At 39.3% G+C, this 267,972-nt stretch overlaps 9 protein-coding genes across 15 annotated transcripts; 5 read left to right on the top strand and 4 right to left on the bottom strand.

The window, feature by feature from the left end:
- Positions 1-12,677: 12,677 nt before the first annotated feature.
- On the top strand, positions 12,678-49,990 carry LOC117299777 (hyalin-like). The gene is made up of 23 exons (XM_033783292.1): positions 12,678-12,748; positions 18,922-18,986; positions 19,401-19,615; positions 20,346-20,375; positions 20,832-21,083; positions 21,980-22,219; positions 22,669-22,893; positions 23,923-24,165; positions 27,090-27,332; positions 27,550-27,792; positions 28,452-28,694; positions 29,875-30,120; positions 30,706-30,948; positions 31,373-31,618; positions 32,159-32,401; positions 33,602-33,847; positions 34,320-34,562; positions 35,055-35,300; positions 36,240-36,482; positions 38,569-38,814; positions 40,074-40,316; positions 46,915-47,097; positions 49,201-49,990. The coding sequence occupies exons 1-23, from the start codon at positions 12,740-12,742 to the stop codon at positions 49,491-49,493; spliced, it is 4,929 nt and encodes a 1,642-aa protein (XP_033639183.1). The 5' UTR covers positions 12,678-12,739; the 3' UTR covers positions 49,494-49,990.
- A 10,074-nt stretch (positions 49,991-60,064) lies between these two features.
- LOC117299952 (POU domain, class 6, transcription factor 1-like) lies at positions 60,065-76,909 on the bottom strand. Of its 3 annotated transcripts, none has more exons than XM_033783568.1 (10): positions 76,840-76,909; positions 76,250-76,430; positions 72,746-72,914; positions 72,061-72,173; positions 70,591-70,855; positions 69,562-69,774; positions 67,632-68,114; positions 63,718-63,889; positions 61,687-61,812; positions 60,065-61,266 (listed from the first exon to the last, which is right to left on the bottom strand). In XM_033783568.1, exons 2-10 carry the CDS (start codon positions 76,370-76,372, stop codon positions 60,981-60,983), a joined length of 1,950 nt encoding a protein of 649 aa, XP_033639459.1. In that variant the 5' UTR covers positions 76,373-76,430; positions 76,840-76,909; the 3' UTR covers positions 60,065-60,980. The 3 variants fall into 3 exon arrangements, with proteins under 3 accessions (XP_033639459.1, XP_033639462.1, XP_033639460.1); XM_033783571.1 differs by having other exon boundaries at positions 67,638-68,114; positions 76,840-76,908; XM_033783569.1 differs by having other exon boundaries at positions 63,718-63,892; positions 67,638-68,114; positions 76,840-76,907.
- A 28,501-nt stretch (positions 76,910-105,410) lies between these two features.
- Positions 105,411-126,370, top strand: LOC117299951 (vacuolar protein sorting-associated protein 41 homolog). 2 transcript variants are annotated; one of them, XM_033783566.1, is made up of 25 exons: positions 105,411-105,801; positions 106,715-106,759; positions 108,493-108,654; positions 109,458-109,541; positions 110,218-110,292; positions 111,489-111,554; positions 112,405-112,473; positions 112,638-112,757; positions 113,733-113,882; positions 114,439-114,505; positions 115,373-115,476; positions 115,886-116,024; positions 116,136-116,251; positions 117,396-117,514; positions 118,011-118,185; positions 118,638-118,813; positions 119,625-119,763; positions 120,473-120,523; positions 120,676-120,868; positions 121,268-121,408; positions 122,038-122,099; positions 123,895-124,069; positions 124,868-124,912; positions 125,101-125,174; positions 125,613-126,370. In XM_033783566.1, the coding sequence occupies exons 1-25, from the start codon at positions 105,775-105,777 to the stop codon at positions 125,676-125,678; spliced, it is 2,640 nt and encodes an 879-aa protein (XP_033639457.1). In that variant the 5' UTR covers positions 105,411-105,774; the 3' UTR covers positions 125,679-126,370. The 2 variants fall into 2 exon arrangements, with proteins under 2 accessions (XP_033639457.1, XP_033639458.1); XM_033783567.1 differs by lacking the exon at positions 106,715-106,759.
- A 5,903-nt stretch (positions 126,371-132,273) lies between these two features.
- On the bottom strand, positions 132,274-148,362 carry LOC117300053. Of its 2 annotated transcripts, XM_033783723.1 has the most exons (9): positions 148,008-148,362; positions 139,823-140,181; positions 139,328-139,562; positions 138,770-138,925; positions 138,126-138,188; positions 136,866-137,012; positions 134,455-136,067; positions 132,984-133,104; positions 132,274-132,349 (listed from the first exon to the last, which is right to left on the bottom strand). In XM_033783723.1, exons 2-9 carry the CDS (start codon positions 140,069-140,071, stop codon positions 132,303-132,305), a joined length of 2,631 nt encoding a protein of 876 aa, XP_033639614.1. In that variant the 5' UTR covers positions 140,072-140,181; positions 148,008-148,362; the 3' UTR covers positions 132,274-132,302. The 2 variants fall into 2 exon arrangements, with proteins under 2 accessions (XP_033639614.1, XP_033639615.1); XM_033783724.1 differs by lacking the exon at positions 138,126-138,188.
- Positions 148,363-148,790: 428 nt separating this feature from the next.
- On the top strand, positions 148,791-177,483 carry LOC117299937 (telomere-associated protein RIF1-like). The gene is made up of 30 exons (XM_033783550.1): positions 148,791-148,892; positions 150,158-150,373; positions 150,856-151,020; positions 151,933-151,970; positions 152,448-152,551; positions 153,481-153,575; positions 154,293-154,575; positions 155,150-155,288; positions 155,572-155,723; positions 155,964-156,096; positions 156,268-156,450; positions 156,793-156,903; positions 157,398-157,555; positions 158,630-158,713; positions 159,297-159,367; positions 159,970-160,150; positions 160,739-160,852; positions 160,954-161,100; positions 163,242-163,481; positions 164,532-164,683; positions 165,691-165,936; positions 167,214-167,319; positions 167,812-168,126; positions 168,838-169,007; positions 169,323-172,557; positions 173,137-173,310; positions 173,601-173,747; positions 174,367-174,554; positions 175,106-175,452; positions 176,075-177,483. The coding sequence occupies exons 2-30, from the start codon at positions 150,231-150,233 to the stop codon at positions 176,407-176,409; spliced, it is 7,956 nt and encodes a 2,651-aa protein (XP_033639441.1). The 5' UTR covers positions 148,791-148,892; positions 150,158-150,230; the 3' UTR covers positions 176,410-177,483.
- A 3,160-nt stretch (positions 177,484-180,643) lies between these two features.
- LOC117300176 (putative sodium-coupled neutral amino acid transporter 11) lies at positions 180,644-208,633 on the bottom strand. The gene is made up of 12 exons (XM_033783897.1): positions 208,062-208,633; positions 200,653-200,800; positions 190,653-190,727; positions 189,195-189,329; positions 188,586-188,651; positions 188,363-188,463; positions 188,066-188,139; positions 187,853-187,923; positions 186,071-186,232; positions 184,953-185,065; positions 183,547-183,693; positions 180,644-182,666 (listed from the first exon to the last, which is right to left on the bottom strand). Exons 1-12 carry the CDS (start codon positions 208,104-208,106, stop codon positions 182,412-182,414), a joined length of 1,392 nt encoding a protein of 463 aa, XP_033639788.1. The 5' UTR covers positions 208,107-208,633; the 3' UTR covers positions 180,644-182,411.
- Positions 208,634-212,065: 3,432 nt separating this feature from the next.
- Positions 212,066-229,886, top strand: LOC117299980 (extensin-like). Its single transcript, XM_033783615.1, has 5 exons — positions 212,066-212,307; positions 212,957-212,994; positions 224,004-224,102; positions 225,044-225,263; positions 226,255-229,886. Exons 1-5 carry the CDS (start codon positions 212,245-212,247, stop codon positions 226,612-226,614), a joined length of 780 nt encoding a protein of 259 aa, XP_033639506.1. The 5' UTR covers positions 212,066-212,244; the 3' UTR covers positions 226,615-229,886.
- A 6,033-nt stretch (positions 229,887-235,919) lies between these two features.
- LOC117300306 (glycylpeptide N-tetradecanoyltransferase 2-like) lies at positions 235,920-251,779 on the bottom strand. Its single transcript, XM_033784046.1, has 13 exons — positions 251,523-251,779; positions 249,579-249,813; positions 248,534-248,675; positions 247,971-248,095; positions 246,386-246,477; positions 245,589-245,705; positions 244,943-245,113; positions 244,331-244,439; positions 243,350-243,457; positions 242,458-242,517; positions 241,998-242,165; positions 237,441-237,578; positions 235,920-236,718 (listed from the first exon to the last, which is right to left on the bottom strand). The coding sequence occupies exons 1-13, from the start codon at positions 251,639-251,641 to the stop codon at positions 236,698-236,700; spliced, it is 1,605 nt and encodes a 534-aa protein (XP_033639937.1). The 5' UTR covers positions 251,642-251,779; the 3' UTR covers positions 235,920-236,697.
- A 1,266-nt stretch (positions 251,780-253,045) lies between these two features.
- LOC117300358 (EF-hand calcium-binding domain-containing protein 1-like) lies at positions 253,046-267,195 on the top strand. 3 transcript variants are annotated; one of them, XM_033784126.1, is made up of 7 exons: positions 253,046-253,163; positions 253,829-253,978; positions 254,706-254,810; positions 257,301-257,452; positions 258,331-258,435; positions 259,922-260,013; positions 265,700-267,195. In XM_033784126.1, exons 1-6 carry the CDS (start codon positions 253,145-253,147, stop codon positions 259,982-259,984), a joined length of 594 nt encoding a protein of 197 aa, XP_033640017.1. In that variant the 5' UTR covers positions 253,046-253,144; the 3' UTR covers positions 259,985-260,013; positions 265,700-267,195. The 3 variants fall into 3 exon arrangements, with proteins under 3 accessions (XP_033640017.1, XP_033640018.1, XP_033640019.1); XM_033784127.1 differs by having other exon boundaries at positions 259,922-259,993; positions 265,700-265,758; XM_033784128.1 differs by lacking the exon at positions 259,922-260,013.
- Positions 267,196-267,972: the final 777 nt, after the last annotated feature.

Below are 267,972 nucleotides of genomic sequence, written 5' to 3'. Positions count from 1 at the left end.
GAAATTTTGAGCTCAATCGGTCGTCGAAGTTGCAAGATAATAATTAAAGAAAAAACACCATTGTCACACGTAGTCGTGTGCTTTCAGATGCTTGATTTCGAAACCTCAAATTCTAAACTTGAGGTCTCGAAATCAAATTCGTGGAAAATTACTTCTCACTCGAAACCTACTCCACTTCGGAGGGAGCCGTTTCTCACAATGTTTTATACTACCAACCTCTCCCCATTACTTGTTACCAAGTTAGGTTTTATGCTAATAAATATTTTGAGTCATTACCAATAGTGTCCACTGCCTTTAAAGACCACCTTCAATTAACGCAAGCCGCGCAAGCTTCAATGCCTTGGGGGAATCACAATGGGTTTCCAAAAGGAGGGAGGGATTTATTTTTGTTTTGCTAATAAAGAGAGAATTTCTGGATGCATCAGGCTTGAGCAGGGGGGGGGGCGGACACACTTGACGAGGGTGAAATATGAAACACAATGACCGGTTGCAATTAATTATTTCTCGCCACCCCGATGGTGTTTTTGTAGCGAGATGACGACTAATAATTGATTTGTGGAGTGTGAACATAACAATTAAATTGCGTTATTCGCATGAGGTCTATAAGAGGTTAAAATCATAAATTACAATGATTATAATCATATTGGTAATCGAAAGCCTCGTAAATAAGAAGAATATGTTTTAGATTATCGTTTTTGGTAAAACGGTTCACACGCTATATTAATAGTCACGCGAACATTTCATGCAGTTTTGCAGTGTGGCACATGTGAATTGCTTTACCCGACACTTTAAAACCCTGCGATGCCCGACCCCTGTCAGATTTACACGAATGCTGCGTTGTGTACTGCAGCCAGTGATGTTGATTTTATACTTTCTTTTGTTTTGAAGCTCATAACATTTCCAGAGGTTGTTGAAATAGTTTGGCAAAAGAAAATTAACAACAATCTAGTTTTTAATTGTGTGTGTTCTCCAACGTTCTTATTTTTATTTCCCGCTCTGGGTGACATTCTAAAATTGACCAAACCTTCATCATCATCTTGTTCACCAGATGAATCTTGTGTACTTTATAATTTTATATACATGATTTCAAAACCTTTTAAGCTTTACCTTTATCGAGGATGAGCATTCTAGTATTTCATTATATGAACACTATATTTGTACTATTTAGTGTATGTTTAATCAATTTTCTTTCGGTAAACATGAGATATGCGGTTCGCAGAGGTGGCGGTGTCCCAGGGAATTATGTCCTCCGGAGATTTCCCACGGGAAATGAACGTGGGCTGGAGGAGGATTATTCAAGAGAGGGCGCTACAGAAGAAGTATAATCAGAGCCGTGAGTATAACTCTATGATATAAATGTACACAGTTGCCGTACTTGGCAGGAGATGGGGCAGAATCAGAATCTCATGCCACAGCGGCCGGGAGTTATTAGTTTGATTCATTTTCCAATGTTACATTTGTTATTATTGCTTACCTTGATGTTAATGTTGTTCTAAAATTGGCCGAACCTTCGTCAGCATCTTTGTCCACCAATTTTACAGATTCAAAAATGAACCAGGTTCAATGAACTTGAACAGCAAGTGGGGAAGCTCCGAACGTTCCTAAAAGCTTCTTCAACGGGATTGTTTGTACACAGAGCTGTCAACGAGACAAATGCAAAGTAAAAACGGTAAAATCACTCACACAATAATATTGGATTTGAACAACTTTGATACCATCGGAAAGCCTAAATCAAGGTGTCTCCCCCACACAGTAGACATAGCTTACAACCGCCAAATAAGGGTTTGAAATAAACTCTATCGGTATGTTTGACGTTAACTCCGGAACACAGGCTCGCTATAGAGCGACTCCTTTTCACTTAGCGTTCAGTAGAAAATATCACATACAACCAAGCTGTTAGGGACCTACTATGAGAAAAAGTAAATGTTAAAAACTTTTTTTCTTATTGAAATTAAATTAATTCATATAAATACAGAGAGGCTTTTTTCAGGAATAACGAGATGAATTTAGCCCGCAGGGTATTTTGTCTTATTTGTTTTACCTTGGTTCCGTATTATGCTTTTAAAAATGGGGAAATTTTGCTCTTCTTAATCAATAAAAAAAGGAATCCTTAACACAAAGGGAAGTTTTTTCAGGATGGCAATTTTATTCTACGGAAAAAAATTGCTCCCCAGAGCTGGTTGACTGGTACAGCGCCCTCCCATGACGTGAACCGTGGACAGCAACAAAAAATGAATCCGGGGAAAATAAATGCGTTCCTTTTATCGCTTTGATATAATATTACTCATAGGTTAAATGCTGAATAGAAACAGAGTAGTAAAACCCTGATTTTTTTTTTCTTCTTTCTTATTTCATATTTTATTCCGAGGTGTGTAATAAAAGCACATGTACTGGCATACTTCGGTCACTACACTCAGAAAAAGAATGGTAAAAAAAAATTATGTTAAATGTGTTAAGTAAAAAAATACTTAACATAAGTAAAAATTAATGAAAAATTTAAACAAAATGTTTGTGTAAATAAAAAACTACTCAAATAGTTAGTAAAACTAATAGTTTACATAACTTAGCAACTTTAAACACATATTATGCAAATTTTACTGAACTGGTTGTAAAAGTTTACATGGTGTTTAGTAAACCACGATATTTTACTCAAGTATTGTGCAAAATACGCAGCATGTGACTTGTCTGCTGGGGTCGCGCTCTGCAGTACCACAGTGTAACCACACACAACGTAACGAAATGGATCTCATGAAGGAAAAAACTTCTTGAGTGGAACTTCCCTCATTTAGTTGAGACGTTTGAAGGTAAGTACTATAACAGATTTCTGTATTGATGTTATTATCTGTAGTGATAGACTATACACGACTCGTTAGCACGAGTTAGCACAGATAAAGGGACAGTTGAACGTCATATTTTGACTGACAACACTTTTGAACAGTGACTTGAATATCACAAAATACATACGTAGGTCTGATCAATGGTCCCCGTATTGTGCACCCACGTACAGCATGCATCGTTGAAGACCATTGTACACATGTACATCGCCACTGTGTTAAAGCACCACCACTGCATACAGCCACGGTGCATCAGGCCAATGATTGGGCTAACTTTAATCTCTCATTTGTTCAGAAGAACAATCAACATTTTCAACATTTTGTCTTTACAAGATACTGACAAATGATACAACTGACTTAAAATGCAAATTCTGGGAGAGGGGAATCGCACAAACACATCTACCCTTTGTTTATTTTAACCTGTTAAAGAAATTATTCAAGAATTCTCACCCCCCCCCACACAAAAAAAAGGACGAAAGAAAAAGAACAAAAAGAAAAATCAGATAAAGATCAAGAAAAATCAAAGTATTCAGGTAGCCTACTGTTATGTGGGATTGCATATATAGCACCAAAATTATCTCTCCTCCTGGGATCCTATCACCTTATTCCAGAACTGCAAGTCTCCATCACTGAACCTTTTGTTGATTTGTTTATTTTTTAAGCCCCTATGTATTTGTTTATTTATTTTATTTTATTTCAATTTGTATTTGTACTTTTTTAAATTTATGTGCATGTACATCATGTACAAATTGTATTGCACATACATTGCAGTACTGGAACGTTGTCTCTATTGATCTATAAGTGTTGTAATATGATAATTAAACCACTATTGATATAAAATAATGATTTAATCTGACATTGTGTGTACCCCATCCTTAAGACAATCAGATTAAATCATTATTTTACAGCAAAATTGGTTTAATTGTAATATTACAATACTTTAAGTTCATTACAGACAATATACACGTGTCATACAATTTGTACTGCACCCCCATTGAAATTTAACCTATTGTGTTTAATATTATTCCCCTTTATGCCCCTTTATGCAGGGGCACCAGATCGCAACCATGCTGATACTAGGTGGGTCTGCACTGGCTCCACAGCAAGTGTTCGTAATTTTTGAGCAAATGCATTTGAACAGTCATCCCTTGTGAAAGCACTGGATGTGTGTTTCAAAACACATTTTGTCTTCGACTTGAGCTACCAGGAGAAGTGTTCTGGCGTTTGGGAGTTCATTGAATTGGTTGTGTTTGAACTCAAAGGCGGTGTGAAGAGCAGCACTATTCGAGAGTTCAGGGCTTACTGTTCATCTCATGATGCATCTGATTAATGTTGACCATTCCATAAGCATTGTAGTTAAAGAAGTTCTTGCACAAAATGTTTGCAAATACGTATCAAAATCATAAGAGATGTGATAGTTGTGATAGTTTGGATTTATGGAACAACCTTACAGTTTAAATAGGAACTCAAAGGTCAAATTCAAATTTGTAACACCCTTCCAGTTTTGTCAAATTTGTCAAAATGTCAAATTCAACGCCGTTTTGATTGCTTAGCGACAATGAGGATAAACCAATAATTCCCCATACAAATTGTTCAAACTCAAAATTGAATTTTTACCTTGGAGTTCTTCTTTAAGCTGTGTTAGCCTGGAAGTATTTATTCTGACCTTGCCAATCAATGTAATTTGACCATTCCAGAAGCACTGTAGTTAACCCTCTAGTCCCTGCACCGCCCGAGTTTCTGAAAACCAATTTTTCAAGATTCTTGCAGTAAATAACTGGAATCGTAGTTCAATTTTTAAAAGATAGCTTAATATTTATGCACAATTTTTTACCCTTTCGGTAATGTTTGTATAAAAGTACAAGCTCCCATTGGGAACAATAATCGGCTCTCAAATATTTTTTTGTAAGGATAAAATGGACACAATAGCTTTTCAAGGCTTTAATCTGACTCAATGCTCAAACTAATTAAATGCGAAGGCGTTAGTTTTCGACAATATCAATATTAATGATGAATAAATACAGTTTCCTTTGTGTTTACTAATTGGTATGAGCTAAATTATTTCATCGTCATAAGCTTGTGATAGTTTTGATTTATGGAACAACCTCATAAGAGATGTGATAGTTGTGATAGTTTTGATTTATGGAACAACCTTACAGTTTAAACTGTGTTAGCCTGGAAGTATTTATTCTGACCTTGCCAATTAATGTAATTTGACCATTCCATAAGCATTGTAGTTAAAGAAGTTCTTGCACAAATTGTTTGCAATAAAAATCATAAGAGATGTGATAGTTGTGATAGTTTTGATTTATGGAACAACCTTACAGTTTAAACTGTGTTAGCCTGGAAGTATTTTTTCTGACCTTGCCAATTAGGTAGATTTTTTGTAATTTTTTAAATTCACTGAAATTGTTGACTGATTATGAAACATACAGAAAACCCCATTTTGCACATGTGATGTTTTGGATTGTTAATGTTATTACCATTAAATTTTTATTAAAAAGTTGTTATCTTGAAATTCATGTTGTAGTCGCCAAGTCTCAGTATTTATGATGTGTCCATTTATTACAGCCCTAAACTCCATGAAATAACACTTTGCTAGTATTCAACACAAGCATTGTGTATATTATTACCAGTTTTAAAGGCACACAGTTTACATTAAAAATCGGTAAAATCTATACTTCAAAATTAGGTAATTATTTTACATGAGTGGATTTATACCCAGCAATTCAGTAAACAAAAATACCCAATATTGATGTAAAGTTTTACACAACTATTTACATTGTAAAGCGGTAAAGTCTTACGTCACAATTAAGTAATATTTTACATGAGTGGGTTTACCGAACAATTCAGTAAAGAAAACTACCCAATATTTATGTAAACTTTTACACAGCTATTAAGCAAGATATTACCCAACGCCCGTTGGGTAAAGTTTTACCTAATAGTTATGGTGTTCGCCCACTACATCTAAAACAGGTATAATATATCTTTCTAATCATATGCATTTTATAACAAACGGTTACAAATGCTTTTCAAAGACCAACTCGACTGATCCAAGGCAACGTGTTCCTTTAAGTGGTTATGTGAAAGATACCAGTTATAATGCCCCACTTAATCTGATAACTATGACTGTAAGATTATTCTCGCTTCGGATTGTCGGCGATATCTAAACGCGACCACCCTGTTCTTTTAGGCTTCGGCTTTGGATTCAGCTCAGGCTAACTTGGCCCGCGTTTGTTTTGACAATTATTGCGTGGCTTTGTGTACGAGCTCAGGGCTTCAGACGAGAGAACGGAGCCCCAAGCCGAATCCAAAGCCGAAGCCGTGGTTTCAAAAAGGCCTATGAACAAACTGTAACTTCTAAACGCGCCCTCTTTTGACGTACGATCCGCGGCGTGGATAACCATGGAGGAAGGAAGAGGAGGAGCTCGAACGACCCGCAAAACCGCAGAGTAACAAAAGAATACCCTGACAATGCACCTGTCTGACCAGTGGAAAAAGATAGTAGACCTCCAGCTGGACGGCCGATTAACGAGCGGGATTAGATCTCTTTGTACAGAACCCGTGGTACCGCCGCTCTGCACCGTTGCCTTCGTGTAAAGTTGAATCATTGGAGACAAGAACTGTGAATACACGCGTTTTCATTAACCGTTTGTGGTGTTTACATGGAAATATCATAGCATATTTTTACATTTTTTGCAACTTTCCGGTCACTAGCGGTGGATCAAAATTTTGGTATAAGCACACGAGGGTGGTTGGTATTCAATATTATGTTCATCGATTAGGTGTCCGGTAGCGTCCAAAAATGTTATCGCGTCTCAACAAAAGTAGTTTTCCCTTTATTATATCCATACGACATACGACGCCATAGTTTGGTGAAGAACCAAGTGTGCATGCGCAAACTCACACACGGCAGGTCGCACATTGTTTGGTAAGGTATGTGGGTGATTACGACGTGTCGTTAAACGACCGCGGTACCACGGGTTCGACTTTTGAAGTCCCTTTGTTCGAACTCCTTCTCTTCCTTCCTCCATGATTGAACTAACTGGATTAGTTGACATTCATAGCCATGTATGAGTTCCACACCGAATGGTTAACAAATTGTCTGTAACGGTTCTGTGCCATTTAATTTGTAAGGCAGACAGGCTGGGATGGGACAATAATTTATTTTGTTGTTAAAATAGTATCCATAATGTAACTCGATTTCTGTCTGAGTGAGACAACAATTTCTAAGGTTGGGTTAACAGTTAAAAGAAAAAAACACGAAAGAATGAGGTATCACATTAAGGATGTTAAATTAACAATCATTTGGTTACATTTATGTTTTTGCTATTGTGAATTATTACACCAATTCCGTACACTGCCGATACTGGGTGTTAAAATTTACATCATCGGTGTTGCAGTGTAGTGTATAACATTCGTACAATCAAAAGGTCCCCGGTTCGAGCCCGGATGGAATCAATTGACATTTACTTCATGTTTTAACAAAAGAAAATACAATTTATTAACAACTTTGTATGTTTTGTGTAAAGAACGCTAAATAGACATCTAAAGGGGTTGGTATCAAGTTTTGACTTTAAGAATTGAAATTGGTATTTAGAAAGCTATTTTTCTTCTTCTTTTGCAAAATTCGATGCCATGCTTTCATTCATATCTCTTGTCCCCCAGTAATTTACACATGATTTTTCACTCTAACCTTGGCGCACACAATGTACAGTTTAGCAAAATCTGTTTGAAGTTAAAACCCTTCATATTTCCCTAATGGTAGACTTCTATCTAATTATATACGGGCATGACAGTTATTACGCATCGCGTCATCTCGCCTATTAATCAAGTCAAGTCATGCTTCCTTGGCGAATACTTAAAGGAAACAAACGCCTTTAGGTTTCATCATTCAGTCTTCTTACTTTTACGAAGGTTTGTTATAAACACGCTGTGTTAATATCTTTTACAGTTAGCTTGAGTTTAAGTGTACACGGACGTCTACATAATAACGTCTTGTATTCATCAGAGAATGTAACAAAGCTTCTGCTTTCTGTATTGTAAATACATGTATTTACAATAAAACAAAAGCAAAAGAATCATCAAGAGGCCATAGCACTGAAACGTTGGCCCGAAGATACGAAAAGAGACATCATAAAGAAGGCGCGTTAAAACTCATTGGTGAACCTCAACATTATGCAACAAATCTGTAATTTTTTTGACTCAACTGGTAAACGAAGTTGCAGAGAATGATGAAAGAAAAACAGCATTGTTGTGCCAATTTTGTTTCCTTTCAGATGCCAATAAATACAATAGGTCTTTTAATATTTTAGTGAGAAATAACCCTTCTCAAAAACTACGTTTCTTCATAGCATAGAGGTCTTAAACTCTATATGTTAGGCCGTTTCTTACATGTTCCACGACAGCTCACCATTGCTCTTTCAAGTAAGGTTTTATGCCAACACTTATTTTGAATAGTGTTCAATGCCTTTAAAACCTCTTCCCAAGCAAGCACCCCGAGCAAGACATGTCTTACCAAGGGTCATCCATTGCCCTGCCTGGTCTGGGTTTCTCCCAAGAGGCGAGGCTGGATGGGGTGATGGGTAAACCTTAAACCCGAAACATAATGTTATGCTCAGCAATAATTAGGTTTTTTTTAGGAAGTGTGTGTTTTCATCCATCAGCTGTATAAAGTTGATAGTCCAGGGCCCATTTTCATAAAGCCTGTGAGCACAAAAACTTGTTAAGCACATAAAAGTATTGCTTAAAGGATGTGGGTTATACCTTTGTCTAACACAAAACATAATGTCCACAGATTTACACTTGACTTACTCAGGTTAAAGATAATGATGGTGTAGATTTTGAGAAATGAGAAACAAAAACAAGCCACAAAAATAATGTTCGTCCGACTCTCAGAGAGACGAAAACTTTTTGCATTGTTTATAAAACTTATTGATCAGTTATGGTAGTTATTTGTTAAATACAGTAACTGGGTATATCGTTTTTACATAAGCAAAAACTGAGACTCAGATAATTTTCGTGACATTGTTTTCAGGCCTGACTGTTTTACTCATTTCTCAATTAAACTACAGCACCTCAACAAGTAATATTTTAAGGGAAGCTTTCTACTATTCTACTAGAATTCTGTTGATTCTAAGAAAACCTTATACTAAGCGCATTGACGTTCCCTACGTGCTCTAAAAGACTTCGGCGTTATTTGTACTATATTATTTCATAGAAGTAACCCATTCCTATGGGATCAATATCGGAAAATGCCAAATAAGTTACTCTCTCCGACTTGTCAGAAAAACTTATAGAAATAAACGTCAAACTTTAAAATGTTTGCCATCAAAACTTTTAGACAGGAGTGTTGACCTCTGACGACATGGGGGATTGATATTCACCATTCCTTGAACAAAATGGTCCAGGTTCAAGTGAATCACATTAAATTACCATTCCATAGATAAATGGTTTCCGGATGAGACAATTTTGTGGTGATACTTATTGCAAGTCGTATCAGCGCAGCTGTTGTGCCCACGTTTTCATTTCCCACCCAGTTGTTGAGTGTTACGGCCGAATGGTTTGGCACGTTCACCGTTTGACAGATGAGCCGTTAGATGTGTGGGTTCAAATCCCGACCACAGGGGCATTGTTTTTGCTTTCTCCGAGTCAAGCTAAGTCGGTGCCCGCTGGTGGCACTTCGCCACCAGAGACATTCGCAGTCATTTGATGTCATGTTACACAATATGTATTGCCAACATTGTTTCTGAATGTATTAAGCTTTGAAATGACGTTTATTTAAGGGAAGGTTCACGTTTGGTAATTACTCAAAACAAATATTAACTTAAAAACTGACTTGGTAACAAGCATTGGAGAGCTGTTGGCAGTATAAAATATTGTGAGAAACAGCTCCCTCTGAAGTAGCATAGATATTGAAATAGAGGTAATTTGCTACTGAAATAATAAAATACTTCTAGCTAGAAGTCTTTTATTCCTATCTTGAGCACACAAATTCGTCCAACAAGAGTGTTTTTTCTTTCATCATTTTCTCCCAACTCCGATGACCAATTGAGCTCAAATTTCCACAGGTTTGTTATTTTATGCATATGTTGAGATACACCAAATGAGAACACTGGTCTTTGACAATTACCAATAGTGTACCTTCCCTTTAACATGCAGCATTGGTTGTATAAACTGCTGGTTTTTGAAACCAGGTTTTTTTTTATAGTGGAAATTTCATATCATTACGCACAGCATGAATTATACTTTGTACCAGAATAGGGTTACCATCCAAAAGTCCATGTCTCTATCTGTGACTTGAGTCCTGCCCATGTTCGCTTATATCTAAAATTTACAAGATACATCTTATTTTTCCCCATCTTGGAATGAGATGTCGATTCACCACACTTTGCTAACAGCCAATTAAGATTGATTAACAGTTTATATCAATGCAAGCTCCTTTTCAAAATCCAGCCCAGTTTCGTGGCATTTGTCAAACCTCGGCTTGAGCTCCGTCTCCGGCTTTGATGGGCTCCGTCATTAAGTACTATGCGGTGTAGTGTACATTTTGTACAGTGTGTCTCAAACGGAGCCGGACGGGGAGACGAAGCCTAAACCGAGGTTTGGGAAATGCCCAAAAATGTCGATGGTACAGTGTACAATACCATTCAAAAAATAGTCAGGCTCTTATGCTTTAACCGTAATATGATCGCCATTTCATTCAGGGTTCCCAACCAGCGTGAAAAAAGGGTCGAATGCACCTCCCATGTAGAATTAATATGGTAAAATGACATCTTGACCAAATTGTCATGCTTTATGAAGCATTTGCAGTTTGTAACGTGTTTCAACATGAGCCAACCATAACCACAATTATGTACATAATAGGACACTGCAGAGTTTCTACACTCAACCTATCGTGTGCAAACCGTGTCGGATGTGCATGTCTTCACGCTCCAGTACAAAATAGCACGCTTGCTAAAATCATCAAGTCTATTAAACTTATCAAATAAAGAGTTTATACACACTGACTTTTAAAGACCCTACGATATTGATAAATAGGGGTTGTAATATGTAAACAAACATATTACATTATTGTGTGGACAATGATACTACAAGTACGTAGGGAAGGAGAACAACATTTCATTAAGCTAAGCTGCTTCTGGTCCACTGACTTGCGATACAATCCGGCCTGACCAAAGGGGGGTATTAATTGGGAGTTTTAATTTCACGTTTAAAAGGAGTACAAAAGTATGTCGCTCATCGAAAGGTTAAAGACGCTATTGGTAATTACTCAAAATAGTTGTTGGCATAAAAATGTATGTAACGAGCAATAAGAGACTTTTGGGACGCTTGGTGGCAGCAGACTTACCAGGTAAAATCCATTGTTTTCGGTAATGTGCGCAGGCTGAAATGGACATTTACCTGGTAAGTCTGCTGCCACCTAGCGTTCAAAAGTCTCCCATTGATAATTATTATAAAGCATAATGAGAAACGGCCCCTCTGAAGTAACTTCGTTTTTTAGAAAGAGGTAATTTCTCACTCAAATAAAGGCTTCAATGCACCTGAAAGCACACAGGGATGTGCAACAATAGAGTGTTTTTTCTTTCATTGTTCCCTTGCAACTTCGAAGACCAATTGAGCCCAAACTTCCACAGGTTTGTTACTTTATGCATATGTTGGCATGAATGGTTTTGGCAATATTACCAAACGTGTCCAGTGCCTTTAAGTCTATGTTTTTAACAGACAACTCCAATACCTTGAGCAAGGCCTACTTTGTGCAAGCTCTCCTTGCTTTGGAGGTATCACGCCAACATCTCGTTGACAGTGCGTGATATCATTATTTGCACGAGAATACGCATCTTTGTTTCCCATTCTATTAGAAGCATAATGAGCGAATAACAACAACAGTGTGGCTGATAGTAAAACAGTCTGGTCCTTTTTTTGTTCAATCCACATAAAGGTCGGGACGCACCGTCACCAACTTCGCATGCGCACATACGCCATCTTAGAAATACGTACCGCAATGCATCTTGGGAATTTATCTATTTTTTATAGCACCAGATGTTATAGTTGTGTCATGCGTTACTTCAAAATCAGCGCTATGAATATAGTTGACGATGGTGGAATCAGATTTCACGCAGAGTACTTTGCGCGCTGATAATGCGCATTTGGGATATCTTTGGTCTATATTCTCCGAATCGTATGACGTATATAAAGCAACTCCACGATCTATTTTAATTATCGCTCAAAGACAATCATAATCAAAGGCTCGACTGGATAAGGAAATAACATATTTCTCATGACACATTCATGGACTTCCTTTTTAGTATAAACGAACCATTGCATTGAATGAAACACCTGCGCCAAATCACACCATCTTCAATGTCGAGGCTATCCTGTATCAATCGTGTTTATGGATACAAACGGGGCCAGCCTACTTTCTTTTTTGTTAAAGTTGTCTGAATTTGGGGAAAACATATTTGTTTTAAGAGTTTTTAACTCTTGTTCGTAGAGGCTTTAATGGGTATGACATTATTATGACAGTTTTTAGAAACTTTCGTCTTGACCAAAAATATGTATGTTATTCTCCGAAGACTTACTACGAACGCAAAAAAATAGTCAACGACAACCAATTCTGAGGATCACAAGACCCCATGACGTCATCTGTAAACCGTTCCAAGAACTGCATTCTTCCACACAATCTCTGGAATTATAGAAAATGACTAGAGCATGACCAGAGCAGAAGGAGACCTTTAATAACGAGCGTGGTGAACACACCACGGATCACTGCCCGGTCCCAGCATCAATCGTTCTGCACGCTCTCCGGCACATATGTTAGTAAGACAGAGGAAACTAGTGGATGTAGATTCGAGTTACTCCCCCATCAAGGAGATGAGATGTATTGAACGGGAGAGAGTTTCACAATGGATGGGGTAAGTGTTATGACTGGACCCTCATGGAGCTGTTGAGCATAAAGATGCGCTAAGCATTTACTTTAGCTGATGAGCAGACATGGGGATATATCAGCTTAGAGATTGCTTGTGGCTGGATGCATCGTAAGATGAGTAGTCAATGTTGCCATAAGAATTTGTTCTTTGATATCACATTTTTAGGGTGCTTTTAATATGGTGCTGTTTGTCAAATTTCTTTTCTTTTTCAATGTTAAACCTTAATGCATATTTTGTATTTTACTATTGTGCGTCATCAGATGCGAAAAAAAACTTAAAATGAACACTTTGCTCAGCAGTTTAATTAACAGGGCCCTTACATGATTTTGTTTTACTGATAGGTTATAAATTAGGTTATTTGGGGATTTTTTTTAGTACCGATTGTTCAGTAAGAGCAGTGTTTTCCGTGGTGTGTGATGACATTTGTGTGTATTTCGGTTGAAGATGCTATGTCAGATTTTTGGCCCCAAACATTAAAACATTTTTTTTTAGTGAATGGTATTTCAAACAGTACCACCCGCTCTAACTTACTTTTAAAGGCAGTGGACACTATTGGTAATTGTCAAAGACTAGCCTTCACAGTTGGTATATCTCAACATATGCATTAAATAACAAACCTGTGAAAATTTGAGCTAAATGGGTCATCAAACTTGCGAGATAATAATGAAAGAAAAAACACAAAGTTGTGTGCGTTTAGATGGTTGATTTCGAGACCTCAAGTTCTAAACTTGATGTCTCGAAATCAAATTCGTGGAAAATTACTTCTTTATCGAAAACTATTCCACTTCAGAGGGAGCCGTTTCTAACACTGTTTTTTACCGTCAACCTCTCCCCATTACTCGTCACCAAGAAAGGTTTTATGCTAATAATTATTTTGAGTAATTACCAAAAGTGTCCACTGCCTTTAATGTTCAGGAACCATGACAAACATTAAAACGGTTCTTAAAAAACACATACGAATTGGTCACGTGATAAATTGTCGGGATCCCGACAAAAACTTTGAGCACTTTATTTCACTGCTACTAATAATTGGCGCACTTTTTCGCGCAAAGGCTCAAATGAAAAATTGTAACTTTCTCGACCCCAATCAAAATACCTACCCAATCAAAATACCTATTGAATTTTAAATCAAAAATTTGGGTCAAATCGGCCAAAAATCTGACATAGCATCTTTAAAGCCATAGACACTATCGGTGATTACTCAAAATAATTATTAGCATAAAAACTTCCTTGGGGAGTTGTTGATAGTTAAAAACATTGTAAAACGGCTCCTCCTGAAATAACGTAGTTATTTAGAAAGAGGTAATTTTTTACGCAAATAATATAAGGCTTCAGGCCTGATGTGATTTTATTTGGCATCTGAAACCACACAAGTTTACACAACAAGTGTGATTTTCTTTCATCGTTCTCTTGCAACTTCGATGACCAAAGGAGTCCAACTGTTCACAGATTTGTAATTGTATGCATGTTGGGAAACACATAAGTGAGAATAAAGAGGTCGATTTCACAGAGATATAACGTATAGGACTATAGTCCTAGGACTCTTTTTTATTTATTTATTTTATTTTATTTATTTAGTTATTGTTTATCCTGGGAAATCCACTCAGAACGAAAACCTCACTGATCTCCCATGGATCCCAGCTAATAACAATCTACAGAAGTGAACTTAAGATAAATATAAAAAAATTACACAGAAAAACATTATAGGAGTTATTAAAAACTTCCGGCTTTTCCTAATTTAGGACGAGAACTCGTTTTGACTCGAGATAAGATTAGGCTTAGCTCTTTGTGAAATCCTTCCCTGGTCTTTGACAATTACCAAAGGTGTTTTTTGCGTTGTGACATTAAAATGGTCTTTTTTAACCTTGATGTTCCGGGGTTTGAACGTCAAGCTTGAAGGCAATGCTCGTGTATTTACTTCATTAGTTCCGTCTTATCAGGTTTTTCTTGACCCAAATCGGTAAGCATACATGGGTGTTTTTGTTCATGTTGGCACTGTGGAATGAACAATCCCTATTTGGACATTGGGGTAAATTGTTATGTTTTAATGTTAAGTTGACTAGTTAAAAACATACGTTCAAAAACACATTAAGGTACAGACAATGATCGAATCAGTCAATAAACTGGTTCATTTTTAATCTGAAGAGAATGCGTTATTTTGTTATTAGTCCTCAGTTGTTAATAATCCATGCAAGGTACTTAACCAATACGATATGGCCAATAAAAAAAGTAAAACTGGAAGACTTGATCAGTTCAGTAAGTTCAATTTAAAGTAAAACCGGAAGACTGTTTTAAACATTCCATTAAACATTGAATGTTTGAAGTTGAAAAAAAATGCAACTTTAAACATACACAGTCGAGTGTGCTAGGGAACTTTAACGAGCATTGACACATTCAACGTTTGTTTTTAATAAACTAATGATGTTTCTTGCAATCAAGCATGACATACCACAAAGAGAAATGTCAGATTTGATGAATAAACTCAACGGTTGTTTGAAATATTTCAAACAATTCGTTATAAGCTCATAAATAAAGCATACAATCTGCACATCGTTAATAAACCGCATGTGAAAGTCGCAGTGTTACCGTGTTTATTTGAATCACTCAACCTTACACGTGTCCTTGCTCCCATCCACTCCCATTATGCTTTGCAACTCTTAAAGCAGTGGACACTACTGGTAATTACTCAAAAGAAAAATTAGCATAAAACCTTACTTGGTAACGAGCAATGGGGAGAGGTTGGTAGTATAAAACATTGTGAGAAACGGCTCCCTCTGAAGTGGAGTAGTTTTCGAGAAAGAAGTAGATTTCCACGAATTTGATTTCGAGACCTCAAGTTTCGAATTTGAGGTCTCGAAATCAAGCATCTGAAAGCACACAACCTCGTGTGACAAGGGTGTTTTTTCTTTCATAGTTATCTCGCAACTCCGACGACCAATCGAGCTCAAATTTTCACAGGTTTGTTAATTTATGCATATGCTGAGATACAGCAAGTGAGAAGACTGGTCTTTGACAATTACCAAAAGTGTACACTACCTTTAATGAAACGGCTTGTATCTACGAGCAAATAATTGTTGACTTTTACACATGAGTTATTGCGACCGTCTGTATGAATATTATCATGTATACTACATGATGCGCTCATTTGAATGTGTCCTTCAATGTTGTTGAAAAGAACTTCCCCGATATTAAAGGAGGGTCTTAGATGTGGGGTTTTTTCTTCAACGTAATAACAATAGATTTGACGTAGACTGTTGAATTAGTACAATCAAATAAATGAAGGAAAAAAAACCCAAAGATAATCGTTCCCTTTAAAGACAATACAAAATGAAGAGAGCATCTTTATCAACAACCCCTTTACATTAACGCATTAACGATAAAACTATTTTGATGCGCCATTTCAAAACGGATGGGGAAAGTCTAACTTCTCTTTCGCAATGGTGTCTGTGTCTATTACCGTGGTAAATGTATGTGGCATTGAATACGTTTTAATACCACCTATTAGTGGTATTATCCAATTTGAGATATCAATGAAAACTCACGGGGCCAAATTTCATAGAGCTTTCACAAATTACTGCTTACCAAATGTATTTGCTAAGCAAAAAATTAGTGAGGCACCAGTCATACGAATGCATACTCAATGGAATGTTGGCTGGTAACCTGTTTTTTGCTAATCAAGGTTTTCCTTTGCTTATCAAGTTTCTGTGCTTACAGGCTTTATGAAATTGGGCCTGGGTCATTACACTTTGATAAATGGCTTAGTTAGTATTTGAATGACTAATTGGCTTGGTGTACTCCATTCACGAGGGTTTTATTGTGTGACAACACAAAATACGAAACTCACAGCTTCACACCCCATTCGAAGGACGCAGTGGTTTGTCATATTTGACTCAGGCTGTCCATCTGACCCGCCAGACAATTCCCACATTGGAAAACGTATAAGACAATATTATAATTTGATTATTTCAATGATCGAGTAAATTCAACAAACAAACATTACTTGATAACAAATTGATTAAATAAAACAAGAGATGCATGGAACGTGTTTATTAGACGCCCGATGACCTTCGCTAATTAGATGGTCTTGATATGTCATTGTCTTCAAATCAAACTAAAGGATTCCACCATATAGAAAAAAAACGAATGAAAATTCTACTGAAGAAGATGATGAGAGCATACTGGTATCTCCACAAACCTCACTGGAATGACATTCCTTCACTTTAATCCTATGATCGGTGGCGTTTAAATAAAAAATCTTGCATTAATATTGAATGCTGTGTTATCGAATAAATGTCAATGTGTTAAATTTAGGGCATGTCTCTTTTCTAGGCTGCATATCATGATGGTCGTGCACAATTGATCAAGCAAACACTTCCATTCCAATAATGAAATTTTCACGGGTTGGTTTTTATTGTACAGGCATATATCAACATGTAGGCCTATATCAGTATTCGAATAATCGAATGGTTAAACAAACCAAAGGCACTGGACACTATTGATAAATGTCGAAGACCAGTCTTCTCACTTGGTGTGGTCACATAATGCACAAAATAACAAACCTGTGAAAGTTTCAACTCAATTGGTCGTCGAAGTTGCGAGATAATAATGGGAGAAAAAATACAAAGTTGTGTGCTTCTGATGCTTGATGCTCAAAATCTAATTCTGTGGTATCGAAATCAAATTCATTGAAAAGTACTTCTTTCTCGAAATCTACGTTACTTCAGAGGGAGTCGTTTCTCACAATGTTTTATACTAACAACAACTCTCCATTGCTTGATATACACCAAGTAAGTTGTTATGCTAACAATTATTTTCAGTAATTACCAATAGTGTCCATGCCTTTAACGACAATTAAAGCTTGATGTGGCACTCCATCACACATCGTTGTCTAAGATTTGTCCCACCCATAATGTTCACTTATTGGATAAGAGTAATTTAACATAATTTCTTTAGGTGTCGACATGTACATAACACGTGTCGATCATTGACAGTGTTAAATTTTGTAAGGTCTAGGTCAGCATAATCAATTGGTTCGTGTGTTATGACAGCAAGTAATTTTTTTGAATATTACAATTTTTTCATAATTCTAAAATGCTCTTTAGCATATCTAAATTTACCATTGGAGAACATTACATAAATATACTGCTTAAAAACATACCTTTTGGAATAATTCACCACCGCAATACATTTTTCATGGTTGCTCACATCTTTGGCAATGCATTTGGTTCGTGTGACAAAAAATACATTTTTTTTTAAATCCCAATATGTTGTATTTGTATGAGCCCTCAAGGCCTATGCAGCATATGTACATGCTAAAAAATATCAGTTGTGTTTTTTCCAAAGTTAGAACATTTATTTAGTACCACCAAGCACATTTCGCAGTGCTTTATTTTATTTTATTTTATTTCAATACGTGTTTAAAATGTGTTTTGTCGTTGGAAATTTTCGTTCACCAATGCAAAGCATCCATGAAATCTGTTTTATCCATTTAGAGGGTTACGTTCAGTCCATAATTTGGCTCTGGTATTAATTTCGAAATTCAATCTGGCTTTATGGCGGTCCAAATTGGCTGGAAATCCGAAAGACCTTTCTTCAAGGCATATTGAAGAACATTGGAAGCAGCATTGGTCGGTTGAAAATAATCATCCAAAATCTCAATTAATACTGAGATGGGTTTGTTACCAATCCACCGAAAAAGAAAAGGTTTGTTTTGCTTAAATTATCACAACTTTAAAGGAGGGTTGTCGTCAGAATCACAGGCCTGTGGCTGAGAATTCTTACCCAGTTACACGCTCTGGCTGTCACATGAATAAAACAAATATATCTAGGCAGTCCAAAACTTTCTCGTACATGTACATACACGATAATTTAGCATGTACGTACACGATCAATCAAAACTTATCGTGTCCGTACACGCTACATCAAAACTTATCGTGTACGCACCTGCTAACTAATCGTGTATGTACACTTTCAGTCAAAACGTATTATCGTGGACGTACACGATAAATCAAAACTAATCGTGTCGTACACGATAAATTCAAATTTCTTGTCATTTATAGCAATGTTTGTTTGAACAATGAGCATGGCGATTGGTATCTTGATACTGATGTTTATACTAATGAAACTTTCTGATTTTGTCCTTCTCAAACTGTCCACAGGGCGAAAAGATATCAAAACCAGATCCAGTTCATAACATTGTCGAAAAGGGAGCTCTCTTAAAACAGTACGTTAAATACTTTGAAATTTTAATTTCATGACTGCATATATAATGCCTTTCTTTTTGGTAGGGTTTATAGTGAAAACATTACAATTTCACAAAGCATGCACAGCTGCAAGAACATTAGCCAGAGCACAATCTGTATATTTTTGCTCAGAAATTGTCCACTGAAATATTCGCTTTCGTTTTTATGAGAAAGATGTGCAGTAAAATTGATTGCGAATATAACTATATTTTATGGGTATAGTCTTATCAGGATGAAAGAATAATGTCACGAGTGCATGAAAAGTTTGCAATATTATTCAGTTCTTTTATAATTAAAACGAGTCAACTCATAAAGAACTGTGTAAAACCTTGGCTATATGCAAATCAAAATACCGGTACTTTAAAATTGCACAATATACTGTTTCTTGTTCTCAGGCATATTTCCAATTTAGTGAGCAGTAGACTCCTCGCTATGCACGGGCGACCACCCGCCCAGTTCCATTCCAATTTCAAACGTCGTGATGACGAAACGATAGACCTGGGAGAAAAGTCTTGCAAACGGATCCTCGTAGCGGGCGCTATGACACTGGTCATGGTTGGAATCATGGCAACACTGGTTGGCGGTATAATTATGGCAGTTACAGAAGCAGGTAAACAATATTTAAAAAAGAGTGGCCGTTTATACTCGTTTACGTTTATACGTTTACGTTGGTTTACTCAGCCGGATATACAAGTTTATTAGACGTAAACCTAAGGGTGGTTGGTTGGTGCTCGAGCAGTACAAATACAAGTGCCTACAGGCTAACAGTAAAGGGCCTGAAGACAAAAGTACTATTTAATACGTGTATATAACGGTGGCAATACAACTGTGCAAGACTTTAGACAGAGTGGTACAACTAGGCCCAGCAAATGGCGTTACGAGTTGAAACCAACAGTTCTTTTCAGAACCAACCCAACTCATTTAGAGATTATCATTACATGGTGTTTTTGCAAACCTTTACTATATATGGCATTACTAAAGTTGGAGAAACTGAATGAAGATGGTCAACCCGCACCAAAACGTTTACTTTTTATTTCAAATTTCTGAGCAAAATGAACAATGCCGACAGAAAAGTACCTTGATAAATATTTACAAATATCACATTAAGATGAAAATAAATTAACCAAACGCAATAAGCCTTTTTGAGATATGGCGGACATCAACACTATAATATAAGGTTTGGGTAAATTTGTGTGTAAACACCCAAACCAACAGTAAACACGTCCGCCATATACCCCAAAAAGGCGTATTGAAGAGCGATTATACTATATGGATCAATTCAAATCTATCCTTTCTAATGTTGTTGAATCATTATTTTTCCTGTGTTTGTGTTGTTGCAGATACCGTACCAGAGACAGTCACAGCTCCCGGTAAGTTTTAACAAAACAATCGTATTCCAGACAACTAAAAGTGTCTGTTTTGAACGAAATTGCGGAAAAAGTAATTTCACTCATTTGTGGAAGTAACTCCAGATATTTACACAAAATGAAGGAAGGTTCTACTTGTGTGTGGCTCATATTGGATAAAACAGCTAAACAAATCAAATGAGCAATGACTTTGTAGTGATACCATCATACCAAAAGGGTGTTGTTACAAGCGCTCACGTTTAAGGGTTATACAAATTGTGAGGAGAATTTAGAAGAAGTTTATAGAAAACGAAAAGGTATTGAGACGTTGACCTCAAGATGAAAACCAAGTTGGAAGTTTACATCAATACTTGTTACTTAAAGATCCAATCATTATTTCAGACTTTATTTAGTTCAAAGTTGGGATACGAACCTACGTCTGCAAACCCATAATTTGACATTTTTTCTATTCCGCTATAGCTCTTGGTCTAACATGTCCGGGAGATATCGTGAGGAAAACGGCACGAGGCCGGTCGGATGCGCTGGTGTCATGGAGAAGCCCCACGACCCACTTTATAGAAAACGACCCCAACAGCACAGTGGAAATCGTCAGTAACTACGAACCGAATTCATGGTTCAGATATGGCGTGCATGAAGTTATTTATTCAGTTATTGGCAACGCTGATGACGACGGAAAAGAGGAGACTTGCTCGTTCAAAGTAACCGTCAAAGGTGAGTTTTTTCAAGGTGGCTGTTTTCAGCTGATTTCATGAAACGCTATGATTAATCCTATCTGGAGTTAGACGAGTATTACTCCTCCTAACTGATGTGTTCAATGTGTCCCAACGTTTATGGTTACGGAACATAGCTCGTCCTAAGTCCTAAGATTAATCCTAAGTTTAGTAAGAGTTGGGTGAAATTGACGGCATGATACCTTTGGTAATTGTCAAAGACTAGTATTCTCATTATGCATAAAACAACAAATCTTTGCAAATTTTGACCCAATGCTCATCAAGTTTGCAAGAGAATAATGCAAGAAAAAAAACCCCTTGTTGCACAAATTCGTGTGCTTTCATAATTACCTAATAAAAGGCTTCAGGTCTGAAGTCTTTTAAGAATAATCGGGTGACAAATTACCTTGTTTTTTTCCAAAACTACATTACTTCAGAGGGAGCCGTTTCTCACAAATTTGTGTATTATCAATAGCTCTCCATTCCTCGTGTACCAACTAAGATGTAATGCTAACCATTCCTCGTTTACCAAGTAAGATGGTATGCTAACAATTCGTTTGAGTAATAACTAACTGTGTCCAGCGCCTTCAAGCTCCATTGTAGACATGTAGGAGTAAGGCATTGGTTTATATCAGGAGTTAAACTGGAAAATGTTTTGGGAAATTTTGAGATAATTATGTTTTACGTATGTTCTGCACATCGTGATATCTTTCAGTTTTGAAGGACAGTCGTTCAAGTTGAACTGCCACTTTAGTTTGCAATGAATCTACAGTTAAGTGTAAATTCGTGGAAATAGTCTACTTCGTCAATAAAGTGACGTCACAGAAATAATTTAACGTTATCTACAAACAATTAATGGCTAACACTACAGACTCAAAAAAATGTTTTACTCAACAGACTTGGAGCGGCCGAAATTTGACGATTGCCCAGGGAACATTGAGGTAGTCACCGACATCAATGGGGAATTCGTGGTCCCGCCGTGGAGCAAGCCCAAGGCGACTGACAACGCTGGGATCCCCAGACTTAGTTCGACATACAGTGGGCAGCCGTTTCATATCGGTACCACACCGGTGCGATACGCGGCGACGGATCAGTCGGGCAACACTGCAAGATGTTCATTTAAAGTCAATGTTATAGGTTTGTAGGATTTGAAACATTGCATGGTGGAATTAACGATCTAGTAAGGTTTGGGGGTAACACCATGTAATGGTAATCTCTAATTGAGTTGTGGTGGTTCTGAAAAGAAACGGAGGTTTACAACTCGATCAGTATGCTCTTCTGGGGAAGATTTGATGAAATACTTTAATTAGATTTTCAAAAATTATAAAAATACTGGCACAAAAAATGGGATCATAGATCCTGAAAGTAGATATTAGCCCCATTTTGCCGATATGAAACAAAGGAGGTCTTAACAATAACCAATCTCTCAATATACACATGTTGCTCTACACATCGATATGTGGTCATGCAGAGAAAACAAATTCAACAGGCATATTACCCTGGCGGGAATCGAACCCATGACTCCCTGTAGTACTATAGAGTTACTTTGGCTGTTAAGAATGATAAAAATGTTTCCCTTTCATCAGATGGAACCCCACCGGTGATTGAAAACTGCCCGGATGACATAACCATCACCACCGGTCAACCAGAGTGGACAATGCCCACAGCTAAAGACAACGGTCAACTGGTCAGTTTCTATTCTGATAGGACATCGGGGGACATATTTCCAGTGGGTCGTACAATGGTGACTTATACCGCTGTAGATGATGTAGGTTTGACCAGCGAGTGTAGTTTTATTGTTACACTAATCGGTAAGGAATGTAACCTTTTTTCCCACTTAGTTGTGTGTGTGATTTGTTCGTTTCGTTGGAGAAGTTTCTCATTAAAGTATTTTATATAGTGAGTAAAATTTCCAGTAAGTTTCTTTAGCGTTAGCAACTATAACGACTTTCTGTCAATAAACGCCATAAAATTGCCCTGGTGTGTCGTGGCCGAGTGGATAAGAGCACTGGACCGGTGTTTCTGATTAGCAGAGCCACTTGACCATTATCGCTGCGTCCTTCGTATGGGACGTAAAGCCGTAGGTCCCGTGTGTTGTGTAATGCATTTAAAAGAACGCACAGTGCACTGATCGAAAAATGGGTTGCCCAGTGTTCGTGGTTTGATTGACTGTTGAGCCACGTTGTTAAAGGCAGTGGACACTATTGGTAATTACTCAAAATAATTATTAGCATAAACCTCACTTGGTGACGAGTAATGGGGAGAGGTTGATGGTATAAAACATTGTGAGAAACGGCTCCCTCTGAAGTGCCATAGTTTTCGAGAAAGAAGTAATTTTCCACGAATTTGATTTCGAGACCTCAGAGTTAGAACTTGAGGTCTCGAAATCAACCATCTAAACGCACACGACTTTGTGTGAGTGACAAGGGTGTTTTTTCCATTCATGATTATCTCGCAAATTCGATGACCGATTGAGCTCAAATTTTCACAGATTGGTTATTTTATGCATATGTTGAGATACACCAACTGCGAAGGCAAGTCTTTGACAATTACCAATAGTGTCCACTGCCTTTAACCATTATAATGGTGCAACGTAAAGGGGGAAAGGTCACATACTTTAAAATTTAGCTCCATATTACACCCCGAAGGATAAATTACAACAATGTTGAAGCGCCATGCGTGTCACTAAGTGACGGATATGAGCACTATATTAAGATGCTAATGTTATCACTATTATTAGATAAATATTATGCTTACTCAAGTCACTGAAAAATTACAGATGAAATGAATAAGGAGCTGACAATGAATCTAACACACTGGTTCGCTTTTTTCTGTAACAGATTTGGAAGCTCCAGTTTTTACCGACTGTCCGGAAAACATTACAGCCACAACGGACAAGAACGGAACATACCTCGCACCGACCTGGCAGGTACCACGGGCTATCGACAACACAGGGCCCGCCGACGTCTCAGCGATTCACGCTGACGAGGAATTTGAACTCGGTCGGACTACCGAATTTACGTACATGGCCACAGACGCAGCTGGGAATACTGCCAATTGTACTTTTTATGTTACAGTGAAAGGTGGGTTCCAGAAATACTTACAGCTGTTCCAGTAAATAATTACTGAAAACGAGGCAAAGTGTGCATCTGGATTTTGAAACCGTTCGATTTTGTAACCTTATGGATAACTTTCCGTATGGCGCCACCACTTTTTCACTCATTACAAAAAGGGATATCTCATTGAGGTTAATTAGATACTATATTTATTTCATATCGAATGAAAAAGTGGTGGCGCCATACGGAAACTTTTCCAATCTGATTTATATATAAATGTTGAAATAGACAACAAAATGTGTAACAGACTCATTTTAAAAGGTGGTAGCGTTTTCGAGATAATATTATGTCCGTAATTGGAATACACAATGTTTTTGAACCTCTCTCTAAAACCACATTCCTTTAAAGGGTTGTTTCTCAAATGTTATAAATTATCAACAGCTGCAGTGCTTCTTCAATAGACGATGTGACCCGTGCCATCACATGTTTACAAAAGAGCCACAGAGCCTGGACTTCCTGCAGGCATGATTTGTACACAGCTCAATGGAAGAAAATATAAAATCTTTTATATAACACCCAAGCAGATCCTTGCCATTTGATTGGAGGATTGTCCGTCACGTGATAGCAAATAAAAGTACCATTGCACGCTGAGTCACTCGCCGTGCTTTTTCGTTCCATCCGAAAAGTACCATTGCACGCTGGCACGCTGCCAGCGTGCAATGGTACTTTTCGGATGGAACGAAAAAGCTGAGTAAAAACATCACTGCGTGCGCGTGTCTTTGGTAACGCAGCAGGTGTTACTGCAAGAAGGCATAGTAAAATTACTAGCATTCGGCTTCTACAGTTGAAATTGTTTGTTTTGAAAGTTGTTTCTTTCAATCAAAATGACAAAGTTCTACTTGGATGTTATATAAAACAAATAATGAATGTTTTTCATTCGTGCAATGGTGCTAATATGTTCATTCGTTGAAAGCTGGAATGTTCCATTCAACTCGGCTCCGCCTCGTTGAATAGAACATTCCATCTTTCAACTCATGAACATATTCGCACCATTGCACTCATAAACATTCATTATGTGTATAATATTTTATGGAGATTGCACTGTCCAATTTGTATCAACTTTTGATATGATGAAAGGGGGCACTACTCAAAACTTGTCCAGCTTTTACGTTTGAAACTCTTGGTTTTATGTGGAAATTATGACACAAAATGTCAACTTTCCCATAGGACCAGTGTAGTACAGTGCCTGCCAGAATACTTAAAGAATGTACAAGGTCACACTTATTGTAAACAAAGGTCACATGGTCTATTCTATACCGAGTAAGTTTATGTTTATATGGACACTATGTTTGCAGTAATTACCAAAGGAAATCAACAAACATGACATTAATCGATGGTACACTGCAAGAATTTCTTTTGAGATTTCACAGTATTTCAGTATAGGTTGTAATGCACAAAGAATATGGCGTTTCCCTGACTGTTCTCTGTTAAGCGTTTAATAACACAATATTAATAACAAACATTGTCCCAAATATGGTGATATAAAAGGCGGAAAATTTGAAAGTATTTATCTCAGATTACCTGCCATGTGTGCCAAGCTTGCGTTGAATTACGTGGAGATCGCCATCTTCAGCACAAACAAACAAGTTGCCAGAACAAAAAGGTCGAGAAGTCCCCAAATTACACTTAAAATATTCCAGTGAATACCGTAGCCATCTTGTGAATATCCTTCGACAGTTTTCAGATCAAATGTTCAAAATGGTTTGATCATATTCTGCGCATTCTTTGTCAACTCATTCGTTCACTTATTCATGAGTTCGCACGTCTGCACAAACTGCTTTCAGACGACACAGTGACCGTTCTTTTACAAAATGTCTACTGCATCATCCGTATACAAAAACACTGCACATGTATGAACAGAGGAAACCAGGGGTGTGGTTTCGCGGCTGGTAACCAATAACTGTTTCGGAAACCGCGAAAACGCACCCAGACTAAAAGATGGGCGGCTGGTTATTTATTCCTCCGCGCGTTGTTCAGATTTCAACCCCAAAATGTTTTAGAAATGTCAACAGAAGTTCATTATTAAGGTATTACATTAAACAAAGATGAAACCTTTTTTCTTAAATGAAGCTTGTACGATTACTAAATTTATAAGACAATATAGCTGAGCACTACGTTGTTGCATGTCGTGCGTGCTTGTGTTATGTTCATCCGCCAAGCTGAAAAACAACTGACCAATCAGCGGGCTTGTTGCTCCTGTTTCATAGAACAGGTGCGATTAGGGGCAGGGCACAAGGGGGGCACCATTTTCGGCTTTTATTTCTGAAACAAACCCCCTTTCATCAGACCACTTAACAAAATTGACTATTTTTATAATCTGTCGTGAGTGTTAAAACAACTACTCTGCCGGCGTGCAAACGGAAAACTCATTTAAATTATCATTTTTTGCATAACACCTTAATCTAAAAAATATTCAAATCCCCAAAGTACAGATTTCAAGAGGGCACACCTTAGTTACAAAACTAGCAGAGTTGCACCAATTAACGGCAGTGGACACTATTGGTAATTACTCAAAATAATTATTAGCATAAAACCTTTCTTGGTGACGAGTAATGGGGAGAGGTTGATGGTATAAAACATTGTGATAAACGGCTCCCTCTGAAGTGCCATAGTTTTCGAGAAAGAAGTAATTTTCCACGAATTTGATTTCGAGACCTCAGATTTAGGGGTGTTTTTTTCTTTCATTATTATCTCGCAAGTTCGATGACCGATTGAGCTCAAATTTTCACAGGTTTGTTATTTTATGCATATGTTGAGATACACCAACTGTGAAGGCTAGTCTTTGTCAATTACCAATAGTGTCCACTGCCTTTAAAAGTAAGTTAGAGCGGGTGATACTCTTTGAAATACCATTCACTAAAAAAAATGTTTTCGACTTTGGAATATTTCAGATGGTACCCCGCCTGTTATCGCAGACTGCCCAACCAATATGACAAGACCCACTGATAGAGGGCTACCAACGAGTCGCGTCTTCTGGCCGCATCCCAAAGCTAGTGACAATGCGAGGGTCATGTACTTTCATCCCAATTGGAGTCCAGGAGAAATCTTCCCTCTTGGAGTCACAAATGTTGTATATGTCGCTGAAGACTCCGAGGGATTGAGAACAAAATGCAGTTTTACTGTCACCGTAACTGGTAGATTTGATTTCTTTTGAAGATAAATGACATTAATGGACTACTGTCATTAATTATAGATGAATCGAATGGCTTCGTACGTTTTATTTTGAATCGAGTAAACTCACTAAAGAAACATTGCATTGTTTCAATATTGTCAAATTAAAATTAAGAGAAAAACAACAACATAAATGTGTATCATTGACAATGATTTCGCAGTTTTTTCTATATTTTTCAGATAATGAAGCACCAACATTTATATTTTGCCCGCCAAACATTGAAAAGAGCACCGATTCAGCGGGAAGGTTTGACCGTCCTACATGGCCGACCCCACGGGCAACAGACAACTGTGGCCCGCCGGTGATTATGGCGAGCCGCCCACCAAGGGAGTTCGTTCTCGGAGAAAAAGCTCCGATACAATACGAAGCCACGGATAGCTCTGGAAATAATGCAACCTGTTTGTTTTATGTCACCGTTTTAGGTATGTTGTGCATGATTGTCAAGAGGCTTCCCGCAATGTGAGCCATCATTAACAATGAATTATAAACTTGTCATTGTTTTAATCCTATCAATTTCATTTTAAGAGGGGGTAGCAATGTTGATAACATTTCATGCAAAAACGTTTTTCAGATTGAAATATTGTTGAATCCCTATTCCTAAAACCATTATGCCCAAGGAAGTTTTGAGGTCATTCATTTTTGAGTAATTACTCATTAAAGGAACTATATGCCTTTCACCCCCAATCGTTGCCAGAAATGGGATAGTTTTGAGAATAGAGTAAAACAACCAGTTTTATCTCACAAGTCAATCACTCAATGTTTGAAACAGTGAAAACATTAAAGGCTTTTTCCACTTTTTCTTTTAAATATAACTTTTTATTTTGAAAGTTCATAAAGATATTGAAAAATTTACTATCATCATACAAGTTTGTTTCTGAAAACTACCAATAGTATACAACAAAAGTAGATCCGAAATTTATTGGGATACAAATTCATTCCTTGGTCTTATTAAGTCTTGGATGACACTTTTTTTTTTTTTTTTTACAATTGGACAAATTAAATGCAAATATCTGTTCTAATACCTGAAGTTTTAAAATACAATAATATAAATAAACAAATTATTTTCTATTTCTCTTACAAGATAACACCCCTCCAGTTATAAATAACTGCCCATCAGACATCAGAATCACGACCGATCCTGGATCCCCAACTGGGCGTGGCAACTGGACCACGCCCTCGGCAACAGACAATGGTGAACTCATTGGATTTTCATCCAACTTGAACCCTGGTGATGCTTTCCGAATTGGCCGCACCAGAATTATGTACATGGCTGTCGACAAAGGAGGGTTAATGTCAAAGTGTCGTTTCTCAGTCACCGTTGTAGGTACGAATGTTGGGGGAAATGTTGTAAAAATCTATACAAATTCATGAATTGTTTGATTTTTCTTTTTAATACACATTACCAAACAGCAGTATCAAGTTGTATCAAGTTTGTAAAACAAGTTGTTTTACAAAAGTTCGACTCTGAAGTGGACAATCTAAGACTGCATGCATGCTTGATATAGACAAATCAATACAAAAATAGGTGAATCGAACTCATAACCATTGGATTACCACTCGATCACTGTGGTGTTTTCACACTGAACTCGCAAGAGTCTCCATGACTGATAAAACATTTTTATCATACCGTCTGGAACACTAGAAACAATTAAGTGCTGGATGCCATGTTGCCACTCCAAATTTAAAAGAGTCAGACATTTTGCCTTTCAAATTAATGAACCGGGTATTTCAATGCAGCTGTGCATTTCCCTGATATGTTTAAATTTTTGCCATTCACATTGCATTCCTTCAGTGTTCTCCATATAATTTATAATGTAAAAGAAAAGTAGAAAAATGTCATGAGAGACCCCAGTGTAAGCCCTACCCTCAGTCCTTCAACTTTATTGGAAGAGATGGAAGAATACCTGAGCCAAATCTCCTAGAGCTGCTTAAAGGCAGTGGACACTATTGGTAATTGTCAAAGACTAGCCTTCACAGTTGGTGTATCTCAACATAAGCATAAAATAACAAACCTGTGAAAATTTGAGCTCAATCGGTCATCGAACTTGCGAGATAATAATGAAAGAAAAAAACACCCGTGTCACACGAAGTTGTGTGCGTTTAGATGGTTGATTTCGAGACCTCAAGTTCTAAATCTGAGGTCTCAAAATCAAATTCGTTGAAAATTACCTCTTTCTCGAAAACTATGGCACTTCAGAGGGAGCCGTTTCTCACAATGTTTGATACCATCAACCCCTCCCCATTACTCGTCACCAATAAAGGTTTTATCAGAATAATTATTTTGAGCAATTACCAATAGTATCCACTGCCTTTAAGCAAACAGTAGCTAAGCATAACAAAATATTAAGCTAACCAGAACAAGACTACAAGCCAAACTACCATCTAACAAATACAATTTTTATCTGGTAGGCAGCTCATTTTTGTATAGCAGAATTATTTTTGCTTAAACAGCTCAATGAAATTGGGCCCCAATCTAAACACTACCTTTTTTGTTTCTTTTGCAGACAGCGAACCACCAGTTTTTACAAACTGTCCTTCAGACTACAACTTGGTAACCGATGCTGAGGGCAAATTTAATTACCCCACTTGGGAGAGGGTTGGAGCCACTGACAACTCGGGCAACGAACCTTCTGTTACCACAGACTTTAGGTTCAAGATGTTTCAACTGAACACGAGAACTCGTATTGAATATGTGGCAAGTGATGACTATGGCAACAATCAGACTTGTGTATTTCATGTTTCAGTAACAGGTGAGTTTAAATCATGGAGGACCTACTTGTGGGTGGGGCTTGTGGATGGTGGGGAGGGGGTTGACATATTTCCTTAGAGTGGCTCTCTTTCTTACAAAAAGGAGTTGGACCCCAGAGTACTAGCTCTGGTGTTTTTGATCAGCAGAGTTGTGGAACTTGTTTCCTTGAGCAAGACTTTACCATAATTGCTTCGTCCTTTGGATGGGGCGAAGCCATAGGCCCCATTGGTAGTGCACGTAAAAGAACAAGGAACACTTATCGTGGAAGGGTAGGGGTTAACCCCTGTGTTTCTGGTTCTAGCAAGCACCCTTGTTTACATGTTTCCTCGGGCTTAATGTGAGCTATCCTAAGTTTCATTACCAAAAATATATAAATGTAATAATAACAATATGTGTAGGGCCTAATGGCATTGGGTGACTTGGTGGTTTCTGCTAAGCCAGAAACTTCTGTACGATGTTGTGATGCTTGTCAGCTTAAGTGAAATTAAACCCTGTAATACAGTCTTGTCAAAATGCAGTTTGCTTCATTAATGTGGATTTTGTTACGTTTTATTCTGAAAGCCTTTTTTGTATTTTGAACTCTTAGATGGCACCCCACCGGAAATTGGACAGTGCCCCAGTGACATCACAGTGTCTACAGACTTCCGCTCTTCTACCAGCCGTGTGAACTGGTCACTTCCCTCTGCGACAGACAACAGCAAACAGGTCACTCTCTTATCCAATATTGAAAGAGGACAAAGCTTCCGGCTTGGAATGACGATGGTCCAATATACAGCGATCGACCCTGTGGGATTGACAGCCGAATGTAACTTCACTGTGACAGTACAGGGTAACAAATTTGTTAGGTTGCTGAAAAACTTTTGATGTCGACCCCCATCCCCATTCCCACCTCCATCATCATTCACATCACACCCTTCCTGTCTAGTGCACCAAAATATAACTAGAGAGGGGCCCTGAGAAAATAAATTGCCTTGATTGGGAGAAAACAAAACATATAAAGAGAAGCTGTTCTACGGTGTGGCGGACTGACCAATTTCATAGGCTGCTTAACCACAGCAAAAATAAGCAGATACCATTCACAGATGATACATGTGGAATGGTATTTGGGCTGGTCACCTTATTCTGGTATGTAAGCATAATTTTGTTGCGCTAAGCTCATTTTTGTGCTTATAACCAGCTCTGTGAAATTAGGCCCTGAAAATACACACAAAAGGTGTGTTTTAAGCTTAATTGATTTAACCTCACTTCCATAGATACTGAGGAGCCAGTGTTTGCAAGCTGCCCTGCAGACTTTAAAAGGACCACAGACCCCAACGGCGAGTTTGATGCCCCTGTCTGGGAGACTCCAAGCGCTGTGGACAATGTTGATGGTCCAGTGGAAGTAACCACAACATACGAATTCAAGCCAATTGAACTGGATGTCACAACCCCAATCAAGTATACAGCAATAGATGAGGCAGGCAATAATGCCACTTGTGCATTCAGTGTGTTGATCAAAGGTGAGATTATACCCCCCCCACCCCCCCCAAAAATAAATAATAATAATAATAATAATTTCTGCTTCTATTTTAGTGTTAAGTGTCAGAAAAAACCCAAAATACTATAAGTATGTCTAACACTTGTCCAAAAACAATAATTATAACACGTAAATTTGAAAAAATCCAATACCTTCTCGGGTGCCAGAGGAAGTCAAAAGCCCCCCCCCCAAAAAAAAAAAAAAACCAACAACAACAACAACAAAAGCAAAACTAAAATCTTTATTCAATTTAACAATTGAAGGTACAATTTAATCTGGACGAAGAAAATTGTTATGCCTACTGATTTAAAAATTTGAATAAAACCAAAAGACTACAAGTATACACTTTTAAAAAACAATCAAGATAACAAGTTTTAATTGTAATGGTGCAAAGTTTGCCCTTTTTCAAATACCATTTCAATGAGAAAGCCTTTCCCTCCTGCAGAGCAAAATTACAAATCTTGTTTACATTTCAAGATGGAAGGAGAAAAAACAAACTTAAAACTTACCCCCTTTTTTCCAGATGAGACACCCCCAGTTATCAGCAGCTGCCCAACAGACATCAGTCTCACCACAGATCCAGGTTTGCCGACTGGGCGTGGCAACTGGACCACGCCCTTTGCAACAGACAATAGTAAACATGTCAGACTGATATCCAATTGGGATGCGGGTGATGATTTTCAGATTGGAACGACTGAGGTTACGTACACGGCAATCGACAATGCTGGGTTGACAGCAAGTTGTCAGTTTACTGTTACTGTCGTAGGTGAGTTACATTTCATTGTGTCCACTGGAGGGATTAAACAAAAATCCTTTTTGCATAAAATAGATGTTCAAATTGCATCAAGGATAAAGAATAGTACTTGGTGTTACCGGTACACAGATGTGTGTTTTAAGCACTGTATACTCTGTACTTTCCTGAATCCTGTGAAGACAAAAACATACACATATTACTCTGATGGGATTTGAACCTAGAACTTTTGCCATTCGAGAGAAGATGTCTTACCAATAGACCAGGAGTGGATTTCACAATGAGTTAGGACTTAGTCTTATCTCGAGTTAGGACGAGTTACTCGTCCTAACTTAGGACTAGCCATGCATTTTTTATATCTCCCTGCAGCCGAATTCACGAACACTAGGAAGAATCCTAACTTGAGTTAGGATGAGTAACCCGTCCTAACTTAGGATGAGTTCAATGCGTCCTAAGTATTTGGATACAGAGCTGAACCTGTCCTAAGTCCTAAGATTAATCCTAAGTTAGGAAGAGTTTGGTGAAATCAACGGCTGGGACTAGTCCTAACTTAGGACTAGTACTAACTCTTTGTGAAATCGACCCCATGATCTTTACATACTTCCCGATTTCAATAATGTTTCAGAAAGAAAAGTTTCTTCAGAGGATTGGTACTGCTGAGATTTGTTTAATCAGTAAACTTTCAGATTGAAACAGTCACTGTTTTTAATATTTGATAATTTGTTTAGTAGCACAGGAAGCATTTATTTCATACTGACTCAGCAATAAGAGTATTGATTAGTTATTTGCTTTTCTACAATATATAATATATTAATATATATTAATAATATTGTAGAAAAGCAAATAACTAATCAATACATTTATTTCACACTATTTGATTTACTGATAATTAATGTACATGTACATGAGTATTTGTAGGAAAAAGTGAAGCAAACAAAGTTACTTTCGTTCAACTCCCTCTTTGACAGGCAAAACAGACACTCACTTATACAAGCTGACATCTGAGACCAAACAAACATTACCAATTAAAAAGAACAGCATTAGAATATGATGGCATTACAGATATCTAACAAGTAATGTATAAGTTTTCTTGAAAATAATGCCATAAGAGTGTTTCGATGAAGCTAAAGCTAATATTTCATTTCCATTCATATAATTTGCTTTAAACAACATTCCTGATAAAGCTAAAATCATTTTACTTCATTTCTTTCCCAGACAATGAGCCACCAGTCTTTGTGAACTGTCCATCCGACTTCGACCTGTTCACCGACGCTAACGGCAAATTTAACTACCCAATGTGGGATTTGGTACAAGCTACCGATAACTCTGGCATTGAACCGACCGTCTCCACAAACTTTGTATTTCAGATGTTCCAATTAAACACAAGGACTCCAATAAAGTATACAACAGCTGATGCCTATGGGAACAATGAATCTTGTGTGTTTTACGTTTCAGTGACAGGTGAGTTTTAAACCAAAAAATATTTGTTTACTTTTCCCCTACTACACCCATGCCCTTTTTGCTTCAATTTATGGAATGACAGATTGTTTCCTTTTGAAAGGATCAAAAACATCGGGGGCTTATTTCATGGGGCTGCTTTAATGTAAGCAAATTTTTATGCAACTATAAATTTGCTTGCATGAGAGCGCATTACACAAGTTAGCAAAAAAACTTAGGCAGCCAGCTTGCGCAATCACCATTCACTCATTTTCAAACAGTTAGCAACACAAGGTTAGCATGGAAACTCGCGCAACAAGCACAAAATCGGCAATTAAGCAGCTATATGAAATTAAGCCCTGAAGTGTGAGTGCACTTATCTAAAAGAGAAGGGGTTTGCCCCGGTGTTCCTGGCTGTGGCTGCTGTATGAGCCAACCTAACTCCCGTTTATGATCTGAAACTTTTTAATTTTTTTTATTTTGGCTTGACCCACAGACGGCACCCCGCCCGAATTTGAAGAGTGTCCGAGTGACATGACAGTGTCCACAGACTTCAATGCTCCAACCGGACAAGTCAATTGGTCTATCCCTGTTGCCGCAGACAACACCAAGCAGGTTACCCTCTTATCCAACATGGAGCCAGGGGACAACTTCCGAGTTGGGAAAACGATGGTCAAATACACAGCTGTTGACCCCGCCGGCTTGACATGTGAATGTAATTTTACTGTGACGGTAATTGGTAAGATTTTGTTCCAAAAATGTTTTACTTCTATGACCATGCTCTGATTTTGTGTATTTCGAATACCCCAGGAGCTGTGGTAATATGGGGAGGGGCCGGGGGGGGGGGGGTCCCTAAGGATCCTGTCCCTCTCTTGTTATTACTCTGATATAAGACCCCATAATATTGATAATTTGATTAAAGAATGTCAGTTTGACGATGGCGATGACTAGAGCAAGCTAGTCTTACCCCGCTGTAGTGAAGTTTAAAAAACAAGAAGTCCCCTTGATCCACTAAGGGAAAAAAGAAGGCCCAGCCAATTTAGTAGTTATTAAGCAGAATATGGAATATCTACTCTGCAGTAGTAAAGAAGTCTTATGAATTACCAAAATCTACTTTAATATATAGCAAGACAAGTTCTCAAAAGAACCAAATCAACACAGCAAGTAGTTATACACATGGTGTTTACTGCAAACGAAATATAAAAATTTCAGCTTTCCTCTACTTTTACAGATGACGAGAGTCCCATGTTTATGGACTGCCCAGCAAACTTTGAGAGGACCACAGGCCCAAATGGCGAGTTCGTTGCTCCTGTCTGGGAGACTCCTAGTGCCGTTGACAATGTTGATGGTCCAGTTAAAGTAACCACTACATACAAATTCAAGCCGTTTGAATTTGGTGTCCGGACGCCCATTGTGTACACAGCAATGGATGCGGCAGGGAATAATGCCACTTGTGCATTTGATGTCCTTATAAATGGTAAGAAAATAGTTTTGTATTTATAACTTTTGCTTAAGGCGGCAGTGCCAGATAATGGCTCTCCATTTTTCTCTATCTACCATTACAGTAGTTCTTCTTTCAGGGAGCCTTTATTTTGACAAATATTGTCTACCTTAATTGGAGGTATTCAGTCTTTATCTGGATTGTCTGACATTGAAGGGAATCCAAAGCACAAGGCTGCTGACAGAAAGCTCAGGATGTCTGTGACAGTTCCCCCTTCAAACTCTGTCTCCTAACCCTTATCTTGTCGTTGGACTTCGGTAGTGTACCATACAGATCCTGGTAGTAAATGCCCAGTGAACTCTCATCATTCTGATATGACAACCATCTAGCCTCTTCTCAAGATGTTTGGACATTGTCCATCGACCTACAACCAGAATGCAAGACTAACTCCACTATTGGAAAAATCTGACTACAGCTTCTGCTCCAATTGAACTTCCCATCTAGCCTCTTCTCAAGATGTTTGGACATTGTCCATCGACCTACAACCAGAATGCAAGACTAACTCCACTATTGGAAAAATCTGACTACAGCTTCTGCTCCATTTGAACTTCCCATCTAGCCTCTTCTCAAGATGTTTGGACATTGTCCATCGTCCTACAACCAGAATGCAAGACTAACTCCACTATTGGAAAAATCTGACTAAAGCTTCTGCTCCATTTGAACTTCCCATCTAGCCTCTTCTCAAGATGTTTGGACATTGTCCATCGACCTACAACCAGAATGCAAGACTAACTCCACTGTAGTGAAAAAGAATATGAGTTTCAGTTACTAGTCCATTTGACTCTATCAGACTGACTTTATGAGTTTTGGTGCTTACTTGTTTCTATGTTTCATCCGCTCATCACCCCCAAGTACTTATAATGCAATGCAATGTTAAATAATAAAATACTTAAAACTTATTTTTCCAACTTGCAGATGAAACCCCACCAATCATCGAAAACTGCCCTTCCGATATCACCATCCCCACTGACCCGGGCCAGCCTACCGGTCAAGCCAACTGGACGCTACCCAAAGCATCAGACAATGGGCCAGGCGTTGGGCTTGTTTCAAGGTGGAACCCTGGTGATGACTTCCCACTGAGAAGGACAAAGGTCATCTATACAGCAATAGATGCGGCAGGGTTAAAGGTCAAGTGCCAGTTTTTCGTCACAGTAATAGGTCAGTAATCTTTTTCTTTGTCATGTTTTTCTAATAAAAACAATAACATTTGCTTTAATTTGTATAATTCTGAGGTCTTTATGAAAAATATATTAGCTAAATGGCATGAATATACTTTTTCAGATTTAAAATTTGCAATATATTGTTAACATTGGCATTTTACTCAATATAAATTAAAGAAACACGTTGCCTTGGATCGGACGAGTAATATATCTAATATAATATATAAAGAGCGTTTGTAACCGTTTGTGAGCGTTTGCGACTTTTTGTTTCAGATATCAATATAAACCACAAGGGAAACTGACTGGGTAAATTTGTAAATGATTTTTGGGGTTGAACAAAGAATTGACTAGAGTGGGATTCGAACCAACGACCTCCGGATTAACTGCCAGAGCTCTACCAACTGAGCTATCTAGCCCTATATTGGCGGTGTCCCTATTTTGTCAATATCTTTGTTCGGGGGTGCCAGTCAGAAGCCATACAACCGTTAACTGCCGTGTAGCCAGGGATCACACCCAAATTACGATACAACCTGGGAAGCGGCAGCCAGGGGATCACCGTAAGGCGATGCGACTTTTTGTTTCAGATATCAATATAAACCACAAGGAAAACTGACTGGGTAAATTTGTAAATGATTTTTGGGGTTGAACAAAGAATTGACTAGAGTGGGATTTGAACCAACGACCTCCGGATTAACGTGCCGGCGCTCTACCAACTGAGCTATCTAGCCCTATATTGGCGGTGTGCCTATTTTGTCAATATCTTTATTCAGGGGTGCCAGTCAGAAGCCATGCAACCGTTAACTGCCGTGTAGCCAGGGATCACACCCAAATTACGATACAACCTGGGAAGCGGCAGCTAGGGGATCACCTTAAGGGGATGCGACTTTTTGTTTCAGATATTAATATAAACCACAAGGGAAACTGACTGGGTAAATTTGTAAATGATTTTTGAGGTTGAACAAAGAATTGACTAGAGTGGGATTCGAACCAACGACCTCCGGATTAACGTGCCGGCGCTCTACCAACTGAGCTATCTAGCCCTATATTGGCAGTGTCCCTATTTTGTCAATAACTTTGTTCGGGGGTGCCAGTCAGAAGCCATACAACCGTTAACTGCCGTGTAGCCAGGGATCACACCCAAATTACGATACAACCTGGGAAGCGGTAGCTAGGGGATCACCTTAAGGGGATGCGACTTTTTGTTTCAGATATCAATATAAACCACAAGGGAAACTGACTGGGTAAATTTGTAAATGATTTTTGGGGTTGAACAAAGAATTGACTAGAGCGGGATTCGAACCAACGACCTCCAATCATTTACAAATTTACCCAGTCAGTTTCCCGGAGGAAATCCGGAGGTCGTTGAATCGAATCCCACTCTAGTCAATTCTTTGTTCAACCCCAAAAATCGTTTTTTTTTTTTTAATGCATTTGGTAGGAAAGATGTTCACGGTCGGCCATTTATGGGAGTCAAATATTTGACTCCCATAAATGGCCGACCGTGTTAGTCGACGAGGTGAAAGGAAAACCGTGCAGTTTCGAGGCATGTTTGTGTGGATCATTGTATTCCACTTTTACATCTTTCTACCCATATGCATTTTATAACAAACAGTTACAAACGCTTTTCAAAGACCAACTCGACCGATCCAAGGCAACGTGTTCCTTTAAAGTTTTATAAACTATATTTCTGTCAAAAAATTTTGTTTCTTAAATTTCTATGGTTTCAATCATAAAGCACAGAAACTGGCTCATTAGCATGCAAGATTGTTGTCTCTTAAAAAAATGAAAACATGTTGTTCATGAGTGCACATACTTAAATGTTTAGGTTTTTTACTTCTTGTTATGGTTGCGTTCGTTTAGCTTCCCTGGGTTGACCCCGGTGTGTGGCGTGTTTTTTTTCCAGGACGAACGTGGGTAATGATCGGCACACGTTCGTCCTGGAAAAAAAAAACGCCACACACCGGGGTAGACCCAGGGAAGCTAAACGAACACACCCTATAAAAGTGAAGGTACAGACATCTTTCCACATGCAAATCGTAATCAGCAAATTAAACAAAGAAAGTTCCTGTTTTTCTTTTAAACAGATATCGAAGGCCCAGTTTTTACCTCATGCCCTCAAAACATTGAGCGAAGCACAGATGCAGACGGTGAGTTTGAATACCCGATGTGGCCACGCCCTATCGCCATTGACAACTCCGGCCTGACACCAGATATCACAACCTCTTTTACGTTCATTATGTTCCCTTTGGAGACAGACACCCCGATTGAGTATCTCGCAACAGACCAAGCTGGAAATACTGGCAAGTGTGACTTTTATGTTCGGATTAAAGGTAAGGATTTCGTTCCACAAGTCTTTCACTTTCTTTTATTTGTGTGTGTACCATGGTTCGAATCCGACCTCAGTTTAAAGCCAACAACCTGATGTATACAGTATCTTTTATACTCGTTTGGAATTCAACTCTCAAGACCACGCCTGATGGTCAACTGGTTAGGATACCAGGGGTCGATTTCACAAACAACTCAGGACTAGTCCTTACTTATGACTCTTCCTTGGAGATACTAAAAACTTAAGGCGAATATCCTGGGGCTAGGACGAGAAACTCATCCATACTCGAGATGAGACTAGTCTTAACCCTTTTGTGACATCCACCCCTGCTCTACAAAACGGGGTTATTGGTGCGACTGGTATTCTAACCAGAATAATATAACATGAATGTATTATAGATGCCTAATACATTACTACCCCTGTTAAGCCCCGTGACAGAATCTTAAATCCTTTGAAAGATGCAGCACTTGGCAGCTCATGTTTCTAATCATTCACGCCAACAATCTCTCCTTCTCAAGTACCCATTTACTCCTGGGTGAAGAGAAGCATTTATAGTTAAATATCTTGCTCAAGGAAACAATTGGGCTTGACAGGGATTCGAACCTACAATCTGATGACTCATCCATCAGAATTTACAGACTGCTTGACCACAACATACCGTAAAGAATATCAAAGTCTTATATAGCGCACGTATCTACCAAACAAGGTACTCAAGGCGCCGAGTATATACAAACCTTCAGAAAGACAGTTTATATATGCTACAGCGCATACAGCAGCCACAGCCAGGAACACAGGGGCGAACCCCTTCTCTTTGCGATAAGTGCACTGGGTTATTTTACATGCGTCAACAACACATGGGACCAACGGCTTTACGTCCCATCCGAAGGACAAAATAATGGTTAAGTGTCTTGCTTAAGGATACAAGTTTCACGGCTGGAGACTGAAGCCCACACTCTGCTCATCATAAACACCAGCGTTTGAACTCGGCCACTACACTTCCAAGAAACACAATAAAAAATTCAATACCACTGCTAACTCACAGGATTCAAACTGCCCCTCGCCACCAGGCTAACACGGTGGTCTAGTGGTAAGACATCTACTCTAGCAATGGGAAGGTTGTGGGTACGAATCCCATCAGAGTGATTTGCCTGTGGATTTTTTTCACAGAACTTGAGAAAGTACCGAGTATACAATTCTTAATATCAGTGTAAAGGTAAAAACAAATTAAAAATAATGATTCTGTTTTTAAAAATTCGTTTGAAGATGGAACACCCCCTCAGATCACAGGCTGTCCCGGTGACATCACCATCTCCATTGACCCAAGGTCAACAAGCGGTGGCGCAACATGGACGACACCCAGTGCTAACGATAACGGGAGAATAGTCAGCTATGAGCCAAACATCAACCAGAGTTATGAGTTTCCGCTGGGAGACACAAATGTGACCTACATCGCAACGGACTCTGTTGGGTTAACTTCAGAGTGTCAGTTTACAGTCACAGTTGAAGGTAACTGTTTCAGCTCTTCTTCCTTTTTTTTCTTCTTCTGTTTTTTTCTTTTCTTGCACCATTAATCTAAAACTCACTACCATTTAGTTTTTAATCTTGTCTTCATAAATACCTCAGACAGTTTCGCTATTCCTATTGGTGGAGAGCGCGTCATGTGGGTGTGTATAAACCCTTGTTTATGACCGGTAAAAAGTGTTAATTCATGGGCGTGACATGCGACCTTGCACCTGTTCTTTTAAGACAGTTTCTTCATTCCTAGTGGTCGATAGCAACAGCTGAAACAGTTGTGCCACATCACGCGATACGCGCGCATGCACAGCATTCCCTTATAAGGAGTTGTTTACCCAAGGCGGAGGGCTTTACCATTTCATAGCTGGAGGGGTGTTGTGTTGAAAGAAATCATTTAACAATTATAATTTTTGCATTTATTTTACTTTTTGACCAAAAAGTGATGATGTTTTTGACCGAAAAAAGGTATTTATCAATGGGAATCAAAGTGTGTTGAATCGGTTTTCAGCAAGTGGTTTAAACCCGCCGCGGCCTGGTTGTTAATTTACCTCGACTTCGTCTCTGTAAAATTATCAAGAACCAGGCCTCGTTGGGATTAAACCACTAGTTGAAAACTTCTTCACCACACATTGATTCCCTTATTTATACCACAGAATTCAAATCTCATCTCAAAACTTATCTATGTCACAGCATGGAGGTAGAACTACCTCCATGGTCACAGGTTTCTAAGGACTAATTTATTTGTGTCTTTTTTCTTCCTTTTAGTTTGTTTTTGGTTTATCTTCGCCTAGAACGCCCAGTAGGGTGGATATGTGGGCATTCCAAGTCTTTCTTCTTCCTCTTCTTCTTGTTATTATTTATTACACACCATATTTCACAACTAAGTTATTTTGTATATTTATTAAAGGCAGTGGACACTATTGGTAATTACTCAAAATAATTATTACCGTAAAACCTAACTTGGTAAAGAGTAATGGGGAGAGGATGATAGTATAAAACATTGTGAGAAACTGCTCCCTCTGAAGTTAAGAAGTTTTCGAGAAAGAAGTAATTATTCACGAATTTGATATCAAAACCTCATCAGATTTAGAATTTGAGGTCTCGAAATCAAGCATCTGAAAGCACATGACTTGGTGTGACAAGGGTGTTCTTTTCTTTCATAGTTATCTCGCAACTCGGACGACCAATTAAGCTGACATTTTCACAGTTTGGTTGTTTTATGCATATGTTGAGATACACCAGTGGGGAGACTGATCTTTGACAATTACCAATAGTGTCCAGTGTCTTTAAATAATCTTTGAATGCATATATTTGTAATTTCTTGTGGGGGGGTCCTAACATCATTGTTTTGAGGAGCTTAAGTATACTGTTCTGGTTGCTTGAAATGTAAGACATTTGAAAAGTCTTCTCTTTTTTCCTTGAAAAAATCTTTAATAAGTTATTGGTGTTTAGCGCTTTATCAGTGTGCTGTGTTTGTGATTGGGCGATCAAATGACTGGACTCCATTAGCCATGACACTTGGGTCCTTATGCAAAACACTTAACAACTTTGTCCTACAGGTGGGACTTAAAGCTGTCGGACACATGTGTTCTGTAAAGCACCTAAAAGAACCCATCACACTTATCATTGAGAAAAGGGGTTTGCCCCTGGTGTTTCTGGTATGGTTGGTAGCACACTGCCCCACAGCAACTTGTTAAACTGTTACCGAAATGGTGCTTTGAAAATAAATGGTACCTTGAAAAGTAATTATATGCATTAACTTTAATATTTTAACTAGTTACCTCTACTTATACTAATTAATTCTACTCCTGAACAAATACTAATTAATTTTAGACATTCCTTTCTACAGTGAATGTGTACAATACAAGGTAAAAATGTGTGTTTTTTTTAACTTTACAGAAGGTACACCATTGGTTTATTAACCTTTTTTACTTTTTCACAAACAAAATTAAATATAAAATGGTTTAAAAAAAAGATGAAACTGTTTAAAATGGAACTATTTCTTTGAGAAAAATTATCAATTTTGTGATTCTACCATCTAAACTAGTATGGCTCATTTTTCAGCAAAATGACAAATTACCGTCATAATTATTAGGTATACAGGGAACAACACTATACAGGCAGCGACTTGCTGCAAGCTTAAAGGAACACGTTGCCTTGGATCATCGAGTTGGTCTTTGAAAAGCGTTTGTAACCGTTTGTTATGAAATGCATATGGTTAGAAAGATGTTCAAAAAGTAGAATACAATGATCTACACAAATTTGCCTCGAAATTTCATGGTTTTCCTATTACTTTGCGAACTAACACAAATCGTATCTCCACAATAGAACTCAGCATGTATGTATTGGCACTGCGATATCCGACCCTGTTGTTTTGAACTACTCTGTGCCACAGGGGTCGGTACTCGGCCCGCAGTGGTTTACGCTGTACACTTTACCGATTCGTGACATCATCCTCAAATTTAATCTGAATTACCATGTGTACGCAGACGACACTCAGCTATACATCACGTTTAAATCTTCTCAAGAAAACGCCAATGCATCTATTGCAAGACTTGAGAAATGCATCCAAGAGATTCGACGTTGGACACAACAAAACTTCCTGAAGTTAAATGATGATAAGACAGAGTTCCTTTTATTTGGGTCACGTCAACAGTTAACTAAGGTTTCAGTGCCATACATCTCCATCGGTGATGCTCGGATAGCTCCCTCGCTAAAAGCTCGGAACTTGGGGGTTATTTTTGATTCATCGATGACACTTCAGCCACACATCAACAATATTGTTCGTTTATCATCATATCACATCAGGAATATAGGTAAGATTCGCAAGTACTTGGATAAAAGTGCCACTGAAAAGGTCATTCACGCATTTGTTACTTCTCGTCTTGACAACGGCAATGCTCTTCTATACAGTCTACCTAACAACCAGATTTCCCGACTTCAACGGCTCCAAAATACTGCTGCCCGCATTGTGACACTGTCTAGAAAATCCTGTTCTATCACCCCCATTCTGAAACAACTACACTGGCTCCCTATCTCTCAACGAATCATCTTCAAGCTGATGCTCATTGTCCACAAAGCTCTAAATGGCAAGGCTCCCCACTATATTTCTGAACTGCTTCAAGTTTACACTCCATCAAGGAATCTTCGATCAAGTTCCATGCTTCTCCTCATTGAACCCAAGTCTCGACACTCATGGGGTGACAGGTCTTTTTCTTCAGCCGCGCCACGCATCTGGAACTCTCTACCACTTAATCTTCGATCTTGTGTTTGTACCGCAAAATTCAAGTCTCTTCTCAAAACTTATCTTATGTCACAGGTTTTCAATGACTAATTTTGTTGTGTCTGTTTTTCTTTGTGTTTTGTTTTTGTTTTTGTTTTGGTTTTACTGCGCCTTGAACACCCAGCAGGGTGGATATGTGCGCATTACAAGTCTTATTATTATTATTATTATTAACACGGTCGGCCATTTATGGAAATGGCCGACCGTGTTTGTCGACGAGGTAAAAGGAAAACCACGCAATTTCGAGTGATACTTGTGTGGATCATTATATTCTACTTTAAAAATACCTTTCTAATCATATGCATTCTATAACAAACGGTTACATACGCTTTTCAAAGACCAACTCGACCGATCCAAGGCAACGTGTTCCTTTAATCACTTTTTGTTTCTGAAGAAAATTCCAGTAACCAATGACGTACCTTTTCTTTTAAAAAGGAGTTTTGTATACCTTGTGAAACAAATCAATGTTTTTTGTTGGTCATTCCTCGAGCAACTTCATGGCACTGCTAAATAACTGCTTACCACAAAATTAGGCACTTTTGCACAGCCACGATTGTTGTATGAGCCCTAAGTGCAGAAATTCGCGAAAACTTATGGCACCCTGTAAATTGCGCGTGATTCTTTGAGCTTTAGGTACAAAATGCAGCAAGAAGCAGCGCTATGAAATCGTGCCATGTTGGTTAGTCCATACGTCACAAAGGCACTGGACACCTTTGATATAGTTGTCATAGACTAGTATTCTCACGTCAAAGATTTGGACTCAATTGGTCATCAAAGAGAATAATGGGGGTAAAAAGCACCATGGTTGCACAAATTTCTGTGCTTTCAGACGCATACTAATGAATTAATCAAGTGAGAAATAACCTCTTTAAAACAAAAAATGTTACTTCAGAGGGAGTCATTTCTCGTTTTCTACTATCAACAGCTCTCCATTGCTCATTACCAATAAGTTTTCATGCTAACAATTATTTAGAGTAAATATGGTACCAATAGTGTCCAGTGCTTTAAAGTGGTAGTCTTTGTGGTTTTAAAGTTGTTTTGTCAATTCCTGATGTGCAGGTTTGAGCCTGTTGTGTAGCGTTGTTCAGTGTTGTTCAATGTTAGCATGGTTTATTTTGGATAGGATAAAGTGTTGGTTTTCCAATACCAGTTCATGTACTGTTTTGTAAGTTGGTTGGTATAGTATATGGTTTGGTTTATTTACTTGCATTTATGTCCTGGTAACTTATTTTTGTTAATATCTGGAAAGCACATCACAGGCACTTCATACATGTACAGTTGGCTTAACATCATTGGTTTAAAAGAGGCCTGTATGTGCATACACATAAACTACTGATTAATTATTGATTAAACGCAGTGGACACTATTGGTAATCACTCAAAATAATTATTGGCATAAAACCTCTCTTGGTGACGAGTAATGGGGAGAGGTTGATGGTATAAAACATTGTGAGAAATGGCTCCCTCTGAAGTGCCATAGTTTTCGAGAGAGAAGTAATTTTTCACAAATTTGATTTCGAGACCTCAAGTTTAGAACTTGAGGTCTCGAAATCAACTATCTAAACGCACACAACTTCGTGGGACAATTATCTCGAAAGTTCAATGACCGATTGAGCTCAAATTTTCACAGGTTGGTTATTTTATGCATATGTTGAGATACAGCAGGTGAGAAGACTGGTCTTTGACAATTACCAATAGTGTCCACTGCCTTTTATACTGATTTTGGAAGTCAATGTCCCAGTGTGATATAAAGTGTAGTGCATATTTTTTGTGGAGTTTAAAATGATTACCTGTTGACTCACAATAGGTGAGTCAGGGCAGCCACGTGACACAGATGCAAAGAGGTCAATATACCGTATTGAATAACCCCCTTTGTTGCTATGAAAGTCGCCATCTAGTAGGGCAAACCGCGCGTCCAAACGCGTACATCAATGAAGCACGCAGCGTTCCCGGTTTGATTTCTGCAGCATATGCATACGCACACACGCGCACAGATGCCATGTTTTATGGCAGATATTTGAACAGTGACATCATATTCAATACAGTAGATAGATTGCACATGAAGGCATTGACCACAATTTCTTTAATGTAAAACAATGGAAAAGTGCTTGCTGGTCATGACTCTCAGCCAATGATAGCCCTTCACATGTGAAAGTTTCATCAAAGATGGCGGCAAATGCAAGGGGTTTATATGTAGGAACAATGATACATTCTACCCAGTCATGGTGACACATAATTTTCACTTGGATTTGTCGATATGTACTAAAACAGTTTGTCAGTGCTTTGTTTTGCCATAGTAAGTTGTTGTTGTGCATGTTTTCTGTGTCTGTAACTGATATTTGATATAATTTTTTTTGCAGCTGCCCCTATCCTAAAATCACAACTCCACCCTCCAACACTTAAGTGCCCAGATACCAACAGCTAGTGTTTGTGTTTGTGTGTGTGTCAGTGTTTTCATTGTGACATTATGTCGGTGTGCTCCATTAGGGCAATTGATAAAAACATAATTGATTAGCGTCTTTAAAAAAAATCCACGGAAGATTTTGGACTACTTTGTAAAAACTCCACATGACATTTTCCCATTGAGTTGATCAAACTTTTGTAGGTTATCAAATAAGAAGAAAAATGCCCACACAGTGAAGCAAAACTGTTTAAATTAGAAAAGGTGCTTAAGAGAAGATTGATCTCATTTTGTTTTATGTAATATTATGTTCTTCAATAACCAACTGATATTTTATTTATCAGATTAAAGTTCAACATTTGAACACAAACACAAGACCGTCGGACGTCTTTGGTCATGAGTTTACTGGCCCAATACTTTAAAGGAACACGTTGCCTTTGATCGTTCGAGTTGGTCTTTAAAAAGCGTTTGTTACCATTTGTTATAAAATGCATATGGGTAGAAAGATGTTGTAAAGTAGAATACAATGATCCACACAAACATGCCTCTAAATTGTACGGTTTTCCTTTTACCTTATCAACTAACACGGTCGGCCATTTATGGGAGTCAAATTTTTGACTCCCATAAATGGGCGACAGTGTTAGTTCGCACAGTAACAGGAAAACCACGCAATTTTGAGGCAAATTTGTGTGGATCATTGTATTCTGATTTTAAAACATCTTTCCAATCATATGCATTTTATAACAAACGGTTACAAATGCTTTTTATAGACCAACTCGTCCGATCCAAGGCAACGTGTTCCTTTAATCACTGGCCTCGGGTCTGCGGTCCAGTGTCAAATTCTAGCCATTATTTTAAACCATGCAAGGAGAGTACAAACTTCTTTTTCCTTATTTTCTTCTAAAGCACGGTGTAACTTATCCCTATCGACTCCCGGACAGAAAAACAACTACAACTACAAATTCATGTTCCCTTTGGCCACGTCGGAAGAGGAGGATAAAATGCGCTTTGATTTTGCCGTCCGGTCAGGCGGAACCGTGTTTGTTGCCCTGGCAGAAGATAGGGAAAGTCCACATGTTTACGAGATTGGTGAGTTAAAGCGTCAAGTTATTTTTTTTGTATCAATTTTTGTTTTTACCCATACACCGATGTGTGTTAGCACTGTATACTCAGTACTTTCCCGAGTCCTGTGAAAAAATATCACAGGCATGTCACTCAGGTTGGATTCGAACCCACGACCCTTGCGATTCAAGAGCAGTGTCTTACCAACTAGACTACCGAAGTTGCCCGGTAGCTAGAGGCAGTTGGAATCCTATGTTTTTGCAGCGGGTACCGCAACGATATAAGAGATGTCAAACATACAAACAACAGAGCATTTGTAAAGCGCCTTTACATCAAGATCAAAGCACTAAAAAAAAAGGGCGAAACCAATGGAACTATACAAATAAGTTTTAAGAGATTTTTTAACAATGGCAACGAGTTACAATTTCTGATGCGTACTGGGAGGTTATTCCATATTCGGGGAGTAACCAAGGAGAACGTCCGGTTGTGAACGGATGAGAGTGTTCTGATGGTTGAGTGTTCAGTTTAAGCGTGTGGTGTCGGAAGCTGATTGCAAGCTTTAGCGTGGCAGTTGGTAGAAAGCAAGGCAAGATGATAAGTAGCCCGGTGCTATTCCAAGAAGGCACTTAAACACAGTAACTAAAACTTACTCTGTTTTTGAAGACAACAATTGAACAACAGAAATATTGAGTAACTCTTTGCAGAGGTGTTTGCTTTGAGTCTGCAGAGATGAACAGAAGGAAAGAACTAAGCCACTCCCAAAGAAAATGCCCTTGTCATGCCTCTCTCCAATCAGATCAAGATCCAGGAGTGAAAAAAAAGAGAAACTTCTTCTAAAGGAACTCATCAATGTGTAGTTAGTTGGTAGAGCGCCGGTACGTTAATCCGTTTTACTCCGGATAAATGTAAACCACAACATAGGGCTGGATAGCTCAGTTGGTAGAGCGCCGGTACGTTAATCCGTTTTACTCCGGATTAATAACGTAAACCACAACATAGGGCTGGATAGCTCAGTTGGTAGAGCACCGGTACGTTAATCCGTTTTACTCCGGATAAATGTAAACCACAACATAGGGCTGGATAGCTCAGTTGGTAGAGCGCCGGTACGTTAATCCGTTTTACTCCGGATAAATGTAAACCACAACATAGGGCTGGATAGCTCAGTTGGTAGAGCGCCGGTACGTTAATCCGTTTTACTCCGGATAAATGTAAACCACAACATAGGGCTGGATAGCTCAGTTGGTAGAGCGCTGGTACGTTAATCCGTTTTACTCCGAATTAATAACGTAAACCACAACATAGGGCTGGATAGCTCAGTTGGTAGAGCGCTGGTATGTTAATCCGTTTTACTCAGGATTAATAACGTAAACCACAACATAGGGCTGGATAGCTCAGTTGGTAGAGCGCTGGTACGTTTATCCGTTTTACTCCGGATTAATAACGTAAACCACAACATAGGGCTGGATAGCTCAGTTGGTAGAGCGCTGGTACGTTAATCCGTTTTACTCCGGATTAATAACGTAAACCACAATATAGGGCTGGATAGCTCAGTTGGTAGAGCGCCGGTACGTTAATCCGATTTACTCCGGATAAATGTAAACCACAACATAGGGCTGGATAGCTCAGTTGGTAGAGCGCTGGTACATTAATCCGTTTTACTCCGGATTAATAACGTAAACCACAACATAGGGCTGGATAGCTCAGTTGGTAGAGCGCTGGTATGTTAATCCGTTTTACTCCGGATTAATAACGTAAACCACAACATAGGGCTGGATATCTCAGTTGGTAGAGCGCTGGTATGTTAATCCGTTTTACTCCGGATTAATAACGTAAACCACAACATAGGGCTGGATAGCTCAGTTGGTAGAGCACTGGTATGTTAATCCGTTTTACTCCGGATAAATGTAAACCACAACATAGGGCTAGATAGCTCAGCTGGTAGAGCGCCGGTACGTTTATCCGTTTTACTCCGGATTAATAACGTAAACCACAACATAGGGCTAGATAGCTCAGCTGGTAGAGTGCTGGTACGTTAATCTGGAGGCTGTTGGTTGAAGTCCCGCTCCAGTAAATTTTTCTTTGATCGAACCCAAAAAGAAAAAATACAAACATGACTTGTCTATTTTGTAGGTATTGGAAGCAAATCTTTCATGAGATGTGGAGTTTTATGCAAGCCCCGCTACGTCACCAAGCGTACGCCTGGTATCCTTAACCCCTCCAACCAGTTCCATCGATTCTGGATCACCTACACCAATAATGGATTGATCCAAGTGGGCAAAGGGAGTGAGAAACCATTCATGCAATGGCAGGATCCATCCACCCCCCTGGATATTCAAATCATCGGAATAGCCTCATACCAGAAAGCTGATTGGATAGGCTACTTATGCAAATACCAAGCCAAACGGATGATTGGTCAGTTATAACAAAAGGCAAGGCTGGTCCTTACCACTCTTTGTTATAATTAAACCTTTGAAGACATTTCCGTTACGCTTCATTTTAATTGGTGGATCCTGATAGTCATTTTACTAAAAAATACAAAAATGTTTCATTTACCAAAGAAAAAAGTCTTTATCTACGCCCTGCCATTTATTGCCCCGCCCATTCCCCCAATCTTTCCCGGATCCACCACAATATAAGTTCATATGGTTTATGGTATTTACTTTTCTTTTAAAATGTATTCTATTAATGGTTTATAAAATTAGGACATAAAGTATGAATTGAGAAGCCAGTGGACTGGCTTGTATTCCAAAACTCTTTTTATACAAAGCATGCTTGAAGCTGCATTTACTAGAAACCATCCTCATTCTAACAAAATACTGATATGGTTATTACTCCACATCTAAACTAATGGACTCTGATTATGGTGATATGTCTGATCCAATGTTAAGCATGATCAGTTTACTGGTGCAGTCCTCAGTCCAACACCATTCAGTAACTCAACACTCAAACGGTTGGACTCTGATTATGGTAGTATGCCTGATCCCATGTAAAGCATGATCAGTTTACTAGTGCAGTCCTCAGTCCAACACCATTCAGTAACTCAACACTCAAACTGTTGGACTCTGATTATGGTAGTATGCCTGATCCCATGTAAAGCATGATCAGTTTACCAGTGCAGTCCTCAGTCCAACACCATACACTAACTTTTGAACGGGCGTTTAAAACTTTACAGGGTCGTGGTCGAGCGATAAAGGCCCTCGCCTTCATCACACGGCCACAACCCTGCCGGTTTTAAACAGCCAATTAAGAACTCGTCGCCTACTCTTTTATTCCCTTATTTATTGTACAAAACTTTTTCTAAATGTTAATTCTAGTTGTTGTAAGATTAAATTTGTGCTCTACTTATTTTAAAATGTTTCGAATAGGATTTGAAATTTTGTAGTTTTAGGTAAAAATCTAAGGGAATCTTTATTTAAGGATTTTGCTGAATCTACAGATTTTGAATCGACCCAAATCCTACACTGTACCCAAACTACAATGGTTTATTTGTGACCTGCCAAAACCCATGCATTGGTCTCAATTGCTCATCAATCCAGAATAAAAACTTTCAAATGACACTTAAAGGCAGTGGACACTATTGGTAATTACTCAAAATAATTATTAGAATGAAACCTTACATGATTCCGAGTAATAGGGTGAGGTTGATCGTATAAAACTTTGTGAGAAACAGCTCCCTCTGAAGTGACAGAGCTTTCGAGAAAGAAGTAATTTTCCACGAATTTGATTTTGAAACCTCAGATTTAGAATTTGAGGTCACGAAATCAAGCATCTGAAAGCACACAACTTCGTGTGACCAGGGTGTTTCTTCTTTCATTATTATCTCGACCAATTGAGCTCAAAATTTCACATGTTTGTTATTTTATGCATATGTTGAGATACACCAAGTAAGAAGACTGGTCTTAGACAATAGGAGACTTTCCAACGCTAGGTGGCAGCAGACATACCGGGTAAATTTCCATTGTTTACGTAGTTCTGAACATGCGCATAATTCTGAGAACAATGGATTTACCCGGTAAGTCTGCTGCCCTCTATCGTCCAAGAAAGTCTCCCATTACCAATAGTGTCCACTGTCTTTAACTAGGAAAAGGAAAGTGTTTCTCAACATTTAAAATGTTTTGCATTGCTAGAGCAGATGTCTTACCACTAGACCAACGAGCTATAGCCCTGTTGCTGTAGGCAGTTTGAATCCTTTGTGTTAGCAACGAGTATCGCAACAATTTAATATATGTTAGTTTCGCCTAGTGGATAAATAATGAAATTTGTTGTTACCCTCACACCAATGTGTATTCAGTGTAGAGCAGATGTCTAACTACTAGACCAATGAAGCCGTTGACGGTTTTCTCATAAAGGCTTTCTGTATTTTAAAAATGAATCGACCCACACGATTTTGTTTTCTGCACATTTTTGTCAATTTTGCACTTTTTATTAAAATCATCACATTGAATATTTACATTACAATTGCTGTAATTAAACTAATTTATTAATAGTAAGGTAAAATTTAGAACAGTCACAAACACATTCACAACATGGTATGGTAGAGCATTTTAACCAGCCTCCACCCGGTTTGGGCAATATACGACTGCCCAAGTTTCTATGTTTACTTCCAATGTCCATTAAATTTAAAACCAAATATCAAATAGAACTGCTTTAAGACCCCAATTGCAGAACTGCTTGGGGAAAAGAGTAAATAAAAACCCGCAATTTTGTAAATAAATAGAAGATTACTCGAAAGGCAAACTTAAAACCTAGCTGAGATCAAAGGTCATGGGTCTTGAGTTGAATTGATTGATCAAACTTTGATTGAGAATTGTTCAAGATCAAGACAATGGTAATATTTTTCAATAAAATAGCAAAATTAATAATTCTCCAACAATTTTTACAAAGATGCTGAAGCGTTATTCCAAGTTTCACGATAAAATGTTTTAAGATGAAACTTGCGGCCAATCGTCCGAACAGTAAAAAGTTTTTCGTCTTTCATTTCAAGACGTTCTCTCAAAAAATTTGTTTAAAGGTATTTTTTTAATCCATAGCTTCATTGGATTTTGAATAAAAATATAATTTGGATACATCAGAATAGATTGGTTCCCTGTGCACGACATAACAATTATAATGGCAAGGTCAATGCGATGGCAATGGACCAGACTGTCTGGTTAATACTGGCTGGAATTGGGGGGGAGGGGGGGCAGACAAGATTGGTACTTTTAGGAAAGGTGTATAGCAGAAAGGCAAGAGGCCTGGACCCAATTTCCTAGAGCTGCTAAGCACAACAATTTGCTAAGCATGAAATTTCTTCCTTAATAAAAACAGGATTACCAACCAAATTTCCATATGTTGCATATTGCTTGTTACTGGTATGCATTCGTGGAAATTTGGTTGGTAATCCTGTTATTATCAAGGCAAAAATGTCATGCTTAGCAAATTTTTTTGCTTAGCAGCTCTATGAACCTGGGCTCTGCTGTCTTCCAAGTAAATATTAGACGTAAGGGATATTGCATTTCAAAAAATAAATACTCAATTTATGAAAATTTCATAGGGACTGGTGATTTCATTTTTATGGAAAAGTTAGAATTTTTACAAAGTGTATTTATAAACAAGATGTTGTTAAAATCAATGTATATTAACTGTAAAATATTTGTAGCAAACTTGGTGGTAAAATGATTATGAAAATACTCAAATTGTGTCATTTATTTGTCTGATTTTCTTTTTTACCATAAATTCATTAATATAGATGAATCGTGCAATGATTTTCTTTTACGGCAAATTTTGTTTCTCGATACGGCGGTACTCACGATTCTAAACACAAAAAGCGGTTTTGTACAAGTTTTCTTTCATTATTTATAAAAAAGACAATTTCTAGACCACATTGAGGACAGTTACACAAATACAGTTCACTTTTCCAGAAGACAATATCCTAAAACTATTGGTCCATTAATCTACTTCATTAAGAAGTCATTTGTAAACAATTATTAAAAAAAGTTAAAATGTTTTTAAATAATTCTGGTCGTGTAGCCAGTACACTAAAGCCAATAAACAACCAAAAAGCAGCAGCATTAAGCAAATTAATTTTTTCAAAAATATTAACAGTGTGTGGTAATGAATGTAATTTTATATTATCATAAATATCTTACCTTTAAAGCCAAAACATCACATCCACGTATCTACAACAATTGTGACACGGTGATAGTCTACATGACCCTTTACAACTTAAAAAAAAAAAAAAATGTTTCTTTTGTTGAAAGGCTTTTCGTGTAATTTTAGGATTTTAACCCAAACCTTTAAGAATTACTATATTGGATCAAGATTAAGCTGTACATATTAGCTGAGAGGGGTGGGCTGGAACAAATACTGGCAACTCCCCCTCCCCCTCCCCAAAACAAGTCCCCATTACAACATCGTTCCACCAAGAAATTCCTTCCAACAGGACAAGAATACGACAGAAGAAACAAAATAGTTTCACTTTTGGTGGCGTCAAAAATCTTAGAAATTCCCTCCCAGTCCTCGACATTACTATTATCATATTTGGCTAGACTGACACAACAAATTTTGTGCACATGACCAAGGTTATGCCATTCCACATACACTACATACACCCTCAGCTTAGCTGAGCCTCATAACACACCACCAGGGGGAGGGGGTTCAATAAAAATACTCCCTTCCTGAGGAAGAACACACAATTCTGTTTTTGTCACATTTTGGTGGGAAATATCTTACAGTTTAAAAAACAACGGCTGCTGACAAAATAAATTAATACCATTTCAAGAGAGCTTCCTTTATAAAATAATGCACATCCTACTCACATGCACTTTAAGATTACACTCAATTTTTGCCCATATTTTAAAAGCGACATCTTACATAAATATGAAAGATTATTTGTGCTTTAAAGAACACAATTTGTTGCTTCAGGTGGGTCCCCAATTTCATGGCTCTGCTTACAGTAGAATACTGCATTTATAGCGACACCCTGTAAAGCACATAATTCTATAGGACGTTAATTGCAGAAAACTGCGGTAGGCAGAGCCATGAATCTAAATAATCCTTTTTAATCCAAATGCGAAAACCCCATGGCTTTAAGATGGCTGACAACAGCTTTAACCAAAGCCGGAACAAAATGGTCTCTTGTATTTCCCTTACCTAGGCCCTTTTTGAAACGACGGCTTCAGCTTTGGATTCGGCTCAGGCTAGCCTGCTCCGCCGGTTAATCTGACAATATTGCGCGTGCTTTGCGTATACGCGCTCAGGGCTTCAGACGAGAGATCGGAGCCTCAAGCCGAAATCCAAAGCCGCAGTCGTGGTTTCGAAAAGGGCCACACAGTTCACTAAAGATTGATCTGGTACACTGACTTCTTAACATTTGTTTAATATCATTATAAATACTGACTACTGTTCTTGTTAGCTTTGTCAGCCATGTTCTTTCACCACTGGGTTCAGAATTGAGACACAGCCAAAGAAATAACAAGCAATAATCCAAATGGAAGAACTATTTTAGCCCCCCCAAAAAGGTGGACAAATCAAGTGAAGAATAAATAAACTAATGCTACTGTATGTACATGTAGCTTTGAGAAGGCCCAAAACTAACAAAGTATTGGCACAAAATAGTTCAAATTGTAGAAGTGAGGAAACATGCTTACCACCTGGAAGGATGATTCCATTAGGCAAACTTTGTCTGTGCTTAGGAAATTTGCATGCTGTGCATCTCCTTGAAATTGGTCCCTATAAATTCAAATCTTGCAAAGCAAAACAACTCTTGTTCCCTACAATTTAGCAAAGGTTCCAGTCAACAGCATGGTACCTAATGGCATTTTAGCTGGTAACCAGTACTAAGAATGGGTTTACTGTACATCCAGCTGCTGAATGAAGCATACAATATGGCCTACCCATTTTCTGTTAAGCAAAATTAATAAGCAGGACACCAGCAACATGATACCTGTGACATGGTATATTCTGTGCTAAGCATAATGTTGATGTGCTTAGCTACTTTTCGGGTTGAAGCAACTCTAGGAAATTAGGCCAAGCAAATTTGTCTGCTTAAATTGTGCAGTCGGTACCGGCCAAAAGCATTTTTTTTGTATCACCGGTTTTTTTAGTTTGTAACTTTCACTATTAATGTCATAGATTTCAAGATCAAGATGGCAGTTTTGGGAGGAAAATAAACATGTTCTTATTTTCCCCCTCACAAACACAAGCAGCATAAAATAAGATTATGAGTCGGGCAAGATACAACATCGACATTTACAATTTGCTCTTCAATAATAAATATTTTCATTACACTCCTACCAGTATTTGTAAATGAAATTTCAGAAGAAATAATTGTCCGTAGCTGGTAAATATATTAAACATTTTGCAAATAAATTGCTGTGCCACAAAAAAATGTGTCACCAAGCAATGGATTTCGTGAACCAGAGGCGCTAAGCATCAGTAATCATGGGCCTTGGCACAAGTGTCCTGTAAGCCCAGCCTAGGCACAAGGGTTCAGTATTGCCCAGGCACCAGTGTTACAAAGTCCCTAGGATATATGCACCAATGTTCCATAACCCCTTGGCAGCAGTGTCTCATAGGCTATAGGCACAACTGTCCCATAGGACCTAGGCACTAGTGTTCCATATGACCTAGGCACAACTGTCCCATAGGACCTAGGCACTAGTGTTCCATATGACCTAGGCACAACTGTCCCATAGGACCTAGGCACTAGTGTTCCATATGACCTAGGCACAACTGTCCCATAGGACCTATGCACTAGTGTTCCATATCACCTAGGCACAACTGTCCCATAGGACCTAGGCACTAGTGTTCCATATGACCTAGGCACTAGTGTTCCATATGACCTAGGCACCAGTGTTCATTACGCCCTAGGAATAAAAGTGCCCAGTAGGCCCATGTGCCCAGGTGCACAGTATAGGCCTTAGTGCCCCCCTAGGCCTCAGGCACCAGTGCCCCGTAGGACCTTGGCACAACGCTCCATTAGGCACCAGTGTTTCATAGTCCCTATGCGCCAGGGCTAAGTTTATACTAGTTTGATGCTTACCCAAAGTCCACAGACAAGCTATTTAAATTTAACCAATGTTTCTTGTGTGTTGTATTTTCAAAAGGCTTACAATTACAGGCCTCCAATTTTTTCACAGGCCACAGGCAGGCATACCTACTGCACTTTTCAGATAATCTGACCATTTGTGTCCAGCCGTCGATTTCACAAAACTCTTCCTAACTTAAGACTTATCTTAGGACTTAGGACGAGTCCCAACCCTGCACTGTAGCATGCAGACCTTAAGATTAATCCTAAGTAAGGACGAGTTACTCGTCCTAACTTGAGATAAGACAAGTCCTAACTCTTTGTGAAATTGCTGGCAGGTATTTTAGAAATATTTTTCTGGCAATTTACAAATTTGAACGTTGTACCTTGCCTGTACATTAGTTTACTTCAACGGTAAAGACAAAGAGGTTTAATCAGTAGACCCACACGAACAACTTGTAACATTGCCATGATTTAACAATCTCAGCTATATTTGATATATCTATTTAAGCATTTATGAAAACAAGAGGTAAACACATTAACATTTCTTTCTATAAACACGCTAAATCTCCGCTAAAATGTTCAACCCGAGGCCCCAAATTCAAAGAGCTAGTTCGCAGAAAAAAAAATTGTTTTCCAAAAGAAACACGTCAAGCAAAAGGTGAGGAGCCAGTTGTAAAGGGAAAACACGTCATAACATTTTGAGCTACATGTAGTTGCATGTTTTTGCTAATTAAACTGCCAATGCATATCAAATTTGTCAGCAATTACATAGAGCTACACAAATCTGTTAACTTGCAAAACAGACAAAACTGGCTTTTTAGAATTCAATATCACCCAGAATGTCATACTAAGTTAACTGCTTATCACTGGCTTCCTGTTAATTCCTGCTTAGCATATATATTTTAGTAAGCAATATTTTCCTGCTTAGCAGCTTTAAGATGAGATACAGGGCCTCGTTGTTGACTACAGAGTAGTTCAGTCTTAAACTAGCACCAGATGCAGTAACATGTTGCTGTCAACAAAAGGATTTGATGACCAAACCTTACGTGAAACATATTCTTAAATATGTTACAAATGACAACTTTGTTTTAAACTTTTATCTAACAACTACACAGATAATTTAATGATCAAACATTAGTTTGGGGTTTGATTTAGGATGAAAGGGGGAAACAGTGGCGCAGTTAACAGAGGAGGGTTGCAGTACTGGAAACGCTGTCGTAGGTTAGGCCTGGAATTAAACGGAGGCCAGGGAGGCCATGAGCCTCTATTTTCCCTGGTCCTGGCCTTGGTGCCCCTTCAAAAGTTGTCCATAGACTTTAAGATTTTTCAATGGAAGATCACCCTTTGCAAGATGAATTTAGCCTTGCCCTTTCAAAGATGAATTTCCAGGTGCGAAAAATTAAAATCAATGCGAACAATCCTCCCACCTCAGAGAACATTCCAAAAAAGAAACCTAAAGCTTCTGGAGGGAAAAATTTAAGTTATTTTCTACAAAACATCAATCTTCTGAAGCCCATGATGCAAGCTTGATGCTGCGTGGGGGCAACAGAGGCAATTGCCCCCATGCCTTTGGTCATTACCTTGGTGCCCCCTGAAATGCTCCATTACAAATTTACATTTCTTTCATACAGAATGGCCTTTTTATCAATGAAAAACTTTCCTGCCCTCACAAGAACGTACATGTATGTTTATGGTGTATACCAAGGACTTCTCTTTGTTCTCCAATTGTTTGGACATACATGTATCATGACAGGGCACCCCGGTGATGTATCTAGTTGGGTTTTGATCCATCTCCCCTCCTCAGTTGAAAGCTAACCGCCTGTCTACACCGCTGTTCACCACTGTGTGACCAAACTCTGTACACATCTTTGGATGTTAATTTATTATCCCTCACAGGTGGGTTTTTCCCGAGCAAGTTGGCAACGGATGCAATTTCAGATGAAGATACCCACACAATTATTTTTGTTGTCAAGAAAGATTTCAAAGTGATGTTTTCTTTTTACAAAATAGTTAATGGCACTGATAAACGAGGTGGTCATGTGATTTCTTGCATCAATATGATTGGGCATGGTTTGTGAATAATTATCCCGTCTAATTCGAGGTACTATTTTTTTACAGTTCAGATTTTGTTTACATGATCGGAGTGTTTTATGATTTACAAAAACATGTATCACAATCCTAAGCATACATTACTATCTAAAAATACATGAACAAACACTGTGAAACAGTTCTTCTTAAAAAAAAAAAAAAAAAGGAGTACATGATGTCATAAATATATGCGTAGTATTTACATAATCTTTAGAAAAAGAAGGGGGAGAAACAAAAATTCATAAAATTGGCAAAAAGTACGGACTTGTTAAAAATAAAAGAGTACATTTAAAAAATAAAGCCACATTGACTTATTTGTAATTTAACAAGTCCTTACCCTATTTAATAATTTTAGCAGACGAAAGTGAAAGGGTGGCAAGCGTCAAATAAATAAATAAGGAAAAATGTGTACTTACAAATAATGTTAATGCAAATTTTGGTATTTAAAAAGAGGTGAAAATTTTCATCTAAATTATCTTGCATTATTTACAAGTAAAACTGACATATTTCGAGTTGCTTTTAGCTTTGTTTAGTGTCTCAAACTAAAGAAGCGAAATCGAACATTCTCCAATGTTCTTTAAAAAGTCAATACACCCATATTTCTTTTGCTTCTTAAAACCAAATTAATTCACTTATGTATTCTTGCATTATTGCAGCTTGGAAATAAAGTACAGTGTGAATGGTGGAAATATTATCAATAACCTTTATGTTTGGGAGTTGTGAATAAATAAATTGGAATAAATACTTTGAAAAGTAGAAATAAATAAACACTGGAATATAGTCAATTAAAAACTGTAATATTAATTTATTAATATTCTTCTATTTAAAAAGGGCAAAATATACTATGGCAAACAAGTTCATAATACTGTTTTTTCTGGGACACAATAATTGAGTGTTTTTTTATAATTCATTTGTTTATTTATTAAGTGACTTTTGTTTGTTTAGTTTATCTTGTTTAATTAATTAATTTGTTCTAATGATCGTTTGAGATGAAACCCAAAATACCTACATTTTGGCAAAGTTAAGTTCTCCCAAAATCTTGCGATTAGAAAAGCAAAAATTGCTTTGTATACATTCGTTGAAAATAATCATTATTTACAGAAAAAATATCAGTAAATAACAATTCAAAAAAAAAAACATCGCTTTCAAAAGTAGCATTTTGAAGTTTCTGAGAGTGGTTCCGATTGTTTTAAAATGCAAGTTGTGGCATTTATTGATCATCCAAGCAAAAACAAAATTAGCATTGCCTTGCTTTTAATAAAAGCAAATATTTTTTAATCATAACTATTAATTTTCTTCATTTTGCATCAAGGGGTTTCAACCCACTGCAGGGTTTCTTGCAGTCATTAGTAATTTTCATAGAGTTATATATGAGAACTAGAGGGCGCACTGGTGATGCTTCTTGCACAAACGCGACGGGACCGCAAGGAGACACGCGCGCCATTCTGCATGCGCGTTGAATTTGAAGAATATGTTGGAGTTTGTGTTAATTGAACGCTGACGTGATGCTGTTTTGTCAACTTACAAAATTGCAGCTCAAACACACGCTAAGGAATGCCTGTTTGTTCAACTTAGAAAATGGCCGCCTGCGTGCATACGGGGCGCGTATATAGGCCAGTGCGCCCTCTAGTTCTTATATATAACTCTATGGTAATTTTAGACAACTCTGGCCGAATCCGCACGTGGAATTTGTGGACTAGCGGCTGAATGGTTACTCATGCTTAAAAGTATGTGTTGGGTACCAAGCATTATCAACCTCTCGACAATTGGGCCCAAATTCAAAGAGCTGCTTAAGCATAACAAGTTGCTTAGCACAACAAAATTATGCTTACCAGAATAAGGTTACCAGCCAAACTGCCATGTCACATGTACAAATTGTAACTGGTATCCTGCTAATTTCCGCTAATCAAACAAATGTTAAGCAATATTTTCTGCTTAACCACTTCTATGAAATTGGGCCCAGGTCTCTTAGAGAACTTGGCCTACAAGTGTGATACCTTTATAGAAGGTGTTTAATTTATTCACTCATCGAGGAGCAAATCTGGATTTCAATGAAAAACGAGAAGGTAACGTTGAGGTCCTCTGGAAAAATTTTTTCAACCCTCTCATAATTGCAGGGACAAGAGAGGGCGGTTTACATTTGGCGTATTGTACATGACTTCATATTTTACAGTGGTGTCTCGGTAGCACCTCACCTTTCCAGACCCTTGGTGCAAATTTACCTCACAATGCGCTCGTAGTTCGGTACCCGTCACACCGCTCCGGTGGGCAGTGGGTAAACCAGGATCCTCACGACTCAATAAATTACAGTCTCTGTAGATTCAGATATTTTCAACAAATCCAACCAGATGGGGGTGGGTGAGAGACAGAGGTCTACCTAACTTCAGAATTTACAATAGTACCCCTAAAACCTCACTACGCCCCATTAGAGGGTAATGTTGGGTGGGGTGTGAGGTTTCCGCTAGGCATACCACACAATAAATTACAATCATACCTCTGTATCCTGTCCATCAGGCCTCTCTGAAGGGAAGTTGAAGAAAGCAACGCTACGGCTCGGGTCATAAAATACGGTTGTACCATTGGATGATTCAGATGATTTCCCACACCCTTCCAGATGCAGATGGAAGTGAGAAGATAAGGGGTCCCCCTCTAAACAGGGGTATGCGACGTCATCAATTACAACAGTACCTCACTCTCTTAAGGTACATGTACCTCAAACCCTGCAAGAGAGATGTAATACTCAAGTCCTACCTCAACTCTCGGAGATGCTTCCCCTGCCTTGTTAAAGAGGGCGGAGCGAGTGGCTTTCCTTTTAGGTGTACGTGACTTCCGTCTTGATGATGGGTTCATTCGAGGGGGGGTTCTCCGGGCTGTTGGCGTCGTTAACTGCTTTCAGCTTCTTGATGGTGTTCTTCAAGGCTTGCCTCTTGTTGCAGAACCACACCCGGATCACCTCACGTTCGTAGTTGATCTCGGCAGACATGGCGGTCATCTCGGCGCCGGAAGGGTGGGTGTTCTTGTCAAACTGGGTGCCGAGGTACTCCAGGGCCTGCGGGGTGAAGGAGGTCCGTCGTTTACGCTTCTTGGATGGCTCACTGCTAAAGGGTACCAAAGCAAAAATGGACGTCACCAAATGATTTAAAATAGTTCTCAATTCTTATATAGCACACATATCCTAGTGGCTAGATCAAGGTGATTTACAATATTATTATCCCTGTTTATCAAGCATACTTAGACCATTCCTCAAACCTTCTCAAATTCCTGGGGAGAATACAACCGCAAGCTAAGTTTGACTTTTTCTGAGTACGCTTCTAACTTAAAGGTTCAAGTGAAGCAATAAATGAAGCATCAGGGATAAAGAATGTTGTTACCATACACTTGGGTGCGCTCCATTAGCTTTTTAGACTTCACTGGATTTTTGTTTTGGGGAGGGAGGGGGTTTCTGAAACTACAAAATTTGTTAATGAGTTGAGTAGAGGGGTGCCTACTGGGTGGAGTAGAGGAATGAGGTGTCCAACCTGCCGATGTAATCAGAGAGTTGACTCAGTCCGTTTTTGTGTCTCTCCTCTGCCTCCTGCATCCAGCGCTCAAGGACTGGCTTGATCTTCTGGGCGCTCTTCGGTGTGATGTCCAACTTTTCAAACCTGGGCAAACAAGACAGGAATAACAATAATAATAACAGATGTTAAATTTGCATCGGGGATACAGAATATTAATTTTTGGTTTTAACCCATACACCGATTTAACATCTCTTATATCGTTGCGGTACCCGCTGCCAAAACATAGGATTTGAACTGCCTCTAGCTACCGGGCAATCTCGGTAGTCTAGTTGGTAAGACACTGCTCTAGAATTGCAAGGGTCGTGGGTTCGAATCCCACCCGAGTAACATGCCTGTGATATTTTTTCACAGGACTCGGGGAAGTACCGAGTATACAGTGCTAACACACACCGGTGTATGGGTAAAAACCAAAATTAATAACAATAATAACACTCGTCTTTCGACGTATTTGGATGATTCTATTACACCGCAGGGGGCGAGGTAATTTCTGAGGACTGAGTTTTATTTTTTCGTTGTGGTTTTAGCTGCTGATTTTTTCTTTCTTGTTAGTAACTAAGCCGCCACTCTGGAATTCGAAGTTAAAAGAGAAAACTTAAATATAATATTGTTTTAAACTCCATGAGATACATACAAAAATGGTAAATAATCATCTTGCATATTGTATCACCCCTGCGGTATAATAGAATCGTCCAAGTGCGTTGAAAGACAACATGGCGGATATTACCGTTCGTTACTAAATTCAGGTAGAAAACACCTTTTTTTACAATTAAAAACACAATTTTTTCAACAGTTTGAAAATGATTTGGGTGCATACGACTCTTGTGCATATATTTAATGGTTGACTTATGTTGAAATGTTCTGTTAAAGTGCATTTAAAAATTGTTGTCGTGAGTTGTCGTGAGTTGTCGGTCTTTAGTGCGACCCCTCGGTACTTATCAAAGCTCCAGTATTGTGTCCTGCAAGGTAGGTGGAGCTACCAATTTATGTACGAGACGTATTCCTTTTAATAGCACCATGTAATGGTTTACAAGGTGCTGTAGCAATATGCTGCCGATCAGACCACGGAACACCGGGGCAAACCCTTCTTCTTTTGAGTGAAATGAATAATTTTACATACATTACACAACACACGGAAGTAGGTTGAAAAGGATTTGGAGGGATTAGGGGTAGAAATATAGAGATCCCCCTCATACACTAGGCATGTCAGTGGGCAATGACAAATAAAAGCGGACACTTTTGGATGTGTAGCTTGTCTTAAAGGAACATGTCGCCTTGGATCGGACGAGTTGGTCTATAAAAAGCGTTTGTAACAGTTTGTTATAAAATGCATATGATTGGAAAGATGTTTTAACAATAGAATAGAATGATTCACACACTAGTTTTCTCGGTCAATTTCGGAAAATGAGCAGCCAATTTAACCACCAGCTTATTCTATTTGGCACGAAATTGAATGCTATCTGAAAAGGGTCATTCTATTTCATTTTAAGACTAGTCAAATGCACTTTTACGTTATTCGATTTCACAAAATAATCATTCAATAAAACAATTCATCAAAACAGCATTCAAATTCACAGACGCTTCTTGAGGCGTGTGTGTCACGAAAAAGAATGACGATACACTAAATTGAACAGAGTGCCAAGGGAATTTGACTCGACTCAAAACGAAATTGAACGGCCGAATTCTGAATTTGAAACACACTAACTGGAGAGGCCAAAAAGTTTTAATTCGAACGCATGAAAATGAAATTGACTGCTCATTTGCCGAATTTGACCGAGAAAACCTATACTTTGCTAACTGACATGGTCACAAACTTGACTCACATAAATGGCCAACGAGGTAAAAGGAAAACCATGCAATTTGGAGGCATGTGTGACGTCATATGCAATTGGTCTATAGGTGAACCTCAAGCATCTTTAATAGTGAAGGTGAAAACACATAACAAGAACTTACACCCTTTACATCTGCAACCCTTTTATAATCTTAACCCACCTGCAAATTGCTGACTGGCTGTACGCCGGTCCCTCCGTCGCACTGAGAGCCTGCCCGACCTGCGTCTGGGTCAGCCCTAGAGATAACCTCCGGATCTTGAAGGCTTTGGCAAACTCCTTGATCTCCTCTAGGTTGATGCCGTCCACCTCCGTCGTGTTGCCCAGACTGCTAACTGCTGAAGGAGTGAAGGGGGGTGTTTTAGGAGGGGAGGGGTGAACATGAGTACGGTTGCATGACAAAATTCTTGTTAGACCACCCAACCCCGACTCTTACTAGATATAAACATGATTCCTAACGATCAAGAAAGTTAATGAAAATGTTTCAGATGCAAAGGTTAGTTAATGGCTTGGCATTTTGACCCTAGCAGAGTCTTTCTCGCAAATGTTTCAGTCGCATGAAAACATTCTTGTTGCATGCCCTTCAAGCATTTACAACCCTTCTTCTCCTAGCAACATTTTCCCAGTGAGCTGACCAACCCTTTGAAATCATCCAACTGTAAAATGTAGGGTGGCGCAACTGTGTGCAGAACTATCTTGACATACCAGTAACAATAGGACACTTTTGGACGGTCCTTTATTCACAGTTCTTACCAGGGCCCAATTTCATAAAGCTGCTAAGCACAAAAATTTGCTTAGCATGAAATTTCTTCCTTGGTAAAAACAGGGTTACCAGCCAAATTTCCATTTGTTGCATAGTGCTTGTTACTGGTATGCAGCTGTTGTTTGCTTATCATGAAAATTACAGGGAAATTTGGTTAGTAATCCTGTTTTTATCAAGGAAGAAATTTCATGCTAAGCAAATTTTTGTGCTTAGCAGCTCTATGAAATTAGGCCCTGTAGAGCTCATCGTGCTCAGACCTGCTTTGAGCTGCAAAAAGGACCGTTATGTCTGCTGCCGTCAGCGTTTTGAAAGTCTCCCATTGTCCTGGGAATCATGTCTGGTAACAAAATATATATATATTTTTTTTTTACCAAAATTAAGTAAGGGGTTGAAACAGTGTTGTGACTGATGAACAAATGATTTTTATGGGTTAACATGTGAATTTGAGTTTAATGGAGTTTTAGTACGTTTAGTAAATGGATTTGTTAAATGCAAACCAGATTGATCATTTATTCAACAAGAGGAAAAAGTTACTAGTTGCGTGACGATATCAGTCATGATCTGAACATGTTAAAATATTATCGGCAAAGATGGCTAGCATGGCAACCAATAAGCAAATGTGACAGGTAAAATGCAACTAGTGGTTAACTCGTAGGGCTATTCCACCGTGACTCGCGTTACATTGACCACAAATACAAAACATGGTTTTTTGGATGAATTGTGACTTGAAATAATGATCTATCAGTGATGTACAAATAAGTGAAACTTCTGATAACTTCGGTGAATGTAACGTGAGTCACTCTGCCAACTCAAATAGCGCAGCCAAATAGCCCGGCCAAACTGTTACTTTTAATAACGAAACTTGTCAGTTCATCTTTAACACTGCAACGTTTTCAAGTTGGTTAATTTAAGTTAGTCTCTCAAACTTTAAAAGCAAAATAACACCACTGTCAACTGGACAGAGTTCTTGTTAAGTTAGTGCAACTCAAACTTTGTTGTGTTGTTTCTGTCCAACAAACCTAAACTACCTTCAGCTTTTTCCAGCGTTGATGTTTCTAGTCTTATTTCATCCACTTTTCATTTGTGAAAGAATCTGCAAAGTTTCAAAATGTAACGCACTCACAATCTAATTTAACAAAAAAATTCAACCAGCCCAGTTATCTGAACCAATGATAACTGCGGCCACACTTCTAGATCTAGATGCGAGAGTCATTGCTGACAAAGAGGTCTGGATCTGGCTGGATCTGGATCTGGATATTATACTCCGATAACAGCAGAGTTTTATGACCTGACCAATGACCTAGTGAAAATGTCTAAAGTGTGCTTTGATCGCTGCCTTGAAGGCTTTGTAGTCTTTTAAGTCTAGGATATTGTGGGGGCTCGAACTGGGATCAAAATTTTAGAAGGTATGTTGGAAAGACGGCATTCCCACCTTTTGATAACCTCTTCAGTTTTATAGGATTTGAGGCATTGCATGGTGAGGTATCAATGTATATTTGGTTTGCGGTAACACCATGTGTGTATCTACTTGCCAGGTAGAGTTGTTCTTAGGGAACTGTCTTGCTTTATTCTACTGCCGCAGAGTAGATAAACGGAGGTTCGGGAGACTTCTCAGTTCTGAAAAGAACTGTCCTGCTTTTTAACTATTACCAGGGCGGATGGTATAGAAATTAGACTGGACTACTACTTTAGCTTATAGGATCGTAATTAACTGTACTGCCGCGGAGTCAGTTCTAAATTGGTCTCAATGTTTCGACTAGCTTGCTCTAGTCATCGTCAGTTTTAGATTTCAAGGAGCTTTCGGGAACAGTCTCCTCAGCAGGATTTCTCTTTATCTGATTAAAAAAAGTCTGAATTCAGATAGACAGCTGGAATTTGTCATCCCAGAAATAAACGTGCGAGTATACATCGGAGGAGGTTTCTGCGAGGGGGCATTCTCGTAGAGTTAGAATAGATTTTCAGCATCTAGTTTACTTTCATTTGCCGTTTTGAACTTATCTTTTTGCGGTTTTGAATTCTTCATTCTAATATCATTTGCGGTTTGGAACTCTTCAAATATCTTTTATTTGGTTATCTTTTGAGGGTTTTGATTTCTAAATTTTATCAATCACTTGAGGTTTTTAACTCTTTATTGTATCTTTTATTTGCAGTTTTTAATTCTTAATTTTATTGATTATTTGTGGTTTTGAACTCCTTATGTTGTTCATTATTTGCGATTTTAAACTATTAATTTAATCTATTTTGCAGTTTGTAACTCTTCATATTAGCTATTTTTTTGCATTTTTCTAACTGTTCATTTTATGTGATTTGCAGTGTTGAAATCTCTATTTTAATATGTTTTTGCATTTCTTTCATCTTATTAGCTCAGCACAATATGCTTACCAGAATAAGGCTACCAGCCAAAAATACCATGTAATAATTGTGACTGGCATTCTGCTGAAGTATGCTTAGCAGAGAAATGTTTTAAAGCAATATTGTCTGCTTAAGCAGCTCTATGAAATTGACTATTCCCTCATTTGAGGAATCCCTTATTTATCAGTCCCTTATTTGACGGTACCTTATTTGACTGTTCCCTTATTTGACAATTCCCTAATTTGACAATTCCCTCATTTGAGGGTTCCCTTATTTGACAACTCCCTCATTTGACAGTTCCCTCATTTGAGGGTTCCCTAATTTTAAAGTTAATGAGTTAATAGTGTGATTAGCTGCAGGCTAAACTTCCATGCATGATTGTTTTGGATGATGCCTGCATGCACACAACATGCCTTGGTGCAGCAGCAGTTCCAGTGGTCCATGGCGAGGCAAAGAATTCGTCCAACCAACTTTTTGTGGTAGTTGAGATTTTTTAATGGGTTTCGAGTTTCAAGAAACAAGGTTTGAGGGGGAAAACATAATAACTTCCAATGTTTCAATGAACCCAGAATGTTTTTGAGTGGTTTGTGTTTCTTAGAAACCAGAGGAGCTTTGAGGTATGAGCCATTTGCTCAGACACCAGACAAGTTTTGCAGTGTTTGCGATTCTCAAATGAGTTTTGAGAAAAGCAAACACAAATTCTACATTTCCAAGAGGCAAAACAAGTTTTGAACTTCTTTTATTTTATTCTTTCTTTGCCTCAGATACCAGACAGGTTTTTGGGGGTATTTGAGCTACAAGAAAGTTTTAATTAGTCAGAGCTCAGGAACGTCTTGAAGGGATTTTTAATATGCCTAGATGAGCTCCGAGGTACGAGTAATTTTGCTTGTGTTTGCCAACATTGCCCATGGACCACTTCTTGTTCCTCCAAAACAGCAAATAGGAAGATTGCCTCACAGTACCTTTACCTGATGAGCTACCCGCCACCGTCGCTGTGTTATTTGTGGGTGATCCTTCCTCCTTAACCTGTGCCGTCACCTGATTGTTAGCTTGAGTGGTGACCAACGTTCCCCCGACGACAGCTTGAGTGACGACCTGGCCGCCGATGAGCTGTGCCACGCCCGTTTGGTTGACTGCCTGACTGGCAATGACAGGACTTTGCGTTGTGATGAGTTGTTTAGGAATACCGTGGCTGGTGATGAGTTGGCCGGTGGATGTGAGCTGGCCGGTGAGGCCGTGGGCCGCAATCTGCTGAGTGGTCAGTCCGGCCACGGCTACGTGATCCCCCGTGGTGGTCATTGTGGCTGCAGTGGGTACCCGTTGTGTGGTGGTCAGGGCTTGTGAGGTGGTGGTTTGACCGAGATGACCTACTTGGGGTTGGGGTGGGGTACTGACCATCGTTGCCAGGCCGGCTGCAGCTAGGGCTCTGGCTGAGGAATTGAGACCTAACAAAATAACGTAACTTCACGAGTTATTATCTCCACAACTAATACATCAAACACCTTTACAACATTGATCATTATCAAATATTATAACACACCTCTTGCTTGTTCTGTATTCTGGTTGGCTGAAAAACTGTCACGTGGGATGAACTAACAATAGTCTAGTGATCAGGCGCGTGTTTTGCGGGAACTAGTACCTGAGCGGGCACTAGTCTTTGAAAATAGTGCCCGGTTACAGCGCCCTCTCTTGACTTGAACCATGAACAACAACTACAAAACTTCCTTTCTTTTCCAGATTTCTGTTCTAATTTGACATTTAAGACCGAGCTGTATTATAAAACACATATTGACTGGCATAATTCGGTAACTAGTGTACGTCTATTCCCCCTCGGGCCTGTGAGTGACTTCGGCCTCGGGAAATAGGTCGCTCTTCTGGTTACTTAAAGTCCCTCGGGGGAATAGACGTATACTAGTTACCTCATTGCCAGTCAATATGTGTATACTAGAATCTGCACTTAATGTGATCCAGGGTTCTGCCCAGGATTATTTTGAGATGAAACGGTTTATGGTACATCATATAAGAAGACTCAAATCAAAGAAGACTCAGCTCAAAATGAATGGCTTCGGATACCATTTTTACTGGTAAATATCCTAATTTTACATTTTGTTGAAAACATTTGAAAGGAATTGCAAGTGTAATTTAAAAGATTTGAAAATGTGCGGTGGTCAGAAACAGAGGAAATTCTTCCAGGGGTGGTTCGGGAATCCTGTGTGCCGGGCAGGTTTTCCAGCACCTAGCACCGTGTGCAGAACCCTGGTGACCCTTGATGTACATGAAATAATAAACCTATGAAATTCTTATCTCAATTGAATGAGAAAAATAAAACAAAAGACCCATCAAACAATGTTTTTTAAAGCGACATGAGAGGTGGATATTGGAGGATTGTGGTCACCTGAGGAGCAATGGGTTCATGGTTGAGGGAAGCAATTTATGGTCACCTGTTTTGCTCAAGGACACTAGTCTCAAACCTCGGCTTGGGCTCCATCTCCGGCTTGGGCTCCATCTCCGGCTTGGACTTTGCGCGTTGCGTAGGCAGTAGAAAAGCAGGGAATATGAACCAGGCTTCAGGCCTATACATACAGCAGCAGGTGTTTTGCCTGCGGTGGTTCGAACATCAGCATAAGGAGCCAGCCATCGATTTCACCAAACTCTTCCTAACTTAGGATTAATCTTTAGGACTTAGGATGAGTTACGTTCCGTATCCGAAGACGTTAGGACACATTGAATCCATCCTAAGTTTACTCGTGCTAACTCGAGATAGGATTAATCCTAGTGTATTGTAAAATCGACTGCTGGAACCAGAGCCGAAGCCCAAGCCTAAGTTTGAGAAAGGCTCCTGGATTCAAACCAAACATGCTTGGCTATTACATGCCACTTCTCACACCTCACCTTGAGTGGAAGTTGATGTGTAGCCGCCGCTAGGAGGCGTAACCGATAAGACCTGCCCCGTTGCGTTCATTAACATCTGGGGCAACGGTAACTGGCCCAGCCCCGTCTGGCTTGCCAGAACGGACATGGACGGGAGGGGCGTAGTCGCTGCTGTTGACGATGGTGAACTTGTTGTGTACTGCTTGTTCAGTGCTGATACTGAAGTAGTTAGACCTGTTGGGAAATTTTGAAAAAAAAGATCAGATTTGAGCAAAAAATGTATTAACCCAATGGTTTTACTAGGCTTATTTCAATTGCTGCAACTGAAATAAGCAGCAGTGACTTTGGTTTGCATATGTTTTTTTCCTCACCTTTGACAGTACTTCAAACAGTATTCATCTGGAGTAATGGTTCAGGTATAAACTCTATAGTAAAGAAACAGGTTTCACTCTTGCAAACTGCTTACCAACCAAAATGACATAACGAATATACAACAAAATTGTTAAAGGCAGTGGACACTATTGGTAATTACTCAAAATAATTATTGGTATAAAACCTTACTTGGTAACGAGTAATGAGGAGAGGTTGATGGTATAAAACATTGTGAGAAACGGCTCCCTCTGAAGTGCCATAGTTTTCGAGAAAGAAGTAATTTTCCACGAATTTGATTTCGAGACCTCAGATTTAGAACTTGAGGTCTTGAAATCAACCATCTAAACGCACACAACTTCGTGTGACAAGGGTAATTTTTCTTTCATTATTATCTCGCAACTTCGATGACCGATTGAGCTCAAATTTTCACAGGTTTGTTATTTTATGCATGTTGAGATATATACCAACTGTGAAGGCTAGTCTTTGACATTTACCAATAGTGTTCACTGCCTTTAAAAGGGGAAGGCCATTCTCATTTTGCAAAGGGCACTTCCATTGGAAAATCTTAAAGTCAACTTTTGAAGGGGCACCAAGGCCAAGACCAAGGTCAAAGGAGGCCATGGCCTGCGTGTAATTCTAGGCCTGCTTTAAAACCAGAGCCATTTATTTCTCTCTCACCCGAAAGTGCCGATGTACAGCCAGTGGAATTGGCCCCGGTGGAGTTTGCCATCGTGGGCATGACCCCACCGATGTTGGCCGCCAGGAGTTGACCGCCCGTCGTTGGGATGAGGAACTGGATACCGCCGGAGCTCTGCGCGAGACTGACAGGGATTGTTAGGATTTGTTGCTGGCCCGCCGCGTTGGTGATCGGCAGCGTTAAGACCTGTTGTTGTCCCGTTGCGTTGTTGGACGGGATAGTAAAGATCTGTTGGGCTCCGGAAAGCTAGGGAAAACGACAAATAAAACAAATATGTACAGTTTTGTCTTTTTACTATTTGCAGAACCAACTTAGAACTTGGAAGAAAAATATCAAAATAATTTTAACTTTTTAAATGTAACCCAGATTAATGGTGTATGCATATTTAAAATACACGTCATTCATCGCATGATGGCTTTTTAAGGGGATATAAACACCAAGCTGGTAACAGCCAATCTCTCTCATACAAACACAGGTTTAGCATATATGATTATGGATTGCACAAATCAAGAAAAAAAAAATTCAATAACTAGATGACAATACTTATTCTAGTGATTGTGAAATCAGCAGTTAGCTTGGTAGGATTCAAACCCACAACCTTGTGATTGCAAGTCCTGCAGTCTAACCACTAGACCACTAGCTTTCTTATTTGAAGGTTTGGGTTTCTGCTGCAACAACAGTTCTCTGTATATGTCTCTTAGGAAACCAAGATTTTCAAAGGTAAACAAAATGTTGACCATTTAAGAAAAAAATCGAACAACAATGGCGCAAGGAATGATTGACGTACGGACATGATGGCAAATAGACAACTTGCATAAAACACCACAAGCTCAAACAGCGCCCTCATGAGGTCAAAGTAAGACCTACATGTACTACTGGCTGATGGATGTGAGTGCTATGTAGACACAAAGGCATTTCCATTGCTTAAAACAGCCAATAAAGGATGATCTCAAATATATAGATATTACAGTTTCTAACAGCTGCAGTCCATCCAGGAAACATTTAAAAAAATATAACGAGTCTCTTACCTCACGTTAAAACATGCTAAAAATGGGTTTTTCTGAAAAACGCGGGGTCAAACAAACCAGCGCGACAAAGGAATCGTGACGTCATTGGCGGCTATTTGATGTGGAAAATAGCGCCCTCAGTTTGCCAAAGCTGGAGAACTGTGTTCAAACCCAATTAGGGGGAAATTACACTGGTGTCAAGGGTTCATTATAACAGATAAGCCGTTTTTGACTCTCGGCTGAAAAACCTGCGCGGCCAGGTGCATTTTTGACTCGAGTTATTTATTACTAGAGAGTAAAATGGTTATTAACCGGTATCTACGATGTCTATTTGGCCATAAAAAGGTAATAGTTGAAATATTGAGATCATCCTTTATTGGCTGTTTAAACTCTGTGATGGTGACCTATATAAGAGGGGGTCTTTGAGCCATTAATTTTGCTTACCTGATTGGTCAAGACGGGTTGTTGTGATTGCAACGCCTGTATGGGCGGTGATAGTAAGAGTTGTTGAGTCGCTGCTGAGTTGCCCAACGATGCAGGGATGGTCGTCCCAAGACCTTTAATTTGAAAGAAAATTAGGACACAATCAAGATAATGTAAAATATACTTCTGGGCCGGATTTCATAAAGCCTGTAAGCACAAAAACTTGCAGTAATTTCTGCTAATAACAGCTTTATGAAATTGGGCCCTTGTCCAGGAAAACTTTTTATCAATCATGAGCTGTGGTTTAATGTACAAAAGTTGAGGTAAAAGAAACCAGTGTTTAAATGTGCATGACTATTGTATCAAAAAAACTACCAGGTCCAATTTCATGGAGCTACTTTTTAGAGGAACCTGATGCTTAACAAATTTTTGCTTAGCAAAAATGAACAGGGTACCAGTTACAAATTGTGCATATGACATGGCATTTCGGCTGGTAGGTTATTCTTTTTCCGGTAAGCACATTTTGTTAAATGCTTAGTTAACTTTTGTGTTTAAGCATCTCAAAGAAAATTGGGCCAAGGGTTATTACCCACCACCCCTTCCCCCCCCCCACCCCAAAAAATAAAGAAAAAGAACCTGAAACAGAACTCTGATATGTTATGACTTTTTAAGAGAAACTTTGAAACAAACCAATGCAATTACTAACCCTTAAGTCCGGATGGGAATGCCTGTTTGGTCGGGCTGATCACCATGCCACTCCGCACAGCTTGCCCACCGGTGGCGCTGTGCATCGCAAGCAGGAGCTGATCGGACGCGCTCTGTGGTTTCACGTTAGACGCAGCTTTTAACGTCATTTGTCCGGATACCATTGGATCCTATATAAAAAAAAAATTATAATAATAATAAATCTTAAAATATTGTTAAAATTAAACAATAGCCTAGTGGTCTAATGCATTGAACTCGAGATCTGGTGGGTAAGTCAATAAGCCTTTTTGAGGTATGGCGGACGTGATCCGCCCGCGTCACACGCCCGCGTCACACGCCGCGACTGATGCCATGCTCACCATGTTGGTGTTCATTAGGTTTACGTGTAAACACTGAGTCGCCTAAAATGCGCACTTCACTGAATAACATACAGTCTATTTCTATGGTCAATAAGCACAAATTTACCACAACTTTACAGTGTTGTAGCATTGTGTCCGCCATACCTCAAAAAGGCTTCTGGGGTTTGGGTTCGAACCCCAGTCATGACACTTATATACTTGAGCAAGACACTTAATTTTAATTATCTTAGCTCTTCAACCCGTAAATGGGTGCCTGTAAGGGCAGTGATCGTTCTTACGATTGATTTATCTCGGTGCGCTACTGTACATACTTAATGGAAGGATTGGTTCCTAGAAGAAAATATTGTTTGCAGAATTTCGATCTGAAACAGTGTTTGTTGATAATTTTAGCTGGTACTTGCACCACGTATGCGTATGTGTGACACTTCATGCCAAAACTCCAGACTGACTCTATCTGCTCATCAAATAGACAAGGATAAGATCTCTTTCTAATAACATCTAATTCAAGGACCTATAAAGGATAGTATTTCTTTACACCCTAATAGCTGCAGTTCATAGAAAACATAAACAAAATTTAACGAGTCTCTAATTTCACGTTAAAACATACTTTTTTTCCAAAACGCTCCAAGCCAAATTTCTGAAAAACGCGGGGTCAAACAAACTCGCGCGACAAAGGAATCGTGACGTCAGTGGCGGCTATTTGATGTGGAAAATAGCGCCCTCAGTTTGCCAAAGCTGGAGATCTGTGTTCAAACCCAATTAAAGGAAAATCCTCACTGGCGTCAAGGGGTCATTACAATAGATAAGCCGTTTTTGACTCTAGGCTGAAAAAGCCGCGCGGCCGGGTGAATTTTTGACTCGAGTTATTTATTACTACATGCAAATTTTGAGAGTAAAATGGTTATTAACCGGTATCTACGATGTCTATTTGGCCATAAAAAGGTAATAGTTGAAATATTAAGATCATCCTTTATTGGCTGTTTAACATACAGAATACTATTTGGTTTTACCCTTACACCGATGTGTGTAAGCATTAGATACTGACCTCAGTACTTCCCCAAGTTAAGCGGGAAAATTCACAGGCATACTTGAATGAGATTCAAACCCACAACCTTTGCCAATGTCTGATCAACTACTGTAGACCAAGATTGCCCGGTAACTAGAGGCAGTTTGAATCCTATATTTTAGAAGTGGGTGCCGCAATGATTTTATTTTTAAAAACGTATAGAATGTTTAAGACATCCCATCACTTTAATTTCATGGTTGGCATTTCCAACCTCCTCGCTTTTACTGTACTTATTATTTGCTCCTCAAATAGACAAGATCAAGAGCTCATTCAAATAGTACCAAATTCAAGGGCCTATAAAGGCGGGTATTGCTAGACAATGTTCATGACGTCACATCACTCTGACATCACCGCTGACATTTCCAACCTCTTCACTTTTAACGCTGTTTTACTTTTTTTCCATGATGCGCCTGATTTTTGCATGGGGGTATCACATGTTTGTACTGGTGATCCCTGCATGATATAAGGAATTCCTTCAAAGTGATCAAAATTGTACCCGGATATTTCTACAAAATAATACTTAAAAATTCAATTGTATACCTTTTGCTCAAAATGTAATTTTTAGTGATTATACTTTCAGGAAATATCTTTATAGGGAACAGATACCTTTGGTTTTGGAACCGTTCGATTGGCTTTAAAAATTCTACATACATGTAAATGTAGATCTATACAATAAAACCATAGAGTTATATATAAGAACAAGAGGGCGCACTGGTGATGCTGCTTGCAAAAACGCGACGGAACCGCAAGATGACAAGTGCGCCATTCTGTACGCATGTTGAATATGAAATACCGTTTGAGGTTTTTTTTATTGAACGCTCACGCAATGCTGTTTGTTCAACTTACAAAGTGGCCGCACAAACACACGCTGTGAGATGGCTGTTTTGTCAACTTAGAAAATGGCCGCCTGCGCGCATGCCGGGGCGCGTATATAGGCCACTGCGGCCTCTAGTTCTTATATATAACTCTATGAATAAAACTGACTTGTGCAATTTTCATTGCAAAAGGTGGTAGTGTTTTCGAAAGGAAGAATAATACGTAATAGGAATACACAATCTGAGGAACGTCTCTGACGGTAACGTTACTCATAGTATTCCAATTTGTTGGGATAAAAACCAATACATTTTCCATAAACACATTACTTGGAAATGAACAGATTCACCAAGTGCTCTATATTTATTGAAAACTGCTGTACTTCTAACCAAGTAAATGTTTATTGCAATGGGCCATATTTTTGACCGCGTGAGGGCGCTCTCAATCACTTCCGGGGGTATATTCATTCATACCCAAAACAGTTATTAAAGATTGGAACACATTACCACCACAGACATCTAATCCATCACGGACAATAAGACTTTTAAAGGAGCCGTTATAATCCACCTCTAAAACAAATTGAAACTACGGCGCAACACTAGTGACAGAACGCCTATTAATCTGTGCAGGGCGAATCGCGTATACCCCCCGGAAGTGATAAAAGTACTATTTATAGCGCCCTCGCGCGGTCAAAAATAAGGCGCATTCATTTAATGATTGATTGCCAAATGAAGTCCCTTTAAAGGCAGTGGACACTATTGGTAATTACTCAAAATAATTATTAGCATAAAACCTTACTTGGTAACGAGTAATGGGGAGCTGTTGATAGTATAAAACATTGAGAGAAACGGCTGTCTCTGAAGTGACGTAGTTTTTGAGAAAGAAGTAATTTTCCATGAATTTGGTTTCGATACCTCAAGTTTAGAATTTGAGGTCTCGAAATCAAGCAGCAGAACGCACACAATTTCGTGTGACATGGGTGTTTTTTCTTTCATTATTATCTCGCAACTTCGATGACCGATTGAGCTCAAGTTTTCGCAGGTTTGTTATTTTATGCATATAAGAAGTGAGAAGACTGGTCTTTGACAATTACCAATAGTGTCCACTGTCTTTAAAAGAGGTGTCTCAAAAACTTGAAATTAAGGATAAGTTTCAAAAGATCTATATGTTCAAAACAATTACCCCAGTGAGTTGAATAATAGCCAGTGAAGCTGTGCCATTAAACAAACATACTCCTATGAAATTGTAATCTGACTTTGCTACTAACCTGTGAGCCAGTAATGACATTGGCCACACTCACAGAGGTCGGAGAGGCAGTTATCGTAACAGACGGCTCCATTTTGCCATTGCCAACAATGTGCTGGTTGGCTGAATCTCCATCCATGATCATGGGGTCCAGCACTGTGATTGGTCACCGCGCTCTGAAACTCCTCCCTTGGTAACCACTCCTGTAGACGATTGGATGAGAATAACAAATTTGCATAAATTATGCGAGAAACAGAGGGTCTATGTCCCATGCCTGTTCATTTAGTAAATGTTGAATATTCAAACTTTGCAAAGAGTTAATTTAGCTACAGATTGTTATCCCTGTCAAAGAACACTCCCTTTTTGTCTTTTTTTTACACATATTTGTAAACAAACAACGGTTTTATACAAGATTTTGAGATATTAATATGTATCTGATCCTAATGTAAATTTCTCCTATAACCTGTGATATCTTGCCTGCCAGGAAATGCCCTGGAATGTAATTAATGTCACTCTGTCTGAACAAAAGGTGGCATCATGGGCCTAATTTCATTAAAGTAAGCATAAAACATGCTAAACACAGAAATATCTTGCTTAGCAGAATCAGCGTACCAGGCAATATTCGCCCAAGCCAACTTCTTGTGACTGGTGCCCCACCAGATCTTTACTAAATATGCTAAGAAATATTGTGCTGCTGAACAGTTTTATAAAATTTTGCATGGTCTTTTGTATACCAGAGTAATCATTAGTAATACATAGAATGCATCACTGTATGGAAAGCATTTGTCTTCCCCAAATCCCCTTGAATTTCCCATCCTCTGAAACAACATACACTGTATCCCCACAACTCCCCCGGCACATTGCCACCAAACAAGACAAGTACACTGTCCCCGTCATAGAACCCAAGACAGCCAATACTGCAATTTCAGGCCATTTCCTTCCCCCTCCAACCACAAAACAATAAAATATCCGCACACAAAACAAGAAGAGGAAAGGAAGATGGGAGGGGAAAAAAAGTCTGTAACCCAGCCCAGGGCAATCTCTACTATTGATTATTCAGCGCTGGTTCGGATTACTAACTCTCAAACCGTACCGTTTGGTTGTCAGTCATTCGGGGCGTATTTCTTTATCCATCTTCCTTTTTTTATTTTGTTTATCTCCCTTTCTCTCTCTCCCTTCACCAGGGACCAGGACAAGATTGAAAGGCTACATGTAATGGCTTCCCAATATAGTGAAAGTGTGAGCTTTAGAACCTGCACAGTGCTCTGAATCCATCAAAATCAGAGAAAGCCAAGGATGGATTTTAGAAGATTTGTGATACAAGTGTTGTCAATGTATTAGGTAGGGGGTGTTTGAGCATCTTTCTGTATACCCTGTTTACCAAATTGGGAAAAATATCCATTTTGAAAAAAAAAAATTAGTGCGAGTATATCACATGTACATATAGATCCCATTCTTTTTTTTTTTTTTTCAAAACATGTAAGGACAGCAAACATCCATACGCAATTCTGAGTGATTGCGTATGGTATAATGTTACCAGGTTTGCCAATCTGGAGGCTGCTACCAACAGCTTGCCAAGAAACATGTGATATAAAGCAACACTGTCTTTAGTCTGGGTCACCCAATTTCAGCACTTATCTTGTGACCAGTCACGTCAGTGACTCAGATTACAAGATAATATTCAAATTCTAAGTTGTAAGTGGGTTGTTTTGCCTCCTCGTTCCTTGCCTTGGTGCCCCTTGAAATGTTCCAGAATGAAATGTCAGCTCTCTTGTAGAATAACCCCTTTATCTACATCAATGAAGAACTATCAAGCTATTGCCCTTACAAGAGCGAGGTGTCAGACCTCCAACACAGTCGTCTTTTTTCCAGACTTCAAAGCTCACCTCCAAAGCTCCCCAATAGTCAACAAGAAATCTCGTTCCATAATTGATATTCAATCTGATTATTAGTCCCCAAAGATCTTAAGAAACCTGTGCCTAAGCCTCCTGTGACTCACAGCTTCGGTGACAACCGCCAACCGCAAAGAAGAAGAAAATAAAATCGTTATACATAATTGACAAGCGATACTGGCGGCTGCCCCGTGCTGGCGCAGCACACACACACACACATGCACCCTACTAACCTCTCCATAAAACCAAGAATGAATCAGTCCTAACAGCATTGATATCAATAATTGACATGCGATTCTGGTGTAAATCGGAAAACCACTGCGCCCCAGAAGGGACGAAGAATATTCTACCTGGCATAATTGGCATTTTCACAAAAGACCGATCAAGTTCTCTTGCCCGTCTAGTAGCGTCTACCATCCCCCCCCCCTTTCCCTTGTGACAAGAACGACAACGGCGATTTTCATGATTGTTGCTTGTAGGATACAGGTGGGAAATTAACACTCGAAAGCCCTCAAGGGTTGTACTTTACCGGGAATACCGGGCTATCGTTCCTGCGACCGCTAACCAATCTAATTTACAGAACATGCGTGGTGGGGGGAGAAATGTCAGACCATAGTCAACCTGTTCTAATTTTTGTAGTCAATGGTTTACTGCTGGCTAGTGTTGAAATGTAAATTACTTCTTACTTACAAAATTGTACATTCCCTAAGATATTTACATTGTAAAGCGCATGTAACCTCTGTTTACAAAATAAACAGTGCCTTAGTAGATTCCAGGGCTATTCTGGCAGGCAGGTTACTACATGTACATGGGAATAGTAGTCCCACAGGAAATTTGTACGTTTTCTGTAGCTCTTCTGTTAACTTGTGATATCATGGCCTAACACTCTGGCTGGAGCATTATAAATGGCTTGATCTTAATGATTTTTGTATAAAACAAAAGTGTGTGGGGGGGGGAAGGTAATTCCTAAATTGTGCGTATCACCAAATTCGCGTGTATCACCAAAACATCGCGCGAGTCAGCCCAATATGCTAACTTGTACATAAGGAAACCCTACTTATATTCTTCGAAAACTTATACTCTAATGTTTTCAATTCATGCTGATATGATGCAGAGAGTCTGAAAACCATTTTTTGATTTTTTAATACGGTCACGACAAAAATCTCTAGACCAATGGTACCTGTACATACATGTATAGGGTCATACATGTAGATTGGCAGGTACTCCAAAAATGTATGGCCATACAAACTTGATGAGAAGCACTGCAGCTGCTGATAGTATAAACTATTCTGATTCAAGATTTCCTTAAAAGCCATTGGACGCTTACGGTAAACAGTATTGTCCAAGGCCCACACTTCGTGTATCACAACTTCTATATCAAATAACAAACCTGTGAAAATTTAGGCTCAATCGGTCATCAGAGTCGGGAGAAAACAACGAGAAAACCCACCATTGTATCCGCACGTTTCGCCGTGCTCAAAAAGTAAAGCATTTTATGGAATAATATTTCGAGAAAAGTTTTTCACCACTTCCTTCTGTAAACCCTGTAAGTTATTTGTAAATCTGTGAACTTTTATTTTTTTTTCTTTACCGAAAGGGTCCAATGGCTTAAAAGTAATAAAGGATAATTTTTCACCCCAAAACACTTGAATCTAACAACCATTTCCTGCATCAATCGTTTCTAAGACCTCCGAGTGTTGGTGTCCACTCGCATATGCTGCATCCAGAGGGATGTGGGTGGCCCAATTTCAGAGCTGCTAAGCACACAAATTTGCTTAGCATGAAATTTTTGCCTTCATAAAAACAGGATTACCAACTAAATTTCCACGTAATTTCCAGGATAAGCAAACAACAGCAACATGTAACAAGCAATATGTAACAAATGGAAATTTGGTTGATGGTTCTGTTTTTATCAATGATGAAATTCTACGCTGAGCAAATTGTTGTGCTAAGCACTTTCACATGTGACTTTATTGTGACTTTATAATTTTCCTATAATCAGAATTAGGTTGTGGAAAAACCAATCCATGACCATCCATGACCCTACCTTTAAATGAGATCTCTCTACAAAAATTGTCCAGCTTTTCACTTTTGTACATACTATGTATGTTATGATCTCACTCCTGGTGTGTTTTATTGAAAACTATCGAATTCGAACAAAGGACTTTTCAAAAAGCCAATCACATTACTACAGCAACCTAAAAATTTTCGTTAAACATCCATCCACAAAAAAAACCCATCATCATTGAGAATAATTAATTCCATACAACCCACACAACCTTTAATGCCCACTCATCCTTTCAACAAAAGTCACTACCAACAAAACATGACCAGTTATTCATTGCAGAGTAATTTATAACCGCACGACAGCCAGCCTGCGCCCGACAGAGCTTTTAACTGTCCCTCGTATCCAGGCAATACGACCATTTTGGAATTTTTTTAGGACCCATCCATCAAAGAGCACTTAATTTTGGTGTGACAGCCACCAACATGTTACTGAAATGTACCGCGTTACCGTCAACCTTTACAAAGACACAGACTGAGTAAACAATACATCGCAATGCTGACTCACAAATACACACAATAGCTTAAAGGGTTAGGCTCGATACATGTACCCCGTTCGTCTTTGGCTATTTAATCCTGGGGCCATTCATATGCAATAAGCAGATTTGACTTATAGCGGTAAGCAGATTTTACTTATAGCGGTTAGCAGATTTTTCTGATTATTTTATCAGAGAAAATTTTCTTAAAGCGAAAGCGTATTTTACAGGTAAGCGAGAAAATGGGGTGGCTTGCTTCGCTCACAGGAAGACCTGTAACTCCCCATTTTTTTTAAGAGGGCAGGTCACTTTCAATTCATTTTACTTTCCGTTTAAAAATCTTAATATCTAAGGTAATTCTTTTAAGGGGCACCAATGTCCAGACAAGGGCAACAGAAGCCAACAATAGAAGTACCCCCGTAACTGGCATAAAGATGTGTGCAAAACAAAAATTGGCAAAAAAAAATTATTAAAAAAATGGAAGATGAAAACCATATTACCCCTCATAAAGAGAAAGGGAAAAAATCCACACAAAAAGACCAAAAATATTAAGAATATAAGACAGAACTTCTCAGCCGACACTTGTTATAAAGATTAATATAGTAAATGAGTTACTCAAACAAATATCCCCTCCCATTCATTCCAGACCTCCACCGCCAGCACATTGGACCAGTCCAATTAATTTATTGGCCAGTCAAGCAGCAGCTGATTATCATAATTTATGCGAGCAGCAAAAAGGCTGCCACACGGGCGCATACATAACTAAGCTCTATGCCTCTGGCAAGGGAACCTCTGACCAGCATTAATAAATAACACAGCCGTGCGCCACAAAGGCAATTTGAAGATCAAAGATTATTCCTTGTGTGTCGTCACGGCATTCATTATTTTTAAATGTGGCTGACTGAACATTTTTAATTAGTTTTACCACCGTCTGAAAAAATAATGGGTCGTTAAGCGAACAAAAACACACCATCCAAAATATCCAATATACAAAAGAAGATCCTGCATCTTGACTGCAATATGTAAATATTGAATTTAAATTATTAATTATTAATTTATTCTTTCCCAAAGTATAATACAGAGAAAAGCTAAAGGCAGAATAAATTAGCAATAAATAATTCACTACAGTGTAATAAACTCCAACGCATGAATAAAACATGAGCGAGCAGACCTGAAAATATTGCTTCACAATTCCAAGTGCGTGAACTAATCCAACAGAAAACGCGGGAGAAGACAAAAAACATCAGTGGGGAGAGGGGGACACATACTATGAATATGAATTTGAACCATGGAATAAATGACAAAATGCTGGTGAGGAGGAAATGATAGTCAAAACGTTGAGTGAAGTAAGATTAGCATTTATTACTGAGGACTGTTGATACCTAGAAAACACCCACTTGATCAAAGCCTGTAAGCAGATATTGTTCTGCTTACATAGCAACCCTTTTTTTTGCATATGTTGATCTGCTAAGCAAAAACTACGAAAACCTCCTCTTTTTTTTATGTTACTGGTATACTAAAGCGAAGGTATAGCCTACATATGGTAATCACTCTTACATGTAGATTTAATGGAAGTCAAAACTACTTGTTTTCCTTATTTCATAAAAATGTTACGCTAAATTGTTTCTTTTATTTGTTTCTTTGTATATATACTTGTATATTTATTTAATGTTTGTTTTTGCTATGTAATAGCAGTATTTATTATGCTTCTTTATTTAAATGTGGATTAAGTGATGTATGTTGTCGTTGTTGAATAACAGAGTAGAATAACTCCACTCGAGAAAAAAGAAAAGACAAAAAAGAACATGGAGCTATCATTTTTATAGCTCCATGGTTAGCAGTACAGCAACTTTCGATAGTAAAAAGCATAGCAGATCCTATAAAGTAGTGTGGTTATAAACAAATACATACATCAGTTTTATTCCCAAAATTTGAATCCAAGAAACATTTTTGTCAGATTGATTTCTCAGATTGTGTTTTCCAATTAAAGGGCAAACATGAACACAACTTTACAAATAATGTCCACATGAACAATAAAACTTTTGAGTTTCCTTTCAAAACATTGATCTAACAAAAAAATGCATCAATCAATATCGTTTTAATTAATGTCTTGCTGCAACTGCTATCAGACCCAACCTCATACCAATCCAGCTTCCTGATCAATTTCAATAAACGTTCATCTCATCATTTGTTTTCCTTTGTATAGTACTTATTTACTTTAGTACTCTTCCTCCCCCCCCCCCCCCCTAATTTGTTGTGGGAAGGTAGGTCTCTGGACCACAGTAATTACTTTGCTTTTATTTCTCATAGCCCATCTGGAAGTATTTTTGTATTGTCTTGTATCGTTGAATTGGCTGAATAAATAATAATAAGGTCTAAAATAAATTTCTTAAGTATACTACTTCTTGAGAGCTGAGGCCCAGTAAACAAGACTTTTTTGATTGAGTGGCTGCCTACAGATGGACTCAGCTGTCAGGTGAGAGCAGACACGGCTTGATTATCTTTGGCTGTCATTGCTGGATTGCCATGCCATGTACATGATGTGAAGTCTACCCTCCTTGCCACACAGTGCCTTTGCAATGGTGCAGCACAGACACAAACTGTGGACATTTTCCCACTACTACTAGGACTCTGATGCCCAAGATAACACACATACAACCCGCTGCTCAAATGGCAAATACTACAAGTACATCTTGTTTTTTTTTTAGTTTTTTTTTAAGAGTAAATGAATTACCATAAACCGATTTTCAATCTTCACAAAAACAACTTTTGCAAAAAAAAAAATAAACAGTTACTTGTTTTAGAAACAAATGGTGAAAACAACAAAAACGATTTCATATATTTGCAGGGGGAAAGTAGGAACATTTTATCAAGAACATGGGCTGACCTACATGTACAGACACACAGGCCTACTGTTGTGTTGGATGGATTAGACTTTTCAGGCTGTTAAAGGTACATTACAGAATAGGTTTGCTAACGAGACAGTTGCTGGCAGTGTAAGCACTGTATGTAATCCACCATATACATAAACTGACAAACCTGTAAAAATTTGAGATCTATCGGCCATCTGCGTCATGAGAGAATAACAAAAAACTGATTACAAATTTTGCATTGCATCGATGCCAAAATACAAATGGATAAAACGCTCACTGGGTGATAAACTCCAAACGCGAAGTTAGATTACATATTTCTCATGAACTATGACATTTCAGACAGAAATATTTAGACCATGTAAGTTTTATGTGATCTGCATGATTTTGTTTTCTAACCCAATTCTGTAACGTTCCTTTAAATTTACAATCTGTCTGATTTTCTCAAGAAAGAAAGTAATAAGGACAGGAAGAAATGTCTTGATCTGTCAGGGTATTTATGTTCTTTCATAGTGGGCTATTTCAATTGAAGAAACTGATTAAAAAAAAAATTAAAGCAAGGTTGATTCTAGGTATTCAAGATATCCCAACTTTGGAAATATCTCTGGACAACTGGTACTTGTACATGACCAACAAGCTATCAGGGCCCAATTTCATGGCTCTGCTTACCACCAAATTCTGCGCCTACGATCACGATCCCCCGCTCACGTGCAAGCGCCGAATTTCTGCGCTAGCCTTGTAAGCGTAGAAGAATGCCTGATGTATCGTGGAGTATGCACGCGCAGAAGCCAAAGTTCGCCGCTAACCGGTGAAATACGCTTGCCGTAAGCACAGAATTCCCTGCTTCCGTAAGCGCCGATTCTGTGCTTATGGTAGGCAGAGCCATGAAATTGTTCAATCATGTAGCGAACAATTGTCTTGGGTGTTGAGTTGCCAAACATTATAAATGCCTTGAAAAATAAATAACTTAATTTTTTATTTTTACTTAGTATTGTAAGTTATCACTTGGGATCTAACCTCATTTCCAATTACAGCTCATCAGATTTTCCAGAACACCTTGTCACATGTGATATATCTCGAGATCGATACGCATGTACAGCACATAGTATTGTGCAACTAACAACGTCACCAAAAAGGCCTTGTACACAAACTCTTGGGAGGTGGGGGGTGGGGGATGGGGGGAGGAGTCTACGATCACAACATTTCCTCCACTCCTTTGTGTTTAAATCTGGACAACCAAGACTTTCTAGTCTCAGGGCCGAAAGCAGGAAGTCCGTTGAAGGAGATGCAACCAGAGGAGACTGCTATAAGAACCGTCTCTCAGTTGTGTGTAGAAACCTGTGTATATGAAGCAATCACACAGGGCAGAGTTAAAGCACGTACTGTGTGCTCCAATGTACATAATTCATGGTCTCACTTGACAGGTCTGACACTAGACCCTCTATTTTAAGCTTCATAAATAATGCAATAACCACTAGCCCCCCCCCCCCCCAAAGAAAGAAAGAAGAAGTAAAAAGGGAAGAAGAAAATAATAACTTAATAACAATAAAATATGAATGGATTTTTGGGAGGTTGGCCAGACAGTAACTCATGTCCAATCTCATGGCGTCAGGGAGGTCCCAAGTGTCGGATTTTTATTGCATTCTGATGGAATCATAAATTGTCGCTTTTTACACATGACTATTAGGCTACATTTTGTGTTTCTATTTTTAAAACACCTGAGCGTTTGGGAAATAATCTGTCATGGATGATTGGTTTTAAATTAAGGTGGATTTTTTTTCCAAAATTGACACGACAAAGTGGGTGCCTTGCCAATGTAAAGATAACAAAATACTACTTCAAAAGACACAAGTAATTGACTAAAAATGTGTGAGTAATTAAAATAATCAAGTTTACCAGGACGATTTAACAATTCAAAGTTTTGCATTCCCTCCGTAGAAAAAATACAAGAACAAACTGTGCACACAATTAGGAATTGACCTGAAATCATTATATCTTTTGTTATTTAAAAGAAGGATATTTTTTCTACATTTGGATGATGCCAGAACAAACTACTGCTTTAAAAATCACATATCGACTTAAAATTAAGGCAAATAAAAGAATCTCACAGAATTTGCCAAATTTCAGATCCTTCCATGCATTTGTTGATAAAGAAAATCGAAGATATAATATTTATATGTAAAGGGACAATACTTCAACAGTTTAATAAAGTAGGAGTCACAATAACGCACAGTTCAAAGGTTCAATGTCTTCTGACGTACTTGGTCGTAAAAGACAATGCACAGCTGGCCGTAACATTTCCAGTGAAAATTCTGAGATGCGCATTGGCTTCAAAAAAAAAAGTGACTCCCATTTTATTCATTCAGGTTTTCTTCATGTGACTCAAGGGACACATTTTGTTTTGGTTTTCTCTCTTTTTATAAAATGTACTCTCATTCTTTGACTTCCAGATTGTCAGAGCATTTACACTTCACCAAAACACTTAAAATTCCTGGAAATTTCATCAAGATATGAACCACAAAATGTAAAACATTCACTGAATGTAGAGTTGGGAAATATGTGATAAAATTGAATGTAGAGTTGGGAAATATGTGATAAAATTGATGACCTGACAGCCATCAAAATAAATGCGATCTTAGCTTGGTATGTACAATTTTCAAGGTTGACTGAAACAAATTTGCCGAACCAATCACTCCAAGCTTTGAAAAAAACACCATATGATCACTGAACACAGCCATTGACTTACTACGTATACAAATATTTCTTCTTAATCACATGTTCTCCATATGTACAAGCAATTACACATGTGTGGTAAATAAAACGAATGGCAAAAGGTACAAGATTACAAAGACAGCTGGTGTGCAATTCATGTGAACTCTACTGTTGTTGCCCGTCGTGGCCTAGTGGTCGAGAGCATCAAACTTAAGTTTGAATCGATGGCGTAATCAGAGTGAGGGTACGAATCCCGTTTGTGACACTTGTGTCTTTGAGCAAGACATTTCACTACAATAGCTTCTCATTACCCAGGGGTAAATGGGTATCTGCAAGGGTACATGGCCCAATTTCTTGGCTCTGCTTTACGCCGAATTTTGTGCTTACGATCACCATTCCCCGCTTACCTGCAAGCGACGAATTTCTGCGCTAGCCTTGTAAGCGTACATTAGAATGCCTAGTAACAAAGGGGGTCAGACACACAGAAGCCAAAATTCGCCGCTTACCCGTAAAATGCGCTTGCCGTAAGCACAGAATTCCCTGCTTCCGTAAGCGCCGATTCTGGCTTACAGTAAGCAGAGCAATGAAATTGGGCCCTGATTGTTGATGCAAATAATGTAACCCGTGCACCCACATTCGAGACTATTACTGTATCTTAATTGATTAATGTGGCTTATAAATCAGAAGTATCTATAGAAACCCCAATCTATGACCCTACCTGTATCGCCACCCCAAAAAAAGATTCTTTCACAAGTAAATATGAAGATGTTATTACCATATTTTGGTAATTTTGCCCCAAATCATCACTTTAATGTTCACGGAGAAGGTTACATGCACAATACATTGATCGTATCTGATTTTGACTCGCAACAAAATGTGCTAAAACACAACACTGCACTTCATCTGTGTCAAGGTGAAGAAAAGAACGGATGTGGTTGCCACGGCAACCTGCCAGCAGATGCTCGTAACCTTTTGCGGGTGAACATTTCGGTCGGGGCTCGCATCTATAATTGAACATGGTTTGGAGTACACATTTCGTTCGACCATCGTGTGTTACCGTTTATAATGTATAGATGTGCGATACAACCATGGCAGAAATAATGTCTTTCCCCTAAGAGAACAGACAGAGTTTCAAGGGAGGCAATCAATTTTGGAAACCATTTCATCTTTTACTTTCCAACCCACATGCACAAATAGATGTTACACAGAAACCAGGCATGATATTTCACTGTTGTAAGGATTAAGATATTTTTTTCCTCCAAAATCTTTCCATGTTCTTCTCCAAAATGAAGGATACTGAAGGACTAAAGTTTCTTGTGTATTTTATATTTAAAAATTTGTATTATGTGCAAACCTAGGAAATGATTTTAATGCTGGCATGACGAATAAAACATTGAATTGAACTGAATTGAAACTGAATGAGCAAGCGTGGCATCTACAGTGTATTCTCTAACTTCCGGGACCAAGTCCCAACCATATGGAGGTTTACGTACATGTATGCGCGGTTCTGTTTCAAATACTTTTGTTCAACAAAGTTTATAGCTTATACAAATTATATCATGTTTGGAAAATCAAATTTAGCCAAAATATGACAGTAAAATAAATTTAGCAACTCAACAAGGAAAACCTGCAAGTAAGACTTGACCTCCCTTTTCTGGTTTAAAATATCATTGTTCCAACCTCTTTAATGGTTGTTCAAATTTGAGCATCTCCGTCCCAAGTGTTCATTACCAAAGTTAGTTTTAGCCTGAATTGTATTTATAACACACACACAAAAAATTTGTACAAATAGAGTTTTTAAATAATCAAATTCAGAGTAAAATATAGTCTTTGTTCAAGTTGTTTTCTAGTTTTCAATAAGCACAAACTTTTATATTATTGGAAATTGCTTATCACTGAGCCAGGCATTGCAATCTGATCTAAGATCAGACATGTAGGTGTAAGGTGACATTAGGAGAGGTGGCTGATGGAACATTGAGGTCACCTCTAGGCAAGCAGGTAGCAAAGGGCAACTCTATTAAGGAAATAACATGTTCAGCCCCTTCCCCCACCACCTCGCCCCGTCAGTCCAACTTCTTTGGTGGTTTTTTAGGTTTTTTTTCATCTCCCTTGTATTTGTTGGATGGTTGTAAATATGTCTCTGTGTATTTTGTCCCTTTATATTTTTTAAACCTGTTGTTTCTATTATGTTTTTAGAAATTTTCTGATTTTTATCATTGATACACCACTGGAAGGTAATTTTCACGTTTTTAACGTGATGTTCATAATAATCTGAAATTGAATTGTAAATTGAATCTTTTTGCTATGCCCAAACTTGTTTCACCATTTTGCTTGAATTTGGGAGGGTAGTGCCCCCCCCCCCCCCCCCCCCCCCCCCCCCCCCCCCCCGCCGAAAACAAACATAGATCTGCCTCTATGACCACCTTACAATAGCTACTAATCATTTAATTCAATAGTTCAGTAGGTATCGCTGAAAAGGTAAGCTAGAACTCAGTCAGCTGGACGTCACTTGAAAATAACTTGCTTTATAATCTCCTGAGAGGATTGGCCAGCGTAAGGAAGGGGACCCAACACATTAATGTTTAAATGTCACTACAGTGGCGAGCGAAGTAGCCATCGAATCCATGAAGATTGCACTAGGAACATTAAACTATTCATGGATAAAATATCTCAAAGTTTTTTTTGTTTGTTTGTTTTTTCAAAGGAGAAATTTCCTCTTTTTTTTCAGGCACTGGACAACTGGAATCCGGTGGGGCTGCCCTTGCACCGTTCTAAGCATTGAGGCACAGAAACCTCCGTGGTGCAAGTCACGTTCCACGGAGGGGTTTATTGTGATAAGTATAGCATTACATGGCGGGGACGCAGCCTGAACTGTCTTACATCAGTATGTTGACTCAATAAAAACCTCTTCTCTTCCATGAATGAGGCAAGTGTACGTGCTTCAAAAACTACTGCTGATCTTGCAGTCTGCAGTACTATCGACCCCCCCCCCCCCCCCCGCCCCACCGACACACACTCAGTCCATTTGATCACAAAGTCATATATTGTAATTCATCTGCCTTGCATTGATTCATTTCGACCCCCTACATGTGTCCCTTTTCTGGTTCGTGCAAGGCTTCAGTGTATGTATAGGCCCGAGATACATCATGAGGCAATGGGCTAAAATTCTGTTCAAAAGTTAAATGCACCAAATGCTCATCATTAAATTTCCTTGAGCAAAAAATTAGTTTGTTAGTATGACATTATCAATTGGCCAATTTAATATCCAGCCTATGTGTTCACTTGATGGCCGACTACATTTTTTCATTGTTCTGAAAAAAAGTTGTCATTTTGTAGTGTCAAATCTGTTTGAACAGGCCCTTCATTATAAAGAGTGTGGTTGCCATGCCTGTGGTCAGCATGGCCTCTGTTGCCCTGGTCCTGGCCTTGGCGCCCCAGCAACCAGTTTTCCATTATAGACTTTAAGATTTTTCCAATGGAAGTGCCCTTTGCAAAATGAAAATAGCCTTGCCCTCTTAAAGATGAAATTCCCTGCCTGCAAGTGGGCTATGTCTTCCTTCCATTTACAGGCATTCTCATCTTGCCCGATAGAGAAAGATTTTTTGAAAAAAAAAAAATCCTGAAATCAGAAAGAAAGAAAAATCCAACAAACAAAAGACTTCTTCACTCATGATCAAATGTACTACACTATTTCCCTACAGTACACTGGCAAAACACTACATAAACGTTAACTAGAATTGAGGGTGTAGAAGTCTAGCTCATGTGTCCACTACAGGTATTTTGTGAACTGACACATAGTGTCACACCATGCTTCATGAGTGCTGACACATGCAACCTCTGAATCCATCCAAGCCATGGCACTCCGCCGACGACCATAACAACCTTGCAGACTCCTCTACTCTACAAATATCCATCTTCCGCCCCCCCCCCCCCCCCCCCCCATTTTTGGAATACAGATGAGCAATTAGGGCACGGAGTGAAATTGGTAATTTTAGACCGGCCGGGTACCCTACGCTTAAGTGCGAACAGTGTATGCCGAGCTGCGTCGGGTCTGCTATGCCCTGAAGCCATGAACAACAAAGGGATGACAGACTCCCCGTGTAGAATTCACTCTGCCCGCCCTGATTGCAACAATTCTGCTCCCACGGCCGACCAACCGACCGACCGACCAGAAGTCCCCTCCGCTGTTACATCGGTCTGCCATTATTTCCCTTCCCGCAGATAACGTTTCAGGAGAAAAAAAAATTGTCGCGAGCGGAGTGGATCTTATCACAAGGGATTCATGATTATGCACAGAGCTTGTTGGCCCAGTTTTTCTCAATAGATGCTGTCTTATTTTAACAGACGTATTGAATTTCCAATGATTTTTCCTTAGATCCTTATATAAACTCTAAAACTAACAATGACATCAGTTCATTTTCTTTTAAAACAACCACTGCAAATCCTCTAACATAATTTGCATGCTTTTGTTATTTGCCAGTTTTCTCAATAGATGCTGTCTTATTTTGAAAAAACAAACGTATTTAATTTCCGATGATTTTCTTTAGATTCTTTTTTGAAACTCTATAACTCACCACAAAATTGTTTCTTTTCTCATTTCTTTTTTCAAAAACGACCGCAAATCCACCAAATTGTTTGCATATTTTTAAGTTTACTTGAATATTTCAAAATAATGAACAAAATTGACAACTGAATTCAGATAAGTTAAATTTCAATTTAGTTTTTGCAATACTAATAACTATTTCTTATAACTTGTTTTCCTTTTCTTCCGGTGACTAAATTGTTGTTTAAACTGTGGCAAAATATGTTCATAAGCTGTAGAGTCAACAATTTGTATTGCCATCATTATCTTTTTATTTATTTTTTAATTTTTTGTGGTGGTTTAAAAGCAAGTTTCAAACAAAAGTCCTCATTATGTGGTTCAATAAAGTTTAACGTGTTTAATTTTCATTTCAACTTTCATGTCATGGTTGAATAGAATTTCATTTTGCATTGAAATAATTAATTTTGAACATCTGTCATTTCTCAGAAAACATAAATAATTTCGACCAACCTTCAGGCCCATGGTTTCACACACAGATCATTAAGGCCATTGCAGACCAGGCATTTCTGTCATTTTTACTTGCCTTAAGAGAAAGTTTAATTATTTGCCTAAAATTAAGGGAATCCATGTGTGGTGAAGAGGTTTTCAACTAGTGGTTTAATCCCAACCGAGACGAAATTGATTCCCATTCATAAATACCTTTTCGGTCAAAAACATCAACACTTTTTGGTCAAAAAATAAAATAAATGCAAAAATTATAATTGTTCAATGATTTCTTTCAACACAACACCCTCCAGCTATGAAATGGTAAAGGCCTCCGCCGCCCTCGGGTAAACAACTCCTTATAAGGGAAAGCTGTGCGCGTCGCGCGTATTGCGTGATGTGGCACAACTGTTTCAGTCGTTGCTCTCGACCAATAGGATTGCAGAAACTGTCTTATAAGAACAGGTGCAAGCTCGCGGGTCACGCCAATGTTTCAACATTTTTTACTGGTCATAAACAAAGGTTAAACAATTAGTTTCAGACTCGCAGTTCAAAACCCAATGTTTGCAAACAGATTGTGTCTAAACTTTTACAGGTTTGGTATTTCCAATGATGGGTCACATAAAGTGTGGATACTAGTCTCCGACAATAACCAATGTTGGCCACAGTATTTAAAACAGGTGTAATTTCTAGTAGCCCGTCAAGCAAGAAAGTACATATAGTTCTACAAGCCCCAAGCAGTTCTTACTGGACAACATGTAGTTGGGATAATGTTTGAGTCGAGCCATGGCTGATGAAATAATGTTCATATTACTTTTATTAGTCAATTTATTTCCTCTTCATAACTAAACTAGCAGGAAACTAAATAAAAAAAACAAATTTGCTTTAAAACTGATTAGTCTAGCGGCCTTGAACTTTTGTTTTACTGGGGGAGTCACTATAGGAAATCTTGCTTTACTAAAAAGAAGGGAACTTCTGAGGAAAATCGTGAAATGTCTAGAGGTCTATCGGAAGTTTACAAAAGGTATCAACAGGAAACAAACATGGAGCACCCACGGTAATTTGAAGTGGGGCACTGTGGTTTAATTTGCAGGTTTAACTTTATAGCCCCTGGTTTTACTTCGTACAAACACATACATGCTTTGCAACATCTGTGTGCTTAAAAAACTGAGTTCCTTTTATCCACCCACAGCAGGCAGTCTCGTAGGCCAACCGACCAACAAGACGAACCCACGTCCAATATTGCATCGAGTTACACATTAACCCATTTCGTTTCCCGTTCAATTAATTCACGCTCACACACAAAACGTCCAAACACTCCGCAAGACAGCAGGGGGGTCCGTCCCCGCCTTTTTCAATCCTTTTGGAATTGTCGTCACCAATCACAGCTGATATTAAAACATTCCAAACACTTTGCCATTAGTGGCGCCATGTGATGCTGTTGCAAAATATCAATGATTGATATCAATGTTGACAAACTGAGCCTGTACATATAAAGATCAATTAGACTTCCACCTGAAGTTTCTCTGATTCAAATAAATGCAAATAATAAAAAACCTTCATGAAGACAAGGGGAGGCACTTGCAAGGTTCTCCCCATACACAAGCTAGCGTACGAGGCCGATATGCACAAATTCTGGGCTTATATTATAGAATGAAAAAAAAATAAAAAATAATACCCCAGACAGTTTCTCTACTCCTATTGGTGGAGAGCGTGTCACGTTTATAACCGGCTGGCTTCTGCATGTCGGGCGCGCAAGATTATCACGCGGAACGCAATTCATAGCTATTAGTAACAGCGTGTAATCTATTTCTAAGCGTGCGCGTAATCTATTTCTAAGTGCGCGTGCATACACACAACCCACGCGGAACAGACTCTTCACAAAGTTTTTGAAAAAAACAATTAAAACCTCAAATTTTCAACTGTCAAAGTGTCTATATTTGTATTTTTAAAACGTTTTTTACAACAAAAGGGCATTTATGAATAACAGTGACTCGTTCTCAAATGTCTGTTTAAAACCTTGCAGGGTGGTTGCCGTGCGATAAAGGCCCTCATCACACGTCAACGACCCTGCCGGTTTTAAACGGCCATTTAAGAACTCGTCGCTCCCCTTTTCTTCTCGTCGCTACCCCTAAAACCAAGATTAACACCAAGTAGAGAACATTCAACAGACCTTGTTTCAATTCAGCGTGCTTTGGTCCAGAACGTCCCACAGTTTTTCAAAAACCTGGGTCAAACACTTACTTGCCTCCATGCCCCTGACCGTATGAATGTACGAAGTAGACACAATAAAAACTACCAGGCCAGAAATTTCATCTTTGAGACCATTTTTGATTTACACAAAGAGCATTTCCATTGGAAAAATCTTTAAAGTCTATGGGAAAAATTTGAAGGGACACCAAAGCAAAGACCTGGGCCCAATTTCATAGAGCTGCTAAGCACAAACATTTGCTAAGCATGAAATTTCTTCCTTGATAAAAACATGATAACCAACCAAATTTCCACGTGATATGCAATAAATGGAAATTTAGTCGATAATCCTGTTTTTATGAAGGAAGAAATTTTACGCTAAGCAAATTTTGGTGCTTAGCAGCTCTATGAAATTTTGCCCAGGGCAACAGAGGTCGTGACCTCTATGTAATTCCAGGCCTGAATTACCATAGAAAACACAAAACTGCCTTGCCATTCTAAAAATGAAAGTTCAGGCATGCAATAATTTCCAAGTTTCTTCCTCCATGCCAAGACAGAGGCTAGAAGAAAAACAAATCTCTGGCGCCATTTTGACGCATGAAACTCCCTCCTGGTAAAAGATTCCAATTGCATAATGTGCGGCCCACGCCACAATGAGCCACTTCTCGGAAATAGTAAAACAATTGCCATTCGAAGTACAGACACCTGAGATGTAGACGCCCTTGATATCAACGAAATGTGGCTATGTCGAGAAACACTTGTATAAGCCATCGAGCCCTAAATTCTCATTTATTTGATGAGCAATTAGACCCAGTTTCTAGTTTTGGCATGTACTCCCGGGCATCATATCTTGATCATCAGATTACAGAAAAAGATGTTGCACAAGAAGTTTTACCCGACCGGCTGTTTGTTTTATCGTTCTGACCAAAAACGTAACTTTACTTGGCTAAATAAATACATGTACACACATTCACAACAGGGCTCGAATTGGGGGAAAAAGGTCCATAACTAAGACCGCAGGACTTGTAGTTAACAATTTTTACTTTAGACCAGAATTTTATTTATTAGACTACAAATTAATATTGGAGAATATTTTTCTTCAAACACATTAAAATGACTGAGGAGAGCTCTTTAGAAGCAAACTTTCACACATCAGTCTAAAGTTAAATATTAAATAACAATTGTAATCATAGTACACTGGGTTCCAATATTGGACTTGTCAATTATTCTCTTTGTTGCAATAAGCCTAAATAAGATAAAAGGAGGTTCTCCCAATGCACAAGATCTTCTGATCTTGCATACAAGTACCTTTAAAATCCATTTAGCTTCTTAGATGGAGTGTTGTGAAATACAGCGTGCATCCTACATGCAGCTCAAGAACCCATACTCTGCTCTGCACAAAATCTAATTGCTCGTCACAAAAGGCTTCCAGCTATGTGTGTACAGAGACACTAGACTTCAACCAGTCCTCCCCTCTCTCTCTTTCTCTCTCTCTCTCTCTCTCTCTCTCTCTCTCTCTCTCTCTCTCTCTCTCTCTCTCCTTCACTCTTTAAATGCTCGCCTGGAATATCATCTTTTAAAGGTTACATGTAAGGTCATTTTCATTTCGCAAATGGCACTTCCGTTGGAAAACCTAAGGACATTTCACAAAATTTGCCTAGATTTCCGTCTGAGAGAAGGACCTTAAAACAGCTGACCAACATGTAAAAACAGGAGACTGATGCCAGTCTACCCGTTCCCACCATACTCCTACCGGTCCATGCTCCTACAGACACATTACCTACACTGTACTCCCAAGACACAGCCTGCAGCAGCCTGATGCTACATCATAGAGTCTAGCCACTTTTATATCAAAGCAATGCACAGCAGCCTAAAAAGCCTGTCTAACTCACAACCCACACCACACAAAAATCGCAAGTCTGACCTCATCCAACACACTGCAGACGGAAGCCAGTCTACCCCACTATCAACTCGCTCCACCATATATACATTACGTAAAAGCCCAATCTCAATCGACACACAGCTGACTGAAAGCCAGTCTACCCAACTCTCAACACGCTCCGCAATGAATAGAAGCCGGATCTCCATCAACATTCGGCAGACTGATGCCAGTCTACCTCAATCTCAACACAATAAATAAAAGCCTGATCTTCATTAGACACTCAGAAGACTGATGCCAGTCTACCCCACTCTCAACTCGCTCTGCCCTCAACACGCTCCGCAATGAATAGAACCCTGATCTCCATCAACACTCAGCAGACTGATGCCAGTCTAAGCCTGATCTCCATTAGACACTCAGACGACTAAAGCCAGTCTTCCCCACTCTCAACAGGATCTGCAATAAATAGATGCCTGATCTCCATCAACACTCAGCAGACTGATGCCAGTCTACCTCAATCTCAACACAATAAATAAAAGCCTGATCGCCATTAAAAAAACTCAGCAGACTGATGTCAGTCTACCACTCCTCAAAATCACAGCGTCCCACTGGCCGCTATGCAATAAATATAACCTGAGCTGAACTCCCAGCAGTACTCACAACCTAGTGGGATTTGTTTAGACAGACAATCACTTAGGGACCACCTTATACAGTAGAAACCAAAAGACAAAATCAATATCTTGTGGTGGAAATCGGGGATTTTTTAAATGTCAGGAATAGTAATCTTCTTGCGTAGCTGTCGAGGAGAAAACAACTGTAATATTGGAGAGGAAAAAAAATAGTATAGCAAGCCAGTGAAAATGTCATTGTCATGGTTGATTATACAAATAAAGTGTATATTTTATCAAATGTAATTTTCATACAATAGGGTCTACTAAACTACCTCCTCCTGGTACTTAACAATGATTTGTCTAGCAATAAGTACTAAGGCCAATTCAGAAACATTGTCTCAAAAATCTCAACTGATTTTGAACCACCCATTCACCCACCCCCAAAATAAAGTTTTAAATTAAAATAATTTTCTTTTACAATTACCCCACCCACAAACAAATCTAATTTTTTTTTTTTTTAATAATCTAAACGTGCCTCGTTCTCAAAGCAAACTTTTCAACCATCAGCTCAAAACAACAACACTGACAACTCTATTTTTTGGGGTCAGAACTCGGCTCAAAATTGTGTTGTTTTTGTGTAGTGCCTACAGGGGGTGAGAATTTTGTTTTATGCACAGATTTTTCACAGTTGACCACCTACAGTTTCCGCCCTTTAAATTCAATTTCAAGAATTCCTCTGAAACGAGGCAGTTCAACGATAATTTCCAACATGAAATTATTAATATCAAACTCAACACTCCCAAAGTAAAAAAAAAACACTGTGTAAACGCCTCAAGGCAAGGAGCGCTATGCCCATTTGCGCAATAAAAAAAACCAAAGTACAAATCTGACAGTGAAGCGATGAGTAATGTACTAGAACCATTAACTTGATATTTCAAAAACAAACACCGCAGTTTTCTGGGGAATAGTGGCCGGACAGCTGACCCAAAATGATTAGCATTTGAGAATTTTCTGTTATATTAAAACTTGACTCATACCAGCTCTGTGGTTTAATGTACGTCAGTAGGAGCATCTGAGAAAACAGTGGGTCTACATCTCGCAATATTCTCGCTCATCTCGTATTTCTCAAGAGTGGATCTTCTCAACTTGTTGGGCCCTTAGTTCATTTGGCAGCCTGTCGTGCCTCACTCAAAATTGATGGACACTCGAGATTGCATGACAGTTTTTTTTTTGTCTTGGGTCTGCGGCAGGATTAATGAAAAACTGTCGCAAGGGGGGTTACAGCGAAGTGCCTGCAATGTTTACCTAGGAATGACTAACAAGTGTTTGAGAAGCGTGGCCTATATGCGCTTTAGCTGCAGAAAAAGGGCAGAGAGAGGCCCAAGCTCTCAAGCAGTTTGAGTTTGTGCTCTGTGCACGACACTGTGCATTAACTTGAATTATACCATGCGTATACGATCCTTCCGTTTTAACTTAATGTATTTATTTCAAAACATTCCACAAAGAATTGGCTAGACCTGTTTACGAAGCAGTTTGAAAATGACTATGAATCGTTTGTATTTTAAATCATTTTTTTTCTTTACTTTTTCCCCCATTTTGTTCATGTCGGTTAAATTGAAATTAATCATTACTGAAGCCAGAGAAAGCGAGTGAGTCATTATCCACTAGCATCGGAGCATTTTGTAGACGCGTGTGGCTATTTTTTTACGCTGTGTTTTTAAAAGCATAACATGGAAAAATCACAAGATTATCTGATCTGCAGGTATGCCAAGTTTGCCGCACAGATTAAAGCATCAGTTAAGCCCGGTGTGGCGGTTTCAACTTTCCGCTGTGTTCAGTTTTCCGAATGACCAAATACGGTAGCATTACGTCATGCGATGCCTGCGCACAGCAAGCGAAAGTAGTCCATTTTTAGTGCCGTATTGAGTCATCCGTTACCCTCCGGTAGCTGTCATGGCGGCGTCCACGAGTCGAGTACAACTATGCGGCAAACGCGTGGATCGTATGAGGTTTTTTTTATGCAAGCAGAGTGTGACCTGCCTAAAGTTGTACCCATGAATACATGTAAAGATGGGGCAAGAGATTATGTGACTACACAGAAAAGAATCGTAATATAAACAATTTGGGGTCACTGCTGAGAGAACTACAGTACTCGCCAGGGTACTCGCGGCGGTATCTGACAGGTCACCCGGAAAACTGAACACGCCGGAAAGCTAAAACCGTTCGAACAACATGTTGATATGTCCGACTACGTCACCCGGAAAATTGAACACGGCGGATAACTGAAACCGCCACACCGGTTCATACTTCCAGCAAATGCAATACGAATGTTGACGTCACATATTCGCAACGAATAATTAGCAGTGGTTGAGTTGTGCTCAACTCTCTTGCAAATATCACTGCGAGTTGTGACACCAAATTCACGTCAAATTCGCATCGCATTCGCAGGAAGTATGAATCGTGCTTTATATCGACCCCCCCCCCCAAAAAAAAAAAAAAGAAGAAGAAAACTATCAATGCGCATTGCCATTTTGTTATACAGTGTTTTATGTAACATCATTTTGCCTGTGGATGCATGTGTGTCATTGATATGCTGTGCTCACAGCAAGACACAGTGTGCAGTCAAGCTGATTTCTATACCGAATTCCTGTCACAATACATAGGAAGTGATGCTTAATGGTTGACAGATGTACAAGGGACCTGACTATTCCACACTGTCATCGCTCCTGTTTGGTTGACCTGCGCTGTCACCATAGTCAAATCATCACTGTCAAAAAGTGTCACTGAATGAACATTGTAAACTTGTCACTTACGAATCAGGGTTTGTCCTTAACTTTTTCAGTGACTGGCAGGCAGGATTAATGAACATGTCATTTCACCAACCGTCAGCTTTTTCACTAGACCTACACATGTGTTGTATAAAGTAGGAATACTTTGCAGTTGAACTAGCCAGCTGGGCCCCATTTCATAAATCCTGTAAGCACAAAAATTTGCTTAGCATGAAATTTCTTCCTTGATAAAAACAGGACTATCAACCAAATATGTGTTGCATATTGCTTGTCAGTGGTATTCAGCCGTTGTTTGCTAATCCTGAAAATCACTTGGAAATTTGGTTAGTAATCCTGTTTTTGTCAAGGAACAAATTTCATGCTAAGCAAAATGTTTGTGCTTACCGGGTTTATGTAATTGGGCACTGAATCACTTTGAGTGAATTTGACTGGCCCTCATGTGTTTTAACAAGCATTCTGCCAGCAGACCTGGCTGTTAAGGAAAAACAGTGTAGCTTACAGTCTCTTTCTAGTTATCTATTAACAAAAAAACACAAAGAACACACTAGTGGGCATTCTGCTTATAAATATTGCTTAAAAGGTGTCTTCTAAGCAAACATTAGCAGGATACACTGATTGTATGTGAATGGCATTTTGGCTGGTAACCATATGTTGGTAAGCATAATTTTGTTGTGCTACGAGCTACTTTTTGTTCTTAATCTTAAGCAGCTCTATGAAATTGGGCCCAGATTTATAGGGTAACTTTGCCTGTACAGCATAAAACATGTAAAGCAAGAGTATGATGAAACTTAGGGACTTGTTGCCTTGGATCGGACGAGTTGGCAGTATAAAAAGCATTTGTAACCGTTTGTTATAAAATGCATATGGTTGGAAAGATGTTTTAAACAAGAATACAATGATCCACAAAAATTTGCCTCTAAATTGGGTGGTTTTCCTTTTGCTTTGCGAACTAACACGGTCGGCCATTTATGGGAGTCAAAATTTTACTCCCATAAATGGCCGACCGTGATAGTCGACGAGGTATGAGAAAAACCATGCAATTTTGAGGCATGTGGATCATTGTACTCTACTTTTAAAACATCTTTCCAACCATGCGTTTTATAACAAACGGTTGCCATTGCTTTTCAAAGACCAACTGGTCTGATTTAAGGCAACGTGTTCCTTTAACACCCATATCTTCTGGACTCTCGCCAGCTTTTGATAGGAGCAGTGCATCCTGTAAACTTTGGCACCAAGGAAGAAATGGAGGATTCTATGTGTGGTTAAGATGAATCATCTTCACCTCATTTAATCTCTCCATCAACCTCATTATTTCTTTGTCGCTGCCCAACAATAATAGTCCATGTTAATCCTTTTCCACTAATATAACCAACATCCCAACAAACACCTGCCACCAGCCGTCCACCCCATTCTAAAAAACTAATTAAAAATTCTTATCATATTCATCGATGTAAAAAAAAAAAAAACTTGACATTTCGACTGGACAAACATCCTGTATAAAAGTATATTTTGAAAAGAAAGCTAACTGGTTACTGTAGGGGTGCCTATACTGTACACATCCCACTTTAAAGGAACACGTTGCCTTGGAACGGACGAGTTGGTCAAAACAAAAGCATTTGTAACAGTTTTTTATATAATGCATATGGTTGGAAAGATGTTTTAAAAGTAGAATACAATGATCCACACAAGTTTGCCTCGAAATTGCGTGGTTTTTCTTCTACTGTGCGAACTAACACGGTCAGCCATTTATGGGAGTCAAAATTTTGACCCCCATAAATGGCCGACGTGTTAGTCGTTGAGGTAAAAGGAAAACCGTGCAATTTCGAGGCATGTTTGTGTGGATCATTGTATTCTACTTTAACAACATCTTTCTACCCATATGCATTTTATAAAAAACGGTTACAAACGCTTTTCAAAGACCAACTCGACCGATCCAAGGCAAAGTGTCCCTTTAAGAACCAAATACATAATTCATGAGCAGGGAGAACAAAGATTGCAACACAGTATTGTGCACAATTCCCCGCAGCCTCGATTTATATGCATGCAGGCTCAGGTGTGTGACCATGCATGCCAAATGATACTTCCCAAAAAACCTTGAAGGTTCATTCCTGATGATGCATTTTGTCTTTACTCTGAATTGAGTCACACCTGCTGTGTTAAATATCATCTCCAGAGACATAGATAGAGAGAGGAGAAAAAAAAGTCCCGGTTTTGTGAATTTGCATAATTACATTCCAAGCATGCCCCATCCCAACAGAGAAAACAAAATCAGTTTCCATGCAGATGAGTGCTTTTGGAAATTAGGCAAAAATGTCGCGATATATTAAAGCAAACGACTTTGAATTCTGACACAAAACAGCTGCTCCAACTAGTCTTCTTTTGAGTATTTAATATGTAAATATTTATGCAAATTATGTAAATTATTCAATGATACTTGATAGAGAACTATTGAACTGAATGTTTGTTTAATCTATAACTTAAGTTGCTGTTATTTGTACTTTTTTTTCGGACACTGTTACCAAAAAGGATAAAAAATATGTGTAGCAAAAAGCATCACACTTGAAAGTAAAATAAGTTAACTGGTCTAGGATGTGGGTGATTTTTTTTTAATTATTGAAAGGTTGTTGCAAATGCAAATTATACCATTGCTTAGGCAAATATTTTCAAAAATCAAAATCAAAGTAAAATCAAAATTTAATTCTGTAAAGCCTAGTTCATATTAACGTGAATACGAAGTGCATTTTGGCGACGCAATAATCGAAATGCACCGTTTTCCAGTTCGCTTTTGGTTGAAGAACATTTTGAACTAGGCTTTTAGCTATAATTCTGTTTTAGTATACCTACAATTTATTTTGTGTTATCACCCACTTATCTGTAATAAAGTGTATTCAAAGTAAGTCAATACACTGATGATATATATATTATAAGAAGTAATCAAACAGTCTAGTTTTGTGCCAGGAAGCATTTGTGTACACAACAAAAACTGTGTAAACACAAGAGTGTGTGTCTATGTTTTGATACCTTAGGCTGGACTGGAGATAATAGTGGGGGTAGTAAAACAACCAAAGGAAATTTACATTAATTTATGAAAGCTGGAACTTGTAATATCATTCTAATACATTTTTAAAACCTGTATATCAATAGTGTGAATTTACCAAACTTTGCTTGATTTATGCAGATTCTTTCCTTTTTTTTTTTTTTCTTTTTTTATTATTATTCTTTTCTTCTTCTAAAAAAAGAGTTTTGACAGATGACGCTGCTGAACATTTCAAAATTGTACAAGGCTAATGGACATGAAGTAATGCCAGATTACGACAATAACTCTTTATTAGGTTTTAAGTAACTGCATGCACCACTATTCAATGGCATATTTCGTTTGTGCTATACCATCAAAGAAAGCTTGCAACTTTCTTGAATCAATCTAACATAGACGTTCAAAATGTTAATCAAAATTTTCAGGTCAAATCTAACAAAATTGTTAGACCTACATGTACTTAGCATCACAATGCACATCACAAACACAATGTACAGTATGGATTTAAGATAACCGCATTGCAGTCTTCAGTGTTTTATCACATCACTTTTAACTCCACTACCCATAAATGTTTTTATTCTGCCTTTTCTGTCATTTATCAAAGCACATTCAGGAGTGAAGAAGTGTGCCATACATGTAAGAACATTGTTGTTTTATTTTTCATTCACGCCCTCAAGTGTGGTCCAGACTGGGTTGAGATTTGAAGACAAATCTTTCAAATCTGTTTCATATGATATGGAAATGAAAGATTTGCGGTAACACCATGTAATGACTAGGCCCCCATCTCTAAATGAGTGGCCAGGGTGGTTCTGAAAAGAATCGTTGGTTTCAACTCGACGTATGCTCTGATCATAGAGTAAGGCTGATTGTCTTCTGTTTCATATACTGTAAGAACTGTACAAAAGGGTTAAAAACAGTCGCAACTTCTACTACCCGATTGCAAAAGTAAAGGACACAGAAGGAGTCGGGCCAGTAGACCAGTTATAAAGAAATTGCTTATCATTGGGTAAGGCATTCCAATCTTATCTTGAAGCCTAAACAATTTGGTGTGGGTGGAATGACATAGGAGAAGATGAAATTTGATTGTGATTGAGGCCACACTGTAGACAAGCCTCATCTGTAATGGTTTTTAATTAACTATAAAGGAAGGGCACCTGAGGCTAATGAGAACCCTGAACATCTCAAGGGGCAACAAGGCAATGATCAGGGAAGGGGCTGAAATTATCACTAGCCCAAGGTCAGTACTTTTAGCATCCGTGCCAGTAAAATCAAGACCGGACGATTCAGTGGTCTTGTTTTGTTCAATTGAATGAAAATACTTCACTGTGTTACTCTGTGTAATACCTATAAATTTGTGTATTCAGTCTGATAAACATCTTTCAACTCCAGTATCGAAGCCTAATACATGTACTGTGTGAGACAAACGAGATAAATCTAATAAAACAAACTAATTTTGTTTGGGTCTTTTAAATAAATAAATTTTGGTTGTGTAAAAATTATTGCGCTCTGAGTGATTGCGGTCTTGTGGATTTCCCCCAAATTGGCTCCAGCTATGTGTACACTAGGGTCATGAAAGCAATCTGCCTCCATTACCCCTGTGAAGTATCATGAGGAATGCATTAGAAATGTACAACTAGTGTACACTTTCCACACTTTCGAGTAGACAACTTTAAATTTGACACTCAATGAGTTCACATATTGTATTGTTTAAAGGCAGTGGACACTATTGGTAATTGTCAAAGACTAGCCTTCAGTTGGTGTATCTCATTGAAGTTGCGAGATAGTAATGAAAGAAAAAAACACCCCTGTCACACGAAGTTGTGTGCGTTTAGATGGTTGATTTCGAGACCTAAGTTCTAAACCTGAGGTCTTGAAATCAAATTCGTGGAAAATTACTTCTTTCTCGAACTATGGCACTTCAGAGGGAGCCGTTTCTCACAATGTTTTATACCATCAACCTCTCCCCATTACTCATCACCAAGAAAGGTTTTATGCTAATAATTATTTTGAGTAATTACCAATAGTGTCCACTGCCTCTAATTAGTGTACAATCAGAATTTTTTTTTTTTACAATAATATTGCCACCAGACTTTCCTTTAAAATGTTTTATGGCCAGACAGCAGGACAAGCAGATAAATTGTCATTTCCCTAGTCCACCAGTTTTTTCACTGGTCGATTTATAAAATAGGGAGACTTTTCAACACGTACATGTAGTCAGCTGATAATTGTTACTGTTATTTCCACATCGTATTTGGATTACAGAGAGAACCATGAACACCACCAATTTAATGATAACTCAACAGAATACCATACGTAATGTACCATAATATGGATAATTTTCAATGCCTTCATATAAACAATTTATTTTAAAAACAACCAACGTCCAACAGTGTCCGTGATAATTGCATTGATTTATTGCATACATCATACTGGGACCACCCTTTTCCTGTACTAGGGGCAGGACATAGCCTAAGTGTTTTGTGTGTGATAAATTTACTTTTATCACAATTATGATGCAGTCTCCCATTTGCAATTGCTCAACACTGGTTGTCATGCAATCAAAATAGGCTCTGATACTTTTAACAAACAACTTTTTTTTCTTTCTTTTTTTTATCCCGGGGGATAATGGTTTATTTACAACATTTCACAAAATCGTACATCAGATCGTCAAAACAAACATAAAAAACTTGCCTCGGTTTGGTGATACTGATTTGAATGAGGAAAACAAAAGATGGCTTCACAATGCTACAAGAAAAGGCCATAGTACAAAGACTGTCAAAAAAGTTTGTTTAAACCCATAAATTTGGTAAAGTAATTAATTTTAGCTTACAAATTTGTTTCAATTTCACATCATTTAAATTCAAATTTATGTAAAAAAAAGATTGCCCACCTGTTTTGAAACATGGAACCAAGTTGTAAGTTGATTGAACAAGTTTCAGATGTTAATTAATTCTCAAATTCATTTTTGCTTACAATACAAGTACTTTTTTGCATTGATTAGATAACTTTTAATAAAATTATACAATCTGGTACCTGAGGGTATTTTGCTTGAGTGTTAACAAAAAATATGTCAAACATTCGAAAGGTGCTATTTATAAGGACATTTAATTTCATACTGCTTCAAACAAAATAACTGACAATTTTATTTATGGGAACAAATTATTTCAAAACTTGACAAAATAAAACATAACAGAAAAAAGGGGGGGGAAAGACAGTACCATCATAACACTGGATTTATTTTCATGGTTTATTTTCATGTACGACCAATTGATAACTTAGTTTAAGTTGTGTTTTTATGAAAAAATTAACAATTTTAATAATATCACAAAGTACAAAATTTACACCAAATTTCAGGGGGAAAAAAATCAAAAATCAAACCAAAGATCAAATAAAGAAAATAAACAGCTCACTCCTAGTCCTGGAGTCCTAAAAACCACCAAAATAAAACAGTAAAGAATGAACATAACCTCAGAACTAATCAGTAAAATTTATTGTAAGCCAGAGTGGTACCCGTACGTTATGAGTATACATTGTACATGTGTCAACAATGCAAAATGTCCATATGCCACAACCCTGACAGACAACACACAAAGCACTGTGCTATTTGACATCTGCTCCCAATATAAAAAAAAAAACACCACAAAGAAATCAGACAATGGCCGACAACAAAAAAACCAAGACAAGCATGTCTGTAAAACCAGCAATTATTACAAACTCTCACAATGTGACTTATAGTCTAGTATCGTGTGATTAACTCAGAACAATTTTACGATAAACTGTGTTTTTGAACGGGGAAAAGACCAACGCTGATGCCCGTACACTAAAGCCAGAGCCCACCGAACAAAGCGCCGTCAAAACTACACACACGGCCCCAGCCTTTCATGTCAAATCCACGCTGTGAAAATATTCCCGACTCGGCAGCAGCGGTGTGATCCTTTTTTGGCAATCACTGAAACACAACAAAATCTAACCCCGATTTCCCCCCCAATCTACGCGGCTGATATATGTTCTTGATGAAGAAAACCATGAAGGTAAGTATATTCAATACTCTCATGATGAGCATAAACATAACATAATCATCATCAGTGATAATATTACTTGCAATGTCAAATTAAAAATAAATAACACGTGCGCTTATAAATTATGTTAATAATTGTAATAAGACCAAAACGTACTAATTACAATTCGGTCTACTTACCCAAAAGTCCTTCGTGAAGTTTGCAAATGAGATGCAGACTTGATGATGGGTAGAAATAATAAGGCGTTCTCCTAACTGTTGATTGTCTTATTCCCTCCAACCTGGGAGTTTAGCCAGGGAATCACCACAAGGAAAAAAATAGTCTAAGAATTGCTTGAAAGAATCCAGGGGCCCCGGCGACCGAGCCACGGCGGCCCTGCTCAGGCCCTGTTTTTCATAAATCCGACTCACAATAATCCACGTGCCACGGTCAATAAATTATGCTAATTACTAACATTATTAGATCATTAATTCCGGCCCCATTTTGTCTTCAGAATATTGCCAGTCAGTTGATAATAGCGACGGAAACTTCTGCTTCTCAGCACACGGTGAAATTGGCGAGGAAAAGCGGTGGAAAATGGGAGCGTGGTATTCGATTACAAGCAATGCGTGGATTGTCTTGTACAATATGTTAATGTGATATTACGTATGCGGAATGACCAACACGTTACGACCGCTATAGTAATACGCTAAATATTTAAGTAGGACTAATTAGTCCAAGAAAACGCATAAAAATTCAATCATAAATCGTTCCAGTAACTTCAAAAGTAAAATTATAGCTGTGAATATAACACGAGTTTGTATTGTTCGAATTCATTTTGAGGGGTACCATTATTTATTATGTTATGTTAAAATATAGCAGCGGAGGAATATCATAAATTATTTATATGTAAATGAGAAACGTTACATATTCATTGTAAACCAAGATGGCGGAGTCCAGTGAACACTCGGCGCTGCTGGAAGAACGGAAGGTAAACAGACATGTCATTTGTTTTTCTGGTTTAGTTTGCCTGTCGATGATTTCGATGATTACGTTTCTCGGTTCACTGTTGCTTCTGACAATAAGTTAGCAAGTTTGATGCTCTGGGAGTTGTCTGTAAGGTTTAAAACGGAAATAGAAAGTGACGACCTGTGGACTTGGTGAGTTTGTGTGTGTGGGGGGATGGACGGGTGGACACTATTGCATTGTTTTCCACACGCAGAATACAATACAAATTACAATAACAAACACATGGCATAGTGCAGAGAATTATTCGATTTCGTGTATGAAACTTTGGGTAGGCCCTAACACTTCAATTGTTGTGTTTGGCATGCTGGAATGCCACAGGAAAATATACAGTCCAAATCATTCTAGTTCAGTTCTTATAATGTTATTACATTTCATTTTCTAGTTATTCTTGAACTAAATAAATAAGTTTGAAGAGAAAGACTGTAACTTTTTCTTGGTATAGCTGTATATAAATAATAATTGAAAAAAATTAGAAATCTTTGGGGCTAACTTTCTGTAGGAAAAGTTTCCGTATAGACCCCTTTACAGATAGGCCGGAAGTGGTGATTATTATGCATTTTGGGATAACTTTCCGTATGGCGCCACCACTTTTTCACTCTTTTTTACAAAAAGGGATATCTCACTGAGGTAAATTAGATATTATTTTATATTATTTCATATCGAATGAAAAAGTGGTGGCGCCATACGGAAACTTTTCCGCATTTTGGGAGAGTTTACGAGTAAGCTATGCACGTTTTATGCGTGACGAACATCCCAAAACATCGCATCCTATCCCAGAATGCATTTCTTTTTCCTATTTGTAAAGGGGTCTATGGCACCACCACTTTTTCATTCGATATGAAATAATTTAGTATCTAATTTACCTCATTGAGATATCCCTTTTTGTTAAAATGAGTGAAAAGGTGGTGGCGCCATACAGAAAGTTATCCTTTCCGTATCCTGCCACCACTTTTTCACTCATTTTTACAAAAAGAGATATCTCATTTTGAGGTAAATTAGATACTAAATTATTTCATATCGAGTGAAAAAGTGGTGGCGTGATACGGACAATTTTGCATCTTTTGATTGAGAGGTTGAGGATGGATCCTGGTATGAATTTCCTCTCTGACAGTGTTAGTTAGCCTGCTCATACTCCTAGAACTATGAATATATGAGGTTCGTTCCGCTATCATGGAGACGATAGTGGAATGAATCTCATAATTCTAGGAGTAGCCTGCTCTGTGCTCTCTTGAATGGAAATGGCACCAAATTTGTGACTATGGTGACAAAAAATATAAATCATCCACTCAATATTTTTTAAATAGTGATTGTTTTTGTTTGGTCATAATGATGTAGTGAAAGGTCGTAACAAATGATAAAGTGGCAGTCTTGACTCTGCAAGGAAATTTTAATCTGATTGTTATTTTGAAATTCTAAACGAAAAAGAATCTGTAAAGTTAAAAAATATTGGAAGTGATTAAACTTGTTTTTTTCCCTTCCATCTTCGACAAGAAGTGTTTTGAGCAATAACAACACGAAATGGTCCACTGTTTATGATCACGAGATAGAAAAGTATTACAGATATTTTACCTATCATCAAAATGATCTTAAACTGTCTAGCAATGTACTGAGCTATTGGGTTGAAATCCAAGTTATTTACTGGTACGCCCTACTCAAAAATCTTTTGTTGCTTATTTGAATCATCCTATATAACAGGAAGAATCAGAAAATGACGATGACGAGATCGAGAGCGAATCGGATGACGATGAAGACAGCATTGAGTCTGAAGAACCTAAATTGAAATATGAGAGAATACGCAACACGTTGGAGGACATCCTAAGCAAGGACGCTGCTAGCTGTATGGCCGTACACACCAAGGTGATGCCAGGATCCCATACCAAGTCCCTAGACCACCTCCCCCATCCATACCATAGCTAAACCAATTCCCCCACACCTCGGGTTGGGTTGGCCTAGTAGTATCTTTCTTCGCCTTCCACCTCTAGGACCCCAGGTTGAATCAAGCCGGGGGGCACTATGTGCATTGGGTTTTCAGTTCCTACCTGACTGCGTGGGTTTTCCCTGGAACAATCCTCTGAGGGTTTTCCTCCCACATCTTAAACTGAAACTTCCTTCTAAGTTGTCTTCTCTCCATTGGGTTCTTGACTAGTATAGTGATTAAGTCTGCTTTCCTGAAGGTCATTGGCTTCACAGCCAGATTAAAATGAAATGAAACCCAAACCACTTCCCCCACTCTCAACCCAAGCCAAAGCACATCAACCCCCCCCCCCCCCACACACACCTTACTCACATCCCTGCTCCCAACCCAGAGCTGGTTATTGAAAGAGGTGACACAGAAGGACCAATTTCTTGGTCGTGGGATTGCTAGAAAACATTTTCTGACCAAATGTGTACCCTGTGTTCACACATGTGTTTTTTCTCCGACTGAACTCTCTAAATACACATCTTAGGCCACACCCAACCCAAACCACATCCCGTACATACCCCAAGCCACCTGACCACACCTAAGGCAAACTATCTCCTCCCAAACCTAACCCACATATCCCAACACCCAACCCATACCCCCCCCCCCCATAGGTGACATTCTAGACTCGGAATCTGACACTTTTTCTTAACTCTTACTGATAGTTCATGGCACACTTTTTCTTAACTCTTACTGATAGTTCATGGCAGTGGGGACACACTGGGGCATGGTGCATGTTCTTGATCTTCAAGGTAACAACATAGAGGGCAAGGAGTTTGCTAAGGTAAGGTTACATGTCATGCAGGCTTGTAGAGATTCTAAGCAGGAAAATGGTTGGCTAAGACGGTTTTCTGTGTACTGCATAGAGTTATATAAGAATCAGAGGGCGCAAAAGCCTAGATACATGGCCCGGTGTGCGGCCATTTTGTAAGTTGACAAAACAGCATCGCATAGCGTTATCAACACACACTCCAATGGTACTTCATACAAAATGGCGCACGTGTCTCCTTGCGGTCCTGTCTTATTTGTGCACGCAGCATCACTAGTGCGCCCTCTAGTTCTTTGGTGTACTGTGCAGATGTATACCACATGATACCATGGTTGCTGACAAGCATAGCTTATCTATCATTTAAAATTAAAATGGATGATTGAATGGTCAGACAGTAGAAGCTTGATTGTGTACTTTGTTGTTGTATTCACCAAGTTGTATGATGGTACAGGGTGGCACATTCCACACCATAGGGGACGATATTGGAAGGTCCGATAGTAGGAGGGTTGACTGTGTACTTTGTACATGTTAATCCTTCACCACAGGTAGACATAGTGTATCATTCAAAACCACAGTGGATGATATCACACATGGATTTAATGGTAAAACCTACATAATATTGTTGTTATCCCTGCTGCAAATGTTGCATCTATTGCATAATAATTGCTACCTTGCTTTTGTCCAATTACAGCACAGTACAACAGTGAACCAGATAAGCTTAGACAGCAACGGAGATTACCTGTCTAGTTGTTCAGACGATGGAAGAGTAAGTATAGAGATTTTAGAGATTTAGAACTTATTACATGTAGTTGTTGAGCAGTCAGGTCAGAACTCAACAGCTCTGGCAAGGTTTTTTTCTGAGATGCTAAGCACTTCTGTACAGAAACAAACTGGTAACCTGCCACAGTGCAATGCGAGTTATATTGGTTTTGGCTGGTTCTCTCCATATTATGTGCTTAGCAATATTTTTTTCCTAGCAGCTCTTTTACTATTTCCCAATGAGTTGACCAACCCTTTGAAAGCACTCAACTGAACAGGTTGTGTAGGGTGGCACAACTGTGTACAGAACTACACTGTGTACTGTGTGTACTGTAAAGATGCATTCACCACATGATACCATGTTGTAGGCCTGCATGGTAAATCTACCATTCAAGACCACAGTGGATGAGATCAAATGGTCAGACAGTAGGAGGGTTAAGAATGGACCATGAAAGTACATTATATTTGTTTAGCAATCTCTTGCATGCTTTGCCGTACATGTACCTATGTGAAACAATGGGAACGCACCAACACTGTGTGTTAAACCCAACCAGAACTACATGTATCGTCCAGTGATAAGTATTCTGTTGAGCGCAGTGAGGGCGCTGTTTGAGCTTGTAATACGCAGGGCCTATACCAACTAGTAGTAATATCAACCACACATGTTCAAAAGAATGATCACTGGTATACGTGACCCACTCTGTGAAAATGAGTCGTATGTCGCCCAATGCAATATTAAGTTATGGACAGTTTAATGTGGAAGATGTATTTAAAAAAAAAAAATTAAAAAACTTTTCTTGTCTTTTTAAGATCTTTAGTTGCATAGTTAACCTTTAGAACACTTACTTTTAGGCAATAAAGCTATGAATACAACACTTTTGTGATCATACTTATGTCTAATTTGTATCCTTTTGCACACAATGGTAGTTTAAAATATCATTTTACTTAATTTGTTTTTCCAAAAAAATGGTGTAGTGGCTAATTTCAAACGGGAGTAACTCAGCAACGCGATACACCCCAAAGCTTAGACACATACCAAATTACTGCTGCTGAGGTGTTCTTTCCAGCCATGCATATAACTCATTCCCGAAATTGCCTACATCTGACTCATTTTCACAGAGCGGGTCACATATTTATTTAAAGTAGATTGTTTGCTTTGTGTTGAAAATAACTTTGTCTCTGTTTTATTTTGTGTGTGTCAAGGTTGCAATCACTGGTCTGTACGAAGATGAGTTCAATCAAATTCAATCATTTGATTGTCCAGTTAAGGTAAATCTTAACATTTTATTTTGAACAATCTTCATTTATTGGTAAACAAACAAATATCACTATGCCTACTGCAATAATAGAACCCTCCATTGTTCTGGGTACAATTTCACAAGCCCTGTAGTAGTAAGCAGAAAAAGGGGCTGCTTAGTAGATTATTCTGCAAAGCAGAAGTTAGCAGGGAACCAGTCACAAATGGTATACATTAAACATATTTTGGCTGGTCACCTGTTTCTGCTAAGCAAGATTTTTCTGTGCAGAGCAATTGGTTTGTGCTTGACAGCTTTGTGATGTTCGGCCCAGGTGTTTGCCTGGTGCCCCGTCGTATTCAAATAGGTTTGTGGTGTAATGCTTGGCTACAGTCATTGGTGCAAAACGTGGAGGCAGGGGTTGGGAGGGGCATTTCAGGTTACGTAATGGCTTTCCAGAGCTGAACGGTCTTGAAGCACACTGGACTCAAGCTCTTGGTGTTTTTTGATCAGCAGAGTGTAGGTTTGAGTCCCGGACTTGACACCAATTATTGCTTCTTCCTTCGGTGCAACATAAAGCCAGAGGCCATTGTGTTGTATAATGCATGTTATTGAACCAAGATACACTTATCACTTAGAGAAGGGGTTCGTGCAGTGTTTCTGGCAGTGTCTGCTGAATGCACCACAACAAGTTGTAAATCATTAGAAGGTGCCACATAATTGGGTCTCACGGTTCAAAACAAAGCTCTGCTTATTCTCTTGAAAAAAAAAATAATGACCACTTTATTATGCCCTAGAGGTGTGACAAAACGCTATATGAAACCCAGTATTATTTTTAAGATGTAAATGATTTTGATTGTGAATTTTCTTTCGTTACTTTTTAGTCGCTGGCTTTAGATCCGAGGTTTTCTAGACAAAGTAGCGGACGGCAGTTTGTAACTGGGAGTGATAAAGTAAGTTAGGAAAATGACAAATACAAAACAGTCTATAGCCCTTGTTCTAAACTGGTACAATTACATGTATTATTAGTATGATGAGAAAAATGTGCTTCTCTCATAATGCGATTGTAAGGTTTGTGTCGACTTCTGAAAAGATTGGTGTAATTTTGTCTTTCCAGCTTACGTTACACGAAAGAGGCTTCTTCAATCGCAGCAAGTCAACCATTCTCCACCAGGGAGAGGGGCCTATCCGCACCGTCAAATGGAAGGGCTGCTTCGTTGCTTGGGCAAACGATTTGGTAAGGATCATTGACTATGAGCGCCAAGCCATTTGGTCAATAAAACTTAAACAGTATCTGGTACAAGTGTTTATTGGTCTGATGTTTCAATCCTAAAGGAGTCTTTTTTTACTAAATGACAACACAACACACATAGACAGGTAGAATGGTGTAACAGTAGTCAAATGGAAAGAAATGAAAAGAGAGGCAGAAAGCAAACAGAAAAGGCAAGGGATGAACAATGAAGAAGGAGACGGGGGTTAAAGAGGAGGGAGGGAAGAGGGAGAGAAGGTAATTAGTGAATGATGCAGACTAAAAAGGAGGATATCTGTGGTACAAAAAAAGAGAACGCAAACAAAAAATGTTGTTAATCATTTTTTTCTTGGATGTTTAGACCATGTTCTGCTTCATAGTTATATTTACATTGTTTAACCATGGTTAAACTTTTGTGTAGTTATCTACGTAGTGGTATGTATTTATTTATTCGTCTATTTAGTGCTGTTTTCCTGTTTTGTTCTGTAATCTTGTAACGGGCACATCCGCCACAAGCCCCGGCTTTTAGGATGATGCCTCCATGTGATGTGAATGTGGAAATAAATGTTTTATTGATTGATTGATGGGGTTGAATAGTCTGAAGGTGCCTTTTCCATAGTTTCTCCCTACTCGGCCGAATAGTCTCTCTGTAGTGTGCTAATGTCTCAATGCCCTGTAAAATCATGTCAGAAATGGAGTGAAAACTAAAACTTGATATACAGTTTTTCCCTTAGGTAGGTGGTTGCGGCATTTGTGTGTTTTAAAGGGAATCCAACAGTTACACAGATATGGCTTATAAGAGATGTTAAATTTGTATCGGGGATAAAGAATATTAATTTTGTTTTTACCCATACACCGATGTGTGTTAGCACTGTATACTCAGTAAGATATGGGTTACATGTAAATCAAGGGCCAATATATCTCCTCCAACTTATTGCCCATTCATTTTGTTTGTGATGGCAGGGAGTTAAGGTTTACGACTTGTCGTCAAAGCGTCGCATCACGTTCATTAAACGAGACCACGATGAGAAGTTGCGCCCCGAGATCTATCCATGTCAACTCTGCTGGAAAGACAATGTCACGTTACTAGTCGGCTGGGCTAATACTGTTAAAGTAAGTCCATCAAAAAGAAATGATTTAAGGGGCTGTGGATGACAAGGGGCAAGATTGGTACAGAGAAATTAATTGGTAAAAAAGTTACGCATCCGCCAGAGAAATATCTCAGAATCACAAATGTCGTTTCAGAATTAGGTGTGGGCTACAATGATTTGTTTCCAGAGGCCTATGCCACCTACTCCTAGTGCTGAAACAGGGTTACCCCTTTTACAGTCCATATGGATGTAGGCTTGGGTATCATCAATCCGAAGCCTGGCCGGTAGAGCAGAAAGCACTACATGCCCAATTTTACGTAGCAAGTGTCACAACCGGGATTCGAACCCACACTCTGCTGATCAAACACCAGAGCTTGAATCCAGTGCTCTTAACCGCTCGGCCATGACACGCCACAGTTGAATGGTCTGCAGTTGAATGGTTTCTAATGGTTGGTCAACTCGCTGGGCAGAGTAGAAGAAATATGTTAAGAACTAGGTATTTTAAATAAATCATTTAATCCACCAAAATGGAATACTAGAGGCTTGCACTCTGAAACTGACTGTGTGTCTAATTGCAGATTTGTGTTGTGAAGGAACGACGCCAGCTGGAAGGAAAAGATATGCCCAACAGATACGTGGAGATCGGTAAGCAGAATAAACAAAGAAACTTGTGCTAGTTGTGATTACCCAACAAGTTGTTCGTTAAGCACTATGTACTCCATAATTTCCCCAACTCGTGTCAAAATTTACAGACTTGTTTTATTTGCGGTACCTGCTGCTAATATGAAGGATTCAAACTGCCCTCTAGCTACCAGACAAGCTGAATGGTCTTGGTATTCCTCTAGAATGGCAGTTGTCTTGGGTTCAAAACACACCAGAGCAGTATACATTTTTTTCTTCCCGTGACTCTTAATTTCATGTCTGAAGGCTCTTTTCTGATAGGTCAGACTATTTGAAAGAGATTGTGTTCAACCCCTCACAAAATGTCACACGCTATTATGATACAAAACAATTAATAGCCTGACTTTTCAACCTGAGCGGCATCTCTCTCAAAGGCTAAATGACAACACAAAACACCTGAACAGCCAGGCCTCTATGCTTCGTTTTTGAAAGTGCAAGAGCACCACAGCATTTTCTTTTTGGGAAAGAGCACCATATGAGAAAATTGTTAATTTCTACTGGAGCATTTCGAGGGGAACCAAGGCAATGGAAACTGCCTTTGTTGCCTCTGTGAAGCATCTGGGGCCGATTTCACAAAGATCTCAAACTGATCGTAACTTCAAATCAATCGTAGTTGCTAAGTAAAGTGTGATGTCACAATACAAATCTCTATGTTGATACTGAAAATTTGTCTTGCGATGAATTTTATTGCTTTGTGAAATCGGCCCCAGGTCTGAACAGGTATCTAGTGTGTGTAGATTCCGATAGTGTCACTGAAAGTTTAGGTAGTACCTGTGTGACGGCTCAGAATGTATTGACTCTTAACTGCTGATTTATGTTGATGTATTTCAGTCAGTGCGTTTACAACGGATTTCTACGTTTGCGGCTTAGCTCCGATGAACAGTGACATCGTTGTGATTGCTTACATCACCGCGGAGATCACCGAATGCGATGATGTAAGTTTCTATGACTTTAGCATTAGCATTCTCATTTAAAACAGTGGTCCACTGGTCATATAGTAGTTTAAACACGCGATGACCAGTCAGAATTCTATCGAAATGGTATGGCTGACGAGCCCAGGGCCGATTTCATAAAGCCTGCAAGCAGAGAGAGTTTACCAGCAAAAGTGCCATAGCATTTACAATGTTGTGACTTGTGCCCCCAATCAAGCTTTGCTTAGCGAAGAATTTGCTTAGTGTTTTTCTTTGTTAAACCAAAAGACGTCTATTACCATCTCACATAAACTGTAATCAGTATGCTTTACACATGTTATGAACACAGGGAATATGACATGCAAAATGCAGATCTAGTAAGTAAGCTTTGATAGCACTATGACATTTGACCTTTTGACCCTTCCCATTTCAGGACACTGAGGAAAGCGAAGGTGCCTGGCGCCCCCAGTTGAAAATCATCACGCCTCTTGTCGATGATTACGAACTGGTATCCGGCGAGGCGCTATCAATACGTGGCTTTCAGGATTACCGGCCAAGTGATTACCATCTAGGTAAGTGGTCTGGGTAATATTTCACATGAGTACCAGAGATTTTTGTAAGTACCTTGAGTTTCTGGAAATGATTTGTCTTTCACTGGTTTGGATTTGTTTTCTTTTCGGTAGCACATCTGGAAGGGGAGGGTGTATTCTACATCGTCAGCCCGAAGGACATCGTTCTTGCTCGGAAACGAGATATGGATGACCACGTCTCATGGCTAATGGAAAATGAGAAGTTTGAGGTAAGTGGTAAATTTTCTATGTCGAGTAGTGACCTCGGCCAGTCATGTCACGAGAGAAGTGTCGCCTGATCTCCCTGTCCTTCATGCATGTAGATATTTCCAGGGAAGGGCAGAGTTTGCCCTTCACTTTTATTAGTGACTAGCCAGCAGGTCCAGTTAGCATGTTTTTTCACTGGTCCGCCAGCTCTTTAAACTGGTCCATTTTTTATAGGTTTTCTTCCAACATTGTCATTAGCATGGGATTTTTAATTGAACCAGTGTGAAGTGGTTTACATTTGGCGATGTGACTTCAGCAATAAAGTAGTCAGGATGACTAGTTGGACAGAATTGTGACTGGTCCTTCAGTGTTTTGACTGGCATTTGGCCAGCGGACTACTGTTCAGGGAGAATGCTGATGGGATTGAAGTCTGCCTTGTACTACAAAATTTTGTATTTTTCTCCAATTTTAATGAGTTATGCTCTTTGATCTACTTCTCAAGCACTGAGGATACAGTTCCCAAAAGCTCCTTGGAATCTAGGAGTCCAAGGGGTATCACAAAGTGGAAGTGCCATCATTTCAATGTACCTCATAAGGTCTGGATCTCCCGACGGATCTCCTGACGGATCTCCTGACGATGACTAGAGCAAGCTAGACGAAATGTTGAGACCAATTAAAGAACTCACTCCACGGTAGTGCAGTTAAAAACGATCCTATAAGCTTAAGTAGTAGTCCCAGCCTATTTCTATACCATCTGCCCAGGTAATAGTTAATGAGCAGGACTGTTCTTTTCAGAACTGAGAAGTCTCCCGAGCACCCGAACAATCTACTCTGCGGTAGTAGAATAAAGAAAGGCAGTTCTCTAAGAACAAACTCTACTCTACTCTGGCAAGTAGATACGCACATGGTGTTAGCGCAAACCAAATATACATTGGTACCTCGCCAAGCAATGCCTCAAATCCTATATGTCTGGATCTCTGTTTCAGACTTTTTTTGTCAGCAGTGATCGACTCTCATCCCTGTATTTCAACTGTTGTCACAAAGCCAGTGTCCCTGCTCAGTATGTCAATAAAACCCAATAAAATTGAGCTGGCCTTGGAGTAAATAGCGGAGATTCCAATCACAACCCAAGAAAATCAAACATGACTTTTTGTTTTCTTGTTCCAGGAAGCACTAGCCGAGACCAAGGCCCATGCTAAGGTCCTTCAGAGACACAAGGTCTTAGATACAGGAATGGCGTACTTGAACTATCTCATCAACGAAGGAGAATTTGAAAAGGCAGCAAGGTAGGTCGACCAAAATGTGTATATTCAAGTTATTGCCTGCGCTTGATGGATTTAGTGCTAAATTTGTTAACCCATCCCATCTTCGCACCAAATGTTTACGAAGCCATTTTGGCTTGTCATGGCTTAGCGGTTTAGTGCATCAGATAAGAGTTCGGTGGTTAAAGTCATCCGGGTTTTGGTTCGAATCCGGTTCGAATTGGTTCAAAGTGTCTTGACACTTGTTTCCTTGAGCAAGTCACTTTTATAATTGCTTCTCTTTACCCAGGGGTAAAATGGTACCTGTGAGGGCAGAGATGGTTCTTGTGATTGATCAAGCTTAGTGAGCAACATATTTGGCAGCACAGGCTATATACTCCCAAGGGTGCCAAGATTTTTTAATAAAAGGCCAAGCGACCAGCGGTATTATCGTTGGAGCGCCATGAGCGTCACTGAGTGATGGATTTCAGCGCTGTATCAGAAGCCGCTACTATTATTATTCTTTGCGTTTTGACCTCAGTATGTGTGAACCAATCTTGGGCAAGCAGAAAGACCTGTGGGAGCAAGAGGTGTACCAGTTTGCCAAGCTCCACAAACTGAAGACTATCAGCCCTTACATCCCCAGAGGGGACCTGAGACTCAGCAAGGCCATCTACGAGATGATACTCAATGACTTTCTAAAGACAGATCTTGAGGTAAGTCGTCATGGATTGCACACTGGGAAATGAACAGCCCCTTATCCTTGATCTTAAAATTCTATCTTGTGTAGGGAGAGTTTGACAAACCAGGGCTTGATTTCCGCAGACCTGCACCAAAAGTAGCCAGCACAACAAAAAATCTGCTCACCAGAACAAGTTGCAACAGAATAGGTTTACCAGCCCAAATACCATTTGTGACCATGACCTGAGGATGGTTGGTATTGGATTGAACCAGCTTCACCAAGCCGTTCAACATGCCGAACAATGGTAACGAAAAATTAACAAAATGAATAATTTGTAGCCACTAAGCAATGCCTGTGCACTATACGGGCACGGACGTCATCATGATGACCCTGCTTCTTTCTTCTAAATCAATATTCACCTGCTTCAAGATCAGCTCTATGAAATTTGGCCCAGTATTTAAATCCATTTGGTTTTTGTCCTCTTAGGGCTTCCATCAACTGATCAAGGAGTGGCCGCCAGATCTGTACGACCTCATGACCCTAGTGTGTGCCGTACAGGACCGACTACTACGAGACCCTAATAATCGTATCCTCATGCAGACGTTGGGGGAGCTCTACTCTTATGACCAGCGATACGACAAGGCCCTGGCCATCTATCTCAAGTAGGTGTTTCTAGCAATGAAAACAGTTGTACCAAATGGTGCCTGTTATCTGTAGTACATGTAGTTGTGGGTCAGACGTTTCGAAGAAGATTTCTTTGTAGAGGGCACTCGCACACAATGAACCCCCTAACCACATTTCACCTTTCAGGAGAACCAATCAGAGCAGTGTCTGACTCTACACTGAAACCTCTGAACCCCTTTATAAAATTAGGCCAAGATGTCTCATACTTTTCAGTCTCCTGACGATTACTATAAAGCAAGCTAGTCAAAACAATGAGAACAATTAAGAACTTTCTTTGCGGTAGTCAAGTTAATATCGACTCTCAACCCTGCTTTTAGTTTTAAAAAAACAGTCAGGTTGGTGTAGTGGTATCTTGCCGCGCCTTCCACCTCTAGGACCCTGGGGCCGATTTCACAAAGGTCTCAAATTGATCGTAACTTCAAATCAATCGTAGTTGCTAAGTAAAGTGTGATGTCACAATACAAATCTCTATGGTGATACTGAAAATTTGTCTTGCGATGAATTTTATTGCTTTGTGAAATCGGCCCCTGGTTAATCCCACTGGGGGGCACTACGTGGCTTGGGTTTTCAGTCCCTACCTGGCTGCATGGGTTTTCCCTGGAATAATTCTCTTGGGTGGTCCTCAGACATCTAAAACTGAAACTTCCTTCTTTGGTCTTCTCTCCATTGGGTTCTTGGCTAGTACAGTGATTAAGTTCACTTTTCTGAGAGTCCTTGGCCTTCACAACCAGAATTACTAAATTAAATGATTTAACTAATTAACTAATTACTAATTATTTTTTGTTTTAGGCTTGGCCACAAGGATGTTTTTTCCCTCATACATCGCCACAACCTCTTTGATTCCATCCAATACAAGATTGTGACTCTGATGGAATTCGACACGGAACGGGCCGTCAATCTCCTCATAGAGAACGTCACCAAAGTGCCTGTAAGTCAGACTTTCAGGAAAATTAATACCCAGATCATACGTAGTGAGGAACATGTTAAGGCAAACATTTGTTGATGGCTCGACGGTTGGACACCAGGGGAGTCTTGCTCACAGGCTAGATGACAACACAACACACATAATCTGGTCTTGAACTGGCAATTTTCCTCATGTAAGGGGCCGGCACTCTATGAGAAAAAAGTAAATTTGTATTGGGACTTTGAAAGGGCACAACAGCTAAAAGCACAGTGCACCACTGCAATAGATCAATCCAGTAGGCTCCGTCCACGACGCACATGTTAGCAAGAACATGTGGGGCTCTCCAATGCCTTTCTGCACAACTCTGCCGCGCGCGCCAAGATACGCGCACGCATGTCGGACCTTATTTGTCGGACCTTCGTTACGTTGTGATTGGTCAATACGCAATGGCGCGGAGCTAAGTGGATCGGTCTATTACTGTTGGTGCCGTGGGTTCATGAACAGTTACAATAGTGGAATAGAATCCTTGAAGTGGAAAGAAATGAAATTAGAGTGAAGGGCAGAGAGTACACACAAAAAATCAAGGGATGATAAATTAGACAAGAGGGGGAGAGGAAAGAGCATCATTTTAACAAGATCTCGGCACAGAGTCCATCTTGTGAGAGATACAACATCTTTACAAAATTTAGGCTTTGGTTATGCATTGACATGTAGATACTGTTCTACTTTGCAGGTTAAGAAAGTTGTCGAACAGTTGGAAGAACACCCGGAGCTGCTATATCATGTAAGTATTGACCCAATTCACCCAAAACTTTTTCATTTGTGCAGTACCTCAACCCATTATTCCTGAAATATCATAAACTCAGACATGACTTCCACGTTTCTAGCTTTCAGTTTTCCCGGAAAAATAAAGGAATTTTGTCCATTTTGCTGCAGTACCTCGATGCCTTATTCCACAAACATCCCAACCTTAGCCAGGACTTCCAGGCTCTCCAAGTGAAGCTCTATGCCGAGTTTAACCGGGATAAACTCCTGCCCTTCCTACGGAATAGCCAACACTGTCCCATGGAAGTTGCGCTGGAAGTCTGTGAACAGAGGCGGTTCATCCCAGAAATGGTCTTCCTGTTGGGTTAGTTTAATAAGCCTTCATTAACATTCAGGATTATTTTTAATTTACATATTCAGGAGTTATTAACATGTTTAGATATTCATATTCAGTTCCCTCCATCCTTCAATCTAGTCTGTTTTAAGAGGACCATCATTTCCTACCGTCAACTCCCTTGAGTTTTTTATTCCTAAATGGTTTCTTTTTGTGGCCCCTTACCGAGAATGGCTCTTAGCCATGTTTGTGGTGCATTTGCATTTATCTTTTGTTAAGGGGGGTCACAATGTTTTGTCTGTATTTCAGAGAATATTCATACAACTCTATAAATTTGCATAACTGGTCTGTGTATTTACATAAGAATCTAACAGGTTGTTTTTGCAGCACTTAAAATATTCATATATTTGCATAAATTCTCCCCTGCAGGTCGAATGGGTAACACAACTCAAGCCTTAAGGCTGATCATAGAAGAGATGGGGGACGTTGATAGAGCCATAGAGTTTGCTAAAGAGCACGATGACACGGCACTATGGGATGAACTCATTGATGCATCAATGGATAAACCATGTGAGTATCTCTGCTTATCAACACCATGCTTAATAATAGTAATAATAATTGTGGCTTGTTGTTTAGCGCACATGTCCGTCACCCAGTGACGCTCCTGGTGCTGTAACATACAGTATAATAATAATACACAGTTTTTATATAGCGCTTTTTCACGGGGTGTCTCAAAGCGCTTCCGACATTATTACCCCTGGTCACTGGGCCTTAAATCATTCCTTAAACCATCTCAGCTCCCTGGGGAGTATACAGCCTGTGCGACAATTATATGCGCTACATGGCTAAACCAATCACAAGAACCATCTCTGCCCTCACAGGTACCCATTTACCCCTGGGTGGAGAGAAGCAATTATAGTTAAGTGTCTTGCTCAGGGACACAAGTGTCACGACCTGGATTCGAACCCACACTCTGCTGATCAGAAACTCCAGAGTTTGATTTAAGTGCTCTTAACCGCTCGGCCACGACACTTCCACAGTATTCTTCTGCTAAGCATTCTTGTTTACAACATGTAACCTGTGAGATCAAGACAAAAGAGCCTGACAATCTTGCAGGCTCGATTTCTATACAGCTCAACCTTTCAGCTCCGCTTACCCAATTGATCTAATGCAATTGATATCGCTCTATTTTTTTCCAGCTTTTATAACTGGGCTTTTGAACAATATCGGCACACATGTGGACCCCATCATTTTGATCAATGTAAGTATCCTTCACAGTAATTTTCGGTAATTTCTCTCATATATTTTGAGGGGGCGGTAGATTGGATTAAAGAAAATGGATATGAATGAGAAATTAGTAATAATAGGGCAGATAGTCGGAATGTTTGAGGGGACAGTGCCCTTGATGATACAAGCATGGAATTTGGCACGCCGTCTGAGTATGTCATGAGAAAGGTTTTTGGCTTTAGGGACGTCACAGGATAGTGGTCGACTAACAAGCAATTTCAAAATGCCTGGTAATGCTGGCAAAGTGTCCAGTTGGGTATTTTAAGCCCTGGCTGGACTTGTTTGGTTGTGGGATTACTGGCCAAGTGCTTAAATTACTGGACTCTGGTCAGTGTTCAGGTGGGCATCAAAAGCCCTTGCTGTATGGTTGTGGGGTTACTGGCCAAGTGCTAAAATGACCGGACTCTGGCCAGTGTTCAGGTGGGCATCAAAAGCCCTTGCTGTATGGTTGTGGGGTTACTGGCCAAGTGCTAAAATGACCGGACTCTGGCCAGTGTTCAGGTGGGCATCAAAAGCCCTTGCTGTATGGTTGTGGGGTTACTGGCCAAGTGCTAAAATGACCGGACTCTGGCCAGTGTTCAGGTGGGCATCAAAAGCCCTTGCTGTATGGTTGTGGGGTTACTGGCCAAGTGCTAAAATGACCGGACTCTGGCCAGTGTTCAGGTGGGCATCAAAAGCCCTTGCTGTATGGTTGTGGGGTTACTGGCCAAGTGCTAGAATGACCGGACTCTGGCCAGTGTTCAGGTGGGCATCAAAAGCCCTTGCTGTATGGTTGTGGGGTTACTGGCCAAGTGCTAAAATGACCGGACCCTGGTCAGTGTTCAGGTGGGCATCAAAAGCCCTTGCTGTATGGTTGTGGGGTTACTGGCCAAGTGCTAAAATGACCGGACCCTGGTCAGTGTTCAGGTGGGCATCAAAAGCCCTTGCTGTATGGTTGTGGGGTTACTGGCCAAGTGCTAAAATGACCGGACCCTGGTCAGTGTTCAGGTGGGCATCAAAAGCCCTTGCTGTATGGTTGTGGGGTTACTGGCCAAGTGCTAAAATGACCGGACCCTGGTCAGTGTTCAGGTGGACATCAAAAGCCCTTGCTGTATGGTTGTGGGGTTACTGGCCAAGTGCTAAAAATGACGGGACTCTGGCCAGTGTTCAGGTGGGCATCAAAAGCCCTTGCTGTATGGTTGTGGGGTTACTGGCCAAGTGCTAAAATGACCGGACTCTGGCCAGTGTTCAGGTGGGCATCAAAAGCCCTTGCTGTATGGTTGTGGGGTTACTGGCCAAGTGCTAAAATGACCGGACTCTGGCCAGTGTTCAGGTGGGCATCAAAAGCCCTTGCTGTATGGTTGTGGGGTTACTGGCCAAGTGCTAAAATGACCGGACTCTGGCCAGTGTTCAGGTGGGCATCAAAAGCCCTTGCTGTATGGTTGTGGGGTTACTGGCCAAGTGCTAAAAATGACCGGACTCTGGCCCGTGTTCAGGTGGGCATCAAAAGCCCTTGCTGTATGGTTGTGGGGTTACTGGCCAAGTGCTAAAAATGACCGGACTCTGGCCAGTGGTCCTATGGGTATTTTGAGCCCTGGTTGGATCCTGGCCAGGGTCTACTATGTTTTATAAACCCTGTCTGGACTTGTTTGGTTGTTGAGTTACTGGCGAGGTGCTGAAATTATTTGAATCTGGTCAGTGGTCCAGTGGGTAGTTCAAGCCTTGTACAAGTCGACCTCCTTGACTAAGCTACTTCATTTGTAAATAATGCATTTCCTCCTCTCAAACAGCGCATCAAGGAAGGGATGGAGATCCCAGGACTGAGGGATTCCTTGGTCAAGATTCTTCAAGACTACAACCTTCAGATCTCTCTGCGGGAAGGCTGTAAGAAGATCTTAGTCTCGGATTGCTTTGCTCTGCTGGACAGGCTTAACCGAAGCCAGAAGAGAGGGATCAAAGTGGAAGGTGAAGTTCCCTTCTTTTGTTTACGCTTAAAAGTTTCAAATTCCTTCAAGAGTATCTTAAAAGGTTTTGGTACCTTTTGTAGCTCAAGTTTTTGGCTATGACATGAATCCCTACTCACAGTGAATGAAGATGTATGTAATATAATTTACCTGCAGAAGTTTCAGATAAATCCGTTGTACATGCTAAAATAATTTTTGTCTCGCTGAGACGAAAATTATTTTTTTACTCATTTCTCAAAAACTACAGCACCTCAGCCAGTAGTATTTTTTGAAGGGGAACTTTCTACCATCAGTATCTTTAAACCATGTAAGTTTAATGTAAATCTGTGGACGTTTGTAAGTTGTGTTGTACAAAAACTACCCTTTATAAGGCTTGGCCAAAACAGATTCAAGAAAATCATCAACCTGGGTCCAGTTTAATAGAGCTGCTTGGAGCACCCGAAGTAGCTAAGCTCAACGAAATTATTGCTTTCAAGAGTAAGGTAACCATAAAAAATACCATGTCTTACTTACCCTCCTTGACTCATGTTTGCATTTGATGGGTAGAGTTGTACTTGGTTCTCTCCTATGCCACAAGGGTTTTCCCTCCAAGCCCACTTGTTTTCCTCCATCCGGAAAATTTAATACTTTCGATCTCATGCGTGCTCCGGGGTCATGTATGGGTCAGTGTGGCTGCAATTCTGCTGCGAGTAAGGATGATTGGCCTCTCAAATTATTATTATGTCGTGTAAACTATTTTTGAGGAGATTTTTTTCGCTGATATGACAATTTTGATCTCTCTATCATGTTTTATTTACAGATGATCATCATTGCGATAGCTGTCATGATCAGATCCTTGTTGGTGGTAAGCGCTTACAACATTACAATGTATTTGTGGGATATTCATCTTTATATAAGAGTAATTTGAAAAGTATCTTCAAGACATTTTTGGAAGTAATGCACAGAATATATCGTCCAACAATACACATTTGTTCTTAATTTGTAATTTGTCCTAATGTAAAACAAACATTGTATGTAAATATTTGTTTTCAGAATCCCAGCCGAGTGTTGTCGTCTTCTACTGTCATCATACCTTCCATGAGGAATGCATGATAGCTCAAAATATGGTAAGACCCCCCCCCAACAAGTATTTCTTCATTGCTTTCTTATAGTGATGGGCTTAGGCTAAAGCAATGTGTATCTGTCTTGTCTTTTTTCCATTGCATTTAGCAACTGTCATTGATATATTAATTTTGTTTTTTTACATATATGCTGATGTGTGTCAGCACTGTACACTTCCCCCGAGTCCTGTGAAAAAATATCGCAGGCATATTACTCGGTTGGGATTCGAACCCACAACCCTTGCAATTCTAGAGCAGTGTCTGACCAACTAGACTACCGAGGTTGCCCACTAGCTAGAGGCAGTTTGATCTTATGTTTTGGCAGCGGGTATACAGTGCGAACACACTTCAGTGTATTGGTAAAAACAAAATTAATATTCTTTACCTCCGATGCAAATTTTACATCTCTCCTTGATATAATTTTACTCTTTTGATATTTAACAGGAGAATTGCATGATTTGCCACTCTCAGCGCAAGGGACCAGGAAGCATCATGGCCGCGTTCAGATGATCGGATAATAATCTCAACCTCTCAAGTTATGAACTATTGAGGGCGCTATTGCTCATCCCATGGAACGACATCCAGGGCAATGCTGTGCTTTAATCTCCCACTGTGGTGGTTGGGTTCTGGGTTTAAGTCAGCAAAAGACAAAAGTATTCAATACCATGTGACATTGTGTGTGGAAAGTTGTAACAGAAAAAACAACTGGAACAATGAATGCAGGTTGTCAAAGGCCTATGTGGCAGGAGATTCTGTGCCCCCCCCCCCCCCCCAATACAGCGAACTGTGTACAAACTTCTTCTGATAGCGCCCTCTTTTGAATCATCCACCTTCAAACTACATTAATTTTCCATATGGGGGAACAGATTCTCTGGCGGACAGATTTTCCTGGGACACCTGCAGCCAAAATGGCTGTAGAGGGCGGCATGAAATAACTTTCATTAGGCGGGACTGACGTACTCAGTTTCAAGAGCCCTTTTCAAAATGCGTGGCTTGGGCTAAGGCAGCCCTAATCATAGACTCCTTTCTTTTGTATGTAGTGTTAGTGTACAACGAAACAAGTCTGTGATTAGGGCTAGGGCTAAGGCAGTTTACGCCCATTTAAAGTCACATACCGAAAGCGTACATCTTAAAGACAGTGGACACTATTGGTAATGGTCAAAGACCAGTTTTCTCACTTCGTGTATCTCAACATATGCACAAAATAACAAACCTGTGGAAATTTTAACTCGATTGGTCGTCGAAGTTGCGAGATAATATTGGAAGAAAAAACACCCTTGGCGCACAAAGTTTCGTGCTTTCAGATGCTTGGTTTCAGGACCTCAAAATCTAATTCTGAGGTCTCAAAACCAAATTCACATATTTTAGTGGAAAATTACTTCTTTTTCGAAAACTACGTTACTTCAGATGGAGCCGTTTCTCACAATGTTTTACACCATCAACAGCTCTCCATTGCTTGTTACCAAGTAAGTTTTTATGCCAACAATTATTTTAAGTAATTACCAACAGTGTGCAGTGCCGTTAAAAATAACCATGGGCACCCAAGCCGGAGCAAAACAATTGAAAAGGGCCTATGGTTCATCTGGTCATGGACCTTGCTTACCAATACGGATTAAAGGTACTGATTGGTTTTCTTAAGTAGGGGCCTGACTATTTCTTACTCTCAGCCTCATTATGGTTGATGCATCTATGAAGGGAGAAAAGAAATGACATTGTGATTTATGAAAAAAGCCCCAATTTCATAAAGCTTTTCAGCTGAAAATCTGGCTTGACGAATTAACTCGCTAACCCAAAACCTTGCAAAGAACCTGTCAACAGCAACGCACTTTATATGATGGTGTTTTGGCTACATGTAGGAACATTTTTTATTTTTTTTTTGTTTTTTTTTTCATAGAGCTGCTTAAGCAGAAAGTACATGTACATGTATTGCTTGAGCAAATTTTAAGCAGGACACCAGTCACGGATATATCGTGTGACATAGTATTTTTGGCTGGTTACCTTATTCTGCTAAGCTTAATATTGCTGTGCTAGTCTACTTTTTGTGCTTAAGCAGCTCTATGACTATGTAATTGATCATAAGAATCAAAATTATAAACTTTGTCTTTCTTTGCAAAGATTTTCATGTTAAATAAACTAATCAGACTCTGAGACAGTAAACAGCAACAAGAAACTTATATTTAATCTTTGGAAATTTAATCTCGCGGATATATTTTGAAAATTGGTATTTATAATTTGTCTCAACCATTTATACATACATGTACATAATATAACAACAATTTACGTAAATAAATGATGAAAAATCTGTGGAAAATTATGTAAAAAACTTGCCAGCGATTTATACGGTAATACAAATAACAATTTAATAAAGGTTCATTAACTGCAGAAAGTTATTTTGGTCATTGCTGTCTTTGTCCGAACTTGCCAAGTACATGTACAAACATAAATACTTACTAATTGTGCATAGATTTATTTATATCTATAACCTAAAAAATGTAGTTAAAGAGCGACTCCAAGATCAAATTCAATTTTGTGATCCATTAATTTTCCAGAAGAAAGAGTCCTTAAAATGGGAACAAATAACAAGTCTCTAACTTAAAATTAAAATGGTGTAAAATGCCATTTTGTTTGATACCCTTCAAATGATTTTTGTTTCTAAATCCAAAAATGTTCAACGGCGCCATATTTCAAATGTATGGTCTGTACATTTTTGTACAATGTTCAGTAAATTCCGCAATGTTGATGTTATTTAATTAAAACGGCATTGAATGTGACCTATTGACTTGTGCAAAAATTCCACTTTAAAAAGTACACACCCTGTTTGTTATGTTAAAAATTTCACTCTGAAAGGGTATCAAATAAATATGAAATTTGACACCATGTTAACGTCGGGTTTTACACAGGGAGCCCAGTGGGGTTTATTGAAAACATTTAGTGCAAAAGGTTTGAAGTGTGGAATATGCAGCTACCCCCGGGGAACCTTAAAATGTGAATTCTTAAGTGCACCGAGACTTGTCATTTTCCCCACTTTCATGAGGACACTGTTTATAGGTAAATAAGTGCCTCACAAAACTCAATTTGACCTTTGAACCCATCTTTAAACCCTGTTTGGTGGAGGCACGTCTGGAGGTGCACACACTTCCTTTTGTAATATTAAAAAAAGGAAAATCACAATAAACTATTTCAATGCGCTTAACATTACATATGACCTGACCCTGATGACCTGTTAAAGGAACACGTTGCCATCGGACGAGTTGGTCTATAAAAAGCATTTGTAACCGTTTTTTATAAAATGCATGGTTAGAAAGATGTTTAAAAAGTAGAATATAATGATTCACACAACATTGCCTCGAAATTGCGTGGTTTTCCTTTTCTTCAATAACTAACACGGTCGGCCATTAATGGGAGTCAAAAAGCTGACTCCCATAAATGGCTGACTGTGTTAGTCGACTAGGTAAAAGGAAAACCGCGCAATTTCGAGGCATGGTTGTGTGGATCATCGTATTCTACTTTTACAACATCTCTCCACCCATATGCATTTCATAACAAACGGTTACAAATGCTTTTCAAAGACTAACTCGACCAATCCAAGGCAACGTGTTCCTTTAATATTGTGCAATTTCCGATTCCATGCCTTTGTCATTTTTTTTTTGTAGGAAGAGGAATTTATATGGCATCGAGAGATTGCCACCATTTTGTTTGACAAACACTAATGTTTGCTGCATTGTTCAGGCTGATTTAAGGTCAAACAAAATGGGTAATGAAATTAAGAAGTAGGTTTACACAAAGAAAGTTTAACCAATGCCGTAAAACCTGTTAACACTGTGCAATCTGCAATTCCAGTCCTTTGTCCTGTTGTTGTAAGAAGAGGAAAATGTGACATCGAGAGACTGCACCATCATTTTTTTTGCTTCATGGATGTAAGTCCAAGTGGACCGAGATTCCAGTCTTGGAAGTTGGTTCTGGCCAGTGGCCAAAGGCCCATTTGCTGCACGCAGAGATGCCAAGTCCAAAGGCAGCTATGCGTGAGATTGTGCAAACATTGTAGATTGCGTTTTTTGTACACATGAGCGCGATTTGGTAATGCATTGTCGTTAATTTTTTTTTCTTTTCCCGGTCTGGCCCCAATGCGTGAGAAAATGGTTGCTGTGCGTGTGAGCGTGAGTCGGAGCCCAAATGCGTGAGTCTCACGCCTAATGCGTGAGACTTGGTAGGTCTGCTCACAATGCGTGAATAGACCCAAATACATGCCCTACAACATGGCGTCTGCCGTCTGTGAACGTGTCCATGTAGGTGTGCGTGCATGTACTATACAAATCAAACTGGGAGTGCTGCGTGCTTCATTGATGTACGCGTTTAGACGCACATACGGCCTGCCCTACAACAAGGCCACTTAAAAGCAACAAAGGGGTTCTATGAAACGGTCTATATGGTGTTTTCTCAAATGAGAAACAACACATACTGCTGCTTCGAACATAACCTTTGCCCTTTTTGCTTTTAAGTGGTGGTTTATATGTGCCAACGTTAATCTCAACTAAAAATAATTCCAGCAATTCCAGGAAAATAATCCTGTCAGGGTGGAAGTGAAACAAATACAAGGTCCCCGGTGCTAGCTGGTTAGAGAGGAACAGGTATTTTTGCAAAGCTCTCGATAAAGTCAAATATAAAGTCTAACAGAAAATGCAGTATAATAAATGCAGTATAATAAATGTATACAAAATACGTATTTTTTATAATGTGTAGAAACACAGTGCTTCTTTAAAAATTACACTTTCGATTAGCACAAAATAGAATACACTCAAATATAATCCTTTAAGAATTGCAACAATAATGATACAAAAAAAACACTCATAATGCCTCTTTTTATGTATAATATATATAAATATGATGTTTACTGGAATACAAAATCCTGTGAAGAATAAAACTACCATTTACAGAGCCAATCCAACACTCTCTGTCTTTGTTGCTCAATGCAGAGTATGCTTTGCTGGCCACTGCTATCATCTAATAGACCAGGGCCATTTTTTGTCATAAAGCCCACAAGCACAAAATCTTGCTAAGCACTGAATAGAATAGAAGAGACGGATTAAAAACCAAAAATTACATTGACTTTTCTTTTGTGGCTAGTGCACCACTCAAGTTTTGCTCAGCATAGAAATTTGTCAAGCAATATTTTCTGCTTAACAGCTTTATGAAATCTGGCGACTTCCGTGTTGTGTATAGACGTTGATACCTTTCATCCACATTGATTCAATAGTCAGAGAGACAGAATCTGAAATTGAGGACCTTCTGAATGTGATGAGTGATAAAAGACTTTGGGCATGATGCTATGAATCGGATCTCAGTTGCAACTGCTATATGATGATGGTGAAAACTAGCCATTGGTGTGAATTGTGGACTACTTTGACACATGTATACTTGTGTGCTGAACACTACCCGTTTGGTAGAAGTAAGTCTTTATGCCACATGCGCACAAATTGGCTGCACGCGTATGTATTGGCTGCGCGTGCAAGGTTTATACTATTTCCGGTTCCAAAGCTGGCATCCATATTTATATAACTTCACACAAAAAAACTCACTGACAAAATCTGATGATTCTGAAAGGAATCTCGTGAGTGAAAGACGTTACCTTTACAGATGTTAATACCGTATCTATTTAAAGCCATTGGACACTTTCGGTAAACAGTATTGTCCAAGGCCCACACTTCGTGTATCACAACTTTTATATAAAATAACAAACCTGTGAAAATTTAGGCTCAATCGGTCATCAGAGTCGGGAGAAAATAACGGGAAAACCCACCCTTAAGTTGTTTCCGCACGTTTCGCCGTGTCATGAGACATGTGTTTAATATAAATCCGTAATTCTCGTTTTCGAGAATTGATATTGTTTTCTCAAAAAGTAAAGCATTTCATGGAATAATATTTCAAGAGAAGTGTTTCACCATTACCTTCTGTAAACCCTGCAAGTTATTTGTAAATCTGTGAACTTTAAAAACAAATTCTGTACCGAAAGTGTCCAATGGCTTTAACAGAACACTAGCTAAATAAGCCTTTTTTAGGTATGGTGATCTACAAACAAACTTACTCAACAAAGTAATGTCCTAGTAGCATAGTGTCAGCCAGAGGGGTGCCTGGGTGTCTATTGGAAACCCTGTTTTAAATTAGTACCACCCTGTTTTATCTGTCATGTATTGTAAGTGAACAATTTGGACATCCAGTTTTAAAATTGCAATTTGAACAATTTGAACATCCAGTTTTAAAATTGCAATTTGAACAATTTGGACATCCAGTTTTAAAATTGCAATTTGAACAATTTGGACAACCAGTTTTAAAATTGCAATTTGAACAATTTGGACATCCAGTTTGAAAATTGCAATTTGAACAATTTGGACATCCAGTTTGAAAATTGCAATTTGAACAATTTGGACATCCAGTTTGAAAATTGCAATTTGAACAATTTGGACATCCAGTTTGAAAATTGCTAGAATATTTGGACACCCTTTGACCAAATCCTGGCCAAATCCTTGCTTAGTAATGTGTCCACCATATCTCTACAAAAATTTGCTTAGCATGAAATTTTTGCCTTGAATAAAACAGGATTACCAACCAAATTTCCATGTGATTTTCAGGATAAGCAAACAACAGCTGAACACCAGTAACAAACAGTATGCAACAAATGGAAATTTGGTTGGTAATCTTGTTTTTATCAAGGAAGAAATTTTATGCTAAGCAAATTTTTGTGCTTAGCAGCTCTCTGACATTGGGCCCAGGTAATCGCTAGAGCCAGGGCCCAATTTCAAGAGAAAAAAAATGCTGCTTCAAAAATTCCTGCTTAGCAATAATGAGCAGGATACCAGTCATAAATCGTACATGCGACCTGGTATTTTAACTGGTAACCTTACTCTGTATAGCATAGAGTATTGCTTAGCTTTTTTTTGGTGCCTAAGCTCTTTGAAATTTGGCCCAGATTGTGTGTGTTAAGTGAGCATGGCTTACATGTACTACCGTGAAATTACATCATACTTACAGAAGAAGAGACCATATCAGTCGAAAGCAGCAACAAGATTTTGCATTGATGCAAGTTCTCTTCTCGTCATCAAGAACGTTGAAGAATCAATCAATTGCATTTGATACCTCTCAATACTGGGATAAGACTTGCTGGATCTCACTGTCTGTCAGTTTTCCTGAAAACAAAATATGAAAAATATTTGTTTTGTGTTTCAACGGTTGTGGGTAACACAGAGTCCTGTGAACAAAAATCCCACCCGAGTAATATGCCTGTGATATTTTTTCACAGGACTCGGGAAAGTACTGAGTATACAGTGCTAACACACATCGGTGTATGGGTAAAAAACAAAATTAATATTCTTTATCCCCGATGCAAATTTAACATCTAATATATCGTTGCGGTACCCGCTGCCAAAACATAGGATTCGAACTGCCTCTAGCTGCCGGGCAACCTCGGTAGTCTAGTTGGTAAGACACTGCTCTAGAATTGCAAGGGTCGTGGGTTCGAATCCCACTCGAGTAACATGCCTGTGATATTTTTTCACAGGACTTGGGAAAGTACTAAGTATACAAGTGCTAACACACATCGGTGTATGGGTAAAAACCAAAATTAAAAATTTCATGGTTATATTACTAGAGTGAGATTAGAACAACCCATGACTTTTGCCATTCTAGATGTCTAAATTTTAATTAGAACACCAATTCTCAAAACAACAAGTTCTCAGAATTCCGCTTCTGCTAATCTTAAAAACCAAATAAGAGCAATCACCCCTGTTTATTCAGTTGCAATTTATGAGTATGGTACCCTACCTTGGGCGATGCAGCATTTCCACACTGACATAGGGCTGGTGTTCTGATGCAGACTACAGGAGCCAGTCTCTTCACCACCCATAAGGTAAAGAAATACTGGCCAATGCCAAACCTCCAACTCCTGAACAATAACAAGATAAAATACAGAGTTAAACAAACAAATAAAAATGTACCTAAGGTATTGCAGATGTAGCAAAAAACAAAATCAAATGACGGTATTCCTGGTCAGATCAACAGTATTTTGCGCCATAGCACCTTTTAAACCATTACATGGTGCTATAAAGGAATAGGTCTCATACTTCAAAAACTTAGCTCCACAATACATTGCAGGAAAAAACACCGAGCGCTCTGATGCACCCCTAGCGGTGTGATAAAGCGCTTTATCTTCAAGTACGCGCTAATCCTCCAATCAGATTGGCAAAATGGAGTGGCGATAAAAACCTATATTGCTCGGCTAATATCACTACCATGCGTATTGTGTGTTCTATGTCACGCGCCAAGTTTGCTTGAAGATAAATACGTTATCACACGCGCGCTCGTGGAAATACAGGAAAATATAGTGCTTCTGCGTCCCATATCCTACTCAGCCCTCGGCCTCGTTGGATATGGGACGCAGAAGCGCTATATTTTTCCGTATTCCACTCGCGCTTGTGTGATAACTTATAGTATAAAAACTTGGTACTGTTGTTATCAAAAAGACAGTCAAACAAACAGACGAAAGAAGGGGTGTAATGGCTGAGCGGATAAGAACTTCGAGCTCAAGCTCTGGTGGTTCTGTTCAGCAGAGTGTGGATTCGAGTCCCGGTCACGACACTTGTGTCCCTGAGCAACACACTTAACTATAATTGCCTGTTAGGGATGGTTCTTGTTATTGATTTAGCTCAGTAACGCATCTGTTGCACAGGCTGTATATTCCCCCAGGAGCTGAGATGGTTTATGGAAGTTAAATGGCCCAGTGACCAGGGGTAATGATGTTGGAAGTGCTTTGAGAAGCTCTTCAGGTGTGAAAAGTCGATAAAAAAACCAATTACTATTATTATAACAACAACGAAAGACGTGCCTACAAGATATCTGACAACAGGGACACTGGCACGAGACAAGGATAATAATGTTAATAATATTACATTTTTATATAGCGCTTTTTCACTCCCAAAGGGTGTTCCAAAGCCCTTCACATTATTACCCCTGGTCACTGGGCCTTAAATCATTCCTTAAACCATCTCAGCTCCCTGGGAGTATACAGCCTTGTGCAACAAAGGCGCTACTCGGCTAAATCAATCGCAAGAACCATCTCTGCCCTCACAGGTACCCATTTACCCCTGGGTGGAGAGAAGCAATAATAGTTAAGTGTCTTGCTCAGGGACACAAGTGTCACGACCGGGATTCGAACCCACACCCTTCTGAACAAAATCATCAGAGCTTGAATTCGGTGCTCTTAAATGCTCGGCCATGTACACGGATGATTTTTTACCTCTTCATACTCTTCAAGATGTGGGTCTTCTTCGTCTTCTTTCACCAACAGACTCGTTGTATCCCGTGGCATTTCATGATCATTCTGTCGATAGCTTAGGCTATTCAATGTTTGTGATCGTCCCTGTAGCCTGGGCTTGCTATCTCTCCTCCCATTGGTTGTACTTGACCTTTGATCATTAAACCCTTGCTTCTGGTCCAATAGGGTGCTGGGTCTCCTTGTCTTATATAACCTTCCTTGTGATTGGTTGGTAGGTGGGTTGGCTGAATCCAATTGGCCATCTCTTTCATTAAGAGTCGGCGACTGTGAGTGGTCGAATGCATTATCTCTGACCAATCGGTTTTGATTATACAACGTGACTCCAGATTGTTTGTCTTGCACTCCATTAGAGCTCGGACTTTCGCTAATATCCTCACGTGAAGACTCGTAGCCGACATTCACGTAGCTAGATAATATATTTGTTTGCGAAGTCAGCAGCTCTTGTTTCTCGGACGATCCTTCCTCTTTTTCAGGCAAGTTCTCCTGTATTGGTTTCACATTGATGACGTCCTCCTCAATATGAGGGGGAATTTTCTCTGAGATTTCCTCTTTTCTCTCCGGCTCAAGTATGGACGGAAGCTCAACATTTTTTGTATTGATAAGACTATAGCAATTATAAATATCGTTGTCTTTGAGACTGGTATTACACTCAGCATGTACACACAAGTCATTGTTATTAAGCCTCTGATGTAAACTATTAGAATATGAAGTAGAATTACTTGGCAGCGAGGTATTATTCGTGGAAAGGGATGAAACATTATTGCACAAAATTCTGTCCGAATCGATATGTAATCGATCGATACACTCTAGAGGATTTGATGTACAGAGAATATCAAAGCTGGTGTCCGATGTTAAAGTCAATGTCAAGTTCTCTGACGGTCTCCGGGTAGCTACGGGCGAGTTCGGCTCACTGAAGTCCTCCAGGATCCATTCCCCATCTCCCTGGAGAAGATTGGGTAGGGTGTCATCCAGTTTATCCTGATCAGCCCATCTTCCGTCTTGTCGATGATGAATCGGAGATTCCTCATTGATCAAAAGATGACTCGTGTCCTCCTGTTGGACTTGGTATTCATTCGGTGCAGCAACTGGCGATGTGACGGCCCACCTCCCGTTTTCCTTTGCTTTTGGGTCGCTGTAGATTCTTGCATCATCGGTCGCCATAGCAACCAGCTCCTCGCCCTCGGTTTTAAGTACTGAGTTTGTATCATCTTGTTTTTTAAATAGCTCCCTCTTGGCACCGATGTTTGTTGGTGAAGGTTGGATGCGGTTTCGGAAGCGATGCGATAACCCACTGTCTTTCTGCTCATGACTGCTCCCTGCGACACACGGTGGGGAGGAATGAGGTCGCATGACAAACAGATGCGCAATATGTCCAACGGGTGTCAATGCAACGCCCCCTTGGTTCCTGTCAGGATACGCCCGGTTGGGTGCAGAGTGAGGACGAAAGTCGCCCAGTGAGGGGACGTTGAGGTAGGTAGCATGGGTGAAGTTGGGAATAGACAACATCACATGACGGGTACACGGGGTGGGGGTAATTTTCCGGTTGGGTGTTGCATTGTGCCAGCTGGTAGCATCTAGAAAAAGAAAAGAAAAAATTATGAAACTTCTTGTTGATGACACGAGTGATTATTACAGCCTTCTACAACTTCAGCGATCCGCTGCCAGTTAAAACACAGCCGGACCAGTCAACATTGTGGTCCGGCTGGCTAGTTCAGCGTGATGAAATATGGACTAGTGGAAAAACTGGCAGACTAGTGAAATAAAAAGCTAACTGGTCCTCTGAATATGTTATAGGCAAACTATGACTAGGGCTGAGACAAGGATGTACATGTAGGCATGGGTCTCATCCACTAGGAGCCTAACTGGTAGAGCAGGATGCACTACCTTTCTAACTTTTTAAGAAGCAATTATAGTTAAGTGCCTTGCTCAAGGATTCTAACCCACACTCTGCTGCTGACAACACCAGAGCCTGGGTCCGGTGAACTAGACCAATCGGCCAAGACACGTCACAAAGTAAACTTTGCCTGACACACACGCTTAAAAGAGCACAAATGTTATCCCTTAACCAATACAGGGTATACAAGCAAGCCCTAAGACACACAGACACAGTATTTCTGCATTTGGGACTTTTGAACGATACATATGAGGAACATTGTCTAAAGCCCAGTTCATCTTTCCTGCGATTGCGAATGCGATATGAATTTGAACGTCACACCAGTGGTCTGTGTTCAACTCTGGCGAAACATATGCTGCGTAAACAGCCGTGTGACATCAAAGTTCACTTTGCATTCATGTTCGCAGGAAGTATAAAGCGGGCTTTATGCACTGATGTGAAACATTGGAAATATTATTGCTAACAAAAATAATCTTACCAAAATTAAACTTCCAGAGTTCATTCTTGTAGTCTTCTTTTCCCTCACCACCAAAGATCATCATGCTGTTGGCGACACGGACTGCGCTGTGGCCGCAAAGCGATCCAGGACTCCCGTAAGACTTCACTCTGGTCCAAACTCGAGATTCTGAAACAGAGACAGACAAAATGGTGCTTCCACTTCTGTTTTGGTCATGGGTGAAGGAGATTATTATTATTAGAAGAGGCATACCTTGGGTTCTTTTTTTACCTGCTGCAGGCCCTCTGGAGTGCTAGAGAGATTCCTTACCCACTTATCAGTATAAGCTTGAACCAGTTCACATGATGTCCTCTTTATAACAACCTTGGTCGTGCCTTTTTGGGAGCCAATGTCCCCATGTTTTATACATGAATACTGCACCTTTTTGGCAACCTAGAGCAAATTCGAGTGGGCACATTTGGTTGACACCTGATCGACCACTGACCAGCAGTGTATGCGCAGTGACATACTCACTCGAACGACTCGTTTGGAAGTATAGTCAACCCTCAGTACCGTGGTATGGAACACTCCGTACCCATTGCAAATACCAAATGCGAAAGCGCTAACTGTTAAATGAGGTGCATGCTGGTCTAGCTAGGGATCAAACTTGAGTGCTTGCTAGACCAGCATGCACCTCATTCAACACCTACATCACGTGTACCAAGCATAATTTGCATTAAGGTCTGTTGCCTTGTAGATATAGTATCACTGATTCCCCTCTGCTTCTACACATGTTAGAATGGAACAGACTATTGGGACCAGTGAAGAAACCATGGCCTCAAGGCTGGTTCCAGATGGTTGGCCACAGTAGTCAACCAATGGTCGAACAGCATAAGTTTGAGTCAAATAGCTAACCTTTAGTTAACAATGGTGCACACTCTAACTTGCTCCTGGCGTTAACATATTTATGAGTTGACTCCCATTACCACAAAACCCACGGCCAGTGACTTGAGTGTCAGAACAGTAACCCACCACCGGACAAGCCAAGATTTAGTGGATCGTTATTAACTTCACTACAACGAAGTGAGTTCTTAATTGGTGTCAACAATTTGACTAGCTTGCTCTAGGCATCATCAGGAGACTGACTATACTTTACCCATGAGATAAAACTTGTCCCAGTGCTTGTTCAAGTTTGCATGTTAAATTGTGTGAAAGTTGGTTCTCTTTTTAATTCTTGTCTGTTCAAAACACCTCTAAATATATATTGGGCTGACCAGGGCCCTATTTCATGGCTCTGCTTACCACCCAGTTCAGCACTCCAGATCACCATTCTCTGCCTGCACATACAAGGCCGGAATCTCTGTGCTGCAGGTGTAAACGAAGAATGCCTAGCAATAAGCTTGGGCGGTATCGATTTATTTTATTCACGATATATCGCCGACAATATATCACGATATTCTATATAATCGCGATTAATGAAATTTGACATCATCAGTCTTCAAACTCCAAGTGAAAGTTGTAGAAGAGACAGTCATAGCTTAAGAGAGGTGTTCTAATGACCTATTCTTCTGCTTTTACTCCAAACCTATGGGGTGCAAGATGTATTAGCTAGCAAATACATCGCGATATTTAATCGATATTGCGATATATCGCGATTATCGCGATTATTGCGATATATCGCGATATATCGATATTTCGATTAAAACCAAATCCATCCGATATCGAAATCGTTTCCAAATTAATATTGCGATATTCGATAATATCGTGATATCGCCCAAGCTTACCTAGTAACATGGAGTATGCACGCACACAAGCCAAATTTCCCTGCTAACCTGTGAATACACTCGACATAAGCGCAGAATGCCCTGCTCCCTCAAGCGCTGACTCTTTGTGCTTAATACAGTAAGCAGAGCCATGAAATTGGGCCCAGGTAGAAAACCACTTACCGAAGCTCCACTTCCACAAGTCTCGGAGTGGTTGCAGGTTGTTCAGTCCTCCATACACCCACATACTAGACTCATAGACGACAGCAGAATGGCAATGTCTTGGAGGCGGGGAGTTCTCTCCTTGGGCATCAACGCTTAGATGCCACCATCTTGTCTCTGTGTAAAAAGACAAGAGGAAATATTTGTTGTTGAAGATAATTGTTGCCCTAAAACGGCTAGAACCAAGGTTTTAGCCCTATGCTTTTAGGTGGTGCAATAGTCTTGCAGAAAAACGGCTAGAATCAAGACTATTTTTCAAGAAGTTAAAAGGCAGTTTTTGTTAAATTATAGAGAGCCCTTACAATAAAAAGGCTTGAATCAAGACTATCCTTGATATATCAATGATAGTCTTGATTCAAACAGTGAGTTGACCAAACATTAGAAATACTTTAACTGCAGGGCTGTGTAAGGTTCTGTAACTGTGCACAGAACTAATTTTGTGAAGTGTGTATTGTGTAGAAGAAGTCAACAGCCAAAGCCATTATAAACAAAGCCATAGATACAGTCTTAGTTTCTTACCAAAGTCTAGAGTCCAAAGTTCACTGGATGACCCTTTCAAATCCACATAACCGCCGTACACATGCATCCCACCATGCCAGACAACAGCTGTATGACCCCTGACCCCAATAGGGGTCTTGACCTCTGACTCGATGACCGGCTTCTCCCATGTCTGACGGGAGATACTATAGATCCACAGGGGAGTCTCTCCAAAGCTGCCATAGCCTAGTTCCCCTCCGAAGATGAAGAGACACCCCTATTAAAGAAATGAAATGACCCTTTATCATTGATTTTAGCAGGCTTTAAAAACTCGCTAAAAATAGCGTCATACCGCACAAATAAGAGAATGCTGAAGAAATGAAGAAATGAAAAAAAAAATTGTAATTTGGATTACACATTTCAGCTTCTCAATTCATCAAAAACTATCTCAATATTATGATGATCCAAAATCTTATGATTTATGACTTTACCAAAACTTCATGACTGTGGATGAAGTGACTGGTAACATTTTCTTACCCTCTGCGCTACCATTGTATGTTCCTGCAGGGGTGGGGGCCTGTCCCCACCACACTCCATTTTAGTCCAGGTGTTACTCCCGATGTCATACCGCCAAAAGTCCTTCAACGTCTGGTGTCCATCTCGCCCCCCATGGATGTAAATCTGGCCCTCATAGTGGCAGGCTGCCTGCTTGCTGCGGTGGCACGGTCGGTGGCGAGGGCTCTGGGGGAAGATGCTCTTCCAGATGTAGGAGTCAGTCTCCGCCATCCTGAGAGTCGAGCCCCGAGAAGGCGGGGTGGGGGAGGGGCGGGAAGGGAGGTCACATGATGCTTGGTAGCGTTGCTACGCTACGCAGGTTTATGAGCGCCAGACATGATCTGTCAAATACAACAAGAACGTTCTGTTATTAGAGATTGTTGCTAACTGAAAGATTTTTGTTAGCAACCACTCAATGGCATGAATGGAAATGATGACTGAAGATGCGTAGTGTAGCAAAGTATCATACAAAGTGTATCTTATTAAGAAACGAGTGCATAATACAATGACTGCATACTGAACCCCTTATTACTGTCAATGATTTCTTTCTCAACGTTCAAACCTTATCCAAATATACAAACACATTACGCAATCACATTGTTTAAACAGCCATCAATAGCCATTATTCCCTGGGAAAAGGTCACCCTGCTTGGAAGTAGGTTCTACCTCCTAGGTTATAGGCCTTCTAGGAGATACCGAGGGCATACCGAAGCTTCATTTTCTTCGCAAAATAATTGCACCCAATTTGAAATGAGGCAAAATGGAGGGGTTAATTGCTGGGGTTTTTAATTCTTTTATATTGGCTCAGATGGTAGTAGTAGGGCTTATGTTTGTATAACATCAATATCTGCCTAAATACACAAGCAAGGCAGCATCAGGGGGTGATAAAAGTGTGTGCCATGAAGATCTGGCAAACGTATTTGATTACAACAGCATGTATACAAGTACTCATATCACATTTACTTGAATCCTTCATCACTCTAATGAAATCTAACACCTAGTGGTAACAACCAAACTGTTGGACTCTGATTATAGTGACAGGATCTCATCCTGAAGCACCAAGTAATTTACCAGGGCTGTCCTCAGATCAGTCCAACATAATCCAGCACAATATGGTCTAGCATAGCGCCCTCTATTGACTTGTTGTCATACAGGTTTATTATTCAAAGGTTAAAGTTCAGAGGTGAATAAAGAACAAGGATCGATCTTGATTCACGTTGCAACTCAAACAACTACGTTTTATAGCTTCCTTATTTCTCTACCCTTGTTTTGAAATATTATAATTATGGTAGCTGAAAACCCAAACTGTTTGACTCTTGTTTATGGTAGTACGATTGATCCTATTAAAGGCTATTGGTAATTACGCAAAATAATTATCAGCATACAACCTCATTTGGTAACAAGTAATGGGGAGAGAGTGATAGTATAAAACATTGTGAGAAACGGCTCCCTCTGAAGTGACTTAGTTTTCAAGAAAGTAATTTTCCATGAATTTGATTTTGAGACCTCAAGTTTAGAATTTGAGGTCTCGAAATCAAGCATCTGAAAGCACACAACTTCGTGTGACAAGGGTGTTTTTTCCTTTCATAGTTATCTCGCAACTTCGATGACTAATCGAGCTCAAATTTTCACAGGTTTGTTATTTTATGCATATGTTGAGAAACACCAAGTTTTCACTGTCTTTAAAGCATAATCAGTATGCTGGTGCTGTCCTCAGTCCAACATAATCCAACCAAAAATTGTAACTAAAAAGTAAAACTGTTGGACCCTGATTATGGTGGTAAGGCCTCATTTCATGTGATCATACCGGTGCAGTCCTCAGTCCAACAAAATCCAACACTATATTGTATTAAATGATGTAACTCAACACTATCTGTTAACTCAACACTATGACTGTTAACTCAACACTATAACTGTTAAAGACACTTGACACTATTGGTAATTGTCAAAGACTAGTCTTCACAGTTGGGGTATCTCAACATATGCATAAAATAACAAACCTGTGAAAATTTTAGGTCAATCATCGAATTTGCAAGATAATAATGAAAGAAAAAAACAGCCTTGTCACACAAAGTTGTGTGCTTTCTGATGCTTGATTTCGAGACCTCAAATTCTCAACTTGAGGTCTCGAAATCAAATTCATGGAAAATTACTTCTTTCTCGAATACTATGGCACTTCAGAGGGAGCTGTTTCTCACAATGTTTTATACCATCAACCTCTCCCCGTTACTCGTCACCAAGAAAAGTTTTATGCGAATAATTATTTTGAGTAATTACCAGTAGTGTCCACTGCCTTTGACTCAACACTATAACTGTTGGGCAGTGTTGTATGATTTGATTAATTTTGTGATGATGATAAATACTTATATTTGTTCCCTCCAGTGACTCTTGTTATAATGTATGACTACAGGCAATCTTTGAATATCAACATCTATTTATCAGACTGCTATTTATAGCCAACCAACAATCATAGCAACAATCTTAAAATAAGACACACACATTATGTACATGTACATGTAGTATGACATATGTAACTCAATACGGGTATTTTTTGTTGACATTTCTACCTTGGTTGCCTTGGTTGCCATGGTAGTATGTAAACAGAATGATTGCTGCTTTATGCATTGAGGCCAAGGCCTATAAAGTAGTGTTTAACTAATGGTGTGTGGCGTAGTGGCCAGCACACTGTATTTAATTTTAATAGAAACACTCAGTGCCCACGCTGCATTTCATGCTGGGTGTGTGCGCAACATCAGGCCCCCTCAACAGACTCTCTACATCACAGACAATAGATCATAGAAATCTAGGTGTTTCATCAAAACAAGGACTATGGTCTTTCTGAGCTGCTTTAAAAGTACAAAAATAAGCTTAAAGTACAACAAAAGTATGCTTAGCAGAAAAAGGCTACCAGCTGAATTATCATTTCATATGTAGCTTCTGTGACTGGTATCCTGGTTGTTGTTGCTTAGCAGAAACTTGTAACGCAATACTTAAACAGATGTGAAATAGTGCATGGGCCCTGGTGGTTTTAGACATTTGGTTTCTGATTAATGTTAGTGACTTGCTATATTATTGAGATTTGTCACTGTCCTGTCAATAAACACTTACAGATCAAGTAAAGATAATTACTTGGGAAAACCAGCTTTCTTTTAATGGAGTCACTGTGGAATAACCTGATCCATGTACTTCATGGGGCAATAGAGGCATTTGCCTCCATGCCTCTAGTCATTGCCTTCCTGCCTACCCCTTTTACAAAACTCTAGAAGAGATTTAAATGTCCCTAGTCCCTGCCCTTTTACTCTTGGTGTACCGTGGTTTAGAGGTCAAGCACACTGGATACGAGCTCTGGTGTTTCTGACCAGAAGAGTGTGGGTTCAAGTCCCAGTCGTGACACTTGTAACTATTAGCGCCTTGTACAGCTGTGTGGATATGTGCATTACAAGTCTGCATTATTTTTTTAGTATAAAACCAAGCCACTCCCAATATTGCTTGTTCCTTGGATGGGATGTATACGAGAAGCCATAGGTCCTGCGTGCTGTGTAGATTTGCACAAAATACAAGAATAAATTGTCTTATATTTGGAACGTAGCTCTGCATACCTTGTAGAAAAATAATGAGCCCTTTAAAATGCCCTCAGGTGTGACAAAGCGCTTTTGCATTGAGGCTGCAGATGGAAAAAAAATAGCCTGGCCCTGACAAGAAAAAAGCATCACAGGACTGTACATGAACATGCTTTGACTCTTTGAGGGAACTTCTTTAATTTGTATCTCAGACACTGACACCCCCCCCCCCATAAGAAATGAAAATGAGGACAACCAAGGTTCTATTGCTCTGAACAAATACAAAGAGCAAACAGTGCATAAAGGATGGATTTATTGATTGATTCGCACACAGTGAAGATCCAGGCCTCTTTTCTTATTACCACATGATGGATTTATACACATGAAAAATGCCCAGTCATAAGTCAGTAAAAATTAATTACATGGTATGGTGTTATAACACAACACCTACACATAATTATGTACATGTACAATTCACATACTCTGTATATTTTGCAGGTATTGTTTTTGACATATAACAGTATCAGCTTTGTCCTCTGGTGTACCTTCAAAATATGTTTATCTTCTTGCCTGCCTGGATCCAAGGCTGTTAAATTCACAAGACTGCAGGTAGCTCAACAATGTTACTGGACCAGAATGTTTACAATGACCAGGATCTCTAATGCAAGTTCTACCCAAGCGAGGCAAAAAAGCAAATCTTGGCAGGAATTGACATTCCTTCTAAAACAGACTAGATTGTACATGTAGGATGGAGGGAAACATGCACCAGGCAAGGAGTTCCAAAGAGATGCAGAATGTGAAATAAAGGTGTTGGAGTGGCCCGTTCTACAGTGTTTTCAAAACAAAAACAAAAACCAAGATTTAAATTACTTTAAAAGCTTAATTTCAATTGATATACACACACCGAAAAACCAACCATGTCCAATGTCCTATAAAATAACAAACAATCTGTTTTCCCATTTGACCGTGCTATCCAACTTCCCATAGCAGGAAAGTGGTGCACATTCGAACATTAGGACTTATGACATGATTAAATCTGTCAGATAAAATTTAATGGCAAAGGACTCCAAATTCTTGTCATGGCCATTTATAGATGAGCTTGATTACACTGTGCATGGTTCAGGCTAAGTGTTTTTTAGTTTGTTAAGTTAATTGATCCGACAACAATTACCTGGTAAACAGTTACTTATCATCTCACCACTAATGAAAGAAATAACGAGAATTTTTAATGGGGTTTTTCTGGATTCTTGGGTAATCTACACACTAACATGCATGGTAGCGAATGGTTGTATGATGTGCTGACAACAAAATATATGGAATTGGATAATTATGACTGGACATTAGGTGTTTTTTGACAAACACAAATCTGCTAAGGCCCATGACTTTTGGATGATGTAAAGTTTGTGTACAATTCCTACAAGATTTTTAGCGAGAAGAAAGACATATTTCTTAGGAAAACAAATCAGCTTTTCGACAACAGCTTTAGAACAACAGGCTTTCATTTCAAAAAAATTGTGCCCGTTCCTTTCCCGATTCCTGATATTGAAGTTTTTTTTACACCCCAAAAGCAAAAGTTCATAGTCCATTTCCAAAAACCCTAGCCTGGCCCGATCAGTCTGTTTGGAGTCATATGAATGATGTATGTTTTCAAATTTAATAAGCCAAAACCGTTGTTTCAAAGTGTGTCATAGAGCTCGTGCCCAACGTTGTTTTCCAGAACCACCCCAACTCATTTAGAGATAGTCACTGCATGGTGTTACCACAAACCTTTCCATATATATCGTATTTCCACCATGCAAAAAAAATCCTACCCATTAGTCTTTGCCTAAGACATGTGTGACCAATGTTGGATCATGGAAGTAGGATGTACTGCATTCTTGTAAATCGTTATATGTAGCACGCCCTCTCACGGCAAGATTTTGACCGACTTGACTCACTCCAGTCAGAGCCAGTCAAGATGGTTTTAACCATGCTGATTTACAAGAGCACAGTGTATTTGGAGAACTGACGTCTTGGGCCAAAACTAGTTGGGCCAAGACTAGCACCCTTTTGTTCACAAAAGTTGCATGCTTCAACTTTACAGGCTATAGTGCTATTCAGACGACAGAAGTTTAACTGGGGTCCCTTGCTTAGTTTTAGCATGGTTGTAAAGCAATGTTTAACATTATTTTGCGAGGACAGAAATATAATTTAACAAACATGCTACAACTTAACAAGTGACCGTCTCTTGCTAAAGTGCTCTCGTGTGAAAGGGGCTTTACTCTACTGACAGCCACCTCTGAAATACTGTATAAAATTACAAACTAACTGTACAGACAGACACTTCTTAAATCCTATACTATTAACCCATTAGTTCTATTTGAGCGACCTCGTCACTTGATATCACTGGTATCCAATGTGGGCATTGAAAGTTTTATGCTGCTACAAAAACAAGTCATGGTTTACTGACAATGGACCATTTAAGAGCATGAATTAATGCTTGCTGCAGTTGAGTAGGTAAGCTCAAAATGAGCAATAGAAAACACTAACAACAGGCATGAACCTATCTCAGCCTAGAGCTGTATGATAAATCATTGATTCTTTGGAGTAAATTCATTCAATCGTTCAGTTTTTAATTAACACATTATGCAACCGTAGAGCAATGACCAATGATGCAACAAACGGCTAGAAACATTCACATTTCTGTTCTGAATAAAAATAGGGGCAGCCTCCTTTTCTTTAAAAAAAAGCCTTTCAACCAACTAAGAGAAATCCTTGCTTCAATTAAGCGTTGTACATACCATATATCTGGGTTGAGACATTCTCCTGACGATGACTAGAGCAACCGAAACATTGAGACCAATTTAAGAACTGACTCCACGGTAGTACAGTTAATCACGATCCTATAAGCTAAAGTACTAGTCCCAGCCTATTTTCTATACCATCCGCCCGGGTAATAGTTAAAAAGCAGGACAGTTCTTTTCAAAACTGAGAAGTCTCCCGAACCCCCAAACATCTACTCCGCGGTAGTAGAATAAAGCAAAACAGTTCTCTACGAACAAACTCTACCTGGCAAGTAGATACACACATGGTGTTACCCAAAACCAAATACACATTGATACCTCACCATGCAATGCCTCAAATCCTATATATGTATACCACACTGTTGAATCACTCCTATTTGAGTAGACAAGTTTCTATTTAAAAACAGAGTAGGGTGTACCTATGTTTTAAGTCACAGCACGAATGGTAAAGGTAGAATCTGATGATTATTATAATGAGAAGCTCATGAAGATGTCAAACTGTATTCATAAATACCTCAGACAGTTTCGCTATTTCTATTGGTGGAGAGCGCATCACATGGGTGTGTATAAACCATTGTTTATGACCGGTAAAAAGTGTTAATTCATGGGCGTGACACGCGATATTGCACCTGTTCTTATAAGACAGTTCCTTCATTCCTATTGGTCAAGAGCAACGGCTGAAACAGTTGTGCCACATCACGCGATACGCGCGACGCGCACAGCATTCCCTTATAAGGAGTTGTTTACCAGAGGGCGGCGGAGGGCTTTACCATTTCATAGCTGGAGGGGTGTTGTGTTGAACAATTATAATTTTTGCACTTATTTTACTTTTTGACCAAAAAGTGATGATGTTTTTTACCGAAAAGGTATTTATGAATGGGAATCAAAGTGTGTTGAATCGGTTTTCAACTAGTGGTTTAAACCCGCCGAGGCCTGGTTCTTTATAATTTACCTCGACTTTGTCTCGGTAAAATTATCAAGAACCAGGCCTCGTTGGGATTAAACCACTAGTTGACAACCTCTTCACCACACATTGAGGCCTTCTAATGTACATGTTGGCCCAGACATGTATGTGTATGTGTTGACGCCAATATATTCATGACAAATTATATTACTCTGTGCGGCATTTTGTTGTGTCAATATTGACCACAATATTCACAACTTGTGCGCTGTGCTTTTATTTAGAGCTTTATTTTTAAACTCACTAGAATCCACAAGCATAGTTTCAGTGTGACACTTGTTCATTTTATTTAAATTGCTGGCCCCTGTGCATAATCCCCAGTCATGCGCACCACACTAAATAAAACTCTCATAGCAACTAATACAATGCTAAGTAAATAATCAAAAATGCTTCAAAAAAAAACATTTTAAAATCATTTTTAAGCCTGTTGAATTCCTAAATTAAAATTTTTGGAAGGTCAGCTGTTTGGAAATTTGGGGTATTACCCGACTAAGGTAAAAAAGGAAAAAAGAAAAAAAAATTCCCACATCGCTTTGCTGCCCGCTTTCATGAGGCACTACTCCAATTCCAAAGCAAAAAAATGACAAATTTTCAAAAGCTGAATTACTAAGAAACCCTCAGGTCGTGGAATTATTCGAAATGTTATTATTAAAAATTATTAAACTAGGTTGGTTCTAGCCCCATAAATCGGTCCAATCCACTCCGTATATTTTTTTTTTTTTACTGTTTCTTTTTTTTTCTTTTTCTTTTTTTATTGTAAGTCATTATTTTATTCTGTGACAAACCGTCACTTGGTAGGTTCTTTTAAGTTTGTATACCCTTGCCCTGTGTCCAAAACAACACTAAACATTTCCTACACATACCTTTCTAGCCGGTTACACTTATCACCTCCTGTCACATAAATTTCACCTTCGATAAAACAGAGAATTCTTACAAATTTGTCCAACTGGGCAAAAGAGCGTCTCTCGTTTCCATGCACCAAATTGACATTTAATTTACCTTCGATGATCGATCCCGGCCGTCCGTCCGTCCGTGCGCGTACGTTTTATTATTATGACCGAATTCGTATGGCCCCAATGAGGGCGCTATATCTAATTAACGGTAGTTGGTTGTTGGGAAAATTTTGGGTAAAGTGAGTCACTATTTTTTGTGGAAAATTCCGGAGGTGGAAAGTTTGCTTGGCGCAACAGTTGAACAATAACAGTTGTGCAGTTTATCAGGGAGTTATTATTGACGGAACAAATGTGAAAGAATTTCTTTCAATGAAGAGACCAATGTAGGATTTGAGACCAAGTGCCCTGGGAAACTTTAGGTGAAGTGTTTTTTAACGGTCTGCTTGTATACCGCCCTCTATCGTTCAGAGGTAGCAATGTCCTATAAAGAAAGAGTTGACTTAACATTTACACTATAATTTATAGAGTTATGGCTAAATGTTTTGCCAATTGTACTCGAATAAGGTGAAAACATGTTTATGTTGACTTAAACACACTTATTTTCCTCAAAAATACCTTGATTATACGGGGGGAAACAAAGAATAACAACAACTTGTATTCACAACAAGTAGTTCGTAATTTATTATTGTGCATTTAATACTGACACGAACTACTCGTTAATATTCCCGAGTATTTGATTTGGCGCGCCTTGGAAATCATGCCCGGGCAGCAAGTTCGCGGGAAAATCCTACACACACACACGTAGGCGGACAGCGGACATCTCTCTCATCAACTCGTGTGCCAGTTTTTAAGAATGTAAGATTTTCATTGATGTAAAAGTAATAAAATCTCACATTTGCTCTCGATCGTGGGAGCGGTTTAAGCAGACGAGCAGGAGGTAGTACGTCGTTATTTTATTTCTCGGTTCATGCATGAGACTTTGCAAAAGTTGCCGAGTTTATTTTATGTGGTCGTCTAATTTCCGGACACATCTGGTTGTTTCGTCAACAGGGTTGCTAAAAGAAATCTTATTTTCGGCATTTTTCTTTGCCGATTTGTTTCAACACTTCGTTTTTTAACAAGGCACAGGTCCAAGGCACACACTGTATGATGTATAGAAATTAACATTGGGAGTTGTGGTTGCAGCCAAAAATATTTCCTCATTTTAAATTTAAGACGTGCATCCACAACTGCACAAGTTGAATTGAAGTTCTACAAAACATGCAGCATGCATGCAGCAGTCACATGAACATCACGTACAGTGCCCAATTTCATAGAGCTGCTAAGCACACAAGTTTGCTTAGCATGAAATTTCTTCCTTTATACAAACAGGATTACCTACCAAATTTTCACGTGATTTCAAGAAGAAAGCAAACAACAGCTGAATACAGTAACAAGCAATGTACAAAAAACGGAAATTTTGTTGTTATAAATATAAATCCTTTTTTTATCAAGAAAGAAATTTCATGCTAAGCAAATTGTTGTGCTAAGCAGCTCTATGAAATTGGGCCCAGATGTGCTGACCAAGCTGACACTAGGCAGTGCTGTGGGTTCTATCCATATGGACAACAGTTTGAAAACAATTTCATCTCATTTTTGGAAATTGTTTACATTTTAGTTCTAGCGTTAAACAATTAATGTTAAACTAGGGCCTTTGTTGTATATTCTCTTCATAAGTTTTAGTTTAGTCTGACCTTTTTTCTTCTTTCTTTCAATAAAATTGTGATTAAAGTTTTAAACAGTCTAATTTAAAATGTTCTATTCTTTTTATTAAACTTAAATCCTTTGATTTAGGTCAGCCCTTGTAGAATATTCCTACCTTTTTTTCAAAGGACCAAACATCAATCATGCCTGTATCTTTTATCTTATTCATCTTTTCTGAGAAAAACATTGTAATCGACTGCCTTTTTTCATCTTTTTGTTTAATTTAACCCCCCAATAAGCAACTTCTCATTTTTTTAAAGAGATTATATTTTATTTCACAATGAGTGAAAAAGTGGCAGTCGGAAACAGACATATTACCCAGTTCTGAATTCGACAAACTAACAAATGATTATTTCTCCTCCGATTACATTAACTAGGTCCTAGGATTCTACCAAACCATTGAGGAAAGTTTTTCATCATCAGCCTTTCTTGCGACCTAGCCACGGAGCCATGATGGTCACAGCATCTTGCAATGATGACCAGGATGCTTTCCGTACCAACAAGGCACCCATTCTCAGCCCCCTCCTTAGTACATTAGAGGGGAAGGGGGGACCATTGAAGGAGAAAGTGGGTGCCTACCTCACCCTGTCAGAGTAAGTATTGTAACGTCCGGTTGAAATTTTGTTGGATTGTTCTTCTTCAACATTTAACACGTTCCCGAGTGGGTATAACAATTTGGAAGGCTAATCACCCTTACTCGCAGCTCAAAAGCTGAATTTAGAGAAATATTTCACCTCGAAGTAATGTGAAAACTGGAGAGAAAAAATTGATCCCCAAAACATTTGAATCTTGGAAACATTTCTGTTGATGTATTTCAATGATGAATTATTCTTCATGCATGGCCAAAACTGCTCAGGATTGTCAGCGCTTTAAAAAAACAAACACCTTTTTGAAATGAAATTTCCCAAAGTTAGTTTTATTGTGTTATATATCTTCATTTATATAGAATTTAAACAATCAAATGGTTCACAAAAGGTATACATTCGCTTTGAAATAGCAAATACATGTAGCATCACACTTATTTTAGTTATTAATTTTACTTAACCTCAATTGTTTTCCATGTTGTATTTCACAGACGTCTAAAAAGTGACAAAGATGCCACAGTGTCCCGTGAGGTCTGCCAGCACACAGCACAGTTGACTTGCATCGTTAGCGTTGACATCATGAATGATGATAACGAGCTTACCCAGGCTGCATTGCAAGCTCTTGGATTCTGTCTTCATCTCCCAGACATATCCAGGTAAGGTCGAGGACTTCCGATTCTAGATAGTGGCTGGGGGCTTCTGATTCTAGATCAGGTCAGGGGCTAGCTTCCATCTATATTGCAAACCTTTAGCTTCAATAACCGTCGGCAATTGAAAGGGTGTTTTGCAGATGGTTTGCAAGCTGCTTTCTAGACTTGAGTCTTGTGTCCTGGATTTTGTCGTGGGTAGATGGTGGAGTAAATGGTTCCCATTTTTTTTTGCTGTTCGTGCAAGTTGGTGGCATCAGTTTTTTTCATCAGGGCCCAATTTCATAGAGCTGCTAAGCACTAAAATTTGCTTAGCATGAAATTTCTTCCTTGATAAAAACAGGATTGCCAACAAAATTTCCATTTGATGGATATTGCCTGTTACTGGTATTCAGCTGTTGTTGGTTTATCCTGAAAATCACATAAAAATTTGGTTGGAAAACCTGTTTTTATGAAGGCAAAAATTTCATGCTTAGCAAATTTTTGTGCTTAGCAGCTCTATGAAATTGGGCCCAGATGGTTAGGGACTTATGGCAGTGATTGGCAGGTGGTCAACAGGTGTAGAACCAATGCACCCAAATACAAAGTACATTGTGTTGCTGACGTTAAACCATGGAAACATGACAATTATTGCTGTCATTTTCTACAAAGCTAAATATGGATCCTGCTCTTTGATCTACTTCTCTAGTGCAAAGGATACTGTTCCCTAAAGCTCCATAGGAGAGCAAAAGGGTCAAAATGCCATCATTTCAACAAACCTCCTAAACTTGATTTTAGTTTTTGACCTAATAATCAGGAATAACTCTTAACACTGCCCTGTACTGGGTTTTAAAAATGGTCCACCAGCGACTACAAACAAAATTAAAGTTGAAGGTAAAAATGCTTACTATTGTGTGCTTTTTATTTGATCTTCAACCACAGAGCTTTCACCCCAGAAGATGCCAGCACCATTATGAAGGGTAAGTTAATGTTCAGCGGAAAACAAAAAGGATACCTCACAAATACTTCTATTTGTAAAAGGGTTGACTGTGTACTATGTAAGCCCTTTTCACACTATCTTTGGCCAGTAGACTACAGGCCCCCAAGAGTTTTGTTTTACCCCATGGTTACACCGGCCCACTTTCACACTGTCCCCTTTCCATATCCCTATTCCACAGGGTTCTTATTGCATGTTTAAAGAATACCCTATGGTTTTTTACCGCTTAGCCCTAGTCCTTGCAGGGGTTGATCAGGGGTTAAGCAGCCCAAGTGTGAGAGAACTGGCCTGGGAAAATAGTTTTAATGAAAAGGCTGTAGATGCAATCACCACATATTATTGCAGGCTGCAGAGTATATCTTTTATTCAAAACCAAAGTTCATGATGTTGAATGGTCAGACAGTAGGAGGGTTAACTATTCATTTATAGTTTGTGATTGTTTCTTTGTTTATCCTTGTAGCGCTTTGCAATTCTTTGCTGAAAACCAAAGACAAGAGCACATGCACTCGTGCCCTCTGGTGCCTGTCCAAGCAGAACTTCCCACAACAGATCATCCGAAGTGAGGTATGGACAAAAATGAGTCGGGGACAAGACTTGAAAAATAATTGGGGGGGAAGAGGAAATACCTTGTTCACAAAGTCAGAAAATAAAACCAGACTTCATAATGCAATGCTAAAGGCCCGGTCCCACTGCAGCGATAACGATACAATCACGACGCAAAGAGAACATTGCTCTATTGGTTGAATTGTTCCACGCAGAAATCGCACACGCTCATTCAACCATAAGAATGCAATCTCTTTGTGTCGTGATCGTGATCTTTTTCGTTATCGCAGTGTGACGATGCCTAAAGCTTAGTCACAATAAACTACAGGCCCGAGGCCTGTAGTTTAAGTGTCTCCTAGTTGCCTGTAAATATTTGACTGTGTGATATGGCCTGAAAGGTCAGGTCCAGAATTTACATTTTCCAGCGATTCCTATGCAACCATACATTTCTGAAACCGCCTCAAGCTCGGTTCATACTTCCTGCGAATGTGATGCGAATTGGACGTCACAACTCTGTTTTTGCTGCGATATTCGCAGAAGAGTTGAGCACAGCTCAACCCCTGTGACTTATGCGGATTTGTGACGTCCACATTCGTATCGCATTCGCAGGAAGTATGAACCCGGCTTTAGCTGTAGCTGAAAAGTCACTTGAGCCAAACATGGTTATAATGCAGTGTTCTCTCTTCACTGTGGTCTGCTGGCCAAAATGCTAGTTAAAGCAAGCGAGGACCAGTCACAATTCTCACCAAGTGGTCCAGCTGGCTAGTTCAGTGTTGAAAAACATCCCTATAAATAGATTGATTATGGACTAGTGAACATGTGCAGACTAGTAAAATGACAAGCTAACTGGGCCTGCTGGCGAATCACTGAAAAAGCTGAAGGGCAAATCCTATAATGGTTGCTGAAATCTTGACATTTGTTATGTTAATTATTTTTCTGACTCAATGTAGATTTACTCGATACTGTGTGCGTTGGAGCATTCTTTGGTGCAGGGTGAATTCCAGTCAATGACTGTCGAGTATGAGGCAGCTAATGTTATTATAAGGTAAGTTTCTACCCCTCCAGCCGCTGTTGTGTCCCTACCCCTATCTTTCTACCCTCTCCCATTCCAATAGCTGATCTTTATGCCTGATGTGAGATGGCACATATTTCCTCAACTACCAAGTTGGAAGTGAGGAAAAGCCATTGACAACTCCTTAACCTGGAGAGCATTGATCTAAAATACCAGCCGTCGATTTCACCAAACTCTACCTAACTTAAAATTAATCTTAGGACTTAGGACAGGTTCAGTTCCGTATCCAAATACGTAGGACGCATTGAACCCATCCTCAGTTAGGATTAATCTTAGCGTTGCGTGAAATCAGCTGCAGGTTCGTTTGAGATATTATGTTGTGCATAGTGTATATTAATCGTCTGCTCAGAACTATAAGGTCACTAATGGCAATTTAAAATTGGTAATGATCAAAAGGTCATTAAATAAAAAATGTGTACATAAGTTTGAAAAATAAAATAAAAAGTCAACAAATGAACATTTATTTTTGCCAAACAGTTACTTAAAAGACTGCTTTTGATCAGTAAACCCCAATTAACCAGGAGTTCCAAACTATATAAAAAGAAATTATCAAACCCATACACAATCTTCAACTCACCACTTTAGGTTAAGTAGCTGGCTCAAAACAAATCCCCCCCCCCCAAACAATTTTTTTTTTAATAATATCGAATACTCTGAACAGCTGCTTACTTACATCTTCATTCCTACCAGACTTCTAGAGGGACTCCCAGATGAGATTCCGACCCACGCAGCTCGTTGGGGTAAACTCCTCTTCCCTCTGGTCGTCCACTCTGCCCACAAGATCCGTGAGCGTGCGGCCTACGCGATGGAGCTCGGTCTACCAGCGTTGATGAAGCACCAGGCAGAGATCCTGCCCGGGTTGGTGGTAGACCTGAAGACGAACCTGGTGCCGGAGATGCTGAAGCTGTTTGGGAATAAATGCGAGATTCACGTCTTGAAGATGTGGAGAATCTTTGTGACTCTCCTTGGAAAGGTAAAGCGTGGATCAAGTTTGTGATATTTCAGGCTTTGAATTTCGTTCTTGAAGAGGCAAAGCATTTTTCCTCTGGTAAGGAGCACTTGTGCGAGGAAAATTCAATTTTTTATTTGAAGTTTGCAAAGGGTATCACTGCAAAAGCACAGTGCACCACAGCAATTGCTGGGGTTTAGTTCAAAGCCTGATATTTTCTTTAAGTTTGAATGCCCTTCCCTGTCCAATATCATTCCGTTCTCAGAATACACTTTCGTTCAAAATATCCGGATGTCAGACAAACTTTCTACCTCTTACGGGATCAGTGCATCGGCAACCCAGTTTACTTTACTTTAAAGTGAAGGGGTTCACCCATGTGTTCCTGGTTTGATTGGCTGCATAGTGCGTCACAGCACCTCGTTAACCATGAAATGGTGTCTTACACTTCAAAATGTATCTCAACAATATCTTGCAGGAAAATACTAAATGTTGAAACGTCTTGAGCGTCACTGAGTGACGAATATGAGAGCTATATAAGAAACCACAATTGGTATTATTAATATTATCTAATAAATACTCCTTCGTTGTTATTTTGAAGACACTGCATAAGGGAGGAGGTTTGATCAACTGTCTTCTCGGAGTAGTAGAGCAAGGGTTCAAAAGTGTCTCGTCTGACATCAAGAAAGCCTCCTTTGATTCTTGGAAGGTCCTCATTGACAACTTCGCCATCGAAACAGGTTCGTCAAGATGCTTCACAGCGTTCTCAGTGCTTAAATTTTACAATGGACGACAGTTCCGTCCGAGGCCAGTAATGTTAGTGTCGGGACCAGTAAACTCATGATGAGAACAAATTTGTGGTGTTCTTAAATACCTCACTCGTGTTTGTCTGTTAGCTTTGAGTTTGATAGAATCCCTTTCAATTATTTTTGACAAAGTGCACGTGACGCACAATCAAAACAATGTTCTTTTCTGTATCTTTGAAAACTAACCTTGTATTCTCAACCTCTTTTCCTCTCCTAGATGTCCTATACAATGCAAAGAGATTGAAACTCATATTGCAACCCCTGAGAGCGACCCACACTAAGCAAGAGGTTGTAGCCCAGGCTAAGCTGGACACATGGTGGTATCTGGTTTCCAGGCTAGGACCCAAAGCCGCTATGAACTTTGACCAGGTGGGTTCAACCATTCTCAATACAGGGACTCGAACAACTCTTTGTTAATTTTGGATATACTAAAACAAAATTCAGTTGGACTAACTTTCAAAGATTGTTTGTCTAAGCTTTTGTTTGCAACAAAATATGTTTTTACAATAAGACGAGAGATAAAATAATAATCTTAAACAAAAATAAACAATTACATTTTAAATTCCTCCCTGACATTAATGTGATCGTCTGTTTTTTGCTTTCTTGAAGGTTTGCGCTCCTCTTATACAGTTTGCGCTTGCCCTCAATACCAGCATAAGTGGAGCAAAATGTCCAAGCACCCCTCTGGTTTCAAATGGTGCAGGCCTAAGACAAGGTTTTACTACACCACTTCACAGAGCAGGTATGTACCAAATGAGAGAAACGGGGGTGTGTATCCATTTGAGCCTCAATTTGGATACAATGATTTAAATGGATGAGAAACAATGGTTTCTCTTGGATACTAACTCGAATAAATTTATAGTAAAAAATAATACAAATATAAACATCCTATCCTTTTTTTTTTATTATCAAGGACCGCTGTTTTCTATTGCCAGCCCGAAAACCCCACGTCTTAGCCTACCACCCGGTACACCTGGCAGCGCAACGCCCCCAGTGTTCAAGTCGGTCCAACTTCAGGGGGTGGAGATGCTGGCACGTATTCTGGGCATGCCCAGTGAGGCTGTCGGCACGGCGCCAAATTACAACTTCACAATAAGTAAGCTTGAACTTAAATTGTATTCGATTCGGGGGCACAATTTCAAAAAGCTGCTAAGCAGGAATTTTTGCTCAGCCCAGTTACATTGTACTGAGTACCAATGACAACGATTTTAAGATTATTTCCATTTGGCTGGTAACCATTTGCTATGAAGCGACTCTTTCTATGCTAACCAAGTTCTTGCCCTCTTGCATTTACAAAAATAAGTGTTTGAAATTATTCGGCTGTTGAATTTTTTATATCTTTTCAAGTTCTTTTAAAAAAGCTTCCTTTTTGCTCTCTATTTCTTCCTTTTTCTTCTTTACCAATTTTGAGTTTTGTTCCTAACTTTTCAATCCTTAGATTCACTGAGCCATCCAGTGATCACGTCATCCACAACTTTTATCAAATTGTCCACCACGTTAATCCCATTGGTGGGAGATGTCGTATGTAATCTGGGCGACCAACTCGAAGGTGAGTCTGAAATAATGCAACACAACCAGGGTTGAGAAATTTCGGACGTTTATCTGAATTCAGACTTTTTTAATGTCTGCCTGGTCATCAAATTTGGTTCTGGTGTTTTAAAAAGGCTTTTGGAATGTTATTTCATATTCCAGGTTAGATTTATATAAGAATGTTGTCGCAGTCTATGTACCACTGTACAGGGTTGACATATTTCAGTTTTGTGTCTGAACTCAGACTTTTTAAAGTCTGCCTGGTCAACCACAAAAACGCTGTCTTTTTCTCCGAGTTAAATAAGCTCTTTGGAATCTATAACTCTATTGGTTACCAAAATGCGGGAAGACCCCATTTCAAAGTACCTTCTAAGATATGGATCCCAGTATTAGACTTTTTTGTCAGCAATGACTCTTCTCTCGTCACAACATGGAGAAAATATTTTGAAAATAATTGTCCGCGTCGGACAAATTTGAAGTCGTGTAATTAATCAACTTTCAATTTGTCAACAGAGGGCCTGCTTTTCCAGCTTTGGTACTCCCTCGTGATACATGTCAGCGACATGGTCACCACGGCAACCAAGAAGGATAGTGTAGAGGTGCTGACACAGTTCCTGTCGAGCCTGCAATGCATTGTGGGATCAAGTGCTCTGCCTCCGCAAACGTTACTGGTGAGAAAAGTTTATATTGCTTGACAAATTTTGCTTGACTTGTTCCTCTAAGCTATAGTAGTAGTCAAAACCGATTTCCTACCTTACGCCCAGGTAGCAGTTGATAGGGCCCAATTTCATAGCGCTGCTAACGGTAAGCAAACTAAAAGGCATGCTAACCTTCCGGTGCTTACCGCACGAAAGTAAATGACGTCACAATGAAAATCCATGATAAATGCACAATATGGCCGCCCAATTTTTCTGCTAACCTGTGAAATACGCATTCACCTTGGCAAATCTTCCTGTTTCAGTAAAGCACGAACACTTGCCTACCGTTAAGCAGCACTATGAAATTGGGCCCAGGACAGTTCTTTTCAGAACTGAGAAGTTTCCCGAACAAATCATCTCCGCGTGAGTAGAATATGAAGCTCTCTACAGAACTCTACCTGTCAACTAGATATACACATGATGTTACTTCAAACCAAAAATACATTGATACCCCACCATGAGATGCTTTAAAGGAACACGTTGCCTTGGATCGGTCGAGTTGGTCTTTGAAAAGCGTTCTGTAACCGTTTATTGTAAAATGGTTAGAAATATATTGTAAAAGTAGAATACAATGATCTACACAAATATGCCTCGAAATTGCGTGGTTTTCTTTTTACCCTGTCGACTAACACGGTCGGCCATTTATGGGAGTCGAAATTTTGACTCCCATAAATGGCCGACCGTGATAGTTCGCGACGTAAAAGGAAAACCACGCAATTTCGAGGCCTATTTGTGTGGATCATTGTATTCTACTTTTAAAACATCTTTCTAACCATATGCATTTCATAACAAACGGTTTCAAACGCTTTTAAAAGACCAACTCGTCCGATCCAAGGCAACGTGTTCCTTTAAGTCCCAAAGACAAATATTCAATTGGTTTTTTTTTTTTGGAAAGAGCAGGAACCAACCAGAAGCTATTTGTATCTGATGGTTTTTTTAGCAAAGCAAATTTTGTTGAAGCATTTTTGAAATCATTTAGTCACCAGTGATGTATTTGAACGTAAAATATATCCTGACGTTCTTTTGGTGTGTTTTTTTTTAACGCAGAAATTTCTGGAGGCCGTCAGCAATCTGCCAAAGAATGTATTAGGTTCGTCGTCGTATCACACTGGAAATGCTGGACTGCTCCACGTAAGTTCAAATCTTGTGATAATATTTTGTAATGTTTTATACTCGGTTTATTTTGTACTCAGTGCTCTCCCACATTCTTTTTTGGGGAAAAGAAAGCTCCCTTTACATGAATTTAGGACAAGAAATTTAACTCTGCCACCGAAGTGATGGATTTGCAAAATATTTCCCAGGCAAATGGCTAGTGTTAAAAGGGGCTATTATATACAGCATAGTTATTTGGTTTTGACTTCACAGACATTTTTGCAACCAACCACCAAATGATGTGGCGTGTTTACACAAGTTAAACTAAATTCTACCCAGTCACTTTCCCTTGAGGTTTATTACTAAATACCTGAAGTCACAGGGAACACCTTAGGGGGAGGGGGTGTTCCCTCTCCTACTGCGTCCCTAGTAATTGTGTCGTAAACATGGGTGTGATCCTTGGCTATACAGCAGTAACAGGTTGATCGTCTTCTGACTGGGTTAGTTGGTTGGTAAGGCACCAGTTCGTTAGTAGTAGGTCACAGGTTTTACACCCTATGCAGTAAGTTTTTCTTTGTTCAACCCCCAACTGAAATAAATGTGAACAAATTGTTACTTTCAGGGAACACCAGCGTTATTTCTCATCGAACTGCTGCTTAGTCCAGGCATGTTAGTCAGAGCGACTGACGAAAGGTAACCCAGCTCCTCCGAAAAACAGTTGTTTTGAGGGAAAATGTAAAGATCGGCATACTTGTAGACCTTAAGTGGCAGCCATTTTGTGTCACTTAGGTGGGAAAATGTATGCTACAATAACTTATACATGCATGCAGAACATGGGACCAGTGTTGGCAGTCACTGGTACTCTCTGAAAGCATGTCACAAAATAATAATGGCAAGTTAAATTTAATTGTAATTGTTCAATTTCTGTCTGTATATTCAGCCCAATTGTTAGTCACTTATTTGCGATATTTGGACCAGCTATCGTTTATTCGGGTACTTGGCCTCTATTTTTAGTATTAGTGCTGAGTGCTAATCTATAGTAAGTGAGAAATTTGTAATGTTTTATTTTGTGTTTGTTTTAATGAACAGCACCGCTAAAATGGCTTGTTCCAGGACAACAAATCTTTGGTCGCCCCCTCAAAAGATTTCTATCAATTTTGGTGCGAGTCGCACAACATTTTTCTTGACAAGAATTGTTGTTGTTCCAAGAGTACAATTTTTAGCAGCACTGTGTCTACTTGGTCTACCTCTTTCAATAGTTTAAAAACCGTTGGTTTGTTTTTGTTATCCTTAAGGTTTTTCTGCGTGCTTGAGACATTAATCGACTGTGGATTGACCGTGCCGGGAACCGTTCTTGGGTTTGCGGGCTCCGTCTTTAATCTCGTCGACAAGGCGGCGTCTGACCTCGGCAATAAAGAGCTGCTCTGGAGAATCTGGAGTTGTATTGTGTATCCACTACTCGGCCATATTATTGAGGTAATAATAAGAAGTTCTTATATAGTGAATTTCACAATAACCGTCTCAATGCCAACAACATTCCTTTTATCTTTCTCAGCTCCCTGGAGATACAACCTAAGCAACCGTAGCTAGCGCTTCAAAGGCTTTTTATACACAATATCAACCTCTACCCTTGTTGGTTCACATTTATCCCCCTGGGTGAAGAAAGGGAATTATAGTAGTGCATCTTGCTCTAGGACACAAGTGTCATGACGGGGATTCAAACCCACACTCTGATGACTTGAATTCGCTGCTCCTAACCACTCTGCAATGATGTTTAATTTTATATTTGCAAGGCGAAATTTCATGGTTTTGCTTACCTTAATAATAATAATAACAGTATTTATATAGCGCCAAATTGCCAAAGGATACAAGGCGCTGAGAAAGAAGGGGGGAAGACAGAACAAAGATAAAGACGACCAGCTACGAAGAGGGAAAAGGGTGGGTTTTGAGAGCACGTTTGAAGGCTGGGCACATCGTACAGTCACAATTCTCCGCTTAAAAGAGTTGCGCCAAATTTGTTTCTTCTATTTGTTCACCGGTTACCATCTCTGATTGTATTGACAGACCAATGAAGTGAACCAGGGTGATTCGTTGGACCATGACTTCAGCACGATGTATGCCAGTCTTATGCTCCCAATTCAACGCCTGTTACTCAGTGAAACTGGTACCCTGCCACAGGTAAACCAAACACAAAAAGTGATGTTCTTCTTTCCGAGTTCCCTTTGTATTTTATTGTTTCAGAAATTTTGTATAACACTTTTGTTCTTATTTCATTTCAGATGACGACCAAAACGCTTCTGAAAACCTGGGCGGAATTATACCAGGCCTTTGCCCGCTGTGCCGCAGTGGTAACCACTGCTGACTCAAACCTTGGTTGTGAAGAGCTTTGCACAAAGATTGTATCATGTTTAGAAAGTACACCACTGGTATGTGTTATTTCTAGAGTTACTTTTGGGTCATAGGGAGATTTTCAAGCACAATCCCACTGCTGCCACCAAAGTGATGAAGTCACCCAATATTTGTCCATACAATTCTTCTAGTGTATAACAGGGGCTATAGACAACATAATTAATTGGTTTTGGACATCATGTACAAATTTTGCAACCAACCACCACCAAATGGTGTGGCATGTTTAGAGAGTTTAGAGTTTTGGGGCAAAATGTAAAGATCGGCATACTTGTAGACCTTAAGTGGCAGCCATTTTGTGTCACTTAGGTGGGAAAATGTATGCTACATTAACATATACATATATGCAGAACATGGGACCAGTGTTTGACAGTCACTGGTACTCTCTGAATGCATGTCACAAAATAAAAATGACAAGTTAAATTTAATGTTATTTGTGGAATTTGTGTCCGAGTCTTCAACAAATTGATTAACGTTTCATGACTTCAAGGCAGTGGACATTATAGGTAATTACTCAAAATAATTATTTGCATAAAACTTTTCTTGGTGACGAGTAATGGGGAGAGGTTGATGGTATAAAACATTGTGAGAAACGGCTCCCTCTGAAGTGCCATATTTTTCGAGAAAGAAGTAATTTTCCACGAATTTGATTTCAAGACCTCAGATTTAGAACTTGAGGTCTCGAAATCAACCATCTAAACGCACACAACTTTATTTGACAAGGGTTATTTTTCTTTCATTTTATCTCGCAACTTCGATGACCGATTGAGCTCAATTTTTCACAGGTTTGTTATTTTATGCATATGTTGAGATACACCAACTGTGAAGGCTAGTCTTTGACAATTACCAATAGTGTCCACTGCCTTTAATCACCATTATTTGTTTTTGGACCAGTTATCTTTTTTGATTTAACACAATACTTGAGCAAGCAAGTGACAGGCATGCAACTCTTCCGCGGAAACGCGTTTTTAAAAAAATTATTAGCGCAAAAAAATACATTCCGCGGTTAGCGCGATAATAAGACAAATGATTAGCGCTAAAAAAATATCCAAAATACATTCCGCGGTTAGCGCGATCTAAAGATAAATTCAACAATACATTGTAACGCATGGTCTGGCCTCTGCCGCGGCACGCAATCCATTCTACTGCAGGGTCAATCTAAAGCCCACAGCAAGCAAAGCGTACGTTTACACACTGCGTGTGGTCACTAATAGCCGTGTGTACGGTCGAAAAATCTGGAACAGTGGAACGCACCCGTGGCGCAGGCGAGTTGTGTGCTAAACAGCCTTGAAATGAGTCTAAGGTCGTGTCTTCGTCTGGTCCCGCTGTTTTGCAATAGTATAGTATACACGTGTTGTACATGTACATGTGTATGTGTGTGTGTGAGTTAGTTGCTAAATGTACATGTATACTGTGTGCTAGTTGTGAACAGTCGTATCTTCAAACGTCCGTCAAAATGACATCCAAAAGAAATGATATTTTAGAGCGGGACCGAGTGGTACCTGGCCAAATTAAAGCCATTGATAAAGGAGTAAAAAATACCTGGAAGTGGTTCTGGTTGGAAAAAAAAGATGTCGACGGTAAACTGCTCGCCGAAACCGTCCGGAAAGTGGACAAGCCAGGAATGGCATATTGTGTGATGTGCAAGACGGCAAGCGGGAACAAGTGGCTCTCACCGAACATTGTAAGGCGGCAAAGCATCGGCAGTTGATTAAGTTGAGGAAAACTAACTATTGTTTCCCAGGTAGTTATGAAATTTGCATAAAATTATTATTCCCCCCCCCCAAAAAAAAAAAAAAAAAATCTGATTTTTTTCTTTTTTTGGGGGGGGGGGAATAATAATTTTATGCAAATTTCATAATTACCTGGGAAACAATAGTTAGTTTTCCTCAACTTAATCAACTCCCGATGCTTTGCCACCTTAGAATTACGGTGCATACATAGGCAAGGTGTTTTTCCATGTTATTTTAGTTGTATAAAACACTTCACTTTGTCTTTGTCATACATGCTAAGACTGATCCTAAGAGCATAAAAAACCTCAACACTTTTTAGGGTACCATTGTGGGTCTCGAAAAGTTTCCTCTTTTTTTTTCATCGGGCAGTTGCATGCCTGAAGTGAACAGTTTCAGGAGTTTTATAGCTTTTTCTTTCGATCTTTCAGAACTCGCCGTTGTGTGTTGACTGTCTCGCTCAACTCCTTCAAGTAATCTTCAACAACTTTGACTTCTCTTCTTTTACTGGCAACACGACCTTCCCAAACGCCCACACCCCTGGAGGTGGCCGTGGACGGGTTCGACCCCTTGGTAACCTTACGGCAATAATCAAGCTGGTTGCCAAGGTAACTGAAGAGAACCAGCGCCAGCTGAAGGCGGAGCTATCAAAGTTCGCTGGACTTTTACAAGTAAGTTCTTTTGTCTGATTACTCTGTCAATCTTTAACATGAAAATAAATCAAACAAATCTTGATTCAATTTTAATTCAACTTGTCCAAATTCTTTCCTTTTGAAAAGAATTCTTTTATATGTTTTAATTTGTCAACCAGTTGCTGTTTCGACTGCTCGTTTTGTTATGGTTTTAGTTTTTGTTTAATGTGATATTTGTTTGTTTTGAATCCCTGTTTTTGACCCAGTGCTTATTTTCTAAACCTCGGTCTTTTCGTACCCCCCTTCTCCTTCCCTTTTCCGCCTTCTTAATCTTAAATTTGACATATCTGTTTGTAGGGGCATGTTTTTTGGATGGTTCTTTCCTTTTTGCTTGTACTTAGTCCAAGTAAACTTCATGTAGTGTCCCGTGTTGTTTCGGTTAATCAGGTTATTTTCATTTTGAGAACATTCACAAATATTTATTTTTGCATGCTAATAGACCCTAAGTGGCTTCAATCTTGTGCCACTTAGGTGGGAAAATTCATGCTACAGTAAACAGCATACTGAACTGGAACCAGTGAAAAGATCTGCTGTTTCCTTGACCAAGGTTTTCCTGCATTGGTATGCTACAATCGTAGATATGGGACCGGTTAAGACAGGTGCCCTGAACATAAGGTTCTTCCATTGTAACGAGCCAAAACTAGTTGTTGTCTGAGAAGTGAATTTGTATACTTACTTTTATTTACTCTCAATAAGCATTTCATCTAAGTTTTTACCATTTCGACTAAGCTTGGGCGATATCGATTTATTTTATTCACGATATATTGCCGATATTGCGATATTTAATCAATATATCACGATATATCGATATTCTGATAAAAACCAAATCGATCCGATATCAAAATCGTTTCCAAGTTAGTATCGCGATGGTCGATAATATCGTGATATCGCCCAAGCTTAATTTCGACATAAATTTACATTATTGTATTTATGTGTTGTATAACAGCATTGAAATAAATGTTACTGTTAATTTTCTTGCTGTATTTTCATCCCAAATAAATTCCATCCATCAATCAACTTCCACCTTTGCAGTCCTCCACGTCCCAGGAGTCCTTCACAACAGTTGGCACAATGGCAAGCATTTTCAGCACACTCTTCACCAATGTATCCCAGCCCTCCATCATGGCCGTTCTGCTGGACAAACTCGCTACGCATATCTCTGGTTTCTACAACAGCACAGGGTAAGTCGAATATTTGTTTGTTTTGTAAACATTGATGCACAACTTCATCAAGTTGTTTGGTAAATAGGATTTGAAACTTTGCATGGTGGAAGTACAATATGGAAAGGTTTGAAGTAACACCATGTAATGACTATCTCTAAAAATGAGTTGGGGTGGTTTTGAAAAGAATCCTTTGTTTCAACTTTTGTTTCAACAAAAAAACTTGCTTAGCTAAAATGGTTTATTTTCGTTTTGAGTAAAATTTACTGATATATATTCCGCATGCTTAGTAGACTCTAAGTGGCTTTAATCTTGTGCCACTTAGGTGGGAAAATGCATGCTACAGTAATCTGCACACTGAATCGGGAACCAGTGAAAACAATCACTGGTTCCTTGAGCAGGAGTTTCCTGCGTTGGTATGCAACATGTACAGTTGTAGGTATGGGACCAGCTATAACTGGTCCCCTGAATATACATTTCTTGCATTGTAACGAAACGAAACTATATTGTTCTTGGAGAAGAAAACACTCCCAGGTCAAAATTCCAGTTGAACCTAGTTAACTGGGGTCAACTGGTTCAACTGGATAGTGATCAAACTCGTACATTTTCCATATTAACCAACTGGTTTGGACTAGGTTTAACTGTGTTCAACTAGGTTGAAATTATAAACCAGTTGGTCTCTGTCCATTTTCCATATTAAACCAACTGGTTTTAACTGTGTTTAACTAGTTTATCAACTGGTTTCAACTAGTTCCAGTTAAACCCAGTTTAACTAGGTTCAACTGGAATTTCGACCTGGGCTTGGTTAGTTAAAATGGGTTGCCAGCCAAAAGGCTATGCATCTGAAGTAATTGTCACTGGTGCCCTTCTGATTTTTCTTCGCAAATAAATTATCAAAGTCATTCAAAATTTGCCGTCCATCAGCTCAATGATAGTGTGCCAAAATTATTTTTATTAAAGGATTTAGTTTCATTAGTAATCAGTTGATGATGACAAGGATTTACACAATTGATAATTTTGTTTTTCAGACCTCTAAAATCAACTTCCTACCCGACGTCGACGTGGCAGAAGTTAGAAAAGCTTTGGATTGACCTCTTGACCTCAATCCAGACTCGTTACAATGGGCTTTACGACTCTGCGTTTCTCACCGTCGTTTCCTCCCTGCTAGAGGTTGGCTTGATGCATTCAAAGCGTGCCGTTAAGAACCACACTCTGGTGTTCTGGAACGCTACCTTTGCAACCACAGACACGCTGGACTACCCTGAGAGCTTGAAGTAAGTTCAGAGCAGAAACACGCTAAGCACTGGGAAAAAGCTTGGTTAGCAGGAACAATTCACAAGCTAGGCCCAACTTTAAAAAAAACTCTTAAAGCAGAAAGTATCTGCTGAAAAATCTCTTCGCTGAGTTGGTGGGGGCTAGTCACAACAGTTTAAATCAAGCAGCATTTTGGCTGGAAACCCTTTTCTGTTAAGCAAGATTTGTCAGTGCTTACCAAATGTTTATCTTTGGTACTGGGGTTGAAGGCCCAAAACAATTTGTAGCTTGTCATGGCTGAGGTGTTTAGAGTCTGACTCAAGTTCTAACAGCCCAGTCATCAGAGTGTGGAATTTAAATCCTGGCTGTGACACTTACTTTTTTGGGGGGGGGGGTGGGGGTAAAAAACTCTTTATTATCATTGCTTCTCATCATCTTTGAGGATAGAAATTGTTGATGTGAATAATTAGCAAGCTGTGCGCAAATTTGGCTGCTGGTGCTGCATACTTTAAAGGAGTTGATATGGTTTCAGGAGTGCTGAAGGGGCAAATGAACGACTTGATGGTGTATTGTCAATCATCATTTTGGTACTTAATAATATTTATTGTTCATCCACTGTTGTTTTACATTTTATTGTGTGTAGCTTATAATATTTTTAAATTGTCTAGTATTGCTTAAGATTTTTAATATCTGTTAACAGCACTTTGACGTCGTTGCTTTGTGCGCTTTATAAATGTTGGTTAAGTGTTACTGTTATTCTTAGTAGTAGTAAGAGTGTAAAGGTGCTTTGACACAAAGTTTAAGAGCGCCTTATAGATCACTTTTATTAAACAGTTAGGACCGAAATGAATGTACTAAAGACAATTTCTTCAGCATCAATCAAACTCTGGAGTTTCTGATCAGCTGAGTGGGGGGTTCGAATCCCCAGCCGTGACACTGTGTCCTTGAGCAAGACACTTAACCATTGCTTCGTCCTTCGGATGGGACGTAAAGCCGTTGGTCCCATGTGTTGTGTAACGCATGTAAAAGAACCCAGTGCACTTATCGAAAAGAGAAGGGGTTCGCCCTGGTGTTCCTGGTTGTGGCTGCTTAATGTGCCGTAGCCCCTTGTAAACCCTTGTAAACCCTTATAAGGTGCTAAATAATTGGGTCTCGGAATTCATCACTGCAATAACCCATCTTCCTGAAAGTTTGTATATACTCAGCGCCTTGAGCACCTTGTTTGGTGGATACGTGCGCTATATAAGACTTCGGTATTATTTTATCTCTGTAAGTATCGTCTGTTATTTTATTGTAGGGTGTGTTTGGCCAAACTGAAGGAGAAAACTCCGCTGGTCCTTCCAGGCTGGACAGACACGCAGTTTCAGATGGTCGACGAGACGCCAGTCAGTCAAATCCCAGAGGTAAAAATTTCTCTTAAAGACCTTTCTTTTTTGCAGGAAATATTGTTTTTGTTTTATTTGGATTTGGTTATTTCAGAATAAACCCTTTGTAAGTGGCCATCTAGAATAGTCAGTGTTTAAAATAATATAAAAAATAGGTTGTTACAAAATTGTTTTTTAAACAAACAACTTTTTAGTAGAGTCAGTAATTATGACAATCTTCCCACACTGAACCTGAAAATTTCTAGTGTGCCATGTCTTTCAATGATGCCACTCCTGGCGCAAAAAAAAGAGAACTCTGCTATACACAAAGACCAAAATAGATATGGTTTGCGATGTGTTTTAAATTGCAAACAAGTATCTACTTGTCTGAGTTGAAGTTGGACGCTGTTCCAAAGAAATGGCCTGGCATGTGAAAAACTACGGATCACTCGAGGAGTGCCGGGAACTTGGAATCTTGAGGAGCAGATGTTTGATGACTAATGTTTCCCTCATCTTTGTTTTTCTCATCAGAGCGATCAATCCCAGAGTCTCATTCCTCCGCCCGTCGCCCAGACAGTCCCAAACTTTGGCGCCCCCTCCCCACAGAAGTTGCATGGTAGCTTCTTGAGGCGCACCGCTCAAGCCGAACGTCTCGTCGAGTCATCCTCCCCCAAGAAACACCCTTCCCCTTTTGGGAAGATTACCAGAAGGGGTACCTCGCCTGGGAAGGGTGCCCTGAGGAACGTGGCATCTCCCTTTGGGGCTTTAGGGAAGCGGGATGCATCTCCGGGAGCAAGTGGAGGTGCTGTGAGGAGGAAGTTACATGTTGATGAGGAGAGTATGGGGGTAAGAAATGTTCAAACACACTTTAACGTATAATACATCATTGGTTTACTCTTGGAAGAGTGTATTTATTTTTTAGTTCTATGAAAAACACAAAGCTTCATTTTTCACATCAGTGCAACAAGGTCATCAGACCACTTTTGGTTGTTTTGCGTAAATCACTTTTTATGACAATGAGTGGTTGTTAGTTCTTTGCATGTCTGCAGCCATGGACATAGATTATCAATACCAGGGTCCGATTTCAGCAAGCTGTTTAGCAGAAACTACTGTTTAGCAGAAACTACTGCTTAGCAAAAAATCGCAACGATGTCAACTTTATAGATTGTTGGCAGGGTAACCTGTTTCTGATTAGCAAAATATAACTGTGCTTAGCATGTCTTTATGCTTACAGGCTGTATAAAAATTGGGCCCATGTGACATGGCTGTATGATAAAAGATACCTGATTAACCAATGGGAAAGCTAATATTTGTAAGGGGGCAAGCACCAGTTGCGTCTTAGCAGATATGCACAGAGAAACTGCAGGCATCAAAATAACCCACGACACCCACAGCAATTGCCGTGGTGCCTTTTGCTTTGGTGCCCTTTGAAAACTTCCAGTACAGATTTTCATTTGCCTCGTAGAAGTGCCCCTTACCAGAGGAAAATTGCTGCGTTCCCTCAAGGGCGAAATTCAAAACCTGAAATTGTTTTATCTTTTTGATACCTTCTCCCAGGAGTTTGTTTTCATTGCTCCATCTCCCAAGAAGACCCAAGTCTTGACCGATCATCAGAAGGAGATGTTAAGGACTCGACGAGTCATCCCGGCCCTCTACAACGACCTGGAGCAGTCTCAAGACACCCAGATGTTCTCTGAGACATTGAGTCAGAACGAGGCAACTCAGGAGTGAGTATTTTCATTGAGACAAGATTTGTTGTTTATTATTACTCGTCCAACAGTGTGACTGACGGGATTGTGGTTAGGAAACGAGAAGAAATGTTCAGTTTTAGATTTGGAAGGAAAACCCCAAATGGTGAAACTCCACACATTTAAGTACGGCATTAAACCCTATCCACATGCAAGGCTCCTGTCCAAGGTGAGATTTGAACCGAGGTCCACACAGGTGAAAGGCTGGAAAAAAAAAACTACTGGTTTTACCCCAACGCCAATGTGTGATAGACATTTCTAATCAAAAACTTGTTTGTTGTTTGTTCCTTGCAGATCTCCCTTTGTAGGCCAGACTGAAACCTCAACTGGGGCCAGTCCTTCATTACTTAAGGTTAAAAATCAGCAAGCAACCACCACCAAGGAAGCTCCAGGGAACCAGGAAAGTGTTGATGAAGTCTCTGAGACTCACAAAGACACACCAAACTTGACAGATAGCAATGAAGAATGTGGCACTGACGAGGCTCGACAATCTAAAACGGTGACGGAGAAGGAAGTTAACGGGGACGCTGAAATTAGCAACGCTCCTGAGCCCTCTACGATAAGTTTCGCCAACTTCTTGAGCAAACTCAAAGAGAAATCTCAGGAGTCGGCACCTGTGCTGACAGATACACCTGTTGCAACGAACAACGCAAAGGAAGAAAGCACAGCTGTGGAAGCCAAGAGCTTCACAGTGTGTACAAAGGAAAGTCTCACTACTGAAGCGGCTGAGAGTGGGTCTCCTCGTGAAAATCAGGAGGTTTTCCTTTCAGCAGGTTTGGATAATGTGGAAAATTCTGTTGAAGAGATGGAAATAGATTCCTGTGAAATGGTTGAAGGTTTGCCAACGAAGTCTGAGTCAGATGCAGGTGTTATTGGAGAAAGAGAAGAGATGGAAGTCCATTATAGTCCAAAGGAGGAACAGCAACAAGTCCTGGCAAAAGACTCAACAGATGATGAGGAAGTACAGACGAAGAGGCTCGACACCATCGATAAATCAGAAGATGATGATTGCATCATCCCTGAGACCCAGCAATCGCAAGATGCAAGTGACAAAGTAGATGACAATGTTTTCATCTCTCCCACAAAGCCTATAAGCGGTTCAGAGCCGTCGGAGATGAAATTAAGCCTGACACCAATAGTCAAACTCCAAAAGTTGAATGACGCTGATCTTTTGCGTCTGAGCCCAGACCCATCCAAGTGCACATTCTCCAAGCTTGATATTAACAGTAGTCCAAAGATCTTTACAAGTAGTGAGGAAGAGCCAACTCCAAAGCGCTTTATTTCTCGATTACATCGGCTCCAAACTGATGAGTCTCCAAGAAGTACTAAGAGCTTGAAAAGAGCCTCTACCTCAAAAGCTAAGAAGGTTCAACAAGGAAGGAGGAAGAAGGGTGTCAACAAAAGTCTGCAAAGCTCTCAGGCTGATTTGGCTGAGCTAGCGGAGAGATTTGAGTTGGATGGAATCCAGCCACTTGATGATGAGACTGACATGGACCAGTCAATGGATACGATGACCAATGAGAGCCAATCAAATGAAGCATCAAGCAATGATAGCCAAAAACCTCAGGAAGATGAACATAATAAAACAAGACCGAAAGGTCAACGAAAGGTCAGAGGAAAGAGAAAAATTCATGTGGGCGTTATAGAAAAGAAGCCAGTTTCCCAAATATCGGATGATGTTGATAACATTTGCAGTGAAGACTGCTACAATGCTGATGAGTCTACGCTGGATGACACTGTCAACAGAAAAGATTCTCAGGAGTCGTTCATTCCTACAAGAGCTCCTACAGTACTTAAGAAGCGTGGTCGCCCAAAGAAAGACAAGACAGTCCATCTACCTTCTGCTGAGAAAGCTTCAAATTCTCAGTCCAAGGCTGCTATAGAGAAGACGGTTGATGACAGTGAAAGGAAGGAAAGTCAACAAGAGTCCGACTTGGAAGAAAAATCTTCAGCGGGGGCATCCAGCCCACAGAAAAAGCAGCAAGAATCCACAGCTTCAGAGCCTAAAGATTCTTTTCCCTGCATAGAGCCTGTCGAAGAGCAGGAAAGTCTTAAGAAAGCATCTCCTAATGAGAGCTCTGATGAGAAGCAAGAAGAATCCTCTAAATCTCAAGATGACGACAAAAACCTGAACAGTTGTGATGACCTCTTTGAAAGCCCCGGCTTAACCAAAGACCTCCCTGAAGAACAAAGGGCCAAGAATTCACAAAGTGAGTCAAAGAGCAAGGATGAATCAGTCAAAAGGAGTGTACGCCTCAGCCAAAAAAGAATAAGTTCAGGGAAACGGAAGCATCCATGTGTAGATTGCGAGGATGACAGTGCTGATGATGATGAGGATAACATTCCATTAGCACAGATCAAGCATTGCTATTTAGACATCGACAGCCAGACGTCCGACTCGGAAGTGGATTTCCCAAAGAAAGATCTTGAAGCCAGTCAGGTGGAGGAGAGTTCAAAGGCCGTTGGGAATGAAGATTGTGAGAGCAAGGACCTTGAGAAATCAGAACCATTGACAAATTTAAAAACTAAAAGGAGGGGGAAGAAACGCAGTGCGGTTTCTCAGAAGTTGAGTCCCAAGACAAGTCCAAATACAGCTTTTGCCAAGAAGGCACTAAAGCGGGCTAGAAGGTCCCCATCGCATCGCAACAAGTTTTCTCCTGGGAATCCAGTTATTAGGAGTGCTTCTAAGGTATCACCCATGGCAACTAGGCTACGGGCAAGCAAGAGTCTCAGCGCCAGTGTGCCCAGCAAACCCAGCAGGAAACCAAGAAGGTCTTCAAAAGGAGAATCGGAAACGATTATTGGGAAGCCAGCCAAGAAGTCTAAATTTCAGGAGAAGTTGGACATGGCTGGACTTGAGGAAGTTCTAGATGATGCCCTACCAGAAAAAATCAATAATCTACTAGAGAATTTATCCCCTGTTGCAAGTCTGTCCATGAGCTTGCCTCTTCCAGAAAGTAGAGGTGAGCTGTTGTCATCAAGTCCTGTCAAATTACAAAAGGAAGTAACTCCCATAAAAGATGAAGCAACTTCCGAGGTCGAACAGAAAAGTGAAATCCCACCTTCTGCCACCGAAAAGGAGATCAACACAGATCAGGCATCACTAGTTGAAGATTACATTTTAGACGCAGAAAATGAAGAGATTTTAAGCAGCAGCTTATTGGGTTCTGAAACTGTCGAAGAGCCAACAAAAAATGGTATGGAGTGTCCTTTGGATTCCTCCTCCTGCTATTCACCTCCACGTCTGGTACCCGAGACGATGGATGTCAAGACGACCGATTCCTTAGAACCTCTTAAAGAGTTGTCCTTGCCGGTAAGCATGCCTTCGCTACTTGAGTCTCCAGTTATCTCTGTGAAGTTTGCACCTTGTAGTCACAGCTCACCAAATGCGCACCGAGCAGCAAAGCCGCTTTTGACCAACCAGGATTCACCATCGGGGTCCATACCTTCCATGTATTCTCCTTCTGGGTCGCCGAGCAGTGGGATTCTAAAGAGGAGGGACGCTTCGTCTCCGTCTCCAAGCAATAAGGTGAGTTTTATTATATATTTGGTTTGCAGTATTAACACCATGCTTGTTTCTACTTGCCAGGTAGATTTTGTCTTGCTATTTATTCTACAATCGCTGAGTAGATTTCAGAATTTGGGGGACTTCTCGGTTCTGCTTTGTGACTACTACCTGGGCAGGAGGTAGACAATTGGCTAAGACTACTACTTTAGCTTATAGTGGATCGTTATTATGTTCAGTACCCATTGTTTCGACTAGCTTGCTCTAGTCATCATCAGGAGACTTAGTTTTATTGCCTTGTATTCGAGTATCTAGATGGACTACTTAAAGGCAGTGGACACTATTGGTAATTACTCAAAATAATTGTTAGCATCAAAGCTTACTTGGTAACAAGCAATGAAGCTGTTGATAGTACAAAACATTGTGAGAAACGGTTCTCTCTGAAGTCCCTAAACCAAGCATCTGAAACTTTGTGTGACAAGGTGTTTTTGTTTTTAACTTTAAAGTTTGGCAAAAAACAAACTTCAAAAGAATCATTTAAAAGGTGATACATTTTAACTTTTTCAAGTTAACATGTTGCTTTATTTCTTTGTCTTTCCTCAGTCTCGACGAGTGAGTTTTGCCGAGCCGATCTCGGAGCACTCTCCAGTGAAGCAATTTGCCATGGAGATGATTGCCACGGAAACGGACCAATCCAGTAAGCTCCAACGGGTGACGCATCCGCCTTCTCCCCTTGTTACGACCACGCCCTCAAAGGTGGTTACTGTACATTCTAAGGTAAATCAAATTGATCGAGTGCATGATATTTGACAAGTCTTGATTTTTAAAGACATAGGGAAAGAAAAAACACAATTTTTGCACAAATTTGTGTGCTTTGAGATGCCTAATTAAATGTTTCATGCGTCTTTCAAAATCTATGTTACTTTAGAGGGAGCCGTTTCTCACAATGTTTTATACTATCAACAGCTCTCCACTGCTGGTTTTATGCTTACAATTATTTTGAGTAATTACCAATAGTGTCCAGTGCCTTTAATCCAAGGTTTATGATGTGTTTTTCTTGTGTTCAGTTCATCACAACTCCATCAAGACGTTCATCCAGCAGTGGTTCGAGTTCCTCCAAGAGTCGAGTCAGTCCGAGTGGCCGACGCATCAGCCCCGGGTCAGTACGTAGGAGGACCTCGAGGACATTTATCACTCCATCATCGGGCAGGAAGGTAAATGCATACAAATAATAATAACTAGTTCTTATATAGCGCATATCAATTTGCTTTACATGAGTGCCGTGGTCATTGGGTCTTTAACATTCCCTTAATCTTTCTCAGCTCCCTGTGGAGTATACAGCTCCGGGCTTTCATGGCGCTCCAAAGGCTTTTTCAAGCACAATACCAACCTCTTCCCTCGCAGGTACCCATTTATACCCGAACCCACACACCGATGCTTTACAACCAGAGCTTGAACCTGATGCTTCAAACAACTCGGTCGTAACATTTTTTTACATGTTTTAAAATAGGCATGTCTGCTGTATCACTAACACTAAAGCCCGGTTCATACTTCCTGCGAATGCGAATGCGATACGAATGTTGACGACACAAATTCGAACGAATAATTCCCAGCAGTTCAACTTTGCTCAACTCACTAGCGAATATTGGTGTGAAAGGAGGGTTGTGACATCAAATTCACGTCAAATTTTCTTCGCATTCGCAGGAAGTATGAAGTGGGCTTTACAATGTTGAGTAACTTCAAGTGCGCAAATCAAGTTTGTATCAGATAAGTTTAATTTATTTATTTATTACTTTTTTTTCCTTTTTTTCCCCCCTCATTTTTCTTCTTCAGCAGTTAAGAACAATAAGACCAAGCTCGCAAACTTCTCAGGGGGTAGTACCCTCACAAAACACCCAGCAAAACAGCCTTGATAACAGCATAGACAGCGACTATGACAATCAAGAGAGTGTGTTCCCAGATCTTGCTGAGTGTGGCACCCCCGTGGAGAGAATCCTACCGCAGCTGACATCCTCAATGTGGTAAGTTAAGCATAAAACTATGAACTATGCTTAGAAAATTGTAGGGGCTTATAGTGAAATGGCCGAGGGCTACGTTCTCAGACAATGTTCATTGCTTGGCATTTCAGCTAGGAACTTGCTTATCACTTTGTTTATGCTAAGCACTGGGCTGAACACCTCACTAAACTGTAGGGTCTAATTTCACAGAGCTGGTTGTAAGAAAATATTACACAGAAACGTTGTTTGTTAAGCCAAGTTTGTTTGCTAAGCAAACCAGTTACATAGGATACAAATTACAGTATAATTTGGCTGGTAACCCGCTTCTCCTTAGCAGAATTGTTGGGACAAACTTTGCAGTTTGGCAGTAAGCTCATGCCCGAGCATGCGACTGGGTCTTATGCCCTTATGAGTTCATCGTGTTATTCACTTTTAATGTATTTTAGTTAAAGTGTCTTTTTCTTTAATTGTGGTCTTAACAAGAAAAAGAAACAATTCCTGCAAAATTTCAGAAGGGGTGATTTTAAAAACTCCATGGCACCATCTTTATTAAGGTTCACTTCCTTCATTTCTAGGTCGCGAGGTCTTGGCCAGTTGGTGCGAGCCCGCAATATCCTCACAGTCGGCAATCTTTGCTCCCTCTCCCCGACGGAGATCCGATCATTACCGATCCGCTCCCCGAAGATCAGCAATCTACGGAAGGTCATGACCAACTTCCACAAACAGCAAATGGCTAAAGAGGGGACTCCGTTGATGAGTAAGAAGAAAGAGGAGGAAGTCAAGAGAGACGAAGAAGCCAAGAGAGATGAAGAAGCCAAGAGAGACGAAGAAGCCAGCGTCACATCGGAGAGCAGCGTCGGAGAGACAAGGACAGCAGAAGCTGTCAAGAATGTTCAGGAGGATGAAAACAAAAATAAAATAGGTGGGTCAGGCGTGATATTCTTCCTACTTAAGTCTGATTTTCGATTTCTGTTTGCCCTTGGGGGAAAAATCAGAACAATTGAGAGGAAATAGCCTGAAAAGTATACTTAGAGTCTATTTCTACTTAAAGTCTGAGTTCCTATTTATTTTGCCTGTGGAAAGAATCAGAATAATTGTGATGAAATAGCCTAAAAAGCCTTTGAAGAGCATACACCATTTGAATAATGTAGGTCAGCCCTTGTACCCATTAAAATCTTTCAACTTTCTTCCCGAGGACCAAATCATGCCTGGTGTGTTCAGTTCTGCAGGGAACAACTTTCCTCTTCAGCCGTGAATTTTGCAACCAAGAAGCCGTTAGGGGCATTTATTGGGAAATTTAAACCAACTTCGGGGGATTTGTGATACTGAAGTAGACTTTGAACAAAACAAGTAGGTGTGTCTGATTTTAGCCAACAGATGGGCTTGGCATTTGGTCATGAGAGGGCAAGGATGTTTTCATGTTGCAATTGCTTCTCAATGATTTTAATACATTTCCTTTCTTCACCAAGGCAAAACTCAAAAAACATGATTGGTTTTGGTCAGAACTTTTCAAACTCATTCAATTTCAAACTTTCTCTCTTCAGCACCAAACAGTGAAACAGGAGTTGATGCGACATTGCAGCCAAAGGAAGCAACACCGCCAAGTTCCGAGGATCTGTCCAGATCAAAGCAGGGAACCAAACGAAAACGACAAGAGCTAGACACCCCTGAGGGTTCGGACGACGAACGCCCGAGCAAACCTAAACAGGCGAAACTCATGGATAAACTGGAGGATCTTTTGGCTGAGTTCTCGACGGAGAAGTTGGCGGAGTTGCCATCGGATCGTCTGTTCCAGGCCCACCAGCACGTCAACAGTATGATGGATTCGATCATGGCAGCCTTGAAGGTTAAAGTGAAGTCTCCAAGTTTAAAAAGCTAGCTGCTATAAGAAATTCCACCTTGTAGTGGACTTCCCCCCTTTTATCTAAAATGGTTTATCCCAAACAGCATCATTTGTACAAATTTGAAGGTCAGTAAACTGTGATCAAAGGTAACATTATTTACATATCCCTCTTGGCTTAAACAAATTTCTTATATTTAAGTTCAAATAAGTTGCAAGAGAAAAATGAGAAACAATTAACTTGAGATAGTTTTGTTGTATTTATATTAAAATTATCGTTTATTGGTTTTGGTCGGATCTTGTTTGAGAAAAAAAATCATGATTTTTAAAGTACCTTTTTCACCTATCAGAATATTTTGTTGTATATTTCAAATTTATATTTTTAATTTCTTTTGTCCAATTGAGTAATTTCGTTTTTTCGGACACTTGACAATTTGTTTTCATTAGAAAAATCTTTAATTTTGTCTAACTTTAAAAGTTCATAACTTTTAGGAATTTGTTATTTTAGTTTAATATGGGTTTGTAAAACATAGTGCTGGAAGTAAACAAAATGGTCAAAACTTTAAGATAGATGCACTCAGGAACACAAATCAGTCCAAACCATTGTGCCACTGTGACAAGGTTATTTCGGCCAAACCATTATAGAGCCTTTTGCTGTATTGAAATTGGCAGCTACATATACGACTTTGATGATAGAGCAGCCAATTAGGACTTACAAACAAAAATTATGTACAGAACTTTAAAATTATGCTTCAGCGCATGAATCCAGTCAATGTTAAGAAAATCTGAAGCCCAAGTTCCTTTACATTTAACAGAAATAAAATCTGTATGCTTTGAAAAGCATTGTTCCTAGTAACAAATACCAACCCATTCTCGTGTAGATTTTTTCTCTGGCGATGTTTACTTAGATATCTTGATAATAAATATATAAACAATTGAACTGTCCTGTAAATGATCTGAACTTTTTTTTTTTTAATAGGAAATTGTTTATAGCATTTAGGTTCCACAATTTTTTACTTTAAGGTTCCAGCAGAGCATGAAAGGTTCTACAGGAACTTGTCTATAGCGGTTTATTTCTAGGCAAGTTGGCTATCATGAAAATAACACAACAATGCAATGCACAAAAGGTTCTTCAGGAACTTGTCAATAGTGGTTTGGTTCAAAACAAATCAGCTATCCTAGAAAAAATACAAGGGTTCTTTGAAGGCAGTGGACACTATTGGTAATTGTCAGAGACTAGCCTTCACAGTTGGTGTATCTCAACATATGCATACAATAACAAACCTGTGAAAATTTGAGCTCAATCGGTCATCGAACTTGCGAGATAATAATGAAAGAAAAATACACCCTTGTCACACGAAGTTGTGTGCGTTTAGATGGTTGATTTCGAGACCTCAAGTTCTAAATCTGAGGTCTCGAAATCAAATTTGTGGAAAATTACTTCTTTCTCGAAAACTATGGCACTTCAGAGGGAGCCGTTTCTCACAATTTTTTATACCATCAACCTCTCCCCATTACTCGTCACTAAAAAGGTTTGCTAATAATTATTGTGAGTAATTACCAATAGTGTCCACTGCCTTTAAGGAACTTGTTAATAGCAGTATTGTTCTAACTGATAGAACCTTATTTAATCTTCACTGATGTAACTTGATGTATTACCCTGATAGTACACTGTATCTCAGAACTTGTTAATAGCTTGTGGGAACTATTGGTGCACTACTACAAGATAACAAAGATTTCCACAATCTTTTTGGTGTTAAAGATTTGTGCACTAGGAACCGGTTTGATCTGGCACAAACAGGTTGATGCTGGTTTAAGAAATATTATATTTAGGTGAAGTAAAATGTTGCTTTTATTATTGTTTGTCTGACATCGAACCTTTAGAAAGTTCCAAAAGTGTTTTTTATGAATAATGCAAAATGAAGGCAAAAATGTTGTACTGGGTTATCTTTAGACCAAGGAATATGCATTGTATGTATCATATGTATTTATCTATTTTAATTGTGGAACAGCATTTGTAATGTTTATAGAAATTGTGGTTATACTTTCGACTATTAAATCAAGACTTTTTAAAAGTATCTGCTGTTTTACTTGACAATACTTTTTGGGTTTCCCTTATTTGTATTTTGATTTAAAATAAATTGTACTTCTAATAATCTTGACGAGAACCATACATTTGACTTTTAAAGAGCCCCTTCAAATACTAAAATCTGCAAAACGATATTCGCTTTTTAATCTACTGTATGCGTCATGTGAAGACACAAAGTGTTTATCATATCTGTACTAGCGAAACTTTTAAACCACACTGATATGACAAAAATATTTAAAGGCAATGCCAGTTATTTTAATTGCTGACTACTCTACAGCCAATTCACCATGTTTTATCGACACGGACAACATTTTATGACTCTATAGCCCGGTTCATGCTTCCTGCGAATGCGATACCAATGTATGACAGCACATATTTGCAACAATTTATTCGCGACAGTTCTCAACTGTGCTCAACATTTGCGAAACATTCGCTGCAAAAACGGAGTTGTGACCTTAAATTCACAACAAATTCGCTTCTCATTCGCAGAAAGTATGAACTGGGCTTTACCAGGACCTTGAAACCCCCAAAAACAACATGCAAAGACACTAGTGGAAAAACTGATGATCTTTGCACATCGCACTTGGGCCCAACTTCATATAACTCCATAAAGGGAAGATATACATTTGGTAACATTAATGGCAATAACACTTTTGGTTCGAGGCCAACATCAGCTTTCGGTAGTAAAAAGCATTTTAAGAAACATTTCCCTTCCTAGTAATGTTGAAATGTAAAAATATATAATTTTGACTGCCCCAAAATTTTAATCCAAGAAGTTTTACCGCATGTAATGCTTCTCAAATTGTGTACTGTACTCCTATTGGGAATAAAATATCCACATGTTTGTGCATTTCATAAACTGTTTACATACAGTCACATTTTTTTTAAGTTCCCAAAACTTAAAAGTATACATTGCCTTCAATTATGATGCACTTATTATTTGTTTGGTTAACTGTTACCAAACATTTTATAAGCCCTCATCACTTCGCCAAGCACAGATGTTTGTCAAAATATATCAATGAATATTGATGACGCTTTTTTAATATATAAATACCCTTGAATTTCTGTTGCTTATTAATATTCAAGACTACCTTTTGCACATGCAGATTTCACATACCTCTAAGAAAAGTCATGATTTCTTTTGAATAAATGAATATTCATGATCCTGTTTACTTTCTAAGCTCCTGCTTAGCGAGTAATCTTGATGAAAGTCCTTATCGAGGCCTGTGTGACTGGGCCTTAAGATTTAAATACTTCTCTCCTTCAGATAACCAGTATTCATGATTCTTCCACTTAGGTGATGAATACTTATAAATCCTCAGTCCTGTTAACTCAGGTATTGTTTCATATCATTTCAAGACTCCTAGTTCCACCTGAATACAAGTAACTCCTGTGTAAATATATGCACATGCAATTTTATGAATTCTTACAATTATTGCACCAATGTCAAGTCAGAAACAAACTTATTTTGGCAATTGTCCATTTTTTGTATTGTTTTATATATAATGTGAATATTCAGCTGATATGAATTTTATCTTGGTCTTGCTCCCTCTGTACAATGGCATTACTGAATACTAGTTCTCAATACACCACAGAGGGACCCGACTGTTTATTCCTTCCAGTCTCGTTTTGGTTACATTGCTTTTGATTGGAAGAAAAACAAGTTGGCCGCCAAAATGGCTGGCAAAGTTCTCTGATATACACCTGCAGCAGTGACTTTTAAAGCTAATAAATTATCTAATGAATACAGTACACACGTCTTCTTAGTTACATACATTAATATTGCTCGATGACTTTCAAAACTATACACATAGGGTCTGTTGAAACATGTGGAAAGCGTTATATATCTCTGGCAACTACACATTATTTTACCGTAATATACTTGATTACCCCTTGCATAACGCGCAACGCTACACGAACGCTGAACTCATAGGCACGTTTTTAGGCACAAAGAACAACTATCGTCCAATAGACCCTTCCCATGAAATATGTAAATTGCACGTAGCGCGTGCGCACTAACGTTTTGGTTGGCAAAATGAGGGAACATCGCGCTGTTTTGTACACGGCTAATGGGCGCGTGATGCAGACGCGATTGCGCGTCTGTTAGTGCACAAATCTATGGCGTTTGCCAACCAACGGGGTCTGTACGCATGCATGAATGTTATTAGCATGTTTCATGGGAAGGGTCTATTATTTGCCTCTTTTGACCCCAGTGAGGGCGCTGTTTGAGTATGTGACGTCACATGCAAGGGGTCTATTGGCATGCCCTAGCCTTGACCAGTGCCTGCGTAACAAGACCTATTTCTCTTCTTGCATGCTAAAAGCAATGTGGTGGGCCAAAGTTCACAAAGACAAAATTTAATACTGAAAATGCCCCTAAATAACTCTACGTCCGCCCTTATTATTGCACCATCTTCACACATGATCTAGTCTGCTCCACTGACATGCATATTTTCTAGGACGGACCCCCCCCCCCCCCCCCCCCACACACACACACACACCCCACAAAAACTAAAAGGCAGTTATTTGTATATCCATTGACCTATACATACATTTTCTTTTTAGGTTAAATCATACAAATATACATACAGATAGCAATATAATAAATAAGTGTTTTAAAATATGACCAAATTTACAAGCAACTTAACACAACATATTGTAGAACATACTTTTTTTTTTTAGTACAATTCTTTTGAATAAATGCCACAGTTAGGCTATATATTTTAAATATATTATATTTAAAACACAAAAAAATCCAAATGCTGTGCATCCTGCTTTGAGGCAACCCATGTGCGCTACAATTTTAGCTGTCTGACCAATTCCAGCTTTCCCATTGGTTGATCTGGTCCATTTGGCCACACGCATGTCACATGGTACTGATGTTCATAGCTGACATAGAGGGCGTGCACAGCAGTCACATAAGAGCCCAGCATTCTTCATGTTTTGTTTTGTCGCATCAGTGCAAAAAAACGTTTTGATAGTGCAAAAATGTTCTCTCTGGCTCTAAAAGGCTCCAGATATATTTTGAGACTTTCAAACTTGCATAACTCACATAATTGCTACTTGGGAGATACGTTTTTGCACTGACACAGCGATTTCTATTGTTCTAAAAGTATATATTTAAATCTATTCAGAACCACTCGAGAATATTTACATACACAACGAGAAACATCGCAATTAAAAAGTTGTGATCCAAATGTTGTTAAAAAAATAGGGCGACTAAAATAAAAATTAAGAAAATAAAAAAATTATCCAGAAGGAAAGGCAGGTTTGTTTTTCCTCTTCTTTGGGGTCCCAAAGGAGCTCACACAACCCTATTTCCACGACTCTGCTTACTGTCGTTGGACAAAAAAAAATGCTTATAGATTCTGATATTAAAACCCCATAGGTAAGCAAGAAATTGTTGTGCGTACGACGCAAAGCGTTGCTTGCACAGCTAGCGCAAAATAGTGACTAATTCCCCAGTAAGAACCCCCCGGTAAGCAGAGCAGTGAAACTGGGCCCTGGGGTGGATTTCACAAAGAGTTAAGACAAGTGTTATATCGAGTTACGACTAGTTACATGCCTAACTTAGGACTAGCCTTCAGTTTTTTATATCTCCTAGGACTAGTCCTAACTTAGGACTTAGGACTAGTCCTAACTCTTTGCAGAATCGACCCCTGGTGTTTTAAAAAGGCTTTTGGAATATTATTTCACTGGCCAGGTGAGATTTTCATACACAACACCAAAATAAACATCTATTAAGATTGGCAGAACTGGACCCATTGATGGTTTGAGCCGTTTCGAATCCATACCACAGTTTGGGTTTAGTTGGGGGTTAGCACAAGGAATGTTAATACACAATCACCTACATATACTATCCCGTTCGGGTGATACCATAACCTCGATTGGAGACTTGTTCTTCCCATCAGGGTACTACCATACCCCGTTCGGGCACCACGAGCTAACTCCATCACGAAGAGGTATACATCGCTGTAGGTAATGCTGTGCTGTTATCGCTCATGCAGTACGGCAGATCTTTGCTGTTGCACTGCGAGCTCGACGGATCGATGAAAATGGTCACCAGGCCAAAGATGCAGACCAGACCCCCGAAGCAGAAGATGATGAGGGAGGGAACCTTGTGAAGCGCGTACCAGTGACCCTCGGCCAGACGGATGTAGCAAAGCGTGGGGAGCATGAAGACTAATGGAACAGCAGCTATTATCCCCTGTGGAATCAAGATGTCACAAAACAAAAGATTAACTGGTTTAATTAGGAGTGACTGTCAATAAAAAATATGGATAGTAGACTTGCGGGTACAACCATTTGTAAAATCTCTTTAGTTTGAGTGTTGGCTCTGAAAAGAGCCCGTTTGGTCTCGATGTTTCAAACAGCTTACTCTGTCTTCATCAGGTGGTTTTATTAAGTGTAGATGGAATGAAAAATATACAACCAAAAACAAAAGAAATAAAATGTTTGAAAACTACTTATGGTAAATCTTCTCAATCATTGTAGTGAAAACTAACATTACAGAACAGTAGCCATATGCCCCTGTGGATTGAGAATAGCATAAATGACAGTTTTATGACCGCTTCAACTTAAGGGAATGGACACTATTGGTAATTACTCAAAATAATTATTAGCATAAAACCTTACTTGGTAACGAGTAATGGGGAGAGGTTGATAGTATAAAACATTGTGAGAAACGGCTCCCTCTGAAGTGACGTAGTTTTCGAGAAAGAAGTGATTTTCCACGAATTTGATTTCGAGACCTCAGATTTAGAATTTGAGGTCTCGAAATCAACCATCTAAACGCACACAACTTCCTGAGACCAGGGTGTTGTTTTCTTTCATTTTTATCTCGCAATTTCGACGACCGATTGAGCTCAAATTTTCACAGGTTTGTTATTTTATGCATATGTTGGGATACACCAAGTGAGAAGACTGGTCTTTGACAATTGCCAATAGTGTCCACTGTCTTTAAACAATGTATGCAGTACAGCATGGAGATAACAGGTGTAAGTTGTCAGATGATAAGGATGTTCTAAATTAGCCTCTTTCTTCAACAGAGCTTTCCCGTAACCTGTTAAACTGCTTTATGTTCTTACGTTTATGGATAAGACGATTCCTAGACACGATGTGCTCATGGAGAAGCCTAGGGTTAATCCCACTAGGACGAGGGTGAGGATCAGGTGGCGTTGAATGGGCTGAGGAGAGGTCGCCCACCCATGATGCACAATGAAATTCTCAAGGACCTGTAGGATGAAATGGGATAAACTGGGCGTTAACCATAGCCTTGACAACATTTGTATGCGTCAATAGAAAAATTCATTTTTTTCGTAATGTGAATCAATGAGGCATGCACTCTCTGTTAATGTAATTGATGCAGACATTATGAATGAGAGCATTTTTAGGGATAAAATGGGATCAACTGGGCGTAAGGTACAACCTCAGCAAAATTTGTATGGTTCTATAGAGAAATTTGAATCATTGAAGCATGCCCTCCCTGTTTAAATGTAATTGATGTAGGCATTATGAAATATAGCATTTTTAGGGACAAAATTTGATAAATAAGGGAATCATTGTGCGGTGAAGAGATTTTCAACTAGTGGTTTAATCCCAACGAGGCCTGGATCTTGATAATTTTACCGAGACGAAGTCGAGGTAAATTATCAAGAACCAGGCCTCGGCGGGTTTAAACCTCTAGTTGAAAACCGATTCAACACACTTTGATTCCCATTCATAAATACCTTTTCGGTCAAAAACATCGGACACTTTTTGGTCAAAATGTAAAATAAATGCAAAAATTATAATTGTTCAATGATTTCTTTCAACACAACACCCCTCCACCCGTTGCTCTCGACCAATAGGAATAAAGAAACTGTCTTAACAGAACAGGTGCAAGCTCGCGTGTCACGCCCATGTTTCAACACTTTTTACATGTCATAAACAAAGGTTTATACACACCCACGTGACGCGCTCTCCACCAATAGGAATAGCGAAACTGTCTGAGGATTTATGAATTTGGCGTAAAGTACAGCCTTATTTAGGCATGCCCTGTTTGATTCTAATTGATGTAGGTATTATGAAAGATAGCATTTTGTAGGGATAACATGGGATAAACTGGGCGAAGGGAACAGCCTCAACAAAAAAATATAGGCTTCTACATAGAAATATGACTCATTTGCTGAGTATGGAAGAATGTGAATAATCCTGAAAATGACTTCTGGGTCCCTCTTATAACATTATATATAATAAGGTGTTCTATTTCAGGAATTTACAGACACTGTGCTCCACCAGAAATATAAAACTACTAATTTAGAGACCATTGGTTTTTTTATCTCTCTTTGGTGATTGGTTTACTTTTTTTTTTTTTTTTAAAGGCTAAAGGAGGTTTTAAGGGAGAAAAAACAGGCAGAAATCAGATTATACAGAAAAAAATGTTTTGCTTGAAGGCTATAAAGGGGATTAGTAGGGAGTAGAGGTTCGTATGTTGAAGCCATTTATAACTCACCTCTCTGCACACAAAGCACTCCAATGGGTAGGTGCAGACGATGGTGACAGCAAACACAACCCGTCCGACATTGGCCAGATCATCAGTGTGGCAGTAATTCTGCAGAACGTCACCTTTTGAAGAAAAAGTTTCCCAAAAATATCAACATCAAGTAACAAACCCCAAGGGGTGGAGTGGGTGAGGGGTTTAGACCATTTAAGTTCGTGTGGTTAAAGCCCGGTTCATACTTCTTGCGAATGCGAATGCGAAGCGAATTTGATGTGAATTTGACGTCACAACTCCTCTTTCGCTGAGATATTCGCAAGAGAGTTGAGCTCAACTGAACTCAGTGCGAATTTCGTTGTGAATTTGTAACGTCAACATTTGTATCGCATCGCATTGGCAGGAAGTATGACCCGGGCTTTAGTCTTTAGGGATTGGGTTCAAATCCTGGTCATGAGGCTTTATCCTGGAGCAAGACACCTCACTAAAATTACTTTACTAACATGTAGGGTATAAATGTGTAAATGCGAAGGTAGAGGTTGATATTGTCTTTGAAAAAATATTTGAGAGCGCCTACACAGCATGGGGTTGTATGTAAAATTAAAACAATGTTTGTGTCAAGGAATTACAGACCTACCAAGTCTCACGCATTAGGCGTGAGACTCACACATTTGGGCTCTGTCTCACGCTCACACGCACAGCAACCGTTTTCTCACGCATTGGGGCCAGACCGAGAAAAATAAAAAAAATAACGACAATACATTGCCAAATCGCGCTCGTGTGTACAAAAACACAATCTACAAAGTGTGCACAATCTTCAGATTGCACACAGTTTATCAAAATCATCAACTTGAGCTGCCGTACAAACAGGGGGCAAATTTGAAGATTGCGCACGCTTTTGCTCTCCCAGCAGGTTCAGCTAAAATTCGGCAGAGCGCAAAACGCTCATTGCGCACAAGTTTTTCCCGATTCGTTTAGCAAATTTGTTAAATGCGCTCCACTAGCGAAGACACAACAGGCAGGGGGGGGGGGGGCGGTGGTGAGCTTTGAAAAATCTCACGCATAGCTGGCCTCTGGACTTTATTATAATATAAAACTTTTAGGAATTTGTAAAATCACGATTGATGGAATTGTACCTTGGGTGTAACCAGTGAAGGTGATGAAGCCACCCAAGCCAACTAAGATGGAGAGAAAGGTTGCCATGACGACGGCCGAGTGTGTGACCTTTGACCAGTTGTGTGAGTCTGGTGTCTCCAGGGATGTGTAGACCAAGAAGGAATTATGGTGGCAGATATAGGCTGAGGTGGAGAGATGATAAAGAATAAATCAAATTGTCATGTCAAGCTGAAATCATCATTCCGATGAGACAAAAAGCAAAATACGAGTGCCTCCAATAAGCCTTTTTGAGATATGGCGGACACAATACTACAACACCAAATGGTTTGCGTAAATTTGTCTGAATACACCCAAAACCAAACAGTACACTCCTATCACGTCCGTCATACCTCAAAAAGGCTTATTTCATTTTATTTTATTTTTTTAAGATGATCTTTCCGTGAAGATCGATAGACACAAAGCTGCCAACAGCCAATCTCTCTCTCACACCATTATTGGTTTAAAGGCAGTGGACACTATTGGTAATTGTCAAAGACTAGCCTTCACAGTTGGGGTATCTCAACATATGCATAAAATAACAAACCTGTGAAAATTTGAGCTCAATCGGTCATCGAACTTGCGAGATAATAATGAAAGAAAAAAACACCCATGTCACACGAAGTTGTGTGCGTTTAGATGGTTGATTTCGAGACTTCAAGTTCTAAATTTGAGGTCTCGAAATCAAATTCATGGAAAATTACTTCTTTCTCGAAAACTATAGCACTTCAGAGGGAGCCGTTTCTCACAATGTTTTATACCATCAACCTCTCCCCATTACTCATCACCAAGAAAGGTTTTATGCTAATAATTATTTTGAGTAATTACCAATAGTTGTCACTGCCTTTAACGTAAATGATTATGAATTGAACAAATTGTGAATCAGTAACAAGACGGCAATACTTATTCTAGTCATAAGGAAACCAAAGGTTGGCTGTGGGGATTCGAACCCACAACCTTTAAATTGCAAGTGACTTTGTTTTAATTCATGCTGAATGTAAGTCAAGGACTCTCAAAAAGGCAAACTTAATCAGTATACAATAGCCAGAACCCAATGGAGAGAAGACAAGGAAGGAAGTTTCAGTTTTATAGATAAGGGAGGGAGGGAAACCTAAGAGAAATATTCCAATGGAAACCCTTGCAATCAGGTCGGGAATGAAAACCCTGTTCCATATAGTGACCCGGCGTAAAAAAAAAAAAAAATACAATAGTTGTTTGCTAATAATGATTGTAAACCCATCCCCACCAGCTGTTTGAACTATTCAACAAGATGGTCTATAAATGAATAAGTTACCGATACTCAAATATGCTTGGTAATATAATCCGTTATACTTGGTAATATAATCCGAATTGTAATGGAAAAAAAAGATACTACGCTGTTATAAAACTTAAGTAGGCCTACAACATTTACAACATAATGGTCACAACATGTGATGAAGTTTTATAACTATGTTGTCACAACTTCATACTAATTTTTTTACAATACCCAAATACAACGTGATGAAAATAGGAACACCTCATGTTAAATATTCAAAACGTTTTCATCTAATCCAATTCTGTAACATTGTATTGTGTCAGTTGGGTCCTAGTGGCCCCTTTTTGTTAGTACTAACTTTTAAGCAACAGCTACCACTGTTTTAGTGCACACTTTCCAAGTCTGAGGACCTTCACTACACAAGGGACCCCATTGTCCCTTTTATTATTGTAGGTCATCGGTTCACCGCACCCACACTAAGAAGGAAATTTCACAAACAAAATATACTTACCAAATGTAATGATCCCAATAGACTCAGTGAACTGGAAGTTAGCAAAGTTCCACGCACCATCCGTGGGCGGACTGGCAAAACAAAAAGTAAAAGATGTTTACAATTTACTTGACGTCGATTCATGTTCTGCCGCTGAAAAGTATATACTATACATGTAGGGCACCCTCTTGTGGTCATACAGATTTATGATTCCATCAGAACTGACATACTTACATGTGTAGAGTTCCGACCCTGATGTACATTATTATGATGAGCACTACAAGAAGTACAATAGATACTATGGCCACCTGCAAGAGACATATAGGAATAAATTTTAATATTTCTTTCGATAAATTAGCAAAATAATTTTTCTTCACAAAATTGGGCGTGTTGGATATTTTTAAATTCAGTAAGACAAGAGCAATCCAATGGTATCCTACACTTGGTGTTTTCGTTCAAAATGAACAAAGACATTAATTAAAAAAAATAAGTTTTGCAGACATTTATTTTAAATTTTTATAAGAAGCATACCTTAACAAGTTTGGAGACATTGCGATACAGCGAGAAGGGAAGAGAAATCAGCACCGTGATGATGCTGATGATAAAGTACCGGTTCGCAAGAACATGGTCATCTGAAAAGTAAAAGCAGTTGAAACATTAGTTTACCTACAATCCAATGCTGAGCTTCGCTTGAATACTTTGGTACTGTCTTGGTCCAATGATTTATCACTAAGGTATGAGTTATGTTACTCACCGCTCAATAATCGCTCGAACACCTTCGTGATTGTGTCACCAATGATCACATTGTAGCCGATCATCGCTTAAAAGAGAGAGAGAGAAATTAAGTAGAACTTTGTTATTTTATACCAACAGGGCAAAAATAAAGTTAAATTACACAGTTTCTATACAAATATAAACCAAATACCAGACCTCCACTCAACTAATGGCACTTACACATTGCCATTGTTTTTGGCCTTGATGCCTTGTTTTCTTCTTGGACAACTTTACAACTTCCTCAGCCAAAGGAAGTTCTTTGACAAAGAAAAACTGACAACTTCTCACTCCTTTTCCAGCAACCACATAAGCTTACAGGCAAAACGCTTTTCAGGTTGCATCTCCTGAACTCTGGAATTCAATAAAAGTTAGCTCCTCTCTAGACTAGCTCAAGTCTAATTTGAAGACACATCTTTTTGTATCTTTCTTTGTATGCAGTTTGTATTTCTTTCTGTATTTTCCGTCAAAAAAAATCTTTTGCATTCCTGGTTGCCTTTTTTCACTTTTCAAAAGCGCTTTTGAAAAAAATTTGTTCATTATTATTATTATTATTTGTTAAAGAGTGAAGTTAAGTTCTGAAGTTACTCACCCACAAACGGATAACAGAACTGGATGAAAGAGAGAAAGTAGAAACCAGGTATTCCAAGAGTGGCCTGGACGAGATCCTGGTAAGTGGTGGTTCCAGAGAGCTCACCACCACGGATCAACAGAAGAAGAGAATAATCTGGGAAAATAGGAAAATAAATGCAAAAATTATATCGTTCAATTATTTCTTTCAACACAACACCCCTGCAGCTGGAGATTGCTGTGCGCGACGCGCGTATCGCGTGATGTGGCACAACTGTCCCGGCCGTTACTCTCGACCAATAGGAATGTCACGCCCGTGTTTCAACACTTTTTATACTGGTCATTATTTAAGGTTTAAACACCCGCAAAATGACGCGCTCTCCACCCATAGGAAAAGCGAAACTGTCTTAGGTATTTATGAATGCCAAATTTTACCAAGGTACGAAGTGACTTTGGACACTTCGTACACACGACAATTCACACCTTCTTATATGACACTTAGTGACTCGGTTGACATTACAAACTGACAAACTTTGCACCAAGGAACAAAGTGACTCAAAGGTACGAAGCAGCAGAGTTACAAAGTGACTGCCATCCTCTCAGAGTTCCTTCACACGATTTTAACCCCTGTTTATTAGGCACTAAGCCTTCCTAGAGGTCGTTCAGACACAGTACTAAAGTTGGTTTAACTCATGGTTCAACCCGATCGAGTTCAACTCTGTGTGTCTGAACAGTTTTAAAGTTAGTCCGAATCGAGTTAAACCCACAAAAGATAAACCGTCCAGGGAGGGGGTTTATCTTTAGACCGCTTTGGGTATATCTTTTAACACTGTGTGTGGACAGAATAAAAAAGACCACATCCGGTTTAACTCACAACAGACGACCCATTGACCTCCGTAATCATTATGTAAACACACGGTGACCAATGAACGGGCCAATAAACAGGATGTTAGAGTGTCGGGGTTGCGTTTGTTTTGACCTCTTAAAGTCAAACATTAACCGTATCGGGTTTAACTCAGTGCTGTCTGAACGCAAGGGGATTTTATTTTTTCGACCACCCCCTGCTGCTCAAAAATTTAAACCGGTTCGGGTCTAACTTAGTACGCTGTCTGAACATACCCCTAGAACCAACTCAAACTCCTTATGAGTATGCAGCACCGACTATCATCAGTTGCTAGTCATTCACAGCAACAATCTCTACCCTCGCAGGTACCCATTTACTCAATTATCTGTGACTGCTATATGTAAATTTTGTGCATTGTCCGTGGCATATACAAGCGATAGTTTTTGTATGTTCTTCATTTTGAAACAACATCATCTGCAAAATATTTTCTCTAAGAACAAATTCTTTTAAAAAAAATGTTAGGCAAAAATCTGGCCATGCATAATTAAACCATTGAGACTAAACTTTGGCACTGTTCAACTCTGCCAGGTCCCACATTTCTCCAATTTGTTATAACTTGCTCATTATTTGTCCTACCTGTGACACCAGCTATTAGCAGAATAAGTATAATTCCCAGGGGTAGACCGGCCTTCTTCATGGCATATGGTAAACCTGCAAAAAAAATATGAATAGTTGAGATTCAAATAATTAAATACGAAGCGATCAATAAAACAACTAAACCCTGAAGCAGAATTCTCAAACACATGCTGGTATAGTTTAGACATTTATTCCAACATTGGCAACAACAAACAAATGTATCCAAATAATGTAATTTAAAGGCACTGAACGCGTTTGGTAATTGTCAAAGACCAGTATTCTCACTTGTTGTTTCCCAACATATGCATTTAAAATAACAAACCTGTGAAAATTTGGGCTCAATTCCTCATTGAAGTTGCAGGAAAATTATGAAAGAAAAAAACACCCTTGTTGTACAAAATAGTGTGCTTTCAGATAGGAATAAAAGGCTTCTGGCCAGAAGTCTTTTATAATTTTAGTGAGAAATGACCTTTCTAAAAACTAAGTTACTTCCGAGGGAGTCATTTCTCACAATGTTTAATACTATCAACAGCTCTCCATTGCTCAATACCAAGTAAAGTTTTATGCTGACCGATTAATATTTTGAGTAATTACCAAACGTGTACAATGCCTTTAAGCATTACAAACAGACTACAACATCAGTTGAAACATCATTATTACATGGTTAAGATACTCTGTTACTGTTTTTAACAATATGCAGGGGAAATGTGAAGCATAGTGCTTTAAAGGGTGGCTGCAGTGTTTTTTATTTTTTTTATTTAAACGATTAAACATGACTTTTTAAACCTGAAATATTTTTTAAATTTTTTTATTTAATGCGCAAGTATTTTAAAAGTGGTTTTCAAGAGATTAGGGGAACCCACCCCGCCCCTAAAAGGGAGCCTTAATGTGACATCATGTAGGGAACCCGAGCCGTTGCATGACTTATTCGCTAATTACGCAAGTGAGATATGTCGAGGAAAAAAAACACATTTTATTGATGTTCAATACATATATCAGAAATAAATGACAGCAAAATTAACTGTTTTATTTTAATTCACTGCAGCATGGTGCTTTAAAGTTTCCCCTGACTGGACAGACAAGACTTGGACTGGGCAAGGACAGACTGACAAATGAGACCAGTCAGATAAATAAATCGATACATTAGCATGGAGTTTCATGGACGCCACAGAGCCTGTTGCCCTGGTCTTGGTGTTGGTGTCGTGTCCCTTCAAAAGCTTCCCATAAACTTAAAAGGTTTTCCAATGGAAGTACCGTTTTCAAAATGAAAATAGCCTTGCCCCCTCAAATATGACATTACGAGGCTTGCTTAAAAGAGAGAGAAAGAGAAATAAAGTAGAACCTTGTTACTTTATAACAACCAGTTAGAAAAAAAATTAAACTACACCCAATTTGTAGACAAATTTAAACATCATTAGTGCTTTAAAGTTTTTTCCTGACTGGACAGACAAGACTTGGACTGGGCAAGGACAGACTGACAAACGAGACCAGTCAGATAAATAAATAGATACATTAGCATGGAGTTTCATGGATGCCACAGAGCCTGTTGCCCTGGTCTTGGCGTTGGTGCCGTGTCCCTTCAAAAGCTTCCCATAGACTTAAAAGGTTTTCCAATGGAAGTACCGTTTTCAAAATGAAAATGGCCTTGCCCCCTCAAATATGACATTACGAGGCTTGCAAACATAGATATGTACCATGTACAAAAAAGCATAAAACAGTCAATGCAATTTGGATTTAATATATGTTAAATTTGCATCGGGGATAAAGAATATTAATTTTGGTTTTTACCCATACACCAATGTGTGTTAGCACTGTATACTCAGTACTTTCCCGAGTCCTGTGAAAAAATATCACAGGTAGTTACTCGGGTGGGATTCGAACCCACGACCCTTGTAATTCTAGAGCAGTGTCTTACCAACTAGACTACCGAGATTGCCCGGCAGCTAGAGGCAGTTCGAATCCTATGTTTTGGCAGAGGGTACCGCAACGATATAATATGTTAAATTTGCATCGGGGATAAAGAATATTAATTTTGGTTTTTACCCATACACCGATGTGTGTGAGCAATTTGGATTGATGGCTTTTACATTCATGGTATATATTTAATCAAAACTTTCCACACGGATCAAAGGTTGAGGTTCAGGGACTATTTTTTCTCTTCTTACCAATCCTGCACAATACTCAAGTTCCCTGGAGGGTGTTTTCTATTTCTAAAGCATAATATGTTCATTAGCATAGTCCTGAATCTAATAATAAAAACCAGATTTGTATATAGCGCCATTCCATCTAGATCATGGCGCTCAATCTAACCATAGAGGAAGGTCCTAGCTCTATACAATCCAACATAATCAAACAGACATGGAGTTGGATTTTGAAGGGGGGAGGGGTGGGGTTAATATTACAACAACAAAACTTATAGCATTGTGACCCATAAGAGAACATAATGGCTGCAAGGAGCTTGTACCCAAATGCCAAGAGCGAGCCACAATATTTGGCAAATTGCTCAATCAATAGGGTCAAAACAAAGGCATGGGACCAAAATGACATTTACCTATGTTACACATGTACAGTTTGTAAACATATAACCTACAAGTACAACTTAAACAAAACACCATGTTCCTTATTTATAAACCCCTTGCATGTGACATCACAGGCTCAAAAAACTCCCTCACTGGGGTAAACAAAAACGCCCTCACTGGAGCACCAAAACGCTCTCACTGGGGTAAAAAAAAAACGCCCTCACTGGAGTAAAAAAACGCCCTCACTGGAGTAAAAAAAACGCCCTCACTGGAGTAAAAAAACGCCTTCAATGGAGTAAAAAAAAAATGCCCTCACTGGAGTAAAAAAATGCCCTCACTGAAGTAAAAAAAAAATGCCCTCACTGAGGTCAAAAAATTCCCTCACTGGAGTAAAAAAAAAATTCCCTCACTGGAGTAAAGCAAACGCCCTCACTGGAGTAAAAAAAAACGCCCTCACTGAGGTCAAAAAACGCCCTCACTGGAGTCAAAAAAACGCCCTCACTGGAGTAAAAACAAATGCCCTCACTGGAGTCAAAATACGCCCTCACTGAGGTCAAAAAACAACCTCACTGAGGTCAAAAAGCGCCCTCACTGGGGTTAAAGGAGGCAAATGATTGGACAATAGCTGTTCTTTGTGAGTGAAAATGTGGCGGTTCGCGTCATGCAAGGGGACTATTAACTTTCCTGACATTTTTCCTGAAAATAACGATGCAAAAACATAACAAGATTAGCATTCTGTGTGTGTTTGGTGATTAGTATCCAGAAATGAGTGATCTCTGACCGGTTTTAACCTTTAAAACAAGCAATGTTAAAACAACCAATGACATGACAGATAAGAGATCCTCAGTTGAAATAAATGCAAGGGATCTTTAGCATTGATAGAGTGGGTGGAGGCAGGTGTTTTGCCCACAGCAAACTTCCATAATGCTTACACAAATACATCAATAAATTACTTCCGACCAAAAATCAAATATGGGTAGACTTTCTCAAATTATAAAACATTGAAACGACCTCCTTTGAAGAAGGTGTAGTTTTAGAGAAAGAGGATATTTTGTCCCCTAAAATGTGAGTCTGACAAAGGCTTCTTTCTGTGGCATCTCAAAGCACATAATTCTATGCAGCAAAGTGTCTTATCAGATTCAGATATTTGAGCGAGAAATTACTTCTTTCTTAAAAACTACATTCCTTCAGAGGGAGCTGTTTCTCATTATGTTTCTCTATCATCATATCAACAATGTCGCACTAATCCTATCAACAATCAATTGCTTGTTGTTGTTTTTCAAAGCTGTTTTTGATGCGATCTGGTTAGGGACTGTTGTGTTTTTTATGTTTTTTGTGCAATTCTGGGTCTTTTGCCGTGTTATTTTGGGGGTCTTGTGTCGTTTGTGTATTTTAATGTTTTGTGCTTGTTAAGACCACCTATCAATTGCTTGGTTTTCTTTTAAAGCTGTTTTCGATGAGCAATGCTTTCCCGATCTGGTTAGGGACTGTTCTGTGTTTTTTTTGTGTTTTTTTGCAATTCTGGGTCTTTTGCCCTGTTATTTGCGGGTCTTGTGTCGTTGGTGTATTTGTGCTCATTATCGTTTTAACTACCTTTTTATTAAATTAACTACCAAATTGTTCATTTTTAAAGACCACAATTCAGTTTTTTGACCGCCAGTGTCTTTTATAAATATTGATGAAACAAATAAATTAATTAATAATTGGTGCCCTCCCTTTCAGAAAACGAAGCATACAGGCCTGTGTACTTTGGTCCATCTTTACACAGGCAGAAGCGTCTTCTGTGCAGCTTGACTCCCGCTGTTGTTGATCAATGCGATTCACAGTTTGTATTGATTGACTCTATTCTATTGCTTGGTTCTCATTATTCACAACCATGGCCATGTTAGATAATTGCTGTACATGTATGTGTGTATAGTATACGTATGATGGAGTATAGAGCATGCAATATTAACAAGTTATCACTTCACATTATGCACAAAGAATAACAATACTCTGATGATTCTATTTGTCGATTAACCATCTTGAGCAAGACACTTAACTATAATTTGCTTCTCTCCACCCAGGGTTAAATGGGTACCTGTGAGAGCAGAGATGGTTCTTGTGATTGATTTAGCCGAGTAGGGCATGTTAGTGTTGCACAGGCTGCATACTCCCCACCGAGGAGTTGAGATGGTTTAAAGGTTTAATTATTATTATTATAATTATTATCTTGTTTCGTTTTTCTAATTTAGTACTTTGGTGTAAACGTCAAAATATTTCTTGATCCCCCCTCGATCCCAACAGAGTATATCATAATAATATTTTGATTTTAGGAATGTGCCTCGCATCTCATCTTTCACCATTTAGAAACCATTCATTTCTGTTTAATTATCACAAAACACCCTGACAATCCTGTCTTGCTAATATTTTGTTGTTTCTTTAATCAAGTTTTGTCAGTAAAAAATTTCACAGAAAACACAAAAACAGTAAACACAAAAACTTAAAAATTAGTTTTTGTGTTAAGAAATTGGAATACTATGTTAACATACTACATTTTGTATAAATTTACAAAATGTAAGTACTTCCAACGACATGTATTTTCATTGTTTTCGAATTCATTGGGAAATTTATATCCGGACATGACCTTTACTTTGACCTCTTTATGTGAATGGAAGTAGGTCAAACCTTGCAAATGTTTGCGGCCGCTATGGGTATTTTGGCACAAGCAGCTTGTATTAATTAAAAACTACGTTTCAAGAGTTTGAAATGCAAATTGTTCCTCAGATAATTCAAACTCTGAATGAAATTTCATTGTATTCAAAACTTGTCCATAACTTTGCTGAAAACGAATATAAACGATCATTAACTAAGGAACAGATGGACTGCCAGTATCCTTTTAATATAAATATTTGTTGTGCTGGTATTATTAAGGTTTATTTCAATTGCATTTAATTTTAATGTGTTTTTTATGTGTTTGCTAGGCTTATCTCGACATTTCCCTCTAGTTATCACAAACAGCAGTAACCCTGTGTTGTTTAACGATGGGAAATATTTAAAAGAAAATTGCAAACAAATGTTTTTGATATACAATTTAAATGGTCAAAGACCAGTCTTCCCAGTTGGTGTATCTCAACATATGCATAAAATAACAAACCTGTGAAAATTTGAGCTCAATCGGTCGTCGGAGTTGCAAGATATGAATGGGAAAAACAAAAACAAAAAAAACCTTGTCACACAAAGTTGTGTGCTTTCAGATGCTTAATTTTGAGACCTCAAAAATTAATTCTGAGGTCTTGAAATCAAATTCGTGGAAAATTAATTCTTTCTAGAAAACTATGTCACTTTTGAGGGAGGTATTTCTCACAATGTTTTATACTATCCAGGGCTGACGAAAAAGGCAGAAGCTTGGACACAAATTCAAAAGTACTGTTGAAATGATGCCATTTCTACTGTTTGGTAAACCCTGCATGGGTGTTATAGAATTCAACTTCAAGGAGCTTTTGGAAACACAAACAGTTTCCAAAGCACTACTAGAGAGATTAGACCAATGTCAATACTCAATGAGGATGATGAGCAGGATTTCTTTATTTCTGGAAAAAAATATTGTCTGATTTTCTTCACCCGGCCGACATAAAAAGTCTGAATTCAGCCAAAAGTCTGAACAATCTCATCCCTGACTATCAACAGTTCTCCATTACTCGTTACCAAGTGGGGTTTTATACTAAAAATTATTTTGAGTAATTTCCAATAGTGTCCACTCCCTTCATGAAAACCTTATGTATACATCATCCTTTATAACCTGAGTGGCCCCTTAGCCAGAAATTTGTTACAGAAATGTTGTGGTACAAGCAAAAATATGTTATCATGATTGTTATTGTAGAATTCTCAAATTGACATTTTATCCAGGTACAGGTTTGTTTTGTTTTTCTCTTCAGACTCAAACTAATGTATAAATCAAAATGAGGCTGAGAGGTTAAAGGCACTGGACACTATTGGTAATTCTTTAAAATAATTGTTAGCATAAAAACTTACATGGTAACATAACTAGCGATGGAGAGCTGTTGATAGTCTCAAACATTGTGAGAAACGGCTCCATCTGAAGTAACATAGTTTACTAGTTTTCTTTAAAGAAGTAACTTCTAATTAATATATTTGAATTGAATTTGAGTATCGAATTCAAGGCATCTGAAAGCACACAACTTGTGCGGTGTTTTTTCTTCAATTGTTCTCTCCCAAGTTCGACGATCAATAGAGTTCAAGTTTTCACAGATTGGTTATTTCATGCATATATTTTGAGATACACCAAGTGAGAAGACTGGTCTTTGAAAATTACCATAGGTGTCTAGTGTCTTTTTAAACAGTCAGGTCATAGTATTCATGCTATGAGAATTGGGGTTTATTTATTGTTATTTGACACAGAGAACAAAACATAAATGGTACCTCGTATTATATACAGGTCTAATACACCCTGGGCCATGGTTGAATGTGGGAACTAATAGGCCTTGACTGAGAGACAACTTCACAAAAAATGGGGATGGGCACACTAGCCGTAAATGTGCACGCTTGTGTAGTAAGAGACAAAACTTTGTTGCTAACTAACTAGACCAGCAAACATAGAGTTTTGTGGCCGAGCGGTCTATGGCGGTGAACTCAAGTTCTGTATTTTACAAAGTATGGGTTCGAGTCCCAGCCTGGTCAGTTGCGACACTTGTGTCCTTGAGCAAGACACTTTATCCAAATTGCTTCTCTCCAACCAGACGTACAAATTATGTATTCTGGCAAGAGCTGGGAAGTAACCTGGAATAGACTGGCATCCTGTCAAGGGGAATACAAGTTTTCTCAGTCGTCTAACACCCAGGAAACTGTATATATACCGGCCTGATGAGCAATATTGGCTACAGACAGACATCATCTTGTTTTCTCTTTCTTGGTTTGACCAGCTAATGCACAAATTCCCAGTATTTGCAAAGTTGTTCATGGCGGGTCAACGGTCAAAGGCTCCTGTTTTACCAACAACTGCCACTTCAGCCCACGACCATGCCATCGCCAAAGTCAGTCATACAAGGCTTAGGACCCCATTCTTTTGATTATAACATTAATGTTAAGTGTTTATAGTACGGAAAACATTTATAACAGAGGTCTTACCACATAGTCCAGTGACAAAAACTAATCATAAAATAAATTATAAGTTTGTGAACAAAAAATGCAAAAGAAAAAGAAACTTTAAAAAACACATAATCTAAATTCTTTTTTTTTTAATAGGCTAGATAGGTCATAACTGCTTGGAATACAAAAAGAATTTCAAATTCAATGGAGTAATCTGAAAACGTTATTAAAGGCAGTGGACACTATTGGTAATTGTCAAAGACTAGCCTTCTCACTTGGTGTATCTCAACATATGCATACAATCTGTGAAAATTTGAGCTCAATCGGTCATTGAACTTGCGAGATAATAATGACAGAAAAAACACCCTTGTCACACGAAGTTGTGTGTGTTTAGATGGTTGATTTCGAGACCTCAAGTTTTAAATCTGAGGTCTCAAAATCAAATTCGTGGAAAATTACTTCTTTCTCGAAAACTATGTCACTTCAGAGGGTGCCGTTTCTCACAATGTTTTATACTATCAACCTCTCCCCATAACTCGTCACCAAGTAAGGTTTTATGCTAACTGTCCACTGCCTTTAATGAAACAGCTATACATTTGTGCGCAAATGCATTGTTTTGGAAAACACTTGAAAACCAAACCTTTTGTTTTCAAGGCGTAAATTCAAAAGTGACTCAACTTACTGTAATAACAAATCTGAGTTTTATATAGCACTAAGTCCATTGGCACTTCATAGTACTCGTTATTTAATCAACAGGTATGCAGAACGCTTGAATCATTAGACTGACCCATCTATCATACCCCCTCGTAGGGGATTCAAGTTGTGAGGGTCTACAAGGAGATGCAGAGTGTAACCTGCAGCCAATAACGCAAGAAACACAGAAGCGAATCCTTTCTCTTACGTATCAGGTTCGTTTGTTACAGTGCAGATCTCGATGTGACCTGCATATTCCACATCTCGGGGCTGCAATTGGTCATGGCTAGCGAGGGCGCTATCACACATATGCATATCACACAAGCGATAAGGCACAGGTACAATGATTCCAAAGCGGCCCCCTCCCCCTTTACCACAAACCCAGACGTACCTATAATCCCAGACCCCAGCATGCTTCAAACAAATTACTAGCTAGGTAGGATGCCCAAGCATCCCTACCCCTCTACCACAAACCCAGACGTACCTATAATCCCAGACCCCAGCATGCTGCGAACAAATTACTAGCTAGGTAGGACGCCCAAGCATCCCTTCACCCTTTACCACAAACCCAGACGTACCTATAATCCCAGACCCCAGCATGCCACAAACAAATTACTAGCTAGGTAGGACGCCCAAGCATCCCTACCCCTCTACCACAAACCCGGACGTACCTATAATCCCAGACCCCAGCATGCTACAAACAAATCACTAGCTAGGTAGGACGCCCAAGCATCCCTTCACCCTTTACCACAAACACAGACGTACCTATAATCCCAGACCCCAGCATGCCACAAACAAATTACTAGCAAGGTAGGACGCCCAAGCATCCCTACCCCTCTACCACAAACCCAGACGTACCTATAATCCCAGACCCCAGCATGCCACAAACAAATTACTAGCTAGGTAGGACGCCCAAGCATCCCTTCCCCTTTACCACAAACACAGACGCACCTATAATCCCAGACCCCAGCATGCCACAAACAAATTACTAGCTAGGTAGGACGCCCAAGCATCCCTACCCCTCTACCACAAACCCAGACGTACCTATAATCCCAGACCCCAGCATGCTACAAACAAATCACTAGCTAGGTAGGACGCCCAAGCATCCCTTCACCCTTTACCACAAACACAGACGTACCTATAATCCCAGACCCCAGCATGCTACAAACAAATTACTAGCTAGGTAGGACGCCCAAGCATCCCTTCACCCTTTACCACAAACACAGACGTACCTATAATCCCAGACCCCAGCATGCTACAAACAAATTACTAGCTAGGTAGGACGCCCAAGCATCCCTACCCCTCTACCACAAACCCAGACGTACCTATAATCCTAGACCCCAGCATGCCACAAACAAATTACTAGCTAGGTAGGACGCCCAAGCATCCCTTCACCCTTTACCACCAACCCAGACGTACAGGTATAATCCCAGACCCCAGCATGCCACAAACAAATTACTAGCTAGGTAGGACGCCCAAGCATCCCTACCCCTCTACCACAAACCCAGACGTACCTATAATCCCAGACCCCAGCATGCTACAAACAAATCACTAGCTAGGTAGGACGCCCAAGCATCCCTTCACCCTTTACTACAAACCCAGACATACCTAAATCCCAGACCCCAGCATGCTACAAACAAATTACTAGCTAGGTAGGACGCCCAAGCATCCCTTCCCCTTTACCACAAACCCAGACGTACCTATAATTCCGGATCCAAGAATGCTATTAGCGATATTGAAGCTAGCTCCTGGAATGCCACTGCGATCTTGATCCTTAGAATCATCAAGGGCTGCCTCTGCCCCTTTCTCAACCAGCTGTGCTGTGTCATGAGTCGACATCGGCATCATCTGAAAATCATCAAATTAAAACAAAACCTCAATGAATGTAGACAAATCCTGATACTTCACGGAGCCAACAAAGGGGATAGCCTCCATGCCCCCAGGGGCCAATTTCATAGCGCTAAGCATGAAATTTTGGCCTCGATAAAAACAAAATTACTAACCAAATTTCCACATGGTTTTGAGGATAAACAAACAACAGCTGAATACAAGTAACAAGCAATATATGCAAAAAATGGAAATATGGTTGGTAATCCTGTTTTTATCAAGGAAGAAATTTCATGCTTAAGCAAATTTGTATGCTTAGCAGCGCTATGAAATTGGACCCTGGCCTTGCCTTGGTGCCCTTGCCCTTTCAAAAACGAAGCAAACAGGGGTGTGTAGTCGGCCTAATAGATTGGGAAATACTTTAAAAAGTAACAACCACAAAAAACTTAATGTATTTGGTAAGAAGCACCGCAGCAGTTGATAGTATAAACTTTTTACGAATAACAATTTTACAAAGATTTTAAAAGACACATCAAAAAGAAATCTAAAGGAAACAAAATAGGTTTTACATAAATTTAAAAAAAAATGCAAATTATTCATTTTAACTTGAAATGTGCCCCTAGGGTTGTCTCACTAACAACTAACAATGTAACTCTACTCTCAAGCACCGGTAGCTTTTCCCAGAAAATAGCTGTTTCCGGGATGGCTATTCCCAGGAATTGGCAATTCTCCAGGAGTTTGCCAGGGTTAAAGACAGTGGACACTATTGGCATGATTGGTAATTGTCAAAGACCAGTCTTCTCACTTGGTGTAACTCAACATATGCATAAAATAACAAACCTGTGAAAATTTGAGCTCAATTTGTCATCGAAGTTGCGAGATAAAAATGAATGAAAAAACACCCTTGTTGTCACACGAAGTTGCGTGCTTTCAGATGCTTGATTTCGTGACGCCAAATTCTAAATCTGAGGTCTCAAAATCAAATTCGTGGAAAATTACTTCTTTCTCGAAAACTACATTACTTCAGAGGGAGCCGTTTCTCACAATGTTTTATACTATCAACCTCTCCCCATTACTTATTACCAAGTAAGGTTTATGATAATAATTATTTTAAGTAATTACCAATAGTGTCCACTGCCTTTAACAACTCAGGTTTGAAAAGTGTTCAGTCAATGTATAAGTGCCCCTTGAAACAACATTCCAGTAGGAACTGCACCCTTTGCCACAGAAACAAATTGCTTTCCCTTATAAGAAACCATGAATCTGGCAGTGTGCTCCACTTAAAACCTGTCATTATTTAGCTTAGAAACCATCACTTACATGAACTTAATGAAATAATAGGTTAAATTTATTCTGGAATTGTCTTTGTAATTTCCTTTGTAATTTTAACCCACACTGTAACACCTGTCAGGTATAAAAAACGGTTATAATGTATTTATAAATAAATACATTGCAGCTAAGAAAACAGTCAGTAAACATGAACTCTATTTAATAATAGGTTAAATTTCAGATGGAATTTTCTTTGTAATTTTAATCCACACTGTAACAAACTAACACCTGCTAGGTATAAAAAAGGCTCTAATGTATTTATACATAAACACCATTAAAGCTTAGGAAAATAATCAGTAACGTGAACTCTATGAAATAATGTTTTTAATTTCTGACAGAATTTTCTTTGTAATTTCCTTTGTAAATTTTCTAACCCACACTGTATAAAAGGTATAAAAGGGCTCTAATGTGTTTATACAAATACATTACAGCTTAGAAAACAATCAATTCAATTGTTTTATTGTCACACATTACATACAGTGAAAAATTACAAAAAATACAGAAAATCAGTAACATGAACTCTATGAAATAATAGGTTAAATTTCTGACGGAATTTTCTTCAAATGTAATTTTAACCCACACTCTAACACCTTCCAGCAGATGCTTCAAACCTCACCATCCTTTTTCAATTTTAATGGATCACCCCTATATAAATAACTAGCCATTGTACAATGACGAGAGTTATTAAAATCCTGTGGACAGCATCTGACCGCAAACCCGTCACACAATATCAGCCCATATGGTGTATACATGTCTAATACACCACCAATCAATATGATAATTTGATTTTCATTCCGCAGCGGATCAAGCAGCATGGACTGATGACGGTGGGGCGGCTGGGGGACAACGCTGGCATGCAAGGACCGTCTTCACTCTCTATTCAGGAGAATTTCCTCCCACGTAGCTTTACGATAATAAGAAATAGACACACAGAATATCAGACGGTGGATGATGCTACATTATGCACCGGTAACTAGAAACATATGAAGATGTTCACCAGCGTGTTGACTGAAACGACAAATCACCAGGCCTGATACCTCATGGAGACAACGCAGGCAACTGCCCACATGTCATTGCCTTCGTAGCCCCTTTCCTGCAGAAATGTTAATTTCCCCCATACTTTAAAGACACTGGACACTATTGGTAATTGTCAAAGACCAGTCTTCACACTTGCTGTATCGCAACATATGCATAAAATTACAAACCTGTGAAAATTTAACTCAATCGGTCGTCGAAGTTGCGAGATAATAATGAGAGAAAAAAACACCCTTGTCACACGTGTGCGCTCAGATGCTTGATTTCGAAACCTCAAGTTCCAAATCCGAGGTCTCGAAATGGAAAATTACTTCTTTCTCGAAAAACTACTCCACTTCAGAGGGAGCCATTTCTCACAATGTTTTATACTATCAACCCCTCCCCATTACTCGTTACCAAGTAAGGTTTTATGCTCATAAATGTTTTGAGTAATTACCAATAGTGTCCACTGCCTTTAAATGTGCCCTGTATTAAAAAGGAAGAAATGTTATTCCCTTTACAAGAAGGAGGTACCATTTCAAGAAAGTCTACAATAAACTCAAAGCATAATAGCTTGGAAATTATAGGCTACTGCACCAGAAGTATTTGTTGCAATTGACGAAAATGTTGTTGTTATGTTGGCGTAACCCGACCTACCGGCTTAAACAATTAGAAAACCTGTCAATTTTGTTGCTGGGAAAAAAAGAAAAAACCTACCTACCCTATATTTTTGGGCCTGTTACGCCAACATAATACATTTTTTTTAATGCCTATAATGCTGTGGCCAGAGATGCGATTGGTAGCCACTGTTACCTCGCTAAACTTAAATAGATTAGACCAATCTATGGAGCTATAATTAAACCATAAGATTAATTATTAGACGCTAGATTGTGAAAATTGATGACATTTTTGTGCTATTTTCTCAGCAATTTAACACTTTATACACCCAAAACTTTTCACATGCGACTTTACCGTATCTTTCTTTATAATTTTGCCTATAAGCATTATGTTGACAAAACCCAAACTATGGCCCTACTTATAAGCAGCTTTCGATTCATGCGCTAGACGCCTACGCTAACAAATTTAGAAAGCGTTTGCGTAGAATCCTGATGCCATTTTGATACACAGAATACTTTAGTGTGGACTCAGGTATCGTAATATCTTAATTTAATCAACTGAGTCCATTTGCATACATCTACTTGACTCTTGACATTTACACAAGTGCCAGACGTTTGATACAAAAAATCATTTTTGTCAGGATATCGACATATTTTGGCGTAAAATGATAATTTCATAAATTTGGCAAAATTTTTCACTTTTGTATTTCTTATCCCTGTGGAACACAGCCCAGGGGAGGCCGATGACATACTTTCAGAATGTGTCCCTATATCACGGGGTTTCGCTAGCCGATAAACAAATTAAGATAAATAAATCTTGATAGGCCTACTATTTTTTTCCCCACAAAAAACACATCAAGAGAAAACCATGCTCCAGATTGCATAGTACATCATAGGACAAGATAAAGGATACACACCAAGTAGAAAACATTCTGAATAGTTGTGACCTGGGCCCAATTTCATAGCGCTGCTAAGCACACAAATTTGCTTAGCATGAAATTTCTTCCTAGATAAAAACAGGATTACCAACCATTTTTCTTTTTTTTTGCATATTGCTTGTTGCTTGTTTAATACTGTTGTTTGTTTATCCTCAAAACCATGTGGAAATTTGGTTGGTAACGTTTTTATCGAGGCCAAAATTTCATGCTTTGTGCTTAGCAGCGCTATGAAATTGGCCCCTTGTTCCCATTCAGCTTGCTTCAGCCAAACGTCAACAAATTTGGGTTTAGAACGCCCCAGGGTTTAGACAAATCCTAGGCAGAACCCTGGGCAGTAACCATGTAATTGCTTTATTTGTCAGCATTAGGCCAAATAAAATAAAAACCATTTGATCGTTCCCTCCCTCATCCTTTTTTAAGGTTGCACCTTTCTTTTAAACAAAACTTTTGCTCTACTCTTTTTTTTTCCAAAAAGAGTGGTGACCCTTAAACTGAAGAATTGGTGGCCAATTTTAATTGAAATGCTTGGATGCAATCTTTGAAAGAAATAAAAATTAATAAAGCCCTAATCCTCTTCTTTTTGGAAAACTCGGACGATCAACTGTTTTTCTTTTTTTTTAACTTGGCCTTATGTCCATGTCATGTATTCTGTGAAGTGGAGTGTGACCCAAAGGTATTCTAGAATTTAACAAAGCTATTTGAGCCATTCTTTTCTTTGTACTATTGATTGGAAAAAGCAACAACCACCTTGCAATGTGCGGCACATTCATCCAAACACAGGCAGCAATGCTTACATGCTGACATAATAAACATTAACAATGGAGGAAGGAACGATGCCCAGTGTGCTGTAAACCACTTGCAGCCACTCTAATTAGATGCGCAGAGAGATGGCCGAAAGCCTACGGGGGCGACAGGCTGTGGGAATTAGTTGCAACTGAATCCACTTATATATAATACACTTAACAATGAGAGGATTTGTGTAGTCTTACCGTAGAGGATTTATGTATGGGCAGTACGGTTTATTATTATCAAGCGTCGCCCTTGTTCATTTTGTTTGCGGTTTTACTCTCCCAGACATTTACAATTCAATTTTTTTAAAGTTCTTATTTTGAGAAAAAGGCTACCTTTGTTATTTCGGGCGATTCTTACAGTAACCTTTGGACTACCTGGTTAAGAGCGCACTGAAGAGCTGTTGATATTGTAAACATTGCTAGAAAAGACAACCTTTTATGTATGTAGTTTCAGTGACAAGGGGTTATTTTTCACAGCAACGTTTCTCAGACATAGGACATGTATGAAAACACACAGTTCCATGCAACAAGGGTGTTTTTTTCTGTCAGTATTTGTTTGCAACTTGGCTGACCAGTTGAGCTCAAATTTTCACAGGTTTGTGATTTTATGCAACGAAAAATTGACAAACATTTAAAGTTCCCACAGATTTGTTTACACCTGTTTATTTTGTTTTTATATTGCGATGCGTGGGCGTGATCTATCCTACACCAACTTGGGACTTGGTCGCAGCCCTCCACTCTTTTAATGTACAAGTAACTATTTGTAATAAACCTTTTGTGACAGTACTCAATGAATATAAATGAATTTTTTCAAAATGAACAAAATAATAAACAATCAATAGGCCTATTCTGACAAGATTAAATTCTTATGGGGTTTTGAAACAAAGAAAAAGTTACTATAGAGCAGGATTTGAACCATGGACCTCTGAATTAAACGTGCCAGTGCTCTACCAACTGAGCTATGTAGTGCATGGTTGGGTCTCCCTATTTTGTGGTGCCAGTCAGAAGCCATACAACCGTTGCAGGGTTCACACCCATGCCTCCTGGCTGGCACACCAGTCTATAATATGAAATTGTGACAGCAAACCAATAATACACGTCATTTATGAAATGAAAAGAACAGTGTGGGAACCATTAGGCGCTCCTCATTGTTCCATTGTTGGGCTGCATGAAATTACAGAAACATCACATACCCAATATCAATAGAACTACTGATTTATTATATTTGGCGTGTCGTTTTGTTATTATTTTTTGGTTTGTCTGGCTGGCTGCTGGTATGTGAAAACCACTAACAGGCTGATCAAACTTCTTTTCATGTCTTCAGTTAATTGAGCATGTTCGTTCAACCGTGTTCATTTTCCAATGGATTTAACAATGGATAAGCGACCACCTCTGAAAAGTATGCTGCAGAAACACTTTACTGAAGCATCCTGAAGTAAAGGGAAAATTCAACTGTGTTTTTAGCCTTTTAGACTTTGCATGGTGCACAAAATAACTTTCAAGAAGAAGCCTCAACTCTGAGTGGAGCTTATTTTTTTCTCAATGTTTCATCACCCAGATTGCTTGACTCAATTAACTGAGCATGTTTATTCAACTGTGTTAATTTTCCAATGGGATTATAACAATGGATGAGCGGCCTTCTTTTATCCAAAGATTTTGTTGCAGAAAGAAAGTTCCTAGATAATCAACATTTTTAGGTGCAACTTTACAATAAGGTTTATCGCGAATAGCAAAATATCAAGAGAGGTTGTGTTGAACCCACACAAAGATAAAGGCGATGTGTGCGCGAATCGTGCAGGACAACATGACCACATAGCAAACTGCCCCATCTGCCTACCCATAACGCATTGCGGTTCTGCATCGCAATAAACCTTATTCACAACATCACAAAAATATTGCCACTTGCGATTGATTTTAGGACATTGCATGCGTCTTTGCATACATGCGCATAATAATATAACGACAACAAACAATGTCTGCTCACATTATAGTTTCACGACATCCCACATGTCTGTGTGCATACAAATGCCACATAATTTTCAGCAGTATGCAATGTCTGTTCAGGGCACCATAGATCATTGTTTGTTTTTTTGTTCTTTAAATGATCCATATCCTGCCACCACTTTCTCACTCACCTTTAACAAAAAAAAAGAGTATATCATTTGAGTTAGATATTGCTACTCTAGTACTACATACTAGGCCTAGAGTAGACACTAACTAATTTAATAATAACAAATTTCATAACGAATGAAAAAGTGGTGGCAGGATACAACATTTTTCCTTACTAACTTAGCAAGTGAAAAGTGAGGAAAACCTGTAAAAATTGCAATCATAATAATAATAATATTTAAAAACAAACAAATTTAGTTATTGAATATTTCAATGAACATGATGATGATCACGCTACATGTCTGACTGATGACATTGTCATTGACAAGTTACTTCATGTAGAAAGTCAAGAAACTAGTCGACACCCGGCCCCCAGGTAAATACAAATAAACGAAGAACGCAACAATACAATACAAAGCTAGTATTTTGCAGAGAGGTTTATTGTGTTTCTTTTTTCTTTCCATCTTTTGTTTTTTTAATTTACCTCATTGCTGGCTATGTGCGTCTTCTCGGTTGGGCTTTCCGCCATGATGATTGATGATGAATCGACGAGACGACCTCTTCACGTCAAAAGGACAACTTCCCGACTGCAAAATCCTTAAATTTGTCTCTTGCGTCTATCTCCTGCCAACAAGATGGTATGAAATGCAGCACAAACCCAACTCAAAGAGACATCCACAGGGAGATGAAAGCAGTCAGCAGCAGAGCAGGCAGAGGAGATGGTGGTGTCACTCGACCGTGAAGAATTAATTAGAAGCGCAGGATCACGGCGCTCGGAGGAGGTCGAGGAGGCAGAACTGGCAGAGTATTTTGCACACTGCGGTCGTCGATGTTGTATTTACCTTTGCTCTCAGTTCGGTAAAGCCTGGATGCAATGTATCTGAAGATGACGAGGGAAATAAATTATGACAAATGATGAACCTAGACCAAGTCAGCCCAATGCTCCAGATTCGGATAAACACTTGTTTGTCAAACCATCTCTGTCCTTACTCTATGGTCAAACACACATTAAGATGAGGATCACTGCTGATTAAAAATTCACCGGGCGGTCGGTACTTGACTGTTTCCGTACGCGCGCGCGATACGGACGTTTCGTGACAGTCGCCAAGAGAGGGCTCACTTTCAATCTTGCGATAAGGTGTATAAGTGGCGCACCCACTTACAACAGGTACACACAATGTCTATCAATTTACTTTTTTTTTTTTACTTTCCGTATTCTGGCATGCCACTATTTTCACTCAAATTTACAAAGAGTATCTCATTCAGGTGAATTAGATACTATTTTATAAAGGAAAAGAAGGTGGCAGGATTGGAAACTTTGGCATAAACTATAATATCCGAAGGGGGCTTGTGCTTCAACTTTTGTGAAGATTTAATAAATTTGCATCGGTATTCATTCCATTTTTGGTTATTGTTAAACAAAATATATATATATTTTGTGAAGATTTTAATCAGTAACTTCAGGCGTTAAAGTTTGTCCTGTTTCAAATTTTGCTTGAAAATTTTAGGTGTGCCTCTTATGAAGGGGTTCTGTGAAATAAGCCAACATTCCAAACGGCTGACCTGCCGAAAATTTTAAAAGAAATCTGAAATGTATTTTGTATGAAAAGATTTAATTTGTGTTCAATAGGCTGAGGCATTTTATTTATTTGTTCACTGAGTTTTTAGTTTTTTATTAATAATTAGCATTTAGCATTGGTTACTCTTATTGGTTCCTGGGAGCTTATTTAGCGTGTTTACCATAAAGTTTTTTTTAAATATAACTTTGTGATCATCGGTTGGCTTTGTTTAATTATTTTTTTATTGAAAAAACGCACACACAAACAAAACGCAAAGAAAATGTATTACTTATGGGTCATTCTATCAAGTTGTGAAACGTTGTGACGTCTGTGTGACGTTTGCATGATTTTTGTCCTCCCCAATTTCTGCTGTATTTAATTCTCTGACTTTCACCCAAAACAAGTTATGCCTGGAACAAATTCTTCACTGTATGTAATTAATAGTGCATGCACGAAGTGAATGTGGACAATGAGTGTTGATAATTTTGAAAATAAAAACCTGGAGGTAATACAAACACAGTGTCCATGTTACTCCCAAATCACACAATAATTTTCAAAATAATTTCAGTTAAAATACCTTTCAACAATCGAATTACTTCATCAAACAAAAATAATTTAATTTCACACTCAAAACGCAAGCTTTTTATAACACAGTTAAATCGACGTGTGACTTAACATAACTATTAGCATAAAACCTTACTTGGAAGGAGTAATATTGGGAGCTTTTGATAGTATAAAACGGCTCCCTCTGAAGTAAGGAATAGTTTTCGAGAAAGAAGTTATTTTCCACGAATTTGATTTTGAGACATCAGAATTAGATTTGGGACTCAAAGCATACAACTTCATGTGACAAGGGTGTTTTTCTTCCATTATTATCTCGCACCTTCGAGGACCAATTGAGTTAAAATTTTCACAGGTTTGTTGTGGATATGTTAAGATGAAGACTGGTCTTTGCCAAATTACCACAGATAATAATTTATGAACAAAATAAGAATCACAGTTGCATAGACCATGGGATAGAGTGAGAACTCTCTCCTCGTCAGCTGTCCAGATTTTCAAATGAACAATGATTCTTGGCAATTCATTATTACGGGAATTGGAAGTTGGAACCGACATGAATTCTTCTTTGGAAAAGCAATCTCATATGTTCAGCTTGTATACATGTATTATTGTTTTGTTGTTATGTATTGTATTGTATTTTTTGTTTTGTTTAATATGTAAAGCCGAAATAAATTTTCCATCGGGGAACTTAATAACAATAATATTTACACAGCATTTGTAAAGGCGCACTAAATCTGGTGTAAAAGCATTCAAAGGCGCCGGTCAAGATGGAAAAGAGGGAATTCTCAAGTGTTAGGGAAAGCAAGTGTGAACAGGTGTGTCTTGAGTTGCTGCTGAAAGATGGAGATGTTATGTATATCCATGAGGTTTTCAGGGAGTGAATTCCGGAGCCTGGGTGCTGTAATGGAAAAAACCCTGTCCCCGTATCTGGTTAGACGAGACTGGGGAACAAGGAGCATGTTGCTTTTGAATCTAATATAAGACCTGGGCCCAATTTCGTAGAGCTGCTAAGCACCGAAATTTGCTTAGCATGAAATTTATTCCTTGATAAAACAGGATTACCAACCAGATTTCAACGTGATTTTCAGGATGAGCAAACAACCGCTGAATATACCAGAAACAAGGAATATGCAACAAATTGAAATTTGGTTGTTGGTAATCCTGTTTTTACCAAGGAAGAAATTTCATGATAAGCATTTTTGTTTGCTTAGCAGTTCTATGAAATTAGGCCCTGGTCTTGTACTAGTACGGGGAGTCAACAGGTTTTGAATTTAGAGTGGGGCTGAACCTTGGAGTGCCTTGAAAGTGCGAATATTCTGTTGAACATTTAATTAAAAAGAGGGTGCACAGCCCCTAGGTTCCATAGATTGTTTTGCACAATTTGCATGACCCCAACAAAATTATTCGAAAGTAACTGCGGGCTTAATACGGACAAAACGGAGGACAGACTGACTTTCCTAGCCCGACGTGATGATCGTGTCATCGCACCACGTGGACTTGGAATTGCCATTCAAAATACCGCCCTCTATTTGAATTGTGCTGCGAGCAAGGCGTTCGCATGTGTTTGTAAACGTCTTTATAATACAAAGTGCATTTTTACCTAATAATTGGTGATCAGAACAAAAATAGAGAGCGGGGAAACCGTTCTTTGATAAACCGAAACAAGTGCTTTTAACTCGTATTATACAGTCGTTGCACATGCATCCGGCCTGTTAGCTACAAAATCACAAGGGCGTTTTCCCATGGAGCGGCGCCCATAGTTTTTAGAGTTTTATTTAGCGTGATCTTTATCCCCATTACTTCTTAAAAAACCCTATTTTAAAAAGGCTCCCCGTGAGTGGGAGAGAGAACCACTTATTTAGGTGTTCCCCACATCACAATACCCATCCCATGCAGTCCCTCTACCATCCCCTGTGAAACCCCAACAACTGAGGAAACCATGCCAACAGAAGTTTCGAGTGCAAGTGACAATTCTTTTTTAGACATTGGTGGTCAAAGTTTAATCATGGGTTTGGTATGGTAGTCAGCATGAAAGTTGAAAGTTGGACCTTTCATTGTGTGACGTGCAGAACATATTGGAACTCGGAAAGCCTATCTGGTGGAAGCAATACTTCCGCCCCAGAGAACTTTTTTTTTTTAGAGTATGAAGTCATAGTCCAAAAGCGTCGATTTACGTCACCAGAACTTGCGCACAGGAGGAACGTCGGTCAAGTCGTCCCCTAGTGCCGAGTATAGAGGTCGAGTATCTCAGTACATTATACTGCAAAGTGTCACCGCGTGTGTACGTGTGGTGCCGAGTTGGAAGATCAACGTGTTTTTGCGTGCTTGCGTAAAAGATGTGACGTCATCACTTTGCGTGTATGGAAGTATTATTGCATTGCCATGATGTTTTGTGTACAAAGTGTGAATGACAAACAGTTGTTGTGTGACCGTGCAGTTTAGAACGCGCAAAAAACTGTTAAATCACTACTGCCTTCCCAACTCAGTTCATTTGCACGCCCTTTTTTGACATCGAAGATTTTCGGAGGAACATTTTTACAACAAAACATGGGTAGAGATAATAATGCCTGGAGTGTCTTATTTTCGTTTCTTTTTATATTCGTAACACAGGTAAGCATTTCTTTGGTTCTTTCTTCAGTTTCTATTCTAATTTTGACTGTGTCTGAGACAAACTCTGTCTGATGAAATTGAAACTCAACTCACTAAACTAGATAGCCATCAGTCCATCGTGGCCATGCTAGCTATTTTATGTATTTACTATCGGAACTTCCACTGCCATTATGCTAGACAGATTTTTAATATTGCTCAAAATGTTTATTAACCCTCAACTCAATACAATACAATATATGGCAAGCCTAGGGTGTTGCAACACGTACACTTGTTTTTTTTAATGTTTGTATCACTCAGTGTATAGACGAGTAATACTTTCAATAACTGTGTAGACTTTTGTTTAGATTAATTATAACCGTCTTTAAATCAGCATTCCATTCCTACATTTGTCGGACTGGTCACATGCTGGTCGCATAGAGGATCATTACAGAATTGGTAAGAAAACAAAATCGTGAAGATCACCATGCTGCCGACGCCGGCGGTCGCCTGCTGTCAAAGAGTCAAAGATTTCATAAGTTAATGAGATACTGCATGATGATCAGCACGTCATCATGCGTAATGAGATGTGATTCCCTGTCAATAAACCATAAGTGAGAACTCGGGATTTAATCTTTCTTTCTTTTTGATGTCCGGTCTTTTTTGTTTCCAGGTTAATGCAGAGCTGTGCCCAGATACAGATAACGTTTAGTAAGTATAATAGAATTTTAAGTCTACTGATGAAGGCATACTACACTATAAATATTTATTCACCATCAATCTCATGCTAACATCCAATTCAGACAAGGAGGGCGTTTTGGCGACTCAAACCAGAAACATTGGTTATCGGTTGAGGGTTTTCGCATGTTCGGTTGAGCGCGGTGACGATGCTGTTCAGACCAACCGGTAACCGACTTGTTGAGCTGGTTGGGCTTTGGTTGGGGTCGCCAAAATGCACCCCTATTGTACAACATAATTGTTAAAAACTTACTGATTATGAAGTTCAAACTTGAACAGTTTCAAATCCCAATGAAATGAAGTCATATTCGAGAAACATGTCACCGAAAACCAGTAACCAGTCTCTTCTAATCAAAAGGATTTGAAAAAAACAGAAATATTGTTTTGAGGCCTTTTAATATGCTTGATACAAGTAAAATCATGGATTGGAAGAGAGAAGAAATAGTCCATATTGTGTCAGAACCTTAGTTGAGTATCTGGTGATGGCAGAGGCACAACAGAATCTATTATCTTCTCGAATTGTACAGATGAGAAATTTCAGACAGCAATTTACAGGCATGAGAATCTTCCGGTTTAAACCGGAATTCAGTTTTTTTCCCTTTCAAAATTGTGGTCTCCGAGTTCGATGTGAATTTGCTATAGAATTCGGGGGTAGGTTTTTGGGGGTATACATTTGGATTTCTCTAATCCCTCTTCTCTAGTCAGACAATGTAAGTTTACCTTTGTAATTGTTATTATCGCGGATCCCCATACATCGTTCATGAAATACCGGCCTAAATAATAAATTGCCGTCCAGCAGCTGGCCCAATTTACGGCTTGTTGTCTTCCTGGCATCGCGCATGCATGCAGCAGCAGCGACAGATGTATAAACTTGCCTCATTCCTTGCTTCGTTTATAGTGGTACGGTTCAATAATGTTTGCGTGTAATGCGCTTGCTGCTGCAGATAACACGTGTGGAGACTTTTGAAAGTCTACTGAAAAAACAATGCACGTGTTTGCACCATGTGTACTGTGTACTGTGTACTGTGTACGTGCAGGTTTGCACACGAACCAATGAGCGGCACAGCACGAATCTGAGATCGCCGGCAGGCCATGGTAAACTGGTACCTGTTATTGCCTCACAACCAGCGAAAGATATATTGGGAACCAGCGAACACACTGTACGTCCGGACAACGTGCTTTCTTCATTGGTTCTATTTCTATGTTGGGGTCTAACCTCAACCTCGTTCCAGTTATACCCTATGCTGAATAACAACCTCTTTCACAAAAACACATCGCTCTCGCCAAATATATAGGCCTATATATTTTAAAATGTGCGTCGCCGACGGATCGTTAAAATCACAAACATTTAATTGCAAAAAAATTTCTTTTACACAACCGAATTTCAAATCAAGAACCTATAAAAATGGTTGTTGGTGAGAAAAAAAGCATTTTCAAGGGCAGAAATAAGGGATAAGATTGTCAAAAAAATAAAAATATTATTACTATTGTTTTTTTCCCCCTTTCTTTTTCCGGAATTGTAACAAAATAGCAGGCGAACCCAAAATTGTTTGAATTGTTTAAGCTTTACATTTCTTATTTTCCCTTAAACCTATTATTAAAAAAAAAAAAAAGGAAAAATCACACAAAAGTAGCTCACTTCTACCTGGAAAAATAGGTGTCAGAAATGCATCAGAGACCACCACAGAGCTTCTAAAATACTCAGAGCTCCCAGGGCCCTTAAGCGGGCCCTGGACCCCGGCCGTAAGGGACTTCGCGCTTCCGCACAAAAATGATGGAATATTGACATTTCCAATCAACTGAATTTTTTCCTGTTTTTTTATCATCACCCATACTCATGCCTGAATTTAAGAACGAGTCACTACTGTTTTATTCCTATTCATTTGCCTTTTTGGTTAAAAGGCGTAACAAAGTTAGAAACTCTGTAAAACTTATCCGTTTTTCGATGTCCTTGAGCTCCTGTCTGTTACGTGTGTTGCATTTTTATAACTGAGACAGTTTTCGGATGCATTCATGCGCGTAGTAGTAGTAGTATGCTTCCTCGTATTCATGGGCCAAAATAGCACAGCGAGATCGATCACCCCTGTTACAAAATGTATCTCATATGAAAGGACACAAACAAAATCTACTGATCCAAGTTCTCTAGCAAAATCTTGTCAAACATTGGTACATTTTACAGCCATGCTAAAATTTAGCTAGGGACCCCGGTTAAATTGCTTTCGTGTGAATAGCACTTAATAATAATGCAACCACAAACACATTGGACAGATAGAAAAAAAAGGTTTGAATCACATCAACAGTGAACAAAACAGAGAAAAAGGTAGAAACAAATTGATTTACTGAATGTAGCAAGTTATTTGTTTCGTAAGACGTAAATTGTTTCCCACTGGCTGAAACCACCCAACTTTGCTTTGGTTGGAATTCTTGGTAATGTTGAAACCATTCAGGATCTCTGGGGTCATATATCCGGGTCAAGTCTCAAGTGGTATGAATCACAATATCTTTATTGCATCTAAAGTTACAAAGTACAATTTGAATGTATGATATCGCATTGCCAAATTCATGGAAGCGTAGGAAGTACATGGGTTTGGAAATAGTTCGAAGGCCAAGTCGGAGATGGCACCTACTGCCCTACTGTACGTCTAAAATTCCATGGGTTTACTGTCCTTACTCTTTGACATGTCACAGGCCTCGAATTTCATCTTTGAACATGTTGAGAAGAGCAAGGCCATTTTCATTTTGCAAAGGGCACTTCCATAGGAAAAATCTTAAAGTCAATGGGAAACTTTTGAAGGGCACCAAGGCCAAGACCAGGGGCAACGGAGGCAATGGCCTCCATGGGTGTGTGTAATTCCATGCCTGATGTTATTGTCGTACATGTGTTCCAAGTTTCATGCTTTTACCACAAAGTGTAGGATTCTTTTGTATTACTATATATTCATCACTTTCTGCGGGCATCAGGCCTGTTGTTGTGTCTTTATGCTGAATATGGGGCATGGACGTGACCCCCCTCTTGTCTTGTGTTTTGGATCACTGCATGCTTGGAATCCTAGAAATTCTTTAGATGAGTTTAGGGTGGCTGTACAAGAGGTAAATAGGGCTGTCGAGCACTCTGGACCCCTACAGGGGTCGGTTTCACAAAACTCTTCCTAATGTAGTCCTAGGCAATGCTAAGAGATAGGACCAGTCCCAAGTACCGATCCTAACTTAGGAATGGTCCTATCTCTTAGCATTGCCTAGGACTAGCCTAGGACTAGTCCTAAGTTAGGAAGAGTTTTGTGAAATCGACCCCAGGACTCAAGCTCAGGTGTTTGTGATCAGCAGAGTGTGGTTTTCGAGTCTCTGAGTCTCGACCCTTTTGCTTATAAAGCAGGACACTTCCATTTTTGGTTCATCCTTCGCATGGGACGTAAAGCGGTTGGTTCACATGTGTTATGAAAAGCACCTTAAAGAGCCCAGTACAGACATCTGTCGCTAAGAGAACGGGTTACATGGTTGGCTGCACATCAAATTTCTCTGTTTTTCTCTCTACATGTATGGGCCGTACTACCACAGCATCTTGCAAACCGTTGCATAATGCTTCAATGTAATGTAAAATAGGTCTTATATAATTTCAAACAAACACTCTGCATACCTGTACTTGTGTACAAACATGATGAATGCTTTCGACATTCATGACTTTTGTGTACCTTGAGGGTGTTGAAGGCCTATAGAAGAACTGAGTGTATTGTTGCTTTTATTCAATGTACATCATGTTCACGTGGCACATAGGGCCCCTGGAGTGCTATATTGTGATCATAATATAACTGCAGACACATTTCTTTTATCATGAAATACTGCCTGCAAGTGTACAACACAATAAATCATTGTATAATTCCACACCCATCCTCCCATAACGTACTGAAGAAACTACATACACTGCTTTGTAGGCATAGTATGTGCGTCTTCGTGTAGCTGTTTTACTAATGAGTTTCAATAACGGAAAAGAATTTGCCTCGGAAAATATTTTATATCCAGCATACATGTTCTTTGGTGTATTCCCTAACTATGTAAAAAACTAACCATTGAGTTTCTGGCCTTTCATATTCTGTTCTCTATTCGGGGCATTGCACAGTGTTTCCTCGGGTTAGGGAAAAAAGGGAACATCCAATGAGGAAAATGTTAATTTCTATCGGAATTCTACAAAGGGCTCCACATACAGTCACACAGCCAGAACAATGTAGGGACACCCGTGGCAAGAATTATATCAATTATGAGTCACACTCACAGTCATGGGTACCGAAGGTTGAATTGGCGGTTTTCGTTTTGATGAAACGGACGGAATAATGATTGGATCGCAAAATCCAATACTCCCTTGAAGGTTTTATGGAGAAATTTTCATGGTTCAAAGTTCTCAGGCCTCAGCCTGTTCTCAGTCTGTCCCAAAATCAAGATAGAATTATTGGAGGTACATGTACAATGTGTTGGAACTGTGCCTTTAATTAATTGAGGATGCAAGCTACAATGTGAGAATATGGCGTACAGCCAGTGTATGTCAAAAGGTGGATATTTTCCGTTGTTGTCTTTTTCAATGCTGGACTCTTGGATGTGTTGTGCAAATCAATTGTCACGGTTCAGAGAAAACGCCTAATGGGGTTTTGTCAGCATTTTATTTACACACACTCTTAAGGCCTAATGGCATTTCCTACACTATGGTTTACCTTTCAGGTTGAGTTGGCTTGTCATTTCACTAGTCACCGAGTGTTAAAAAAACTTATATTGTGGCTCTGATCATCAAGGCAATTTCACCTTTGGCGTATTGTGGCCGAGCGGATAAGAACACCAAACTCAAGCTCTGGTCTTTTTGATCAGCGTACAGTGTGAGTTCAAGTCCTGGTCGTGTCCCTTGTGTCCTCCAGTCCTTGAGCAAGACACAAATGATTGCTATAGGTCCTTCAGATGGGATAAAGCCGTAGTCCTGTGTGTTGTGTAGAACCCAATATGCTTTTCGTAGAGCTTAGGGGTTAGCCCTCTTTGAGGAAAATATAAATTTCTATTGGTACATTTCAAGGGGCACCAAGGCATTAACCTGGGGCATTGGAGGCGATTGCCTCTGTTGCCTTTGGAAGCATCGGGTCTGGTATTGGGTTTGAATTTGTAGCCATAAGAATGCTCTTTGCTTGCAGTGGTTTACATCTTCTGAAACCATAACTTATCCAGCTGGACCACTTTAGACATAATTTATTACAAGTCCCAAGATGTTTAAACTTGAGTATTGCTGTAGCCTTGTCCAAGGCTCTTTACGCAAGCACCGACCCACTTGGAACTCACGAACTGCATAGATAGTATACTGCACGGATAACAGTACTTGATACCGTGGGGTTCGAATCATGGCTTTTCGAGGTATCAACGAGGCTACAACCAGGCCGAATCTTTGCAGCCTCTTTGTATGAGGTACAACAACCTTGACAAACCATGCCTCGACCCCACAATATCAAGTACTGTTATGTACCGTGCCGTATAGTATCTATGCAGTTTGTGAAAGCAGCGGGCTGGTGCTTGCGTAAAGAGCATTGGACAAGGCTAGTATTGCTGTGGAAAAGTGTTGGGAAACTTCATGTAGAGCTACTAGCTGTACTTGTGGCCTTAGTGGTCAACCAAGGATATTAGGTGCTGTGTACATCCTTGTTCACACCCATAGAGCTTTCAGTTTGTTTACGAGTGAGTCCTTCCTCCATGGTTGAATACAACGCAATCAAACCATGACAAAAACATGACTCTGCTATACTGCTGAAATTTCACAACTGCGATAACAATGACACCCCTTAAATGCAGTGGACACTATTGGTAATTACTAAAAATGATTATAAGCATAAAAACCTTACTTGGTAACGAGTAATGGGGAGAGGTTGGTAGTATGAAACATTGTGAGAAACGGCTACCTCTGAAGTGAAGTAGTTTTCGAGAAAGAAGTAATTTCCACGAATTTGATTTTGAGACCTCAAGTTTAGAATTTGAGGTCTCGAAATCAAGCATCTGAAAGCACACAGGTTCGTGTGACAAGGGTGTTTTTTTTCTTTCATAGTGATCTCGCACCTCCGACGACCAATTGAGTTCAAATTTTCACAGGTTTGTTATTTTCTGCATGTTGAGATACACCAAGTGAGTAGACTGGTCTTTGACAATAACCAATAGTGTCAAGTGTCTTTAAAGGGAGTGTAAATGTTTGTTGCTCCATGGTATAGACACTTTAAGTGATTTTCACTTATTTTTCCCAAAAACTTCATGACTTCTCAACGTTTCAACTAGCTTGCTCATATAGTCATCTTCAGGTAACTGAAACATGTTGACATTCTGATATTGCAATGCTCTAATCAACCTAATTGCAAATTGCACTCTAAAAAACAAAGTTATTGGGTCGGTTTTCAACATATATTATGCTAAACATGATCCAAACTTGTTATATCCAGGCACCTGCTGATTGTGACCGTGTTGGTGGCAAAAGTCGCATACAAAATATTTGGGGTTTCATGTTGTCATCCCAATTGTAATATACAGAGATAGTCCTAAACAAAATGTCTTTTTTTTTTTTCTTCCTAGATTGATCTTGATTTGTGTGCAGATTGCACAGAATGTGTTTTCCATGCTACGTGCATGTCATGTACATGTATGTATGTACATTGCTTTTATTTAATACTGTATTAGAACAGAACGCATCCGAACTGTGCGTTGTATTATCTGACTGTATTTTTATGTTGGTGTATTCAATGAAACAATGTAATATTCCATCCAGGACCCTGTTTTTGTCGTCTGATCATTGCCATGCATGATATAGTAAATAAAGATTAGGAAGCCTCGTAGACACAGTGCCGAATCCAGCACAATGCGCAGCCTGGGGGCGTTGAGCATTATTAGTAACAGCTCTAGTCTTGAAGGGCAATTTCTTAATCATGTTTACGGGTTGTGCATGGGTGCTTGTGTAGCAAGATACAAACACTAGTATGACATTGCATTGTGACGTTGAATTGAGTTATAACAATGAATTGCAAAGCCGTGTCCCATTTTATTGTACATTGGAGTAAGAGTTTCCCTACTTGTCTGGTGTAAAGTACATAAACTGTTTGAAGAGTTGATTTATTAACATCGATTGCAAGTAATAAAAAAAAGTGTGCAAGTTACTTCCAAATTGTTTAGATGGTGCTTAAGTACATATTGGACTACTTGAATGTACAATTGCAATTACCATCAAAGGCAGTGGACTCTATTGGTAATTACTCAAAAATAAATATTAGCATTAAACCTTTCTTGGTAGCGAGTAATGGGGAGAGGTTGATGGTATAAAACATTGTGAGAAACGGCTCCCTCTGAAGTGCCATAGTTTTCGAGAAAGAAGTAATTTTCCACAAATTTGATTTCGAGACCTCAGGCTTAGAATTTGAGATCTCAAAATCAAGCATCTGAAAGCAACTACATGTACGTGTGACAAGGGAGTTTTTTTTTTTCGTTAAGAGTCCCTGCCTGTAAGAATGTACCAAATTAGGGGGGGTGTGATTCATGGGTTCGCAGATCTTCTTCCAAAAAATTAGAGTGATACACCATCATGACAAACGAATAAATCCAAAATTTTAGTTTGCTGACGCTTTCGGTTTTGGAGTTACCAGTTATCAAAGTTTGGGCCAAAAAGCCCTCAAGAAATGAATAGTACATTCCCTGTAAACACAAAAACGTGCGCCAAGGTCATCCCAGAAAAAGTAAAACATTTTTTGAAACCTCAAGTTGGGCTTATAACAAAAGTAAACAAAAAAATTTGGGATCTCGTTGGCGCGTCATGTTACGCACACCTGAACCTTTGACGAACAGTGCCCTCGTGCCATTTTCAACGCCTCATAACTCAACGCGCCTGTAGGATCCCATGAATTAAACAAGTTCAAATGAACGAGCTTGCATCCCTAAAACAAATTTAAGTGCAAAGTGAGTGGGATCTCGTTGGCGCAGAGAGATAATAGAGGTCAAAGTTCAAATTTTACCAATATATTGCGTTTTCGCACCTCCGTAACGTCGCGCGCCAACAACAAAAAATTGTTTTTATGGCAACTGGGTATTAGAACAGTTTGCATCTAACGACAAATGAAAAAAAAATCTTGGGATCTCTGCAACTCTGAATCTATATAATCATAAAACACAGACAACTTAATGGGATCATATTGGCGCGTGGATTTCTAGACGACGCAAAATCACCCGAAATAGGCAGTAGTGTAGTTTCATATGACCTTTGACCTTTGTTATATTGGTGGGCCAACATGATCCCAATTATTTTTCAATTGAAATCTGTTTATAAACACTCAGCTTAACCAAATACAAGAAAACATTGATGGGATCTTGTTGGCATAGATACTTACAGTGATGAAAAAAGTGAATGTTGTGCCAATTTAGGCCAAAATGTGTGGAATGACAATACTTTAGAAAATGTTCAAAAAATCTTTTGACATGCAAGTTGCAGAGATCCCAAGATTCTTTTTTCATTTGTCATTAAATGAAAACTGTTCTAATACCCAGTTGCCATAAAAACAATGTTTTGTTGTTGGCGCGCAAAGTTACGGAGGTGCGAAAACGCAATATATTGGTAAAATTTGAACTTTGACCTCTATTATCTCTCTGCGCCAACGAGATCCCACGCACTTTGCACTTAAATTTGTGTTAGGGATGCAAGCTCTTTCATTTGAACTTGTTTAATTCATGGGATCTTATAGGCGCGTTGAGTTCTGAGGCATTGAAAATGGCACGAGGGCACTGTTCGTCAAAGGTTCAGGTGCGCGTAACATGATGCGCCAACGAGATTTTTTTTTTTTACTTTTGTTATGAGCCCAACTTGAGGTTTCAAAAAATGTTTTACTTTTGTTGGGATGACCTTGGTGCACATTTTTGTGTTTACAGGGAATGTACTATTCGTTTCTCGAGGGCTTTTAGGCCGAAACTTTGATAACTGGTAACTCCAAAACCGAAAGCGTCAGCAAACTAAAATTTTGGATTTATTTGTTTGGTATGACGATGTATCACTCTAATTTTTTAGAAGAAGATCTGAGAACCCATGAATCACCACTTGGTACACTCTTACAGGCAGGGACTCTTAATTGAGCTTGTGCTCAAATTTTCACATTGTAATTTTATGCATGTGTTGAGATACACCAACTGTGAAGACTGGCTGGTCTTCATGGCAACTACCAAAGGTGTCTAGTGTCTTTACATACATATTGGACTACTCGAAATGTACAATTGTAAAGTCATTAAATACAAATTGCATGTAATAAATACAAATTGCGGGCTGGAATTTTGCACTTCCAAAAAATATACCTTTACCTCTTGCATAGAAATTCTCACGAATCGGTAGGAGCCTTTATATATTTATCACAATGGTACGTTTCCTTGACCAGCCAGGAGGCCATAAATGGGAACCGTTGAAAGAGTCAATTTACTCATGCCTGGTACCAGCTAATCTATTTGTTTACATTTAACCCCTACCTACCTTGACACTCATATTCTGCAATGTCACAGAACAATTTATTTCAAGCGCTATTACAAACGCAAACATTAAATTTTTAGTTTTGGCATTAAACAATATAACAACCTTTAAAAACGCAATGAAAAACCCCCCAGCTCTTATAGTAATTTATTTCCCTGTCATCTGCGCAGTATTGTAACAAAAAAAATTCAATGAAAATGCATTTTTGTCACTGATAACTCTTGTACGTACCAGGAATACATGGTACATTTATAATACTTACACTGCTACACAAACCACTGATTGTTCAATGGCTTCAAGTCTCAAGTAAATTATAATTTAAAAAAAACTACCCCTAAAGGGAGTACAATAGTGTAAAAGTTGATGGACCCGCAAATAGACAATCTTAAAATGGCCAGTCATTGATAAAGTTAAGGGCAAACCCAGCAAGTGAGCATTTCTGAAAATGCCACATCACATCTTTGAGAGGGCAGGCCACTTACATGAACATTGGACAATCTTAAAAGTCTATGGGAAACATCTGAAGGGGCATCAAGGCAAAGACAATGGGCAACATTGCCTTCATGGCCTTTGTACAGTAATACCAGGCATGACATCATTTTCATGTTTTGAAGAAGCCGTCTCATAATTTTTTACTGTTTACTGGACCTGGTTTTGAGTCCCACCCGAGTGATTTGCCTTTTGTCACAGAACTCATGAAAGTTTTGAGTAATGGTGTTTAATATCGATGCAAATGGTAAAAACTAAATTACACTCAAATAGACCTTTATCAAGCTGTAACTATCTTGGTGTTCCTTGTTTCCATGAGTTTGAATGGAGTAAAATCAAGATGGCCACACCGTGATAAAGATCTATAGACCTTTATCAAGCTGTAACTATCTTGGTGTTCCTTGTTTCCATGAGTTTGAATGGAGTAAAATCAAGATGGCCACACCGTGATAAAGATCTATAGACCTTTATCAAGCTGTAACTATCTTGGTGTTCCTTGTTTCCATGAGTTTGAATGGAGTAAAATCAAGATGGCCACACTGTGATAAAGATCTATAGACCTTTATCAAGCTGTAACTATCTTGGTGTTCCTTGTTTCCATGAGTTTGAATGGAGTAAAATCAAGATGGCCACACCGTGATAAAGATCTATAGACCTTTATCAAGCTGTAACTATCTTGGTGTTCCTTGTTTCCATGAGTTTGAATGGAGTAAAATCAAGATGGCCACACCGTGATAAAGATCTATAGACCTTTATCAAGCTGCCTCCATCTTGGTCACGTTCCTTGTATCAAATAATAGCAGTGAATGCTAAAAATCATTGTGCAAATAGGAACCATAATTTGTTTTTTCCTCTACCCTCGTTTTGATAACAATGATATCAATGGGAAAAAGTCAAGATGGCTGCACCATGATAAAGGTCTATTACCTCTGATGCAAAGATTAGTATAAATCGTCTCATCTGTGTTTGTTTGTGTGTTTTTTGTTTTCACTAGCTGTGACTACGGCCAATACTGCTGTGGAGGGTCGTTATGCTGCACTGACTATGACGGGGGATACTACAGCTATGGCTTCTGGAACATCTGGTATTTCTGGTAAGCACGTGACTCGTGACATTAATGAAATAATTATATTAGCCCACGGGAGAGAGACTTCCAAGGGTCCAAAAAGCAGGGCATTAACTATTTATTGATATGTTAAACCTATCTTTCTGAACGGTCGTATATACTCAGTGCCTTGAGTACCTTGTTTGGTAGATACGTGCGCTATATAAGACTTCAATATTATTAAGCACTTTTTTTTTGTCTAAAAAATTTGAATATCATCTGCTTCAATGAGTTATGGTCGGTTGATGTGTTACCATAGAAATAGAACCCAAAGGACGCCGAGTGTGTCATTGTTTGTGCGGTGTCATTGTGCGACCATTTTTATGGACGCGCGTATACCATTTTTTTACGCGTTTAAATTTGCCATACAGTAGACGCCCCATTGACCATGAAAACAGTTAAAACGGTCTATGAGCGTTTTCCGGGTTCTAATTTCTTTGGTGTTAACCCCTAAGAAACCATAGTCACCACAAGCTGTTGAATACACAAAGCGATCAAAGTAAAGGTCGTGTCCAGATATGAAATTGACCAATCTTCCCTATGTAAACAAGTAAAAACAATTTCAAAAGTTATCACAACCAAACTTTCTGTTTCATATTATTTTCAGTACTCTATTTTTTTTTTTCTCCGTTCAAACCCAAAATTCATTTTACTTTACCCAGTCAGTTTCCCTTGCGGTTTATATTGATATCATATTATTTTTGTAAACATTTTTACTTGAAAATTTTGATTAAATAATCAAACCATATCAGCGGTATTTTGGTGTTTTGTAATGATAATAAATGAATGATCACTAAAGGGGTACTGCGCCAATTGTTGATGGGCGTCAACTGTGACGACAGGGAGGGCACTTAATCCCTCGTTCAAATCCCAATCAAAGAAGCTCGTTTAATTTTACGATTTTTAATATTTTTTTCCCACCCCAACAGGTTCATCGTTTTCTTCATTTTGATGACATGCTGCGGAGGTTGTGGTTTCTACCGTCGCCGCCAGGCATACATGAACGGCAACCGCAGCACCATCATCGCCGGACCTGGCACCATTATTCCACCCCCACGAGGGGGCACTATACCCACGGGGGCTTACCCCGCTCAGCCGATCTCAACTGGCCCTCAGAGTTACTACCAAGGTCCTCCTACATATGATGAGGTGAAGATCTTTTATGTTGTGTTTTCTTCCTTTTAATCTGTCATGTCTTCCCTGATTAGTCAGGGTTTTTCTTGATTTAAATTTATTCAGCCCTGTGGCTTTAGATTTTCTGGAGAGAGATGAACCCCCACAAAAAAACAACAACAACCTCAAAACACAGCAACAAAAACAATATTTTTTATTATCCCGATGCAAAACTAACATCTGTATAATCATTGCTAACACCTAGGATTCCATTTGCCTCTAGCCACCGGGCTAGTTTGAAGGTTTAGTGGTAAGACATCTAGAAATGCAAAGGTTGTGGGTGGAATGATATTGAATTGATCAGATAAAACATGTAGGAGGATTGACTGTGCACAGTGGATCCACGTTATTGCAAGCTGGCATAGGTTATCCATCATTCCAATCACAGTGAATTGGATTGAATGGTCAGACAGTAGGAGGGTTGACTGTGCACTGTGTAGATGCACCCACCTTATTGCAAAGTTGGCAGAGGTTATCCATCATTCCAATCACAGTGGATTGGATTGAATGGTCAGACAGTAGGAGGGTTGACTGTGCACTGTGTAGATGCACCCACCTTATTGCAAGCTGGCATAGGTTATCCATCATTCCAATCACAGTGGATTGGATTGAATAGTCAGACAGTAGGAGGGTTGACTGTGCACTGTGTAGATGCACCCACCTTATTGCAAGCTGGCATAGGTTATCCATTATTCCAATCACACTTGATGATATTGAATGGTCAGACAGTAGGAGGGTTGACTGTGGACTGTGTAGATGCATCCACCATATCGTATTGCAGGCTGGCATAGGTTATCCATCATTCCAATCACAATGGATGAGAATTAATGGTCAGACAGTGAGAGGGTTAATTCTGCATTCTACAGAAAATGATCTTCCCTCGGAGTAGAGGGTCATGGCATTGAATTTCCTAGAAATGCAGGATAATTTATATTAATAAGTATTGTCTGTCTTTTTTGCTTTACAGGCGGTGAACAAACCCTACATGTACCCAAAGACAGAACCCTACGGCCAGCCACCAGTGATGCCAATCAATGGAGCCACACCCTACCCACAAGCCAACCCAGCGTACCCCCCAACCTCGCCCAACCCTGCCTACCCCCCAGCTGCACCTAACCCAGCCTACCCTCAAGCCGCTCCCAACCCAGCCTACCCACCAACCTCGCCCAATGCTGCATACCCCCCTACCACTGGGTATCCTTACCCTGCTACTACTGACACGCCCTCCAATCCTACTGCCACGCCCATGCCGGAACCTCCACCCTATATGGAGACGGCGAGCAATGCAACCCAAGCCTCAGCTCCAGTTGATCCCGTGGCCTCATGAGTAATGTAAAGGCAATAGTACTTTTTTGATATATTATTGTTGTCGGACTGGCAAACTACTTTTATTGTAATATTTTTCCTGTTATAACTGTGCAAGTCTCGCATGTATCGAAAAATTAGAAAAATAACTGGATCGAAGACAGTATTTTCCTATACACTTTGAGTCTTCTTTTGAAATTATATATTACAGGTACTTCAAAATTCTTGAAATTAAAATTACCCACACCACTTTGTCATAGATACAGTTTCAACTTTTTTTTTTAATGAAAATATTATGTTATAGTAACCATTGAAACACAATTTTAAACATAGGACTAGGCGTTATTTAAAAAAACAAAAACATTTGGCAATTAAACCTGAATTTGGGTGATCATTACATGAGTTTGGTAAACAGCTTGGTCAGTTCTCTGTTGGGCAAAAGTAACTAGAAACAGAGGTTGATTTCGTTGATTTGTTAAATTTACTGTACTTTCATATATTTCATGGCAAAAGGTTACTTTCCGACCTGTTACGATATAACTAATTTGTACAGCCATAAACTAAAGAGTTTGAAGAAATGCACCCATACACATGTAAAACACCATATGGTTGGGACCAACTTGGTCCCAGAATGTTGAATCTGCGCGAGACTTGCACACTTGTCTATTGAAACAAAAGAATTTTTGGTAACGTTAGAGACAAATTTCAACTTTTAATAATGTACTTTGCAACTGGTGTGCGGTATTTTTTCAAAGTACATGTTTATTTTTAATTTGAAATCTTCGCAATTTTTACACAGAAATGTTTGTACGAAGCCATCTTGTTATGCAGTTTTGGGTTCAAGTACATGTATACAGCTTTGTTGATGGGTGGAAAATCTGGTTTATCACTTAAAACTTTACTTCCCAAAATGGCACAACCAATATTTTCAAGTAGTGATGAATTCAGGTGAATTGGGTCGGGAGAAGAGATTTATTCATTTGAATTTTTGCTATAACTTGAGACCAATTCATTTGTGCCTTATCAAAATAACCACATTCAATCTTGCTCATGAAATAATAAATAATAATAATTAACCATTCTTATATAGCGCATAACACATAGAAATAAAACATGTCCCTAAGCGCTCTGAAACCCAAACAACATATAAACAATATGGGTGACTAAAAATACAGAGCGCCCTCTTTGGTTGGCAGTTTCCCCAAAAGAAGCGGTCGACTTAAAATAATTTCACTCTCAACTCAAAACGGGAGTAAATTGTTAAAAAAACAAGAACAGTTATAAAACATACCCTTATATAAACTTTTTGTCCAGACAACAATTCAAAGACAAACTGTCTGTTTGTTTCTGTAAATATTTTTTGATTCATGTATTAATGACTATACAAATATTTGGTAAATAATGCCTGGAAGTGTAAACAAAGGGTGTGTTGTTGATTAGGATAAACAACATGTACGTATTTTTAATCTTATAGTGTGGAGATCTAATATACACCAGAACTAATAACCGGACATCATTAGGTTAAAAATATATCTGTGTTTAAATGAGTTATTTAGAGACTTTGAATTGTTTTGTTTGGGCCAAATCATTTGGTGATCTGACGTGGGTTTGCATTATTTTTTTTCTGAATGTGGGTCGGAATTACACTGTTAACTATTGCAATGGTGATGTGTGTTTGCGTCTGATGTATATATACGGATATACTGTATAAAATAATTTGTATGTTAATTTTTATATTAATTGGGGAATTCAACTGAAGCTTTAAACAAATCTCTGATTATCAATTTCAATTGGTATGTAATTTATCTGGCAATTTCAAGCCAATATTTATGGGTGAATATATGGATCAGTCGCTGTAGATTCTTGCAGTCAGGCTTTAATCCCACCTTTTGGCTGTCAGAAGGCTTGTCCAAACTATTATTAATCTTGACTAGTCCTCATCCCAACTTAACTTAATCCAAACCACTATCACTAGCACTGGACAGACAAATGAAGAAGGTTTCAACAGTCGTCATATAAGTACATTTACATCTTCTTCCATTAATCACAAATTCTTTTTTAAATATGTACATGTGAAATGCAATTTAATATAATTCAATGGTTTGAAGTAGTTTCTTCAGTACTTTTGCTTCCTTTCCAAGTTTACACTAACACTACCACAAGCTCGGAAAAAAACTTGTCTATGACCGCTAGTTGCGACAGACTTCAACCCAGAATCGGAGTTGAGTTTACCAATTATTTGTAAAGGGTGAGTGTTGAGTACAGGCTCGGAGAAAGTACTAGAATAATGAGGACAAGGCTTAGGAACTCAGAAAGTAGCTTCTTAACACAGCGGAAGATGTGAAGTGAAATTTTCTTTAAAAAAGCCCAGATGAACGGAGTTTCACATCATAGCCTTTGTGTCCTGTCGGGTCTTGATTTCCCAAAGCGCTTTAGCCCTTTTCACGGTTCTCCACCTACTGTAAAAGCGCCAAATTTCTGCTCTGGCTGTGTTGGCGAATAATAACAAGTAACGTAGAGTAAGCAGGCAAAAATTCTCTGCTCACCTGTGAAATATGCTAACCGTAAGCAAGAGCGGCCCAATGTCATAAAGCTGTTTAGCAGAAAATACTGCTTGACAAATTTCCTTGCTTAGAAAAAAATTAGTGGGGCACCAGCCACAACAATCTAAACTTCATGTAGTTTTGGCTGCTAACCTTTTTTCTGCTAAGCAATACTAGTCTATGCTTAGCAAGTTTTTGTGCTTACATGCTTTATGAATTTGGGTTCTGGACACTCTTGTGCAATAACAAACATTGTGACTGGTGTAAATACAGAGACAAGGCTTTTAAAGACCTCAAGTTGATGAAGTAAAAAGTAGAACGTTCTTGAAGTATCTACCATTTAAGAGGTTACCCCAACCACCTTCCTCACAGGAACTTTGAACCACATTTTCCTCGGATCCTTCGAATACCTGAACTGTGCTTAAGCAATTTGTTTGATATTTAATTTCCCTATTAATGTATAAATTTCTTTTTAAAATAAACTATCGGTGTTTGTAGAGAATTTTTCTGTAGATTTCCAGTGCAAAACTTGTACTTTTTGCAATCTATCGAGCACTGGATTTGCTTGTCTACTTTTGACTGACAAATTTAACGTTTGTATTTTGGCTGTAAAGCTTTGTAAATTACGCAGTATTGATGAATGTGGTGTATAATTCTTTTTTTGGCTGTAAATTTTATGGTTGCGACATGTGTAATCAGAGATACTAATTTTCCAGAATAAATTTACATTAGTTTTAACAAGAGAAAATAACCTGTTACGATTGGTTGATGTGTTCTTTGTCCTCCGGCGTGATTGACCATTTTTAAACCATTCAAAATTCCGTTCCTCGAACCTCATTCCTAGGGGTGATCGATCACGCCGTGCCATTTTCCCTCAGCATGCCTTTTTTGCTCATAACCCCCTGGAATTGGTTCACTATGGGTGCGTTTGATTAGCTTCCCCAGGTCGACCCCGGTCTGCCCCCAGTACTTTCGAATAGCTTTGACGTAATTCCAGGGGCCAACCCGGGTGGAACTGGTCACTTGGGGCTGGCCCGAGGTGCATGACGTCACCACGAGAGGGCGAGTGATCGTAAGATTAGCACTTGTCGGGGACTCTCGCAAATAAACACTGCAAGTCAACCTGGGGCAGCTAATCAAACGCACCCTAAAACTGGCACATTTTAACATGTCCTGTGGCCAATCCACTCAAGTTTGGTAATCCACAAAAAAAGACAAGTCAAAGAGCAACTGGTCCCCTCTTATTACTCTTCTTTGATCTTGTGACATGTCTAACTTTATGCAGTCTGGGGTGACCGTGTAAAAACATGAATTATTCGAAATAGAAGCGAGTCAAAATATTTTCATTTTGACTCGCATATACTAAGCATCCTACAAACGCCAAACAAGACTTTGAAACGGCCGTGCACACAACATGGTCAATTTTGTTTTTTAGTACATCCCTACAATTATGTCCCTACATTTTTAAAGTTGCTGTTTGCTGAATTACCAAAAGCTGTTTCCCATGTCCCTTGTTTTGAACACGGCTCTAAACTGCCTTTGCATTTTAAAGCATATTTGTTTCGGTTTAATATGAAATAAAATATTTTTCTTAACATATCACAAAATGAACAATACTAAAAAATAAATCTAGTTGGAGAAGAATTTATTCAAATTTGTTGAAATAATACAAACTTAGGGGGTCATCTTTTGTCGGGTGTATACGAAACATGCTGTGGAAAGGGGGTCACACTATCAAATTTGACATAAAACAATGAAGACGACTATGGTGTATTCTATACATGTAGATGACACTTTGCATACTTAAATTTATGAAAAATAAAAAACATTGACATTCCATTTACTGCAAAAGTTATCAAAAATTCCAAATAAGCATATTTTTGTACTACTATCTACAAGTTGACTTTAACCCGGAGTATTTTGTCACGAATTGTTTTAAAGGATTAGGGTACCTTTTCAAAATGTCCATAGATTTACATTAAACTTATAGGGTTTGAAGATAATGATAGTGGAAAGCTTCCCTTCAAATATTACTTACTGAGGTGCTGTAGTTTTTGAGAAATGAGTAAAACAATGTCATGAAAATACGTTTGTAAATGATTAAATTAATTTTCGTCTCATGAGACGAAAATTATTTTCATGACATTGTTTTACTCATTTCCCCAAAACTACAGCACCTCAGCATGTAATATTTTCAGGGAAGCTTTCTACTATCATTATCTTCAACCTGTGCAAGTTTAGTGTAAATCTGTGGACATTGTGTTTTTTGTCCTACAAAAGTTACATAGACCCTTTAAGGGCTAGAAAACAAATTTAAATATAAAAACTCAACAAAGTAATGTGTGGGGATTAAACAGTACATTAAATTGTTAAAAGCAACTGTGCAATTGGAGTACAGTTTTATGCATATTTGCTATTTCTAACACCTTCATGTATTTTCTACATACGGTTAAACGCACTTGAGCAGTGTGTGGCACATGTGTTATTCACAGAACATGTGACATCTGCAGCCTTCGAGACATCTCTGCTAGGATGTAAAAAGGTCAGGCCATTAACTATTTTTGCATTTATACCATAAGTCCTTTTGGTTGGTAAGCAGTCTGCAACAGCTAATTCTATTTTCCCATTTGCAGTTTACAACACATTTGCAGATTTCAGCACATTTGCAACCTAATTTACAAGTAGTATTTCATCACACCTGTAAAACTTATTAAAGACGCAGGACACTATTGGTACTTGTCAAAGACCAGTCTTCTCACTAGGTGTATCTCAACATATGCATAATATAACGAACCTGTGTAAATTTGAGCTCGATTGGTCGTTGGAGTTGCGAGATAACTATGAAAGAAAAAAGCACCCTTGTCACACGAGTTGTGTGCTTGATTTCGAGACCTCAAGTTTAGAACTTGAGGTCTCAAAATCAAATTCATGGAAAATTACTTCTTTCTTGTAAACTACGTCACTTCAGAGGGAGCCGTTTCTCACAATGTTTTAAACTATCAACCTCTCCCCATTACTCGTTACCAAGTAACGTTTTATGCTAATAATTATTTTGAGTAATAACCAATAGTGTCCTTTGCCTTTAAGTGTGGAATTAAACGCACTTGTGCACACCCCCCCCTGTGTTACATACACTTTGTGGACATCCTTCTATTCTATGCTTCTACACTGTAAACAACACTATGTGGACGTGTGTCAGTCCACAATGTTTCAAATGCAAACATTTTATATGGACTGCCTTTGCTCTCAGGTCCACACTTGATATATAGCGTTAAAACATTTCAACAAGCTCATGTGTTAAACTATGGGTGTGTTCGATTAGCTTCCCTGTGCCGACCCTGCGGTGCTCATTCAGTTCCACAAGCAGGGCATTTGGGCTGACCTGGTGAGCTCCTTGAATGGCATCAAAGCTATTCAAACAGACCACGGGCAGATTGGGGTCGACCCAGGGAAGTGAACACACCTATAGATGGCAAAACCGGGCAAAACCTTGGTGTTTTGGCAGCCAGCTAGAAAGTGTATGCAATCTTACCACGACTACGGGTCTTTTTGCCCGGCGAAACATGACGTATACAGTGTTTTGTCAACAGAGGGCAGTTTGATTGTGAACATAGGTCACATCGTCTATAGGTGTATGTGATTGTGGGTAAGTGTTACAAAAGAAGTGTGGAACAAAATAGATCCACATAATGCAGGGTTTTGAAACACTATGTGGACTTTACACATGTCCACAAAAGGTTTTCAAAGGTGTTGAAGAATAGAATAGTGTATAGAACAAAGGAATCATTGGCCTTAGATTGACTGAGCTGAGTGAGTGTACATGTACATGTTCTGTTTCACACACTTATGAAGTTGAATGCATTTAGGCAATTTATAATATTATTTTTAGTTAAGATGCACGCAATACCAACCATACAATTTTACACACTATGTTGTAAAATAAAACCAAATAAATGTACCGTGTTCACATTTGTGCAAATTAACACACTACATGTATAAATGCAATTTTAATGCAAGATGCAATTTACGGCATGACCCACCAAAATTTTTGCAATAAAATAAAATGTTTACTTCAAGCGTGTTCTGCTTGACGCACTTGTACAATTTGACATTTAAACGCTTTGGCAAATTAAATATACCTAATTCAATTTTACGACTTTGCACATCGAAATAAACGCACTTGATGCAATTTAAGAAAATAACAAGTGCGTGGTGATTGCAAATGTGCAGTGCTACACAATAATGTATTCCACTATGGACTTAACGAAAACAACGTTAACGTTCAACATGGTGAAAAAGGCAACACTCAAAACATTCAAATGACAAAGTAAACTGTCTGCCAGGATTGTGAATCAATGTGACATATATATTGAACTTATAGCTATTTTTTGTCCACACATGACTTGGGAAATACTGTTTTGGACATAATACATGCAAGACTGTTGCACACCACGAAGCAATGGTCTTATGAACCGGTATTCACATTTCTGTTCATGTTTTGCAGTAGTCATGTCAACAAGCCAATTCAGGTAAGGCACCAGGCCTGGTTCTTCACAGAGGCAACGAAGGCGACTGCCTCCATGCCCCCAGGTTATTGCCGTGGTGCTCTTGAAATGCTAAGAAGGTAGGAATGTACAATTTTCCTCATATGGTGCCCTTTACCAAGGGGAGAATGCCTTGGTGCCCTTGCCCTTTCAAAAACGAGGCATACAGGCCTAAGGCACTGCGGCAACTCATTCACCAAGTCCTTTTGGTCATGTTTGGTGGCCCTGACAAAAGGCTCTGGAAACAAAGAACAGATAAACCTTATCAATAGATTTGTACCTGTCGAAGACCAGGGGTGGATTTCACAAAGAGTTAGGACTGGTCTTATCTCGAGTTAGGACCAGTTACTCGTCCTAACTTAGGACTATCCATGCAATTTGTATATCTCCTAGGACTAGTCCTAAGTTAGGAATAGTCCTAACTCTTTATGAAATCGACCCCAGGGCCCAAGTTCACGGCTCTGCTTACCACTGAATTCTGCGCTTACAATCACCATTCTCTGCTTAAACATGCACGTGTACTGGGAAAAGGATTTTTAACCCTGAAGTGAACTGGTTAAAGGTTAGTTTTTGCTTAGATAAAAATTCTGTGGTTTTTCTTGGAAAAATTATAAAACAGGGGAGGGGGGGAGGCACAGAACAGAAAAACAAACATGCATATACCAAGTTGTGTCTGGGACAATGTTAACTTATATTTGAAATGGCATTTGTGAAGAAAAAGGAAGTAGAAAAATTACACATTAGAATGTGCTGACACCAGTAAATATGTATAATAATTACATTTAAATATTTTGCAAATGTATGCAGTGGTATACATTCATATTCATATTCCATCGCATGAAAGTAATGAATTATTCATTTAATCGCCCTAAACCTAGTTAAAGCCATTGGACCCTTTTGGTAAACAGTATTGTCCAAGGCCCACACTTCGTGTATCACAACTTCTATATAAAATAACAAACCTGTGAAAATTTAGGCTCAATCGGTCATCGGAGTCGGGAGAAAATAACAGGAAAACCCACCCTTGTATCCGCACGTTTCGCCGTGTCAGGACATGTGTTTAAAATAAATCTGTAATTCTCGATATCGCGAATTGATAATTGTTTTAATGTTTTCTCAAAAAGAAAAAGCATTTCACGGAATAATATTTCAAGAGAAGTCTTTCACCACTACCTTCTGTAAACCCCGTATATTATTTGTAAATCTGTGAACTATTTTTTTGTTCCCGTACCGAAAGGGTCCAATGGCTTTAATTTTGATATACCAACATATTATTTCCTTTTTTTTTTCTCTCTAGATGCAATCAAAATACAAGTTAATTATTTCAACCCTAAATTAATCTTCGCACCAAAGTCTCTCACCAACGTAGCTCAGGGTTCGATTTCACGAAGCATTAAGGTTAATCTTAAAAGGAATTGCCACGGTCACCACAGTGATTTGTAGTGCGACGACAAACTTTGCTTAGCAATTAAGATTGATAAACAGTTAAGATCAATCTTAGCTCTTTGTGAAATCTAGCCGCTCTGGAGCACTGTATACTAAATGCATGATCAGGGCCCAATTTCAATGAGCTACTAAGCACAAATATTTGCTTAGCATGAAATCTTTGCCTTGAAAAAAAAAAGGATTAGCAACCAAATTTACATTAGGTAACTGGTAAACCTGGCTCGAGCTGATCAAAATTAATTAGAGAAAAAAACACAAATCAAAATCTACATCACAAAACTTCATTTGTTTAAAGACACTGGGGTGGATTTCACAAAGGTAGTCCTAACTTAGGACTAGTCCTAAGCAATTCTAAGAGATAGGACTGGTCCTAAGTTAGGACCAGTAACTCATCCTAACTTAGGACTGGTCCTATCTCTTAGCATTGCCTAGGACTAGTCCTAAGTTAGGACTACCTTTGTGAAATCCACCCCTGGACACTATTAGTAATTGTCAAAGACTAGTCTTCACAGTTGGTGTGTCTCAAAATATGCATAACATAACAAACCTGTGAAAATTTGAGCTCTATCGGTCATCGAAGTTGCGAGATAATAATGAAAGAAAAATAACCCTTGTCACGCGAAGTTGTGTGCGTTAAGATGGTTGATTTTGAGACCTCAAGTTCTAAATCTTAAGTCTCGAAATCAAATTCGTGGAAAATAACTTCTTTCTCGAAAACTATGGCACTTAAGAGGGAGCCGTTTCTCACAATGTTTTATACCATCAACCTCTCCCCGTCACCAAGAAAAGTTTTATGCCAATAATTATTTTGAGTAATTACCAAAAGTGTCCATTGCCTTCAAATCTACAATTGATTTTGATGTATTTTAGGAAGAGGGAGAAATTAAGGACATATTATTTTAAACCTGGGTAAGCATTTATTTTAAACAGCTGACTTCTTAATCACTACATTATGGCATGAGCCCTAGCTTTCACTAAGCATACACAGTTTGCCGTCCCATCATAATGGTACGCTGACTTCTCTCACATGCTGACAAATCAATCCTGCATGCAGGAGGGGAACTGACCATTGATGAACCAAGCCTCACTTTCACCTCCAAAGGGCATTGTGCAATCAAGATAGCTTAACTGTTATCCAGATCAAATCTATTGACAAACAATCCCCAAATAACCTGCATCTAAAAATAAAATAGAATAAAATAAAAGCCTTTTTGTGCGGACAAGTCAACAAATCAGAAAGCCTCTTACAAACGGTAAGATGACAGACCTATCTTGATTGGTTAAGTTCATAGCAACGCTGAGAACTCGGTGCAGCGTTCACGGAAATCCGACTTAACAGAAGAGGACAACAGCTGTCGAGGAAAACAGTTGATGTAGACAGTCCGTAGTAAACTCATTCTGATGGAGGGGGATGGGCGGGGCCATAGTGTCAGCAGGTGGGAGGTACTTCCTGTCCAGACATTATAGGGGGTGAACACAAGTTATGGCGCCCTCGTGGGGTGGGATTTCCTCAGCAAGCACTCTCTGGTGGATCCTTTGGTTTTGACTCTTGAGCCCCTCTGTGGGTGATGTCTACTGTAGCACCAGGCCGATCTATTGAGAAACAAAACAGAATTGTAAAGCATCAGATGACTTTGATCAGGGCCCATTTTCATAGCTCTGCTTTCTGCCAAATTCTGCGCTTACTACGCTCACCATTTTCCACTTGCAGGGCAAGCGCCATATGTCTCCTGGAGTATGCACGCCCAGAAGCCAAAGTCAGCTGCTGACCTGTGAAATATGCTTGACACAAGAGCAGAATTACCTGCTTCAGCAAGTGCCGATTCTTTGCTAACGATAAGTAGAGTCATGAGTTTGGGCCTTGTAGGATTCCCTCATAAAAATATGAAGAATAAAATAAATGAACAGGCAGTGTACAGGTGGTCTATTTGCGATGCAGGTTCCTACTCCACGGAAGTAGAAATATATTGCAGACACTGGGGGGATGGGGGTGGGGACTGGGTTCTTTAGGGAGTGGGAGAGGGGGGCATCCTACCTGCTGTAGTTCCATGGTTTTGCATCTCCAGTTGTACAGGTAGAGTGGCAGGTTACCGTCACTGATAAACAGACCAGACACTGGGGGAATGGGGTGGGGACTGGGTTCTTTAGGGAGTGGGAGAGGGGGGCATCCTACCTGATGTGGTTCCATGGTTTTGCATCTCCAGTTGTACAGGTAGTATTACAGGTTACCGTTACCGGTAAACAGACCAGACACTGGGGGGGGGGTGGGGGTGGGGACTGGGTTCTTTAGGGAGTGGGAGAGGGGGACATCCTACCTGATGTGGTTCCATGGTTTTGCATCTCCAGTTGTACAGGTAGTATTGCAGGTTACCGTCACCGATACCGAACTTGAGCTTCTCCAGGAATGACTTGTTCTCCATCAGGTCCAGAGCGTTGAACACATCAAAGCCATCCTGAATCACACACACACACATCAGTCAATATTCAATAAATCCAATTAAAATCATCAATAAGCGATCAATATTGTTCATTATAACCATGTAATTTACAATAAATGTATATGTGATTAGATCATTAGTATTAATCAACTTAATCATTTTAGGAAATCAAATTAAATCAATCAATCAATTAAATTCACTAGTCCATGTTACGCAAATTCCTAGATTAAAGGCAGTGGACACTATTGGTAATTACTCAAAATAATTATTAGCGTAAAACCTTTCTTGGTGGCGAGTAATGGGGAGAGGTTGATGGTATAAAACATTGTGAGAAATAGCTCCCTCCTAAGTGCCATAGTTTTCGAGAAAGAAGTAATTTCCAAGAATTTGATTTCGAGACCTCAAGTTTAGAACTTGAGGTCTCAAAATCAACTATCTAAACGCACACAACTTTGTGTGACAAGGGTATTTTTTCTTTCATTATCATCTCGCAAGTTTGATGACAGATGATTGAGCTCAAATTTTCACAGGTTTGTTATTTTATGCAAATGTTGAGATACACCAACTGTAAAGGCTAGTCTTTGACAATTACCAATAGTGTCCACGGCCTTTAATCTATTAGATTTGACAAACGAATGACAACAAATCAATCAATGTTCCAATACATCCACCAATAACTAATCATGTTTTAGAAGTTCAAAGATCAATGTAGTCAATCTGATCAATACCATCCATAAATCTAGTCAAGATAATCAATAAATAGTCAAATCATTCACTTCCTCAATTCAAATTATCACATTTTCAAAATAACTGATCATTTATACCAATCAACTCATCCATCAATCACATAAATAAAGTAAGTGAGATAATAATTAATCATCAATCAGTTCATCAATCAGATTTAAAAAGCAACATTAAGATTAATCAATCAATCATAGCACTGAATACAGTAAAAAACAGAATCAGTCAATCAATCATTCAAATACTCAATATGTCATCAAATTATGCAATACCGTAATTTTCGGATTATAAACCGCGGTTTATATGTTGATTTTGACATTTTTTTGAACCCCTGCGGTTTATTCTCCGGGCGGCTTGTAGGCCGACGTATAAATATTTAAGAGAAAAAACGGCATTTTTAAAAAGAAAGATCGTATGTAAAACATTCTAAATATTTTTTTTTTTAAGAAACGAGAACAAAAACCTGCAAAACATGCCTGTGTGATGACAAAGTCCTGTTGAAAATCCCACCCCATTTGTATTCCGTGTTTCCTTTGTAAAACGTTAATCAACCGCCGTCCGCGCCCTCGCTCAGCGAAACTCAGACTAGACTGGTCCCCGTCTATTTATCCTAGCAATATATATATGCTGACGTCAGACATTCAGGCTGCACTCGTGTGAGAGCGAAATAGACTGGTCCCCTGTCTATTTATCTTACGATCTCTACATACTGACGTCAGACATTCAGGCTGCACTCGTGTGAGAGCGAAATAGACTGGTCCCCTGTCTATTTATCTTACGATCTCTACATACTGACGTCAGACTTCCAGGCTACACTGGTGACAGCCAGCGGTTTCTTCAGCTCAACCACAACATCAGAATGGTGAATGAACGTACACAAAGAACTATGCAGCGCCTGGGATCAAACAAAACGTGTTCAAACCGCCCTCATTGTTGAGTCCATTAACCTTGGACATGTAGCGGCACTTGTGTAAACTCTCTAAAGGGTTCTTTTAATGCTAAATCTTGTTGGGTTTTAAATAAAGGGTTTTTATTAATTGTAATGAATTGGGGATTTAAATGGATGCCAGAATAATCGTGCATGCTATACCGCTTATACTATTACTATTAATATTTTTAGGTTCTCTCTTTTTGTTTTTTAATAAATGGCTTCGAACGGATTTGGTTTATTAATCAAAGGTATTTTTTGTAACTTTATAGTTTATCGGGATTCAACAGGGGTTGTGTTTATTAAATAAGGGGATTTTTCTTTGTTCAGGGGCCAGGTAATCCACTTTTTTTTAATATTTTATTATTTCACTTTGCACGGTTATCTCTTTTTGGAAGTAGTGGTTGCTCTGAAAAGAACTGTTGGTTTTGTTGGATGTCTTGATCTATCTGGTTTCTTACAAATTGAAACCCTCGAAGTCGCTGTCTTCGCTGTCGCTGCAAAACAGAGCGGCTAGCTCCTCACGCAAAAAAGATTGCAAAAAGATTGCTATCCTATAATAGATCTTTTCAATTACGATCAATAGTGTAAACTTAAATACATTTCAACTTTAATTACGACGCAACTCGCGCATTGTGGCAACTATACAAGACTGACTGATGTGCCACCCGTCCGTCACTGCACATCGCCACAAAGAGGACCGCAAACAAGCACGGCCCCTTTGTGCGCATGCTGTGATTGGCCGTTTGATGATTGGCCGGTGGTAGTTCCATTCATAAAATCTTGGCTAGACTTCGGACGGATCGGCTCCCTATTGTACAACACATAGCCTAAACGTCTGACCCACACTTCGCGGATTGTGGCCAAGTCTAATCAAACGTGAACAACTTTTGTCAACAGAGGGCGATGCGATGCAGGGCAAAGTTCAACTATTTCTAGGTGTGCGTTGTCGACCGATCTTTGATTCACGGAGATTTGTTGCCAAAGAAGTTCACAAAACATGGTCAACACAACCGATCATCAAAATATAAATTCAAATTCTGGAAAAGGGTTGTTGATGGAAACAAAGGATAATTCAGGACTGATAGTGTGAAATAAAAAAATCACCCGTAACGCGGCAGGTTTGCGTACTTCACTTCCGTGTTTTAGGTTAGTTTGTTTTCATGTTTTTTTTTTTTTTGGTCGCGGTTTATACTCCGCGCGGCATATACGCCGACATTAAATATTTTTTTGTATATTTTGAGGAAGTGCGGTTTATACTCCGCGCGGTTTATAATCCGAAAATTACGGTACATAAAGAAATCAATCAATCAATTAATCCAGACAGAATTAAATATCTTTCCTATCCTTTCAGTCAATTTGACTACAAACACAACTCTATAAAATTGACCCAAATATTTACTGGGCACAATAATACAGTCCAGCGGAACCAGTTTGCGGGTGTGAGCCCAGGGGTACATGTTCAGACAGCGTACTAACTTAGACCCGAACCGGTTTAACTTTTAGAGCTGCAGGGGGTGGTCGAAAAAATAAAAAGTCCTTGCGTTCAGACAGCACACAGTTAAACCCGATCCGGTTTATCTTCGGTTTTAAGAGGTCAAAGCAAACGCGCACCCCATTGCTCTAACATCGGGTTTTATTTATCAGAATTCCGCGCCGAGATACTGCTGCCAAGTGCCCTGGACATGCCTGGACGATCATCAGAACTTGTTATATATTGGATAAAAATGGCTCAATCGAACGCGGAAAACAGTTTTAAGCGCTGGGTGGATATGAGCACTTATAAAACATGAACACGACTGTAAATAAAACAAATAAAAACACAAAAACTTAACAAACAAATTATAACTATAATTTACAGTGTAAACAAAATGGATACAAAAAACCACAGACAAAACTCACCAAAATAGCATCCATATTCTATAAAACAGAACACGTTTTATTTATGTATTTTATACCACCGGTTCTGATTTAATTAATTCATAGTTTGTACCTCCATTGATTGGAAGATTCGATCTCTCAAAAGATGGTGATGGATAACTATGGGATATCAGAGATTGATCACTATGGGATGGCAGCGCTGTGCATGTGAGAAGCATTAAGGAATGTTCATGCTCCTTCACTGCGCTCGTAGTACAAACAGTTTCAATTTATTGAAGGACACACAACAAAACACGCTTGGAAAATATAATTTTGGTTGAGAATTTAATAAATCATGGGCGTGGGCCGTTGTTTAACTGCATACACCGATCGAGAGAGTTTCGCTAAATCGGTAAGCAGCAATATAGTGCTTCGGCACTACAGACCACGAGACCATTATATTATGATAACAAGCACTCTGGGTCCCGGGCGTGTGCATTGAACCACACAATGGGTCGTCCGTTGTAAGTTAAAACCGGATGTCATTTTGTCCACACGCAGTGTTAAAAGATAAACCCAAACTGGTTTAGACTTAGACCGCCCCGGTGGACGGTTTAAGTTTTGGGGTTTAGACCCGATCCGGTCTAACTTTTTTTGCGTTCAGACGCACAAAAGTTGAACCCGAACCGGTCTAAGTTGAGTTAGACCAACTTTAGTATGGCATGTGAACGACCATTATCAGAGCTCAGGAAACATAATCAATTAATGATCATGTCAAGGAATCCCCAATCCAGTGTAAGCATGCAGCAACAAGACATTGGAAAAAAACCAATCAAAATTCACTTTGCATTCGCAGGGAGTCTGAACCAGACTTTACGTCTAATTTCAGCAATCGATGTTCTTACCTGTTTAGCCAGTGTCAGAGCTGTTTGCATCAGGTCCACCATATTCGCCTTGGTGCTCACGTTGTAGAAAGCGTACGCAGCCTTTAGCTTTTTGTGTACAGGATGGTGCATAATGGAGGAGGGCAGTGTGTAGTAACTAATAAAGTCCGTCACTTTGCCATCGTCGTTCTGCAAAATAAGAAATACAAATAACAAATGAAAAAAGAACAAATAGCATTCGAACTGCCTCTAGCTACCAGGCAATCTCGGCAGTATAGTTGGTATGACACTGCTCTATAATTGCAAGGGTCGTGGGTTTGAATCCCACCCGAGTAATATGCCTGTGATTTTGTTTTTTCCACAGAACTCGGGAAAAGTACCGAGTATACAGTGCTAACACACATTGGTGTATATGGATGAAACCAAATGTGCACTAATGCAAACAAATTCCTTAAAAAATGACTTTACCGTACACACTCACCTCTAAGACGTATGTACTGATGATGCCCTCAACGGGTGTGAACCAATGGCGGAATTCTTCCTGTAAACATCAAGGAAATAAAAGTAGACAAATAATGAAATCAGGTTAGTTCCGTACTGTAGAATTTGAAAAAATCAGTTCATAGACCTTTTCACAAATACCCATTGCACAAGCGCTAACTGTTGAATAAGGTGCATGCTGGGATCAAACTTGAGCGCTAGCTAGACCAGCATGCACTTCATTCAACGCCTACAGTGCGCACACCGAGTATTTGCGCGAAGATCTATGGCTCTGCTATCAGCGAAATTCCATGCCTAAAGAGAGATACATATCCGGGGGTGAGGAGGGCTAAAATTTTACACTGGATCGTAGGTCCAAAGCTAATGGATTTAGAGTTAGGCTAGTAAACTAGGACCAAACAAGTCCGGCAGTCTTGTGTTTGACAATTGAATAACAATACCTCACCGTGTAACATCTTGAACTTAAACAAATTAGGTTCAAATGCTGACTTTTGAGTTTAGAAAATACATCTCACTTCTGTTGAGTTATAAGCAGGCAGCAACCTATTCAGCTTGGGGAATATTGCCGATGTCTGTAGACATCACACCAATATACTTCATAAGTAGGATTTGAAACTTTGCATGGTGGAAATTCGATATACATGTAGTTAGGTTTGCGGTAACACCATGTAATGACGATCTCGAAATGAGTTCGGGTGGTTCTAAAAAGAACCATTGGTTTCAACCACTTGTTCTTTGTAGTTGAAACCAACAGTTCTTTTAAGAACCACCCCAACTCATTAAGAGAAAGTCATTACATGGTGTTACCACAAACCTTTCCATATCCTACTTCATAAGCTTCACATTGGTACGAGTGAGTCAATGGTTCTTACCTCGTTGAAGATCGGAGCCATGGCGAACTTCTTCTGGTAGGACTTGAGGAGTATGCAGCAGGCTGGGATGTCACTGTCCTTCAGCGGGCGCATGTTAAGCTTGGGTTTCTAATTAAAGAAGGAAAGAAAACAAAAATGTACATTTTCTTTTACATTAGCATTGTCGTTTCTTCTGTCAAACTTGCAAAACTTATGGCATGTCATGGTTGACATACATGTAAAAGAGCACCGGACTCAAGCTGTGATGTTTCTGTTCAGCAGAAAGTGGGTTTGGTTTGAATCCCGGTTTTGACACTTGGTACTTTTTCAAAATGTCAAGGGTTTGAAGATAATGATAGTTGAAAGCTTCCCTTCACTGAGGTTGTGTAGTTTTTGAGAAATGAGTAAGACGAAAATTATTTTAGCATGTAAAACCCCATTAAACAGTCATGATATTATACCAAAACCATAGCATAGCTGGTTAATACGTTTTTACATGCTAAAACTGGGACACAAATTATTTGTTTTACTCATTTCTCAAAAACTACAGCACCTCAGTAAGTAAAATTTCAAGGGAAGCTTTCTAAATCTTCAAACTGTGTAAATTGAATGTAAATCTGTGGACATTGTGTTTTGTGTTAGGAAAAAGTACATAGACCCTTTAAGCAAGACACCTTACCATTATTGCTGCATTCGCAAGGTGCTGTGGCCCAATATGCAGCCAATCGAACCAGGAACATCGGGGCGTACCCCTTATCTTTTCGATTAAGTGCACCGGGTTCTTTTACGTGCAAAACACAACACATGAGACCAACGGATTTACGTCCCAACAGAAGGACGATGCATCATGCCTCAAGTAGGAAAATTATCATGCCTGCATTCATATCAATGTCACCAAACTGAGGCTTGATGGAAAAAGTCGTCTGGTGCCTTTTTGTTAAATATGAATCATGGTTTGTAGGTTAGTAATGCACACGGGGTACATGACCCAAAATGGCTCACCTCAGGAAGCTTGTATAGTTTGATGGTGCGTTGTAGCGTCATATTTCTACCTATGTGGGAGAACTTCACATCTATTAGCTTCTTTGGATTCAAAGATCGATGCCAGTACCTGCCATTCAAAATATATGCACACAATTAGAAGAAGTTCTAATTCTCTGAACAAATGTTACACAAGGCACTTACCCCAGGCACTGTGAACTTCTCTCACGTTTTCTCCGAACCAAATTACAAGCTGAATTAAAATGGTTAGATAACCCTGTCCTGGAGGGACATTAGCTGGTTGTCCTGGAGTAATTTTGACAAGGTCCCTTAAGTCCTTTTCACACTGTATATCTTATTCCTGTGCACTTAACACTGTCCCCGTCTAGGTCCCCATTTCATAGCGTTCCGGTTGCATGTTTTAAGAAAACCCTGGAGTTCTACAGCCTACACCTACTCCAAAGCATGGGTAGCTATTCCAAGGGGTATGCTCGTTTACAAGGGCATACCGGGGGTTAAGCAATCCAAGTGTGGAAGGGCCGACTGTTACTCCATGTAGTTGCCCTTAAGAAATAAGTAGTATGAAAAGAACTTTTCATTAGAGAAAAACAATGTTCTACTTCTGACACTCACCTACAAGTAGCGAGGGGTTTGGGTAGGACCACACCGGCTGTGTAGACAGCCTGGAAGATCCCCTGTTGGTGAACTCTCCTCGTGATCTCTCGGATCAACACAGGGGCAACACGCTTTGATCTCAGCTTCTTATGAACACAAAGGAAGTTGATCTCTACCATTCGTTGTGTCCTGACGAGGGAAATTGGTTAAAGAAGTTAGCGCCAAAACAAAGAATTACTATTTCACTACTTCGAACAATTAATATGATCAGCTGGGAAAGGTTAGGGAAGAAACCACTTTGCTGACCTAGGCGTTATTCCCATACAGCAGATGCAATGCCGTTATGAATCTTACCGTGGATTTGAGTTTTGAGTGTACTCAAGAGTGCTCACAAAAGCAGTTGAAAATTTGCACGACTTGGGATGGGCTTGCGACAGGCTTGCGATGGATTCCAAAACGTCCAACTTTAGTGAAGTTTTTTATTTATTTTTAAATCTATCGCAAACTTGCGACTGACTTTGCGATTTGCGAAGGATATGTGTTGTTTTGCGATTTATTTGAAGTTGAGTGAAATAGGCCCCTGGAGTCGATCTCTCCTGAGCAACTATTAAGCAGTGACTGGATTTGCAGGTAGAAGGGAAAAAAAGTTCAGAAAGCCACTTACTTGTTGTAGATTTGTATGTTGGCTGGTACTCCGCTGATGAAGCCAACCAGTTTGTTATTCAATGCTACTCGGACTCCACAGTGCCACTCTTTTAACCAGCCAGGAGGGGTAAGAGCCCTGTCATGACGTAAATTGAAAAACAATTTGAGTTGTTAAAGCTACAGGTTACTGTGAATAATAACAATAGTAATATTGAACCATTAACTTTTTAGGATGTGTAACTTTGCATCCCTCCATAGATGGTGGAAAAACGATATGGAAAGGTTTGCGGTAACACCTTGTTATGACTATCTCTAATGAGACATTAAATAAATTCACTGTTTGAGCTTGTGTTATGTTGTCCAAAAGACTATTCCATAATTCTGTTGCAGATGCTGCAAAAGCTCTGGCCCCATTACATTTAATGAAAGTCGGGGGACAAACTAAGAGAGATTTGGATTTAGAGCGGAGACTACGAACTGGATGATATTTTTGGATGAGTTCCTGGAGATAAGTTGGGCCCAAACCTTGCAAACATAAGAATTCTAATGAAAGTATCTTATACTGAATACGGTATTTTGTTAGGAGCCAATGTAAATCATGCAAAATAGGAGAAATTTGGTCACGCTTTTGAGTTTGTGTCACCAATCTAGCAGCCGAGTTTTGGATTCTTTGAAGCTTTTTAGTATGTGCATCGGTTAGTCCATACAAAATGCTGTTACAAAAATCAATGCGAGACATTACATGTAAATGAAGAGGTGTCTATCATCAGATTCAGAAAAGCTAGCGGCCAAAACACCTAGGCCCTGTTAACTTACCAAATCAAGAAATCGGCCGAGTAGTCAAACCGGAACATGTTGTCGTCATCCTCAACGTAATTTTCATTCAGGAGTGTGTACAACTCTTGTAACTATGGGTTGGAAAATATCACAATTTTGAAATGTTGACACCAATTAAGAACTCATTCCACATCAGTGAAGTTAATAGTCCACTAACATGACTAAGCAAAAGTAGAAGTACCAGCCGATTTCCAACCATCAGGGCCCAATTTCATAGAGCTGCTTAGGCACAAAATTTTGCTTAAGCACAACAAAACTTGCTTAGTAAAATCAGATTACTGGCCAAGACCCACTCAATTGTTATGCTAAGTTAACAACAGCTAAATACCAGTCACAAGCAATGTATATGGCATGACATTTTTGCCAGTTACATGTGAAAAATAAGCGAGCTATTTTGGTGCATTGGGCCCTGCCCAGGTAGTACTGAAACCGCGAGCTATTTTGGTGCATTGGGCCCTGCCCAGGTAGTACTGAAACCGTGAGCTATTTTGGTGCATTGGGCCCTGCCCAGGTAGTACTGAAACCGCGAGCTATTTTGGTGCATTGGGCCCTGCCCAGGTAGTACTGAAACCGCGAGCTATTTTGGTGCATTGGGCCCTGCCCAGGTAGTACTGAAACCGCGAGCTATTTTGGTGCATTGGGCCCTGCCCAGGTAGTACTGAAACCGCGAGCTATTTTGGTGCATTGGGCCCTGCCCAGGTAGTACTGAAACCGCGAGCTATTTTGGTGCATTGGGCCCTGCCCAGGTAGTACTGAAACCGCGAGCTATTTTGGTGCATTGGGCCCTGCCCAGGTAGTACTGAAACCGTGAGCTATTTTGGTGCATTGGGCCCTGCCCAGGTAGTACTGAAACCGCGAGCTATTTTGGTGCATTGGGCCCTGCCCAGGTAGTACTGAAACCGCGAGCTATTTTGGTGCATTGGGCCCTGCCCAGGTAGTACTGAAACCGTGAGCTATTTTGGTGCATTGGGCCCTGCCCAGGTAGTACTGAAACCGTGAGCTATTTTGGTGCATTGGGCCCTGCCCAGGTAGTACTGAAACCGCGAGCTATTTTGGTGCATTGGGCCCTGCCCAGGTAGTACTGAAACCGCGAGCTATTTTGGTGCATTGGAGTACTGAAAAAGCAGGACAGTTCTTCTCAGATAGAGAGAAGTATGCGGCAGTACAATAAAAAGCAAGACCTAGTTCCCAAGAACAAAAAACCTACACAGCAAAGTAGGTATACACATGGTGTTCCGGAAAACCGCATTATACATTGATATACATATTTAGGTTAACATCAGGGCCCAATTTCATAGCTCTGCTTAACAGCAAATTCTTGTGCTTACTGTAGCAGCAAAACTTGCTACGGTGTAAGCGTATTTCACAGGTTAGCTAGATGATAAGGCGGCCATCTTGCGCGTTGACCATAATTTTGTATTGTGATGCAGTAAGCACTGAAAGGTTAGCATGCCTTTTTGTGTGCTTACAGTTAGCAGCACTATGAAATGGAATTTGTTCAGTAAGCATAAAACTGGCTGTTAAGCAGCACTATGAAATTGGGCCCTGTTCTCCGAGTACTTACAGTCTCTTTGTTGTGAATGTCCAGGGTGTCCCAGACAAACTGTGAGGGTAATGAGAAGGGCTCAGTGCGGACTTCTTCTTTGTTTGCTTCCACTGGCTCGTTCACAATGGGGTCAATGTCTTCATCTATGAGACAGAAACAAAAGGCGGTCATCAAATTAAAGGTAATAAAATAGCGCGGGTTAGATATGAGACGGGAGAAAGAAGGGGCACATAGTGGGATGGAGGACGGAGGAACACCCCAAAAAATTACGGGCAAAATGATCGGGGCTAGGGATATAATACGGGAATGGAAAAGAAGAAAAGGGACTTATAAACAATACAATACAGGAAAATAGTAAACTGAACAGCAAAACAAATAAATAAAACGGGGTAAAGAATCAGAAATAAGATTGGCAAGTGTACGATTTCACAAAGCACTAAGATTGGCCTTGACTTAGGATTGGACGCTTGCCACAGTGATTTATATTGGGACTCGTGAGTGTCCAGAGAAAATACGGACCTTGAGGGCCCTTTTTAAAACAAGTCTTTAGTCCATCAGAAGAACAAAAACTTGGTTTGTACCTATTTTGGGGACAGGTTGGGTGTCCCAGAAGTTGTAGACCTTTTTCTTGGCATCCTCCATGCTCCTTGCCGGTCCCTGATGTACAAACATCTCCATCGCTCTCTGGAAATCACGCAGCTTGGCCATTGATAACTGGGCATTCTGCAGGAGGGAAACAACTCTGTCATAAATAAGGGAATCAATGTGTGGTGAAGAGGTTTTCAACTAGGGGTTTAATCCCAACGAGGCCTGGTTCTTGATAATTTACCATCGGCGGGTTTAAACCACTAGTTGAAAACCGATTCAACACACTTTGATTCCCATTCATAAATACCTTTTCGTTCAAAAACATCACTATTTGGTCAAAAAGTTAAATAAATGCAAAAATTATAATTGTTAAATGATTTCTTTAAACACAACACCCCTCCAGCTTTGAAATGGTAGTGCCCTCTGCTGCCCTCTCGTAAACAACATCTTATAAGGGAATGCTGTGGGCGTCGCGCATATCGCGTGATGTGGCACAACTGTTTGAGCCGTTGCTCTCGACCAATAGGAATGAAGAAACTGTCTTATAAGAACAGGTGCAAGGTCGCGTGTTGCAAGTTCAGTTATTAATGAATAAGTTTGTACAAAACTTGCCCCCCAAAAAAATTGGGGCCTGGAATGTGGCTGAACATGGCAGCATGCCTGGGCCCATATTCATAGAGCTGCTAAGCACAAAAATTTGGTTAGCATGAAATTTCTTTCTTGATAAAAACAGGATTACCAACAAAATTTACATTTGTTGCATATTGCTTGTTACTGGTATTCAACTGTTGTTTCCTTATCCTGAAAAATCACGTGGAAATTTGGTTGGTAATATTCTTTTTTATCAAGGCAAAAATTTCATGCTTAGCAAATTTTTGTGCCAAGCAGCTCTATGCAATTGGGCCCAGTGCCTATAGAGGAAACTCCAGGATCCAATTTGTATGAGCTGTTAAACATTAAGCAAATTGTTATGCAAACTATAGCAGAAAAATTTGCTTTTAAGAGACAAAAAGTTAGAGCCGGAACAAAATGGCGGACCTTAAGGTCGGATGCGTTTGTAGCTACTGCCGAGCCAGCTTCTTCAACCTCCTCCCCGGGCTTTTCTCCTCCTTTCTTCTTTTTCTTCTTCTTCTTCTTGTCTTTGGGGACAGCGCCGCTTCCCACGTTGGCCTGGGCTGCCGTCGTCTTGGCCTCGGAGGTGGAAGCGCCATCGGTGTCATCGCCGTTGGACTGGTTGGCCATGCTGTTGGATTTTATTGCATGATTGGATAGACTGAAAAGAAGAGAGATAATCGGTTAACAGGCCTTGAATTATGTTCTTGAAGGGGGACAGCAATCTTTTGTCTGGTAAGGGCACTTCTGTGAAGAAAATGGTACTGGAACTGCTAAGGGCACCACAGCAAAAGTGCAGGGGTTAGTGACGTCACATATAGTTTAAGGTCAAGGTTTGCATGTAGCATAAACATATTATCCACAACTGAACTCGGACTTTGGTAATGAACATCTAGCTTGATCTTCAGTGGCATAGCTTATAGTTTTTTATGGGTGGGGGGGAGGACATATGGTTTAGGGGAGATCGAACGATTCATTTGTGCATTTTTGGGATCTCATTTGGTAAAGGGTCTCACACCCGTCTGGTTTGCCACTGTTAGTCGCCTTACCAACAACTTCATAGTGGATCTTGTCAGAGTTGCAGTGTTTTCTGCAATTGCTCTGGCTGTAGCCCTATGCTCTGGCATGTTGGTGGAGGCAATACAACTTCTGGGCTTGGTCACAAAAGATGTAGTTTTATTTAAAGAGAAGTTAAAAGAGTTTCCAGCTTATTTGAATTACCCCCTTCTCCACCACAACCCATCCTTCCAAAAACAAATAATCTAACATTACTATTTCTGTTTATATATATTATAGGCATGGAATTACCCTGTACCCTGGTCTAGGCCTTGGTGCCTCTGAAAATTTCCTGTAGACATTAAGGTTTTTGAATGATCGGAAGTGCCCTTTGGTTTGCAAATAAAAATGGCTTTGCCCTTTCAAAAAGACAATTCAAGGCCTGACAATATTTGATTTAATAACACAATGCCCCAATTTGACACTCATCCTTCCTTCTTGGCTTCCTGGTTGAGTTGAGATTTGAACTTAAAAATGATTTAAAATATTTTACAAAAAACACACAGTACACAATGAATCGATCAATCAGCTCTGACTCATTCTCCTCTAGACCTCAGTCTCGTTATCTCGTATATTTTGAACTTTGATTGTTTCAAAAATGCCAAAATATTAAATGGACCTGAAGAAATACAATTAAGGCAAATGTATTGCATTGTGTTGGACCATATTGTGTTGGGATGGAAAAAGGGGCTTACAATGCCCCTTTCCCACCCCACACAGTGCCTTTCTGTAAGTACAAGTTACATTACACAACAATAATCCTACATAAAAAAAATACTTTGTCCTAAAAAATATAATTCAATTTTAATAAAGGAGTTTCAAGAATTTAATTATTTCTTTATTTCTTCTTTACAAATTACACACTGTTTTCTCTAGAGGTGCACAGCACAGCAACTACCTACACTACACTACAGTCTACATACACATTAATAAAATGGAAACCATTAATCCCCATTATTTTAAATGTTATTAAAGAAATAATTTATCACAATATATGGATGGGCGTGGCGGAGCAAGTTTGCAACAGCATGCAACAAACCAAGGAAATCGGCCGCGGCCTGGACGGAGCTCGACGGACCCTTCCTGCCTGGTCCCACGGGTCCTACTCCTAGTCCTACTACTACGTCCTAGTCAAACAACACACGACCAGTCGCGGGGCAAAATGTCTTCATCATGTACAATCCCAATGGCAATGTCGCCCCCAAAAATAGTCAAGTCACTCGTTATTATTTCTTCGCCTTGCCGGGGCAAATGCTATCACAAATCCACACATTTTAGACTCTTTACTCACTTATACATTCCCAGAATACTTACTCTTTCTTAGTGGAGGCATCTCCACTCTTTTCGCTTTCTACAGTTGATTTGTTTGGGTCACTATTTGTGAGTAAAATTTCACTACCTCCATCTCCATTCTCGGCCATGATGTCGCCCATTCAACCTTTTACCCAGAGATATCAATGCCCGTTGCGAATTGCACACAAGCTTTTTCGAACCCACATGGAGGGCACATGTGCATTATTGTGTGTGAATTGTACGTTCTCTTATATACACACGGTGCCATTCGGTCCTTGTCATCTCCACCACTAGTTTTGGGGAGAAAAAGGGAATTTTAATAATAATAATAATAATAATAATAATAATGAAAGCTCTTATATAGCGCCCCACAAAGCACGGAGCGCTTTACAATATACAAAGAAACAAACAATGCAAAGACAAAGATACAAACAAAAAACAGTACAAGCAAAAACAAAAAATGGCCAGATTAAACAAATGAATGGGTTTTGAGCATATTTTTGAACCGTTCCAGTGTGTTGGCTTCCCGGATATTACGGGGAAGGGAATTCCGGAGCCGGGGAGCAGCGGCTTGAAAGGCATGATCTCCTGCGCGTGATTTAGTTTTACTGATGTGAAGAAGTGTTTTGTCGTACGATGAGCGGGTGGCATAGGCGGATGATTTGAAAGAAATGAGTTCTTGAAGATATGAAGGTGCTGTAGAGTGAATACATTTGAAACAATGACGAGAAGTTTGAAACTAATCCGGATTCAATTTGGTGTGAATCTGTCATACTTATTGTCCTTCACAATTCTATCCTATACTCTGCAAGAGGCCTTCCAAACTATATGTAGGTTATTTAAATTTAGCCAATACGCCGCGCCTAGCCACCCCCATCCCCCCAGACATTGATTGATTGCATATCAGCTCACATTGTATTAGTGTATCTTTCTTTCATTTTTTTGTGGCAGTTTTAGACGGTTTGTTTGCTATGTAGAAACATTACCAAGGCTGTCGACAACCGGAGTTATTTTCTTTCGAGGTTTTACGTTTTTGTTTTAATTAGGAGGCGGGGGGGGGGGGGGGGGGGGGGGGGCTAGGGGTTCGCGGAAAAAAATAAAGTTTTGAAGGCTGCATGCTGCATCACTGAACTTCATCCATTCTACCTCCGTGGATCCATGGAGCATGGAGGAGGCCAACATAATCACTTAGTAATTCCCTCAATCTACCTTCCAAGGGAACTTTTTGAATATCTAATTTGGAATGTATTACAAAATTGTAATTATGCAAAGTCAATTAAGATTGAAAAGAAAAAAAATTGACCACCTCAGTAGAGAGCTCTTAAGCGTGACCAAAAATACCGCATTGAGCATAGTGAATGTACCAACACGCAGACTAAACATCACTGAATCAGTGCTGTACATGCGCACAGCGCATACTTACGTCGCGAGGCGGAAATCAGACTCACTTGGTATTCACTGGTACCCACTGGATATGTTTACCTCTTCCAAGAAACCGGAGAAATAATGTGGGAGCCAGCCAAATTTACATGCAGCGGATTTTTACGTAGCGACGGACGACGCAAAAAGTTAGGACAACTCTGCGAGAGTGCAAGTAACTTTTTAAGATTTTGCACACTGTTTACTACACGAAATTGTACAAAATGGCGCCTGGGCTGCACTGTAAGTACATAGTCTTTATGGAAGTTAATGAATGTTGTGTATAAATAATAAGTACTCGTGAAGTACTGAAAAACATGAATATTTACTTGGCAGCGGCGTTGCTGTGATGAAGTGGCCGTGTAGTTTTTACCTTACCCAGTTGTGATATGGATGAGATATAAATCACAATAATTTGCTGTTTTGCATAAATATTTTTTTGTATAATACACAATCACATTCCTCAAGAGGCATAAAGCCCTAGCTTATATCGAGGTTTAAAATTAAAGTATCCTTGACAGAAAATGTCATTCTTCAAAACTACATAAATTTCACTGAACTGTCAATCGAGGGTCTTTGTTGACGTTGCAACTTGCTTGTCATTTGTTGGTGTCACTCCGTCCAACTGCTGTCAACAAATGTTAAATTACTTTAAGTTTTAAAACAACATTTGAATTGAACATTAATAAACCATTGAATGCATGTCGTGTCAGTCAATCAATTCAAAGAAATGTCATCGATTGTCAACTGGTCAAACATTTTAAATAAATTGTATAACCAGAACCATCATTGAAGCAAAATCCGTTCTTAATCATGTTTTCTTTGGACAACTTTTATGTATCCTAAATATGTTTTACCAATCCAACCAAATGATTTAATTTACTGATTTTCTGTCAATTTGATTACAGTTACCAAAGAGGAAACGGAGTCCCTTATTAACATGTTCAGGAGCCTTGGAAAAGTCAATCCAGCCAGACCAGACAAATTAGAACGTACCCAGGTTCGAGAGCAACTTCATGTTAAGTTTGGAGTGACAGACGACCTCATTCTTGATAGAAGTAAATCAACTTGGATTTGTTACATTTTTATTTTTAAATTAAAGGATTCGGGTACTTTTTCAAAATGTCCACAGATTTACGTTAAACTTACAGGGTTTGAAGATAATGATAGTGGAAAGCTTCCCTTCAAATATTACTAACTGGGGTCGTGTAGTTTTTGAGAAATGAGTAAAACAATTCACAAAATAATTTTCGTCTCAGGAAGATGAAAATTATTTATAGCATGTATAATCCCATTAACCAGTTATGATATTATCCCAAAACCATAGCATAACTACAGCACCTCAGTAAGTAAAATTTCAAGGAAAGCTTTCTACTATCATAATCTTCAAACTGTGTTAGTTTAGTGTAAATCTGTTGACATTGTGTTTTGTGTTTGGAAAAAGTACATAGACCCTTTAAATAAAAAAAGTTTACTGTATTTAATATTGGTGTCCGTATTTTTGCTAGATGTTATATTTGCATCAGGAATAAAGAATCTTAATATTGGTTTTACCCGTACACCAATGTGTGGTATTAGCACTTTGTACTCGGTACTTTCCTGAGCTCTGTGAAAAAAAATCACAGGCACGTTACTCGAGTGGGATTGGAACCCATGACCTTTGGAATTCTATAGTAGAGTTGCTATTCTGACAGTGTAACTCACTAAGGGTAAGTTGGCCTAAAGAGCAACCGTGTTTGACAAGGCCCTATTATTATTTAACTCTTTTTGTTTTTCTCCTTCCAGTTGTGAGAGTTTTTGACACAGACAGTGACAACTATGTGAGTCAGTCAGAATGGCTTCATGGTCTCTCGATATTTCTACGAGGAACTATAGAAGAAAAGAAGCAATGTAAGTAAGATTGGTAGAGATTGTTGATTGGTTAAATGTTCAGTACTTTGCATAATCATCAAGTCAAACGCCATGTAGAAGCTCGAGACTGCCCATGTGAACAGGAGGGTCGCTGATGTGTAAGCAATCACCTTGGTCTTTTTTGTGTTCAGCTGTAGGCCAACTTTCAGGCACTCCTCCTCGACCGACAGTAACAGGTCCTGGACCTGCTCAATTGTGTTTGAAACCAGTGCGATATCATCCGCAAAATCCAGGTCAGTGATTGTCACAGGAGGCACACATCGGCTATTGCAGGGAACTAGGTGAAACCCAGCTCTTCTTCTCTACCGCCAATTGCCTTTCTCAGGGCATGGTCAAGGACAATGATGAAGAGGAAGGGCCAACATCACACTGAAGTATTCCCGCTCGTATGTGAAAGAAATCACTGACACCATCTGGTGTAGGCTAATCTGGTGAAGTGACCTTTACCCTGGTGTTTGCGTATGTTGACCCGATCACCTCAACTAGCCTGTTTGGGATCCCGTAGGCAGTGAGGATGTTTATCATCTTGTCCTGGTGGATCGTGTCAAATGCCTTACGGAAGTCGATAAAGGTGATGACTGTAGGAAGATGTCTGTGCCTGACTCCTTCAACGATTCTCCTGAGCGCGATGATGTGCCCAAGTGTTGACCTCTCTTGCCAGAACCCATTCTGCTCTGCCCTTTAAGCCGACCTCAGGTCGACCTTGCATCAACAAAAAACAGTTGGCGACTGACTTTTCCAGATCACACTGCGCCTGAGCTAAGACCATCGGGAATTTTTCAGTCGGTGATTATTTTTCTACCTGAGCGTAACTGCGATGATTTTAAGACAATCTGAAACAGTCGCCGCTCAACAAAAATTAGGTCGCACGAGTAGAACAATTTCAACTTGTATGACGTGATCCCGACGGTCGGGAACCAATCCCAGGCGCACGATTTCTCAGTTGTTAAGACCTGAGCATATTTTGTCTGCGCGTTGCCGATGGTTTTTTGCAGGCGCAAGAAAATCGTAGGTCGACCTGAGGCCGGTATAAGAGTGGGTCTAGCACTGGCCGTATCCGGTTAAGTATCATGCGGTTAAAGAATATGAATAATGCACATTTCATACTCTATGAGTAATTAATTTAAAAAACGGGTTGTAGAAGACACGGGTTGTAGAAGGCTCGACTCGTGCTGGTGGTCTCCCCTTACAGTCACTTTAGCGGCTCTATGAAGCTGTCTATGAAGGCCTTGACAAAAGACTAAGCATCGACAGACTCAGGACTGTACAAACCGAGAAAGGGAGATTTGGGTCGCATTCTGAAAATCCGGCCTGATTTCAAGTCTACCCGTACTTGCTTGTCCTTGGTGAAATACACCAAGCAAATTTGTTTCTTCTTTCCCTCTCAACATGCTGAATATATATTTGCGATTGCTGGATAAGCCATTTGCTTGTTAGATTTGAATATTGTCTGGTACAATGACGTGCTTGATCACAAGTTACTGCTTAAATTTGAATTCACCAGACTATAGAGACAGTTGGTATGTCACATGATTCGGGGCAAGCTTTTGCGTAGTTACGTAAGAGACAGTGAACACCCATACACAATTCTGAATGAATGTGTATGACACAATGGTACCAGGGTCTGCTCATCTGGAGGTTGCTATACAAAAGCTTGCCCCGAATTATGTGACATAGCAACTGTCTGTATAGTCTAAGGAATTCAAATTTAAGTGGTAAATTGTGATCAAGCACGCCATTGTACCAGACAATATTCAAATCTAATACGCAAACGGCTGTTTGGCAGCATATTGCACCACAGCACCTTGTAAACCGTTACCTGGTGTTATAAAAAAAGAGTAGGTCTCATAATTCAAACACAGTCCGACATACCTTGCAGGAAATACTGTATGTTAAAGCGCCTTGAGCAATATGCACGCTAAATAAGAAGCCACAATTGTTAAATACGTTTTGAGTAGTGTTGGTTCTGAAAAAGAACCAGATTCAGAACCAATACTACTCAAAAGAGATTTAGAAATAGTGCTAACTGCAAACCTCACCTAATTATACTCCCACCATGTAAAGTTTCAAATCCTACTTATAAGGGAAATAAAAGGGTTCTTTAATGGCCCTTTAAACCCGGCAGGGTCGTTGCCGAGGCGAAGTCCTTTATCGCACGGCAACGATCCTGCAAGGTTTTAAACGGACGTTAAATAATGAGTCACTACTCTTTTATTCCCATTCATAAATGAAATTTCTGCGCTAAGTATTTTTTTGCAAAAACTTTGTGAAGAATCTGTTTGATGCGCCTGGGTTGTGTGTGCGCGCGCGCTTAGAAATAGATTACGCGCTGTTACAAATAGCTATGAATTGCGCGTTCCGCGTGATAATATTGGCATAGGTGTGCCCGACACGCGGAAGCCAGACGGTTATAAACAGGTCCAGCTGGTCATTATGAATGATAATTAAACCATGTTTTGCTCTCCACAGTCTGCTTCAAGGTTTATGATTTAAACGATGACGGCTTTATCACAAAAGAAGAAGTGTTTAATTTGCTGAAGAACAGCATGGCTAAGCTACAGACAGAGGAAGATCCTGATGAAGGCATCAAGGACCTGGTTGATATAACCATCAAGAAAATGGTAAGACAAGGAGTTGAGCGAATAAGGGTGCCGGACTCAAGCTCAGCAGTCGATTTCACAAAGAGTTACGACTAGTCCTAACTGTAAGAGATGTTAAATTTGCATCGGGGATAAACAATATTAATTTTTGGTTTTTACCCATACACCGATGTATGTTAGCACTGTATACTCAGTACTTTCCCAAGTCCTGTGAAAAAATATCACAGGCATATTACTCGGGTGGGATTCGAACCCACGACCCTTGCAATTCTAGAGATGTGTCTTACCAACTAGACTAATTAAGGACTAGTCCTAGGAGATATTAAAAACATAACGGTAGTCCTAAGTAAGGACGAGTAACTTGTCCTAACTCGAGATAAGACTAGTCCTAACTCTTGGTGAAATCCACCCCTCGTGTTTTTGATCAGCAGAGTGTGAGTTTGAGTCCCAGTGACACTTGTGTCCTTTACCAAGACACTTAAACCATTATTGCTGCATCCTTCAGATGGGACGTTTAGCTGTGGGTCCCTTGTGTTGTGTAATGTATGAGGTGAATAATTCTAGTCCTACCAATAATAGAAAGACCTTATCGGTGCCAAGTAGTCTGGTGCCCAAGATTCAAGTTCTAGTGTTGTATAAAAGTGTTGGTTCAAGTCCAGCCATTGATTTCACCAAACTCTTCCTAATTTAGGATTAATCTTGGGACTTGGGAAGTGTTCAGTTCTGCAACCATTGACGTTGGACGCATTGAACCCATCCCATGATAACTCCAGATAGGATTTATCCTAGGCATTTTGTGAAATCGACTGCTGGTCATTGCATTTGTGCAAAAGATGTTAGGCATGTTTGGTTTACACTCTCTATTAAAACTCTTGATATTTCTTTGACATTTACACCAGGATTTGGACAAAGACAACAAGATCGGCCCTGATGATTTTTCTTCGATTGTCTCTGTTGATCCGTTGTACTTGGAGCATTTTGGTGCCTGCTTACCAGAACAAGAGGTAAACCCCTTTTCCCATCGGGCTCCAATTTCATACAGCTGTGCAAGATGAAAACAATGCTTACATTTTTTTCTGCTAAGCAAAAAAAATGGCTGGGTACCAGCCACAGATTGTACATGTTGAATATTAGTTTGCCTGGTAACCATTTTTCGGTGAGCATAATTTGTTTTGCTTAGCTATTTTTTGTGCTAAAGCTCTATGAAATATTTGGCCATGTGTCAAATTTCATAATGCTTAAAATGTTACATTTGGCATGGTATTTTAGCTGATAACGTTATTCTGGTAAGTATTTTTTTGTACTTCGCTACTTCTCATGCTTAAGCAACTCTTTATGCTTCAGCAACTCTATGAAATTGGGCCCCGACAGCAATGTCTCTACTGAATTTTAAAAAAAAGGCTACCAGCCAAAAACACCATATCACATGTACCAGGATGGTTGCATGGCGCATCGTTGTCGAGTCATACTCCAAACTATGTATGGCTTTTGATTAGTGGCAATACATACATTTCTGTGGGTTTGAATCTCACCAGAAATGACTACGTTCGTTTGTTGTTGTTGTTTTTTGTTTTTTTTCAAAGGACTCTAACAGCATCAAGTATACTATGGATTCGTTTGAGTGTATTGCCGTAGAACATAATCATGAGTTGAAATATAGACTATTCTATTTCACGAAGCGAAGTGAATTTGAAAAGCCAGATTTCATCCGGTGACTATATTTCAAAAGCATGAACAAAATGCTTTAAATATCCGTTTCATATAAATCACACATAGATCCTTGTCATTTGAAACATTTTCACACTAGACACAAAATAGACAAAAACTTGTCTAGACCCCACATTCTAAAAAATAACAAAAACCCATTTCTAAATAATGTGGAACACTCCATGTAGGCGTCAATCTTGTTGGCCATAACACGACCTTGCCTCATTTGGACAAACCAGTGGGGACTGATTTTTTTCTTGGGAGCGTCCTATAGCATCCATGTAGGACTCCTATACTTAATTTGAAGCAATGCAGCAGTATTCATTGCAAAATAATGGGTGACACATGAGGTGTGTTCCGCCAATCAAATGACGAGTATCTGTGTGTGAACTTCGCTGTTGAAGGGGCACAGCAATTTCCCTCTGGTAAGGGGCACCTCTCTGAAGTAAATGTCATTTTGTATTGGAGCTTTGCAAAGGGCACCACAGCAAAAGCACAGGGCCTCTGGCAATTGGAGCATTTTGAACGCTAGGTAGCAGCAGACTTACCAGGTAAGTTTCCATTGTTTCGTCATTCTGAGCATGCGCACATTACCAAGAACAATAGATTTACCTGGTAGGTCTGCTGCCACCTAGAGTCTCCCATTGCTGTGGGTTTCGTAGGTTAATTCAAGGTCTGTATGTAAAACTCCAAGATAACGCATCTGAAGTGAAACGATTTGGAGTAGTGTATAACAAGTTTAGAGAGCTTGGGTTTTGTTTAATAAGAAGCTTCTTTCCACAGAATGTAAATGAGTTCCTGAGATTGTCTGCTGAGTATCCGCCCCACAGAGACAGATATTACTAGCGGTTTGCAGTGTGCATTCTCTCTCTACAGTCAGTGTCCCAATGGTTACCAGTTCAATATAGAAACGTGACCTGCCTCCATAAAAAAAAACACTGGGGTAAAAGATGATTTTTTTCCCAAACTGAATTCTAAACAAAAGTGATGCAAAATGTTTGCAAATTTTAAGAGACACTATGGCCCAATTTCATGGGTCTGCTTATTGCCAGATTACGGGCTTACGTTCACCATTCTCCGCTAACTGTGCAAGTGCTGAATTTCTTCACTAGCTGTGTAAGCGAAGAACGCCTAATAAGGTGGGGGTACGCACTTACACATGCAAACATTCCCTGCTAACTCGTGAAGTAAGCCTGGAATTCCTTGCTTCCGTAAGTGCAGATTCTTTGCTTACGGTAAGCTTAGGAATAATGTTTGAAAATCTACCTCCTATTTTTGTGGGTACAGGTCACAAAATTAATTGGCAAGTCCACTGCACCTACCACTGCATAATAAAAACGGGCATACACAATATGATTACACATGGGTTGAAGTTAAAACAAGGAACATAAAACCAAGGAATTCTGTTCTCAGGATGAAGTTAAAGACAGTGTACACTATTGGTAATTGTCAAAGACCAGTCTTCTCACTTGGTGTATCTCAACATATGCATAAAATAACAAACCTGTGAAATTTGAGCTCGATCGGTCGTCGGAGTTGCGAGATAACTATGAAAGAATAAACACCCTTGTCACAAGAAGTTGTGTGCTTTCAGATGCTTGTTTTCGAGACCTCAAGTTCTAAACTTGAGGTCTCGAAATTAAATTCGTGGAAAATTACTTCTTTCTCGAAAACTAATTCACTTCAGAGGGAGCGTTTCTCACAATGTTTTATACTATTAACAGCTCCACATTACTCGTTACCAAGTAAGGTTTTATGCTAATAACTATTTTGAGTAATTACCATTAGTGTCCACTGCCTTTAAGATAAATGTTCCCCGACAAATTTAAGTAGTTTCAAGCAATACTCAAAACCACTCGCATCTGTGAGTTTTCAGATGTCAACTCCGTGGACGATCATCTCTGTCTAACTTTGATGTCTGAAAACTCAATGGTGAGAGAGCTTGTCAGAAAAACCACAGTAAACCTATGCATGGTTGTTGTGTATGCCCAGTTTCTAACAGACTAACCATACAGCACTGTCATAGTACATGGTACTAAAAAATCCACAACATCAGCTTGGGAGCAATTCTGCATCCATTCCAGATTAGTATTCAAGTCTAAGGTCAAGTCCATATTCATAAAAACCAGTTTGCTTTGAACGACACAAAAATGCGCATTAACGAGCGAAAGTCTCTTGCGACACATAGTGACTGTTTTATAAAGTTGCTCTCGACCAATAGGAATGAAGAAACTGTCTTATAAGCACAGGTGCAAGCTCGCGTGTCACGCCCATGTTTCAACACTTTTCACTGGTGTTATACCATCCGTTCAAACGCCCCCGCGTGATGCCCTCTCGACCAATCAGAATGGATCAACTGTCTTAGGTATTTATGAAAGAGGCATTTGAGTTTCTGGAGTAGCCTTTGTGGTGAGGCACAGTTGCAGGTTGTGCATTGGTGAGGCACAGTTGCAGGTTGTGCATTGGTGAGGCACAGTTGCAGGTTGTGCATTGGTGAGGCACAGTTGCAGGTTGTGCATTGGTGAGGCACAGTTGCAGGTTGTGCATTGGTGAGGCACAGTTGCAGGTTGTGCATTGGTGAGGCACAGTTGCAGGTTGTGCATTGGTGAGGCACAGTTGCAGGTTGTGCATTGGTGAGGCACAGTTGCAGGTTGTGCATTGGTGAGGCACAGTTGCAGGTTGTGCATTGGTGAGGCACAGTTGCAGGTTGTGCATTGGTGAGGCACAGTTGCAGGTTGTGCATTGGTGAGGCACAGTTGCAGGTTGTGCATTGGTGAGGCACAGTTGCAGGTTGTGCATTGGTGAGGCACAGTTGCAGGTTGTGCATTGGTGAGGCACAGTTGCAGGTTGTGCATTGGTGAGGCACAGTTGCAGGTTGTGCATTGGTGAGGCACAGTTGCAGGTTGTGCATTGGTGAGGCACAGTTGCAGGTTGTGCATTGGTGAGGCACAGTTGCAGGTTGTGCATTGGTGAGGCACAGTTGCAGGTTGTGCATTGGTGAGGCACAGTTGCAGGTTGTGCATTGGTGAGGCACAGTTGCAGGTTGTGCATTGGTGAGGCACAGTTGCAGGTTGTGCATTGGTGAGGCACAGTTGCAGGTTGTGCATTGGTGAGGCACAGTTGCAGGTTGTGCATTTATACAGTCAGCATGTAGGCATACGTTTCACAGAATTCCTGTGGCCATGAGTCGGTGGCCCGGTCAAAAGGCACTGCAACAAATGACCAGATAAACTCTTTCGATGAATTTGTGCCCAATGCTAAGGTCCGACATGCGTGCGTGTATGCTTGGCGCGCGCGGCAGAGTTGTGCAGAAAGCATAGAGCTACATGTATATGGCAGAAAGGCATTGGAGAGACCCACGTATTCTTGCTCACACGTGCATCGTGGGTGGAGCCTACTGGATCGGTCTATTCCTCTTACAAACTCACGTCACTGGAAATTGAACTCAAAAAGTGGACCTGATAGCCACTCACATGTCAAACCGGGTCAAATTTCATAGCTCTTTGTACAGCGGAATTCTGCGCTTACGAAGGCCCTGTAAAGCAAGAAATACTATGGGCTGTAAGTGCAGACTTATGCCCTTAGCAGAGACATGAAATTGGGCTATGTAGTGCTCATGTCATACTAGCTGATGAAATCCATTTTAAACTTGAAGTAACATCGTAACCGGGCTGGTACAACTAAACGATGGAAGTCAATTTGTAAATAAGGGAATCAATGTGTGATGAAGAGGTTTTCAACTAGTGGTTTAATCCCAACGAGGCCTGGTTCTTGATAATTTTACCGAGGTAAATTATAAAGAACCTGGCCTCGGCGGGTTTAAACCACTAGTTGAAAACCGATTCAACACACTGATTCCCATTCATACCTTTTCGGTCAAAAACATCATCACTTTTTGGTCAAAAAGTAAAATAAATGCAAAAATTATAATTGTTAAATAATTTCTTTCAACACAACATCCCTCCAGCTATGAAATGGTAAAGCCCTCCACCGCCCTCGGGTAAACAACTCCTTATAAGGAAATGCTGTGCGTGTCGCGCGTATCGCGTGATGTGGCACAACTGTTTAAACCGTTGCTCTCGACCAATAGGAATGAAGAAACTGTCCTATAAGAACGGGTGCAAAGTCACGTGTCACGCCCATGAATTAACACTTTTTACCGGTCATAAACAAAGGTTTATACACACCCACGTGACGTGCTCTCCAACCAATAGGAATAGCGAATCTGTCTGAGGTATTTATGAATAAGATATAATTCCTGATGAATAAATCCATCAACTCTTGTGAATAGTTTGCCAGGAATCTCTATTTAGAACATGAATCAATTGTTGCACGCTGTTCAATGGGGGGGGGGGGGTCCATTGTGTTTTGCACACAGGAGTGGCCAAATAGCACCCTCGGCGTTGCCGTCAAAGGTGTACAAAACCCATGGACCCTATCACACAGCGTGCATTAATTGTTTTGTTACATCATGGTAATAGATTGCAGGAAGGGAAAACAATTTTGTTGTTTGGTTGAACAAATTCAAACACATTGGCGAAGAACATGAATCAATTTATCTTCTACCAGTGTAATTACAGCCTCATACCTGGGGCTATTTCAAATATTGCATTTGGCGGTGGAAATAACAAAAGGTGGGCACGATCAAGGTAATGTGCCCCATGTGGGTACATCACTCATGTTCCCCTGAATGGTTCCCATCGACCAATAATATTCACAATCTATTACTGTGGTATAACAACACAATTTGCTTTATTTTTGATGTTCAAGTTGAGGCAGCACTGACCGTCAATGAGAAATCTGTATAAATTGTCATCAAAGTATCATCATTCAACAGAACACAGTACAATGTAGTAAACATTTAGTACTTTATCATTTCACAAACAACCATGGCTGGTGGTTCATTCTTGTAAAGGCAGGGTAGTTTTTTTCCCTCAGTCAAAGAGCACCTTTATCAGGGCTAATCTAAAGGAATATTTTCAAGGGGGCACGGAGACGACGGGCATGAAGGCAGTGACTGGGGGCATGAGGGCAACTATCAGGCATGGACTGCGCTAGTATGGGTGCGTTCGATAAGCTTCCCTGGGTCTACCCCGCGGTGCTCACTCGGGTGAGCCCCTGACAAGAGCTAAACGAACGATCACTCACCGCTCTTGTAGTTATGTCATGCACCTGGGGCCAGCCCCCAAGTGACCCACTCCACAAGCAGGGCACTGGGGGCTGACCCGGGTGAGCCCCTGGAATGACGTCAAAGCTATTGAACGCACCGGGGGCAGACCGGGGTCGACCCAGGGAAGCTAAACGAACGCACCCATTATTCAAGCAAAATATAGTATTTCCAACAGCCATGTGAGTCCTTTTCACACTACTGAATTCCCTGGGGGGAAACGACCAACCCTTTCACACTTGGATCGCATTACCCTGGGGAATAGCCACCCCTGCTGTGGAGCAGGGGTAAGCAGTAAACATGCAGCCTGAACCCTGAAACCTAGGCATTGGAGGCCTGCTTTCTTTGTTCTAGTAATGGCAATACAGGTTTTTTTTTTAGAAAGGGGTACCTTACCCCTCTCCAAGGTTTCAGAAATGTTTCCAAGTGGATGAAGTTCAATTGACATGTCTCCCCCCCCCCCCTCCTTGAGTGGTTTGTGGCAAGATTCACTAACCCACTGGGTTCAAGGTTGTCGAATGTTTACTTTGTGTTTCATGGTACTAGCATAAACTATTGAAATATCATCACCATCAAAACCATTAACCAGTAAACACTTGATTAAAATTTAAAAAACTTTTTGTGTAACTTACAACACTGGGCAAAACTTAACACATGTGTACAAACCAAACTAAGTTATTGGTGATGGCTGTTGCAGTGTTAGGCCATGTTTAAAAACAAACAACTTGGCTTGTGTTAATGGCTGTAAAAGACCAATGCGTGTACTGTTAACATTGCTGGTTAACAGTGGTTAAGGTTGGAAATCCATGCGTCCATCATGCATTGTGCGTACTGCAAAACGCAAAGGACAGAGCGCACAGGAGAATTAAAGTACATGCCAAGCTACCCACATGTATCAGTATTGCGTACTATGGCCCTTTTGGAATCCAAGGTTTTGGCTTTGGATTCAGCTTCAGGCTTCGTTCTTTCGTCTGGCGCTGGTACGCAAAGCACGCGCAATTTATTAAAACAACTGCAAGAAAGGGCCTATGTTATCAGTAAAAACTAAGTCTATTGATTAGTGTGTACATTGTATTTCAATCTTAAAGGATTGTGCACTATGCGCATTGCGTATTCATGGATTTTTAAGCCTTAGTACCTAGCCTAGTGGTTTGTTGCAAGATTCACTATCCCCCTGGGTTCAAGGTTGTGGAATCTCATTAATTTGTTTATCATGGTACTAGCAATGAACATTTAAACCATTAACCAGTAAGTGAAGTTTAACACCAGCTCATTTTATAATCAAACTTTACAAACATCTTAATGTCATCCACATAATATTTCACTACAATGCAAAATGTTGACAATGCAAAGTTGATTCATTTTATCCTTTCCCGTTTTGTTTTCCCCAATAGTTCATTGAGAGCTTTCTGGCAACTCATTGTAGAAAGCCAGTGACAGGAAACTAATAAAGGACTTCATCAATCATCAAGCATTATTCGCCGAGGGACCTAGTTTGTCAATTTTTAATAGACCCTATGCACACCGGGCAGTGCACAAACACACACATCTCCTGTCCGCCAATTTGTGTGTCAAAACGTGCACAAAAGGATGGTACACATGTTTACGCACCTCCGAACAATGCGCGTCTTCAATTTCTGCCTTTTTGGGGAGTCCATTCCTTTCCCAGCAAACTTATATTAAACTCACAGCTACTGAGGAGGGAAATACTAATTCACAAGTCTCCATGAGGTCAAATTCTGACATGTACGTTTTGACATACAAAATGGCGGACAGAAGCTGCACATGTATGTGTGCTGCGCGTTGTGCATGGGGTCTATTCCGGGGGTACAATATTGACTGCTCACCCGAAACCAGTCCCATGATTGCTTCAAAAATGCACAGCTGTTGCGCGTGTGATATTCTACTATGCATGCGTATTTACTCTGTGCAAGAATATTGGTGCATGCTCTTGGTAAACAGAAATGATATAATGATTTGACTTTTGAGACTTCAGCTGTCAATCATGAATATGTATGAGGTATAGTAATGTAGATTATGAAATAGACCCGTTCCATGAAATATGTAAATTGCACATAGCGCGTTCGACTAACATTTTGGTTGGCAAAATGAAGGAACATTGCACTGTTTTAAATGTGCATCTGCCAAGTGCACTTTTCTATGGCGTTTGCCAACCAATAGGGTCTAGTGTACGCATGCATGGATGTAATTAGCACATTTCATGGGAAGGGTCTATTGGGCCGATGTACCAACGAGGGTTTTCTTCCATCTAACATTGTCATGTAGACGTCTATACAAAATATTTGTTCATAAAAAATGTAACGCCAAGATATATCCATCTATTCTATTGATTCTCTGTCCATTTTAAATCCCCCCCTGTATTGACTTGCCTCATGTTAGGTACATGTGAAGGGCATAGTCCATTAAAAGAAGAGGGATGTTCCTTTTTAAAGAAAGTAAAGGTGGTTGAGCTTTAACATTACTAAAGCGGCTTGTGTGTATAATATGTAAATTATTCCAGTATGATTTTTCGGTTTTATGTTCTGAATTCAACTTGTACTTCAGGCAGATTTTTTTTATGTGATGTATATTTCATTCCTAGATCAAGTTAATACCTTTCAGAGGAGATAATTTGATCAGAAAACTTATCTTCATCTGTATATATATAAAAAAGTGTATTTATTAAAAACGTAGTTAGTCTATTAGGAAGAAATTCTTAAAAAAAGAAAATTACAATCAGATTAAAAGCATGATTCGTGGTTGCTTAACATTTTATATTTTCGGTTACTATCAAAGGGAGTACAGTTAATAAACTATATTAATTCAATAATAATATCGAAGTCTTATATAGCGCCAAATCTACCACACAAGGTACTCAAGGCGCTGAGTATATACAAACTTTCAGAAAGATAGGTAATTGCAGTGATGAATTTTGAGACCCAATTATGTAGCACTTTATAAGGGTTTACAAGGTGCTACGGCGCATTAAGCAGCCACAACCAGGAACACCGGGCGAATCTCTTTTCGATAAGTGCACTGGGTTCTTTTACATGCGTTACACAACACATTATATATTAATTTTTTTGTAAAACACTTGTTAACATAAAAGTGGAAAATGAGAAATATATAATGAAAGAAATCCGTCCAAATGTGTATAAAAATTTAAAAAAATTTATTATAAATATGTACATGTATGCCTTGACTACCTACATGGTGCAGACCAACTAAAAATTCTCTGCTTTTGTCACCTGCAGTGTCGGAATCTATTTGGCCAGAAAAACCTCTAAAATCTATCCCCGATTTTGCCACATTTTGATGGACTCAGTATTGAACAGCTGCTGGGCATGAGTCTTAAGGCATGTATACATCAATCAGAGCTGCCATTTATAGCTAAATGGAGAGGTTTAATTTGGATTTTGTAAGAGTTAAAGAAATTTCAGTTTATAATTACAAGTTTAGTTATGATATTTTGCCTAGTAAGAGAATCAGTTCAGTATTCAAGCAAACATGGGAAATAATGGAAAGTTTAACATCTTTTCCCAGTTTCTTAAAGCTTGTAAGCAAAAGTTGATAAGCTCAAAATAAATCTTGCTTAGCAGAAATGAGTTACTAAGTACATTAGTAAATTGCTATACAATGTAGTTTAAACGGTTACAATTGGGGACCA

Source organism: Asterias rubens, chromosome 15 (assembly GCF_902459465.1).
Source record: "Asterias rubens chromosome 15, eAstRub1.3, whole genome shotgun sequence".
Lineage (NCBI taxonomy): Eukaryota > Metazoa > Echinodermata > Asteroidea > Forcipulatida > Asteriidae > Asterias > Asterias rubens.
Note: the sequence above shows the minus strand (reverse complement) of the source record. Positions and strands in the feature narration are given on the sequence as shown.

What these genes read in the sequence shown, in the direction of transcription:
- LOC117300358 (XM_033784126.1), top strand. An exon ending in CGACCTCATTCTTGATAGAA is followed by an intron (nt 253,979 to 254,705) that starts GTAAATCAACTT and finishes TTCTCCTTCCAG; the next exon opens with TTGTGAGAGTTTTTGACACA. An exon ending in TATAGAAGAAAAGAAGCAAT is followed by an intron (nt 254,811 to 257,300) that starts GTAAGTAAGATT and finishes TGCTCTCCACAG; the next exon opens with TCTGCTTCAAGGTTTATGAT.
- LOC117300306 (XM_033784046.1), bottom strand. Translation starts at nt 251,641, where the DNA reads ATGGGCGACATCATGGCCGAGAATGGAGATGGAGGTAGTGAAATTTTA. An exon ending in TCGGCCGATTTCTTGATTTG is followed by an intron (nt 245,706 to 246,385) that starts GTAAGTTAACAG and finishes ACGTCATGACAG; the next exon opens with GGCTCTTACCCCTCCTGGCT. An exon ending in AAACCATGGAACCACATCAG is followed by an intron (nt 236,719 to 237,440) that starts GTAGGATGTCCC and finishes GTTTCTCAATAG; the next exon opens with ATCGGCCTGGTGCTACAGTA.
- LOC117299952 (XM_033783568.1), bottom strand. Translation starts at nt 76,372, where the DNA reads ATGATCATGGATGGAGATTCAGCCAACCAGCACATTGTTGGCAATGGC. An exon ending in ATGTCATTACTGGCTCACAG is followed by an intron (nt 72,915 to 76,249) that starts GTTAGTAGCAAA and finishes TTTTTTATATAG; the next exon opens with GATCCAATGGTATCCGGACA. An exon ending in GGGTAGCTCATCAGGTAAAG is followed by an intron (nt 63,890 to 67,631) that starts GTACTGTGAGGC and finishes CTCCTTCAGCAG; the next exon opens with TTAGCAGTCTGGGCAACACG.
- LOC117299777 (XM_033783292.1), top strand. An exon ending in TATGGCAGTTACAGAAGCAG is followed by an intron (nt 19,616 to 20,345) that starts GTAAACAATATT and finishes GTGTTGTTGCAG; the next exon opens with ATACCGTACCAGAGACAGTC. An exon ending in ATTTCATGTTTCAGTAACAG is followed by an intron (nt 30,121 to 30,705) that starts GTGAGTTTAAAT and finishes TTGAACTCTTAG; the next exon opens with ATGGCACCCCACCGGAAATT.
- LOC117299980 (XM_033783615.1), top strand. Translation starts at nt 212,245, where the DNA reads ATGGGTAGAGATAATAATGCCTGGAGTGTCTTATTTTCGTTTCTTTTT. An exon ending in TGGAACATCTGGTATTTCTG is followed by an intron (nt 224,103 to 225,043) that starts GTAAGCACGTGA and finishes CCACCCCAACAG; the next exon opens with GTTCATCGTTTTCTTCATTT. An exon ending in GTCCTCCTACATATGATGAG is followed by an intron (nt 225,264 to 226,254) that starts GTGAAGATCTTT and finishes TTTGCTTTACAG; the next exon opens with GCGGTGAACAAACCCTACAT.
- LOC117299937 (XM_033783550.1), top strand. Translation starts at nt 150,231, where the DNA reads ATGATGGTCACAGCATCTTGCAATGATGACCAGGATGCTTTCCGTACC. An exon ending in GACTACCCTGAGAGCTTGAA is followed by an intron (nt 165,937 to 167,213) that starts GTAAGTTCAGAG and finishes ATTTTATTGTAG; the next exon opens with GGTGTGTTTGGCCAAACTGA. An exon ending in CAGCTGACATCCTCAATGTG is followed by an intron (nt 174,555 to 175,105) that starts GTAAGTTAAGCA and finishes CTTCATTTCTAG; the next exon opens with GTCGCGAGGTCTTGGCCAGT.
- LOC117300176 (XM_033783897.1), bottom strand. Translation starts at nt 208,106, where the DNA reads ATGGCGGAAAGCCCAACCGAGAAGACGCACATAGCCAGCAATGAG. An exon ending in GTTCGAGCGATTATTGAGCG is followed by an intron (nt 188,464 to 188,585) that starts GTGAGTAACATA and finishes TTTACTTTTCAG; the next exon opens with ATGACCATGTTCTTGCGAAC. An exon ending in GAATCGTCTTATCCATAAAC is followed by an intron (nt 182,667 to 183,546) that starts GTAAGAACATAA and finishes TTGATTCCACAG; the next exon opens with GGGATAATAGCTGCTGTTCC.
- LOC117300053 (XM_033783723.1), bottom strand. Translation starts at nt 140,071, where the DNA reads ATGGCGGAGACTGACTCCTACATCTGGAAGAGCATCTTCCCCCAGAGC. An exon ending in ACTCTGGAAGTTTAATTTTG is followed by an intron (nt 136,068 to 136,865) that starts GTAAGATTATTT and finishes TTCTTTTTCTAG; the next exon opens with ATGCTACCAGCTGGCACAAT. An exon ending in ATCTTGAAGAGTATGAAGAG is followed by an intron (nt 133,105 to 134,454) that starts GTAAAAAATCAT and finishes GTTATTGTTCAG; the next exon opens with GAGTTGGAGGTTTGGCATTG.
- LOC117299951 (XM_033783566.1), top strand. Translation starts at nt 105,775, where the DNA reads ATGTTCTTGATGAAGAAAACCATGAAG. An exon ending in TGATGAAGAAAACCATGAAG is followed by an intron (nt 105,802 to 106,714) that starts GTAAGTATATTC and finishes TTGTAAACCAAG; the next exon opens with ATGGCGGAGTCCAGTGAACA. An exon ending in CAACAGATACGTGGAGATCG is followed by an intron (nt 114,506 to 115,372) that starts GTAAGCAGAATA and finishes GATGTATTTCAG; the next exon opens with TCAGTGCGTTTACAACGGAT.